The sequence below is a fragment of the Cutaneotrichosporon oleaginosum genome (assembly GCF_008065305.1).
Source record: "Cutaneotrichosporon oleaginosum strain ATCC 20508 chromosome Unknown ATCC20508_contig05, whole genome shotgun sequence".
Taxonomy (NCBI): domain Eukaryota; kingdom Fungi; phylum Basidiomycota; class Tremellomycetes; order Trichosporonales; family Trichosporonaceae; genus Cutaneotrichosporon; species Cutaneotrichosporon oleaginosum.
This window is the reverse complement of record NW_027072174.1, coordinates 1-257945: the sequence shown is the minus strand read 5'-3', so window position 1 is coordinate 257945 and position 257945 is coordinate 1. Positions and strand designations below refer to the sequence as shown.

At 60.7% G+C, this 257945-nt stretch overlaps 101 protein-coding genes across 101 annotated transcripts; 52 read left to right on the top strand and 49 right to left on the bottom strand.

Annotated features, from left to right (window-relative positions):
- Nucleotides 1–196: 196 nt before the first annotated feature.
- On the bottom strand, nt 197–1370 carry COLE_05619 (uncharacterized protein; the record flags this gene model as incomplete). The annotated part of the gene is made up of 3 exons (XM_018424999.1): nt 197–433; nt 469–992; nt 1028–1370. The coding sequence occupies 3 exons, from the start codon at nt 1368–1370 to the stop codon at nt 197–199; spliced, it is 1104 nt and encodes a 367-aa protein (XP_018277834.1).
- Nucleotides 1371–1816: 446 nt separating this feature from the next.
- On the top strand, nt 1817–3827 carry COLE_05618 (uncharacterized protein; the record flags this gene model as incomplete). The annotated part of the gene is made up of 6 exons (XM_018423551.2): nt 1817–1952; nt 1985–2069; nt 2107–2431; nt 2473–2695; nt 2730–3011; nt 3046–3827. 6 exons carry the CDS (start codon nt 1817–1819, stop codon nt 3825–3827), a joined length of 1833 nt encoding a protein of 610 aa, XP_018277833.1.
- Nucleotides 3828–3970: 143 nt separating this feature from the next.
- Nucleotides 3971–5122, bottom strand: COLE_05617 (uncharacterized protein; the record flags this gene model as incomplete). The annotated part of the gene is made up of 3 exons (XM_018424830.1): nt 3971–4236; nt 4286–4692; nt 4764–5122. The coding sequence occupies 3 exons, from the start codon at nt 5120–5122 to the stop codon at nt 3971–3973; spliced, it is 1032 nt and encodes a 343-aa protein (XP_018277832.1).
- Nucleotides 5123–6476: 1354 nt separating this feature from the next.
- Nucleotides 6477–8319, top strand: COLE_05616 (uncharacterized protein; the record flags this gene model as incomplete). Its single annotated transcript, XM_018421424.2, has 2 exons — nt 6477–6590; nt 6697–8319. The coding sequence occupies 2 exons, from the start codon at nt 6477–6479 to the stop codon at nt 8317–8319; spliced, it is 1737 nt and encodes a 578-aa protein (XP_018277831.1).
- Nucleotides 8320–8935: 616 nt separating this feature from the next.
- On the top strand, nt 8936–12279 carry COLE_05615 (uncharacterized protein; the record flags this gene model as incomplete). Its single annotated transcript, XM_018426759.2, has 2 exons — nt 8936–9025; nt 9061–12279. The coding sequence occupies 2 exons, from the start codon at nt 8936–8938 to the stop codon at nt 12277–12279; spliced, it is 3309 nt and encodes a 1102-aa protein (XP_018277830.1).
- A 353-nt stretch (nt 12280–12632) lies between these two features.
- Nucleotides 12633–15161, top strand: COLE_05614 (uncharacterized protein; the record flags this gene model as incomplete). The annotated part of the gene is made up of 1 exon (XM_018423550.2): nt 12633–15161. One exon carries the CDS (start codon nt 12633–12635, stop codon nt 15159–15161), a length of 2529 nt encoding a protein of 842 aa, XP_018277829.1.
- Nucleotides 15162–15321: 160 nt separating this feature from the next.
- Nucleotides 15322–16542, bottom strand: COLE_05613 (uncharacterized protein; the record flags this gene model as incomplete). The annotated part of the gene is made up of 7 exons (XM_018420890.2): nt 15322–15404; nt 15453–15768; nt 15799–15928; nt 15983–16139; nt 16171–16261; nt 16367–16490; nt 16523–16542. 7 exons carry the CDS (start codon nt 16540–16542, stop codon nt 15322–15324), a joined length of 921 nt encoding a protein of 306 aa, XP_018277828.1.
- Nucleotides 16543–16927: 385 nt separating this feature from the next.
- On the top strand, nt 16928–18505 carry COLE_05612 (uncharacterized protein; the record flags this gene model as incomplete). The annotated part of the gene is made up of 3 exons (XM_018423549.2): nt 16928–17835; nt 17868–17970; nt 18011–18505. 3 exons carry the CDS (start codon nt 16928–16930, stop codon nt 18503–18505), a joined length of 1506 nt encoding a protein of 501 aa, XP_018277827.1.
- Nucleotides 18506–18960: 455 nt separating this feature from the next.
- COLE_05611 (uncharacterized protein) lies at nt 18961–19471 on the bottom strand (the record flags this gene model as incomplete). The annotated part of the gene is made up of 2 exons (XM_018419397.2): nt 18961–19196; nt 19240–19471. The coding sequence occupies 2 exons, from the start codon at nt 19469–19471 to the stop codon at nt 18961–18963; spliced, it is 468 nt and encodes a 155-aa protein (XP_018277826.1).
- Nucleotides 19472–20395: 924 nt separating this feature from the next.
- COLE_05610 (uncharacterized protein) lies at nt 20396–20948 on the bottom strand (the record flags this gene model as incomplete). The annotated part of the gene is made up of 4 exons (XM_018425450.1): nt 20396–20580; nt 20623–20680; nt 20712–20808; nt 20929–20948. 4 exons carry the CDS (start codon nt 20946–20948, stop codon nt 20396–20398), a joined length of 360 nt encoding a protein of 119 aa, XP_018277825.1.
- A 172-nt stretch (nt 20949–21120) lies between these two features.
- On the bottom strand, nt 21121–22701 carry COLE_05609 (uncharacterized protein; the record flags this gene model as incomplete). The annotated part of the gene is made up of 1 exon (XM_018426758.2): nt 21121–22701. The coding sequence occupies one exon, from the start codon at nt 22699–22701 to the stop codon at nt 21121–21123; it is 1581 nt and encodes a 526-aa protein (XP_018277824.1).
- Nucleotides 22702–23263: 562 nt separating this feature from the next.
- Nucleotides 23264–24464, bottom strand: COLE_05608 (uncharacterized protein; the record flags this gene model as incomplete). Its single annotated transcript, XM_018420889.2, has 6 exons — nt 23264–23282; nt 23370–23498; nt 23535–23909; nt 23956–24137; nt 24232–24314; nt 24347–24464. The coding sequence occupies 6 exons, from the start codon at nt 24462–24464 to the stop codon at nt 23264–23266; spliced, it is 906 nt and encodes a 301-aa protein (XP_018277823.1).
- A 199-nt stretch (nt 24465–24663) lies between these two features.
- Nucleotides 24664–25538, top strand: COLE_05607 (uncharacterized protein; the record flags this gene model as incomplete). The annotated part of the gene is made up of 4 exons (XM_018423548.2): nt 24664–24693; nt 24774–24843; nt 24901–24998; nt 25245–25538. The coding sequence occupies 4 exons, from the start codon at nt 24664–24666 to the stop codon at nt 25536–25538; spliced, it is 492 nt and encodes a 163-aa protein (XP_018277822.1).
- A 407-nt stretch (nt 25539–25945) lies between these two features.
- COLE_05606 (uncharacterized protein) lies at nt 25946–29318 on the bottom strand (the record flags this gene model as incomplete). Its single annotated transcript, XM_018423547.2, has 8 exons — nt 25946–26016; nt 26059–26212; nt 26248–26369; nt 26410–28402; nt 28453–28511; nt 28577–28793; nt 28977–29114; nt 29187–29318. The coding sequence occupies 8 exons, from the start codon at nt 29316–29318 to the stop codon at nt 25946–25948; spliced, it is 2886 nt and encodes a 961-aa protein (XP_018277821.1).
- Nucleotides 29319–31552: 2234 nt separating this feature from the next.
- Nucleotides 31553–32434, top strand: COLE_05605 (uncharacterized protein; the record flags this gene model as incomplete). The annotated part of the gene is made up of 1 exon (XM_018419469.2): nt 31553–32434. The coding sequence occupies one exon, from the start codon at nt 31553–31555 to the stop codon at nt 32432–32434; it is 882 nt and encodes a 293-aa protein (XP_018277500.1).
- Nucleotides 32435–32678: 244 nt separating this feature from the next.
- Nucleotides 32679–34100, top strand: COLE_05604 (uncharacterized protein; the record flags this gene model as incomplete). The annotated part of the gene is made up of 1 exon (XM_018425488.1): nt 32679–34100. The coding sequence occupies one exon, from the start codon at nt 32679–32681 to the stop codon at nt 34098–34100; it is 1422 nt and encodes a 473-aa protein (XP_018277499.1).
- A 957-nt stretch (nt 34101–35057) lies between these two features.
- COLE_05603 (uncharacterized protein) lies at nt 35058–38393 on the top strand (the record flags this gene model as incomplete). The annotated part of the gene is made up of 3 exons (XM_018425487.1): nt 35058–35242; nt 35297–37751; nt 37785–38393. 3 exons carry the CDS (start codon nt 35058–35060, stop codon nt 38391–38393), a joined length of 3249 nt encoding a protein of 1082 aa, XP_018277498.1.
- Nucleotides 38394–38687: 294 nt separating this feature from the next.
- COLE_05602 (uncharacterized protein) lies at nt 38688–40932 on the bottom strand (the record flags this gene model as incomplete). Its single annotated transcript, XM_018423682.2, has 8 exons — nt 38688–39377; nt 39412–39791; nt 39847–39989; nt 40044–40117; nt 40153–40212; nt 40247–40290; nt 40343–40443; nt 40481–40932. 8 exons carry the CDS (start codon nt 40930–40932, stop codon nt 38688–38690), a joined length of 1944 nt encoding a protein of 647 aa, XP_018277497.1.
- Nucleotides 40933–41311: 379 nt separating this feature from the next.
- Nucleotides 41312–44007, top strand: COLE_05601 (uncharacterized protein; the record flags this gene model as incomplete). The annotated part of the gene is made up of 16 exons (XM_018425486.1): nt 41312–41398; nt 41470–41679; nt 41715–41980; nt 42016–42118; nt 42155–42238; nt 42274–42446; nt 42484–42586; nt 42621–42818; nt 42854–42911; nt 42961–43034; nt 43070–43319; nt 43353–43445; nt 43481–43689; nt 43727–43786; nt 43822–43861; nt 43907–44007. 16 exons carry the CDS (start codon nt 41312–41314, stop codon nt 44005–44007), a joined length of 2109 nt encoding a protein of 702 aa, XP_018277496.1.
- A 2591-nt stretch (nt 44008–46598) lies between these two features.
- On the bottom strand, nt 46599–47159 carry COLE_05600 (uncharacterized protein; the record flags this gene model as incomplete). Its single annotated transcript, XM_065626424.1, has 3 exons — nt 46599–46708; nt 46837–47042; nt 47116–47159. 3 exons carry the CDS (start codon nt 47157–47159, stop codon nt 46599–46601), a joined length of 360 nt encoding a protein of 119 aa, XP_065482235.1.
- Nucleotides 47160–47349: 190 nt separating this feature from the next.
- Nucleotides 47350–48823, top strand: COLE_05599 (uncharacterized protein; the record flags this gene model as incomplete). The annotated part of the gene is made up of 2 exons (XM_018425806.2): nt 47350–47731; nt 47847–48823. The coding sequence occupies 2 exons, from the start codon at nt 47350–47352 to the stop codon at nt 48821–48823; spliced, it is 1359 nt and encodes a 452-aa protein (XP_018277494.1).
- A 249-nt stretch (nt 48824–49072) lies between these two features.
- On the bottom strand, nt 49073–51149 carry COLE_05598 (uncharacterized protein; the record flags this gene model as incomplete). Its single annotated transcript, XM_018423681.2, has 6 exons — nt 49073–49150; nt 49248–50301; nt 50336–50532; nt 50575–50774; nt 50815–50935; nt 50970–51149. 6 exons carry the CDS (start codon nt 51147–51149, stop codon nt 49073–49075), a joined length of 1830 nt encoding a protein of 609 aa, XP_018277493.1.
- Nucleotides 51150–52936: 1787 nt separating this feature from the next.
- On the bottom strand, nt 52937–54043 carry COLE_05597 (uncharacterized protein; the record flags this gene model as incomplete). The annotated part of the gene is made up of 2 exons (XM_065626423.1): nt 52937–53853; nt 53884–54043. 2 exons carry the CDS (start codon nt 54041–54043, stop codon nt 52937–52939), a joined length of 1077 nt encoding a protein of 358 aa, XP_065482234.1.
- Nucleotides 54044–55068: 1025 nt separating this feature from the next.
- On the bottom strand, nt 55069–56497 carry COLE_05596 (uncharacterized protein; the record flags this gene model as incomplete). The annotated part of the gene is made up of 5 exons (XM_018420915.2): nt 55069–55379; nt 55522–55600; nt 55635–55732; nt 55779–55941; nt 56144–56497. 5 exons carry the CDS (start codon nt 56495–56497, stop codon nt 55069–55071), a joined length of 1005 nt encoding a protein of 334 aa, XP_018277491.1.
- A 302-nt stretch (nt 56498–56799) lies between these two features.
- On the top strand, nt 56800–57984 carry COLE_05595 (uncharacterized protein; the record flags this gene model as incomplete). Its single annotated transcript, XM_018423679.2, has 2 exons — nt 56800–56958; nt 57214–57984. 2 exons carry the CDS (start codon nt 56800–56802, stop codon nt 57982–57984), a joined length of 930 nt encoding a protein of 309 aa, XP_018277490.1.
- A 270-nt stretch (nt 57985–58254) lies between these two features.
- Nucleotides 58255–59425, top strand: COLE_05594 (uncharacterized protein; the record flags this gene model as incomplete). The annotated part of the gene is made up of 6 exons (XM_018423678.2): nt 58255–58297; nt 58337–58399; nt 58572–58688; nt 58792–58836; nt 58870–58965; nt 59076–59425. 6 exons carry the CDS (start codon nt 58255–58257, stop codon nt 59423–59425), a joined length of 714 nt encoding a protein of 237 aa, XP_018277489.1.
- Nucleotides 59426–59660: 235 nt separating this feature from the next.
- On the top strand, nt 59661–59957 carry COLE_05593 (uncharacterized protein; the record flags this gene model as incomplete). Its single annotated transcript, XM_018419465.2, has 1 exon — nt 59661–59957. One exon carries the CDS (start codon nt 59661–59663, stop codon nt 59955–59957), a length of 297 nt encoding a protein of 98 aa, XP_018277488.1.
- A 150-nt stretch (nt 59958–60107) lies between these two features.
- COLE_05592 (uncharacterized protein) lies at nt 60108–60648 on the top strand (the record flags this gene model as incomplete). The annotated part of the gene is made up of 3 exons (XM_065626422.1): nt 60108–60336; nt 60425–60555; nt 60592–60648. 3 exons carry the CDS (start codon nt 60108–60110, stop codon nt 60646–60648), a joined length of 417 nt encoding a protein of 138 aa, XP_065482233.1.
- A 582-nt stretch (nt 60649–61230) lies between these two features.
- COLE_05591 (uncharacterized protein) lies at nt 61231–61752 on the top strand (the record flags this gene model as incomplete). Its single annotated transcript, XM_018425485.2, has 1 exon — nt 61231–61752. The coding sequence occupies one exon, from the start codon at nt 61231–61233 to the stop codon at nt 61750–61752; it is 522 nt and encodes a 173-aa protein (XP_018277486.2).
- Nucleotides 61753–62483: 731 nt separating this feature from the next.
- COLE_05590 (uncharacterized protein) lies at nt 62484–63092 on the top strand (the record flags this gene model as incomplete). The annotated part of the gene is made up of 1 exon (XM_018425484.1): nt 62484–63092. One exon carries the CDS (start codon nt 62484–62486, stop codon nt 63090–63092), a length of 609 nt encoding a protein of 202 aa, XP_018277485.1.
- Nucleotides 63093–63337: 245 nt separating this feature from the next.
- COLE_05589 (uncharacterized protein) lies at nt 63338–63754 on the bottom strand (the record flags this gene model as incomplete). The annotated part of the gene is made up of 1 exon (XM_018425483.1): nt 63338–63754. One exon carries the CDS (start codon nt 63752–63754, stop codon nt 63338–63340), a length of 417 nt encoding a protein of 138 aa, XP_018277484.1.
- A 711-nt stretch (nt 63755–64465) lies between these two features.
- On the bottom strand, nt 64466–65294 carry COLE_05588 (uncharacterized protein; the record flags this gene model as incomplete). The annotated part of the gene is made up of 2 exons (XM_018423677.2): nt 64466–65074; nt 65184–65294. 2 exons carry the CDS (start codon nt 65292–65294, stop codon nt 64466–64468), a joined length of 720 nt encoding a protein of 239 aa, XP_018277483.2.
- A 1146-nt stretch (nt 65295–66440) lies between these two features.
- On the bottom strand, nt 66441–68240 carry COLE_05587 (uncharacterized protein; the record flags this gene model as incomplete). The annotated part of the gene is made up of 4 exons (XM_018423676.2): nt 66441–67521; nt 67628–67699; nt 67894–68113; nt 68213–68240. 4 exons carry the CDS (start codon nt 68238–68240, stop codon nt 66441–66443), a joined length of 1401 nt encoding a protein of 466 aa, XP_018277482.1.
- A 1258-nt stretch (nt 68241–69498) lies between these two features.
- COLE_05586 (uncharacterized protein) lies at nt 69499–70275 on the top strand (the record flags this gene model as incomplete). The annotated part of the gene is made up of 1 exon (XM_018419464.2): nt 69499–70275. The coding sequence occupies one exon, from the start codon at nt 69499–69501 to the stop codon at nt 70273–70275; it is 777 nt and encodes a 258-aa protein (XP_018277481.1).
- Nucleotides 70276–74255: 3980 nt separating this feature from the next.
- On the bottom strand, nt 74256–76091 carry COLE_05585 (uncharacterized protein; the record flags this gene model as incomplete). The annotated part of the gene is made up of 6 exons (XM_018419463.2): nt 74256–74356; nt 74392–74705; nt 74739–75264; nt 75298–75438; nt 75480–75577; nt 75685–76091. 6 exons carry the CDS (start codon nt 76089–76091, stop codon nt 74256–74258), a joined length of 1587 nt encoding a protein of 528 aa, XP_018277479.1.
- A 468-nt stretch (nt 76092–76559) lies between these two features.
- COLE_05584 (uncharacterized protein) lies at nt 76560–77754 on the top strand (the record flags this gene model as incomplete). Its single annotated transcript, XM_018425482.1, has 7 exons — nt 76560–76636; nt 76734–76837; nt 76890–76942; nt 77033–77209; nt 77260–77390; nt 77434–77636; nt 77678–77754. The coding sequence occupies 7 exons, from the start codon at nt 76560–76562 to the stop codon at nt 77752–77754; spliced, it is 822 nt and encodes a 273-aa protein (XP_018277478.1).
- A 2036-nt stretch (nt 77755–79790) lies between these two features.
- On the bottom strand, nt 79791–80063 carry COLE_05583 (uncharacterized protein; the record flags this gene model as incomplete). The annotated part of the gene is made up of 1 exon (XM_018419462.2): nt 79791–80063. The coding sequence occupies one exon, from the start codon at nt 80061–80063 to the stop codon at nt 79791–79793; it is 273 nt and encodes a 90-aa protein (XP_018277476.1).
- A 15875-nt stretch (nt 80064–95938) lies between these two features.
- On the bottom strand, nt 95939–97950 carry COLE_05582 (uncharacterized protein; the record flags this gene model as incomplete). Its single annotated transcript, XM_018423675.2, has 5 exons — nt 95939–97488; nt 97527–97644; nt 97679–97761; nt 97808–97853; nt 97903–97950. 5 exons carry the CDS (start codon nt 97948–97950, stop codon nt 95939–95941), a joined length of 1845 nt encoding a protein of 614 aa, XP_018277474.1.
- Nucleotides 97951–98326: 376 nt separating this feature from the next.
- On the top strand, nt 98327–99107 carry COLE_05581 (uncharacterized protein; the record flags this gene model as incomplete). The annotated part of the gene is made up of 4 exons (XM_018419991.2): nt 98327–98384; nt 98425–98528; nt 98560–98726; nt 98780–99107. The coding sequence occupies 4 exons, from the start codon at nt 98327–98329 to the stop codon at nt 99105–99107; spliced, it is 657 nt and encodes a 218-aa protein (XP_018277473.2).
- Nucleotides 99108–99173: 66 nt separating this feature from the next.
- COLE_05580 (uncharacterized protein) lies at nt 99174–99942 on the bottom strand (the record flags this gene model as incomplete). The annotated part of the gene is made up of 5 exons (XM_018420914.2): nt 99174–99226; nt 99397–99484; nt 99532–99617; nt 99757–99838; nt 99883–99942. 5 exons carry the CDS (start codon nt 99940–99942, stop codon nt 99174–99176), a joined length of 369 nt encoding a protein of 122 aa, XP_018277472.1.
- Nucleotides 99943–100116: 174 nt separating this feature from the next.
- COLE_05579 (uncharacterized protein) lies at nt 100117–103154 on the top strand (the record flags this gene model as incomplete). The annotated part of the gene is made up of 3 exons (XM_018426824.2): nt 100117–100185; nt 100217–101593; nt 101628–103154. The coding sequence occupies 3 exons, from the start codon at nt 100117–100119 to the stop codon at nt 103152–103154; spliced, it is 2973 nt and encodes a 990-aa protein (XP_018277471.1).
- A 152-nt stretch (nt 103155–103306) lies between these two features.
- Nucleotides 103307–105607, bottom strand: COLE_05578 (uncharacterized protein; the record flags this gene model as incomplete). The annotated part of the gene is made up of 4 exons (XM_018426048.2): nt 103307–103810; nt 103843–104151; nt 104190–105260; nt 105338–105607. The coding sequence occupies 4 exons, from the start codon at nt 105605–105607 to the stop codon at nt 103307–103309; spliced, it is 2154 nt and encodes a 717-aa protein (XP_018277470.1).
- Nucleotides 105608–106424: 817 nt separating this feature from the next.
- COLE_05577 (uncharacterized protein) lies at nt 106425–106607 on the top strand (the record flags this gene model as incomplete). The annotated part of the gene is made up of 2 exons (XM_018420108.3): nt 106425–106457; nt 106491–106607. The coding sequence occupies 2 exons, from the start codon at nt 106425–106427 to the stop codon at nt 106605–106607; spliced, it is 150 nt and encodes a 49-aa protein (XP_018277469.2).
- A 160-nt stretch (nt 106608–106767) lies between these two features.
- On the bottom strand, nt 106768–108026 carry COLE_05576 (uncharacterized protein; the record flags this gene model as incomplete). The annotated part of the gene is made up of 2 exons (XM_018424844.1): nt 106768–107773; nt 107836–108026. The coding sequence occupies 2 exons, from the start codon at nt 108024–108026 to the stop codon at nt 106768–106770; spliced, it is 1197 nt and encodes a 398-aa protein (XP_018277468.1).
- Nucleotides 108027–108589: 563 nt separating this feature from the next.
- Nucleotides 108590–109583, top strand: COLE_05575 (uncharacterized protein; the record flags this gene model as incomplete). The annotated part of the gene is made up of 5 exons (XM_018423674.2): nt 108590–108610; nt 108646–108715; nt 108872–109063; nt 109311–109439; nt 109519–109583. 5 exons carry the CDS (start codon nt 108590–108592, stop codon nt 109581–109583), a joined length of 477 nt encoding a protein of 158 aa, XP_018277467.1.
- A 42-nt stretch (nt 109584–109625) lies between these two features.
- Nucleotides 109626–112070, bottom strand: COLE_05574 (uncharacterized protein; the record flags this gene model as incomplete). The annotated part of the gene is made up of 4 exons (XM_018423673.2): nt 109626–109826; nt 109861–111321; nt 111358–111809; nt 111845–112070. The coding sequence occupies 4 exons, from the start codon at nt 112068–112070 to the stop codon at nt 109626–109628; spliced, it is 2340 nt and encodes a 779-aa protein (XP_018277466.1).
- A 556-nt stretch (nt 112071–112626) lies between these two features.
- COLE_05573 (uncharacterized protein) lies at nt 112627–114739 on the top strand (the record flags this gene model as incomplete). The annotated part of the gene is made up of 11 exons (XM_018426047.2): nt 112627–112819; nt 112856–112938; nt 112989–113051; nt 113091–113318; nt 113353–113454; nt 113492–113580; nt 113617–113692; nt 113728–114114; nt 114151–114292; nt 114334–114501; nt 114630–114739. 11 exons carry the CDS (start codon nt 112627–112629, stop codon nt 114737–114739), a joined length of 1641 nt encoding a protein of 546 aa, XP_018277465.1.
- Nucleotides 114740–120561: 5822 nt separating this feature from the next.
- COLE_05572 (uncharacterized protein) lies at nt 120562–122508 on the bottom strand (the record flags this gene model as incomplete). Its single annotated transcript, XM_018423672.2, has 4 exons — nt 120562–121264; nt 121310–122061; nt 122127–122248; nt 122280–122508. 4 exons carry the CDS (start codon nt 122506–122508, stop codon nt 120562–120564), a joined length of 1806 nt encoding a protein of 601 aa, XP_018277463.2.
- Nucleotides 122509–122730: 222 nt separating this feature from the next.
- Nucleotides 122731–124441, top strand: COLE_05571 (uncharacterized protein; the record flags this gene model as incomplete). Its single annotated transcript, XM_018425805.2, has 5 exons — nt 122731–122891; nt 122922–123088; nt 123177–123516; nt 123548–123698; nt 123731–124441. 5 exons carry the CDS (start codon nt 122731–122733, stop codon nt 124439–124441), a joined length of 1530 nt encoding a protein of 509 aa, XP_018277462.1.
- A 3352-nt stretch (nt 124442–127793) lies between these two features.
- COLE_05570 (uncharacterized protein) lies at nt 127794–129115 on the top strand (the record flags this gene model as incomplete). Its single annotated transcript, XM_018421460.2, has 5 exons — nt 127794–127814; nt 127850–127904; nt 128111–128187; nt 128239–129055; nt 129093–129115. The coding sequence occupies 5 exons, from the start codon at nt 127794–127796 to the stop codon at nt 129113–129115; spliced, it is 993 nt and encodes a 330-aa protein (XP_018277460.1).
- Nucleotides 129116–129904: 789 nt separating this feature from the next.
- On the top strand, nt 129905–133720 carry COLE_05569 (uncharacterized protein; the record flags this gene model as incomplete). The annotated part of the gene is made up of 5 exons (XM_065626421.1): nt 129905–130000; nt 130234–130280; nt 130399–130428; nt 130476–133249; nt 133290–133720. The coding sequence occupies 5 exons, from the start codon at nt 129905–129907 to the stop codon at nt 133718–133720; spliced, it is 3378 nt and encodes a 1125-aa protein (XP_065482232.1).
- A 3336-nt stretch (nt 133721–137056) lies between these two features.
- On the top strand, nt 137057–137362 carry COLE_05568 (uncharacterized protein; the record flags this gene model as incomplete). The annotated part of the gene is made up of 1 exon (XM_018419460.2): nt 137057–137362. One exon carries the CDS (start codon nt 137057–137059, stop codon nt 137360–137362), a length of 306 nt encoding a protein of 101 aa, XP_018277458.1.
- An 816-nt stretch (nt 137363–138178) lies between these two features.
- Nucleotides 138179–138937, top strand: COLE_05567 (uncharacterized protein; the record flags this gene model as incomplete). The annotated part of the gene is made up of 1 exon (XM_018419459.2): nt 138179–138937. One exon carries the CDS (start codon nt 138179–138181, stop codon nt 138935–138937), a length of 759 nt encoding a protein of 252 aa, XP_018277457.1.
- Nucleotides 138938–140060: 1123 nt separating this feature from the next.
- COLE_05566 (uncharacterized protein) lies at nt 140061–141579 on the top strand (the record flags this gene model as incomplete). The annotated part of the gene is made up of 3 exons (XM_065626420.1): nt 140061–140204; nt 140319–140719; nt 140769–141579. The coding sequence occupies 3 exons, from the start codon at nt 140061–140063 to the stop codon at nt 141577–141579; spliced, it is 1356 nt and encodes a 451-aa protein (XP_065482231.1).
- Nucleotides 141580–141804: 225 nt separating this feature from the next.
- On the bottom strand, nt 141805–143639 carry COLE_05565 (uncharacterized protein; the record flags this gene model as incomplete). Its single annotated transcript, XM_018426822.2, has 4 exons — nt 141805–141961; nt 142693–143224; nt 143480–143512; nt 143549–143639. 4 exons carry the CDS (start codon nt 143637–143639, stop codon nt 141805–141807), a joined length of 813 nt encoding a protein of 270 aa, XP_018277455.2.
- Nucleotides 143640–144080: 441 nt separating this feature from the next.
- COLE_05564 (uncharacterized protein) lies at nt 144081–148284 on the top strand (the record flags this gene model as incomplete). The annotated part of the gene is made up of 2 exons (XM_018426821.2): nt 144081–146896; nt 146931–148284. 2 exons carry the CDS (start codon nt 144081–144083, stop codon nt 148282–148284), a joined length of 4170 nt encoding a protein of 1389 aa, XP_018277454.1.
- Nucleotides 148285–148709: 425 nt separating this feature from the next.
- On the bottom strand, nt 148710–150342 carry COLE_05563 (uncharacterized protein; the record flags this gene model as incomplete). The annotated part of the gene is made up of 2 exons (XM_018420913.2): nt 148710–150195; nt 150245–150342. 2 exons carry the CDS (start codon nt 150340–150342, stop codon nt 148710–148712), a joined length of 1584 nt encoding a protein of 527 aa, XP_018277453.1.
- A 274-nt stretch (nt 150343–150616) lies between these two features.
- COLE_05562 (uncharacterized protein) lies at nt 150617–152682 on the top strand (the record flags this gene model as incomplete). Its single annotated transcript, XM_018420448.1, has 5 exons — nt 150617–151646; nt 151682–151863; nt 151914–151949; nt 151995–152237; nt 152275–152682. The coding sequence occupies 5 exons, from the start codon at nt 150617–150619 to the stop codon at nt 152680–152682; spliced, it is 1899 nt and encodes a 632-aa protein (XP_018277452.1).
- A 1303-nt stretch (nt 152683–153985) lies between these two features.
- On the top strand, nt 153986–156004 carry COLE_05561 (uncharacterized protein; the record flags this gene model as incomplete). Its single annotated transcript, XM_018425481.1, has 3 exons — nt 153986–154512; nt 154564–155182; nt 155219–156004. The coding sequence occupies 3 exons, from the start codon at nt 153986–153988 to the stop codon at nt 156002–156004; spliced, it is 1932 nt and encodes a 643-aa protein (XP_018277451.1).
- A 509-nt stretch (nt 156005–156513) lies between these two features.
- On the bottom strand, nt 156514–160219 carry COLE_05560 (uncharacterized protein; the record flags this gene model as incomplete). Its single annotated transcript, XM_018421459.2, has 3 exons — nt 156514–159090; nt 159462–159951; nt 160044–160219. 3 exons carry the CDS (start codon nt 160217–160219, stop codon nt 156514–156516), a joined length of 3243 nt encoding a protein of 1080 aa, XP_018277450.1.
- A 550-nt stretch (nt 160220–160769) lies between these two features.
- COLE_05559 (uncharacterized protein) lies at nt 160770–163610 on the bottom strand (the record flags this gene model as incomplete). Its single annotated transcript, XM_018426820.2, has 2 exons — nt 160770–163315; nt 163394–163610. 2 exons carry the CDS (start codon nt 163608–163610, stop codon nt 160770–160772), a joined length of 2763 nt encoding a protein of 920 aa, XP_018277449.1.
- Nucleotides 163611–164253: 643 nt separating this feature from the next.
- On the top strand, nt 164254–164496 carry COLE_05558 (uncharacterized protein; the record flags this gene model as incomplete). Its single annotated transcript, XM_065626419.1, has 1 exon — nt 164254–164496. One exon carries the CDS (start codon nt 164254–164256, stop codon nt 164494–164496), a length of 243 nt encoding a protein of 80 aa, XP_065482230.1.
- Nucleotides 164497–164773: 277 nt separating this feature from the next.
- Nucleotides 164774–165995, bottom strand: COLE_05557 (uncharacterized protein; the record flags this gene model as incomplete). Its single annotated transcript, XM_018420451.1, has 8 exons — nt 164774–164938; nt 164969–164991; nt 165029–165105; nt 165136–165186; nt 165226–165350; nt 165381–165782; nt 165813–165867; nt 165931–165995. 8 exons carry the CDS (start codon nt 165993–165995, stop codon nt 164774–164776), a joined length of 963 nt encoding a protein of 320 aa, XP_018277447.1.
- Nucleotides 165996–167120: 1125 nt separating this feature from the next.
- Nucleotides 167121–167429, bottom strand: COLE_05556 (uncharacterized protein; the record flags this gene model as incomplete). The annotated part of the gene is made up of 1 exon (XM_018423669.2): nt 167121–167429. The coding sequence occupies one exon, from the start codon at nt 167427–167429 to the stop codon at nt 167121–167123; it is 309 nt and encodes a 102-aa protein (XP_018277446.1).
- Nucleotides 167430–168507: 1078 nt separating this feature from the next.
- On the top strand, nt 168508–170955 carry COLE_05555 (uncharacterized protein; the record flags this gene model as incomplete). The annotated part of the gene is made up of 7 exons (XM_018425480.1): nt 168508–168725; nt 168766–169005; nt 169075–169116; nt 169153–169418; nt 169457–169592; nt 169639–169799; nt 169853–170955. The coding sequence occupies 7 exons, from the start codon at nt 168508–168510 to the stop codon at nt 170953–170955; spliced, it is 2166 nt and encodes a 721-aa protein (XP_018277445.1).
- A 586-nt stretch (nt 170956–171541) lies between these two features.
- COLE_05554 (uncharacterized protein) lies at nt 171542–172822 on the bottom strand (the record flags this gene model as incomplete). Its single annotated transcript, XM_018423668.2, has 6 exons — nt 171542–171621; nt 171718–171757; nt 171860–172179; nt 172268–172436; nt 172486–172572; nt 172679–172822. The coding sequence occupies 6 exons, from the start codon at nt 172820–172822 to the stop codon at nt 171542–171544; spliced, it is 840 nt and encodes a 279-aa protein (XP_018277444.1).
- A 586-nt stretch (nt 172823–173408) lies between these two features.
- On the bottom strand, nt 173409–174552 carry COLE_05553 (uncharacterized protein; the record flags this gene model as incomplete). Its single annotated transcript, XM_065626418.1, has 4 exons — nt 173409–173498; nt 173566–173770; nt 174299–174319; nt 174392–174552. The coding sequence occupies 4 exons, from the start codon at nt 174550–174552 to the stop codon at nt 173409–173411; spliced, it is 477 nt and encodes a 158-aa protein (XP_065482229.1).
- Nucleotides 174553–174916: 364 nt separating this feature from the next.
- Nucleotides 174917–176963, top strand: COLE_05552 (uncharacterized protein; the record flags this gene model as incomplete). Its single annotated transcript, XM_018421030.2, has 4 exons — nt 174917–174999; nt 175031–175442; nt 175487–176694; nt 176732–176963. 4 exons carry the CDS (start codon nt 174917–174919, stop codon nt 176961–176963), a joined length of 1935 nt encoding a protein of 644 aa, XP_018275288.1.
- An 864-nt stretch (nt 176964–177827) lies between these two features.
- Nucleotides 177828–178349, top strand: COLE_05551 (uncharacterized protein; the record flags this gene model as incomplete). The annotated part of the gene is made up of 4 exons (XM_018420035.2): nt 177828–177926; nt 177970–178013; nt 178052–178163; nt 178197–178349. The coding sequence occupies 4 exons, from the start codon at nt 177828–177830 to the stop codon at nt 178347–178349; spliced, it is 408 nt and encodes a 135-aa protein (XP_018275289.2).
- A 91-nt stretch (nt 178350–178440) lies between these two features.
- COLE_05550 (uncharacterized protein) lies at nt 178441–180540 on the bottom strand (the record flags this gene model as incomplete). Its single annotated transcript, XM_018425859.2, has 4 exons — nt 178441–178568; nt 178940–179728; nt 179767–180361; nt 180394–180540. The coding sequence occupies 4 exons, from the start codon at nt 180538–180540 to the stop codon at nt 178441–178443; spliced, it is 1659 nt and encodes a 552-aa protein (XP_018275290.2).
- A 520-nt stretch (nt 180541–181060) lies between these two features.
- COLE_05549 (uncharacterized protein) lies at nt 181061–182942 on the bottom strand (the record flags this gene model as incomplete). Its single annotated transcript, XM_018424527.2, has 4 exons — nt 181061–181500; nt 181536–182293; nt 182325–182606; nt 182641–182942. The coding sequence occupies 4 exons, from the start codon at nt 182940–182942 to the stop codon at nt 181061–181063; spliced, it is 1782 nt and encodes a 593-aa protein (XP_018275291.1).
- A 989-nt stretch (nt 182943–183931) lies between these two features.
- Nucleotides 183932–187089, top strand: COLE_05548 (uncharacterized protein; the record flags this gene model as incomplete). The annotated part of the gene is made up of 2 exons (XM_018424528.2): nt 183932–186865; nt 186928–187089. The coding sequence occupies 2 exons, from the start codon at nt 183932–183934 to the stop codon at nt 187087–187089; spliced, it is 3096 nt and encodes a 1031-aa protein (XP_018275292.1).
- Nucleotides 187090–188820: 1731 nt separating this feature from the next.
- COLE_05547 (uncharacterized protein) lies at nt 188821–191943 on the bottom strand (the record flags this gene model as incomplete). Its single annotated transcript, XM_018424529.2, has 3 exons — nt 188821–190375; nt 190411–191344; nt 191382–191943. The coding sequence occupies 3 exons, from the start codon at nt 191941–191943 to the stop codon at nt 188821–188823; spliced, it is 3051 nt and encodes a 1016-aa protein (XP_018275293.1).
- Nucleotides 191944–192465: 522 nt separating this feature from the next.
- Nucleotides 192466–195279, top strand: COLE_05546 (uncharacterized protein; the record flags this gene model as incomplete). Its single annotated transcript, XM_018424530.2, has 9 exons — nt 192466–192838; nt 192889–192980; nt 193025–193065; nt 193103–194183; nt 194217–194373; nt 194406–194477; nt 194510–194870; nt 194908–194977; nt 195013–195279. 9 exons carry the CDS (start codon nt 192466–192468, stop codon nt 195277–195279), a joined length of 2514 nt encoding a protein of 837 aa, XP_018275294.1.
- A 143-nt stretch (nt 195280–195422) lies between these two features.
- Nucleotides 195423–196799, bottom strand: COLE_05545 (uncharacterized protein; the record flags this gene model as incomplete). Its single annotated transcript, XM_065626417.1, has 2 exons — nt 195423–196298; nt 196380–196799. 2 exons carry the CDS (start codon nt 196797–196799, stop codon nt 195423–195425), a joined length of 1296 nt encoding a protein of 431 aa, XP_065482228.1.
- A 230-nt stretch (nt 196800–197029) lies between these two features.
- Nucleotides 197030–197715, bottom strand: COLE_05544 (uncharacterized protein; the record flags this gene model as incomplete). Its single annotated transcript, XM_018425628.1, has 2 exons — nt 197030–197286; nt 197442–197715. 2 exons carry the CDS (start codon nt 197713–197715, stop codon nt 197030–197032), a joined length of 531 nt encoding a protein of 176 aa, XP_018275296.1.
- Nucleotides 197716–198569: 854 nt separating this feature from the next.
- On the top strand, nt 198570–199569 carry COLE_05543 (uncharacterized protein; the record flags this gene model as incomplete). Its single annotated transcript, XM_018425629.1, has 2 exons — nt 198570–198625; nt 198672–199569. The coding sequence occupies 2 exons, from the start codon at nt 198570–198572 to the stop codon at nt 199567–199569; spliced, it is 954 nt and encodes a 317-aa protein (XP_018275297.1).
- A 2432-nt stretch (nt 199570–202001) lies between these two features.
- On the top strand, nt 202002–203101 carry COLE_05542 (uncharacterized protein; the record flags this gene model as incomplete). Its single annotated transcript, XM_018420565.1, has 5 exons — nt 202002–202138; nt 202177–202373; nt 202408–202442; nt 202473–202758; nt 202800–203101. The coding sequence occupies 5 exons, from the start codon at nt 202002–202004 to the stop codon at nt 203099–203101; spliced, it is 957 nt and encodes a 318-aa protein (XP_018275298.1).
- A 94-nt stretch (nt 203102–203195) lies between these two features.
- COLE_05541 (uncharacterized protein) lies at nt 203196–204801 on the bottom strand (the record flags this gene model as incomplete). Its single annotated transcript, XM_018424531.2, has 3 exons — nt 203196–204223; nt 204505–204607; nt 204709–204801. The coding sequence occupies 3 exons, from the start codon at nt 204799–204801 to the stop codon at nt 203196–203198; spliced, it is 1224 nt and encodes a 407-aa protein (XP_018275299.1).
- A 710-nt stretch (nt 204802–205511) lies between these two features.
- On the bottom strand, nt 205512–207257 carry COLE_05540 (uncharacterized protein; the record flags this gene model as incomplete). The annotated part of the gene is made up of 3 exons (XM_018424895.1): nt 205512–206072; nt 206145–206417; nt 206541–207257. The coding sequence occupies 3 exons, from the start codon at nt 207255–207257 to the stop codon at nt 205512–205514; spliced, it is 1551 nt and encodes a 516-aa protein (XP_018275300.1).
- Nucleotides 207258–208774: 1517 nt separating this feature from the next.
- Nucleotides 208775–211260, bottom strand: COLE_05539 (uncharacterized protein; the record flags this gene model as incomplete). The annotated part of the gene is made up of 4 exons (XM_018427034.2): nt 208775–210111; nt 210156–210790; nt 210838–211151; nt 211189–211260. 4 exons carry the CDS (start codon nt 211258–211260, stop codon nt 208775–208777), a joined length of 2358 nt encoding a protein of 785 aa, XP_018275301.1.
- Nucleotides 211261–212825: 1565 nt separating this feature from the next.
- COLE_05538 (uncharacterized protein) lies at nt 212826–214119 on the top strand (the record flags this gene model as incomplete). Its single annotated transcript, XM_065626416.1, has 4 exons — nt 212826–212862; nt 212899–213224; nt 213261–213770; nt 213817–214119. The coding sequence occupies 4 exons, from the start codon at nt 212826–212828 to the stop codon at nt 214117–214119; spliced, it is 1176 nt and encodes a 391-aa protein (XP_065482227.1).
- A 2263-nt stretch (nt 214120–216382) lies between these two features.
- Nucleotides 216383–217009, top strand: COLE_05537 (uncharacterized protein; the record flags this gene model as incomplete). The annotated part of the gene is made up of 1 exon (XM_018424532.2): nt 216383–217009. One exon carries the CDS (start codon nt 216383–216385, stop codon nt 217007–217009), a length of 627 nt encoding a protein of 208 aa, XP_018275303.1.
- A 50-nt stretch (nt 217010–217059) lies between these two features.
- Nucleotides 217060–217548, bottom strand: COLE_05536 (mitochondrial 54S ribosomal protein mL60; the record flags this gene model as incomplete). Its single annotated transcript, XM_018420564.1, has 3 exons — nt 217060–217092; nt 217139–217218; nt 217338–217548. 3 exons carry the CDS (start codon nt 217546–217548, stop codon nt 217060–217062), a joined length of 324 nt encoding a protein of 107 aa, XP_018275304.1.
- A 1690-nt stretch (nt 217549–219238) lies between these two features.
- Nucleotides 219239–220136, top strand: COLE_05535 (uncharacterized protein; the record flags this gene model as incomplete). The annotated part of the gene is made up of 2 exons (XM_018424896.1): nt 219239–219454; nt 219492–220136. 2 exons carry the CDS (start codon nt 219239–219241, stop codon nt 220134–220136), a joined length of 861 nt encoding a protein of 286 aa, XP_018275305.1.
- A 347-nt stretch (nt 220137–220483) lies between these two features.
- Nucleotides 220484–220894, top strand: COLE_05534 (uncharacterized protein; the record flags this gene model as incomplete). Its single annotated transcript, XM_018419542.2, has 1 exon — nt 220484–220894. One exon carries the CDS (start codon nt 220484–220486, stop codon nt 220892–220894), a length of 411 nt encoding a protein of 136 aa, XP_018275306.1.
- A 355-nt stretch (nt 220895–221249) lies between these two features.
- COLE_05533 (uncharacterized protein) lies at nt 221250–222186 on the top strand (the record flags this gene model as incomplete). Its single annotated transcript, XM_018420566.1, has 3 exons — nt 221250–221457; nt 221500–221682; nt 221741–222186. 3 exons carry the CDS (start codon nt 221250–221252, stop codon nt 222184–222186), a joined length of 837 nt encoding a protein of 278 aa, XP_018275307.1.
- Nucleotides 222187–223836: 1650 nt separating this feature from the next.
- COLE_05532 (uncharacterized protein) lies at nt 223837–226242 on the top strand (the record flags this gene model as incomplete). The annotated part of the gene is made up of 5 exons (XM_018420166.1): nt 223837–224775; nt 224896–225093; nt 225235–225579; nt 225616–225835; nt 225878–226242. The coding sequence occupies 5 exons, from the start codon at nt 223837–223839 to the stop codon at nt 226240–226242; spliced, it is 2067 nt and encodes a 688-aa protein (XP_018282186.1).
- A 3454-nt stretch (nt 226243–229696) lies between these two features.
- Nucleotides 229697–230618, top strand: COLE_05531 (uncharacterized protein; the record flags this gene model as incomplete). Its single annotated transcript, XM_018421941.2, has 2 exons — nt 229697–230156; nt 230188–230618. 2 exons carry the CDS (start codon nt 229697–229699, stop codon nt 230616–230618), a joined length of 891 nt encoding a protein of 296 aa, XP_018282188.1.
- Nucleotides 230619–230647: 29 nt separating this feature from the next.
- Nucleotides 230648–232293, bottom strand: COLE_05530 (uncharacterized protein; the record flags this gene model as incomplete). The annotated part of the gene is made up of 2 exons (XM_018421124.2): nt 230648–232066; nt 232102–232293. 2 exons carry the CDS (start codon nt 232291–232293, stop codon nt 230648–230650), a joined length of 1611 nt encoding a protein of 536 aa, XP_018282189.1.
- A 2572-nt stretch (nt 232294–234865) lies between these two features.
- Nucleotides 234866–235357, bottom strand: COLE_05529 (uncharacterized protein; the record flags this gene model as incomplete). The annotated part of the gene is made up of 1 exon (XM_018419341.2): nt 234866–235357. The coding sequence occupies one exon, from the start codon at nt 235355–235357 to the stop codon at nt 234866–234868; it is 492 nt and encodes a 163-aa protein (XP_018282191.1).
- A 138-nt stretch (nt 235358–235495) lies between these two features.
- COLE_05528 (uncharacterized protein) lies at nt 235496–235963 on the bottom strand (the record flags this gene model as incomplete). The annotated part of the gene is made up of 1 exon (XM_018419339.2): nt 235496–235963. The coding sequence occupies one exon, from the start codon at nt 235961–235963 to the stop codon at nt 235496–235498; it is 468 nt and encodes a 155-aa protein (XP_018282192.1).
- A 2633-nt stretch (nt 235964–238596) lies between these two features.
- COLE_05527 (uncharacterized protein) lies at nt 238597–239901 on the top strand (the record flags this gene model as incomplete). Its single annotated transcript, XM_065626415.1, has 8 exons — nt 238597–238671; nt 238855–238869; nt 238902–238950; nt 239024–239094; nt 239127–239165; nt 239218–239275; nt 239602–239735; nt 239770–239901. 8 exons carry the CDS (start codon nt 238597–238599, stop codon nt 239899–239901), a joined length of 573 nt encoding a protein of 190 aa, XP_065482226.1.
- A 498-nt stretch (nt 239902–240399) lies between these two features.
- Nucleotides 240400–241039, bottom strand: COLE_05526 (uncharacterized protein; the record flags this gene model as incomplete). The annotated part of the gene is made up of 2 exons (XM_018425104.1): nt 240400–240804; nt 240920–241039. The coding sequence occupies 2 exons, from the start codon at nt 241037–241039 to the stop codon at nt 240400–240402; spliced, it is 525 nt and encodes a 174-aa protein (XP_018282195.1).
- A 319-nt stretch (nt 241040–241358) lies between these two features.
- COLE_05525 (uncharacterized protein) lies at nt 241359–242801 on the bottom strand (the record flags this gene model as incomplete). Its single annotated transcript, XM_018419342.2, has 5 exons — nt 241359–241692; nt 241724–241920; nt 241955–242294; nt 242337–242445; nt 242486–242801. 5 exons carry the CDS (start codon nt 242799–242801, stop codon nt 241359–241361), a joined length of 1296 nt encoding a protein of 431 aa, XP_018282196.1.
- Nucleotides 242802–243015: 214 nt separating this feature from the next.
- Nucleotides 243016–244333, top strand: COLE_05524 (uncharacterized protein; the record flags this gene model as incomplete). Its single annotated transcript, XM_018420170.1, has 4 exons — nt 243016–243113; nt 243145–243223; nt 243256–243824; nt 243862–244333. The coding sequence occupies 4 exons, from the start codon at nt 243016–243018 to the stop codon at nt 244331–244333; spliced, it is 1218 nt and encodes a 405-aa protein (XP_018282197.1).
- Nucleotides 244334–245321: 988 nt separating this feature from the next.
- On the top strand, nt 245322–246652 carry COLE_05523 (uncharacterized protein; the record flags this gene model as incomplete). The annotated part of the gene is made up of 5 exons (XM_018424917.1): nt 245322–245483; nt 245582–245629; nt 245696–246026; nt 246088–246552; nt 246600–246652. The coding sequence occupies 5 exons, from the start codon at nt 245322–245324 to the stop codon at nt 246650–246652; spliced, it is 1059 nt and encodes a 352-aa protein (XP_018282198.1).
- Nucleotides 246653–247332: 680 nt separating this feature from the next.
- Nucleotides 247333–248845, bottom strand: COLE_05522 (uncharacterized protein; the record flags this gene model as incomplete). Its single annotated transcript, XM_018421943.2, has 6 exons — nt 247333–248120; nt 248237–248366; nt 248405–248457; nt 248530–248563; nt 248630–248698; nt 248798–248845. The coding sequence occupies 6 exons, from the start codon at nt 248843–248845 to the stop codon at nt 247333–247335; spliced, it is 1122 nt and encodes a 373-aa protein (XP_018282199.1).
- An 892-nt stretch (nt 248846–249737) lies between these two features.
- Nucleotides 249738–252249, bottom strand: COLE_05521 (uncharacterized protein; the record flags this gene model as incomplete). Its single annotated transcript, XM_018425900.2, has 2 exons — nt 249738–251868; nt 251972–252249. The coding sequence occupies 2 exons, from the start codon at nt 252247–252249 to the stop codon at nt 249738–249740; spliced, it is 2409 nt and encodes an 802-aa protein (XP_018282200.1).
- Nucleotides 252250–252532: 283 nt separating this feature from the next.
- On the top strand, nt 252533–253967 carry COLE_05520 (uncharacterized protein; the record flags this gene model as incomplete). The annotated part of the gene is made up of 4 exons (XM_018421944.2): nt 252533–252564; nt 252596–252769; nt 252801–253104; nt 253146–253967. The coding sequence occupies 4 exons, from the start codon at nt 252533–252535 to the stop codon at nt 253965–253967; spliced, it is 1332 nt and encodes a 443-aa protein (XP_018282201.1).
- A 171-nt stretch (nt 253968–254138) lies between these two features.
- On the bottom strand, nt 254139–255805 carry COLE_05519 (uncharacterized protein; the record flags this gene model as incomplete). The annotated part of the gene is made up of 2 exons (XM_018421945.2): nt 254139–255376; nt 255412–255805. The coding sequence occupies 2 exons, from the start codon at nt 255803–255805 to the stop codon at nt 254139–254141; spliced, it is 1632 nt and encodes a 543-aa protein (XP_018282202.1).
- Nucleotides 255806–257945: the final 2140 nt, after the last annotated feature.

Sequence of the window (257945 nt, the reverse complement as noted above, 5' to 3'; positions counted from 1 at the left end):
CCAAGCTCTAAGTGTAGTATAAGGGAGGAGGGATCTTGGGCATGCAGTCATGACAGAAGAATGTACGTATCGCATCGATCTATTTCTATGGCTTGCGGCATTAAAGGTAATTATGAAGTTGTAAATAGGGTTCGTCTTCGCCGAGACCGCCTTTGGTGCTGCGTCTCTTTCCCGAATACCCGTCCTCACAGCGCGGCTACTGCTTCTTGCGATGCTCCGGTGCATGCGTCACTTCGTGGTCGACGTGGACGAAGCACCGGTCGACGTCGGGAAGAGCCTCAATCTGGTCCTGCAGATCCTGCGAGATGTCGTGCGCGCGCCACAGTGGCATGTGCGGGTCGAGGACGATGTCAACCTCGACAACAAAGTTGGGACCAGAGTGATAAACGCGCACAGTGTCGACCATCTTGATGTCATCCGAGAAGGTCATGGCCTGGTGTCAGCTCGTTCTCTTTGTCATGCGTCTACCTTGTAGGTGACGAGAGAGACGTAGTCAGGCTGCGCCGTGATGCCGGCGAGGAACGTGAACTGCTCATACGCTGTGCGGCACCACACGCCGATGATCGCCAGCGCGATGACGGAGCCGCCCATGGGGTCAATCCACCATGCGAGCTTGGCACCACCGGCATTCGCGAGAATAGCGAAGCCGTTGGCGAAGAGATCGTTCCGGTGGTCCTCCCACAGCACCTGGACTTGGGAGCTGGCGCTGCGAATCGCGAAGCAGTAGAGGAAGAGAAGGAACTTGACGCCCCACGCAATGCACACACAGATGAGCGGGACGAGGTGGAACTCTTTGGTCTCGTCGCCACTGTGCGTGGCGAACTGCTTGATGGCCTCGACGATAAGGATAAGGTTGACCGCCATCATGATGAACGAGTACACGATGTTGCCGATGGTCTCGAAGCGGGACCCGCCCATAGGCCACTTCTCGTGGTTGGCGCGTGTGGAGGCGCGATGCGCAACCCAGAGAAGGAGATTTGCGAACGGGTCGACTTCTATTAGCCCATTGTGCGAGGATGCGACGTACACACGGCGTCGACACATGACGCGAACAGGGCGATGGACATGGAGCTGATGGCCGCATACAGCTGCACGCCTGCCAAGATGATGTTGGCGGCGAATGAAACGTTGACGGCAATCTTGACTTTGAGAGCCATGCTGTCGGCCGCCTCGGCGCCCTCGGCAGAGTGGACGTGGATGGGCTTGAGGAGGCGGTCGATGTGGCCGTTCTGTGCCTCGTAGAACTTTGCGATCTTGGAGTCGGCGCGCGTGCGGGAACGCAACAGAGCCAGCTGGTCATCGGGTACGATGCGCTCGCGCAGCAGGAGCGGGTCGCGCTCACCGGCCTCACGGCCCACGACGCCCGACATGTTGTTCAGCTCAATGTCGGCATCGTGTCCGTCAAAGGTGGGTGAGCGTGGTGGCGAGCCTCGAGGCTCTATTGCTGTCGCGATGACGCTTGTGGTCGTCGCCGACATTTTGGAGGCAGAGAGAGGGAGAGGAATGGGAAATGCAGAGAGCGAGATGAGAGCCGTAAGAAATGTATCAGGGCTTCCGCACCATGACCGTGAGCTTCGGCCGGAGAAGCCTCGACATCTCCTCTGATTGGCTCGGCGACGCCCCTCTCCCGATCTCCGCCTCCTCCACCCCCGCACGCAGGCACGTGGGCGGCTCCGGGGTGCAGTATGTCACCCAGGCCCTTGCAATAAAAGCCACGTAATTGACGTCGAAAAGAGGTTATCAGCGTGCCTGGGACGCGTCAAGGTCGGTGGAGGCAGCTCATTTACTTTGCTCTGCAACAACATCTCTTACTGCCATGCCCTCCCAGCGCCAACCCACCAACAGCCGCTCGGCTTCGCGCTCCCGCGCCAACTCGAGTTTTTTTGACGAACCAGAAGATGACAGACCCGACCTTCCCGAACCTCAGGACTCGAGACACGAGTGGGGCCGAAGTGAGTCGCTCGTTGGTTGTCCTGACCCACAGTTCTCATTTGCGGTGGGATGGACTGGGAGCGCAACGCAACTCTCCCCTCGACCAAGGAGGGAGGGAAGGGAATCCAGCTGCAGATGTGAGTCAATGTGTGAGGTAGCGGAGCTGACAGCCAGAGAAGATCACGTCGTGCCAGTCAAACCACGGTACATGTCCCATTTGAAGATCACCAAGGTCATTAGCGGGCCCCGGGCCAACTACACGATTGTCATCGATCTGGCGGGAACGGCGCATGTGTTTGGGCGGGTACCATACTTCGGCATGGTGAATCCCACCCCGCGCAACAAGTGGCACGTCGTGTCCTGCGACGAGCCCCTGCACGTTCCCGGGCCAGACGGTGGGAAGTGGGAAGGAGGTGCGGTAGGCGAGGCGCACTTCCTTCTTTTCTCAGGCAACAAGGTGTATGGCGCGGGTGATAATCGAGGGAGTCCCTTGGGTCTTGTGCGTCTTCCCCCGGGCGAGGCAGTGCGAGCTAACGCCAGACAGGCGAGTATTATGCCGACCTGGAGCGGATTCGAGGACCTTGGGAACGCGGACGGACAATCCGCCAAGTTGCAACAGGGCAGACGTTCAGCCTTTTTCTTGACTCGGCGGGCTACGTCTATGCCGCGGGCAAGAGCGAGTTTGGTGTCCTCGGGAACGGCTCTACTGGCGAGGTGCTGTTAAAAGGCGGCAAAATCGGCTTCACCTACCAGGCCCCTCCGAGTGAGTTGGACAACGAGTCAATTGCTAACGATAGAGCGCATTAAAGAATTTGGCAACAAGCGTATCGTATCCATTGCGTGTGGGAACTACCACGCCATCGCGCTCGACACGGAGGGGATCTTCTACTCTTGGGGCAGCAACCAGTATGGACAACTCGCGCAGGAACATGTCACCGAGTCGCTTGTCCCGGTGCCCTTTGACAGCTGCAGGCATCCTGTTACGGCTATTTACGCGGGGCCGGCGAGCAGCTACATCAGGACCGAAGGCAACGATACCCAGATGTGGGGCACGGGCAAGTTCAAGCTCGTTGGACGAGGTTGGTTTCTCTGGAGGTTGATAACTGACTCAAGGCTCATCGTCTGCTCCATACCGGGACTTTGAGGATCTCGAGGTGCCCAGAAATGCGCAAGACTTCGGCGTGGGGTTCATCAGCCACTTTGTGACGGTCATCGGTGACGATGATGTACAGCGGACCTACGCATGGGGACAGGGCGCTACGCATGGCGAGCTGGGCCTCGGCGCCGATTTCCTGAGTGCAAGCGAGCCAACGCCTATCGAACAGCTGGAAAATATCGAGGTACTCTCCATTGCACCCGGCTTGGTGCACACTGTTTTCTTAGTCAAGCCGGACGAGACGCTCGAGGAACGCATCGGCAACGCGGCAGCCAGCTCCAGCGAAGAGGAAGAGGAGCCCGTCAAGACGGGCCCTGGTCGCCAGCCGGGCCGCGGGAAGGGCAGGGGTAATAGAGGCCGTATCGGCGGGCGCTCACGGGCATCCTACGTTGGCGCGTTCCGCGAGAAGGACAAGGAGAAGCAGGCAAAGGCGAAGGACCGAGAACGGAAGAAGAACAAGGAGAAGAAACTAGCGATCGAGCGGTGGCCGCCCATCGAATCGGGCGACCTCTGCTTGAACTGCGACGAAGGCGAGAGAGACGATCTGACATTTCTCGAATGCGAGCGTTGCGAGGAGGGATACCACATGGACTGCCTTCGTCCGCCCCTGTGGGAGTTACCTGATGGGGAGTGGTTCTGCCCCCGTTGCGAGCAGAGCGCTTATGAGTGGAGTCACCCGCAGCCCGAGGAGCCCGACGAGCTGGACAGTGATAGCACGGGGCCTGACGAGGCCGCGTAAGTTGTATCTATTAGACACATGTACTGCTGCATGCATGCTTTCTTCAGATCCCTATGCTACCTAGTCCACGCCTCGCCGCCCACTCCCGCTGAGCTGGTTACAGCCGCGGCGCGCTAGTCTCAACATCTAAAACGCACAATGGCTTACGCGACGAGCTGGGTGACGAGCTTGCCGCGGTTCTCGCCACGGAAGAGGCGCTGCCACGTCTTGGGAATGTCGTCGATCTTGGTGGGCACGACAGTCTCGGCGTCGTCGAGCTTGATCTTGCCCTCCTTGGCCCACCCGGCGATCTTCTTGACAATGTCGCCGTAGCGGTCGACGACGTCGAGGACGAGGAAGCCCTCGATGGTAATGCGGTTCGAGATGACCTCGAAGAAGTTGGGGAGGGGGATGACCTTGCCGTTGTAGCCTGACGTCAGCGGCGCTCTCGCTCTCTCGGCGAATGTCTCTAAACTCACCCGAAATCATGCCGCAGATACCGATCTTGCCGTAGCGCTTGATGAGGCGGAAAGCGGCGTTGAGGACGTCACCGCCAACGTTCTCAAAGTAGCGGTCGGCGTAGCCCTGGAGCGCCTCCTTGAGGTTGGCGGCAAAGTTGGGGTCCTTGTAGTCGACGCAGGCGTCGGCACCGAGGCTCTCGACCCACTTGCACTTCTCGGCACCGCCGGCAATACCGACAACGCGCTTAGCACCGACAATGTGCTTGGCGTACTGGATGGCCGCGGAGCCGACGGCACCCGCAGCACCCGAGACGAGGACGGTGTGCTCAGGCTTGCAGTCGAGGACCTCGAAGATGCCCTGGTACGCCGTGACGGCGACCATGCCGAGGATGGAGAGCGAAGCGGCAGTCACGCCGGGGAGGTCGCTGATGTCAGCTCACCGATTCGATGTAAGAAAAAAGGACAGGAGACCGGAGCGCCGAAAAATAATACTCACATGGCCTCCATGACGACGCCGGCCTCGGGGACGACAACGTAGTCGGCCCAGCCAAAGTAGCCGTAGACGCGCTGGCCCTCCTTCCACTTGGAGCTCTTGGAGGCGAGGATCTTGCCAATGCCGGAGGCGCGCATGGGCTCGCCGGCGCGCACAGGCTTGACGTAGGCGCGGTCGGGGTCGGAGCCCTTCTGGATCCAGCCGCGCTGGGCGGGGTCGTTGGAGATGAACTCGACTTGGACGAGGACCTCGCCGTCCTTGAGCTCGGGGATGGGGCGGGTCTCGAGGCGGAACGTGTCCGGCTGCACCTCGTGCGTCGGGTTCTCGTTGACGATCCAGATCTTCTGCTCGGTGGGTGCCATGGTGTCTGGGTCTGTGTTCGGTGCGGGAAAGGCGGGAAGAATCGAACAGACTCGTGCTGCACCTCTCATGCTTTATGGCCGTGGGTGGGCGATGACGCACCGGCAATGGGCCAAAACCCTTGCCGGCGGCGTCCTAACCGGACCTCGCCGTGCCGCTCAGCGACCTCCTGAGATGAATCAGCGAGGCTTGGCTCGCGCCAGCGTAGCGAGCGTGGAACCTCGACGAAGGTTGGAGGCGTGCATCTGCGTAGCTGCTTACCGTGCGAGAAGAGGGCGAGGACGTAGATTGCTGACGGCTGAGGGCCGACGGCCATCGAGCGGACTATGGTCTCGTTTCGGACGTCATACGTGGGTCTTGCGCTCCTCGGCCCCCTATGACACGCGTGAGAGCCTGGTGTCGGTTCCGTGCAGTCCACGTATCGGCTCCGCCAGTCCTGTTCCAGACTCCAGTTAAGCATAACCATTGCCTTGCTGTCATATTCGGAGCATGCTCCGTTGAGATTCTGGCACCCTCCGGTGCCTTGTCTGCAGCGTCTTGAGCGCTCTGCACGGTCTCCAAGCACCACCCCAGTTTGGACGGCGACCTTCCACGCAGCTAGGCAGGAAACTTTTGTGCTGATGTCAGCGCCACGATCAGCGCTGCCACATGCGGATCCACTCATGGCAGGTGTACATGCAAGTGAGCCCACAGGCCACAGGCCCGTTTAATACTCCGCTTGATATGGTGTCATCATGTCCGTAGCTGTGCTGGTTCGATGCGGGGATAGAGTGTTGGGCACGTCCGCGTGCAGGCGATTGGGCTGTGGACATTCGAGCGAAACGAGCCCGTTCTCAAAACCGGATTAGCCTCCACGTACTCCATTTATCAGATTCAACCGCTTCCTCACGTGATCTGTTGCCTCGCGTGGCTTAACCCTGTGCGGGATGTGGCGGCTCATGTGGAAAATCACGCCATATGTCGCTTGCTGTCTCACTCAAGAGCATACTCCGACCATCCCGCTCGTCCAACCTCCTCCGGCGTATTCCCACTCCCAGGCCGTCAGGCCCCCAACTCATCTCCGCACCATGCACTCTGCCTCTGGGCGCGCTGGGGCGCCCGGGGGGTGGAGCTGCCGTCATCGTCGCGTGGCCTCGCCCTGGCTCCCTTGTATGCTGATGAACATCTGGAATATGCCTGGTAAAGTCACGCAACTCGAGCACGCCACTGTGCGCTTTCACTCAACCTCTTCGTGGTTCTCTAGTTCTGACGCGATCTGCCTCCCTCTTGCTGATCTCGCCGCCTGCTCCCGGCACGAGTATTAAAACTGATGCTTGCTGTTCTGTTCCTCGTCTCCCCCGATCAGTTCTTATCAAAATGGCCAACACTCCCCACGGCGGCGTCCTCAAGGACCTTCTTACTCGCGACGCGCCCAAGCACGACACGCTCGTCGAGGAGGCCCGCGCCCTCCCGGACCTCTACCTCACTGAGGTGAGTGGCGCGGACTGTGGTTTTGGTGCAGAGAGGTGTTTTCACAGCTCCCTGCCACCACGCCGCCAGGCTCGACTGTCGTGACGATTAATGTGCTAACATCCAGCGCCAGCTCTGTGACCTCGAGCTCATCCTCAATGGCGGCTTCTCGCCGCTCGAGGGCTTCATGAACGAGGCCGACTACACTTCCGTCCGCGACACCCTCCGCCTTGCCAAGGTCAATGGCCAGCGCCGCGGCACCCTCTTCTCCATGCCCATCACCCTCGACGTTTCGCAGGAGGACATTGAGCGCCTTGGCCTCCAGGCCGGTGCGCGTATCGCCCTCCGCGACTTCCGTGACGAGGCCGCCCTGGCCATCCTTACCGTCGACGACGTCTACCGCCCCGACAAGAAGGCCGAGGCCGAGCAGGTCATGGGCGCCGACGACCTCGCCCACCCCGCCGTCAAGTACCTCCACAACTCGACCAAGGAGTTCTACGTCGGTGGCAAGGTTGAGGCCATCCAGGCCCCCACCCACTACGACTACGTCGCTCTCCGCTACTCGCCAGCTGAACTACGCGCTCACTTCCACAAGCTGGCCTGGAGAAAGGTTACCGCATTCCAGACCCGTAACCCCATGCACCGCGCCCACCGCGAGCTCACCGTCCGCGCCGCTCGCCAGCACCGCTCCAACGTCCTCATCCACCCCGTCGTCGGCCTCACCAAGCCTGGAGACGTTGACCACTTCACCCGTGTCCGCGCCTACCAGGCCCTCATGCCCTCGTACCCTGAGGGTCTCGCCCACCTCGCCCTCCTGCCCCTTGCCATGCGCATGGCAGGTCCCCGTGAGGCGGTCTGGCACGCCATCATCCGCAAGAATTTCGGTGCGACCCACTTCATTGTTGGCCGTGACCACGCCGGCCCTGGCAAGAACTCGCAGGGTGTCGACTTCTACGGACCGTACGACGCCCAGGAGCTTGTCGCGCAGTTCAAGGACGAGCTCGACATCGAGATGGTCCCCTTCCAGGCCATGACCTACCTCCCCGGCTCTGACGAGTATCAGCCGGTCGACGAGGTGCCCAAGGGCACTCCTACCGCCGACATCTCCGGCACCGAGCTCCGCAAGCGCCTCCGCACGGGCGCCGCCATCCCCGACTGGTTCTCGTACACCGGTGTCGTCAAGGTCCTCCGTGACTCGTACCCCCCTCGCCCGAAGCAGGGCTTCACCGTCCTCCTCACTGGTCTCCACAACTCGGGCAAGGACACGATCGCCCGTGCTCTCCAGGTCACTCTCCAGCAGCACGGTGGACGCTCCGTCTCGCTTCTTCTCGGCGACGAGCTCCGCGGCGACCTGTCGCCCGACCAGGCGCACGCCCCTGAAGAGAAGCACCGCAACATCCAGCGCATTGGCTTTGTCGCGTCCGAGCTCACCAAGGCCGGTGCGGCCGTAATCGCCGCCCCAACGGCGCCTTACGAGCGTTCGCGCAAGGCCTTCCGTGACGCCGTCGCAGGGCCCGGCGGCAACTTCTTCCTCGTCCACGTCGCCACCCCGCTCGCGCAGTGCGAGGCGGCCGACCGCCGCGGCGTGTACAAGAGAGCGCGCAACGGCGAGCTCAAGCACTTCTCGGGCATCTCGGACCCCTACGAGGAGCCTACGGATGCCGACCTCGTCGTCGACCTCCGCAAGGACTCGGTCCCCGAGATCGTCCACTCCATCATAATGACCCTTGAGCAGCAGAACCTCGTCTAAGCGGGAAGATTGGTTGAGTAGCATACAGCAAGCATTCCCCTTTAGTGGGTGGAGCATTAGGTCTTTGTCCTTTCATTAGATGTCACTTGTATTATCAGGACGCGCAGTGCCAAGTGGGAATGGGGTCCCTTTGCGACTGAGATACCAGAGAGTTGACGCGCGTGGGCCGGCAATGAGACGGTACCTCAGGCCTGATCTCAATGTTGATTGTTCGCTCCCGCCATCCACCGAAGTGGACGCGTGTCAATTGTCCCCTACAACATTATCAGGTCGAGGACTTGCCCTCTCGGGCGGCCAACACAGTGCTCACTAGACGGGTTGCCAGGGCAGTCAATCAAGAACGACGTAGTTGCTTGCAGAGGCAAGCCCAAACACAACTTGTGCCACCAGATCTCAGACGCGAGCAAATAGGCCTGAATGGAGTCTCAATTCAAACAATTCATGTACACCCTTTAAATGATCCACCTGTTTTGAGAAGTTGACTGAAACACTCCATTCAACCCACTTGTACTTATATCCACACGCTCTCTTTGCTCCATCTCTCATCCCCATCCCTTCGTTCTCTCTCCCATCAACCATCCCTCCCAGCAGCCAGCAGTCTCATCACTTCTACGCGATGAACCGCGGATCCTCTCGCAAAGACCTCCGCTCCGAGCGTATAAGCAATACGCCCTACCGTCGCAACGAGAGACCAGTTGCGAAGCAGGTACGTGCACTTGCTCGCGCCGTGCTGACCCGCAGACCTCATGGTTCTCCAATCTCACAGCGTCCATCACGTCCACCCTGTCGCGCTTCCGGTCACGCGATGGCTCTGTCTCAGGCTCAGAGGACGAGTGGGGCGGTGAGGGGCCAGCCCACATGGCCGGTCAAGACATGTTCAGCCTCGCCGAGGCTGCAGGGCGGGGTGGCGAAGAGTTTGCAGAGCGCGCAGCGGCATGGCGCCAAAGCAAACACATGTTGGCCAAGCATCCGTCGCCACCCACCACCTCGTGGAATCAGCTCGACTTGGAGCCCAAGCGCGTTCGCCCCTCGGCCTCAATGCCTTCCTTCCAGCCTTACTCTGCATCATCAAACCGCAACACACTATTCCAGACCCCCTCCGCCCAGGTCGACCGTCCCAATGGCATCCCCGGATCAGCGTCGAGCGCTGCTCTCCAGGCCTTGATTGCGTCCAAGGCAGGAGGGCAGTACACGGCGCAAGACATTGCAAGCATGGAGGCATTGCTGCGTAGCGTCAAGGCCGAGACCATGGCATCGCAGCCGACTGGCGGTTGGAGCGGTGCGCTCACTACCATTCGTGCGGCAGAAGCGTCGACCCCCGGCTCGGGCTTCTCAGTTGGCTCCCCCCCACCCGCCAATCGCTCCGTTTCCACCCCCCGGGCCAGGTATCTAGGGCCGGGGATGAGCCCACGCCGCTTCAATATGACTACAGGCGTGCGCTCTCTCTCCAACCTCTTCGACGATGACACATCGGGCAAGAGGCGCAAGACTCTCCCCGAGGTCGAGGTTGAAATGCTCGATGACGAGACTTCCAATGGCACTTCACGGTCTACCCGCGAAGCTTCTGCCGCCAGTAAGGCCGCCGAGTACAACCAGGACTCTCGCGCGCCCTTGCGCGCTGCCCTTCGCCCCTCGCCTTTGGCGCAGAGTAGCGCCGCCTCCCCTGAACACGCCCCGACCCCCCGCGACATCGGTCGCAAGCGCGTCAACGACCTCATCCAGGACGTGCTCGAAAACGAGATTCTGCCTCATGAGGAGCGACCCGCGCCTGTGTTTAACCCATATGAAGCCTCCATCCTTCCAGCAGGCAAGCATTACAGCCCATACGCGTCTCTGCGCCACTCGTCGAGCGAAAGTGTGAACATGCGCCGCTCGCTGAGCGCCAGCCGCGGGGCGGCTGCCAAACTGGATTCGGAGCGCATGAAGGCCTCGACATCCGGCCGCCCACTCTCAACCCTGGATCTAATCAACCGCGGTCGTCCCTCCCCTGCCCAGACACAGAGAACACCCGCCCAGTCGCAGGCGGCGGAGCGTCCCCCGAAGAAGCAGAAAAAGGTTGTCGACGAGCCGATAGTAACCGACGATGATGATGAGCTTTCCCCACCCAAGCATGCTGCGTCAACCACGCCCAGCTCTACATCCGCATTTGTGCTCACCCCGTCACGCCGAACCCCTGCCGCTGTCACCATTGAGGAGCCGGAGCCGGTCTCTGCCTTCCCCACTCCCTCCCTATCCCAGTCAACGCGGGCCAAGCCGCCTCCCGCGCCAAAGCCCGTCGCCGCTGCACCGGTGCCCTCTACATCCGACTCAATCATTGCTGCATCCAAGCCAGCTTCAGCACCCGCATTCTCGACCCAGCATCTGGGTCTTGGCCCGCCCCCAATTGCCCCTGCGGCGACCCCTTCCAAGTCTCGTACGCCCAAGCTACCAGAGCAGGGCACCCTTTACATGTCGGCTAAGGACACGGCTCTGAATGTGGACAAGAACACCCTGCCGTTCTACACCTTCACCCTTCCGCCCGGCTCGGACCAGCCGCAGCCCAGCGTGACTGTCAAGGGGATCGTCTCTGCGGGCCCACCAAAGACCGACGGATTCGCATTCGAGATCTCCAACACCGCGCAACCTACATCCTATTACTCTCCGCCCGCAGCTTCAACTTCCTCCAACCCTCTGGCATTCTTCAGCCAAGCAAACCAGGGCGACACATGGAAATGTGACGTGTGCATGCTGAAGAATACTGCCGCCAACACCGAGAAGTGCGGCGTTTGCGAGGCCCCTAAGCCTGGTGCCAAGGCAGCCACAGCATCGGCTACACCGACTGCCATGCCTTCGGCCCCCAGCGGCGGGTTCGGTGGGTTCACGTTTAAGCCCCCCGCAAAGCCTGAGGGTGTGTGGACTTGCGATGTTTGCATGCTCCAGAATACTGCCGCCGACACTGTGAAGTGTAGCGTGTGCGAGGCACCCAAACCCGGCTCCAAGCCTGCGGCTTCCACTCCCGCTGCCTCCGCACCCCCTGCTGCCCCGTTCGTGGGATTTGATTTTGGAGGTGCTGGCCTCAAGCCGCCAGCGAAGAGTGCTGGCGAGTGGGACTGCGACGTTTGCAGTCTAAAGAACCCTGCGACTGCGACCGAGAAGTGCACCATCTGCGAGGCGCCCAAGCCTGGAGCAAACGCCGCTGGCGCTTGTGCCCCCGCCCCTGCCTCCGCCTCCACCCCCCCGACCTCGGCGGCAAAATCTGGCTTCAAGTTCGTATTCGGCTCCAAGCCCGACGCGCCCGGCGATTGGACGTGCGACACCTGTATGCTCAAGAATCCTGCCTCTGCGACGGAGAAGTGCTCCGTCTGCGAGACCCCGAAGCCTGGTGTTACCGTCAAGGCGGCGGCTAAGCCAGCTCTGTCAGTTGTCGCCCCTGCCGGCGGCTTCTCTTTTGGGGGCCAGACGTTCGCGGCGCCCACGAGCGGCTCCTCTCTCGGCGGCCAGTCGTCCTCGACCGGACCCGCTTCCGCGCCCGCGGCACCATCCAGCGGCTTCTCTTTCGGCGGCCAACCGTTCTCAGCCGCCGCCCCTACTTCCACGCCGTCTGCAGTGCCAGCGGGCGGCTTCTCTTTCGGGGGCCAGCCATTCTGGACTGGCCCTGCGCCCCCCGCCCCAACGGGGGCCTTCTCGCTCGGCGTTGAGTCCACACCAACTCGCGAGTCCAGTGGCTTCAAGCCGCCCCCTATCGCTCCCGGCGGATTCAGCTTTGCCCCGAAGCCGGCTGGCGGCAGCTCGTCGACCGCGCCAGCCGCGTCGCCGTTCAGCGGCTTCGGTGGGTTTGAGGCATTTGCGCCGAAGGAGGAGGACCCGCTGGGCAAGCCGATCCCTGTGTCTCGGGAGTGGACGTGCTACCTCTGCGGGCTGTTGAATCCCGGCAGTGCAAAGTTGAAGTGCGAGATATGCGAAGCACCCAAGGCTGTATAGTGTTGTTTTGCATGTATTTGTAAGCATTTGACGTTGGCGTTGCGTTGTCATTCACTTGTGATTCTGTGAGCACGGCAACATGCGAGCGTGCGCTCTGGGCTGACGGTAAATGAGGTCGGCTTGTTTGGTTCCACAGGCACAGGGTGGAAGGGGTCGGCCCGTGAACACCCGATTCACTGGCCACGTCATTTCTCGAACCACGTGTTGAGTTGATTAGAGGAAAACCTCCACCGTTGAGTCGGGAGTTGTTCCTGGCCCTGGGTGAAGTCACCTTCCTCCGACTCGTACTGACTGCGGTGGCGGCTTCTGACTTTTTCCATCAACTCGTCACCATCTCTCATCTCATCCACACCATGCCAGCGGCAGTCTTTCTTCCGCTAGTCGACCCCACAGCGGCCGCGCTTATCCCGGCCCTCGCTCTCATCGGTCCCCTCCTCGTTCCCGCCGGCCTCCTCTCCGCAGTCCGCCCCTCCATCCCCCCGACAGGCAGCTACATTGTCGACGCGACGGGCTCGTCCAATGACCTCGTCGCCATTCTTAACGACGGCGCCCAAGCTGTTGTAGTCTCAGCCGCCCAACTCGAGACTCTTGATGTCCCGCGTGAGCGCATCATCGTGTCCATCGCCGAAAATGAGGTTGCCGCCGCCGCCTCACTCTCCCACAAGGCGGCCGGTGTTCTCATCACCAGCGCCGAAGGCACCCACACTGCCAAGTCTTTGGGTCTCCAGAACACGGACGTGTATCTCCAGCTCAAGACGCTGCCCGCCGCCGACGCGCTTGTCGAGTCGGTTCGCACCTCTCTCCCCTCCACACTTGTCATCCCCACCGCGTCCCTCACCACCGGCGTGACAACCAGCACCCACCTTTCCATTGCAGACGCCTTCCTTGCTCCTGTGGTGTCGGATCGCCCAGATGGGCTGTTCCCAACCATTGTGAGCAGCTCGACCCACTCTTCGCGCCCCCTCGGAATGGTTTACTCGTCGCGCGAGAGCGTCGCCGAAGCGATCAAGTCCCAGAAGGGCGTCTACCAGTCGCGCAAGCACGGGCTATGGCGCAAGGGCGAGACGTCGGGCTCGGTTCAGGATCTCGTTGCGATTCAGCTCGACTGCGACACGGACAGCCTCGTCTTCGAGGTTGTGCAGCACGGCACGGGATTCTGCCACCTCGGCACCCCGACATGTTTTGGCTCGTTCACCGGCCTCGCGCGCCTTGAGGACACGCTCAAGAGCCGTCTCCAGAGCGCTCCCGAGGGCTCATACACCCAGCGCCTGTTCACCGACGAGAAGCTTCTTCGTGCCAAGATTATGGAAGAGGCCGAAGAGCTCTGCGACGCCCAAACCAAGGAGGAGGTGGCGTTCGAGGCTGCCGACCTCTTCTACTTCGCGCTCACGCGTGCGGTGAGCAAGGGTGTGTCTCTTAAGGACATTGAGCTCGCGCTCGATGCAAAGGGAAAAAAGGTCACCAGGAGGAAAGGTGATGCTAAGCCCAAGTGGGAGGAGAAGGTTGCGTCGCCTGCCGCGCCAGCACCAGCGGCTCCCGCTCCCTCGGCCACAGCATCAGGCTCCATCCGCATGCGCACCACCAAGCTTTCGGAGGTGCCTCAGAATGAGCGCCCCGCGTTGCTCAAGCGCCCTGTACTCAACTCGCTTGCCATGATCGACAAGGTCAAGCCTATCGTTGAGCGCGTGCGCAATGAGGGCGACGCTGGCCTCAAGGCTATGACCAAGCAGTTTGACAAGGCTGAGCTTTCGTCAAACGTGCAGCGAGCGCCGTTCCCGACACCTGGTGAGGATGTTCTCCCCAAGGTCGTCCGTGATGCCATCGATCAGGCGTACGCGAACGTCAAGGCGTTCCACGCCGCACAGGTCGACCCTGCGCCGCTGCGCGTAGAGACAATGCCGGGCGTCGTGTGCTCGCGTTTCGCCCGCCCCATTCAGCGTGTCGGCATCTACGTTCCAGGCGGTACTGCAATCCTCCCCTCCACCGCCATCATGCTCGGCGTGCCCGCCCAGGTGGCAGGGTGCAAGGAGATTGTCCTCGCAACCCCTCCCCGCCCCGACGGCTCCATTTCCCCCGAGGTGCTGTACGTCGCTCAGCTCACCGGCGTCACCACCATTCTGAAGGCGGGTGGCGCGCAGGCTGTCGCCGCTCTCGCGTACGGCACGGCCGAGGTGCCCAAGGTTGACAAGATCTTCGGCCCCGGCAACCAGTGGGTGACTGCGGCCAAGATGCTCGTGCAGAACGACACAGATGCGCTCGTGTCGATCGACATGCCCGCCGGCCCGTCCGAGGTGCTCGTGATTGCCGACGCCACCGCCAACCCGGTCTTCGTGGCCTCTGACCTTCTCTCGCAGGCGGAGCACGGCGTCGACTCCCAGGTCGTCCTCGTCGGCATCAGCCTGACGCCTGACCACCTGTCGGCCATCGAGGCCGAGGTCGAGCGGCAGGCGCTTGCGCTGCCGCGCGTCGAGATTGCGCGCGTCGCCATCTCCAAGTCGCTCATCGTCCTCGCCGACTCGCTCGCCGAGGGCATGGCTTTCTCGAACGAGTACGCGCCGGAGCACTTGATTCTGCACCTTGCGGACGCGCCGGGCGCTGTCGCAACTGTCGAGAACGCTGGCTCCGTATTCGTGGGGGCCTTCTCGCCAGAGTCTTGCGGCGACTACGCCAGCGGCACCAACCACACCCTCCCGACCAACGGTTACGCTCGCCAGTTCTCGGGCGTCAACACCCTCGCGTTCCAGAAGCACATCACGTCGCAGGAGATTACAAAGGAGGGCCTCAGCGTCCTCGGGCCCGTGGTCGTCACCCTCGCAGAGCGCGAGGGTCTCGAGGCCCACGCTAACGCAGTTCGCGTGCGTCTCCACGAGCTGAACAAGTAGTATACTAGACATGGCATGGATCCGGATCGCATCGACGCGTCTCATTATGCAGTGTGTTGTGGCGCACGTCTCATCTCATGGCCTCTACATGTGGCTCTGTTCTACAATGCAATGCGGAAGGTATCACCCTTCAAGCGGGTATACTGACATATTGACAACATCAGAGGAAGTACTCGAGCATGGCGGGTCGCTTTTGCGGCACCGACTTGACGTCAGGCTGCGCGGCCTCGAACACCTTGTACTCTGGCCGTCAGCACCTTCGCCCCACAGCCTGCGACCCTTGATCCTCACCTTGCCTCAAGTCCTCGTTCAGCTCGAGGATGGACGCGACGTTCCCGCAGCGATAACAGTAATTTGGCGCACTCCACACCGTGACGATCTTCTGGTTGAACATGAGCTTGTACCCCTCCATGACAAGCTGGTGTGCACGCGCGATCAGCTCAATGTCGTTGGTATGGCAGAAGGTGTCGACGACATCGCTGCCGAACAGGAAGCCGGCGCCGCGCGGCGACATGCCCCAGCCCTGGATCTCGTCGGGGTCGGACCACAGCAGGTCGCAGAACACGCCTTCGTGCGGCACCTCCTGTTTCCTGTCGATGCCGCGGATCTGCGTAAGCGCGGACGCGGGGAGACTCACCTGGTCCAGCCGCAGGAGTTGGGGGCTCAAGCCGCCGTGCACACACAATATCCGCCCGTCCACGACCGCCGCGAGCGAGAGGAAGTCGAACACATCCGTGCAGTACCGCCAAACGTTGCTGCTCCCATATCTGGCGTCAGTGATGTCGGGGGGGGGCTGGCAGGCGCTCCCGGGGCGGACGCACTTTCTCTGGCACTCATCGTAGAAGCCATAGACCTGTGTGATTTGACGCGACTCGTGGTTGCCGCGGATGAGTGTGATGCGGTCCGGATACCGAACTTTTAGGAGCAGCAAAAGCAGGAACGTCTCGACAGAGTAGAATCCGCGGTCGACAAAGTCACCTGAGGTCAGCCGACTCCGGCGTATCCTCACCCATGAAGATGTAGTTCGTCTCCGGGCACTGCCCGCCAATCTTGAACAGCTCCATCAGGTCGAAGAACTGGCCGTGGATGTCGCCGCAGATCTGGCATCAGTCGCGACCTTGAGGAGGAGGCTCCCAGCCAGTAAGTTCTCAGTCATGGGCTCCACTGCTCGGTGGCAACTCGACCCTCCGCCGGGCACAACTCACTGTCACAGGCGAGTCGACATATTGTATGTTCCCCTCGTCCATGAGGATCTCCTTGGCCTTGATACACAGGTCCTTGACGGCCGCCTCGGGGATGATCTCACAGCGTCGCAGCTGCTCGATCTGCCTGGCTGTCAGCTGAGCGCGCAGTGCACGCACTTGTCGAGGTCCGAAGCCATGTTGGACACGCTCCCGTGGAGCTTGGGCGCGGAGGGGGCGCTGACGGGAGCGGCGATGAGGGAGAGGCGGGCCGCGGTGGAGCCGGAACAGTCAGCAGTGGCAGGTGGATGATGAAATGGCCAAACATGAAAACAACTTGGTGGCAAATGCGCCTAATCACTCATTTGGGACGCCTTTTCCTTAACAATCTATTGTTTTTATTAATAAATCTATCATTTCAAACACGTAAGAAAGTCGACCTGTTTTATTCGGTCTCCCTTTTGCGTGCCTAATTTCGTTTCAGAGGCCTAATCCTCACATACCACGTGCCTGTCGTCACCCGTTTTCTGAAGCAGCGATCATCATGCACCATCATCATCATCTTGTTGTCAACACACTTTTACCATGTCCTTCGGCTCGTTCGGTAAGCCCGCAACACCTTTGGGTGGGACGACGGCACCCGCTTCCTCGCCCTTCGGACAGGCCGCGCAGCCCACCGGTGGCCTCTTCGGTTCGGCGTCGACGGCACCTGCAACTTCACTGTTTGGGGGCCAGCAGCAACAGAACACGAGCACACCCTCGCTTTTCGGGCAGCAGCAGCAGCAGCAGCAGCAGCAACAGCCGCAGCAGACGTCGAGCTTGTTTGGAGGACAGCAGGGGGCGAGCGCAGGCGGCGGGCTTTTCGGGTCGCAGCAGGCGTCGACGAGCACGGGCGGGTTGTTTGGGCAGCAGCAGAACCAGCAGCAGAATCAGCAACAGGGTACGGGCTTGTTTGGCCAGCAGCCACAGCAGGGAAGTTCGCTGTTTGGACAGCAGCAGCAGCAGCCGCAGCAGCAGAGTTCGTTTGGCGCCGGCACCACGCCAGCGGGAGGCCTGTTCGGTAGCACGACCCAGCCTTCAGGAGGGGGTCTTTTCGGCGCGGCCAGCACCAACTCGGCTACCCAGCCCCGCAGTTTGTTTGGCCAGCAGCAGCAGGGACAGCAGGGGCAGCAGGGGGGCTTGTTTGGGTCGCAGTCGACGACGCAGCCGTCTGGAGGGCTTTTCGGGCAACAGAGTACGACAGCGCCTTCGGGAGGACTTTTCGGACAGCAGAACACCGCGCAACAGGGAGGGCTCCTGGGACAGCAGAGCACCACGCAGCAGGGAGGACTCTTTGGACAGCAGCAGCAGAACAAGACCATGTTCGGGCAGCAGCAGCACAATTCGTCCTTGTTCAACAAGCCTGCACAGACGCACTCGCCGACCTCCGGGATCGGCAAGACGCGCCTTGCCGACCTCCCGGAGAATGTGCAGAAGGCGATCGAGCAGCTGGAGTGAGTACAGGCTTGATATAAGCTGATATTAGTGCTGGGATCAAGGATCAGAAGCAAATTGGCGCCAGTATCGACACGACCAACATTGGGCGCGCCATCTGGCAGACGAGTGCCGATGTCAAGGCTGCGAGCGACGTGAGTATTTGAACCAAAGATGTGCCATGGCTGATAGTAGGAACAAGCCGCGCTGGCGCAGGGCCTCTACTCCCTTCGCGCCTCGCTTGAGCAGCTCGCCACGCGCGTCAATGAGCAAGCGACGGACCTCCAGAAGCTCCTGGAGACATGGGAGGCCGCCAAGCCGCTGGAGCGGAGAAGCCCCAACATACGGCCGATCGCGCACCGCGACTTTCCACAGGAGTTCTTCTTCCGCGTCGCCAAGAAGCTCGAGGAGCGCGTCGCGCGCTATCGGCGCAACATCATGCTGCTTCACCGCGCTATTGTGGGACTCGCGAACGACGCCGAGGCGCTGTCACCGCCCGTCGTCGTGCAGACGATCCAGAACAACCAGGCCGCCATCATATCGCTCGCGGCACAGCTCGACCAGCTGCAGCTGCGGATGAATACGCTGCGGAGCGATTTCACGAACGATTACCGCGAGAAGACACACAGCATGCGCGATCCGTTCGAGGTGGCGCGCGAGGAGAAGGGCGTGAGCCTGCTGCGGGCGTAGAGGTGGGAGGGACATGGGGCGGAGTAGAGTATACATTGTTATATGTGCACAACAACTGTGCTTGTTGGATGGACGCCGTGTGCACTGGAGCTGTGGATCGGGAGGCAGATTGGGTTCGGCCGACGTTCTACATCGTTCAGGCTGTTATCATGTTACCTCCACTGATGATGCGTCCTCGATCGTCAGCAAACACGACGCTCAGCTCGACCATCTTGAGTACGGCGTCGGAATCGTACTGATGGGCGTCCGTGGTGCACGCCGACGCTCACATCGTCCCGCTCCAGGTCTAATCCCAAGAGCGCTCACTGGAAGGGCTGAAAATTCGCGGGTGGCTCCATTCTTTGCGGCCTGAAGCGGAGTCCGCTACTTCCCGCGATCAACCTGTGACATGTTGACGCTATTGTTGTTTACAACTGGAGAGGAATATGCTATACATACTTGTAATACGAAAGATCCTAGTTGTCTGCCGCATATTTGTCCTCCTCATCACTGGGACTTACATAGTGGCCAGTGCAAGGCACTTCACCACTGTGGAGCCTGGGCCCACTTAGGAAGAGGGGCATGTCGTAACGCTCTGCCCATTTAACAAGCTCATTGCCCATGAACCAGGTGATGGCGAGGCGGTTCTGGCCATTGTCACATGGAAAATTCATGTGGCGGTAGCGTGATGCAGGGAAGACCAGGAGGTCCCCTGCCGTTAGCCATTAGCTGAAGGTAAAGGGCAGCCAACTCACTCTCCTCCATGGCAACTGCCACGTTGAGCTGGGGGATGAACATCTCAGCACCAGAGAAGCCGTGCTGGAGGGGGAGTGCTACCACAGCTGTGTAGCTGAAGGGACAATTGCCCCGGTCAACGTGGCAACCAGAGGCAGAGCCCACCTTGATGGCAATGGAGGGGTAGAAGCCTGTCTGGAGGTGCATAGGCATGGGCTTGCCTGTGGTGCGGAGCCAATGTAGGCGAAGCATCTTATTGACTCTGAAGTAAGCGCGTCCAAGCGCGATGACACTCACCGGTCAAGTCGCCAGCAGGCCTTTGGGTCAACTTGCTGAAGGGCGTTGAAGATCTTCTTTCCCAGAGGCTGGATTGCCTCCATGAGCTTGACCAGGGCCTGGTAGCGCTCAAATGGGATACGCTCTGGATGGCTGTCCTTGGGGATAGTGGGCACGGCAGTGTACTTTTTCCACACAGCCAGGTAGGCCATCTGGGAGCCACGCGTGTGTTCTTGAAGACTAGGCATAAAGCCTTGCTAAGTGTCAGCCCGTGAGTACAAAAGCCACTGGAGTACCTTGACAGCCTCCTGAAAAGCATCAATGACAAAAGTCTTGACGTCTTCAGAGACAAACTTGGGATAAGCCAGGAGGCTGTACTTGAAGTGATTATCCTCGTGAGGAAAGGAAGACCTAGCCCGGCTGTCAACCTCCTTCTGTGTGGGGACATGGCGATATGGAATACGCAGGGAGGCTCCAGGAGGAACCATTTGAGCGCTGGCAGAGTCATCCTTGGCTGTATCAGCCCGCACAGTTGCTGGTGTTGGGATGGAGGGGTAGCCGGCAGCCTGCATGCTGGGCTGCACCTCAACTCTAGTGGAGGAGCTCTTGCGCTCTGCATACTTGATGCCCCGGTCACGGTGACCCGGCCTCTTGCCTTTGTTCTTGGGCATGACGGCGGTGGTGAATGGAGAGAGGGTGGTGAACGGAGAGAGGGTGGTGAACGGAGAGACGGTGCTGCACCAATGAGAAAAGGTTGATCTTGCGCTTCAGCTCTGGGCGTGCTCCGGTGCGCTCTGCTCGATGCTGATGCATGCATGGGGAGGTCGTGGCTACGAAAGAGTCTGCTACGGCAGTTGCAATGACACAACTGTGACGGGACACGACGCGTCGTGCAGCTCCTCACTTGCCCGCCAGGAAGGCGGACCACCGCGCCCCGTCCAGCATCTCGCCCTCGACGAGGCGGCCCGTCTCCGCGCCCTCCTCGAATCGGATGATGGTGGGCAGACCGCGCAGGTTCCACTGTACGCGCTCTGCGCCGTCGGGCTTCTTCCATTCGTCGCGCTCGACCCAGACGATCGCACATTCTGACGTTAGCTGGGGGTTAGCTATGGAGAGGGCGGACTCACTCGGCTTGTCGTCGCCCTCAAACGCGTCCTCTACGATGCCCTCAACTGCGCGGCAGTCCTGCTGTTAGCTCGACGGCAACGACACCCACAGGACACCACATCTGCCCGTTCACGATGGACGAGTAGAAGAGGAGGAATGTGCGGCCCGCAGTGGGGCCGCGCAGGCTGTTGAGCACCTGGGGATATCTAGTGTAAGCTGACTGTTCATGTCCACGCTTGTGGCCATGCGGATGGCATCAATCCGAGGACTGCCGGGTCACCCGATTTGAATGGGACTGTGCCGCAATCGCTGCGCCGGATACTCACGAGGTCTTGATGAGTGGCATCGTGAAAGATAATGTGGAGACAAGACATCGACAAGCAGAGATGACGCAAGACTCGCTGAGCAGCGGCCATATCCGCCGGCCATGCGGCTCCGCAACAACTGGGAGACATAACAACACTACCTCACTCGAATCAAACAGTTTGTATGCAGCACACAAATAATGCAAGCGAATACTAGAACCCCCAACCGTCGTCGGCGTCGGCCTCAGCCTCGCCACCAAAGCCCCATCCATCATTTCCGCCGCCATACCCCCACTCGTCACCTTGTTGCTTGCGCACCACCAGCGCCTCAACACAGATGAGCTCCTTGCCGGGCGGGGCGAGCGCCGGGTCCAGTTGCCCCTCCTCCAATAAGCAGGGCTTGGTGGGAGACGTCGCGGCGCTAGGTGCGGCGGAATGCACGTCGGCGAAGCTCAGACTCAAGTTGTCGAGCGGATGCACTAAGCCGTCGAGGAACGCGTCGTCCACGTTCCCCTCAACCCGGGGCCGACCGAGGCGCAAACTGCTGGGCCCCGGCACGTGCGGGAGTGCGGGAATGCCCTTGGCTGGCGCATTGCCGATGAACTCGGCGACGGGAGATCTGCTGCGCTCGGCGTACGGCAGGCCAGTGCCGTCACCACGCAAAAGGTCGAGCCGGCGCGCCTCTCTACGAGCAGCCGATTTGCGACGCTTGGCCTCGGCACGCGCGGCGGCCTCATAGTCTAGCGGCCCCATGGGCTTCTTGCGCTCCATCTCAAGAGGGAAAACGTCATCCTCCATGCCCGTGTCTATGTCCGTGTCCGTGCCAGTCTCCTCCTCAGCCGAGTTGGCCGAGTTGCTGTCGCTGAAGATGATGGCGCGCGCACCTAGACGCGGTGGCTCGGGCGTCTTGCGCTTCTTCTCCTCCAGCACGCGCGTGCCTTTTCGGGGGCGACCGTGCTCGTCGAGGTCGGGACGGCGCTCAGGCTGCGCAGCGAGCACAATCTCCTTGAGGACAAGCACCGTTGCACCCACTTCGGCGGCCATGCGCTCCAGCGTGGCGAGGCTGGCGTCCATCTCCGCGCGCGTTAAGCCTATCACTGTGCCGTCATCGGCAAGGCCCAGCTCGTAGATCGCCTCATTGCCGCCCTGCTTGAGGCGCCAGAGCATCTGGGTGACCAGTCTTGCGAGGCGCTCGGGACTCGGCTCTATAAGCTTGAGCTTGTACTCGATGTGGCCCTCGCGGTCGCGCTCCGCTGCCAGTTTAGGTAAGCCGCGAGCACTGGGAACCAGAGCGTGTCGCGTAAAGTCGTTGTTTGGCGTAGCCACAAGCCGGTCCCACTCACGCATTGCCTGCGACGTGACGCTCCCGGCCATACTGTCATCGCTGTCGTACCGCGGCGAGGGAGTGAACGGCGGCGTGAATGAGTGAACGCTTCCGCGCCGGCTGAGTGGCGAGTCAGCTATCGGCGCTATCTCAGACCACGGCGACGGGCGACGAGGTGCTTCCTTCTCCTTGATGCCTGTCACGGAGGGCGCAATGCCGCTGGGAGTGTAGCCGGGTGAAGGGTGGTGTGGAGCCGGAGCGGCGACTTTAGCCATGGCGGGACTGTCGGAGGCATCAGCCGGTGTCGGAGTCACAGCTGGAGGCGTGGGCGAGCTGCCGTTGCTGAGGTTGTTGGCGTGACCTTCGCTTCGACCGGTCGCCTTGACATTAGGGACGCCGTTACTGCCCACTGTGGGCGGGGCGCGAGGCAAAGTGCTCTTGGCGTCACCAGGGGCGCTCTTCTGTTTCATGGGCGTGGGCTTGATAAGCGCCGGCGCGGGGCCGGCGCTAGGGGAGGGTATTCGCGGAATCGTGATGGCGGTGTTGTCTCGTTTAGTGATGTCGAGTTGTGATGGCGCAGCACTGAGGAGGTATTCGAGGGTGAGCGTGGGGTGGGGCGCGATGGACCACTAGATGTCAGCTCGATAGGTGGTGGCGACGTACTTCTCGTGGGTGCAGAGCACCGGTCAAAGGTTACAAGTGACAATGACAATGTGAGGAGAGTGAGGAGAGAGGTGATGGAGGAAAGGAGAGAGGCGAGATGGAGAGATGGAGAGATGGGATGGAGGAGTGATGGCTATTTGAGGAGTGACTTCGGTAAGAAGGGAGATTGGGATCGGCGTCATTCCTGGCTTGCCAGCTTCTTGTCGTCCGACTCGATCCACTCCATCTTGCAATGTTCGAGTCGTATGCTCATCTCATCTCCTCGATCATCTCCTCACTGCCGTCGATGTAGCACACCTACGCGGCGCATTTGCCACCCATCCCATCTACAAATACATGACAGTGTTACTCTACATCACACAGCCGCCATCACTTGGCGTATCGGTCACTGCCAATTAGTATACAATCGCCACCCAGGGCACGGGGCACGAGACTGGAACGCCCCTCTCCCCGCCACCCCTTGAAGGTTACGCACCTCTTCATGGCCGCGCGGCGGTCGAGCATCGCCTCAGCGATGCGGCCCTCACGTTTTGCGCGTTTCAAGTCGTTCCGGTCGCCTGAGCTCACATGGTGTCGGCCGGCACCCCAGGCCTGATACTGCGTGCTGGTGTGAGATTAGCTCGACGCCGACGCCACCCACTTTCGCTTGAGCTCGTCCTCCACGGACCCGAGGGATGGGCCGCCGCGCTCGAGCAGACGCGTCTTGCCCTCTCCGCCCGCACGTCCGGCAATGGCCGCGACGCGGGCCTTGAGAATATGCTCGCGCTGGCACTTGACACGCAGCCCCTCGAAGCTCCCCACTTCGTCTGCGTCGGCACGCAGCTCGGCCTTCTTGGCCAGGATCGTTTCCTTGTCCGAGCGCGGGACGGAGAGGTACTTGCCCGAGGAGGTTTTGAGGGAGAAGGAGGGGAACAGCTCGCCTGTAGAGAGGAGGGGGGTGAAGCCCTCGAGCGGGCCGCGGGAGGGTGTGGACGCCGAAAGCTGGCCTCCCGGCGTAGCTGTGAGGAAGGTACCACTGGCATCAGTTGAGCATAAACACGCTACGGTCGCTTCATACGCACTTGCTGGTCCGCAAGGAGATGATGTCCTCGCTCCCGGCCAGGCGAGACACAACCCAGACGTGGTTAATGTCACTGGGCTCAATAAGGCTGAGCACTTCGCTGCTCGACAGATCGTTCGCGCCCTCCGGCGCCTGAGGCACGTCCAGGGGTGCGGCATACACCTTCTGGCGCGCAGAGTCCCACTGATGTCAGCGTCTCCGTGGCTCATGAGGTGCGGACGGCTCTATTGTCTGTCGGTCGCTATAAAACTCTCTCCCTCCCGAAACAACAACTCACAGCCAAACATGTCAACGGCTCAGTCGGAAGCAGGATAAACGTCGGCCCAGCCACCTCGTCCACTGTCGTGGGGAACATCCATCCTATCGTCAGCGGCTCCCGCCCAAGAGCTCACCGGACGGATCTTCCGCCGCAAGCGCATCAAGCTCGTCGGCCGGGCGTGCATGCGAGCGCTTCTTCTTCTTCGGCTTGTCGCCCTTGAACTTGAGCTTTTTGGAGACGACCTCGGGCATGGTGTGTTGCGAGTCGAGTTCTACGTTCTGTGCTTCAGTGGCGTCAGAGAGTGGAGGCATCGACTGAATAGCGGAACCATTCCCACGTGGGGACAAATACAAGGCGCACTAATCTGAACCGTGCTGGCCATCAGGAACACCTCAATCTCGATCCTCGACTTGCAAAAGGTCGCTCACTCACATCCCATCATCATCAACCATGCCGCAGGAGCTCGTCACACCGGACGAGGTGAGACCGGACTTTAAGAGGCATGCGCGCGCTATGCCTTGTCCGTCGCCGGACGCAGCGCGCTCTGAGACTAACCCCAGTTCCTCACGCGCCTCACGGCGACGTTTGCCGGGCCGTCCAAGAGCTCGGTCTGGCTCACGCACAAGCGATGTGAGAACGCCCATGGCGCCGAAGGCGGCTGGAAGGGGACGCCGATGCTGATGCCAGACACGCACGATGGCGAGGACGCGGCGATGGCGGACGCCGAGGCAGAGTACGATGTGTTGGTGCGGTGCACGCAGGGCGAGACCAAGTTCTCGGCGAGGGTGAGTGCTGTTGGTAGGACAGTGGGGTGTGAGATTGGCGTGTGCCGAGGGGCGCGCGGCGGTTCGGCGGGCGATGATATGGCAAACGGCCCGCGTCGTTCGTCTGCTCGGCTTAGTCCTCGTCGGTGCTTGCCGATGCCTTGTCCGCTCAGCTTTGCGTTGCGCGGCGCTCTATGTACTCGGCGCTGTCTACTGTGCGGATGACCATCCTCGCCCTCGACGGCTCGGACTACATGCTAACTCTAGATCCCTGCCATCACCCTCCCCACCTTCCACGCAGCGTACGGCGCACTTCTCAAGCAGTCGATGGCTCCACACATGCGCAAGCGCGACAAGAAGAGGGAGCGCGCGCGTGCCGAAGCCGCCGAGAAGCGCCGCAAGGAGCTCTACGTCGACGTCGCCATCGGTTCCGAGGGCAAGCGCGGGGCGGGGCGGCGCAAGCGGCAGCGCAAGCTGGCGGCGCAGAAGAAGAAGGAGGCCGAGCGCGAGCGCATCGAGCTGCGCGATGCGGCACGGGCGGCCGCGGCCAAGGACGAGTAGCACGAGTGGGGCGAGTGTTAGTCGCGCGAGTCGCGTCAGATTGTAACCATGGCATCGTATTGATATTGCAGTGGCATCAAACAGGTCTTGTCGAGTTTACAGTACGGAATAACAACAACGGACAGATGCTTCTGAAAGCTGCTAGATGAGTGGGCAGGCAAGTGAGGTGGAATAATGACACATGTCGAGTGACATGTCGTGAGAGTGGCGTGATGTGGTTGATTGCTGCTGAGGAGCTGAAAGTCGATTTGAGTGGAACATGGAGAGAGAGAGAGAGAGAGAGAGAGAGAGAGAGAGAAGAAACAAGCCGAGACGCTCTATTTCACTGTCAAGGGGAATGATATTGGAGTGGTGTGATGCGCAGCATGCGGGCGCGGCCCTGCCTGGCAATGTTCAGTTTCGTGTATTCAAGAAGGACGCGCTGAAGCTTCGATCTTGCGCCGTACGCCCTCAAGGCGTTCGCGGACCGAGGCGATCACTGGTGTTAGTGTGTGTTGCGTCAATGAAGTGGCAGACTTACAACGCTCGTAATTGGTTCGGTCATCGTCGCGCAGCTTGCTGCCGTCGTGCATGATATCGTCTAGCAGGGTGCTCAACAGCCACAGAGCTGTCTCGTATCCCTCTTCAGCGTTCGACAGGTCTCCGAGAAGCTCTGACTGTGCCGACTGGCGCGCCTATCGTCAGAATGATTTGCAGCATGAACACTCACGATATCACGGGCACGGTCGTGCACGAGTCTGTCCACGTAAGGGAGCTGCTCCGCAGAGCGAACCTTAGCCCACTCGGCCTTATCGTAGACTTCATTGAAACGAGCACGGAACCACTGCACGACTGAGAGTCAGTTTTGTTGCCGAATGCTGGGCTGGCTCACGTTCGTTTAGCTCATCACTTGTCTGGTATTCCATGTTGCGATGCTTGCGCCCATCCCAAAAGCGCTTGAACCGCTCATGGCCCGCACAGACAAAGGCAAGAGACTTGAAGTAGAGCGCGCACGCATCACCCGCAGCCTCCTGCGCCTGCCGTAACACAAGAATATCGCTGCTGGTGGATGATGCAGACGACTTGCGTCGGCCCATCCCCACGGGCGGAACTGCAAAGGGTGGCACGTTAGGTGAGGGTGGCGTGTGAGGAGTGATGGTTGCGGTGCTGGTTGATGCCTGCGGTGGTGGTGGACGAGATGTCTGAGACCACTGGATGAGACGAAGGTCACCCAGCTCGTAGAGCACAAACGCCTTGTGGGCAGCGTCCTCGAGGAAGTCAAGCAGCTCATTCTCGTCTGGGTCGATCTCCCCCGACCGCTCAACCTGAGGCCACCGCCTGGCAGACGAGCCAGTGGCACGTGCGACAACATTTGCCGCCGTGTTGGAGGTCGAATTGAGCAACCTCACTGCAGTGTTGGTTAACACACGTGCGAGCGCGTTGCTGCTCGGAAGCGAGCCGGGCGATGACCGCTCCGCCGACATGGCATACGACCCAGGAGGTGGGAAGATTGTTGGAGTGGAAGGCAGCGATGGCTGCCGTGGGCGAAGGCTTGTCGGCCTAACAGTGGATGACACGGCAAAAGGTGGTGTTGACCCCATCGCGAAAGGCGGCGAGTACGACGCAGGTTCGATGGCAGCAGCAGCAACTTGTGGAGGTGGGCTTGAGTTGATGGGCCGTAGCTGATGAATTGGTCGTGCACCAGGCATGCGAACCAGTGTCCCGTTGGAGGGTCGACGTGTCCGCTGCTCCAACTCATCCGCCAACTCATTGATCTCCACCGTACGTTTCTCCACCACGACATACTCGCGACCAACAGAGTCACTCGCCCCTAGCGCGCTCTCGTCTTTACCCGTCATGGTGATTGGCGGCGTGGCAGCCAGTGGTGAACCTCCGATACCGGGGCGAGGTCCAAATGGCCCTGTTGGTGGTGTTACAACAGACGGGTCGTCCGCGCTTACACTGCTCGGCACTTTTGTTGAAAACGCACGACTTTGCTGCGGTGTCGAGCTGCTGATTGCCCGTGGTGTCGTTCGTGATGTCATACCTGGAGACACTGGGCTCACTGGAGATGATGGGAGTGCCTCTCCTCCAGCAGCAGGTTCTGCCGGCTCGTCGCCAACGTAATACTTGGGCTCGGAGCGCCGATGAGGAAGAGTGGGGGTGGGAGTAGGCGCTGCCGTGCTGGGGCGCGATGAGGGGCGGGACGATAGGTCGCCCGACGTGTTCCGCTTAACGGCTGCGGGATTCGGGCTTGCCGGCGCCGGAGATGCAAGTGGAGCTGTCCCGAACGATCCGGCGCTGCTCTTCTGGTCGTGTGTGTCACTCATCCCAAAGTCGACCGCCGAGCTGTCGGTGGAGACATCGATGGACGTTGACACATCCCCGATTGACTCGGTCATGAAACCATCCCAAACACCGCTGCTGAAGAACTCTTCAAAGCCCATGCGCTGTGCTGGCCGCTGCTTGAGGAGGCCGCGAATGAGCGCCTTGATGTCTGGTGACACGGGAATGATGGGAAGGGGCTCACGGCCGTCTGCGGAAGGCTGGTTGGACCGAGAAGACTCGTCTGGGAACTTGATCTTGTCATTGCCCCTCTCAATCCGCCGCAGAAGCTCAACGTGGTTTGGCGCGCGGAAAGGTGAGCGCCCAGTAGCCATCTCATAAAGGACAGCGCCGACAGACCAAAGATCTGCCTTGGCGTCATACTTTTCGTAGCGTAGAATCTCTGGTGCCATGTAAAGGGGTGATCCACACAGCGTCTCGGCCATGGCCGCTGTGGGCAGCACACGGGCGAAGCCAAAGTCGGCAACCTTTAGAATTGGAATCCCAAGAGGATGCCCCTCTGCTACTTCGCTGGGTGTGGCGGGCTGCAAGAGTAGATTCTGAGGGGATCAGTGCTGCACTAGACAATGTCAGATTTCATTGCACTCACCTGCGGCTTGATGTCACGGTGGATTAGATCCTGAGAGCGGAGGAAGCGTACGGCATCGGCTGATGAGGTCAGCTTCCGCTTGAATGCGATAAGGGGCGTGTCCGCCGTCCGCTTGGGGACTCACCTAGCTGCCCAAGGAAGCAACGCGTGACGCGTTCGTCAAGACCTCCAGCGGGAGGATGTGGCCAGAAGACCTTGCCACCACGGGACGCGACCATGTTGGATTCGTAGATTCGTGGGACAAAGTCTAGTGTCTTGATATGCCCTCGCTGGCGGAGGTAGATTGAGAGGTCGCTTCCGGTGCAGAACTCCATAACGAGGTAGATGTGGGTGTCATTTTTCTGCGATTGAGAAGGATAGGAGAGTGAATGGCACAGTAGGAAGCAGGGTTAAGAAGGACAGATTGGCCAGATGTCCGGACGAGCGCGGTGATCAGCACCTAAATCTAGCGAGCGATAGGCGGAGGGCAAAGGGCGCGAAGGTGGTGGGTGGGGAAATGGGAAGGTAAACGGATGGGGACTCACGAAGCAATCTCTGAGGGCGACAACGTTGCGATGGCTTATGGCCTTGAGAATGTTGATCTCACTTTCCAAGTTGTCAAGGAGCTTGCTGGTGAGCTTCTGGCGTGATACAGCCTTGATTGCGACTGGTGTCTTGGACTTCTGTATCGGTGGTCAGCACGGCCCTCTCGATCCACTGCGCCGGAGTCTGCCGACGAGGTGATGATGACTCACCGAGCGGTGGCCCTGGTAGACGGTCGCAAAGCTGCCGCGACCTATCTCCTGACCGATGACATAGTTGCCTATGCGCTCGCGGTGACGGTGGGCATCGCCTTCCTTCTTGCGGGCAGCATCGCCCTCGGACATGGCTGGGACCGGGGGCGGGCGTGGTGGGGAAGGGGGTTAAGGTACGGGATGATGGGCTACTATGGTTGTGGGGGTTATGGTGGGACGCGCCGATGATGATGGAGGAGGAGTTGATATAGTGGACAAGAGTGAGAGGGGGGAGGGGGGATGTTGATGAAGTCGAGTAAGAGGCGGGAAGGTGTGAATCGTGTCGAGATGGGTGATTGTGCAAGCAAGAGGGGGGGGGGGGGGGGGGGGGAGGGGATGATGATGATGATGAGGGAGGGAGTGGTGATATGCAAGCCTAGGAGAAGTGTGGAGAGTGGAGAGTGGAGAGTAGAGAGAGGAGGATGATGAAGATGAGGACGGAGATGAGGTTGACGATGGGGGGGAGGAGGAGTGATCGTCGTCCCGTTATGGCACAGTGAGGAGGAGCCTGGGTGGCGAAAGGGGGGGAAACAAGGTGGAGGCGGCAACGCCAAGGGGGGGGTGGGGGGGCGGGGGCGGCGGGCGTCCGGGCGGGTGCCGGATTCAGTTCGTTCCGTCGCTTCAACACGCAAGTTGATGGCGATGGCGAGGTCGGAGTGATGCAGCAATAGGACAAGAGAAGAAGAGGAGTAGTTGATGGTGTTGATGCACGGGAGGGGGGGGTGGGGAGGGGAGGGGACGGTGGATGACGCGATGGCTTGGGTGACTGGGTGGGTGTACTGGGTGTACTGGGTGTAACTGGGTGTAACTGGGCGAGTGCGTGATGAGTACACGAGGTGATGATAACGCGTCGGGTAACATGACTCGACTCGGCCCCGAGCATCCGAGGACCAGGGCGGTCACGCCTTGTTGGCTCGTACAGTCCTCGACGCGCGATGCAAACAACAACAATCATCTCGTGCATCCCATTCACTCCATCCATCCACCCCATCCAGATGTCAGCTCCATTCATACCACACCTACAACACCCTCCACGACTTGCATCAGCTGTACTCTGTGACCACCGGCTGCAACGCAACATCTCTCGCAGCAGTCATCTCCTCACGCCAACCTCAGTTCAGCAGCGGATGGCGTCCCCACCCTCGTTTCAGACTCTATCCGCACCGCCGGCGGCATGCAGCAGGTGAACCGTTCTCACCCCTTGACCTCCCCTCCACTTGTTCACCCACTCCTCCGTCCCCAAACATAGTCATGGCGTTGAGGACTGTAAGCCAGCGGAGCAGGACTGGGTCGTCTGTCGCAAGGGAGAGAGCAAGCTGCAATGCAGTACCAAAGTCAGTATCGGCCGGTCGAATGTTATCGGTGCCTGATGCGGGCAATTCTCAGGCTGCGTCTCCCGGAGCCCGGTACTCACTGCTGAGTCACGAGCCCGAGGCCTGGAAGCCTGGAGGGCTCGAGGCCGGACGGCTGCGGGAGACCTCCGCGACCAGAGCAAGAGCAAGAGCACGAGAGCGAGAGCGAGAGCAAGCGAGAGCAAAGCACGAGATGAGACCACAGCTGAGCCTACGTCATGTAGATCACACGGCACCCATGCCGTCACTTGACTCGAATCCGGCTGAGCATCGACCAGGTTCTAGACTTGAGCTTGACTGTGCAGGCAGCAGGCAGCTAGCGCTAGACTGCCTCTCTAGCTCGCATTGGTGCGCGTGATCAGGATGGTGCTCAGCACCTGCTAGCTCCACCACATGTGCTCGTTGCGGGCACAGCCATCGCTCATCCTCCACACAGACTGCGCTTTTGCGTCACAGCCCATCTCGGCCCATTGGTCTTCGGATCAAGTACGTCGGATCAACCGTCGGCGGCCCGGGTGGTGGAGTCAAGCTCCAAGATCTGGAGCGGCGTCATTGTTAATAGCCTCGGTGGACGGAAGACGGAGCGCATGAGAGCGATCGCTACATCGGTAGATCAAGCGGCATGAGCACGTGGAGCAAATGGGCACGTGAGTGGAATTGATTCCGGCCCTGTTGTTCCGTCTCAATGCTGCAATGCTAGTCGCCGTCGCCGTGACTCCGTTGCTGGAGGATCACACCAGTAGCGCATGGCACAGGATATGTGATCACACTCCACTCATCATGTTCTCCACTCTGGAAAGCCAGTCAATCAATGTCTGCAGCTACAGGCGGCGTCGGGGGCTGCGCGAGTTTTTGTTTTACCAAAGTCGCTGCGCATCTCAGTCATCCTCATCGCCGTTTGTCGAATTGTCGGGCAGCAACTGTTGCTGAGCGATTGAGCAAGCCTCGGAGACGTGTTTGACCGCTGGAGTGGACATGGACTGCTCAATTGCTGAATCATGCTTCAAGACGATTATTTCTACTCACGCGGGCCCATATCACCAGACAACCTCCACTCTCCCCCTCCACTTCTGGCAAAAGTCCGCACACCACCCTCCATCACATGCACCACGCCATGGCCACCGTAAGCGTCGTCCCGCAACGCGCCGCGCCGCGCGCGCCGCGCCCTCCGCCCTCGGATGCCCCACGCTAATGCAGATCACCGACGTCATCAACAACCTCGTGCACCCGCGCGTCGTCGAGGCCTTCCTCATCTCGCCGACCTTCACCTCGCGCCTGCCGTCCGGCGTCCAGCTCTTCCTGCGGCCGCACTACGCCGTGTCGCCGCGCGCCGACGCGTCGGCCGAAGCCCGCGCGGCGCTCGCCACCGAGAAATACACATGGGCGATCGTCGACGAGCGCCCCGGCACACATGTGCGGCACGTGCTCGCCGCCGCGCTCGTCGACGAGGACGTATCCGACGCCGAGTTTGACGCGCTCGACGCCGCCCTCGCCGCCGGATTCAAGATGTACGTCGACGACGACGGCACGCCGTGCTTCCTCCTCGGCGAGCGGCGGGTGACGCCCGCGGACGCGCAGCACGCCTTCTTCACGTGGGTGTTGAATGGCGCCGCGACGGCGCGCGCCGCCGGCCTCAAGCTCATCCTCGCGAATGGGCCGCGCTGGATCCTCGTCGAGACGGACGGGGGGCTCAGTATTTCCCGCAGCGTGGGGAAACGGAAGGACGGGAGCGTGCTCGATCCAGAGGGCGCGAATACGAGCATGTTTGGCGGGTTGGTGAGCCAGGCCTTCGAGGCTGTCGTCACGCGCGACGCGCTCGCGAGCCTCATGCACGCCAAGGCCAAGGCGGAGCGATAGCGTTGTGGCGAGGATAGTTGGGCCGTAGTCGGAGAAATGTCCCATCTGAAAACGGCCTCTAAGAGAGCACTGACTGTGAACGCCCACTCTTTCCACTTGGACGCAGCCGGTCAAGAAGGAACACCCCCTCACTCCGCTCAGCATGGACGTAACGTCTCAACCTGGGGCAGCATCTTGGGACACCGATCTCCGAGAAGAGTGGGCCGCAGGGGCACCATTCACCCTTCTATGATCCGTGCGCGCCATGTCCCCTGTGGACAACATGGCCAACACGGCCAACCAGACGTACAATAAGCGTCCACATACCACATACTCACCACTGACCACAATGACATCCACCATCGACGCATCCCGCGAGCGCGTGCCCAGCCCCACACCGAGCTCGGCGTTGAGCGAGGACGATTTTGTCGACGCGCATGACGGGGAAGATCTGCGTGGGGGGCACAAAGACACGATACCCGCCTCACCACCCACTCCTGCTGCCGACGCAACGAAGACGATCGAAGCGTCACAGCCTGAAGCTCCTACGCCAGCCGGCGCTCCGTCGCCCGCGTCCGCGGCCGCCTCCGCCGCTCCAGAGCCAGCACGCACCCCCTCCCCCCGCCCCGCCCGATTGTACCTCTCGCCTCGGAGATCCTCGCACACGCCGTCAGAGGGGCACACGCCCATGGCGACGGCGCCTACCTCCCCCGCCTCCCCCGCCTCCCCGCGCACCATGACGCCGGCCACGGCCGCGACGACACCAGACCCGCGCCCCAGACTGGAGGGTTACGGTCGACCGCCGCTCACGCCCTTCGCGGCCTCGGCGCCCTTCGCGCCCGCGCCCTCCGCGGCCCCGCGGTCCGTGAGCGCCACGATGGCGCACGCGTTTGCGCTCGCCGCGCAATCCGACAGCGACGACGACGACGACGCGCCAGCCCCAGGCCTGCTCGACGACGACTGGTCCGCGTTTGTGCAGGCCCAACTCGTCCGTCTCTTCCCCGACTTCCACGACATCCTCGAGGCGCAGGAGGCACCCTCCCTCCGCGCCGAGATGCAGGCGATGCGGGGCGAGATCGAAGTGCTGCGCCGCGTCGTCGCCCACGTCGTACAGGGACCAGAGGCGGGGCTCGAGCTCGACCCCGTGGCGATGGGGCTCGCGCTGGCTATCGTGCGCGCGGTGGATGCGTCGCGCGCGGGCGCGAGGCCTGATGCCGAGGTGTTTGCGCACGATAACCTCCGCGCGTTGTTGGCTGGCGTGAGTACGTTGGTCGAGGCGACGCCTGCTACGTCGCTGTTTGGACCGATGCTGGAGGCTGCCGTTGCGTCGTCGACGCTGGATTTTGAGTCGCCTCCTGCGCTTGCTGCACCCCCTTCCGCTCCCTCGCCTCTCTCAGAGTCCGAGCCTTTGCCCTCCCCTCCATCTTTGGCCCCCTCACCCCCTTCACCAACCGCCTGCCCCGGGCCATCGTCGCACACCGCCCACACCACCCACCCTACCCATCCCTCCCACGCCCTCCTCGACGCCCACGAACAACTCGAAAAGGCGCACGACATTGCGATAACGCCCGAAATCGGCACGCCACCGTCGTCCACACCCCGCCCATGCATCGCGGACGCAATGTGCGAAGAAGAACTCGAAGAAGTCATTGAACTGGCCGAGGAGGCGCACAAGATTGTTTCGTAGATCGTAGATCGTAGAGTGTGCATCTGACCCCCGAAAATTCTTTGCCCATGTACACATGCGTCGAGATCAGCGCATTCCACATGTGTCAGAGGGCAGTACTCTAGTACAAGACATCCGGCGGAAGGCGGAAGGCGTCAAGGGTGGGGAATTCGGTGACTCTGGTATGGGAGCCGCGAGAGCCGCGATACGCTGAGCTTGGTAGCTCGCGCTGAGCTTGGTAGCTCGCGGCTCATGCGGCATGCGGTAGGCGATTGAAAGCGAGCGCAGAGGCAAGTGGGTTGGCAGCTTCGCGGGTAATCATGGAAGAATGATGGAAATGAAATGTTTGGTTCCATTTTGGGGTGCGGTTTTTGTGATGCGCTGAAATTGCCTCTTTTTTGGGTGTTGCACATCCAACCCGGATTTAGCTCTGGCCTCTCTCTGCTCGTCGTCGTCAGTCGTCGTCGCTGGTCACTCGCAGAGATGCTCAGACGACCTCGCTGTCACTCTCACATAGCTCACATCGCCCAGACACGCCCACTTGCACACTTGCCAGTTGACAGAATATCCATACGATTGAGCGATTTAGTCTGACTGGTGCACAACTCGCTCACTGCGATCGGCACTGGCCAACATCCGCAATCTCACAACACTGACACGGCGCCACCACCACCACCACCACTCTCGTCCCCTCTGTATCTCTGTGCTAGCCGCCCTCCTCCCAATTTGCCGACCCAATCTCTTTGCTCATCTCCTCCTGCATCGCTCACTTGCCCGACGTACCGACGTTTGCAAATGCAAAATGTTGGACCGGCTCGCTATTCTCGACACGCACGCCAGGATGATCTCTTTGAGCCCCCTCCCCCCCCCCCTCTCCACCCTCTTCAGAAGCAGGTATATCTGCACACTTGACGCTCTTCTTCTCACTCACCCACGCTCTCTTTTACTCATCTCCTCCCCCACCTCACTTCCGTAGCCATGGCCCACTTTCAAGATCCAGAGAAGGAAAAGGACGATTCCGACACAATCGCTGCCAACGAGGTCGAGTACAAGACCATGAGGCATGCAGTCACCATCCAAGAGGATGGCCCGGCTCGTGAGCTACGTCTCCGCCGTCAGGTCTCGCAGGTGGACACAGCGTCCCGTGTAGTGGGCGAGTTCCGGTGAGCCACTCAACCCCCTCCATTTAAGATGGGCGTTCGCTGACTGACCCCCAGCACCCTCTCGATCCACATCACCGACTCCCTTGCCACCCCAGCCGTCCAAGCCAAGCGTGATGCAGCCCGCGAGCTCTCCGAGCTCGACTGGCACCGCGTCTCGCTTGAGGAGGCCCTCCAGCGTCTCAACGTGTCTCCCAAGTCTGGCCTCGACATCGACCAGGTCAAGCGCCGCCAGGCCAAGGGCATGAACGAATTAACGCCACCGCCCCGCAATCTCGTCCGCAAGTGGCTCTCTTACGTTTTTGGCGGCTTTGGCTCGATTCTCTTCATCGGTGGTGTGCTCTGCTTCATTGCCTGGCGCCCGCTCGGTGACCCCAACCCCGCCGTAGCCAACCTTGCTCTCGCCGTCATTCTCCTTCTCGTCATCGTGATCCAGACAGCTTTCAACGCTTGGCAAGACTGGAGCACGTCCCGTGTAATGGCTAGCATCACCAACCTGCTCCCCCAGGAAGTCACAGTCGTCCGCGACGGGTGTCCCATGAAAGTGCCTGCCCGCGAGCTCGTCACCGGTGACATTGTCAACATTGGCCTCGGCAACAAGCTTCCCGCCGACGTCCGCTTCCTCTCCACCAATGACTTGAGGTTCGACCGCTCCGTCCTTACTGGCGAGAGCGAGCCGATCCACACGACTCTTGACATGACGGACGAGAACATCCTCGAGTCCAAAAACATCGGCTTGCAGGGCACTTTGTGCGTGGCGGGTAGCGGCACGGGTGTAGTGTTCCAAACCGGTGACGCCACTGTGTTTGGACGCATCGCCAAGCTCTCCTCGCGCGGCGGACCCAGGCAGACGACGTTGGAGAAGGAGATCTACGGCTTCGTTCTCATCATTGTTGGCTTCGCGCTCTCGATCGCCCTCCTCGTCGTCATCCTCTGGGCCGCATGGCTCAACAAACAGCACAAGGGCTTCATCACGCCCGCCACCCTTGTCATCTCCATTGTCTCAGTATGCGTGGCCTTCATCCCCGAGGGTCTGCCCGTGTCCATCACCATCTCGCTCAAGGTCGTCGCCAACGCCCTCGCTCGCCGCAAGGTGCTCTGCAAGACGCTCATGACCGTCGAGACCTTGGGTAGTGTCAGCGTCCTTTGCTCTGATAAGACCGGCACCCTCACGTCGAACATCATGACCGTCACCGACGCCGCAGTTCTCGACACCGAGTTCACGGCTGAGGAGGCCAAGAGCCGCCTCGGGACCGAAAAGGACGACGGACGGCTCACGCAGCTCGCCGCCATCGCCGCGCTTTGCAACGGCGCACGGTTCGAGCCCTCCTCGGACGGCGAGATGCGTGCCAACGGCGACGCGACTGACGCTGCCATCCTTCGCTTTGCCGACTCGCTCCGTCCAGTAAGCTCCGCCAACTCTGACTGGATCGAGGTCCACAAGGCCGCCTTCAACAGCAAGACCAAGTTCATGCTCCGCATCATGCGCGTGTCGTCTTCCGCTTCCTCCCGCCCCGCCCCGATCGCTCCCCACGACGCCTGGGGCAAGGAGTCGCTCATGCTCACCGTCAAGGGTGCCCCCGACGTTCTCCTCAAGCGCTGCACGCACATCGCAACCCCCGCCGGCCCATGCCCCATCACTGAAGATATGCTCGCCCGCCTCACTGCCACCCAGTCGCGTTGGGCCGCCAAGGGCCAGCGTGTGCTTCTCCTCGCCAAGCGTGTCATTTCCACGTCTGATATCGCTGGCATGGCCCTCGACTCGGACGACTTTACCGCTCACGTCAACACCAACCTTAACCAACAGCTCACTGTCGTCGGCCTCGTCGGTCTCGTCGACCCACCGCGCTCAGATATCCCCGAGACCGTCCGCACGCTCCGCGGCGCCGGCATCCGCTTTTTCATGGTCACGGGCGACTTTGCGCTCACCGCCGTAGCCATCGCTGAGCAGTGTGGCATCGTCACTTCGGCCGCGCACATCCACACCGTCGCCAACTTGGACCGCAACATGGAGCTGTCCGCCGTCCCCGCATACAACCCCGACGACGAGGACGCCGCGACGCGCTCCCTCGTCCTCTCCGGCCCCGAGCTCATGGAGATGAACGACTCGCAGTGGGCCCAGGCGTGCGCGTACTCTGAAATCGTGTTTGCCCGCACCACGCCCGACCAGAAGCTGCGCATTGTCCGCGAGTTCCAGGCGCGCGCATGCATCGTCGGCATGACGGGTGACGGTGTCAACGACGCGCCCTCGCTCAAAGCCGCCAACGTCGGCATTGCGATGGGCTCGGGCTCGGACGTCGCCATCGAGGCCGCCGATCTCGTCCTCCTCGACACCTTCTCGTCCATGGTCACGGCGGTGACGTACGGCCGCCTCGTGTTCGACAACTTGAAGAAGACGATTCTGTACCTCCTGCCCGCCGGCTCGTTCTCGGAACTCATGCCCATCCTCCTCAACGTCCTCATCGGTGTGCCGCAGATGCTGAGCTCGATCCAGATGATCATCATCTGCTGCGTACGTCTACTCCCCGCTTCTCGCTGACACCAGCTCACGGACGTGCTCCCCGCCGTGTCGATGTGCTTCGAGAAGCCCGAGGCAGGCCTCCTCACCCGCCGCCCGCGCGACATCAAGCGCGACAAGCTCGTGGACTGGAAGCTGCTGCTGCACGCGTACGGCTTCCTCGGTGTCCTCGAGTCGCTGTGCGCCATGTCCATGTCCTTCTGGTACCTCCAGCGCCGCGGGTTTCCGTTCAGCCGCATCGTGCTCGCGTTCGGCGGCCTGCCGCCCGACCTCGACGCGTCCGTCTTCGCAGAGGAGGTCAACGTCGCGCAGAGCGTCTACTTCTTCACCCTCGTGTTCATGCAGTTCGGCAACCTCCTCGCCACGCGCACACGCCGCCTCTCCATCTTCCAGCACCCGCCGTGGGGCAAGACGGTCAACTGGTGGATCCCGCCCGCCGTCGCGGCCAGTCTCTGCTTCCTCTTCTTCTTCTCCTACCCCCCCTTCTTCCAGAGCGCGCTCCTCACACGCGGCGTGCCCGTCGAGTACATCTTCATCCCCATCCCCTTCGGCCTCGGCCTCCTCTTCCTCGATGAGGTGCGCAAGTTCTGTGTGCGCACGTGGCCGAAGGGCTTCCTTGCCAAGATTGCGTGGTAATCTCCCTCTCTCCATACTCTCCCTATCTTGACACTCTCACGACACGACAGCATACGCTATTAGATCCATACTGGTATAGACAAGCTATAGAAATGTACAGAGTGCTTGTCACGCGTGGGCGAGAATCGAGGCTGCCTGGCAGGGTGGAGGCGCGCGCTCCCCGCGGACAAATGGCGTCTGTCCCATATGCTCGCCTGTCCTGTCGCCAGCCTGATCGCAAGCAACACCAAAGCCCAAAGCGCCGCCCTCCAGATGCTAAGGGTACATTTCCGTCTACAACTGTCTAGACTACATCTACTGCGAGGTTGTCACGGCCGATTCTGACGACTGCGTGTTGCTGCCAAAGTAGTCGCGCTTGGTCGTGTCGGCAGGCTGCACGTCGACCTTTGCGCCCTTCTTCGGCGGCTTGGGCCGGTGCGTGTCCACACTCTCAATGGGGACCGGGAACCGTTCCTCGAGACACCCGTACGCGCGCGGCGAGATGCGGATAAGCGTGTGCAGCGGCACATTGATGTACGGCAGCTGCTCCTGCGACAGCCCCATAAAGTAGGCGTACAGGCAGCGGATGATGGCCTGGTGCCCGATGATCAGGACGTTGTCGGCGCGCTCAAGCTCCATGATCACGGGCTCGAGGCGCACCACCACGTCGCGGTACGACTCGCCGCCGCGGTAGCGGTAGTTGAACTTGTCTTCGTCCCGCGCCTCGTAGTCTTCCGGGTACTTCTCCTCAATCTCCTCGTACGTCATGCCGTCGCAGACGCCGGCGTCGAGCTCGTCCAGCGCCTTCCACTGCTTCTTCTCGCGCGGAAGCAGAGAAGCCGTCTGGATCGTGCGGGTGAGGGTCGACGTCCACACTTCGTACTCGACATCGCCGATGTGCTCCTTCACAAGCCCCGGCAGGGCCTGCATGTACTGCAGTCCGCGCGGAGACAGTTCAGCGTCGCCGCCAATCTTGCCCTGCACGTTGTACATTGACTCGCCATGCTGCCGTCAGCTTTGGCCCAAAACTTCAACTTACCCTGGACAGGTAGATCGAGCGCGGCTTGAGGTGGAGGTTCATAAGGTAGAACGCCATGCGCGACTGCAAGTATCCCTCGATGCGATTGATCGTCACACGGCTTCCGACATTGAGGATACGGCAGTACGAGATGTCCGGCTCGGATACAGTCTGGTACACGCGCTCGTAAGCCTCGATGCGCTTGCGGAAGTCGGCAATAGCCTCCTCTCTGGACATGCCCGCGTAGTCCGGGTCACCCGACGACGCCTTGAGGGCAATGTTTGTTGCGATCACATCCGGGTCATCACACACCGACTCGAGGAACATGAGCTGTAGGCCGGGCTCGCGCGCAATGCGGTCCCTGATCCTTGCTCTGCGCTCGTACGTGCTGTTGGTGGCGTCTGCGTGTCAGTGCGCTCACACACGTGGGTGCTTTCCGCACCACCCAGCACTCACCCATGATACCAACGTTGCCCTCCTTCTTCAGCCACGAGATAAGGCTCTCCAGCGACTCCTCAGCTAGCCGCTCGCGCGCGGCTTTGGCGTCCGCGTTGCTATCCGAGAAGAACGTAGCAGAGTGGTCTGCCTTGTTACCTCCACTACAGGTTAGCCCCTCCCCGCACGGACAAGGAATGTCCACAACTAAAACGCACAGTTTAGCACTCTCACGAGCCTTGGACCGCCGGAGCTGCCCCACATTGAACACCTCCACGTTGTACTCGAGCCACTGGACGTCAGATCACCGGTGCAAAAATAACGCACTCGCAGGTAGCGCATCATCTTGTTGGAGAGGTACGATTTGCCACGAGCAGGAAGGCCGACCTAGGGTCAGTGGGGTCCCATTGTGTGGACGAACCATTGCGACGACAATCTTGGCCTCGGAGTAATCTGGCTTCTCAACTGATTGTGAGCGGCAGGCGCGGGGCAATCGAGTTGGGGCCTTATTACTCACCGACACCGCCTATGCCCGACACCGAAGGTGCGCGCTTGAGGCCGTCGCTCGAGTCGCGACTCTGGCGAATGACCTTGGTGCTGTCGTCGAGCTGTCTCAGGCTGGTGGTGTCAACTAGACCATATGAGCGGGACATACAGGTCGGTCTGGGCTCCAAAGTGCGGCGTAGCGGGGGGCGAATAGAAACGCTTCTCGGACACGCTAGCAGGCATCAAACCAACCTGCGACGCGCGTCTGGAGGCAGGGTTGGAGGCGCTCGCGCTCTCGGGCGGAGAGGTCACAGGTGTCGGTGGGTGGCTGAGACGCAGCTCGTCGATCTTGCTGATGGCTTCGGCAAGGGCGTCATGCCCTTCCGCTCCGAGTGCCGGCACCGACAGAATCTCGGGGACCGGTGGGGCTGAAAGGGGAGGTACAGGTGCAGAGATCTTGGTGGTAAGAGGTTTGAGAATGGGCGACTTGGCGACGGGTGAGCGAGATACGGGGGAGCGGGTGCCAGGTGACTTGGAGAGGGGCGACTGGGTGCCAGATGTCGCCATGGGCACGGAGCCCGCGTTTGTCCTTGGGACTTGAGGTGGTGGCATGCCACTCATAACGATGTGTTTGTCTTGATGGGTGTTGATGAGATGAGATGTTGATGAAGAAAACAAGCGATGTGATGGGAGCGCGCAAGCGAGAGGGGATGTGAGAGAGAGCGAGTGATGTGATGAGCAAGGGCGGGACTAACCCCCCGCTTTGTGACGACAACGACTGGGATTTGTTGACTCGGCCCGATTACAAGCTATAAGAGTAATTAGTAATTATAGTAGTATTTGCAGTCATTACATTTGAGGAGTATTACCCCCACGTGGGAATCGGGCCCCACAGTCACTAACCCGCACTCACTCCGGATGACGTGACTTTGTTGTTGTTGCTCTTCCTTCTTCCTCAGCTCGCTCTCATCCATCCCATCTCAACACGATGAGCTCGTACATGAGCAGCTCATTTCCCGCAAGCGGCTTCAACTCGCAGTGGGATATTGACGTCGGCTACGATGACGATGTCATTGACCAGAGCGAGGTGAGTGAGCAACACCCATCTCAACGTCAAGCTCCTCGGCTGAGCACTCACCTTCCCTCGCTGACATCCAGTATCAGTATGCCGCCCGCGATCATATCCTTTTCTGTATCGACGCGTCACAGTCGATGCAGACGCCCGCCCCCGATGACAAGAACGAGGCGGGAGTCATTCGTGGCAAGAGTCCCCTGCACCAGGCTCTTGACGCCGTGGTCAAGATCGAGCGCACGAAAGTCATAACCGGCCCAAGTGACAGCGTCGGCGTGCTGCTTTACAACATTGACGTGAGCTGTGTTACCGGTTCAGTGACTGATGGCAGTCTGCAAAGGCACCTCCTTCAGGAAACGGAAGCGTGCGCGATGGCACATACGTTGTGCAGCCGTTGCGAACCATCAGCGCTGAAGAGATCAAGCGGCTCATCAAACTTCTTGAGCGGGCTAATGACGAGTATGCCGAGCAAGAAGACGGCGATGCGCCCACCGTTGAGCCCACTGTTCTGCGCGAGAACTTCCCGCCTGTCGCATTGAAGGACGAGCTTAATACCGCTGGGGTGTTCCAAGCGTGCATGTACCTCTTCCGCGACGCGTAAATTTTGATCATCCTACCAACGCTGACAACAGTGGCAACCGCGTAACTGGTAACAAGCGCGTCTTCCTTATCACCGACCAAGATGAGCCGCCTGGAGCGGAAGTCAATCGCTCCCCAGCCCGCACAGTCTTCACCGTGGGCAGGGCACCGCGATCCGGAAGCTGACCTCAGGACATGACCGCCTATGGTGTGTCGATCAACACTTTCTTCATCAACCGTCCTGGCCACTTGTTCAATGCGAACACTTTTTGGAATGTCAGTAGAGATGTCGATAGGGAGCTAATGAACAGGACATCCTCCAGCGCCCAGAGACACTTGAGGGCTCGTCCTCCTCTGACGGGATGGAGGATCTGACAGACCTCATTTCAGAGCTTGTCGTCCGCCAGGCACCGAAGCGCAAGCAGTTCTCCATTCCACTGAAGTTTGGGGGGCGAGATGGGGACATTGAGATTGGCGTTGCTGGGTAGGTCATTACCTCATTCGCACACTCACCACCTCAGATATGCCTTAATATCAGAGCAGAAGAAAGGCACTTCCAAAATGGTTCGCATGCGAGGGCGCACGGTTGAGGAGGTTCAGACAAGGACGATATATACATCTGCCGTGAGCTTCGCGCTTTACCTTCGCTAATGCACAGGAAACTGGTGGAGATCTCCTACCTGACCAACTCACGTCCGCATTCGAGTTCGGCGCGGAAGCTAAAATCGAGAACATGCTCGAACGGGACGCTTGGGAACAGGGCCAAGAGGAGGATAGAGACGAGGACGGGGATCTGCGCATGGATGGCGCCTCCGGCGAAGACAGCGGGGAACCAAAACTTGTTGCGAAGACCCGAGTGAGTCATGTACTGCGGCGCTCGCTTACAACTAGCTCAAGTTTACGGACGAGCAAATCCGCAGCTATAAAACGCTCGATATTGAACCCCCTCGTAAGATGACCGACTGCCACCTAGCTTATCTTTGAAATCAAAATATTAGGCTTCCAATCGCCCGAACATCTCGTGATGACTGACAATATCAAGCACTCGTACTTCATCTATCCGGACGAGTCGGTGAGCTAATTCTCGCGCCTCGCAACTCACCCCAGACCTACACAGGCAGTACACGCGCTTTCACGGCTCTTCTGAGGTCTTGCATCAAGCTCGACCGCCACGCACTGGCTTTGTGCCGCTTCCGCGCGAGCAGTTCTCCGGAATTTGCAGTCCTTGTTCCTCAGGAGGAGACCATCAACAAGAAGGAAGGTGGACAGGAGGACCCACCAGGCTTTCATGTAGTCATTTTGCCCTTTGTAGACGATATCCGCGACCCACCTAAGAAGATGACCTACAACTTGACAGGTGCGTTTGCTGGCCGCACCTTGCTGACCCCAGCGACCGATGAAGAGACCAAGGCCATGGAGCGGCTCATGCGGCGCCTCCGCTTCAAGTCGGGCAAGTATGTCTCAGACGTTTACCCAAATCCAGGTGAGCAGAGAACAACAGTTTCTAGCTCACATTAGCCCTTCAGTACCACCAGAAACAGTTACAAGCGCTGGCGTTCGATGAGGACTTCGATACCGAGGAGTTCGATGACAAAGCGCTGCCCAAGTACCTGGGCATCCACAAGGCCGCGGGCCAGCTCATGAAGGACTGGAAGAAACTGATTGATGATGACGAGCGTGCGGTAGAGACTGCGCTCAACCCTCCCTCTAAGCGACACGTTGTGGCGGTGAGTTGGCACGGCGGAATCACAAGTTGACGCGCAGATTGACCCTGCCGACCTCCAAGATATCCCAGGTGCCTACCGCAATGGGACGCTGGAAAAGGTTTGTTGTATCTTGTGTCTGATTACTGACGACAGCTCAAGGTGCAGGAGCTGCGTGATTATGCCAAAGCCAATGGTGAGTCGGTGGTGCACGCCATGTCTGCAGTCATTGACGTGTCAGGAATCAGCCTGTCGGGTCTCACGAGGAAGGCCGACATCATCGATGCCATTACGGATCATCTAGCGCAGGATACAGGGGCGAAGAAGTCGAAGCACTACTAGGACAATGTTGTACTGATGTACTTATATCTGCAAGTCAGAGCGGTAGAATGGCTCGGTAGGCTGAGGAGGCACAAACGTGCTGAGTGAATCCGGGCTGTTGAGCGGATTTCCCGCGCTTGATCCAGTAATGTATGGCTAGCGCGTACGGGCTTTCACCAAGCACTCACCATTAGAGGAGGCATGGGAGGCATGGGAGTCATGGGTGGCATGGGTGGGATGCTACAAGCAGGTCGATACCACCTTCCCTCATTCTTGACCTTGCACTCTAAGCCATCGTCGATCTGCTTCCTCACTCCTCATCATCTCTCTCATTCACATCTGTCACTACTCCTTCTTCTCACTTTTCCACGTTTTGATCACCTCTCTTGCTCCATCGATCCTTCAGCCTCTCTTGTTGCTCCCACCTCTCTCGATCAAACGGTTACTCTTTGCAGTACCCCACTCAGTTCCGTCGGTATCCTCACGCTTCTCCTCATCCTACCACTGGCAACTAAGTAACGTATTCTCATTTGAACACCTCCTTCCCTCAACTACTCTCCGCTATCGGCGTCATCGAACAGGCAAGTGTGACGAGACTCACGGCGGTGATGCAGAGTAACTCGGACATGAGTCATAACAGTCACCTGTAAGCCCCCTTTCTCTTCAATCAATCTAACAAAAGTACACCTGCCTCTTCCAACATGCGGACCCGCCCCAGAGCGTGCAAGGCCTGCAGGGAAGCGAAGGGCCGTCGCGAGTGGCCTCAGAGGGACATACCATGTGAACGATGTGCCAAGACGAACACAACATAGTACGGAGACACCGACTCGGTCCGTCCACTGACGACAGCAACACACCTCCTGCTGTTAGCGAAGTTCCGCCACGACCCAGACGAATCAGGTTCTACTTCGGGGATGGTAAGGGCGGCAACAACCCCAACACCGCCAACGGCTCCACTGGCATGAGCGGTGCAGCACCCGTCAACTCGAATTCCGATTTCAAGAACGACGACGCCAACCTGGACGGAGGAGCATCAGTCGACCCTCACAGCCAGAGAAGGGGCGACGAAATAACCGAGGAAGCATCAGTCCACACGCTCGGCATCGCCAACACCATGTCCTTTTCCCGGCTTTCCGGGACTGCGCTAAGATCTCACCAGATGTGGTGTACTGTGCGCAACATTGTTCACCATCGTCGCCTAGGCAAGCCGCCTTCTGAGGCTTTGATAGTCGTGTTCGGAATTGACAGCATTCACGGTTATAGTGCTGCACGTCATCTCCGTCACGAAAACTGGATGGTCCAGGGGGTTTTCTTAATTGACAACTCGTTTGTTCGCGGTAAGTACACAGTGCAACTTCGTCACTCCTACGAGGCCATCACTGAGTAATATCAGGAACAAACTGGTTGCGCAGCACATTTCTGACGCTAGACCTACGATCTCAAGGCATTTCCGTCTTCACGTCACGAGAGTTCGAGAAAAATGATCATCAACTTGCTCCTCACCTGTACGGAGCCTTTATTGGGCCGGAGTGGCCGCCTCCAGCCGAGAAACCTTACGATAAGTCATCGCTCTTTCTTCTCCTCAAGCTTCGTAGCCGCGGAGTCAAGCACGTGATATATTGTATCTCGGAATCATTGCGCTCCTCGTCGCCAGAGCAGCATCGGAAGAAAAGGAAATTTGCTGCCAATTGCACGGCGGAGGGCATACCTCTCACTCAACTTCTCCTCGGTTTAAGCTATCACGACGTCATTCAAGACCTCGATAAAACGACTCAGCCTTGGAGCTTCTCGCGGCAGCACTCACCAAGCGATCCTTATTTGCCGTACTTCGCTCCGGAGCAAACGGGCTGCTGGGCGACATCCGTTTTTGACATGCCCCACCTGATCGGACAAGATGTACATGCCGTGGGCGAGAGGCTATGCCGCGCCAACATCATCGCAGACCTCTTGAAATTGCAAGCAAACAACCCCAACAATGACGTTGAAATGCTTAGTGCAGAGGGTTTGAGCACCGGTCAGCAGACGAAGCCGGCCAGCAGCACTGACGACTTAGAGATAAGGGGCACTGTCGACTATAACAAATGTGCCCGTGTGCATCATGCCTGGGAGTTCTACGAATGGTTCACCCTCTGGGATACAACAAATGACAAAGCCGCGACCGCCAAGCGCCAGATCGACCTTGTAGAACTTCAAGTCTCCATTCTGGGTTAGAGAAGGTTTTCATCATGAGCGCGCACAGTGTGCACCCTCTCCACTCCTCCTCAAGAGTCCCCGATTACTGTCTTCCGCTGTGATGAGCTGTCCTCTTGGAAAGTCTAATGTGGTATGCTCCTCTCTCGACCTTTCTTGCCCCGAGAATGCCGAACACACTAGAGCCCCTCTGGTTCTTTGTCATTTTACCTGACTCGTGACCGGCAGTTGTGCTTCTCTGCTTGCGTGACACTGCTGAGTGATGGAGGTGGAGTCTGTATTAACGATACTTGGAGGCACTATGAGTCTTGCATGGCTTGATTGCGCATATCAGGAAGCACGACGAGCTCTGGGATCTGTGATGCCTACTAATACATGATGCCAGTCTATCTTGCTGCCCTATGTTCCAGTGAATATCTGTTCTACGTCATACCCAGGCGGATCTTCTCAGCCGCAAGCTCCTGCTCGCGCGCGCGGATTTCGGCCTTGGCAAGCTGCGAAGCTTGTTGTTTTGATGGCTGGTGATACAAAACTGCGTGTCAGCGCCATAATTAGGGAGGAGGTCTGGTCATTACCGACCTGGTAAGAGGTGGCCACGTTTCTGAAGCGCGCCTTCGCACTGCGCGGCCTCCCTCATCCCCCTCTTGCTCATTCACTCACCGACAATATACCGCTCCATGAGGTGGAAACCGTTCAGATGGTTGATGGCTTCCTTGGCGTCATCAGGGCTCTCGAACACAACATAAGCCGTGCCCTTGGTCTTGAGATCGGAAGATGTGCCCACGCGCACCTGTCGGATCGGGCCGTACTTTCCAAAGAGGTCATACAGGTCCGCGCCGGTGATGTTGAAGTTGCTGGAGTCAGCTCAGCAGGGTGCCCGAAGCTCACAGATTCTTGATACTAACGTCAGCTGGACCCTTATACAAGCAGCATACTCACAATAGCGTGCGCGCCGTGAGTGGATCGCGTGGTGCTTGAGACATGGCGGCAGTGGTGGAAGTTGTCAACAAGCAACTTGAGATCGATTGCCGGTCGTTGGGTGGCAAGTGGAGGAGACACAGGATAAAGTGCTAGAAACGCGTGAAGGAATATTCCACGTGTTCCGGTCAATCCTCAAGTGATTCCCTAAAGATTTCGAGATTGGCGAACCATCTCACCATCCATCCACCCAAAATGGCCACCGTCGTCACCCTCCCCCTCACCCTCTCCGCCGCTCCCTCGGGCTACAAGAAGCCCTCGCCCGGCAAGGCTTCCAAGCCCGTCGAGCGCCAGGTCTACCCCGCCGGCCCGAGCTACATCTCCTACGCGCGCCGCGAGGTGCTCCAGCTCTCATTTGAGCAGGACGACGAGGCGACCTCCTCTGCCCGTGCCGCGGCCGCTGCCAAGGCCAAGGCCGGCCAGGCCGAGGTTCTTTTCCCCGGTCTCGGTGAGGAGGAGGAGGACGCGGCACTCCTCGCGTCCGACCCCAAGGAGTGGAAGAAGCAGGACCACTACGCTGTCCTTGGCCTTGGGCATCTCCGCTACAAGGCTACTGACGAGCACATCAAGGTTGCCCGTGAGTTTGTGCTGGAACATGTACGCTCGCGGAGGACGAGAGGTGTCATACTCCCTCTTTGAGCTGTAGCTCGCCTTACTTTCCCCCGTTACCGTCGATATCTCGCTGACATCAGACCGCCGCAAGGTGTTGCGTCACCACCCCGACAAGAAGGCGGACCACGACGACGGCTTCTTTAAGTGCATCCAGAAGGCGCACGAGACCCTCACCAACAAGGAGAGACGCCGCCAGTTCGACTCGGTCGACTGGAACATCGCCGACGAGGTGCCCAACCCCAAGAATGTCCCTGCCGACAAGTACTGCGAGGTGTTTGGCCCCATTTTCGTGCGCGAGGGCCGTTTCTCGAACGACCAGCCGGTGGCCGAGTTTGGCGGACCCGACGCGTCCAAAGCACAGGTTGAGGGCTTCTACGACTTCTGGTACAACTTTGACTCGTGGCGCTCGTTCGAATGGCACGACAAGGAGGCCAACGAGGGCTCGGACAGCCGTGACGAGAAGCGCTACACCGAGAAGAAGAACAAGGCCGAGCGCCAGCGCCTGAAGAAGGAGGACAACACCCGTCTCCGTGAGCTTGTCGACTCGGTGCTTGCCAACGACCCCCGCATCAAGCGCATCAAGGAGGAGGAGAAGGCTGCGCGCCTGGCCAAGAAGAAGGGTGGTGCCCCCCAGCAGGGCAAGCAGACCAAGCTGTCGCCCGCCGAGGCCAAGAAGGCCGCCGACGCCAAGCGCAAGGAGGAGGAGGAGAAGAAGAAGGCCGACGCCGCCGCCAACGCCGTGTCCAAGGCCGACCGTGAGGCGGCCAAGAAGGCCAAGGAGGCCGCGCGCAAGAACCTCAAAAAGTGGAAGAAGGCCATTGCCGCTGTCATCGCCTCGTCCAACTACTTCCAGGAGGGGAGCGCGTCGGCCGCCGTCGTCGAGAAGCAGCTCGGCGAGCTCGACGCATACTGCGAGCTTGCCGAGCCCGAGGCCGTCAAGGACCTCAAGGAGAAGATCGAGAAGGCTGGCGCTGGTGCTGGCGCCAAGGACGTGCTCAAGGCTAAGGTTGCTGAGCTCGGTGACAAGGGCGCTGGCAAGTTCACCGAGTTCGCTTAAGCGACCGGCGTAGAGTGTAGTAGAGGGCCGCAGTGTCGCGTCTCAATAGTACTAGATGTTATTGCTTGCATCTTTGTCTTTGGTTAGGGACAGAGAGGCATGCCACCAAAGAACTCCTGTCATTGATCCTCTTAGGATGAATGCTGCACAGCGCAGCGCGACCTGCATGCATAAGCACCACCACCGTACAAAGTTGTCTATCGGCGCCTTGCCTCTAACTCCCTGTTCATCTATGGTTCGTCAATCCGCCTACGCGATCGAACCAAGAAAGCCCACCTTCTCAACACCCTCGACCAGCTGATCAACGTTTCCAAGCCACTTGCCGAGCTGCTGTCAGCGTCCACATTCGGATTGGCTATTTGCAGAGCAGCCACCGCCACTCTGCAAGAGCAAACAGCACAACAACTCCACTCTGCGGACTCACCTCGTCCTTCTTCTCTGCGACGGATCGCACACGACACCCGTCCTCGCCTACAGCACCAGAGGGGACTCTGCGGCTCGGGGCGAGTGGCGCTGGCGATGAAGGAGGCAGTGCGCCCTTCGTCAGCTCAGCTGGGAAGCCCTTGGAGCGCTGGAACGCAGGCGTCGACGAGGACGACCGCGACGGGCCAGGAGTACCGGGCGCGGTGCTGGGCGCCCGCGAGACGGGTGGGGGGCGGACCATTTCTCCCGGCGTTGTACTCTGCGCGAGCGGCGATTTGGAGTGTCGGCTGCCCCGACGTGCCACGAGCGCCGGGTCTGTATCGAGGCTGTGCTGGGTTGTCGCCTTGGGTTTGGAGAGCAGCGACGAGGAAGCGGACGGCTTGGCGGAGGAGGTCGGCATAGCGGACTTGGCGGGCGAAGCGACGTTGCCGCCAGAGGATGATGACGTGCGTGATACTCCCGAACTAGGCGCGCGCGAGGAGCGAGACGAGCTTCTCGAGACCGCAGCAGAGGGCGGCACCGCACTCGCGGACATGCTCGGGCGGTGTCCGGCCCTCTTGGTGGGCACAATGGTTGCACTCGATGCGCTTGAGCCCGTTGACGCTTGGCTGAACTCTGAGCTGGCACTCGAGACTCTGTCGGCCATCTTGCGCTGCGCCGCTAGCCACGCCGCAGAGTCACGCTTCGTCAGACTCCCATCATCTTCGTCGCTGCTGCGCGGTGATGGAGGAACCGGGGCGAGCGATGTACCGCTAGTGTTGGCAGGCACTTCGCGCTCAAAGCGGTGCGCTGATGGTGTTTGGAAGCCGAGCGTTGGCTTTGGCGGCTTACGTGGCGTCTGAGGAATGAAGGGGAGGTCAGTGTCACGAGGTGTCTCCGTTCCAGAGCGGCTGGGCGCCCGCCCGTTGTCTGCAACAAACGACTGCGGCTCTGGCGTCTGGAAGCGGCTGACGTCCACCGCCGACGCAGGCGGCTCAGCAGGTGCTGGCAGCTTTGACTCCTCCGCTCCATCTTCAGGCTGAAGATAGAAGTAGAGGAATTCACATGCCTTCATCCTGTCTGTCAGTGAAACGCCTTTCCTCTGCTCACTTGACGTCCTTCTGGACGTTGCTGCCGCGGAGCACGCGTGTGACGGCCTCGAGCCCGGACAACTCCTCGAACATTCGCGCATTCTGTGGCGCGTCGACCAGAATGCAAAACAACAGATCCAGAAGCAGATACACCGTCGGCTTCTTGCCCTCAGGTGCGAGCTGTGTCCGAAGTAGCAGGATGAGGTCGACGAACATCTGTTGTGAGCCTCGGCGCGTGTATCCGTTGAGGGGACATACCTCCATGGTCCATCTCTGTCCCGCAGCAGCTTTACATGACTTGGACAGCAAGCAAAGACCTTGAAGGACGTTGACAGCCACATCGATTTCAGGACTCAAATGATGAGCCAAGTCGTCCCCAGTGGCGAGGGAGGTGCCCGCCCCGCGCTTTGCTAGAGATGCCGTGTGACGGCCCAGTAAGACAAGGATAGGTTCGTGACCTAAGATCAGTTACTAATCGTGCGCGTCTCTTCGGCTTACTTTTGAGTGAGATCAGATCTTGAACAGGCATCCCATTCCCAGAGTGAGCGGCGACAAGCGTCGCCTCAAGCTGCCGGAGGGCGTGTAATCGTCGGCGAGTCGAGGAGCGGAGACTCCTAAGCTGGTGTTAGCTGAAGCCCATAAATAAGGCTCACAACATCGACAACGGGTGCGAGCGAGTCGGCGGACTGCAGGGGGTCGACATGCGGGAGGGTGCTAATCCTGCTCCTGCTTCGGTTACGAGGGGGAGGCTGGTCTGCCATGGCGGCAAGGGCCGAGGAGGACTGGGACTTGCGGTGGCCACGACGTTCCTGCCGCGCTCCTGGAGTGTCCATGACTGGTGCGCAAATGTAGAGTGTGAAGAGGAGGCTCTGATGGGAGGAGTAGTAGATGCAATGTTGATGTAGGAGGGCACAACAGGAAGACAGTCACGTTCCGATCTGATGTTTACGTTAGATTTGCTTCCGTTCATGTTGGTGGAGGTGTCCCTCCCTGGGTGGCGTTTGACGCGTCCATGCATTCACACTCTCTCCCTATCGCCACTCTGTCCGACTGTGTTGTTCAATGTGCTTATGCGCACCGTGCCCGCGCACGAGCGTGCACTTCTGCGCGCGGTGACAACGACCTTCTGCCGAGTGACGTGTTGGAGAATCGCCCGAGTCACACCGTGACGCCAGGTCGACAACAGGGGGGGCGGGACTGACTCGCCTCGCAGGGTGGCCATTGACCACAGCGATGCAGACAAGTGGCAATTACTTTCGCAACACCGGCAATCGTGCCGAAGGCAGGTGAAACTGTCAGTGAGGCGACGTCAAGACTTGCCGGAATCAGAATGCTCAGCGGGGTTTGCCGTGCTCTGCCTAAGACTTAGCCTTGGACTTGGCCCTCGGACTCTCTACAGTCTCAGACTGGCAGCGCCGCCACTTCCACACCACTTCGGGTCGGCAATGGCCAACCCGGTCCATCTGCCCGTCTCCACCACGCTCGCAACCCGGCGGAGTCAGAGTGCCACATGCCCAAGGGATTTCCCCCTGTTGGGATGGACACGACCTGAGCGTGACTCGCATCCTACTGCGATGGCGTTCATCAAGATTCATAAAGGTAAAGCTACAGTAGAGGGAGAGCCGTCGACGCCGGCTGGTCCCGTTGAAATCGCGAAGAAATTCCTCGTCTACTTCTGAACTCATCGGCTGCGTCTTGTCATTAGAATTTCTGCAAGTTAGCCAAGCCATAACCCGCTACTGACAGAAAAGACCACAGAAGCGTCTCCGGCGCACAACGACGGGAGCGGGGCGAGCGCGGGGAGCGAAAAGGCCGCGCATTCCACGACGACCGGGAGCGGGGGCGTGGAGGGGGCGGTTGAGGAGTCCGGCGGCGCCACCTGTGCGTGGTGCGGGCGCGCGGCGGCGGAACATGCCACCGAGGCCGGCGCGGGCGGTTGGGTGGGCGTGGGCGCGTCTGCCGAACATTATTGCGTTGGTGTGTGGTGAGAAGAAGTGGTGAATGGGGAGATGTGTTGGAGGTCCACTAAGGTGCTGATGGATTGTTGTCAGGCCATATGCATCTTCGATGGCTATAAGTAGTGTTGTAGCGGTGCTGATGACCTTAGGAGAAGATCTGCTGGTTCTGATGATGTTGCGAGTGGCAAGAGGCGGTGACGTCGATGACGACAGTGATGGCGGTCACCAGTGCGAAGCAGTTGGTGTGACGGACGCGGTGAGCAGTGCCAAGCCTTCGGAGCAGTGTGGAGCACGTGGAGCGTCACGGACTCGGCGAACTGCACCGATGCATAGCGACGGCATTGCGGAGCAACTGCACGACGAGGACAAAAGGTGTTTGGGGGTCATGCTGAACCTGATGAGGTCATTGTGGAATGTTTTGTTCATGTCAACACCATGTCGTCCGATACAGCCAGCACGCGGCCAAGCGCTTTGAGGAGGTTGAGCGCGCTGACGGGGTTGCTCTCTCGGGCATCCGGGTAGCTGACCCGCTGTGTCATGGAGCCGTTGGGCGACGCGATGCTTCGCCACCTCGTCAGCGACTACTCGTCCACCCGTTCACTCGTCACATTTGGTCAACTTATCGCGCCTCACTAGCACTACAACGGTGATATCTGCTCCCTTCAAGATTGGGGCTTGACGCCCTGCTTCTCGAGCGCTTCACGGCGCGTGAGCGAGTTCGGGTCGAGATACGGCTTCTCGCCGAGGGATAGGCCACGCGTGCCCTCGCGCACATTGTTGTCGAGGTCAAACGTCGCCGTGTGGAACGTGCAGCGGTTGTCCCAAATGGCGACCGAGTGCGGCTCCCAGCGGAAGCGGACCTGAATGTCCTGGTTGTCGCTGATGTGGTTGAAGAGGAACTCGAGGAGCTGGTCGCTCTCGTACGGCGTAAGCTCGACAATGCGCTGCGTGAACTCGCGGTTCACAAACAGCCCCTTCCACCCCGTGATAGGGTGGGTCCTCACGACGGGGTGCACGGCCTCGAGCGCCTGCCCGACGTTCTCGGGGGAGCCGCGGTTCTCGCGGAACTCCGGGATACCAAACTTGCGCGCGAGCTGGATGAAGCCCACGCCCTTGTGGAGGGCGGTGAGACCCTCCAGGAACTTGCGCATGGGCGGCGAGAGGCGGTCAAACGCGTCGTATGCGGAAGCCCACAGCGTGTCGCCGCCAGTCTCGGGAACAGTACGGATGGTGAGGCAGGCATAGTCGGAGGGCACGGGCTCGTAGGTGATGTCGCTGTGCCACGAGAGCTTGCCGACACGGCGGAGGAGCATCGTGCTCTGGTCGCGCTTGAATTTCTCGCCGAACACATAGTTGTTTGAGATGCGGGCTACCTCGTCGCCCTCCTTCTGCCCCGGCGCCGTGCACGGGTTCACGTGAAGGCCGGAGGTCTCGGGCTTGCCGCCGAGCAAGCCGAGGGCGTGGACGAGCTTGAGCTGCTCGTCGGTGCTGATGTCGGCGTCGCGGAAGAATACTACGCCGCGCTCTGAGACCAGACGGCCGAGGGCGCGGAGGGACGCGGGGTCGTCCAGGATGTCGCGGAGCGCGAGGATCGGCTTTCCACTCTTATCGCGGTAGTCGCCTGCGGCGCGGAACTCAGTACCGATGCCGGGCGTGTTGTTGAAGTGCGCGAAAGACCGGAGGTCAACCACGGGTGCTTGGGGGCCGGCCGCAGCCTTGAGAGCGGCGACGTCGAGGCGGGGAGGCTCGTTGATAGCGGCGGGCGCCATTGTGCGTGCTGAGGGCGATGCAGATGCCAGCGCGCTGGGGGTGTGGTCAGTCTGTCCCGTCAACGCCACCTTATATCTCGTATGGATCGCGCTGATCACCGATGGCGCCCAGTGCTGGTTTCACGAATACAATAAACGAATGGCGTTAGCATATTGCAGAGTAGGTTGCCGGTGCGTGAACAGCTGATCAGATGCATCAGAATGAGGGATGGGCTTGGCCATAGGCACATCGCTGATCGCCGATGCCACACGTCTGCCTGGGTGGTGTTGCCCACCTCACGATAACGCAGCATGAAACTACTAAGCCATACTTTCCGGCTTCCGCCGTTCGTAGCCGAGTGGCAGTCGGCCAATTCCCAAATCTTACAGCCCCGTGGCATGTCCGCACGCCCAGGTGCAGCGGAACAACATAGGTTTGGAGCGGAACGGAGGGATATGGGGTTACTTTCTGGAATGACATGAGCGCTCTCGATGTCCCGGCGCCCGCTAGGTGCAAGTGATCAGTCAGGCTATCATCTCATCAGCATGCCTCTCACCTGTCGCTCATTTGAATGGCAATACCGACACCCGTGTCAATTTCGCCTTGCGATCTTGCGATAGTCAGCGTGTGCCGGAGAGGGCTATCACGATTTGAGGTGAAGGACATGTACCTGTTGATGTGCTACCTCAAAAGAGCTTGAAGCAGACTCATGGGTACTACCCGTCACTGGAATACATCCGGTCGTTGGCGAGCCGAAAATGAAGAAATCTCCGTCAAGACCGTGCGCGTCGGGAGGGCACGCGGATGGCAGCCTGTTCGGGAACGGTCGAGGCTGTTCAGATGCTCGCACGAGCGCGTACAGAGTCCTATGCAAGGTCCGGAAGATCGGGAGATCCAGGCGGCAGAAGCCGGGCGCGCACCGCCTTCGAGTCTAGCTCGATTTGCTGTTCACGCCAGGATCCGCGACGGACAAGGCAGGGCACGCCCCGACGTGTCGCCCTCGCTCAAATCAGAGTCCTGGCATCCAACATTAAAGTACAACGAACTAGTGGTCACGAGAGATGGCGCGCCCGAAATCAACGGAGCGACGGTCACGGGAGCGCGAGCGCTCACGACTACGACTGCGAGAGAGCACGAGGTCACCGTCGCCAACAAGCGACGCATACTGTCCTCTCTTTCCAGCAGCCTCACGCTTATCCAATGTCTTCTTGACCTTGCGCTCGGGGCGCACGACAACGACGGGGATGGGCGAATGTGAAACGGCAAAGCGCGATATGCTGCCCATGCCGGGAGCTGCGAAAGCCTTAGACCAGTTGGCAAGCCGCGAGCGCTGGCCCTTGGTTCCCACGATGAGGGCTGGTGTGAGCATTCGTGTCTTGAGAAGAGAAGGTGGTTAAAGTTATAACCAGCAGCCCCGGCGACAGCCCGCTCCGTGCACGAGAACTAGAAGCTGCCGTCCTTGGAGTAATGACTGCCACTGGCACACCGCGTGACTTACAATCGGGGCGGTAAAGCGCGATCATCTTGAGTATCATGTCGGGGACGGGCCCGACGACGATCTCAACAATAGCGGAGATCTCCCGTTAGCCCCCCGCTGCACCATAAGCTCACCTTACGCCCAAACTCCTCGTCGTTCTTGTGCAACACCGTTTGGAGAAGGGTTTGCGCTTCATCACGCAGCTCCTCGTGCGCGCTCTCGGTGTGGCGTTCTGTAATGAGTCATTGCACTGGCAGGAAGCCGTGCCTCGCACTAACCTGATTCGGACATGTCCTTGACGCGCATAGCAATCACCTCGTCGCCATCCTCGACGAGCTCGCTCATAAGCCAGTCGAGTGCGTCCTCGCCGGACTCGTCGGGGCTCACTGCCACGAGGAATACGCGAGTGTTGCGGGAGCGCTTGTAACCTTCGCTCTTGGCCTGCGTGATGTTAGCGCCAAGCAGGCTACGGGGTGGCCCGATGCACTGAGTGTGGCAGGTAATCAACCAGGGCGTGGGACCGTGCGGGCCGATCACGCGCTTGTGCGGCGAGATTGAGACAAGGCCGCAACACCCCGCCGCTTGCAGTTTGCAGCCTTGGCCGGTTGCGTGCTTCTTGTAGCCACCAACGCAATCAACTTACCTGAGCGGTAAACGTGAACAGTGTGTCCGGAAGGTCGTCAAAGGTTTCAAACGCCACTTTCTTGCGGTACTTGCCGCCGTCGATGCTTGTGCTGCCCGTGTGGGTGCGCGGAAAGCCGGCGCCGCTGCTCCACCCGGACGAGCCCGGTGGCCCCGATATGGAGGTGCGGGGTGTGTGCGTCGTGCTAAGAATGCCGGCGGGCGGGTTGGGTGAGGTGGGCGAGAAGGAGGACGAGCTGGCAGAGTGTGGTGGGGCGTCGGCCAGCTTGATGTGCGGAAGGGCAGTATTGGAGCTCGCCGCGTCGTCACTCATGCGGAGGACTGGGCGGATGGCGGGGGGTGGTGTGTTGCTCATATCGATGGGTGTCGTTGTGCGCGTTGAGGGGGGAGATGAGTGAGATGAAGCGAGATGGATGGGATGTGATGAGAGTCGAGGAGAGTTGATGAGAGGAGTCAAGATGTATCGCCAGATCGAGAGGAGAGGTGTTGGTGACGCGGTGACGCCTCCAGGGCAACCGAGCAAGCGGGACAATGAAATGCCCCTCACCGTAGCTAAGTGGAGGGATCCAACAAACTACCTATGACATCGGCCCGCCCGCCACCTCGGTACTCCGCCCGCTCGCTCTGACATTTGTTGACAACAACAACAAACCCACAATGTCCACCCCGGCAGGAGCTGCCGCACATTCCATGCCCGCCGGGGAATCATCGCTCCCGTCAGCCTCTGCTGCACCCCTCTGCACTTCCTGCGCCTACCCAGTTCCCCACGTCTACACCACCTACTCGAGTCGCTCAAACATCCGACTCAGCGTTTGCGTGAGTCTAGGCCGCCCCAGCCGGTCAGTGCGTGGGATGCAATCCAGGCTTGTCGAGAAAAGATGTTCTATTCCTTGCAGATCGCCCACCTGATGCGGGACATGCCGGCGGGCCTGATGTGGTGGGACGAGTGCAGCACTGCACTGCCTTGGACTCCGCGGGCGAGAGAAGCGTTGCGCTGTGACACGGGCGCCGGCCTGGTCTGGCCTGCTGGCCGAGGGCTTATTGCACAGCACGGAGCTCCGTTAACTGTAGCCCCGCTGCAACTCTTTCGTCGACCCACTCATCGAAGCGCCTCCACTCTTGTTAGTGCTCGATCTCGTTCTCCTAAAGCCTCGCGTTTTCCTGCACCTCCTGTACAATCGGGGGAGCCCGCCACTCGACGCACGGGACGCCTCTACCTTGCCGCCCACGCACAAGAGTGACGGGTACGACCGGGCCGCTGGCCTGCGTGCCGATCTCCTCCGCCTTGGGGCGGCCACACTCGCTGCCGACGTGGCGGTGCGCTTCGCCGACCGGCCGATGCTGAGCATTCTGCGACTTGCACTCGTTGCAGCCATTGAACTAGCTGCTCAGCTTTTCACCTCCACGGCCGCGGCACTTGTCATCCTTCGGCTCCACGGTTGGTACCCGCCAACGAGCAAGGGTGTCGGCGATGGTCGGCGTGACGGCTTCCTCCCTATCCTTGTCCCGCTCGTGCTGCTGTACACGGCGCTACTTCCTCTCGTCCTCCGTCTTGTGCTGAGGATATGGTACATGCCGACGTTCACTGAGCCCGCTCTCAGCTTCACCGGACTCCTGACTGCACATGTGCCTGGCATTGCTGCAGAGTTTGAGAATCTCGCCCACGCATGGGGTCATACAGACCGAGTGTGGGCCGGCACGCGGCTGCTCGGTGGGATGAGTGCTGGCTTTGGGCTGCGTGTGCTACTCCCCACTCGGCCATGGGAGACCGTGAGCATCGTGCTGGCGGGGTGGACGGTCGCCCTAGGCGCTGCGAGACTGTGCGAGATGATAGGATTGTAGCGTCGCACATAGAGCACGTCATTAATTTCAATGTTGTACATATATGCAGAGAGTCCATCATCACCGATACTCGACGTCTCCGCCCCACCTTGCTGCTTGCATCAAGTGGGACATGTGGCGACAGAGATAACTGGGCCCGCGCATCTTCCGATCGGCTCTCATCGGCATGGAGTCTGGTCCGGAGGACGATCGGAACGAGTACGGCCTCCACTTCAAAACCAAGTCGATCTCCTTCCTCCGCTCCTCTCATCTCGTCTGACCTCCCATATCATGCGCGCTGTCGTCCAGAAAGTCGTGAACGCTAGTGTAGCCGGTAAGTTATTGGAAGATTGAGTAGTTGAACTAACGGCAGTCGATGGCAAGACCATCTCGCAAATCGGGCGTGGTCTTATGATCCTTGTGGGCATTAGCCGCGGTGAGTCGCGACGGTCAGGAGCGGCATGGAGTCGGCGGGCGGGAGGCGTGCGCAGGAAAATGAGGCGTAGTATTCTGGTATGCTGGGGAGGCGAGGCAGACATCGAGCCTGTACAAGAGAGAGAAAGATGGGGGCCGGTAGCAAGAGATAGCGAGTCCGCAGCTGACACCAGATGACACAAACGAGGATCGCGACTGGATCATCAAGAAGGTCCTGGCGGCCAAGTTGTGGGACGGCGAGGACGCATGGCGCAAGAGCGTGACGGAGATCGAAGGCGAGGTGCTGTGCGGTTAGTTTCGCCGAGAAGCTGTCTGGATTTCGGTGGCTCGTCTACGCGGATCGGTCGCCAGACCTTCGTCCCGCTTACGTGCCGGGCCTGGAGCTAACTCCAGTCTCGCAGTTCACGCTCTTCGCAAACTTCAAGGGCGCGCGGCCAGGTGAGGCCACAACACCGTGGAGGCTAACAGCAGACTTCCATGACTCGATGTCGACACTGCCTGGTAAAGCGATGTACACGTCCTTCCTCGAGCAAATCGGGTCGGCGTACCGCCCCGACCGGATCAAGGGTGAGTGGAGTCGCAGCTTAGGAGAGATGAGACGGGGAACAGGAGTATAGTGTGGGATGGAGAGAACGAGACGCCGGCGAAGAGATTGAGGGTTGCACAGCTGACCCCAGACGGCCAGTTTGGAGCCATGATGGCTGTGTCCCTCACCAATGACGGTCCTGTGACGATCATCTTTGATAGCAAGGATCGACAGGGCTCGAGACGGAGCGCGCCAGGCTCGGGTGCTTCAACACCACGTGGACAGCCGCAGCCGCCGCCCAAAGGGAGCGCCGAGGCCGAGGAGATCGCGAAGGCCAAGATTGCGGCCAAGAAGGCGAAGAAGAAGGAGTGGGAGGAGCGCAAGGCGCGAGGCGAGATCCCAGGTAAAGGAGCGTTTGCTCGCGGCGAGATTCCAGTCGCAAAGAAGGGAGAGACAGTGGCCGACAAGGTCAAAGAGCTGTCTCTGAATGGCGCGGAGTAGTGATATGGGCGTTTGCATGGTTGTTCTCATTCAGCGCCCGGTATGCTCTGGGTTGCAGCGCAAACGCTGTAGTTCAAGAATACCTCATTTAGCACCGAGCGCACACCTTCTTGCTGAGCCAGATCCATACTCACGCCCCCAAAGACCATCGCGTCATCCACCCTGCGGGCATCTCATTCCTGACTGCCACTGACGTCTCCGGAGGCCGCATTCGTCACGGCAAGCCGTACGACTGATGTGCAGACAATACCGTCCACCAAAGCGCTCAACATGCATGCGCGCATGGGAACAAGCGCGTCTGTTGTCCGAGGAGACGCATACTCTGATTAAAGCTGCGCAAAGCCGAGTCTCATTGTCTTCCCTCACCTGGGCACGCATTACCTGTAACCAACCCCTCGCCGCCTTCAACTCACCGCCACCGCAATTACTGCCACCGACGACATTCGAACCCCGACACGCTCGGTTTCGGCCGGTCTCGCGAGGCCGACGCCACGGCACGCACGCCGCCACCGCCACCCAATCGATCGCCTAATCTCCAAATTTCGTTCTCACGATCACCGGATCGCTGGCCGCATCTCACCTCGACGACTCTCATAAGGCGTACGCGAGATTGCCGCCGCGTTCTTTCTCTTCATTCCCCTCTTCTCACCTCCCAAACTCATCTACACGCATCTGATTCACCATGCGCGGACGTCGTGGAGGCTTTGGCGGATCCAGGGGCGGCTTTGGCGGCGGACGTCACGGTGGCGGCTTCGGCGGTCCTGGTCCTCGTCCAGGAGGTTTCGGCGGACGGCCAAGTGGCGGCTATGGTGGAGGTCGTCCAGGTGGTGGTCGCCCCAGTCATGGACCCAGTCCTGGATACGGCCCACGCCCAGGTGGCCCCAGCTACTCTCACGCAAGTGGGCCCCCAAGTCATGGCTACGGTCGTCCTGCCGGCCCGCCGCCCGGCCACCGCCCAGGCGGTCGCCCGCCCAGCTTCGGAGGACGCCCACCGCCCCGTCCCATGCCTCCACCCCGGATGCGCCGCCCGATGTTCGGTTTCTGGCCTTTCTGGCGCCCCCGCGCCGTTGTGGTACCCGTTGCACCGGCAGTGGTTGTTGTGCGCCGCCGCCGGTTCTGTGGCTTGTTTTGTGAGTTGAGCAATCGAAAATGGAGCTAACTGGCAGAGTCGCGGAGATGCGGAAAGGCATGGCGGACGATATGCAGTTGCAGTGTTCAATTGAGATACATCACTTACCCGGAGGACAGAATTGGTGTAATGAGGATCAACCGTCGGTAGCCGATGATCTACGCCCCACGATTGTCTCACTTGAATAGATCTAAGCCAACATGCTGTTTGGCCCATTGAAACACCTCTTCGACTATTCAAACGCGCACACCAATCCTCTCGCCCGTCCTCGCGTACACAAATCTTCCGCTGAAACTCACTCCTCATGTCGCAGACACTTTTGTCGGGCTTACTGACTTTCCACTCCGCACACATGAGAGATATAACCTACTGCCTGACCTCCCAGTCGACAATGTCCCCTCTCTCATCCTCCCCCACTGGCAGCACTGCCACTACCAACAGCTCCACCCGCACAACTCCAACCCTCACATACGAGATCCACGGCTTGCGCCCGCGCTCCATCTCACGCACATACTTCGATCGCCCCCCATCGACTTCCCATCTCCACCGCACACAGAGTCACCAATCCTCGCGATCCCACACATACAGGCGCTCCTCCTCTGTCCCACTTCCGTACTGGGCCATTCCTCAGACCACAACCACACCCCACTGCTACCCACTCCACCTCAGGCGCACGATGAGTCACGGCGGCATCCACGGCGGCCTTAACCCCCCCACCGGCGTCCACAACGGTCGAAGCCCGCACAGCGACAGCCACGGAAACCTGAGCCCACACAGCGCCACCCTCAGCCCATATATCAACGGCGCCAGGAATGCGTCCCGCGCAAGCATCAGCAGCACGTACAGCGTCTACTCGCACGCCAGCTACCACGTCACAACGCACGCACGCCCCAGCTACAGTGGTCCTACAGACTATTTCTACCACGCCGTCGGGACTAGCGGGCCCCCACACTTGCTCGCGCAACACACCGACTCGGGGAGTTCCGCCACCAACGAGACCACCGGCATCATCACGCACCCCCGGCGCAGGTGGTGGCAGCGGGTGTGGCCCCGGGCGCGCGCGGTCTCGCCGTCCACGCAGGAGGGTGGGCAAGGGTTGAAACAGCGGCGGCGCAGGCTCCTCCGCATGTTCTGTAAGTATTCAGTACGGTCGTGGCTAACGTGCAGAGCGTCGAGACATACATTCAGGCAGGGCTAGATTGCTAGATTCGGGCGCATAGATAGATCCTTTGTACATGGATCCTGCATACACACACATAGGGTGAAGCACACATCTTACAACCATGGGAGAGTGAGGACTGTGCTCGTTGTGAGGCAGCCGGAGTGTAATTCCGAGCCAACAGTGCGATGCTGAACTTGACGTGATCTCTGGCAAAATACCTCTATCTACTAAACTTATTATCGGCGACAAGTCATCGCAATCCTCCACGTCAGGGAGCTCAGCACGAGCGAGCAAGGGTGGGACTGCGCGGGCTGTGTCCCACCTATTTGTGAGCGATTAAGCGCATACACAATTGCACGATACTGGACCACCATACGGCCCCCGCTGATCAACACGTGGGGCAGACATAAGCTCTTACAAACCACGAACCGAGACGTCTGCACACAGACTTCCGACACGGACATCTTCCGCCACTTGAAACGAGTGTCGGGCGTAATGTCAAGCCTGTGACAGCCGGGCATAGTAGTTTGTGGGCGCTCGACAACGCCACACGGGCGAATGGACACACTCCTCCGCAGGCCTCCTGCGCCAAGCTGAACTCGGTCCGCACCGCATCCACGGCCATCGGGTGAAAGAGACGCCGCGCGTGTAGGTTATAATTGTCAGAACGCTCTAGCGTCAATTACCTTCACTAACACGAACTACACCACCACACAACACAGCACCACTACACTGCAACACTACACACCACCACTCTCCCACCTACCATGAGTTACGGCTACAGAGGCGGATACGGCAGCTTCGGCGGCGGGCTCGGCGGCGGCTTGGGAGCCGGCGGTCACGGCACCGGCACCAGCTACAGCAGCTACACCTTCAACTCGCGCGCGAGCTACGGCAGCGGAATCAGTGTCTACTCGCAGCCGAGCACGCGGCGGCCGAGCCTGGCCTTCCCCGGGAGCTACGGCACGACATATTACAACAAGTACGAGTTCGAGACGCACCCGCTCCTGCCTGTGGGCGAGGTGTCTCCCCCCAGCTCACCGACGGTGCCGGTCCCGGTCCCTGCGGAGAGCTCGAGCCGGGCGCCGGCCAGTCCCGGCCCCACTCCGAGCCGCCCCTATACAAACTACACCGATGCGTACGCGACGACGTCCAGCGCCCACAACCCATACGCCAACACGTACTCGAACGAGTATGGCGCGGACTACGATCCGGGCGGCAGCGGCGGTTCTCCCCCGGAGCGCGTCGATCGCGCCAGCCGCCCCGGGCGCGGTTTTTGGGCGTGGCCCATGTGGCCGCGGATTATGCCGCTGTGGTTCCGCCGACGCCCTGTGGTCGTGGGGCAGCGGCGGCCGCGGTTCTGCGGATTATTCTGATTCCAGGAGAGTTGCGAGGGTCAGTGGGCGCTGAAATGAGCGCTGAGTTCACAGAGCCACACACATGTTAGAGCCTGCTTAGAGGAGCACGCTATAGATTATGCATGCATCTTGCATTGAATCGGGTCGTGAGTGTCAGCTGTTCGGGAGGTGGGCGCTCGTCCGCTGGCGTCGTTCCGTGCCCGTAGACCCGTCGGTGGCCGTGTCGTTGGTGCGCGTCCGACATCTCGCCAACTCCCGCCGGCTTAGGCATCATACACGCTCGCCAGATCCTTGAACCCCTTGACCTCGATGGGATTCCCCGACGGGTCGCGGAAGAACATGGTCCACTGCTCGCCGGGCAGGCCCTCGAAACGGAGCTGCGGCTCCATGACCCACTCGACGTGCCCCTCCAAGCGCTGAGCGAGCGCACGCCAGTCGTCGAGCTGCAAGATCGCGCCGAGGTGCGGCATCGGCACCATGTGGTCGCCAACCTTGCCGGTGTTGGTCGTCGCGAACGGCTCGCCCAGGTGCAGGCTGATCTGGTGCCCGAAGAAGTCGAAGTCGACCCACGTGTCCGTCGAGCGGCCTTCGCGGCACCCCAGCAGGCCGCCGTAGAAGTGCCGCGAGGCCGCGAGGTCGCGTACGTGGAAGGCCAGGTGGAAGATGGAGCGGGTGGTCATGGTGGCTAGGTGATGAGGAAGTGGAAGATGCCGAGGTATACTTGGTAATGCGTAACGGCTACTTGGTGCCCGGAAATATGTTGCCGCACCGGAAATACCAGAATGTCGTGAAGACCGATGGTGGAGGTTAATTTGGGCACCTACAAAGACCGCCGAGCCGACAGCGCCGACGGGTTCGACCGGAGACGACAGGGGTAGTGAGGGACATCCAGGCATGCACAAGCAAGCATCCACGCAGCTCGCCGCACTCCTTATCGAATTGAATGTTGGTTTTCGAAGAGCGGAGCGAGGACCCGCTAGTCCGCTGTGTCGCTCCCCAATGCGTTGTCTACGTCCGTCGCAGCGCTCGTCGCGGGGGCCGCTCACCTGAGATGAGCTGTGCCAGTCGCTATACCCCCCCCCCTTGCTCGCAGGGTTACCACTATATGCCATGGTCTATTGCTATTCTACAGTATCGCCGGGTGATGAGCAATGCATTGTGCTTGGGTGCCTCGGGTGTGCATGGTGGGATGTCACATTCGCGAGTGCAAGTTGAGACTCATCGACGCGCGCATGGTCCGCGTGCGTAGCAGGGCGCTCACGCTCGTCACATGCCACTGTTGGTCGCCCACATCAGGCGTGTGCAATTTGACGAGCTGTGTGCTGGTCGAGTGGCTGAGAGGTGGTGGCAGCTCCGTTAGATGGCGTAGGCGCCGAGCTCCAAGAGGCCGTCTACAGCCGACGACGTCCTCGCCCACGCGGTCGATCCTCTTCCTCGACGGTGTCGGTGCTCGCTCGTCCACGCTTCCGCGCCGCTGCTCCCGCGCCCTTACGGCCGCGCAATACTGGCTCGCCGTCACTCGTCAACGGCGACGAGCCGCGTTCGCCTCCCCCGCTCGTGCGTCGGCTCGCCGGCCCGCTTGCGGTGGCACTGGCGGTCCCGCCTCGCGACTTCCGGCCTCCTCGTCGCTTTGGAGGTTCTGGAGGAGGTGGAGCAGCCTCCACGGAGGCCTCAAGCTGCTTGCGTACCGCCGCATCCCAGCCTTTCTCGTCTTTGCCCTGGGCGCGGGCGTAGAGAAGCGAGGAAAAGTCCAACTCGTCAGGCTCCTCAGGTGATGCCGACGTGTCCGGCGTCATTGATACGCGACGGATAGGGAGCTCGAACGCAGATGCGAAGTGAGGGGAGTCGATCACCTGGGCACTGCGGCTCGGCGGGAGTGCGGGTGATGGTGAGGGGGAAGACAAGGGCGAGTCGGTGCGGGCCCGCGGCCTCCGCCGCGTAGGATGGGGAATGGGGGACAGGGGGTCTGGTGATGGTGGAAGAGATGGTGTTGATGATGACTGGCGTAAGCTTGTTCTTGGGACATCGATGCTTGTCACGAGCATGTGACGTCGAGGCAGGGAGGCGCCCCGTTTCTTGCACAGCCCTTACCGCCCCAGCAGCACTCACAACGGCGTCGAGAGCCTCGAGGTCATAGAACTGGGCCAAGGCATCCCAAAGCGTCGCGCTCGACACCCAAATGCCTGTCTGTCGATGCACGTCGGCCTGCAAGGCAATCATGAGGACATGGCGGTGTCTCCCGACTGTGTGTGAGCAGTGCGTGCCGCAAATATGGAGGCACAGGAAGGAAGTGGGACGAGATGGTGGCCACTGAGACATGCGAAGGCTGGCGTGATGAGAGCGAGCTAGCCCACGCGCATGTCAGACAATTCACTCTAGCTCTAGCAGGCAGCGGCGAGTATGCGCTCGGCAGCGCCGCTGCTGAGTGGCGGACGTGGCGACGAACATGCGGAGGAAGGAGTGCTCGGAACGCGAGAGAAGACTGAGGATGGAGTGATGGAAGAGTACTACTCACTTGGCCTATGGCTCGAGACGCCCTTGAGAATGGCGGATTCACTACCGTCAGCTGCCATCCGTCACTGGTATTGCTCTGTTGCCGATTGCAGGGAAGAGCTATCGCGGGCAAGTGGCGCATCGCGGAGGAGAGCTGCCTCACTCCTCTGCGCCTCTGCAACGAGCCGCCTTCCTTGATCGCGCGATGTGCGGACTCGCGGCCTCGGCGTCTGCCTGCGCACGCTCGCCTAAGGAAATAGGCAGATAGTTGGACCATTCGCTACTGGCCACCCCACCACGCTCTGCGCGCGCCTCCGTCGCAACAGACTCACAGCTCGAGCTCGGAGACGACCGGCCCTCCGTTGCCCCTGTCCTCCTGGGAGGATGGGGCGTTCATGCAGATGACGTTTGGCGGACCAGAACGCAGAGGAGCGCTCGAGGGTTTCGACGATGGCTTGGAGACGAATGCTGTGGGGAAGGAAATGGAGAGAGAGGTCTTTGAGAGAGTTGGCCTTGGGCTGCAAGTTGGAGGCTTCGAGGTTGGAGGCTTGACAGGTGGCAAATGAATGGCCTCCACCGCGACGCGTGGCGGCGGTGACCTCCACTTGTCGAATTGTCGCCCTGTCCCGATCCTGCTCCTGATATTCATTGGCTAACCACGCCCGAGCTCAGCATGTCAGCAGCTCGTCGTCACTCAGCGTGCTCTTGGGAGTCGCGCAGCAGTCCATACGCGGGCTAGGCTAGATCTATCTGCGGGCCAGTGTCCACAACCCTGATGTATGTATGCTATCTACAAATGGAGGTACTAATCAGATGGAGAAAAAAAAGAGCCCGACGGGGGTGTCTATTGTCGGCTCTCGGCTCCAGGCTCTTTTAGAGGCCGTCACCAGTGCCGATGGTAGTGACCTTGAAGCCAATCTTCTGGAGAGCAGCACGGTCAAGCATCAGACGGCCGTCAAAGATGAAGGCAGGGCGGGGGCAGTTGTCATAGATCTTCTGCCAGTCGAGAGTCTTGAACTCGTCCCACTCGGTGCAGACAACAATGGCCTCGGCGTCCTTGCAGGCCTCCTCAGCCGACTTCTGGATCGAGATGTGAGGCTTGATGGGCTCGGCCGACTTGGTGCCCTCGTCGGTAAGGTCGAGCCAGATCTGCTCCTCGGTGACCTTGGGGTCGTAAATGGTGATGCGTGCCTTCTCGTCAAGGAAGTGGTTGGCAATCGAGATCGACGGCGACTCGCGGGTGTCACCAGTGTCCTTCTTGAACGCCCAGCCGAGGATGGCAATCTTCTTGCCGGTGATGGTGTTGAAGAGAGTCTCGACGACCTTGCGGGAGAAGCGCTCCTTCTGGTACTCGTTCATCTCGACAACGGCGCGCCAGTAGCGAGCGACCTCGGGAAGGTGGAGCGACTCGGCGAGGTAGACAAGGTTGAGAATGTCCTTCTGGAAGCACGAGCCACCGAAGCCGACCGAAGCCTTGAGGAACTTGGCGCCAACACGGGTGTCCTTGCCGACGGCGTAGGCGACCTCGTCAATGTTAGCGCCAGTGGCCTCGCAGACGGCTGAAAGAGCGTTGATCGACGAGATACGCTGGGCGAGCATAGCGTTCGCGGCGAGCTTGGAGAGCTCCGACGACCAAAGACCAACGGTAAGGATGCGGTCCTTGGGGACCCAGTTACCGTAGACCTCGGCGAGAGCTGCACAGGCGGCCTTGCCCGAGTTGGTCTGGAGCGAGCCGATAAGGACACGGTCGGGGGCGAACAGGTCAGAGATGGCGGTTCCCTCAGCAAGGAACTCGGGGTTGGAGAGGATGTCAAAGGTGACACCTGGGCGGTGGTTGGCCTCGAGGATGGTGCGCATAGAGTCGGCGGTGCGGCATGGGACGGTCGACTTCTCGACGACGATCTTGGGGGAAGTAGCGACCTCGGCGATGCGGCGAGTAGCCAGCTGAAGGAACCTGGGGCGTAAGCGATGCTACCAGGCCTTTATGGAAGCGGAGGTGAGCACACAGGATGGTGTGTCCACGGTCCTGTCGCGTCTCCCGGCCTGCCTCGTCAACTCACTTCAGGTCAGCCGCAAAGCCAGCGCCGATACCCGACTTCTTGGTGGGGGTGTTGACCGAGACGAAGATGAGGCTAGATGTCAGCAATCAGTCATGGGCGCGCGTGTGGGTAAAGGGTAAGGGAATACCGGGGATTCTCGCCCCGGGAAGCAGCTCGCTACCGGCGCGACACGACGCCGCGCGTGTACGCTGCGAGGCGCAACTTTGCGCCGTGTGCCACAAAGTCACACCGCCTCAACCCGCCCTTTCCCCAAGAGATGTACGCACTCAGCCTCGGCGATGCCCTTGTCGACGTCGGTCGAGAAGAAGAGGTTGCGACCACGGGCCTCCTTGACGACCTCGTCGAGGCCTGGCTCGTAGATAGGGAGCTCGTCAGAGTTCCAGGCGTCGATACGGTTCTGGTTGAGGTCGACGATGGTGACCTGGATGTGGGGGCACTTGAGGGCAATGACAGCGCAGGTAGGGCCACCGACGTAGCCGGCACCGACTGGAGGGTGTTAGCTAGAGCTCTTGGAGGAGAGCACCGGCGGGTGAACGCGTCGGGAGCGAGCGAGCGTCGCGAGGAAGAGAGGAGGGCGATACTCACTGCAGCAGATCTTCTTAACCTGGGTCATTGTGATTTTGGAGGAGGGGGAAAGGAGAGTGAGAGACGAAGAGCAAGTTTGAAGATGATGATAAGAAGAAAGAAGAAGAGGATCAAGAGGAGGTGGGGGGATGGTGATGGTGGTGGTGGTGGTGGTGGACGTGGACGTGGTGGGACGTGGGCGGAGGAAGGTGGCGCCTGGGTGGGGGGACGTGGAGATCGGCCATGCCGAGCGAGGCGGTTTTCAGAAACGAGAAACACATAGGGTCAGGGACAATCATAAATCTCTTAAGGGTACTACAGTAGTACAACCCGTTTCCTCTGGACCCGCTCCTCCCAGCCGCCGCGCGCGCTCTTTTTCGGTTGCAACGCTCAGAGCGCTATCAGACATCCGTGGCACAGAGTGCATACCCTCAGGGGCGGCGGCTCGCTCTGAGCAATATTACTCGGGGGTTATGGTCAGTATGGGGACGCGGCGACACGGGGAGGGGGACACATGGTGGAGGCTCGAGTCCATGGGTGCAGGGGCCAGAGTGAGGCGATCACTTGCATTCTCATCCATCATCCAAATCATCAGAAGAGCAGAGCCGGTCGCGATCATCCGCGCCTCTTGGGCCATTTGGCCATCTCATTCCACTCTCCCGCTCACTCATGCAATCATGCACTCACAGCCTCAGGTGGCCATTTGATTGCGTGCGGGGCGCATTACAAGCCGGAGGACGCCTTTGAATTACATCTACCGCATCTACCGTCGCGGGTACCCCCGCCGTGCCCAATTGAACAAAATTAGCCCTCCCCTGTTTAAGGTTCAGGGTTGTGCTGGAGAGGAGAGCGCAATGAGCTTGGGACGCGCCGCGCGCCTCTTCGCGTCTCCGCTCTTCAGCTCAACCCTCTCGCCACGTGCTTTACCCCTGCACCTCAGCTTTATTCCTCTCCGCCCGCACACGCCTGGCCGCTGCATCGACGGCTCTGCAAGTTGTTGCTGGTAGCCACGGCGTCATTTTTTCGACCCTTGTTCTCCTTGCACGCCCCTCTGGCCCTCATGATGCGATCCTTGCAGATCCAGCCCCCGTCCCTCATTCAGAAGCCAAATTCCCAGGGCATGTCCATCCCGGCCCGCCGGAACTGTCCCGAGCGCCGTGTGTATCCCGCACAGATCGGAATGGATCGTAGATTATCCCCCTCCACATCCACCTCACAACGCGACAACCTCCGCTTGCGACGCGACGTTGTTGTTTTCCCGGGTCGTCGCCAGGCGCGCCGGGGCCAGACGGAAGCAAGTGGGAAGCATGAAAATCTCAAGATTGCTATCTCGCATGATCTCGCAACATGGCAAGAATGAATCGACGAGCCGATCCCAGGCCTGGCACGATCGTCGAGGTCCATCAAACGCCCAGATCGCCAGATCGCCTACACCCCCCACGCCGATCAAGTTGTCGAGGCCGCCGATCCACCGATCCATCCGAAGCTGCCGATCCGCGCTCAGTCAGGTGCGCGTTGCCGCGGAGATTCCAGTCACTTCCGCTCCACGTGGACGCCTGGCCACTCACCCAGGCTCGATCGTGCCTCCAGTCATGACGTCACGCCTCACCGACTCGGTCTCCATGGGCCTGTCTTGGCGCTCAAAAGGCACCCACCCGGCGGCAACTCCCATCTCATCTCCTCTCACCTACCATGAATACAGCCAGCGACCGCTACGCGACCGAGTCGACCACGCTCGCGACGGGCGAGCCGCCCATCCGCTCGCGCGTCGCGCCCGACATCAACCCCATCGGCGGCGGGATCGTCGACGACTCGCAAGCAGGTGTGTACTCACGCCCGCAGAGTTGACGCCAGCCGACACGTCGCCGGGCGACGGCAAGACGTACGCAAAGCAGCTGTCGGGCGAGGAGATTGCGCAGGCGCGCGCATACGCTGCCGAGCACCATAAGCCGGCATCTCCCGAGTCCAAGCATCCCTCGATCATGGACAAAGTCAGCGGCCTCGGCAATGTCGTCGTCGGCAAGGTGTCCCACAACCCAGGCAAGGTCGCGTACGGCAAGGCCAAAGCGCACGGCGAGTTGTAGCGCTTCCCCGAGCCATACCTATCCAGCGTTATAATCTGATGTCGACGTGGCGTGGGTGGAGTTGCGCAGCTCGTCAGAGAGCCGATGCTGCGGAAGCCGCATCATATCATGCCGCAGCTCTCACTTGACACCTGAATCTTTTGACGTGCACCTCACCTACTCACTGCCTTTTCAGCACGCAGCACGCACGCTAATACATGCCAATACATGCCCTCTCAATCCCAATCGTGCTGTTTGTACACATACTCCCCGACGAGAGTCACGTCCGGGTTTTCCCCCCCAGGCGTGGTGGGCGCTGCCGCTGACACCTCCTGCGCTCCCGGATCCTGGCGCCGGGGGATGCTCGAGCTCGACCCGTACCGCTGGTACGGCACGCTCTCGAGCCGCTCGAGCGGGATCGTCTCATTCTCCGCTGGCGCGGGGACCGAGCGCAGCCCAGATTCGCCGCGGTCCTCAAACGTCTCCGTCTCAACCTCGACCGTGATGCCTCCGAGGTCGCGCGACGCCATCGTCGGCTTGAACACGCTGATGTTCCGCACCTCGAACGACACGCGCGAGTTGAGCGTGTACAGCAGCCCGATGAGATAGAACTTGGACTGGATGCCCTGCCACACGAAGTTGAGGAGCGACTGGGGCTTGAGGACTGCGTCAGCGAGTTAGCGCTGGGACGTACTGAAGACGACGAGGAACGAGGCTGCCATGAGCGTCGCGGGCACCTGCGACTCGAGATTGATCCGGACGAGGCGGTTCACAATCTGCGTCAGCGCGCACACGACACACCCACCTTGTCCGTGTGGTCCCAGCCGGTGCGTGAGCGCAGGAGGCCGCACCCGATCCCGACGGTGATCACGATATCCGCGAGCATGACGCACGACAGCCACACAATCACGGCTGGGCTCAGCGCGTCCGCGGCAACTCACGCGCTTTGATGCTCGGCAGCTCGAGGATGCTGTCGAGATGCCACAGGAGGCCGGTGACGACGCACGCGCACACGAGGCTGGGTCAGCTGCGGCGCGTATCACACACCTCGCCCCGATCAGGACCTGTGTCAGCGCGTATTGAAAACAGCTTACGACTAGCACGGCCACGATGCGCCAGTCGCGCCCCAGCAGCCGCCAGGCGCGGTATGTGAAGAAGCCCTGGACGATGCTGCTCGCGAGCCCGTCGAACGCGGGGTAGAAGCAGTAGTAGTTGGTCTCGAGGAACGGCTTCCACTGGCCCCAACCCGCGATGAAGAGGTGGTGCACGTAGAAAACGATGAAGCCTGTGGTAAGGCGCGGTGAGACCGAGGGCGTACCGGATATGGCGTATGTTAGTAGGCTCGAGGACACGACGACGGCCACGATCCACCGCCGCTCGCGGCGCACATAGTTGACGTACGCGATGAGCTGCATTGTGAAGAGACCGCTGGTTTGAGTGGCAAGTGGCAACCACGCACCACAAAGCCATGTCGAGAACCAGCTTGGCGTACATGCAGGCAAAGGAGAAGGACTGCGGTCAGATGTGGGCGGAGGGAGTGCCGGCTTCCGCCGGCTGGACACACCGTCACGATGGCCCTCGCCTCCTCCTCGCTCATGGCCGGGAGCCAGCGGCGTTCCGGCGCCGCGGGGATGCCCAGACCGAGGGCGAGAGAGAGGCCAAGAGCCATGACGGGCGGGGAGATAGTGGGCATGATGATACAGGAAAAGGGAAAGAGGCTGGTAGTGAGAATGTGAGTCGTCGGCTCTGCGACGCGACCGAGTGAGTGGCGAGAAGCTCGGCGCTTCGTGTCAATGGGCTTTGGTGAGTGCCGAGTACGGGCGAGTGGGTGAATCTGACATTCTGACTCTCTGCGGCCTGCACACTCTCACGCCCTCGTCACACTTCAGTAGCCGCAGTCAGCGCCCCTTTCGCACACCATCGAAGTGACAGCTGTTGAACGGTAAGCGACGCTAATCCATCACCTCCGCAGTGGCTTAGGTATGGAGCTGACACTCCCTACACTACTCCGCCCTACGCCCCCGCTCTGCTCGCGCTCGTGATGCCCCTCGACGCTCTTCACTTCCTGCTCTTGCCGATAGGAATCACTCCCGCCCTCGCCGCCATTGCCCGCTGGCACCGCGTGTAGTGTGATGTCCGCGCCCTCCACGCTACCGTTCGTTGATCCACTGGACCGGTTGTCTCCGCTGGGTGTGCGGTAAGGTGTCGTGGGTGCAGTGGCGTAGTTTCGGTGGCTGAGCTGGCTGTTGGCACCAGTAATGGGTTGTTGGCCAGCGATGGTGGTGGCAGCTGCAGTCGTAGCATTCTGCGTTTAGATTTATCGACTGCCTAGGGCTCACCCGTTCTTCACTCGTATCACCCTTCACATCGCCCGCGGCGTACCTCAGCCGCCCGTTCAGACTGAACATCAGGCCAACAAGATATACGTTGCTCTGTATCCCGTAGAACGTGCTCCCAATGAACGAGCCTTGGCGCACACGTATCTGGATAAGAAAAGCGATGCTCACGGTCGTTGCAGGGAGCTGTGACTCCAATACAAGCCGCGCACCGCGCGAGATCCACTGTCATCAGCTCCGGCCTCCTTGGCAGTGACATTTTCATTCAGCGCCCACTGGTCCCACTCCCTAATGAGGCCGTGTAGCACTGCCGCGCAGAGGACAATGTTGGCTCCCATGACGGTCGACAGCCAGAATGTCATGGCTTAGGTCAGCTTACACATAGTGGAAGACGGAAAAATGGCAGTCGCTGCAACGTACGACGTCGACGTCGCGCGTATAACGCCTCGCGCAGCGAGTCGAAGCTGTCGAGCCGGATCTTAGTCCAGACCGCGCCGCCAAAGCTCATCGCCAGGAAACACTGCCTCAGTATCCACCGCAAGCACACGTACGATTGCTATTCCCAGGATGAGATGGTTGCGATGGTTGAGACGCCAGGCGCGATGAGCGACGTACCCCTGGGCGAGCGAGGCAGTAATTGAGTCCAGCACAGGGAACCAAGCAAGATGTGTCGTCTCGAAAAACGTCACATGTTCGCCAAAGTTCTGCACCAGCTGTCACCAGCTCAGCGCTAAATGCTTCGTGTGTCTGTCACGTACGAAGTACTGAACGAACCAGAGTAGATAGACTTTGTCAGTTCGCTCGGAAAGGGCTCACTCGTCACAGCATACAGCATGACTGTCGCGGCCACGACGAGTGCACGTGTCCACATTATGTCGTGCGACTGAAATCGCCAATAAGTGAAGATCATAACTGTGATAACCGCGCTTGGTTTAGATGCACTTCCATGTCGACGCACCAAAGAAACGTATCGATGACGACCTGGACGTACAAGGCGCGCAGCGTTGATTGCTTCCGTTAGATCCTTACGAGGAGGGGATTGAGGAGGCAGGAGGAGCAGTGGGGACGGGAAAGCAGATGAGGCGACAGACCATGTGCGCGGAGAGAGCCTCCTCAGCCTGCGCTTCCGTCAGGCTGGGCATGGTGCTTCGGCCGGGACAACAGGCAAGGGTTGGGATGTCGTGAAGGCTTGCGTACGGCAGTAGCGAATGTGGAAGGCTTTCAGACCAATGATAACAATGTCAGTGGAAAGTGGAAATAGAGTAGATCAGCGGGCCCTTCATAAATCGGTGATGAAGTGGTTAGATATGAAGTGTACGTGTGAGCTGGGCGCACCGAGTGGGCGTGATGTAAGGAAAGGCGGGCGTCGGCGGGGCGGGGGACGGAGAAGTGTGGAGACCCCATATGAGTGTGAGATTCCATTGCGATGGGCTGAGACGAAGGCGGCCAAATGGGAGGCCCGACACGGCATGCACCTCTTCGTCGCCAGACGACGCGCCTCTTAGGGGACACTGTGTCAGCTGGAGAGTGAGTAAGTGGACTAAGGGGCAAGAGCTGCAGGTGATCGAAAAACGTCTGGAGAGCAGGGGAAGATGCTGGTGACATGTCATGTGAGTCCGGGGATGTAGTGTGCTGTTGTGTTGTGGATCTCGTGATTTTTTGCTCTCACGGCAATCCCAGGGCGCCTTCAATACTCGGGAAGCATGCTGGGATGATGGCGGAAGCGAGGAGCCCAATACCCGTGTACACAACGACCTTTGTGAGGACTATTATTAGTATCGTTGCGCTGTCAGAAGCTCACCCTCGGCATCGTAGTGCGGTGTAGGGCGCTTGCGCCCGCGCGACCCTTTGCGCTCCTCAGCCATCGCTAGTTCTTTCTCCAGGCTGGGCGAGTATCCGCTGTCAGAGCCTGATGTGCTTCCGTTGCCGTTTGAGGCGTTATGTCTTAGACGCGTGCGCAGCGCCTCCTTTTCCAGCTTGAGGGGCGAAGGAGACCGGGTGATGTGTAATGGCGAGGTGAGCGGAGAGGGCGAGCCAGGCGATGCATCGCGAAGATGGCCGAGCTCTGCGAATGAGGGGATGGGACGAATGGGCGTCTGGGCCTCATTATAGTTGCTGGCGTCAGCTGAGCCACCCCATTGCACTCACGTCGCGGGCAGGTAGAACTTGCGTGTTGGAAGCGGAACATCGAGGACCTTTGAGAAAAGGCGGAATGCGGGCGGAAGGATCGTGAGAAGAGTCTTCTTCATCACCAAACGCCAAAGGAAGATGGTGCCAATGCCGAGCACTACACGCAGGACGACAGCGGGGACTGCCCACACGACACCGTAGCGCCATACGGTGGCGGACGGGGCAAACTGCGGCTCACGGATGGAAAGCAGCCAACCCATCGTAACTCCAAGGATGACCGCGAGGATGGCAATGGCGTCCTCGAAGCACGGGCAATCATCGGGCGTCTCCGGGTGGTAGTGCACAAGACCCAGAGTGAGAGGGACCATGATGATAGGGACGGAGAGGGAGCCGCTCTCGACCCATGCGCTGATTGACGAGCCTAAGACAACCCAGATGATCCAGCAGAGGGTGCCAAGCAGCGTGCCGCCAATGATATCCGGGAGCGAGTGCATGCCCGTGTAGATGCGCCCTCCGGCAACGCTCACGAAGTAGAAGGCCAAGCCTGAGTGAGAACTGCACCTTCAAGAGAACGTACCGATCCAACCAAGCACAACGGCCATCGAGCCAGCGGAGTCGTGCTGCTCCCACAGCCACTGGCCGAGGAAAAGGGCGATAGAAATGGAGTTTGTCGAATGCGACGATGGGAATCCATACTCGCGATGATGTGTCGAGACGGCTACGATCAGCACAACTCACCAAGGGAGCAGATCGACTAACACAGGCGGGTGACCGGCGGCGCGTAGGGACGAGGTGAGCACACGATGTCCTTGACAACGCAAGAGAAGTAGATTCCGAGGCCGACAATGAACACCAATCTGAGGTCAGCCATGGGACGACATGAGAGGCCCGTGCAGAGGCGCGTCGTTCGACGCGTCGCGCGTCCAGTGGGGCGGGTAACGCCGCCCCGCCTCTGTAGACTCACCCGCGAGCCTTGTCGGCGTGCCCGAGAAAGAAGAGCAGCGGGAGGAAAGCAGTGAAGAAAGTGTGTGCTTCTGTCAGCGCCATTGGGTAACGAAGGGGAGGAGAGCTAGGATATAGGAGAGAGCGATGGGAGGTGCTAGACAGCTTTCCGCATGTGCGAGTCGGCTTCGTGATGGCGGACTCACTGCCAAAGACGGCTGACCAAAAGAAGAACTTGTCACGGCCTTTGGAGCGGTACTCGCGCTGCACGGATGCTATCCACTCGCTCTCTGCGTTGAGAGACGCGACGAGTGAGCGTCGGAGGCTGTCGCGCCATGGCGACAAAGCAGCAGCGTACACGCTGTCCGGCTGGAGTCCCGCCTCAATGTACACCCTCTTGGGCTGGCTCTCTGCTTCTGCAGTGGACATGTGTCGGTGAATGTCGCAACGGTAGATGCAGATGGAAGACGGGGCCGAGGAGAAGCGGGAAGTAGGATGTGAGAGTGTGGGTGGATGTCATTCATGCAAGGGCGACAGGGAGTGATCGCTGGACCGGCAACCCCGGCGAACAATGCACACCATCGGCCATAGGCGATGTGACCGTTCAGCCAACGTCGCCTCGCGTCTACTACTAATTTACTGCATCTCCAACTCTCACCGTGCCCAGGTCCAGGCTCTGACGCAAACATTGTGAACGGTGCGAACGGGACGTGCAGCGGGATGCATAAGGGACCTGGTGCGCGTAATCTACCCGGCAGCATCAGGCCGGGCGCCGGACTTGGGTAAGACCTCCACCAAGACGTGCGAGATTTCAACCAGCTGTCGTCACCGTGAACATTCAGCAATTCAACATTACTCATCGCGTTGTGGACTTGCTCTCCCAACTCTGATTCCACTATGCCCGTTGCTGACCTCCCTCAAGACCTCATCGGCTCCTCTGGGCTGTATAACTCGCCTGACCCGCTGTTGCGACGGTATGTCAAGGGTCATGCGAGAACGTGGGTGGTGGATGACCAAGCATCTTCCTCCACCTGTCCCAGCGCGACTGGTCGTCCTCCCATCTGACAGCAGTCTTCGTCTGGAGGATCATACTGGAGCTCCCGTTATGAATCTGCAGCGCACGTTTGGCGCCACGGATTTGCTCGTTCTGTATGCTGGTAGTGCACAGGGATCCCGTCAGTCTACCCGGCCAGTAGTGACGAGGCATCGCGCAGCAGCTGATAATAGACAACCTGGCCGGCTTCCACCGCAGCCTCACCGAGCTCATGATCAAGGACAAAGTAGGTACTCACTCAGAAGAACGGACGGGCAAGTCCACGTTCTACTCATTTAAACAGCCAAAGTCATACAGGGACATGCGCTCACACCAGGCCGTATCGGTCATCTACGTGTCCACGGACGTTGATGCCAAACTTGCGCTCGCCGCAACAGCGCAGCAGCCGTGGTATCGTATGATCTATGAGGACGACAGCGATTTTGCGCCTTTGGCCAAGGGGGAACCGGAGGTCATCGAAATTGCGCGTGGCGAGGACTTTGTGCAGGCAATGGTGAGCAATCGGCTCCTTTCGGTGAATCTGTCCTGTGGGACTGATGACAGGAAATCGAGACAGGCGCGGAGGTCGTTACTTTTGGCGAGGAAGAGGATCCGCAAGACTACGTGCGTCCGCTGTCTCGTGCTGGCATGTCCATCACCATGCAGGCTTACTCAACCCCAAGCATTTCCGTATAGTGAGTCCGCCGCTCAGCCGCCCCTGGATTGAGCTGACAACAGTAATCTTAAGGCGCACCAGTTCGTTGCACGCAATGTGCGGCCGGTGTATTTCGCCAGCGACAAGGTCGGCGTGCATCTTGCTGCGTGGAGGAAGGGGGAGGCGTTGGGTGTAGGGCTGCAGGACTTCATCGCGCGTCTCAAGTGGCCACTCATTGCGCTTTTGATTGCCATCCTGTACCACGCCTACGTCTTCATCAACGGCGGTGAGTGCTTGCAAGCCGTGACAATTCTCGCTGACAAGCAGAAGAGGCCAACTTCCTGCCAAAGTTGCTGGATCAGATCTCCTGGCGCAGCCGGCAGATGATGGGTCAGGCGATTTGATCTTACACTGTAGCTTTAGTCATGACCACGCATTACCCCCGTTGACCCAAAAATCCGGCGCATACTGCACACTTCACGGCTGGCTTACAAGCGCTTTCCACGCTGAGCCGTTTGATCATCATACGATTCATGCTGTCTAGCACGCCGCCGCCAGCAAGATCTCGCGGCGCGGCCTACGTCGTGAGCACTGCAACCAGTGGACAGGTAACAGGTGCATAATTACTCGCTGTCAGTTCATCAAGGAGGCAATAACCCACCAAGCTCTCCATCTGGGACACGACCTCGTCGAGCTCGCGCTTCGACTGCTTGTACTGCTCGTCCGCATCCTAGATCGTCAGCTCATGTTCAAACACGGACATCCCGAAGAGGGGAGGGAGCATCACACCGCGCCGTCTCCCTTCGCAGCTGCGATGGAGGCGACGCTTGCGACGTGTCGCCGTAGTCGGCGCAAGCGTATGCGGCCAAGACCGCCGCCCACTCTCACTCACCGCAGCCTTCTTCTCCCACTCGTCCCGCTCCTGCTCAGCACGCTGGAGCTGACGCTCAAAGTGCTCGGCCTTGACGTCAACCTGGCGGAGCTTCTCTGTCGCGTCCTTCAGGTCCTTCTCGGCCTTGTCGAGCTCCTCCTCAAGCAGCTGAACCTTGCGCGTAAGGTTCTCGCCTGTCGCCTTGTGCGCGTCACCCTCCTCAGCCTGGCCCTTGAGCTCCTTGACCTTGTCCTCTGCCTTCTCGAGGTCAGCCTCAGCAAGCTGCAGCTTGTGCTGGAGCGACGCAATCTCCTGGTCACGCTCAAGCACCGTCTGGTTGAGCTGCTGTCAGTGCTTTCCAGGGCGGATACTCACCTTCTTGTTCTCGGCCTCCGCAGCCTCGGCGCGCGCCTCAGCAGCCTCAATCTTCTGGCCGAGAAGGGCAAAGCGCTGGCGTCAGCCCATGATTTGGCAAGTATTGCGCCTCGACGCGACGTGTGCAAAGGACTCCAGCTTGCCTAGGAGCAGGGTGTAAGGCAGTTGCGGATGCAGTCGAATGCACATCTCACGACGCGTCTCAGCATTCAACGAACCTCCTTGATCTTGTCCTGTCGGCGTCAGCGTCTGCGACACGAGGCGGGGGTGAGTGCAGCGATGGTTACTGGTGGGTGCGACGTGGAGGGCGCGGCCTGGAATGACGCGTTCCCATCACACCACACTCAGCGGACATCGCTTGGGCGCGACGATTGCTTACCATGATTAGTGTTTGTAAGGGGAAAGTGGTCTAAGAGTGAGGAGGGGGAGGTGAGATGAAGAGAATGAGGATGCTGGTTGATGTCGACGGCGGCGAGTGCGCGTGAAGTGGTGGCCATCCCACCTTCCCTGGCCCTGCCCGTCAAGCCACGTCGGGACCATCCTCGCGCGGCCGTCCCCAGCTCTCCCACGCTCTTCGATGGCCTGAGCACGCGTCGCGAGATTCCACGCGTCAAAGTTGTCACGTGATGTGAAGTCTCAATTAATTTGTTTGACATTCACGGTAATAATCCCAAACCGTCTGGGACCCCCTCCCCCGCGACTTTTCTTCGCGCAAGTTGCATCGAGTTCTTCATTCCTTTGCCTCACTTTATTTGACGACGCCGTCTTTTTCGTGGCGGCGCCGTTGAAGCGTGTGGCTAGAGTCATGCGCAAGCTCAGCGCCCCGCAGGACGGGCCGCGTGTCCAACCGAGGGCGGTCCGTTGTATGGGGAGGCTGACATTTAGTCCGAACATCCGTCGTTCTTCGGCTGTTAACGCCATTGTAATGTGGCCGCACGATCGGCCGCCTCTTTGACCTGCCGTCCAATCTCGTCTGCCGACCGCTAACCCGGCGCCCTTTACCGAGGCATGCATTGTGTATCTACCACCGATGCGCAGCGAGCCGTGGGCTTCGTCGCGTTGTGGTCAACGGCATCCACTGCTGTGTTCGCTTAGGACCCCGGGTCACGAGACGCAGACTTACCTCACTTTCGCCTCAATCTATCGGATTATCCTCTCTCTGGCCCCGCCGCTGACCTTTCCTCTCCGCCTCTCCTATCCCAACCTTGAGCCTGGCCCTTGCCTATCGCCTCTCTTCACATTGTCCGCATACTCTGCGTAAGCGACATCCGGTATGAACCCGGAGCCCTCAGGAGCACCGCCGGCGTGGTGCCACGCCGGGCGCTCGCCACTTTTATCTTCCTTCCGACTTGACTTTACGTCGGGGGGATAAACTAGGTGGCAACAATATGTTGCTTGACAGCCACTAGATTGCAGATCGCTCTGCTCTCCCCTTCGTGGGCTGCGCGTTTTGAAGTCTAGTGACATTTTGTATAGGGTGGCTATGAATCATTGCTCTGCCGACCGTTGTGGAGCACGGGGAAGGTAGATATAAATACTCATGCACGGTACTCCACAGATGTTGCTCTTGTGAGACCGAGCGACGCGGGCTCAAGCTGCGGGGGCGGACATCGCGGACTTGTGTGGACTAAACCCAGTTTCGCCACGTGCTAACCCTCCGCATTAGTCGGACTTCATACCAAACCTTGATTCCAGTCAGAGTCAATCTATTGGAGAGGACGGCATTGCAACGCTTGAATCTGTTGAGCTCTGTTGTCCTCAGCTACCTCGTCTGTTCACAAACAGTCGCCGACGAAAACGACCGCCACAACTGACGCGATAGACTCCCAACGCCGTTGAGTGAAAGCCGACCGTTGTTGCGAGTCCGCGCTCATCTCCCTTGACCCAGCATCGTCCTCGCGATTCCAGCAGACTTCCGATACATATGCGGCGTGAAAGTATGTCCTGCCCATTTGGCAGCCGGGAAGATAAGGTTCACTTTAAGTCCGCCTCCTTGAGCCCACACTAGATTAGCACTCACGATCATGCTTACGCCGACTGTCGGCCGAGTGTGCGCACTGTAAATGTCATCGGGAGGCCCGCGTGGGACAGGTGAAAGGGGAAGGAGCGGTGCGCAATGGTGGTGCTCTTGATGTTGATGAGTACCAGAACGTTCACGTGGGTCGAAGGAATACAACTCGAAAGAAGGTTTAGCGCTCTTAAGCCACACCCTAGCAGGTGAATGCAACCCGGGCATCCCAGATACCTGGAGAAAGCTTCCCAGATTATGTGAGCATTCAATGCACCCTGTGGCGGAAGGAACCTTAGGTTGCCGGATCGTCTGTGTGGGAGTCGGGGGCATGATGAGATCAGCGCAATTCAGTCGTCGGGGATGCGTTAAAGGCTTAATCGCCTGCCGGTGCAGGAAACCGCAATGCCATGCAGAGGAGTTGTCCGGCAAAAGTGGGGTCAGCCGAGCGCCATCAGACACCCGGACGCCACCGCAGTGATGGCCGGCGAGCGACAGATCGCCGACCCAAACAAGAACTGGGCTTGAATTTAGCTCGGCGCGACGCCGCACGCGCCATAAATTGAGCATTTAATTGACCCGAGAACGCTTCTGAGCCCCGAGAAGGAGAGGTTCCAGTGAACGACAACGTGTGGCTTGAACCGCGTGTCAGTCTTGGAGTTCCACTGATCGAGCGCATGCCCAATGACGCATCTGAGAAGGACACAGGAACGCGTATGTACGCAGCTGGACCGAGTGGGGCCGCTCATGTCGCGATCGTTTTCGATCAGCCCTCCGATACGCTCCCGGCGGCCATTCGAAAGAGGTCCAAGGTCCCAGGTCACTAACTGATGCCGAGACAATCCCGGAACATGGTAAAGGCGGGGAGCCCGGTTGCTGTCTCAGTAAGGTGGGGGTACGGCTTCTTGGCACGTGTTGAGTCCTTCTCGACAAGGATGGCGGGCGAGGGCAACGTGATCGTCAGCAAGCATGATTTTGCCGCGGGACGCGCTAGTCGCTGTGAGACAACTCTCGTCGCAATGTGCCGAAGCCCGCGTTTCCAAAGAGTGAACCTGACACTGTTCCCGACCTAGATACGGTATACGCAGCAAACCACGCCTAGAACGTTTGTCACCTCCTTGGCTGCAAGGAGGATTATTAACAAGGCGCAAGGATGAGCGAGGCGCGTGTCGATTGACATGCAGAGGATTCCGTCGATGTAATTGAGAGCGAGGTGCAAGCTGATGATTGCAAAGGGTCCTGGCAGTGGCAAAAACCGCCGACCGCCAACAGGTGAGGTGAGCAAAAGCGCCCCTCGGGTCGGCCACATTGTCCCGACAGGGTCATCGGACCTAGACCCTGCCCAAAGTGCTCCAAGAAGGGACGAGCGCATTCCATCGGCGCCAATGAGGGTCAGTGTGTTTGCTCTTGTGCAGCTGTGCATGCCTCTGGGCCTTTGGGGTCGAGACCGCCAAATCGCTAGACCCCCGAATATGCGTCATGCATTGGACCATAGCGAGTCACAAAAAAAAAAAAAAAGTTCCACAGCCTTAACCGCAGGAATGGCAAGCGCAGAAGAAGATGCTCTGGTGACGTGCGTTGCCTGGGTCAATCGGGGATTTCGCGGACAGGCAGCCAAGTTACTGGCTAATGCAGGGTCGGTGATTACGCCATCCCGTCCACCCTCCCCGCTACTCTCTGTTAAAGTGCCGCCAAGTGCCCGTCAATCTTACCCGAACATCATCGATTACGGCGGCGGCGGCCACCGACGCAGTGCCATGCTCATGTTGCTCCAAGAGACCAGTGATCATCTGAGCTCTGCCGAGCTCAGCACAGCTCGCACCGCCACCGGCTTTTCGAGTCGCTCGGGGATGGGGAATGGCCACGGGAATCCCATGCGCGGGTCCAGTGCACATAGCGCGCGCGCGCGCGCGAGCTCTCGGCTGAGAAGCAAGCTGGGGAGGTATTTTTCAAGGTATCGCTGTGCTCTGCGCCACGCAGGGCAGCAGAAAGCGCGTGGGGTCCGTGACTGCCAACTGCCAAATATCCCTGTTCATGGGTAATCTCCTTCGTCTTCGGCGCTTTATGCCCTTGCCTCGCTACACCCTCGCCACTTGCGCACTTTTTGGATCCTGTGATCCCTTCCTGCAATGAGACCCTCTGCAAACCCTCTCGAGAACCCTCGCCGATGTCTTGGGCCCTAGACCGTGGCGGCGCCTTGTTCTTTAACACCTAGACTCGCAACTCGGTCGGTGTCTGACCCGTGCTGCGCTTCCGACTTCCTGATCAGTGATGCCGGGGAACAGCAAGAGCCTAGAAACGCCCACCCTTCCGAAGACCTGGGATGGAGCTAGGGGTCAGGGTGCTTGGATGCCTGTCCCAAGGGGCCCAGGGGCCGGCGTTGCCTTCGGCGCAGGAGTACTGGGGTCATGGGAGACACGGGGAACAACCCCGACGCACAGATGATCGTCTGCGGCACGCAGATACATGGGCTTCCACGGCGGAGAGTACGGACAGAGGCCAAGGACGCGCGCCGTGTGCTGCGGGGACAAGAACTGCACCAGAGGACGAAGGCGTCGCAGACTTTTGAGACTGACCGACCACCCGCACGAGACTCACCTCCCTCACTCCCATCCACTTCGCCCTTGATAAGCCGGCGTCGCCTGCGACTCTCTTTCCCCCTTCCGACTCTTCTTTTCGCTCAGTCGGTCCAACATCCTCAACTCACACCTACCTCCACCGACCCTCTCAACTCACAACACCTCAACCTGGTCAAGCGCCTTCTGCCTTGGTCTTGTCTTTTATTTTCCCTCAGACCAACACCTATCCCCGTCGCGACGGCTTCCGCCTCCAGGTGTCATCTGCACCCGGCCGTAATCAGAGTTAGCGGTGTCTAGCTCAATTTCTGGGATTGAGACGACTTGTGCTTGCCCTGCCCGGGAAGGAGGAGACGTAACCATTTGAGTTTGTACCAGGCCCCAGGGCCAGTAGTCAAAGCCGTCCACGGTCTCAAGCCGCACGCCACCCACAACCCATCATCGGAACTGGCACACATCCCACTGCTGGCTGCAGGCCTATCGTCATCTCCTCATCTTGTTTCCCTGGACCTCATGCGTCGCTGAGCCACGCTGAGCCACACACATTCACCGTCTCGCGTCTCAATCGGACTCGGCTTCCCTCCACCGCGCGCACCTCCCCCAACCCCTCATCCCACTCGCCACCAGCCACCAATCTGCTGCCACATACTCGTGCGCCACCAGAGACGACGAACAATCCTCACCCGTAAGCTCGCCAAACCGAGTGCAAGTGTTTGCCTACTCCTTCCACTCTGTCGTAGAGTCGAACGAGTGCGCAAGGTACCTAAGGTGAGCCTCACACATCATCTCCCCCAGCTAGCTACTCCTCTCTTTGTCCTTGACACACTCATCCCTCCTTTCGACCACGCTCCACTCCTCCCACACCACTTGTTTCGAGTCCCTCGTCGATTCCACGTCATTTTTGGGGCGAGTTTCGCTTTGTCATGCTCTGGGTGAGGGTCGATGAGACTGCGCCATTGTCGTTTTGCGGACGATTTTGGCGACTTGTCACGCTCGACCCAGCTTGCTGGGCTCGGGAAATGCCCGTTCTGGGCATAGTGACGATCTCCCGTGCCGTTTGAGGCAAGGTGTATCATACCCCTTCCAGGGCTACTACCGCCCGGTTTCCCCCTTGGTGTCATGTCTCGCGGTCACCTGGGTCACCTGGCTGGCTGTTGGCGTCCCTTTCTCGTACTCGCATGTCTGCCCGAGCTGCCCGCCTCCCCGTCTGTCTCCTTGCTCTTTTGCGCGCTCTTCTGTTTGGTCGGCCCATGGCCATCTGCTAGCCCTGTCCTACCTCCTCCATTTCTTGGATGCGGGTTCCGTATCCAATCTGGCACCTCACCGCGCCTCACCGCGCCGCAGTGCCGCTCCGTCATCCAGCACCTGGACTTGGGACTTGGGTCACCAGGCCGGCTAGGAACCGGGTGTCACGCCCGCATCTCGGGAGTGTGACGTCTCGTGTCATCTCGCTCCCGGGCCTCGACCACCTCCTGCTCTCCTGCTCTCCACTCGCTTCACTGCCAAAGACGGCAACTTTAACGGGTTCGAGCATTGCAGATTACGTTCCAAAGGTGGTAACTGTCTGGCACAGGTCCGGCTTGGGTCTGCATCAAGGGAGGTCTGGCTTCAACCCTTCCTACTCCTCTCAGCCAAGCGGCCATTTGTGTCGACAAGTGCATGTTGTTCTCTCCTCTCCATCACACACTGCGACTACTCTCTTGGTTTAACTCTCTCCCCACATCTCATACCGTCCCCGCTGCTCGCGACGTCGACACGCGTGGCGTCGCCGCCTCGCACACTCGTTGACTCGAGTGGCCACTTGGCCTTCTACACGCGCTCCCTCCCCCGCACCTGCTCCTGCCCATCCCCTCGACACATCTCCCACTGCCCGCGCCTAGTGAAGGTTGGCAAGGCTGCGCTGTGCGCCGAGCGTCATCCAGTCGCGAGGTGCACAGCTTCCCATTCCCGTCCTCACCGGAAGAGACGATGCAGAAGGCAAGTCGGCAGGCGTGACTGGTAAGAGTCGGGCAAGCTGTGCATGTTCTTCTCACGGACGAGCGCAGCGTTACCCGCCGACGAGGCCGATGAGGTGATGCTGTCGTATCGTCTGTGACGCTTTGGAACAGTTCTTTCCACTTCTGATCGAGCCGCTTAGTGTCAACTGGCGCACGCAGAGGTTATCCTTTGGGCAGGAAGTAGGGTCAGGTTGGCCTGAAGTCACGCTCCCTCAGCCGTCTCGCTAATGGCGGGCTTGGATGCCTCCGCCATAGCCACTGAGCCACCGAGCCAACACAAACCACGCTATCTCCACAATGAGCCACATTCTCTCCACGTGCGCCGTTCCTCGCTTCTGTTTGAACGTTTGGCCCCTCTCTCCCCTCCCTAGCTCCTTGCTCCCTCCTTGCCTCCCTCCCTACGCCCTGGAGACGGATACGCATTTGATGCTGCCTCCCCAATGTTCAAGGCCCAGCTACCCATTGTATACATATTGACACTTCTCCCCAGATACCGGCAATCCCCACCATTCGCTCGTCCCACCACCGTATTGACTGCCGTGCTCGTGGCTGAGCCGCCGACAGCCACAGCACGGTAAAGTGAGAATGAGCATCGGCGGGCAACAACAAATCGGCCCGGACGGTCCTCACAACTTTCCTCAAGATGGGCGGTGAGTGTGGCTGTTGACCAGACCCAGCCTGGTGCCACATCCACAACTCGTCGCTGACACAAACAGCAAGTATAGAATAACACCCATTCAACACCCAACGGACGGAGCCGCCTTTGAGAGGCAACCGTTGTCCCGAATTGCTTTGACGCCGCCTTTAATACTCCAGCTCGACACATGGGACAAAGATAATCGATTAATCATCCCGTGAGTCTCCGGTCTCTACTCTGGGAAACAGCTTCCTCGACCAGCCTGCTGACTACGTAAGGTCTGACGCGCTAGCGTCGATGGTCTGTACGATCACCTTGCAGGCGGTCGATGGGGAAGACCGATCGCTGGTTCGCGTGCCCGACACCGACCTCGTCGTTTCTATGCTTGTGGGCTCGACTATATCAACCCCATACGAAATGGAGTCGCAAACAGGCCATCCTGGTGTCTATTTTGTCTTCCCAGACATTGGAGTGGCATACCCTGGGACGTTTCGCCTAAAATGTGTACTGATGCCGTTAAATGGGTAAGTCTTCTGAAAACTGCAAAAGAGTTGCCTGTTCTGAAACAATCCTCCAGCGGCGATTACCTCGACTTCTGCGTAACGAACCACTTTACCGTGTATCCGCGAGACCAGTTTATTGTCCCTGGTAAGTTGAACGCCCGACAGAATCGAGGCAGATGCTGAGACGAGTGACTGAAGCCAAAGCGACGACGGAGATGACGCGCCACTTTGCCGATCAAAGAATCGTTCCCCACCTGGAGAGTGGGTCTCTACGCGAGTACTGGCCACACGGGTAATGCGCAATGCGCTCGCGCCCGCAATGTCGGCGCTTTACGTCGTACCCAAATCCTCATGTTCCCCGTCTCCCGACTTGCCCTCCGCTTTGGGCTAGATAATGATCTTTCATCGCCAGATCGATACCCCGTTATGGTGATACACGCATAGAGCCCCCGCCGTTCCATTCTCATCACCCATTTATCCCCCTCTCCACTCCCTCGGCGCGCGGGTGGCTCCCATCTACCAAAGTCATGGTCTACCCCATCAAGCTTCACCTGTAACATCAACGACCACTTTTGTATCGCACTAGCATCATAGAATCTCCACCCCATCCTCCCCACCCTTTCGCCGAAATTGTATATAATGGGCTGGACACTCTTGGCGCTGGTGCGCATTGGTGACCTATAGGATGACCCCCGGGCTAGCCCCAGGCGGCCAGTAATTACTGCAAAATGTCACTCTACATGGTTATCGTCAGCTTCTTGCTGAGTGTGCAACTGTGTGGATCTCACCAGAGTTTGGGGGGGGGGGGGCATTGTTTGTAGTGGTGTGCTACGCACGCGTGTGCCCGTGGATTAGTCGGTCTGAGTCCCTTACCTCCAATGTGATGCGCTTGCAAGCAACTCGACTCCGAAGTGGCTGCTTCCCCGCCCCAGCCGCCCGCTGCCGGCCCTGCACTGTTCCTGGGTCGCGCGGTTCGGCCAGTGTGAAATTATGCCAAGGGTTTTTCTGTCCAGTTGAGAAGTGTGCAAGATATAACTTGCTATCGAGTGTCACCCGCCTTGCCCAAGCAACTGTGGCGATTCCAAGTGTCCACGGTCGAAAGCCTGCGTTTGATCAGACGAACACAAGAGAGTCCCCCATCCCGGCACTCCATCGCGGATGAATGACCCACTCCTCAATCAGGCCCACGACCCGTTGTGCCTTCTCCTTCTCCCAACGTCGTCCCGCCGCGCGAGACCTGCTTCCGCGCTGCTGGGCCGTGCCTTTACCAGGACCTGAAGACCGTGCAGTTCGCTTGTTCCCCTTGCAGACGGGCCAAATGGCCCACGCCTGCCATAGGGTCACACTATGAGACTCAGTGGCAGCAGAGCGTTCACCAGTGCTCTACAGTTGGGACGGCGACAACGTAATAGCGTTTCTGTTCTCTGGAACGCGGGATGGCTTTGCAAGGGATCACTGACACGAAAGCTCACGGCGGCGGGGGCGGGCATGATATCGGGCGGGGTATTCGGTAGCCCCACCCGAATCAACGTAATGATACCAAGGGAGGTGAGCTGCTCGTGGTGGTCAGGGACCCAGCTTCCTGGGTCGAGTCGGGAGATCGTCGCAGCACGAGCGCGGGGTTGGCCACTCAGGGCATGTCAACCAGAGGCACGACTGTCCAGTTGTGAAGATGCAGGCTACGATGGCGGACAACCGATCGCTGACGAGTGATGCCACCAAGGACGGACGTGCAGAGGTGGCACTGGCATGGTTGAAGTGAAGGAGAGGAAGAAATGAAGGCGTGCCAGGTGATGAGGCCGGAGGTGGTGCAGAGGCGGGTCAGGCACTCGCCACTGATTGCCACCGTTCGTCCCTCGACTCTGTCTCCCTCTCCGAATTGTCTCTGCGATCACAACCGTGAAGGGAGCCTTATGGGCAGTTTGTCAGTGGGAGAAGCACATGCGTCCAGGTCCCGCCAAGGGCATGTAGAGGCGTACATATGCGTTCATGTTAGGGACAGTCTTATAAGACGGCAATGGGTGACACCTCCGCTCATTCTCCAGACATCCACTAGGCGGCGTGCTCCGCACTCAGCTAAAATGCTCAGCTCAGACACAGAACAGAGGAAATACCCATCAGGAAGGCGGACTATCCGAATGTGGATCACTGCTGATGGCCGATCACGCTGCCCGAACTGCCGCTCCCCTCGGTTGACACTGAGATGCCGCCCCCCGAACGATGTGATGCTTGCGGAATTCAGGTGGGCTTTGCCTCGTGACCAGCCACCATTCAATGTATTGAATGCCACAGCCGAGGTGGTGGGGTGGCGTTAGTCTCTCCGGACTGAGCGGACGCCGATCGCCGGGGTGTTTCAGCAGTGGCACACGAGCCCAGCTCACGATCGGATTCTAATCTCCTCATATTCCCCATGTCTCCTTCCATGTTCAACTCGAATGACTTCCATCGAGCAAGAGCATCACAGAGTGTGGAAACACGATTCCATGCAGCGGCTCTTAGTTGAGGCGAGGGGCGGGACATCTGGGAGTCTTGTTCAGGCCAGGCACGTCCAGTACAGAAACACGACGGCGAGGGTCCCCGCTCCCACCTTATCCTCCTTGTTCTTCTTGTCATCAAACACTGCACCTCAACATCCTGTGTGGACGTAACCGGGATCGCTGGCATCTGTATGGGCTAATTTCTAGCAGGCCAATGGAATCCACTCCTATCCCGGTGTGGACCGATGCCTCCCGGCCCCGTCCGTTTATCGCCTCCAAGGCCGCCCGTCGCTGAAAGTGACTCCCCCCAGAATCTATCACTCATGCCTGGCTATCATACACCCTACAGCACAACGAGCCACTTTTGAGCGCCCCCACGAGGCCGTACCTGCCCGACGAAGGACCTGTCGGTCTTCCTTGACGTACCTCCGCCGCCCTTCGTCGGTCCCTCACCGGCGGCGTCATCGTCTATCTGACCCCCCTTTCTCCCCCACCACCCAACTCCCGGAGAAGCAGAAACACTCATGACTTGTACATTGCAGTGACACCAGTGGGTCGCAATTTCATCGCTTCTTACTCCTCGTCTCTCTTCGCACGCAGTCGCCGATCGGCTTTGACCCCTGTCGCGGTCGGCTCACATATCACGTCGTCACGCGATATATCCCACGTCGAAAAAGAGAACGTCGGCCTAGGTGGTAAAATCTTTGGACGTTTCAAATTCCGTTGCTGCAGCTTGCGCTAGCATAGCTCGTTTCCCTATCAGGCTGCGTCGACGAAGAGGGTTTGTGTTCCGCCAACGCTTCCCCCTCCCTCACTCTTTAACCCCAACAACCTCAAGCTCAGCCTGATCTCTTCAACACAGCCCGTTCAAGCTGCTAATGAAGGGTGTTCGAGCCCATGCCCTCTCATGTGCGCCGAAAATCCCGTCTTGTCGGCGCCTCATTCAATTTTCGGCGCCACCGACGTCAACGGCATGAACATCGGCAACCCTCGGCCTCCCCTGGCTTGCCAGTTTCCTCCGCAGCCCTCCGAGACCGACAAAAGCGTGAGGCCCCATTGGTGATCGGTCCGAGCGCCTGCACTCAACGTCCTCGGCTCGATGCGCATGGTCATTCGCGCCCAAGCTCGGTACGAGCTGGGGTCTCATGTTCATGCGCCTGTCAACCTGCCGCTGCTTTGACGCTGAAAAAAAAAAAAAAACCGTGCACAATGACTGAGACGCCAAGCAACAAGCGCTGCATTGCGCAGCCGTCAGGGGACACCGGCCATCTCGATCCTCCTTTGTTCATGTACTCGCCGCTCCTGGTCTGTAATAGGGCTCTCATCTAACATGCCCTTTTACCTCATGCCTCAAGTCGTTCAAGAGCCCACAGAGGCTACCGCATCCGCGGTGTCCTTGGAAGGTGGAATGCGCGACCACCGCCAGCCGATGCCAGACTTCTCTTCCATGCGATCCCCTCTGAAGCCCCACGCCTCCCTTCCGGCTCCCCGCATTCCCTGCCCTTCCAGGATCCGCCGTGTTGCATCGCGATGCCCTCGACCACCCTCGGCGTCTTGGAATCGGCAACCTTTCTTATCACGCCGGTCTGGTCTGCGACACCCCTCAAGGAGACGCACCGCACCACTACCAGAAAGCTCAACATGCCCGAATATTAATGGGACTGCTACCCTTCATGCTGTGCGGGATAGATCCACAGGCGACAATGCCCAACGGGGTGGCACCACTCTTCTTCCTACTGCCGCGCCCTAAGAGCGAGCGGATTCGATACGTTCCGCTCTCTGGTCTTACAATCACCTGCAGTCCACCTTCTACTGAAGACATTGGGCTGCTTTCGAATTGCTCTGGATCGACCATGCGGTACCAGCATTTTGGCTCCTCCAATTCAGCCACAGCATAGAATGTCAAATGTTGCCATAAACGCGCTCCTCGCCTTCTCGTTTTACCCGCGGCCACAGCCCTTCGACATTGATCTCCTTTGAAAACAGTCACGGAGCGACTCTCGATTTCCTCACTATCCAGTCAAGAAGATTCATCTCTCGGGAGTGTAGCGGCCATTGGGCGTTGTTTGCTCCACAACATATATTCCTCGACTTTTCCACTCGCCTTGACACCACCTTTTGACCACAAGACCGCTGCCGCCTACAGGAGTCCGTGGCTTGTCAAGCGACAGCCCTTGCCACTCTCAATGTGACCTTCAAGAAAACCAAGGGCAGCTCTGAATGACGCATCAAGATGGCCATGTGTTCGCCAGCACGTATCTTCAGTCGATGGAATTCAGGTCTCGGACGCACACGTTTGAGCAGTTTATGCTCGGTGAGGATTACTACTCCTCTATCCCGTCCCTTAACAGTGCTACGTCATCATCGATCCACAGTCGACCCTCCAATTCGCGTCATAGCGCTGCGGGGACCACAACAATAGTACATCAGAGCTTTTAACAAGGCGATATCCTTCCAGAAATCCAGAAGCAAACGGGATGATCTTCTGCGCCAATCTCCTCCTCACAGGTAAGGATCTGTTTGTACGAAAGAGCTCACATAAGCCTTAACTTGAAGATCTTAACACGCGCCTGGGATTCTCGGACACAAGGAGTTTGCGAACAATCGGTCATTCTTGCACGGTTATCTGCATCAATGCGCGCAAACAGAAGATGCCGAGATTCCGGAGGCTTCGGTTGACATCCCATGCACTCCATGAGGCAAGACCTGATAGTGAAACACGAGAGACGTCTCCCCCACCAGCCTCCGTGACTGGGGCAGTGACCTTGAGATGACCAGCCACCGCTGTCCACTCACTTCCACATCCAGCTCGTGACACAAAGCAGGAATCCTCAATCCTGCACGGCGATTAAGCTAGCTAGCAGGGCAAATGTCTCCGACCAGTCTCCGACCCTTCCAGGACTTGAGACAGAGCCCCCGCATCGCCTGAAACCACCCCCTCTCCTGAGTGCTCTCCCCTCCCCTCTTCCGCCGAGCTAGGACATCCCGATGAAGGCGGCGTACGTTATCATGGCGCTGACGGCAGATGGCTTGGACAGATCCCTGTGGGATCACGCGGTGACGAGAGGACAATGATTCGGCTTCGTGTCACCACGCACCAGCCATCGGATGGCAACCAGATACCATCCTGAGAGCCGATTCTCTCCCTGACAGTTCTGACGATCTTCCATCGGAAAACGATATCCTGAATCGTCCAGTTGCCCAGCTGATAACTTCCGCGATCTCGGCGATAATGCAGTGATGCTTATCAGTGATCAGCACGACCGGCGGTGAATCATGAGTGTGGCACACCGATGAGCACTGCACATCGACCTTAATAGCGCAGAACACTGTCATGGCCACGCCAACCCTCGCCGGAAGGCATTAATGGGAGGACGACTATTTGTATGTTAGATGAACGCTTTGCCGAAGATATTCATTCCGCCGACCCCGGTGACTAGAAGATCTGGGCTCACATCCTTACTGCGGAGCAGATTGCTCAGTGAAGGAGCCTTATCACACACTGTCTGGCGAGTGAGAGCCAAGAGCCAGTCCGTTATCGAGTCTGTTCACGGGGTCATGTCGATTCTGATGGCAATCGACGGATTGTCGCCCCATAGTTGGCAGCTGCTTGTGACGGCTCATAGTGACATTTTGATAACAAGCTTTTCGCGAGAGGCCCACTGGGGGGGGGGGTGGGGGGGGTGAGGTGGCATGCAATGTCCTGGCGCTGTCGAGACTATACTGCCACGCCTTTTGATCTCACGGAGCTCGTGAGCATCATTGATATTTAATTCAGCAAGTGGTAGATGCCATGGAGATAGAAGGGCTTGAGGAAGATTATATGGGCACATCGGACGCTCAGCAGCCAGATGAAGGGCCAAAAAGATCGTGTCGCCTCTCCGCTCTGATGGAGGTGGGCTTCTCCAGTGGCAGAAATCTAACTGCCGTGCCGTGATTCCGGTGATCTAGTTCTCCAAACATCCGGTCTACAGGCGCATTCATTTGTACTCACGAGAAGTTGTGTCTCATGGGTCCACCTTGCGTGATCGGCAACGCATGAGGCTGGCGAAGGGGTGATGATGTGCTGTTGGGAACCGGTTGACAGGGGTTCTGAGAGTTTGTGGAAGATAGACTGTGTCATTCGAGTGCGGCCGCAAAGAGTTGACAGAGTTGAGAGAGCATAGTTAGAGAGGCTCTGAGGGCAGAGGAGGCCGACCATTACACGGGGATATCAGCCTTGACTCAGGATCGCGAAGGCAAAGCAGTCGTCTTGTATGCCTTTTCAGCCGCGTTTGCAGATCGTCACTAGTGTGAGCAGAGCTGTGAGTCCTTGGAGCGGCTGGAGAAATATGGCGCCCGCTGATCATGCACAATTCCCATTGTAGGTTACTCACTCAGTCACACAGTAGGGTGGGACTCCTTGAACTGAAGGCTGGATCGCTGTAACCGGTATATGGTATGAGGATTCTCCCCAACTGTCCGTTTCGAAGGTGATATGAGATATGAGAGATGGAGATCACGATGTGACGGAGGTATCTTGCGATCTTGCGAGTGGAGGACATAACGCCACCAATTCTTTCAAGCAACGATTCGACTGTATTCACTGTTCTCGCCTCTGCCCCGCCCGGAACTGAGTCTCAAGTCAGCCAAATGAGAGTCTATTGGGCACTGAGTAAAGCTGGGTGCAATTCCCCACGGGCTGCAGCTGATATGCGGAGGCTAGCCTGCGGGTTTTGCTGCGTACTTCTCACTCTCCTTGAGCATCCCGCTCGCTTGATGCGCTAGCTGTAAGGTGGCACAGCACGCTCAGGTGATCGCCCCAAGCGCCTCCTTGCGACCTCAACGATATCTAAATTCGAAGGGGGTCAGAACACTCTCCCAGGAGTAACGAGAAGCACAACGATGATGGCTCCAATAGATGTCGTCGTCAGTGGCGCCGGCAAATGCAATTCACCGGAGATCCCGGCATCAGCTGAGCACTGTCCAGAACCGTGTCTCAGCATCTCTCGCCCACGACTGACCACATATGTTTTATGCCTCTCCACAGCTCCGTTATAGAAATCTCTGATTAACACTGTTACTCACGACAAGCAGCAGCTAGCCCATGCAGCGGGTACTGCATATTGTTGGAACAAGTCGTCAGGTCGGTGGCACTGGCGGGAGGAGGTACATGGTGCCGTGCCTGTGGTGCCTCGGCTCGTCCAAAGAGATTTCCTACCCTAACTCTCCCGCAATATCCCTCGACAATCGGCAATGCCACCCCCACCCCCTTGCCGTCCTCTACTACCTCATCGGCTCGCGGCTCGCTTACGCCCAGCTGAAGTGGGGCACGACAGTCAACACAATGTTGCTGATCCGTTGCAGGTACCTCGTCGGGTCCTGGTCTGCTTGGGACCTGTCACGGAGCGGCCGTGTACCAGGGCCAGGTCCTGCCTGAGACTGAGCACCGAGAACAGGGTATAACCTGCGGCATTCCGTCGGAGAGCAAGACTAGTGAAAGGGTGGATAGCTCGAGGTGGCAGCCATGTTGAGGTCAACCTCTGGCCTCTAAACGGTATCACCGTCACAGGTTATGCTCGAAGGAGAACGATTGTTGTAGTTCATTGGCTGCTATTACCGTTGCGGTTTGGGCGGCCAAGCTGCCTAGCGAGGTTGGGTCTCCCGACTGTGCCACTAGCGGTAACAGTGGTCCGCGACCGCCAAATATGGGTTAACTGGGAGTTGCAAGGGACGGCGAAGGCTTCCAAGTCTACTGGTTTTATGACAGCTGGGCGGGTTCAAATATCCTCACGCGTTCGACCATTCTCGAATTCTCGGTGTAAATGCCTCATTCCCTCTGTTGTCAGTACCCACCACTCCACTGCTTGCCTAGACATGAGGTGGCTGCTGCACGCCTCAACGTCATCGCCATCTGTGTCCGCAAGCAGGAAATCGGAGGACCGGCCGGGTGGGACTCCTTGTGTGTCCTTAATTAATCCAGGTGGGTTCAGCAAACTGACCTCGGGGAACGGGCGTCTATGCCGCGCCCAGAGGACTTGGAATATGCGCTTGTGTGCACTGCAAGTGCATACCGAGGTTGACGGGTGGGTGAAACGTTAGGGCCAGCAGTTAGGTCATGCTCAAGCAGCTCGAGCCTCCTTGGCATGGTCGGCTTGTGGATATCGCCTGATAGACTTTTGTGACAGCTTGCTAGACCGAGCTCAAGCGTGATTGAGCCGCGCCGCAAGAACTGGAGAGACGCAGGATGAAATGCAATGCACCAACCTCCCTCATCGCACCGCGAGCTCGGACCGTGCCAGAGAGCGCCTTTCACGTACGGGGCACCCGAACAGAGTGTCAGTCGCTTGATTCTACCCACGCCTCATTTTTCGACGCGTCGACATTACATCTCCCGAATGCAGGCTCTCATTCCCGACGCCACCACCGCGAAGCCCCCAAGGCCTTTCAGCCCCTTCAAAGTTGTGGACGCCGCTTCACCTCCGGACCCCACTACGAGTGTCCCACCCGCAGCCCTGCTCAGATTTCGATTTACGATCCGGCATCGAGCCGAGCCGTTTTACCGCGCCATGGCGTGGTGTGGCTTTCTCCGATGACCTGGAACGCCTCCTTTGAGACGAACACGGGCCAGCCATCAGGGCTAGGTGGCTTTGAAATTATGCGGCTCCGGCGCAGCAAAGTCTATCAGCAGCGTCATTGCTGTAATCTGGTTCTCTGAGTGAACGTTTCACACATAATCACACCGGCTGAAGATGCGCGAGCCCAGTGGATGAATTTAGGAACCGCGCTTCGGCGATGACCGAAACCATCACCCAGTAATTCGCATACGACATTCAGCTTCGAGTTGCGCTGGTGTACGCAATGCTTGTAGCGACGCTAAGTATGCTCTGGCGCTTTCACCAAAGTGCAGAACGGCGAGGTTGCTAAGGGAGGAGCCTGATCCTTCCGCCACTTCCGCTCCCCTTACTGCCTGCCTCCTTCACTGGTTGAGAGCATAATGTCCATCTGCCTCCACTCACTCCGACATCACCGTCAGTGTGACATCACCTTCAGTGAGCACGGCGATGTGATTACGAAGTGGGCGTGGCGAATTGTGTAAAGGATAGAGCGGGCATCGAAAAACAGCAAGCAATAGCAGGCAATACATACAACCTTCCCAGTATAACTACGCCCCATCTGGGCCAACATCGCTCGCGATCGCAGGCTTGCCCGGCTCCGGGGCTGCTTCTTCCACCTCATTCTGCGGCTCCACGGCCGTCTCCACCTCCATGCCCTGCGGCCCAGCTTCTGGTGCTGTTTGCTCAGGTTGAGCGGGCTTTGGGCCACCGCTCACATCTGTCATCTCAACATCGCCCCCGTCGGCCGGGGCGGGATAGGGTGATGGTGACGCAGCTTTGCTCCCACCACCGCTGCTCTCAACGCCCCCTTCGACTCCGGCCGCCCACCGCTTTATGTCCATGCTGGCAGGAGGCGCATTCGACGAGACGACAGGTAGCGTGCCAGTCAAGGAGCCAGGGACTACTCCAGCCGACGCCGCTGCACCACTTGTACTAGCAACGGGCACGGCGGACGCTGGCGCCGCCGCTGTTGGGTGAGCCGCTGCTGAGCCTGGACCAGAGCCGAGAGGGGGCGACTTCGATCTGCGACGCTTGCTCGATGCCTTGTCCGAAGCCTCGCGGTGGCTCTGGCGATGCCGCCGGCCGCCGAGGCCTTCGTCCTCCGAGTCGGACAGCGACGCCTCATGCTGCTTCTCCTTGTCCCACAAGCGCATAGGGCGACGGATGTCCTTGTCCTCGTTGTCCTCGTTCTCATTTTCGTCCTCGTCGTCGTGTGCGAGCTTCGGCACGCTGTGAATCTGAACACTCGGGGCCGCCGGCTTGTCGCGCAGCTTTTCAAACACCTGCTCCCTGATCTTGTCCAAATATTCGCGGCGGTTGTGATCAGTCATGTTGGACGGCTTGACATCCAGTTCGTAGTCGGGCCCGTAGTACTCATAGTACTCGTTGTTGGGGATTTGGCCGCCCAGCTCGACCCCTGCTGCCAGGCCAGTTTCGTACGCCCACGTCCGTGACACGCTCTTGACCGTGTAACCGCCGCCGCCTAGCATGAGCAGAGGAAGGTTGAAGGACTTGATGTACTGCACGCAGGCCGCGTGGCCGCGCATCGAAAGGTTGAAAGAGCCGAGCCGGTCGCCGGCCAACGAGTCGGAGCCGCACTGCAATACAATAGCGCCAGGCTGATACCACTCGATGATCCGCTTCATGACCGGACGGAAGATGCTCTTGTACGACTCGTCGCTAATGCCGTCGCGCAGGGGGATATTGATGGCGTACCCCTTGCCTTTGTTGATGCCAATGTCGTTGATGTCACCTGTGCCCGGGAAGAATTCTCCGTACTTGTGGAAGCTACAGGTCATGACACGGTCGGTCGTGTAGAATGCCTCCTCGACTCCATCGCCGTGGTGCACATCGATGTCGACGTACAGGACGCGCTGGTGATAACGTAGCAGCTCGAGAATGCCAAGGACGATGTCATTGACGTAGCAGAAGCCGCTTGCCTCAGCCTTCTTTGCATGATGCAGGCCTCCGGCCCAGTTGACCGCAATGTCACACTTGTCGCGAGAGAGGCGCGCCGCGCCCTCCATGGAGCCACCAGCCGAGATGGAGCAGTACTCGAAGAGGCCATCGAAGATCGGACAATCATCACCGACATTATCTGCGGTTAGAAACTGCCGAGACTCTCAAGTGACTCACATTTCCCCTGCTCCTTGTTGAACTGGCTCTCGTTGTCTGGGTTGATGCGATACAAGAAGTCGACATACTCGTCAGTGTGAAATTGGGACATCTCTCGTTTCGTCGCAGGCTTGGCGCGCTGATGTCAGCTGCGAAACGATGTGTGAGCGCACGAAGATCTCCATCTGCTTGTAAAGTCCGTAGTTCATGACGAGCGAGTGACACATGCGGATTCGCGTCGGCTTCATGGGATGGCCTGTGGGTCAGAGGTTGGTGGCGGTGGAGGTCATGCAGTCACTCACCTGGCCCATAATGGTAGTTACCGATGTCAGAGTCGAAAAAGTAGCACTAACATGAGCGGAGGAACGGCCAAATCCACTGTGCAAATGATACGCACGACTCGCTTCTTGTCCTCGCCCATGATGGGCTCAACGATGCCCGCCATTGTTGATTGATGAATGAGTCTGTTGTTGTATCGTTGTGTCGGCGTTGGGAGCCGCGGGAATCGGCTTGGGTCGGCTCGACTGGCGAGTGGGATTAACCCAAAGCTGCTGCGGGTGACAAGAGGGCAAGTGGATGCAAGGCGGCGACGCCGAAGGCTGGATGGACGGCTTGCAAGAGGCAAGAGGAGACAGGAGTGGGTAGAATGACGGATAGCAACAATCATTCCAAGGTGGTCTGCCTCCATCATCCATCCGGTCACCAGCGATGCCTCGGAGATCAAAATCCCGAAACGCCGCACCTCCACCTTCATTCACTTGCCACCCAACCTCACAAGGTGCACTCAATCTGTATCAACGCGATTCACCCCACCACATAACATGAGCGCGTCCATCATCGACGCTCTTCCTTACTATGATAAGCAGGTTGAAGAGCCTGGTAAGCTTTGGAAGCTCATGGTACCGTCTGCTAACAACAGGCGCAAAGACCAAGGTCGAGGCGTTAATCGAGGCGGAACTCGCCCAGACTCCAAAAGTCGCTGAGGACGACCCGCGCCTTGGACAGGTTGTCGATGTTTTCCCAGTGTGTTTGATTTGGAGCAAGCTGATATCAGAAATCCGAGGGGCTGGCCAAATTGTTGGCAAACTACGCGACCGAGCCCATACGCGGCATCGATCCCAGCAGATACGCCCCGCCCACAGTGTCGGAGGGCGCGGACCTTTCTGTGCTCGAGGAGGCAGAGACGCGCGGGCGGATTGGCGAGGCACATATGGCCGTTCGGTAAGTGGTTGAGCTGATATCAGACCGTTCTACGACATGTGAGCTGACCACAGAAACGAAAACATTGGCGTGCTGCAGACGTACGGTCCCAATGCGTGGCTTGTGCGCAATTACCAGCTCTCGTCGCAGGCCAAGGAGCTTGAAGGGACACTGGCGGGTCTCAAGGAGGACGTGACGGACGTGAACCGGCAACGGAGGGCATTCAACGAGACGCAAGGCGAGCACCTGGCTCGTCTCGAGAACCGGTGGAATGATCTTGTCACCTCGACGTTGCAGCTTGAAATGGCGTGTACAGCCATGGAGGGTGAGGTGCGCGGGCTAGAGCACCGTGCAGAGGAGCTGCGCGTAGAGGTCGCGCGGCTTGAGGAGGCGGTATCATAGAGGTGGGCTAATCCTGTATCACTACACGAGTAACTGTACATCTGGATCATCCTGCGGGTCTACAGATCAGTCACCGCGCAGCTTCTGCACGCGCTTCAGGACAGAGTCCTTAGTTGGGTCTGGTGTGAGCAAAAGAAGAACGAGGTGGAGGCGATATTAGGACGAGGAGAGGTAAGGACGTCTGTAGGGTGACCTGAATGACCTCGAACCCGTGCGGCAGTGACGTCCTCCGACTCTGCGGCAGTGCATGCGTCCACGTTCGCAACTCGTCACACATTGAGATACTCACCATAAGGATGCTCTTTCGAGGGGATCTCGAGGAGGGCGGGGAAGGCTGCTTGGTACCTGTCGACAGTGGGACGTATCCGTTCGGCGATCTGAAGTCAGCCCCCGCGGGCGAATGCGACACCGCGCAGCGACGCACATGCTGGTTGATGAGAAGAATAGCAATGTCCTTCCGGTCCTCCGTGTACTCCTGAAACGCGGCTTCAATCGCGGAGGTCTGCGTCTCTGCTTGTCAGAGCCAACTCATGGGCCGGGGTCTGCTATATCATGGCGAGCTACGAGTCGATGCGCCTTCCCATCCGTGTGCTCACGATCTCGCCGCCGCCGCCAAAGACATCACCCCTCCCATACACTTATCACTCACTGGCGTCGACGATCATAAAGTTCTTGTCTTGCTTCTCGTTGACATCACCGATGCCGGCGAGGAGGAGGCCGGTCACTGAGTCCTACCATTAGCCCAGCATGCTTGGAAAGGCATCGACCAGCTCACCTCGTCACCGATAACGGCCAGAAGGTTGCGTCCCTTCGGGTTTGAGGTTGGAGCAGCCATGACGGGATGGCAAGAGCAATGGCAACAACACAAGAGTGAGCGAGGGAGCGAGGAAGGTGACGGCTGTGGCGTCACCAGCCCGTGGAGGCGGATGTTTCTGGTCAGGCACCTCCCGGCCCGCCTTGCCTTTCGCAACAATCAATCGCGTTTCCCATTCTTTCCACAACATCCACCATGACCACAACCATGAGCGTCCAGGACCTTACTGGACGCGCGTCTGCTCGTGCGATTCCTCCGAGAAAGGCATGCCCTGCCCAGGATACGCTGACAGCAGTGGGCGAAACTTGTGGCCGAATGGGTCGAGCGGGAGTCACTCGATACCGAAGCGGCAGGACCAGCCGTTGCCGCCGCGCTTCTGCACCATCTCTCGCGTCCGCGCCCGCCCGCCCTTCTAATCAGCTATCTTTCTCAAGCGCTGGAAGAAGGCCTTCTTACTGCTCGAGCGTTCGCTCTCGCGCTCCTCGCCCACATGCAACGGGACGAACCTACCCTCTCTGCCGCCTTACTAGCCTCCATCGCGACCGCACTGTTGGGCACGCCGACGGGACTTGATCCTACCGAGCCCTTTCCTTCGCCTATCGCTCTGCCAACCCCAGATGTGGGGACGAGCGCGTCCGGCGAGTCAAACGCAGTACCGGCTCTCACCTTGGTGCTACCACTCCTCCGACACTGTGTCTCTGGCCCACCTCAGCTGCTGGCCCTCGCGGCGCGGCTTACCGCGCTTATTCCACCCCTGCCAGCACCTCCTTTTGAAGCAGGACTTGAAGCCGCGCAGCTTTCTGGCGTCTTACCAGAGGAAGTAGCGAAGCCACTCCGAGACTGCCTGACTGGCCTGATGGCCGACCTGCCAATGCCAGAGGCCGCGCCGCAGCCAGCCTTGTTTCATGATGTCCCAATTGTCAGCGGATTTGCTGAGCTTGACGGGGTCCCTCAACTCAGCAACCTTCCTACCACCCTACCTCTTCGCCAGATGACCAGCTTCCTGATCGAGTTTGCGGAGCGCGCACAAAGTTCCACTCCTAGCTCGTCGTACGCCTCCGATCCACCCCATCCGCCCCAGCACTTGATCTACCTCATTCGTCTTGGACGCGCCCTCACTTCCGATTCGCAGGCTTACCTCCTCGCTCTCTTAGAGGCTGCCTCAAACCGGGTGATTGCCAGCTTGAACCTCTCACCAGGCCAGGCAACCCGCGCATACGTGTTCTTCACGGAGGAGCTGCCAGTTGCGCTGCGCTGGTGGCGCGACAACGCCGACTCCAAGTGGCCGTTTCCTTCCAATCTCCAGAACGCATTGGCTGGCACATTTGCTTCGCACAACCAAGAGATGGCGGGATGGCACGCTTCCGTGCACGCGACCCACACGGCCAAGTCGACTCAACTCATGGACGACGACGAAGTCGGCGGATACTCTCCGCCCGACGGATGGAGCATGTTGTCTCTTGAGGCGACAACGGTTCGCCGATATCTCTCTCTCGGTTTGTTGGACGAAGAGCAGGCCGTCGCTCTGTCCGAAAGCGCCAAGGCTGGCCCTGTTGGCGAGTCTCTCGTAGAGCGGCTGTCTGGCGTCCAGCAGCACCATCTCGAGGCGATCGCATATTTCATCTCGTACGCGACGGGCGCTTCGCGCCATCTTGGCGCTGAGCTCGTCAATGTGAGTCGTTGACGGTTGGGTAAACTAATGCCAGGTTATCAAGAATGCGCCTCACAGCCGGCCGCCGGAGAATCTATTTCTGCGCGTGGCAGGATCACCGCCGTTGCTCGCCTTGGTCACAGCTTATATCACGCCTAAGTCGTTGTTGGACTTGATCGTGACGCATCTCCTCGACCATGTCGAGGACCAATCGTCCAGAATCGAAGACCCACAAACGAGCCTGACACACTTCGGTCCAGGGGTGGTCCTGGCCGTAGCGCTATGTGCACAGTTTGACCTACCCCTCCCAGACTTATTGTATGACGGGCGGCGCGCATCTAACATCGCCGACCTCAGCAGTTCGGAACAGAGCCATCTGAATGGGTGGGTCAAGGCACTCTTTGGATCGGACGGAATCGACGACGAGATCATCTTGGCGACATCTTCCCAAGGTTTATGCCGTCTCGCTCCAACGATCGTTCAGCAGGCCATTGTGGCCACGATGAGCGGGCAGCTAGACCTCGACACTCTTCATTCCGGGCTTTCTTACTTCGCCCAGCCCATTCTGAGTTGGTGTCTCGGCGGGGTGGTTGGTTGGCTCTGCGCCGAAATCGAGCGTCAAGGGATCCTCTCAGGCGTGCATCTAAACGTCCTGCAGACGCTGGTCCTGGACTCGGCCTTTCCTGAGCCTCTCTTGCGGGCGAACGCGCCCGCAATCGCACGCCTTCTTGACCCAGCCACAGGGCTGGAACCTGTGATGCTCAGCAGTGCATTTGACGCGGCTGGCGTTCGCGCGCGGATCAATGTTCTTGGCGGGCCTGACGGTGGACCTGTCGTGGTCCCAAGTGACCCTGCTGCACCTCTCGTATCGCTTCGTGCGGAGCTGGCCAACGTACAACATCTGGACCTTGCCCCCGCCGGCTGGGAATCACGCCTGTACGATATTCTCGATATCTCTCTCCGCACGGCCGGTGCCCTTCCCGTTCTAGAGAGCATTGTGTCTACAGACATTATCTACCCGCCAACCTTAGACAGCCCCCCAAACTCCCCAGAGGTCCAGTTCCTGGCATTTGTTAGCGTACTAAACATGCCGCATGCGTGCGCCCCCCCACTCGCTGTAGCGCTCATTGACGCCTACCTTCCCTACCTCTTCACTCAACGATCACCCTTCGTTCCCCTCGCCGCCATGCCCGCCCCGACGCAGACCATGTTGTCCTCCACAACACCGGCACATAACCCACCACCTCTACCCTTTGCGAGCCATGCGCTGCATCACCTCCTTCGCGGCGCGTTGCTCGCGGCTGACGCTTACACGTCTGAAGAGGGCGGGTTCGCCGACTATCTCGCGAACCACCTATCCGACGAGTTTGCATGCCAGCGCGCGCGGCCAGCGTTCACGAGCCCACGCCAGAAGCGGTCCAGAGTTGGCGCGCTCGGAGTCGTGGACGCGCTCTGCCCAGAGCAGAAGGAGCTGATCTGTGAGCTCATATCGCTCTTCGAGGGTGATGAGGAGATCCGCTCAAGGTGGCCCAACCTCACGCCGATGAGCACAATGGGCCCAGCGACAGGGCCAGCGTCTTAGAAAATATTCCACAATGCACATAGATTTCTTAGTTGTCACTTGCGCAACGTTCTCCCGAGACCTCCCCAGTATAACACGCCGTGTCCGGAGGGCTCGCACTTCGCTGTTCAAATGCGAGCACCGCATACATAGCGCACATACTAATCGATCACCTACTCGGGGGGAGGCGTGAGGTCACTCTCCCCGGACTGCGACTTCATCTCGACATCGCCAACCGGCTCAACCTCCGGCGCAGGTGATATGGTCGAGCTCGAGGCATGCGTAGGCGAGGCAGTTTTGATTGGCGACGGCGGCGCCTCCGGCTGTCGAGTCACCTCTGGAGCCGTCACGTCCGGGGTGACAGAAGAGGCATCGGGCCTCTCTGTGGTCGCAGGCTCGACAGGGCGCGCTGGCGACCCGTTCTCCTTGGGGCTAGGCTTGGACGACGGCCTTTCATCATCGCTATCCTTCTCCACGGCGTCCGCGCCTTCGTCTTTCTCGCCGTCCGATTCCTCGGCGGCATCGGCGGCAGCGCGCTTCGCGGCCACCTTGGTCTCGTTTTCGCGGATAGCTGCGACAAGCTTGTGCAGATTGTACTCCATTCCGAGAGAGGCGACGAAGCGTGGGTGCGTGCGGCGCGCCTGGCGCAACGCAAGCCAATTGATAGTGCGCTTTCGCTGCGGTCAGCGCCGTCGGTTGCACAGCTCACCTCGGCCAGCTCGGCAGGCGGCTCTCGCCCCATCGCACGGTCGTCCTCCTCCTCAGCCTCGATCTCGCTCAGCTGCTCCTCGAGCGTGAAAACACTCTCGGTGCGCACTGGATCGCCCAGGAAGTCGCTCATGTCGGTGTATTTCGCGGCATTAATGCGGGAAAGAGGCTGCGTGCCCATAGAGTGCATCCAGCGGCGCATGGGCCCGCAATGCCGCTTCCACTTGGAAGCCGCATCCTGCGCAAGCTCCGGGGATGCCGGGGTGAGATCCCACTCCGACTCCAGGCATCCGTCGTTCTTCCATCCAGCCTGGCGTCAGCGAATGGCTCTTGGAACGAGTTACTCACGTATCGGCGCTCCCTGTTCATCAGTTCGGCGACAACACGATCCACATCGACGCCGTCCGGCATTTGGTTGAGCTCCTGTCTTATCAAGCGGGCGGTGTTGTTGACCCAGTCCTGGTTGCTGCCCTCGAGGACGAACGTCTTGGGCATCCCGCCAGTGACGGTCTGCTTCTTCGCGCTCTCCTTTGTGAGACTAAGAAGGAACTGGAACAGAATGAAGAACTGGATGAGAATCTGGCGGCGGAACGCGGGGTCTGCCACTTCGTAATCGAGCAGACTGCGGCTCGTGAGGTAACGAGGATATGCGAATGCCTCAGTATGTCCTCGCTTGCGCGCAGCGGCTGCACGCTCCGGGTTACGGCCACGGAGAACACGCTCTTTGCGAGTAGCCTCAAACATGCGTCCCAGGACGAAATCGGACTTTGTTCGGAAGTCATCGAAGGGCGTACGGTCGTCAACGGCGGGCCCATCGAGGCTGGGTGGGTTGGCGAAGTACTGCTGGAGGGACCAAAGAGAGGCGTAGAAGTCGGGCTGGGCAGGAGAGTCCGACTTGACGGTCTTGTCTGCCATTTCGATATCGCCATCGGCGGCCTTGACAGGAGAGGCGGGCTCCTTAACCTCTTCTCCTTTCCCCTCCCAGTTTGTGGTGAGCCGCGCGTACTCGCCGCGGAGGTTGATCGCGCTCTTGTCTGCAACGTTGATGGCGCGGCTCGCAAACAGCTGCACTCGACCGCGCAGGTCCAAGTCGCCCGGCGAGGTGCTCAGCATGCGCAAGAAGCTGTTGATCAAGCGCAGCATGCTGAGCTGCTTGCCCTTGGCGACGGGCATGTCCTGTGTGAAGCGTGGAGACCGGGACACAACGTAGTCGAACAGCGCGTGCCACGTAGAGGCGAGGAGGAGTTCTGGGTACTCTTCCAAAAGAGGGATGAAGAGCGCGCCAGTCTCAAGTGCGGGTGCGGGGTTCGCGGCGTACACCACCTCCATCAGGGTGAGGACAATGTCGAGACGGTCTTGAAGTGCGGTCTGGAAGCGCGCCTTGGATGCATCGGATGCAGACGCCTCCGGCTCAGCAAGCTGAGGTTAGCACTGTAGCGGGACGGATGGGCGAGGTGGGAGAGGGTGACGAGATTGGGAAGCGTCGCATCACTCACTTCGCGGTTCATCACCGGGCGCACGGCCAAATCGCGCGCCACCATCTCAAGCGTATAGCGCAGCACGTCCGCGCGCTTGCCTGTGGACGGCTCCGCCGTCCCCGTAGCCGCCCAGAGCTTGGTGACCTGCGCTCGCAACTGCTCAGTGTCGAGCGGAGGCAGCGCGCGAGAGCCTGTGTGCTTCGCCAGCGCGGGCTCACGCGCTGTCCACGAAGCGGCCGCAAAAGCGTGCAGCGAGCCGCTGAGGGCAGTGTAGAGGGGTGTGCCCATCGCGAATGGGTGTCTCGGTCGGAAGTGACTGTGAAGACAATGATGCTAACGAGCGACGCGAGAGTCGAATGTTGGGTGGACCACTTCACTCATATCAGGCACGGGTGATGCTCAACATTTGATCCCGCTATTGTTTGATTTCGCCACTCAACATTCCATGTTCCACTGTCTTCGGTCTTCGTTGAATTCAACTCTTCCATCATCGCCTACATGTCTGCCCGCGACGAACCGCCACACCGCCGCCCACGCTCGCGCTCGCCCGTGCGCAGGGTGGAGCGGTATGACCGCGACGACGTGCCGCGCGGCGAGCCGCGCCGAGAGCGGGACTACGACCGCGACCGCGACCGCAGTAGGGAGTATCGAGACCGCGACCGCGGCGAGCCGCGTGATCCGCGGGACGGCGATGTCGAGCGGGGCGGGCGTGGCGGAGGGCGTGGAGGTCGTGGCGGTTACTCTGGCAGATATGACGACCGCGATCGCGGGCGGTACGAGGACCGGGATGACTTCCGCGGCGGAAGAGGGGGCCGCTACGACGACCGCGATCGGGGAGGCAGGGCCGGACGCGATAGAGAGTGGGACCGCGACAGGCCGCTGGACCGGCGGGCGATTGAGGAGGGCCGTCGACGGCGTGAAGAGGAGCGCGCACGTGGCGTCGTGTTTACTGCGGACGGGCAGAAGATCGAGCCGAAGGGTGAGTCCCGCGATGCAGACTTGGGAAGCAAGGCAGGAGACATCGCTAATAGCAGCCGAGGTGCCGGAAGAGGAAGCGCCGGCAGATGACGCTGAAGTCGATGAGGAGACCCGTGCATTGCAAGCTATGATGGGCTTCGGTGGTTTCGGAACGACCAAGGTGAGCACCCCGGGTGTGTCTTGCTGACGGCAGGGCGTGGAGGTCGAGGGCAACGACGTGGGCACAGCCAAGGTCAACAAGAAGCGGACGTGGCGCCAGTACATGAACCGTCGCGGCGGCTTCAACCGTGCGCTCGACAGCATGAAGTAGACGTTGGAGATGGGCTCCGACTCCCTCGACGATGTACGTCGTAGAGTTGTCAGTTCTGATCGGATGAAAACTTGGGAACGAACACGGACACTCTGAATTCCATGGTGATGCTATTTATGAGTTGTGATTGTACAATGCAAGGGTCTTGCCTCTTCTATGTCTATGCCTTAGGGGGCTGCGGCTTGGCCTTGACGGCCTGGCGCATCGCCTGCAGCGCACGGCCAGGGCGGCGCATGGCGGCGGCCAATCCCATGATGCAGGTGAGCACGACGACGGACCCAGCCTGGTGCGCGGCAGCCAGGGGAATGGGGACAAGGTAGATGAGCGTGGAGATACCCAGGCCGACCTGAGCCATGGCGGCAGCGGCAGTCCACGCGCTCCAGCGCTGCGCTGCGCGGGGAAGGGCGAAAGCGCCGAGGCGCAGACTTGGGCGGCGCGCAATCAGGTGCTGGGCAACGAGGAAGGTGGCGGTGGTCACGGCGAGAACGCGGTGGTCGAACTGCACAGTAACGGGGTTCTCGAGCATGTTGCGCCAGACAATGTCCTTGAGCTCCGGGTCTTTGGAGTAGCGCGGGTCGAGGAGCTCGTCCTTGGGCGGGTGGAAGCCCTCACCCATGTACGGGAACTCGTTGTAGATCAGGCCGGCGTCAAGGCCAGCAACGAAAGCACCCGAGATGGCGGTAAGGAAGACCATGGCGCCCAGAAGACCAGTGAGGCCGCGGAAACGCTTGACAGCGGGCGAGTTGAGCGCGGCCGCGAGTTTGTCGACGGCAGCTGCGCCTGCGGGACCGGACTTGACCTGCTGAGCGAGGACCTGGTCACGGCGCAGGCCGAGAGCAGTGTAGAACATGCCCATGTAAAGAAGCAGAGCAGCGCCAAAGTGCGCGGCAAGACGGTACTGCGAAACGCGGGGGACCTCGTTGTTGGTGACGATCTCCTCCTTCAGTCCGGAGGCGACCATCAGCCAACCGATCAGGCCCTGGACACCAATACCGGCGCCGAGAGCCAACAGCCTGGCGGGGAGGCCGCGAGGAAGCTTGTAGCGCGTGCAGTAGTACGCGGCAGGAACGATGAAAAGGACACCAAGGGCACGGCCGGCGATGCGGTGCGCCCACTCCATGTAGAAGATGAACTTGAACTCGGCGCGAGTGATGTTCGCGTTCATACTATTGTCAGCGGGTCGGGGCGACGAGACAAAGCCGCTTGAAGGACAGAGCTTGGGACTCACATAATACCCTCCGGCGACATGCGGTACTTCTCCCACTCGACATCCCACTCGGCGTCGGTAATGGGCGGCCGGATACCAGTGATAGGGTTCCACTCAGTGATCGAGAGACCAGACTCTGTGAGGCGTGTAAGACCGCCAATGACGATGATGCCGAAGACGAGGGCGGAGCAGCCGAGGAGCCAGAACGGCATGGAGCGGGGGATGACCCTCACGTCTTCGGGTGCGGGGGCGTCGGACGACGCGGCAGAAGAGGTCGAGTATGAGGCGTAGCGAGACGGGGTGAAGAACGAGAAGGAGCGGCCGTAGGGGAGGTACGACTGGGCGAAGAAGCCTGCCCTTGGCGGCGCCGCGAACGAGGCTTTGAGGCCCAGCGCCGTCGCTGTGGCCGGGAAAATTGGGCGTGCGCGCGCCGTGCTGGTGCTCAGCAGGCGCAGAGGGGACGCCTGGCGCGCGGGTGCTCGGACAGAGCACCTCGCTGCCGCGAAGGCCGCTGGGAGGAGCGGCATCGTCGGTGGGGTAAAGAGTGTGATGTGGTTGGCCTGACACGGCGCCGAGCTTGGACTTTATTGTTCTGCAGGGTCGCCGAGGTCCGGAGTGGGAACGATGCGGACAGCTGCGGAAATCTCCGCCCTCCTCATTCACACGTTATTTACCACGTGGAATCTACTCGTATCAGTTGGACATTGAGATGTTGAGGTCGCCAGGTCGAGATTGCGATATTGTGACAGAGAACACCAGTGACATAAAAGCGGCCATGGACATCAGGCAAGCCACAGTGAGTTAGGCAAGAGATAGTTTGTGCTTACTCAGATCGATGACCTGCTGGGCATGCAGAATGCCAACCTGCTCAACTTGCCCGAGAACTACACGTTCAAGTACTGTGAGTAGCGCGGCATCAAGGCGGCAGCAGCTCGTCGGCATGAACGTCTTCCGACTTGGACGGCAGCGGAGACCGCTAAATCTTGCTGCGAGCTGGTTGCTGCGCCCATCCTTGCTCCCAACGCCCACACCTTCCCCCTGCACCCGCTGACTCCAGACCTCTACCACGCCCTCACTTGGCCCGAGCTCTCTTATGTCGCTGTCGACCCGGCCGGCCGCATCGTCGGCTACATTCTCGCCAAGATGGCAGAAGAGCCGTCGTCCGAGGCGAGCGGGCACGTGACGTCCATCTCAGTGCTGCGGCCGTATCGCCGTCTCGGGCTGGCGAACAGGCTGATGAAGCAATCGCGTGAGTGGTGGCACGTGCGAGGCGGCCTACATGTCGGCTGGCGAAATGGGAGAAGCGAATTGGGTGGGCGGAGGGCATGCCGTCCCCGGCGAGCACCGGGCTCGGTTCGCTGGAGCGGTTCCGGGAGGAGAAGCTCTCCGCAGATCGCAGAGGTTACGGGCGTCGTTTGTCACCCGTTTCCATTGTACCCGCGCAGGCCGCCACACTACGCTTGATTACGCTCCACTTGCGCTTTTCTGACCCACAGAACAGGCCATGGTCGCACACTACAACGCAGCGTACATCACGCTACACGTGCGCAAGTCGAATCGCGCCGCCATCTCGCTCTACCGCGACGCCCTTGGCTTCGAAGTCCACGCGATGGAGAAGGGCTACTGTGAGTACAGGCGCGCGGCTGGCGCCAGCCGCTATGCGATATGCCGGCGTTATTGCCCCGAGAAGAGCCCTGACGCCAGACGCCGACGGCGAGGACGCGTACGGCATGCGCTTCGTGTTCAAGCCCAAGGACGAGGCCGCGTAATGCTATACCCTGCATGTATTCTTATCTCCCCCACACTACGCTCTATGCACTCCGCACACCCGACTGGTCGCGCCACTCCTCGAAGAAGCGGAGCATCGCGGGTGTAATGCGCCTCCTGACGGTACGCGCTGAGTGAAGGAGGTGCGCCTTCTTGACAAAGGGCGCGTCGAGGTCTTCGTTCATCGCTGCCAGCGCTGCGTCCTGGCAGATGGAGGCTACTTCTGCGCCAGAGCAGCCCTCGGTCTGGTGTCAGATGCCGTGGAACCTTGTGACTTACAATGCGAGCGAGCTCGTCGAGGTCCACGCCCGGCTCGACGGCCATGCTGCGGAAGCGGAGGGCGAAGATGTCCCGCCGGGTCTGGGCATCTGGTGCCCCAACGTACAGGATACGGTCGAGGCGTCCGGGACGGGTGAGTGCCGGATCCAACACATCAGGCCGGTTCGTCGCGGCCACAACCGTGACGCCCGAGAGTGCCTCGACGCCGTCCATCTCGTTCAGGAGGGAAGTGAGGACGCCGCCGTGCACTCCGTCTGCGCCATCGCGATTGGCGCCCAACGCATCGATCTCGTCAAAGAATATAATGCTAGGGGCGGCCGCGCGCGCCTTCCGGAAAATTTCGCGGACGGCGCGCTCGCTCTCGCCGACGTATTTATTGAGCAACTCGGGCCCCTTGACAGCCAGGAAGTTGAGCCCACTCTCCGTCGCCAGCGCCTTCGCCGTCATCGTCTTGCTGCATCCTGGCGGGCCGTACAGGAGCACGCCCTTGGGCGCCTCCACCCCCAAGCGAGTGAAAGTCGCGGCGTGAGTCAGAGGCCACTCGACACACTCTCGCAACTTGGCCTTGACCTCGTCCTGGCCCCCGATGTCTGACCACCTCACGGTGGGCGTTTCAACAAACACCTCGCGCATCGCGCTCGGCCGAATGTTGGGGAGGGTAGCGAGCATATCGGCGTGCGTGAGCTCGGGCTCGCCAGCAGGAGAGGCATGCCACCGTGTGATCGCCGCACTAGCGGCTTCGCGAACGAGCGAAGTCAGGTCGGCGCCAACGTATCCGTGCGTCTTGGCGGCTATCGCGCCCACCTCATCTGATGTGATTGTGTGAGGCATCTTGGCGAGCAGGATTTCAAGAATGTGCTTTCGTCCAACAGCGTCCGGAATGCCGATCTCGATCTCACGATCGAATCGCCCCGGTCGCCGCAGTGCTGGGTCGATAGCGTTGGGCCGGTTGGTAGCGGCAACCACGATGACCTTCTCTCCCGCATCGGCCGTCATCCCGTCCATGAGAGTGAGGAGCATGGCGACCACGCGGCGCTCGACCTCACCGCCCTCACCACCATCGCGACGTGGACAAAGCGCGTCGACCTCGTCCAGGACGATGATGCAAGGGGAGCGGCGGCGCGCCTCGTCGAAGACGCCTCGAAGGCGCTCTTCCGTTTCACCATGGAACGCAGAAGAGAGCTCCGGGCCGTTCACTACGATACAGCTGCACCCGGGAGTGGAGGACGCAATGGCGCGCGCGAGTGCAGTCTTTCCCGTACCCGGGGGACCGTGGAGCAAAAGTCCGCGCGGCGGGGCCAGTCCAAAGCGCGTGAAAAGCTCAGGCTGTTGCAGAGGCAGGTCGAGAAGTGCGCGGACGGCCTTGATCTGCGCGTCCAAGCCACCCAGTAGTCGATAAGCCGACTCGGACTGTTCGGCTGGAGTGAAGATGTTGATGTAAGAAGGAAGGGAGGTTGTCGTCTGATGTCAGCTATGCCATGCCATTTATGAGCTCACAGGTGCTGATGACGGCTTCCCCGCGGCCTTGTTAGTCCCCGTCTCCTTGCTGTCTTCCTCAAAGGCTACTTGCGTACGCCATTCGGCTTCATACACAACAGGCGCGTCCGCGAGCGAAAGCGCGCCGAGATCATTAGCGATCGCGTCAGGGCCAATCTTTGCGGCGACCTTGGTCGACACCTCGATGTTTGTGACTTTGTACGTAGGGTCGTCCTCGCCGATGGCGACTTTGAGACCCGTCGCCACGTACTTGGCGGCCGCGAGTGCCTCCTTCACCGCCGCACGCTCCCACTCGGTCTCACGCTTCTTGCCATCCCCTTCCACCTTCTTCGGACCGATGTATTTGACAGTCACGGTCTTGGCGATACCCTTGCACGCGGCAAGGGGAAAGCGGAAGACATCGACATCTGAGGCGCCGAGATTCGCGAGCTGGGCGTGGGCGAGCGCGAGGGCTGCTGTCAGCTACCACCTTCCCATCTGAGCTCACTGTCTTCATCCAAGCCAACGCGTGGCCACACTTGTCCCACCACCCATCCTAAGCTGCTCGATTTCTTGGCTTTGACGAGCACCCACTGCCCGGCAGCGAGTTTGGTCGCGCGTAAGACATCAGGGCCGAGATAGATGCGTCGTGAACGGCGCTGGTTGAGTGCGTCCGAGCTTCCAGCCTCTACCTCGAGGGCAATTGCGGTGAGAGAGGCCACGGGCTCGGGCATGTTGAATGCTGTCGCAGGTGTTGGGCCCGAAAGACGGAGTGAGGTGAGTTGACGAGGGATGAGGTGGTGGAAATGAGGGCGGGAGCAAATTGAGGTGAGGAGGGTGCCTTAGTTAGGCCCCGCAAAGTGGTTGTGAGATAAGGGATTTGCCACCCGATGGCGACGGGTTCAGATGGATCAAGTCGAGTCATCTTGAATGAGCCCCCTCTGTACGCTTCGCCCCGTCCACCTTCCCTCGCTCGTGGTGCTGGCAGCTGGCGTCTCTCTGAGCGTGTTGCTCTCCTCGATCTCTTTCACAACATCTTGAATTCAGTCTTTCAGTCTTTCAGTCTTTCTCTTTCTCTTTCTCTCTCTCTCTCTCATCTCTCTCTCATCTCTCAACGTCTTCATCTTCACATCTCTTCCTCATCCTCCCTCTTCTTCCAGGCTGTATCTACCTCGTCCCCATCCCCCATCCCCCATCCCCCATCCCCGTTACACTCCCCGTTCCACCCATTCACCTCGCCTCCGCATCTCCCCGTCCCACCATCACCCTCCGCCATTCATAGGCATAGCGATGTCGGCCCCAGTTGCCGACCCCACTGATCTCGCCACCCCTCCGCCACAAGGTACTCTTTCCCTCCCCAGCAGCAACGGGCGCACCCGCTCCCGTGACGAGTACGACGCAGACAGCGACAGCGAACCCGCTTCGTCACCTCACCCACCAAAGATGCCTCGCACAGACCAGGAAGACGCAGAGGAGGAGGAAGGTGGATTCGTTGCGCTGTCCTCCACGCTAACACCAGTTTCCGCGCCCTCCTCGGACCCAACCATCCTCCGCCTCATCGAGGAGCTCGAGTGCGGAATGTGTGCCGGCCTCTATATTGATGTGAGTTTCAATCTACCCTCCAGGCCATGCTCGGCGGAGCTAACCCCCAGCCCGTTGCACTCAACGGTTGTGGCCACACTTTCTGTGGCAGCTGTGTCACCCAGTGGATTGCAGTATGTACACTGCATCCCTCCAGTGAAACTCACCCCCAGTCCATCCCTCGATTCCCTCTCGCTCTTCTCCCTGGCGACCCTGTGCCCAACCCCATCGCGTGCCCCCAGTGTCGCCACGCCCCCATCCAGACAGCCACGCCGTCACGCATGGCCAAGACAATGAGCGACCTCCTTTTGCAGGTGCACCCGGGTGTCGCTCGTCCCGCGAACGAGATCGTGCAGGCCAGAGCACTGTACAATCCTAGCGGGTCGAAAAGCGTTCTCAAGGTGAGCTCCATAGCGCGATATACGCTGATACAAGTTCCCAACGCCGCCAGCGGCTCCACGCATGCAAGAGCGGGACTACTGGCGCCCGTGCCGCTGGTGTTACAGCGCGGACAGAGGCTGGAAGTGTCCAGTACCGGTAAGTCTATCATTCGGCGACTTGCAGCTCACATCAGGTTGCCCGTTTCGAGGTTCCGGATGAGCGGCCACTTTGCGTGCGTGCCGACGGGGTGCCTCCGGAGGGTCACCGTCTCTGCGCTGGATGGTGAGATACACGTTATAAGATCATTGCTAACAATAGCGAGCGTCTAAGTCCTGCCCACGCACCCACCAGCGCGTCCTGTGGTCTTTGCGGGGAAGGCTATTGTGGTGACATTGTAAGCTTCAACGCCCTTACACGAGCTGACTGAAGCAAACCAACTGCGACTGCGGTCCCGTTTCGGCCTCGAAGCCGTCTGTTCAGTACAATGCGTTGTCGGCTATGCTCGAGGACCTCCCGAGCGACATGCTCCTGATGGCGTTCAAGGACAACTGGACCGAGATGTACAACCTGGGCGTGTATATTGCTGCCAACCCCGAGGGCAACAGCACCCCTAACATCTACAAGGCTATCATTGACTGGCTGCGCTCCCCTGAGGGTATCGACTCGGGCGGCGTGCTTGGCCTCATGACGCGGGCCGACATTGGAATCCGTTTGCGCCAGGGCGCCGCCGACGAGATGCAGCAGTGCGTCATGCCAGTCGAGGCAGGCGCAGCCGAGGAGAACATTTGCAGCAATTGTGCGGACGAGCTGCTCTGCGTGAGTTACTGAGAGTTGTATTTTAGCTCACGCCAGTCGGGAATCTTTGAGTGGTGGATGCGTCAGCTGCAGAAGCCCGAAGTGGCAGAAAAGATGCCAGCAAACATCAAAGGTCGCCCCAACTGCAAGTTTGGTCGCAAGTGTGCGCGCCAGGACGTGGACGCTCACTCCAAGAAGTGTGAGTTATTACACGTTTAGGTCGTGCCATTCTGACAGTAGACAACCACATATGCGAGGCCCTGCCCGCGGAGGAGGCCGACAAACTTCATCAGGACGACACGATGCCTGCTGGAGCTGTGGGCGGCCCGAACGACCCCGCCCCGAGTCGAAGGCATCGGCGACACCGAGCTGAGGCGGATACCGACAGTGAAGGTGACGAAAGCGACGGTGAGACGGACACCGATGACGAAGGCGACCAGAAGCCCAATTCTGCCGACGCTGGGGTGCAGTGGGAGGCTGTGCCGACCGGTACCATCTTGCGCGTTGAGGCGCCGCCCATTCACGCTGCTTGGAAGGCGGAGACGCCCACCACCGCGACCTGGACCTCATCCACCACGGCTACCGCTCCAGCTACCGTGGCCACGCCATCGCAGCCCGCGGTCGCAATAGCGCACCTGATCCATGAGGTCAATACAGCGCCATCCTCATCCAACTCTAGACTTCTGTCGCCCAATGGCCAGCATGGCCAAGTCACCTCGGCCAGAATCTCGAGTTCCGCTCCGTCACCGCTAAATGTCCCGCCGTCAACCGTGGCGCCCCACCTCGTCTTCAACGAAGTGCGGCGCACCCAGACACCTCCGCTTGGTTTGTCGCAGCTGCCGAACGGCATTGGTTTTAACGCTGAGGCGGGGTCGTCGGAGCTTCCCAAACTCGTTATGCCTGCGCCCAAGTCATCGCCAACGCGGTTTACGTTTGACGCCATGATGGCGGGAGATGGTATTGGGGCTGTGGGCGGAAGCAGAGGCCAAGGGTCGTCGATGGACATTGACTAGGAAGGGTGTGTTGGAGAGTGGTGCGAGTGGGAGAGTGTGTGGCGTTATGCCTTGCAAAGCACCCTGGGCGTTGGCGTTGATGGGGATGGGACTGGTTAGTCACCGGTGATGACCCGCTGGCCGCTACAAGCTCGTCTCGGTTTGACCTTTGTAGTAATCTGTGTAATAATTGGTAAGGATTGCATGTAAATAGTACGTGAGTGTGTGGGGTCTGTGAGCTGCCGAGGCGACACGGGGATGAGGCGGATGCTGTTGGTGTAAGCGGGGTTTGTGAGGGATAAGATCAGAAGCCTTGTCGATTATATTGTCGATCAAATACTGTATATAAGCCTACTGTAGCGCTGGCTTGACAGAACACTCGGTGCCAAGTAACCAACCAACCCTTGTGGAGTTGTAGTTTGCGATTGCGAGAGCTGCATTCGAGATATTCCAAGTGCACCATGAGTCCAGCCAATTGGAAGCCTGGGGATGGAGGGTGAGGAGCGGGGGAGGTGTCAAAGTGAACACCGACGTTTTGGATTGTCCTGTCCTGTACAGTTACGTTACGTCCTGTCGTCCCCCCTGCCGCCGGCCCACCCACTCGGCCCGCCCTGCGTACCTGGTGGCCTGCCTGGTGGCTCGTTGCTCGTGCAGGTACTGTAGCTAGCTGCTTGGCGATACCTTTGCCCTGCTTGGTCGCCGTTGTCTACTGTAGTGTGCATCCAACTAGGCAGAGGGGTTCAGTCTGAGGGATGAGGGACAAGTGGGGGGGATCATGTGAGCTGTTCCCTCTCATGTCTCATCGTCTACCGAGCTACCGATCTACCGAGCTACCGAGTTGGCCTTGCGCACACTACTTTTTTCTAACTCGTACAATATAGTAGAGCCGGTGGGGAGTTGATGAGAGGAGGTCAGGCACTCAGGCGGAGAGGTGGAGAGGGGGATGTTTGCGCCGCCGTGCCCAAATGGGGTGATGGATTATTATATCTGAGTTGCACGGGTATCCGCACACTTGTAATGATCCGCAATTACTCCGGCACGGTTCTGTTTGGTAATTAGGATTAGTTCTAATCACTGATTGTAATGAGATAGATATCGCTGAAATAGGCACGCCACTCTAAGGCCCTCCTCCCTCTCTGGCAGCTGACCCTTTGCCCTGCTTCTCCTTGACCCAGGCTGCACATCCTGAACCCTCGTCTCCCTCTCATCCAGTGCCACACTCGTCTCTCCTCCTCCTCCTCGATCACCACTGCTCTCTTCATCCTCATCACCATCCTCATCCTCATCCTCCTCATCCTCCTCATCCTCCTCCCCATCCTCCAGCCTCTCCTCCATCTCCACATCTGGTGGCCGTCCTCCACAATCCACACACTCATCCCTCCCACACCCCTCCCCCCGCAACGCCTCCTCCCTCCCCCTCCTCGCACCATCCATCCCCAATCCGGCCTTTCACATCCGCCTTAACCGCTATTACTTTCCCCCCCCGTCTTTCCGCCCCACCAGCCCCCGCATCGCCCGCATCGCCCGCTCACCCCTCTCCCCTTTTCCAACTGACTGCATCCCCCACCTCACCATGTCTGCGCCAGCAGGCGTCCCCATCGCCGCAGCACCCATTGACTCCGGCGCTGCTGTACCCGGTGGTGGTGCCGCCCCTCCAAATGCCGTTCGCCCTCCACCACCAGTATCCACAGGCAGCGACAAGAAGCGTAAGGCGCCCCCCTCCAGCGCTGGTCAGCCAGCACGCAAGGATAGGCCAGGCTCGTTGACAGAGGAGGACAGCAGTGCTGCGGCCGCAGCGGCCGCCAGTCTCGCCGCTTCCAATGCCCAGAGCGCTACCAACTCTGGAACAGCGACACCGGCCACCGCCGCCAATGCCGCGGGCGCAGGCGCACCAGCCCAGGCTTCTGGACGCCCACGCGAAGCCAAGCGCACGCGCGTACACTTCTCATGTGTCGAGTGCCATCGCCGCAAGCAAAAGTGCGACCGCAAAGAGCCGTGCTCGCAATGCGTGGCTCGCCGCGTACCGCATCTCTGTCGCCCCTTCCTTAACGGAGTCGAGGACCCTAACGCGTACGTCTCAGCTGGCGCTTGGGCCGACCCACCCCATCCCCGCCCCCCCGCTCCGCCCCCATGGGCAAGCGCACGAGATGGGGAATGCGCACGGGTGCCAGGCTGGAGAATGCATTGCTGACATTTCACAGCAACTCTGATGTGCATGCACGCCTCACGACCATCGAGGGCATGCTCGCGCGGTTAACACAGGTGATCCCACAGGCGATTGCATCGCGCGGGTTCAGCGACGGCTCGAGCCCAGACGTCTCCAGTCTCCCTGTGGGCGAGGATGTCTTCCACCCTCAAAGCGCACCACAACCAGAGCCTCCACGACAAGCCTACGCTCATAAACCTCCACCGTCGGGCCTCTTCCCCGCCAGCCTGTCTACCAGCACACCTGTTGGAAGAAGCGGGTACGGATGGGGTCTGCGCGAGGGCCGCATGATCAACCTCACCGTAGAGGACAATGCCGAGCTGCGCGATGTGCTTCTCACCCTGCGCGAGTCTGGTATCACCAAGAACCACCTCGAGTGGCTCATTGCGGGCGTTCCTGGTCGCCGTATGGCCGACGCCCTCGTCGAGATGTACTTTCGGTGAGCTCCGCCATAACCCGCAACACACACTGACAGCAGGGACATTGAGTAAGTGGCGCAAACACGGCCTGTGCGGACGACGACGTCCCATGTCGCGCGATGCTACTTTGGTAGCGAGCGACGGCGAGCTAACCCCACAGCTGGACCCGGTACAAAATCAACCGGCCAACCTTCGAGCGCAGGTATCAGGCGTTCTTCGATTCGATCGGACGCAGCCCCACCAACCCCAAGATTGACGCAGACACAATCAAATGGATTCCACTCATGTTCATTGTCGTGCGTTGTGTGTCGTGTGACGGCGCTGACCGAAGCTTGCGATTGCCGCCCTGTCCGCGAGCTCGGACGTGATGCCAGGTGACGAGCAGCAGGCCTGGTCAAGAAGATTTTACGGTTCTGCGCGCAGTGGCCTCGAATACGCAAAGGCCCTGCAGCGCGACAACCTCGATGTCCTCTTTGCGGGCTTGCTCGCGTCGCGCTACATGTCAGTGTTCGCTTCCAAGGCTGTCAGCTGACGTGTGTAGGCTTCTGACGCGCCGCCCAGCCGAAGGCTCAACCCCCCTGACCACCGCTTTCCAGCTCGGTCTCTACCGCGACGGCACTGTGCTGAACCTGTCGGACAAGCGCGAGGTGGAGATCCGCCGCCGCGCCTGGGCGATGCTGTACCATCTTGATCGGACGATCTCGCTGCTCGTCGGCCGTCCCGCTTCGATCTCTGATGCGCACACGGACGCGCGCCCGCCCGCCAACCTCGACGACGAGGAGATTGAGAACCCAGACTTTGACCCGGCTGGGCATCCGATGACAAAGCCCACAGTGTACACATATGTGATTGTGCGGTGAGTACCGTCATCTGCCGAGCGCACGGAGACGCCTGTGCGCTGTGCCTGCTGGCGCGCTGTCCTTCAGGCTCGGCATGCACATCCTGCGATCCGATCTGTTCCCGGTAAAGCCGCAAAGCCAACGCTGACACCACAGACACAAGCTCGCCGAGATTATGGGCCGGATAGCATACCACACCTTCACGATCCAGCTGCCCGATTACCAGACGGTCCTGGCGCTCGACAAGGAATTGCTCGCCTGGCGCGATGGGTTGCCGCCCTTCCTCGCGATGAACAACCCAGACACGAGCTTTGACCAGACGCACCCTTATCTCTTCGTGCAGCGCCATCTCCTCGCTTGCGAGTGGTACTATACGCGCATCACACTCAACCGCCCCTACCTGCTCCGGCGAAAGCCGCAGGACGGGCGCTACGAGTATTCGCGCAACGCTGCCATTGAGTCGGCAACAGCTGATCTTCTGAGTCGCCGCGCCTTCATTATGGAGAAGGGCGAGCTTATCATCAACTCGGGCGGTTACCGAGTGCTCAACTCGTACATGGTCCTCGGTGTCACCATCAAGCGTGAGTGTGACGCTTCGAACAGCGCTGACTCCAGTCGACCCCGAGTCTCCTCAGGCGGACGAATTGCGGCATCTGCTCAACGTCGTCTCCGGAAGAGCTCGCGACGAGCAGGGGCGCATGTCGGAGCCGATCGTCAAGGAGGAGCTGGCAATCGTCGAGTTCCTCACCGCCAAGAACCCGAGCAAGGCACAGACGATGGCCGCGAACGGAGGACAAAACGGAGCGGCGCGAGCCGAGCCAAACGACGAGAATACGCCCGTGGATCTGCTTCTCGGACTCGCGAAGACGAACTCGGGCCGCCGCGCCGCCGAGGAAGAGAAACGCCAGCTGCGCCTCCAGCAGGCGCGCGAGCAAGAGGAGCAGCGGCAAGCGCGCAGGCGCGTGATGCAGCAGGCGAACGGAAGCGGCGTGCCGAACCCGTGGAACTACGTGCCGCCCCAGATGCCTGGACTGGACGTGCACCAGCCCTTCGGTGCGCGCCCGCGGCCGCAGCAGCTCGGCGGCCTCCCGCGCCCGCTCCAACCGCCAAAGCGCGACGAGGAGAACAAGCTCAACGCAACGTGGTCGCCTGAAAACCCGTTCAACTTCACCGACCGCTCGTCGCCGAGCTTCAGCGCCAACGCGAACAACATGATACAGGGCTTCCAGAACCAGGTCAACCTCTCGCCATACCAGGAGATGGGCATCCTCCCCGGTTCCGGCCTGAGCCCAAGCGAACAGCTCGCACTGCAGGGCGCCGGCACCGCAGCCACCGCGAACGCGAACGCGGCCGCCGCCGCCGCTGCCGCCGAGAGTAATGGCCACGCTCTAAATTTCTCAGGGACGGGCCAGGAGTTCGGCAGCGCGGTGGACAACTTTGACTTCTCGGCGTTCGGGGGACCGCAGAGCGGCATGGAGATGGCGTTCAACCCGTTCGCTATCCAGCAGACGGGCGATGAGGGGTGAGTCGAGTGTTGGGGCGCAAGGCGCAGCGTGGGGCGGTGGAGCGGAAACGTCGCGGGCCGGCGGGCCGTAGAGGCACGCGCCGCCTCAGGCGACAAGAAGCTCTCTGCGCCCATACCCGAGAGCATCGCGCATGATAACGCTGACACCAGATCCGGGAGCGAGCCGGGGCCAGACGACGAGACGACGTTCCTCAATTTTATCTTGACAAAGTTTGCAAACAGCTCGGGCGAGACCATGTAGCGGCGATTCTTTGGGTGCAGCTGTCGATCGCATACCCCTGTATCCGTATATCCGGTTTATGCATGTTGGTTGATGGAACGTGCATCCAAACCTCCTCTGAGCAGAGGACACGAGGCGAGATGGGGAGCAGAAAGATCCTTCTGCATACGGGTGACCGCCAACATGATCCTACGGACTACTAACTAACTCGGACTCTCCTCGGGCTGGCTCCTCCCGCCGCAGAGCGCACCATCACTGCCCCACGCATTACTCAAGCGGCATATTCTCGAGGTCCTCGCCCAGCCGATCCCACACCTTGCCCTCTGCGCGCACGGCGCCGCTCTCGCCGGCGACCCACGCGCGCCACGCGAGCGTAGCCATCGCCGCCTGCCGCGAGTGGAAAACGACGCCAAACTCATGCCACATACACGCGCGCACAAACACGCGGCGCGCCAACAGCGCCGTGATGGCCGAATTATCCTGCTCAATACCGGACGTGAGCTTGCCCACCTCGTCCTCCCACCCGGGCTTGGCCGCCTGGCGCGCGGCCTCGATCCGCGCCTGCCGCCCCACCACGCGCTTCTGCAGCGCGTCCACGCCGTCGCGCGACAGCCGCTCGTGCCGGTGGAACAGGTCGCGGAAAGACATGTACAAGTCGCGCTGGCGCTTGAGCGCCTCGATCCCGTCCGTGAGCGTGGCGAGGTCGCGCTCCCGCTGCTCGGCGAGCCGCGACCACGCGTAGCCCACCGTCGCGAGGCCCCGCCCCGTGCCCTGGCACACGTCGCAGCTCTTGCCCCCCGGCACGCAGCGGTAGCATGCGGCCGGCATGTCTTCGGACACGGCGCCGAGCGCCACCGCGAAGCGCGCGGCCTCGGCCGCGCCCTGCGTGCGCCGCGCGAGCTCGCGTTCCGCGAGCGTCACCATTTTCTGGTACGCCGAGATCAGGCCCGGCAGGCGTGTGCGCAAGCCACTGCGGTCAGCGGGCCGTGGGCGGAGCCAAGGGCGGGGGACTCACTCCAGCTTCTCTTCGAGGTCGGCGGGGATCGCCATCTCTTGTGCCGGGTTCAGGCGCTTGCTCGCGCTCTCTTCGTCCGTCGACACTTTGACGCGTTTGCGCCACGCTTCAAAGTTTGGCTCGGTCATGAAGACGTTGAGGGCGCCGTCGTCGCGCATCACGGGGTGGTTGACGAGCGCGTTGATGAACCGCTGCAGGCCTTTGCGGCGGGTCTCGAGGAACGCCGCGTCGGGGTTCATCCGCTTTGGCGGGAGCGCGGGCAGCAGGCGGAACGGGTAGCGCTGGAGCAGGGTGGTGTGGAGCCACACAAAGTCCGAGTAGCGCCGGAGGAGCGCGCCCGCCCGCTTGTCGCTCGACACGCGGTACTTCTGCAGGAACCACCCCTCTTTCTGCGGGCACAGCTCGACGGTCACGTTCTCCAGGCGGCGCCAGAACCCCCGCTCGGCCTCGGCGTCGGGGTTGCCGCCGGTCTGCGGCCCGTTCGTGTCGTAGCTCACGGGCGCGGGCGGGAAGCGCGGTGTGCTGTCCCACGGCGAGAAGGTGCTGCTCGGGCTTTGTGGGAGGGGTGGGCGCGGCGGCGGCGCTTCAGGCGCCGCCGACAACCGCGGTGCCGGGAGGCCAGGCAGCGCGGCGTCGACGGCGGCCAGCGTCATTTCGGCACTCGGGTCCGACTGCGCGAGCGCGACCAGCGCCAGCACCCGGTAGAAGTCGGGGCGGCCGAGCGACGCCTGGTGGCCTGTCAGGCCGACGATCTGGCGTGAGCCCTGGACCCGCCTTCTTGGCGTCCGGGGATCGCGAAGGGACGACGCAGACGTACCTTTTCCACGACGGATGCCGGGAGCCGCGCCGTCGCGAGCAGCCGCTGCAGCGTCGGAAGAGACACGGCGCCGCCGCTCTCCAGCTGCCTGAACAGCGCGATGTATGCCCCTGGCGGGTCGTCTGCCGTCAGCAGCGCCACATGCCAACGTACCGAGAAGAGCATCCAGTTCTGGAGTTTGCTGCGGTTGTGCGCGCGAGCCGTTCGCCGTGCTCGCGCTTGTGCTTGTGCTTGTGCTTGTGTTCAGTGTCGCGCTGGGCATGCTGGGCATGCTGGGCATGCTGGGCGCCGGCGTGCCGCCGCGCGCGGGACTCTGCGTCCCGCTCCACGGGTCGACGTCGTACCCGCTCGCTAGAGGGTCGGAGAAGCCGCTGCTCTGCATGGCGCTTGCCCGCGGCGTGTTGCTGCCGTTAGTGATGGAGAGGGGCGGGACGCACAACATTGTAGTGGAGAGACGGAGAGAGTGGTGGCGGTGACGACAGCGAGTTGGGCAATGAGGCGGGGCCAGGGACGCTTAGCGGTGCCTGAATCTCCCTCCACCTCACTTGATCAGTTGTCGGAGTGCGAGTGGGAGTTGAGCGTTGCTCTGTCTCTGATCTCGACCATGTCTGGCACGTCTGGCGTGCACGAAAAGGCGCGTGGGTGGGAGGCTGCGCGCGACGCGCTCGTCGATGCGGCGGTGGCGGCGCACGACGAGGACACACTCCGCCGCCTCTCGGCCATGCCGGGCGGGTTTGGGAGCCGGCCCGCCCGATGCCGCGCTTGGTGCGTCGCCCGCGGATGACGCTCACACAGGCTCGAGCTCCTCCATGTCGACCGGTTGCGGAGCGCATCCGTGTCTCCCGATACGACGCGGTTCGCGACGCCGGACACGGACGCCGAGACGGTCGTGTACACACCGCACAGAGACGAGGAGCAGGTGCTGCTCGATACCCGGCGGGCGTTTGTGACGTATCCGCGAGGTGAGTTCTTGGTTCCGCCCGCGCATCTGCGGCTTCTTCAGCTTCTGCTTCTCGTTTGCCTCGGCCTCGATCTGCCCGCTGAATCCAGACGTCTCTTCCGACGCCAAGGCCGAGATGCAGGAAGACCTGCAGGCGCTGATCTGTGCCGTGCTTCAGCGCCATCCGGCGCTGCACTACTTCCAGGGCTTCCACGACATTGCGACGGTCCTATACCTCACTCTGCTCTCCAGAGTGCCGCGCCCGCGGGAGGGCGCAACGGCGACAGATCGCGAGGAGTGGGACACGCTTGTGCGCGCCACCGAGGTCGTCGCGCTCAGCCGCGTGCGCGACGGCATGGGCAAAGACCTCGGCGCTATGATGGGCATGCTCAAGCTCTTGCGGCGCGTCCTCGCCGCCGCTGACCCTGGGTTGTACCGCATTTCCGCATCGTGAGCTGCGATCAGGGCGGGCTGACGACAGGATCTCGCCGGTGCCGACGCTGCCGTTCTTTGCGCTCAGCTGGATCCTCACGCTGTTCTCGCATGACGTCGACACGCTCGCGCCGGTCCAGCGCATCTTCGACTATCTCATCGCCCGCAATCCCATCAGCGCAATCTACCTCGCCGTGGCAGTATGTCTCGTGGAGAGCCTTACTGACACCAGATCTTGATGTCGAAGAAGCGGCAGATGCTCAAGCTCGCTGCGGCTCTGGGACCAGAGGCCCGCCTCGACCCCTCGCTTCTCCATCCCCTCTTCCAGCGCCTACCGCCACTGTACGCCGATACACCAGAAGAGCCCCGCCCCCCACCGGACTTTCACCCTCCCGAGCACGGGGCCAAGTACGACGAGCCGAACCCATATGCGCCCATTGCGCTGAGCGGCATCTTCCAGCTTGCCGACAAGCTACAAGCCAAACATCCGTTTGACGGGTCACGCATCCGCGCACATGAAGTGCTGGGTCCGGGCAGCGTAGTGCGGACATATGCGCGCGAACTAGGCGACAGCCTAAACCATAACAGCGAGCTCGACGATGGAGAGATGGACGAGAAAGCGGCACTCAAGGGCTGGACACTGGCCGACGCCGAGGCGTGCATCGACAAGGATGTCGTGCTCCCCGGCGGCAGTGAGCTCGACGACGACGACGAGACTGTTCCCTGGCCAGATCGACTGGGCGAGCTCGCGCGGTCGCAGCGCGTTGTGACTGCGCTCACGCTCGGCGTGCTCTTCCTAGGCGTCGGGGCGGCGCTGTACCGCTCCAGTGGGAGATACCGACTCGCTGGGCTGTGGGCGAGTTATGTGCGACGCGACATGTCGTGGGCACGTGCGTATTTTGGGCATTATGTCCGGTACGTTCCGGCGCTGCGTGACTTGTAGCGTGCGGCGTGCAGTTGTTGGACTGAGACTGGGAGTGTTATCAACATGGGATAGAGCCAGGCACAGTGCTACAGGGCGATTTGTATTGAAACACTACTATTGAGATCGGGATATACGGATGTAGGACACGGGCCAGGGACGAGGAATCGGCAAGTGATGCCGTCAACGGCGCTCGGCTGCGGCATCGCGGCATGCTCTGAAGCCATCCACGGAATGAGGTATGTGCGCGCGCCGCTGTCCTGCTGAGAGTGAGATGTATGCACCGGCGGTCAGCAGCAGTAGGCGGCCGTGCAGGTCGTGTGTGGGAGGAGCATGTGCTGCCAACAACCTCCATGTCCGGCGGAGAGACGGAGAGGGGGGGAGGGAGGAGAGAGGGCAAAGTGTGTCATCGCCACCAGGGGAAAAGTCGCAGCGTGCAATTAGACTCCCCCCTCGTCCATCCCGCAATCATCCACATCTCTCTCGCTCTCTCATGCATCTCTCTCTCTCATCTTTACTCTCTCATCTTTACTCTTTCTCTTTCTCTACTCACTCTCTTTCAACTCGCAGCTCGACTCTTGTGCCAAGCCTCCCCTTCCCACCGGCTCCTCACCCTCCCCCCTCCCCCCCCCCCCCCCCCCCCCCCCCCCCCCCCCTCTCCTCGGCTCATCCCTCTGCCGACCCCACCTGACCAGCCTTACCGGCGCCAAGACTCGGTGACGAACGCTTCTCCACTCTCAACATCCTCTCTATTCTGTTTGCCACCGTCGCCCCGATCGTCATGCGGACGGCCATCTCCCTCCTGGCCGCCGCAGCAAGCGCTGCTGCCTATACCTTCAACACCACTACACCAACACAGTGCGAAGACTGGACGATCACATGGTGCGTATTCTCTCATTTCGCCCCTTGAGTGCGCTGGGTCATCGGTCACAGGCCACGGGGCCACGGGCCACGGGCCACGGGCCACGGGCGCCAGCAAGCACCGCCCACGGGATCGTCGGGCTCGTGCGATCCCTTGACTATTAATCCGCTCCACCACCAACTCTTCCTCTTCGGCGTCCAACTCCGCCGCACTGCTGACTCCGCAGGGACGGTGGAACGGCACCATTCTACCTCCTCATTGTGCCGGTGAGTTCATGTCGATGGAGGTGTGCATGAGACATGTCCGGCGGGCTGAGACGCATGGCGGGTGGCGTTCGAGATGGCCTGAGCACACCCCTCTCACCACCCTGGAACCACGTTGACCGCAGACGGTTACAATCACCTATGGCCGAATTCAAAACATCACCCTGCCTGCTTCTGGGAGCCCCCCCTACTCGCACACCTTCAAGCTTGAGCAGCCAACAGGCCTCGAGTTTGCTGTAGTCCTCTCGGATGCGACGGGCTGGGGGGCAGGTGGCGTGAGCGACATTCAGCGTGAGTGTCATCGCTCCCGCGCTGACGTGACGTTGACATTCAGGCGTCCAAATCTCTCAAGACACCAGTTGCCTCAGCACCCTGGCTCTTGCCGACTTCTACTTTTGGACCGAGCCTGTCGACCTCCCCCGCCAATGTAGCTCGATGCGTGTGGCGTGGAACACCGAGAACATCACTTATCCGTTGGGACTGCACGGCTTTGTGCCAGGGGGCAGTACATGGGACATTGCTGTGCCGCAGAACCCTAACCAGGTCTCGACCAACTGGACTGTGAATATTGATTCGGGCACACGGTTCATCCTATTGATGACCGACGCTGGGCGGTATGGAACTGGCGGCAGCTCACCACCCATCACTGTCCAGTTCAGTGGCAATGACACATGCATGGGACCCGACAGCCCGCGCTCGACCATTAATCCGTCACCCACCGCTTCCTCCTCGCCATCGTCCTCGCCTTCGCAAAGCGGCGCCGGTAGCGGTGGTGGTGGTGGCACGAATGTCGGCGCTATTGCGGGTGGAGTTGTCGGTGGCATTGTTGCCCTCGCGATCATTGCTGCGGCAATCTGGCTGTTCTGCCGCCGACGCAAGCGTAGCAGGTCCGACAATGGAGCAATGGTAAGCTCTTCGCGAAGACGGTCGGAGGAGACGCGGAATCGCTTGCTCGGTCGCCTAACACAACAGCGCACAAGCGGGCACGAACGTAGTGGCCGCCGCCCGCACTCGGGCTTTGAGATTGATGTCTTCGAAGGGCGCCACCCGGATGAGGCTAGATCCGAGGTCGACCACGGCGAGAACGACCCGCACATGACGCCGTACACTTACGACACCCCACCCACACGCGACAGCATGCTCTCGACGGAGAGCGGCGGGTCGCGCCCCGCCCCTCCGCTCGGACCAGGCACGGCGGCTGGCCGGCCCGGCCAGTTCGGCGAGAAGGAGATGCTGGCTCTCAGCCGTGCGGGGAGCACGGCGCCAGGTTCCACAACTATGAGCGAGACTAGCCGAGGCGGTCGCCGCTTCGAGGACCTCCAGACTGTCTCAGAGCTCGCGATTGACAGCGCCAACTCGGGCCGCCCAGTCGATCGCGAGGCCCTCCTGGCCTTCCTCGACCCCCCTCCCACTTATAATCAGTTTGACTTGCACGCCTCCAACCCCGACGAGCCGGGCGACCGGACTTCGCGCGCCTCGGGCTCCACAGACCCCCGACCTCTCTCCACAATCGAGCCTGGGCCATCCCGTCCGCGCCGCTCCGAGGAGCCTGAACGCCCCATTCGCCCCAGTGGACAGTAGACAATGACTGAGACCAGTAGACCGGATAATTAGTGTATACTACATGCATGGCCAACGCGACGAAAACGATTGACGAACGAAAACAAGAGGGGTGCTCGTGTGGACGCGTTTCAACCTTGCTGCCGGCTAAGGTTGGCGGGGATTCAGCACGAATGGCGACACAAGCTGCTGTGAGCAGTGGTGTGGCCCAGCTCCAGAGCCTGAGAGGTGTCCAATCGGCCGAGACGATGACCGAGACGATTGCAACAGGATGTTACAGTAGTAGGATACGAGATTGACATGTGATGCAGCGGAATGCCACACTGCCATTTGACGGCGTTTTGCAAATACTTCCGTCTCTGTAGTGAAGCCACCTCCCACCTCCGGCGGACTGCGCGTCGTTCTTCGGGTCCACTCTCGGCATATCATCAACAACATCAACCATATCCTCTGCCTCGCTGGCTCTCGGTCCGTCCACTCCACTCCCCTCGTCACACGCGCCAACAGCGCCACCCCCATTGCCCTCAGCCGTCTACACCACCGCCGCCGCCGTCCTTGCGCGCCGCCCTATCCCCCTCCTTCCCCCTCCATCTCCAGCTCTTGCCTCGACAAGAGAACGCTAAGCGTCTCCGCCACAATCCCCCGCCCCCGTCCCCGAACCCGCCCCGTCGACGAGCAACTCCTCACCATGTCGGGCGCACGGAGTATTGTGAGTCGAGGACGCTGAAAGGCAGCTGATTGCAGTCACGGGTGTATGCCGACGTAAACGAGAAGATGGGCCGGTCGTGGTGGGACTATGGTGCGTTGCTTCTGATCGACACGCCGCCAGTGATCGAGCGAGCTGGGCTGCAGGCGCTGCCAAGGCTCGACGGGCGGCGCGGGCGGGCTGGCCGGCCGTCAAGCAGTGCTTTCGCACTGCGGCTGTGCTCTTGGCGCCCGAGTCTATTCACCTTCCTTCACATTGGGAGCGGCCTCGAGCTCCTCTCGCACGCCCGCTGACTTCAGACAACCTCGTCGTAACATGGGGTGTCCAGGACGACTACGAAATTGTGCGCAAGGTCGGACGAGGAAAGTACTCGGAGGTGAGTGTCAACGCAGTCTAGCCTCGTACGAGCCCGACGTTAACCCCCAAGGTTTTCGAGTCGGTACACCTGCCCACGAACCAGAAGTGCATCGTCAAGGTGCTCAAGCCCGTCAAGAAGAAGAAGATCAAGCGCGAGATCAAGATTCTGCAGAACCTCGCTGAAGGACCTAACGTCATTGGCTTGTTGGATGTGGTCCGCGACAGCCAGTCCAAGACGCCATCGATCGTGTCCGAGTATGTCAACAACACCGAGTTCAAGACGCTGTACCCAAGGTTTACCGACTTTGATGTGCGCTACTACATTTTTGAGCTGCTCAAGGCGCTCGACTTCTGCCACTCAAAGGGCATCATGCACCGCGACGTCAAGCCGCACAATGTCATGATTGACCACGAGAAGAGGCAACTGCGCCTCATCGACTGGGGACTGGCCGAGTTCTACCACCCGGGTACCGAGTACAACGTGCGCGTTGCGTCGCGATACTTCAAGGGTCCCGAGCTGCTTGTCGACTTCCAGGAGTACGACTACTCGCTTGACATGTGGTCGCTCGGATGCATGTTCGCGTCCATGATCTTCAGAAAGGAGCCCTTCTTCCACGGCCACGACAATGCCGACCAGCTCGTCAAGATTACTCGGGTGTTGGGCACCGACGAGCTCTTCAACTACTTGGAACGTTACGACATTGACCTTGACGCACAGCTTGACGACCTCATCGCGCACCACCCGCGCAAGCCTTGGAACAAGTTTATCACGACGGAGAACCAGCGCTTCATCTCGAACGAGGCCATCGACTTCCTGGACAAGCTGCTGCGGTACGACCACCAGGAGCGCTTGACAGCAGAAGAGGCTCAGGAGCACCCGTATTTCCGTGCGTCCACTGGCCCGTTTTCATCACTGACATGCAGAGCCCGTAAAGCAGGCGTCATAGGGGATGTCGCGCCATTAGTAATGAACGTGGGTTGGTGTGTTAGTAGTTGGCCCGGGCACGCTGGCTACGCTGCTCATGGCCGCTATGCTCGAGGCCCCAGAGCCGCCGAGTTGCATCGTGTAGATATACCCTCATGCCGATCATCATTACAGATGATACTGTCTCCCGCCACTCCGAGTTTCTCTTCCGTGTTCCATAAAAGGTCGCCATGTTTCGCATGCACAATGACATGGCCATGATGGGTGGTCGTAGTCCGGCTGTGGCGTCTTATGCGAGGGCGAGGGCGAGTGTGAGTGAGAGTATGACGAGAGTGGCTCTGTCGAGAGTCGAGAGAGGTGACAGCGAGATCTAGCGAGATGGCGAGAGATATCTCGACTTGACACACGAGACAAGAGCTGGGAGGGAGAGCTTATCGAGTGGAGCGCGTGGAAGCGAGCAGCCCTCTCTTGGTGGTGCCTGATTTTGGGCGAGACTCTTGGAACCCTGGCGTCTGATACCCTCCCTGCACACCCTGTCACATCCATCCCACTCACTCACTCTACTCTCTCTCCAGTCCATTCTCATCCTCCAGTTCTCTCTTTCCATCCTCCCACTCACTCCTCAGCAGCTGCCAGCTCCGCTATCCCCTTTCCTCCTGTCGACAGCGCCTCCCCCCCTCCTGCTCGCCACCCCTCCACGCTTCTTGCCCAGCCCCTTATCGGCACTCCGGACCTTGCGGCACCCGGCACTGCCTTGAACAAGACCGCCTTTCAATTCGCCAGCTAGTCGGCCACCGCCACTTCTCCAGCAATGGCATACTCACATCTCGACTCTAGCGGCCAGCAGACCCAGGCTCTGCCGCGCAAGGGCGAGGACCAGGACCAGCACATCCTGCGCGAGTTCAAGGTGGGTGGCGGAAGCTGACGGGTCGAGCTGACACGCAGCGCAAGCTCACAGAGGGTACGTCCGCCGCGCTTCACCCCCCTGCCTCCGTCGTTCTCCACGCCCATCCGTGTGCGGCTCCGCGCTGAGCGCAATGGCGCGCGCCCACGTAGCAGCTGGTGGCAATTATCTTTGCCGGCCTCGGCTGTGCCGCTTGGCTCTCGGCAGAGCTCGGCTCCTCGCATTCCGCATGACGAAACACTGACGTTGCAGACGAAGGATACATCAACTACTTCTCCGAGCGGTGAGCATCAGCTGCGGGATTCATGTCATCCTCGGCACGCGCCTGCGGTATGCTAACTCATCCGCAGCCTTAGAATCGAGCAGGAATACATCCAGGCGTTGTCAAAGCTCCACGACAGGGCCAAGGGCGCTGATATCCTCCAGGACGAGTACGTCTGTGTGGCGACAGTGGGCTGGGAGCATGGCTGACCGTTAGTGCACCGCATCCACGTGCGCGCGTCACCTCGTCGGCACGCCGCGCATGGTTCGAGGTCCGCGACTATACACAGAGAGAGATCGAGACGCGCGAGGCCTTCACCAACGCGCTGCAAAAGGATGTGCTCAACCCCCTCGTTGCGCTGCGCGATACCCAGACACGCATCCAGAACCGTATCCGCGAGGACCTCAAGTCGGCGACAGGCGCATACGAAGAGTATGCTCACTCCAAGGTGCCCAAGATGCAGCGTTCGTACCGCGCAAAGACACAAGCCGTGGAAGACTTCCGCAAGCAGCAGCACGCGATAGAGATGCAGGCCAAGCTCTTGGCCGAGCAGGTTCCCAAAGATCTGCCGGAGACCAAGCCCCATCCTTACTCGTCACACGGACACTCGCCAAGCACCTCTTCGGTCAACAATGCAACCGGGAGCTGGGGTAGCGGACTGTCTGACGCGGGCGCGGGCACGCCGCCCGGAAACGCGCAGTCGCCCCAGACTTCGCAGCACCCGCAGCATCTTCCACACCCGCAGCAGGCGTACCCGCAGCCTCCTTATCAGCAGCAGCAGCAGCAGCAGCAGAGCGCTATTTCGGCGCCGTCTGACGCGCGCTCGTTTGAGCGGTCGCACGACCAGCGCACCCTCGGCCATGGCTTGTCAAACTCTATTTCGGGCCGCGCGCGTTCCGGATCGGGGTCATATGCCGCAACCATGCAGGCCGTCGACGCAAAGTCCAAGGAGGTGTTCAGCGACCTGGCGGCGCACTCGAAGAAGGGCTTCGCTGCAATCATGCAGCGCCTCGGTGGCGAGCGTGAAGGAGAAGGAGCACCCTCCATAGTCACGCCAGAGAGCACACTCGGAAGTGCAACGTCGAGCGTGAGACGAGGGTCGGTCCGGCACAACAACGGTGCCGTCAAAAGCGCCAAGATCAAGCGCGACGCCGAGGAGGCCGACAAGGCCTACCGCCACGGCGTATTCCATGTCGAGACGCTGCGCCTGCGCCGTGAGAAGCTGCAGCAGTCGGCCATTACGTCGTTGAGCCAGTTCAACGACGAGCTCAACGCGACGTTGTTGATCACGCTGCGCGCGTACGCACACGTCTCGCACGGCACGGCAGTGACGTTGGGCCAGTCGACCGATGTCGTTTTCCGCAGCCTCCGCGGCGTAGACGCCAACCGCGACAAGGCACTCTTCCACTCGCGCTTGCCTGTGGTCTCGCGCTACCCGCAGATCATGTACGAGAACTTCTACGTCGGCACCTGCAAGTCGCTTATCTTCGGCTTCCGTCTGACCGACTACGACTTTGCGCGCGGCGAGACCGGCAGCCACGGTCGCCCGCCGCTCATAGTCGAAAAGTGTATTGCGTGGGTCGATGCCATGGGCAACGATGCCGAAGGCATCTACCGCATGAGCGGGAGGCAGCAGACGGTGCGCCGACTTATCCAGGACATTGAGCGCAACGAGGAGACGTTCTACTTCACACAGGAGGATGATGTCTACTCCGTCGCCGTCGTGCTCAAGGCGTACCTCCGCGATCTGCCTGACCCGCTGTTCCCGCTCCCGCACGCCGAGCGAGTCAAGTGGTCCGAGTCGAGAGAGTCGCACTTCAACAACATGTTCTCGATGCTGCGCGGTCGGCTCCGCCGCCTCCCGACCATCCACCAGACAACGTTCCAGGCTGTCATCGAGCACCTCAACCGCATCTCAAACAACTCGGCCGAGAACAAGATGAACGCGGCTAACCTTGCCGTCGTGTTCAACTCTGTTCTCTTCGGGCAGGAACAAATGCCGAATGACGACGCTCTCAAGATGCATCTCCAGAAGGACACGGTGCTCGAAGACATTATCACCCACCCCGAACTCCTCTTCCCGCCGGAGGGCTTCTACGGAAACGACCCACAGTCACCCAGCAAGGCGAACAGCAATATGAGCTCGCAGACCCGTCTTGATTTGTATCCTGCGCCGACAGGTCACATGCCACACAGCCCGATGAGCGCCATGTCCGGACCGCCGACGGTCCACACCCCGCCTTTGCACGTCTACGCGACACAACACCCCATTGCTGCACAGCACGCGCGCGCTGGCAGCAGCGACGACCCAGGACTCACGCCTCGGACACCGCAAGTACCGATCTCATTCCAGCCGCCCTCACACACGTCCACGGGGCAGCACATCTCGCCCCAGCCACCACTCCCGCCGTCGCTCCCAGCCGGCGCGCAGATGCCGCACATGCCGCCGCACCCGGAAGGTGGCCTCGGGCAGCAGCTCGCAAGCCTTGATCTGAACTCGATGGGTCTCGAACAGGCGCTGAACGGCCAGGGCATCACCCCGGACGAGGAACTCGACCTGCTCTTCGATCCGGCCAAGATCCCTACTTCGTTGCGCGAGTCTCTCCCCGGCGAGTACCACGTGCGTCCGCTGGCATCGGACGACTTCCTTCGCGCACACTTTGCGCTTCTCTGCGTGCTGTCGCCCTCGCCCGCCCTCGCCCCGAGTGTGTACACCGCCCTCTTCCGCGCCCTCAAGACTTGCCACGACACATACTATATCGTGGTGCTCGTCGAGCGCGCGACTGACCAGGTCGTCGCGTCCGGCACCGTCATCAAGGAGCGCAAGTTCATCCGTGGCGGTGGCATCGCCGCGCACATCGAGGACATTGTCGTGGGGCCGACCGCGCAGGGCCGTGGGCTCGGGCAGAGGCTCGTCGTCGGCTTGCGCGACCTTGCCACCGAGCTTGGATGCTACAAAACCATCCTCGACTGCCAGGAGGCCAAAGTCCGTGAGTACACAACCCCATACCATGCCGCTGCTAATGCTAGCGTTTTACGAAAAGTGCGGGTTCACACTCCGCGGGCGCCAAATGGCATACTACGTGCCGACAGCGGAGGCGCCGCCGCGCCGCGAGTCGCTCGCCAAGCCGAGCCCCGGCCTCGCCTCGTCGCACCCCGCAACGCCGACGCGCCTCGCCCCGCCGCGCGAAGACAGCGACGACGACACGGCCTCGATCGCCGAAACGTACATGACCGGCACGACGGGCACGGACGAGACGTTCACAAACGTCTCGTACCGCTTTCCCACGACGCCGAGGGGGGGCACGCTCGGCCCCGGCGTCGCGAGCACCGCGCCGGAGATGGGGCTGAGCCCGTCCGTCGGCGGACCCGGCGACCAGCCCGTCGACCTCACCACGCCGACGGGGAGTGTCGGGAGCGCGGGCTCCGCGCGCGTGCAAGAGAGGGGGTCGTACTTTTAGGCTATGGGCACGGACAATAACGACACTACGATAGCGACATTCATGGATTGTTGACGATGGTCAGGAGGTGGAAAGATACCGCGGGGGGAAGGAGGAGTGGTGTGGTTCCCAGCGGTTCGATTGTATGGGCGTGCAGGGCGTGAGAGTCGGGGCTTGAGCGATAACACAGGCCGACGGGCGTGGTGGAGATCGTCGCTGGCGTGAGGCTAGATTCTGTTGGAGCTTTTTACTGTCGTTCTGAGGGAGACGACCGTCGCCTCCACCTCCCCTCACGACCGAGCTCAAAAGGCCAAACTCTCACCATGGTCACACCGACGAACGAGCGAAAACAGCACGGCAAGGATCTGCCATCAGCTCATGACGAGCAAGTATCCCAGACGCTCGGGGCGCGAGTCATTGGGAATCGCCTTGGCAACCTGTTCGTCTCGTCCTTTCGCGGTCGCGCGGGTGTACAATTGTTCGGGCATTGCATCACGATTGTCGACGCAGTGTCTCCCATACTGGTGTTTGCACACCACTGGCAGTGATGTTGCCACTCTTGCTCGCGACCACAAGGGCAGTGATCAGTTGTGCTCTATTCCGGACGCGACACTGGGAGTTGTCGGCATTGGCAGTGTCTCATGACGGCAGAACTTGTACTACCGCCACAAGGGGATAGCATGGAGCGGCAACTCTTGTTCGTAGCGATGCGTGTGAAGTCGCCCTTGGCTAAAAGCCACTGCCATGTCGACGAGGACGGCTTCCGTCGCCATTCTTTCCGTGTTGAGCGGTCCCCTGCCATTATTACAGCGTCAACTTCGGCGAAATGGCGGTGAGTGCGAGGTCCTCTGGCCATCCACTCTCAGTCTCGTGCAGAGCGAGCAATGCCCCAGTCTCGCGTCGCAGTTGCTGCCTCTCGTTTTGTGGAAACAAGTTGTCGTCCTAGTCTTTGGCAACGATATCGCCACACAATCACTCGGCGTCCCTCAGGCAAATTGTCACTGTGTCGACGGCAAGGCTCGCCGTCGTGTGATCTCGTGCAGAGCCTCCAACCGTATCCTGCGCATCACTCGCACTGATCTGCTCACCAGTGTCCTCGCAAACGTGATACTCTTCACAGTCTTCATCTCCTCCAACACAGAGTGTTGATGGCGAGGCGGAGAATCCGGCAGGTGGCGACTCGGGCCCGGCGCTGCCTGCTGCCAATGGCGACTCAGCCGCAACGCCTTCTGGTGTCAGTGGCAAGCAGCCCCCACCCCCCGTCAACGCAGTGACTGACCTGCCTTCCTCCAATGTCGAGGCATCACGCGGCAGAGAGCGGCAACCGCAGCAGGGCTTCAGGCGGGAGGCATGAATGTGGCGGTCGCTAAGCTGAGGATCCGAGGCGCAAATCCCTTTGTGGCGGTGCCATTCTGAAGCGATCTCATCAATCTCGATCAGGAAAGGAAAGGACCCGAAGAAGAACTCGAACTCCTGCCGGACGGGGGTGGGTCCGTGCGCATCCACATGCATCCATCAATTGGTCAGCATGCTCCGCAACCTCGGTCCACTCATGCGACCAAACGACTTCAGCGACGTCTATTTCCGTGTGGGAACATACCACATGTCAGGTCCGAGACTATGGCGCGAATGTGCGCAAGTTGGACTGGTGGGCCCGTCCCTGGCACCGTAGTTCGCTGCCACATCCACCCCAGTTTACCAGTTTCGTTCTCACCACATCCGAACGTGTTCCGCTGTTCCAGACTTCAGACAGGTCGCTGGGCCAGGTTTTGAGAGGGCAAAGCAGGATTATGGCAAGATCCCCCCACTCACCCCACAGCACAGTCCCCTCTTCCCCTCGGGGCCCTCGCCCGCTGACTACCCAGTGTTGAGTACGGTGCCAGAAACTCCTGCAGGCATTCCTCATGCCACGAGTCTCTCCGACGCATCCCCGCCCACGTCCCCGCGTCGCTCCGAGAAATGCCTCGCCTTGTCAAGTAATGCCTCTTGCTGTCTGCTGTCGATCAGCATTGTCTGTGCAACAATAATCTACGACCGGATCTCGAGATCCACAGACCTGTCGCCACGATCCGTCGTCGTCGGAGGCACCCATGCGGGTTCGGGTTCGGAGACAAAGCGTGTCTGTGCGATGCTTCTCACTTATGGCGGTCTCGGGACAACAAAGGTATCTATAGTCTAAGAACTTGCACAACAAAGTCCATGGCAAGGTACACCGAGACGAGACAAAGTCGCGTGAACGGTGCGACTCGGTCCGCTTGTCGGGCTTGGCGCAGGATGCTTTTCGGGCGCAATTTCGGGCGCAATCGAAATTGAATCCTACGCGCTTTCGAGGCGGCTCGTGGCGGGTGGCGTTTGCCTGTGAGGACCTCAGGTGGCGATCGAGTTATTGGTGAAGAAGTGAATGGGCGACTGCGATTGGACAAGAGGCCGCGTAGGGATGTTGACGTGAAGATAGGCTGGAATTCAGCCTCGTGTGCTCAGCATGCACGGGGCAAGCGGCGAAGATCCATACCCCAGTCCAAGCTGGGTACATGTAGGAGGCTGCTTCGGAGCTTCACGACATGCATGAGCAACGATTGAAGGTGATTTGAAGACGGATCACACGTTGTCTCGGTGTTGAGCCACGCATTCTGAGCGCCATCAACTCAGCCGGAGCGCTGGAATCGGACAATTGTAAGGCACGGCGATCATGCATACGTACACGACTATTTACTCTTTCGGCCCAGGCACGCAATGTTCATTCAGACAGCCACCGATACAAACAAAAGCCGGGTTCCGGGAGGCATGCAGCACGTGTGGGGGCTCCGAGAACGACATTGTCCTCGCCGCGCTCGCCTTGCGCGCCGTTCTCGCCGTGCACAGCTGCGAGCGGTGATGCACACTCTCTCCATTGTACTCTAATTCGTCGAGGTCAGCACGGGCAGCCAAGCGTGGGGGAGATCAGACGAGGCATGGAGATCACTGACGTGCTGTGTCGCTTGGATTGCGACCGTCGCAGAAGCCCCCACCTGATTGAGTGCGATGCCAGTTCAGCATTCGCGTAAGACGACGCGGCGGGCGACCCATCGACTGAGCCATGAAAGGTTGAGATACACGGGCCCTTGCCCGTATCGAGGCCTACATCCGGGCGCCATCCGGCCATCGTCATCGGCTCCCCGTCCAGGTCGCTAGGATTTTGTCTGAATTGAAGCAGCACGCCGGTAGCCTTGGCCCAACCTGCCGAGGGCCTGTATTCTCGCAGCGGCGGTGTGGCGTGGCCGACACTTGAGCACCTGCCGGGTTTGCGGTGTTCGGGCTTGACTGGGTCGCCGGACTCTCCATCCCCCACGCTGCACAGGCCACTTAGTAATCACCGAGATGCTCAGGAAGGAGAAGTGGCAGCGGCCCCCTCGTGCCCCTCAGCCTCATCGTTGCCCTCGCCCGTGCGCAAAATATCGGCGTCGGCTGATCGGCATGACCTGTCTCTCGGCAGCGTCACGCCACGCGCCCGGACTGTACGCCGTACGGGCGGTGGTGAGTACCAGCGATCTGTGCGTTGGTGCCACGAGTCTGCAATCCGTCGAGAAGCAACTTGTGCCAGCCATGCCAGCCACCGATCTTCGCGCGATCTCCATCGGAGAGCTCACGGCGGGCGGGCGTCCCGGAGGCTCTAAGCGCCCGTGATGCTCCTATGCCGCACATGGGACAGCTCGGACCGACATGGTACATGGGTACCCACGACAGACAGAGGAAGAGAAGTGGAAGAGATGGCACACCAACACACGCCCCTTGTGCCGTGTCGCACGACGCAGATTGCACTTTACATTGTGTGAATATCCGTTCTGCAGCTCACGGATCACACAGGCGCTGAATGAAAAAGATTGTCCGCAAAGAAGTGACGCGAGAGCGCTGGAAACCTCGAAGGGTAGGGCCGCGTGAGACTTTTGGGTCGAATGAATTGAAACACTCAATGTCAGCGGCGTCGGTTGCACCCTCGTCAACCCTAATTTAACCCTAAACAACCCTACAGTCTTCAACCATGTCCTGGCAATCATCCTTGGTTCCACCCCCCAAACCCAAAAAATGTCAGCCGCTACAGGAACAGGCGTGAACATGCCATGCCGTTCTCTTCTTGGGAATGTCAAGATACATGTACCAGGAAAGCGGAGTGGGGGACAGCAGGGCACTTGGGTGGGGCGTCGCATTGCATGTGCTATCTGTGTGGCAGAGGCGGGCGGGGGCGGGCTGGTGCAGGCGGTGATCTACTACCCCACTCACCCCCCTCGAGGTATTGTTGTCGTTGTTGTTGCCGCAGCATGCCCCCCTCAGCCCCGCCGTTCCGCCGACGTCCATCCCCCACTCCCCTCCCCAAAGTTGTCGGCCGCGGATGGATAGGGCGATCTCACAGATCATCTCAATGTCACTAGATTATTCTTCGAAGCGATGGGACGCCAAGTTCCATCTCTCGTGTGCGCAAGAGACTAAACCTAAACGAGTACTATGCCGCATGCCGCAGTTGATCGGAAAATGAAGAGCCAGCATGTGGTGCGATGGCACACACTCTTGCAGGGTACACTTGTCGATGGTATGCCACACGAAGCCGCGGACAGTAGGGCGTCACCTGACGGCCCTCAACCGACGTCAATAGCGTCACCGAAACATGCGCTTCTGCTGCCCATGCGCCCCCCCGACATGAGGCTGGGTCCAGGCTGCAGGCGACCGGGTGGCAGATATGCCAACTCCCAGCCTGCAGGCGGTGAAGGGATGGCGGCCGGGGCGTGTGGGCGGCATGGGTGGCGTCGAGGCACTGCGTTCCCAAGGGCCAGATCTCGCGTTCCAGTTGCCAGTTGCCAGGCGCCTAGGGCTTCGGGACCCCGCTGTCAATGCTCTTCAGCCTTTTGCTGCATTTTGCTCACAGGAGTTAGGGCCTCAGGTCCCATCTTGTCAAAACGCCGCCTCATCCAGCACTCTCTCTCTCCCTGCGGCACAGCGGCCCGCCTTGGGTACGCACGCACCTCCCCGCCTCACGTCCCCATTCCGAGTACATTTCTGCGCAGAGGCTTTCATGGCGCGAAGCAGCAGCTCCAAGGCGGCAGGCGGGTGGGCGCCACGGACGCGCCGCACATCGTTCGTGCTCGATTCGATGCCGTGGTGAGTGATCGGGTCTTGCCAAGAAGAGCTCGAGCGCCGGCGCGCGCGCCGGTCTTGTGTGCTTCTCGGCGCGCCGGCGCATTGACGGCCAAGGAGGGCACTTGCTAGAACGAAGGCGCTCGAGCAGGCAAGGCCGCCTGGCGGCCGGGCCGGCGGGCCAGTAGATGTGCGCCCGGCAAGGGGGGCGGAGTGGTCCGCTGCTGCGATGGGGCTAAATTGGGGGCTAGGTGCGAGCAATTGGCTCATGCAACGAGTGTAGGGTGTATCCTTGTGATGAAACGCCTCCACCGCAATTCTGTTGTTATCCAGAAACAGATGGATAGATGTGCGAGATGCAGCCCGGAGGCGGCGGGGGGGGGGGGGGGGGGGGGGGGGGCACGAGCGCTGCGCGTCATGTAACCCGCTGCGACGTCAGCAGGCCCTCGGTCTCCACTCAAGGGGTGGGTGGCTCAGCCTACAGGCCTTGAGAGTCTAGGCAATCCTTCTTGGGCAGGTTGGTAAGCAGCGCCCGAGCGGTGGTGGCGACGGATCTCCTGGGTCATACCTGGTGGTGTGGATTGACGCACGCGCCACAACCACCACCCTAGTCGGTTGATCGGGCGAAAAGCGCCAACCGCCACAAACCCTGGCGACGCCGCAAGCCATGCCCCTCCCCTCCCCATGCCCTCCCCAGTCCCCAGGTGCTGGCCCCCCCGTCCCCACGCCCTTCGGGAAACGAGAATGCTGCAGCGAGACGCACACCGTGCTATCGTCTGCAGGAGCAGGACAAGCACGTGAAACCGGGTCTCATAGTGTCACCTGAGGGCGTCGAGCGCGTTCATAAGTGCATCCAAGTTGCCCGAGGGCATCTCATCACCCCTCCCAGACCTGCAGACACGACATAGACATACCGCCGGCTGGCCGGCGTATCCCCCCTCCTCGACATCGACTCGTCTACTCTGCTCCACGTCGATCCCATCACCATCTGTCCCCATTACGACACTCCGTGACGCCTTCGGGTGACTGTAAACCACCTCGGCCCCACATATACACGGTGCCACGCCCATCATTTACGCACAATAGCACGCCGCACATTCGGTGTCTAGGTTAATACAGAGTTGCAGTCAGTCACCTGCTACCCGCCACACTCGCAACCCAACGCAGCCTCAACACCTGCTCGCTGCCGCCATCTTCCCACCACCACCACCACCAGACCCACACCCACCCTCCCTCATCCACCACACCTTGCACGATGCGTTCGACAACCATCGGCCTTGAACTTGCAGGCCTCGTCCTCGAAGACGGGCGGCTCGAGCTCAAGTCCATCCTGGGTGTCGGTGCGTACGGCGTCGTCTACCTCGCGCGTGACTGGAGTTCGCCCTGTCCTTGTCCCAAGGCCTGTCCGTGCCGCTCGTCCGTTGCCGGCGGCCCAAGCGCTCTCATCCACCACCATCAACCCCACCCTTTCCAGACATGCCCGTGCGAAGCCGGAGGTGCCGTCGCCCACCTGCGTGCAGTCAAATGCCTGTCGCGCACGGGTCTCGACGAACGCCAACGTACCTTCCAAAGGCGAGAGATCGCGCTTCACAACATTGCGAGCAACCACCCAAATGTCGCCACCGTGTATAGAGTATTCGACGAGGGAGACTACACCTTCATCGTCATGGACTACTACCCCGGAGGAGATCTGTTTGCCATGATTGCCGACCGCGGGAGATACATTGGCGACGATGAGCTCGTCCGCTCCGTGTTCCTGCAGATCATTGATGCCGTCGGCCACTGCCACGACATGGGCATCTACCACCGCGACCTCAAGCCAGAGAATATCCTGTGCTCTGCCGACGGGACAAAGGTAGTTCTCGCCGACTTTGGTCTCGCAACAACCGAGGCTTACAGCCGCGACTTTGGATGGTGAGTGCCAACGCAAAAATACCGTAGGAAATAGGCTGACATGTTTCAGCGGGTCAACATTCTATCTCTCGCCCGAGTGCCAGGGCGGACTCTTCGAGCCCGTCGACAGCTACTCGACGATTCAGGCAGACCTCTGGTCCCTCGGCATCATCCTCGTCAACCTGGCGTGCGTCCGCAATCCGTGGAAGCAAGCCACCCTCGAAGACGACACGTTCCGCGCCTATGTCGACGACCCTTCGATCCTTGCAAGAATTCTCCCCCTCTCCGCCTCCACTGCCGACATCTGTGCCGGTCTCTTCGCCCGCAACCCGGCGGACCGCATCTCCCTGCGCCAGCTGCGCCAGATGGTCATCAACGCTCCCTCCTTCTCCGCTCCCCCACCCATGCCCGTTCCCCCGCCCATTCCGGCGCGCGCCATGCCAGCCAAGCCAGCGCGGCCGCCACCATCCATTGCCTCCTCCCATGCCTCCTCGTACCTCTCCCACTGGTCGTCGTCGTGCATGTCCGAATATGTGCAGACGCCATCGCCCGACATGTCCGACATGTACGGCTACCTCATCGCACCACCACCCAGTCCCTACTCGCCCCACTTCCAGCACTACGCTGCTCCATCGACATTCATCGCTCACCAGCCGGCGACACCAGCCGGAACTCCCGGCCTTGTCGGGCCCGAGGCTTTCGGCTTTGGGCGTGCGCCCAGCTCGGCGAGCTCGTCAGGAAGCCTTCCACCAACTCCCCAGCTCAGCCCCATGCCTTTGCCACAGATGCCCAGCCACCTCCACAGCCACACCCGCAAACATCAGGGTGTGGGCGTCGAGTCGATGGCCTACTTCACCAACCACAAGGCCGCTTATGCCTAGAATCATAATCGCACCGACCTGTACGACTCGCTGTCAACATTGCCTCACTTACAGTGTATCATTAGACCTAGCCATTTCCTTGTTGATGCATTCTAGTCAGCATTTTCGCAAATTCGGCAGAAGTCAGGGGTACATGTTGATGTGCGCTGGCAAGTGGGCACTCGATACATACACACGAGTTGTGTTTGCTTCACCGTGTCAGCCTGTTGCACCGTTAGAAGGCCCTCAAGGCGTGTCGACCGGGTTCCACGAGCATGCGCCCTTGGCGCCCTCGTCGAGGCTGTCCAGCGCCGCCATGTCCTCTGCATCAAGCTCAAAGTCGAACACATCCATGTTCGACTTGATGCGCGACGGCGTCACACTCTTGGGCAGTGGAACGTATCTGGCGTGAGCTCGTCGCGCTTGTGATGCCGCGGAAAGTTGACCCCGTGTGCCACGCAGTCTCCGATCTCCGAGCATCGCGGGCGCGCAGGCGGCACCAGCCACGCGCCTTGGAATGGAAGCATCAGTCCGCTCGCGAGCAGGCGCGCGCCACCGGCAGCTCATGACGTGTGTCTTGGCCGGCGCGGCCGAAGTCACGCGGACGGAGCTGAGCGCGCCAAGCAGCGCCCTCGAGCCCGCGAGTTGTCAGTGCGCAGGCACGAGAGCGTGCGCATTCATTTCATTTCGGGGCAGGCGCCGCAGAGAATGGAAGAATGGTGGGCTTGAGCACCTGGCGCATTCCGCGGATGCGCGGTCGACGATGCGCCGGACCGCAGCGTGCTTCCTCGATCCCGTGTCAAAGCACTGCGCATAGCAATGCACTGAAGAGCTGCAATATTGCAACTGAGCGCTGGTGCCTGCGCCTGCGCTTGCGCCTATGCCGCTCATGCGCAGTCCCAACCGACCTCCACGGATCCGGGCGGGATACGGATGCCGCCCGTACTCGGTGGCGACTGCAAGCGTGAACCTCGACGAGCACTCGAAGCAAGATGTGTCAGCCAGCACCCCACCACCCCCCACCTTCCCCCGCGTTCCCCACAGACCATCCCCCACTTCCCCTCATCGCCCCACCTCTCACTTCAACGCGCGATGTGTAGCCCGGCCTGCACATGACGAGCGCACCATACTCACCCCTTCTGCAGACTCCAGCGGATGAGCACCTGTGGCACCTCCTTGCCGTGTTTCTCAGCGATTTTCACCACGGTGGGATCACCAAGGCGATTCGGATCGGCGCGCACAATGGGACAATAAGCCTGCACAACAATCCCCTTGTCCTGGCAGTACTTGACAATGTCGCGTTGCTGGCACCACGGGTGCAGCTCGATCTGGTTGATGGCGGGAAGCGGCTCGGGGAGCGCACGGAGATGCTTGACGCCGAAGTTGGACACGCCGATGTCGCGTGCCCATCCCTCCTTCTGAGCTCGTGCCAAGGCCTTCCAGTGCACGGCCCGGGCCTCTTCGTTGGGACGCGGCGCATGGATGAGCAGTAGGTCAAGGTACCCGTCGGGCGGCTTGGGTGTGCTGGGAGTGAAGCGACGCGTAGACTTGACTAGATGGTCGTACACCTCGTCCTCTGTGGGCACGCTGTGCCCCGGCATGAACTTGGTCGTGATAAAGACCTGGGAACGTGGTACGCCCGAGTCGGCGATGCCCGCGCCAACCACTGTTGTCAGCAAGAGAATGGGTGATGGAGAAAGAGGCCACGGCCTGAGAACACTGATGGTGGCGACGGGCGGACTAATAGGAGGGCATCTTGGCCTCCGGCGCCGAGATTAACTATGTGGGGGTGCGGCGACTGCAAGATGGCACCTGCGGGTAGTCACTGGGTCGCACACACGTTGGCCATCGGGCGCAGTCGCAATTCCCCTGCGAAGCATGGTTTTGGCTTTATCGGGCCAAGTTACCGAGGGTCACTCACATGTCTCATTGTGATAAGCCTGCGCGCTGTCGACTGGTGTTAGCAGCGCTGACAATCAAGCATGCTCACTGTGGCGATATCCGGCCTGGAGAGCGGTCTTGACGGCGTTCTTGCAATCGTCGCCACGTGCCTGGTATACGCCAAATCCGAGCACGGGCATGGCTGCGCCAGAGCGTAGACGAACGGTGCTCTCTAGCGAGAGGCGAGTTGCATTACCGAGGGCTGGGATTAGCATGCAATGAAGTGGTACACACCTTTGTCCATGGTGCTTGAGAGAGTGTGTGAACGAGAAATGAGCGGCGACGGAGCAGGAGAATGTCTGCCTCATGTTGTTGCGAGTCGTTCGAGGGTCGACGGCTGTCGAGTCATCTGATGTCATTGCCCGTGGGGAGAGGTGGAGGCTGAGAAATGCTTCCGCTATTGACGTAACAGTCCTCTGAATACAATCGATCGTAATCGATTCCACGTGCCTCTCATGCCGCGGAGATGCGGTGACGGAGTGGCCACCCAATGCACCTTCCTCCACTCCCCACATCTCCATCTCATCTCGACGGCCCCCCCAACATCACTGACTCACCTCCTCGACCATGCTTTTGCCTGCATGAGCGCCAGGAATCACGTCTCAAGCGCACCACGCACTCCCGCCTCGTCGGTGCGTCGACCGCCCTCCGCCTTGCGGGGTGCGCCAGGCTCGCGCGGCCGCGTCGCCGCTGCCAAGGCACATGTCTCCGTGTCTCTGGTGTTTGCGCACGGCGATGCCGTCCAGGCAGACGGCAGTGCGAGCGAGGAGGCTCTGTCCCGCCAACTCGACCGGGACACTGCAGGGGAACGCATCAGCTTGCGCTCACGCCGCTCAAGCGTAGCAACACTCGCGTCCATGCGCTCAGGTTACTCATCATATCCCCTCTCGGCCGCCCTTCCAGAGGAGGAAGAGGCCGGACCTTCGACCTTGCGCTCCCCACATCCTCATCTTGACCCCACATCTTCCGCATCGCTACCGCCCGACGCCGACGTCGACGCCGACTCACCACCACCTACACCTCGCATGCGTCGACGCCGCGCCAGCTCCCGTCGCTCTGTCCCACAAGACTTCCTCGTCCCCTCTACCTCCGGGAGAAGAGACACCACTCCAGAGCGGCGAAACAGCGCGTGCGCCATGGATGAACCCGCTCCAACGACCCCGCGCCTTAACCCCAAACAGAGTGGGGCGTGGCTCCGCTGGAACTCGCCTGCGCCTTCGTTCCCAAGAAAGGACAAGGGCAAGGCGCGTGCCGACTCACCCGGCACGGCCACCGCCGCACGCGCCGATCACGACGATGTGCGGCAAAGTGGTCGTGCGGATCGCATGCAGCCCGTGCCTGCGCCTCCGGCCACAGCCGCGGCACACGAACAGCAAGATGAGGCCACCGTGTCGACTCTCATCCCATCACAACCACTCACTTCCTCTCCAACATCCACTTTCCCACTCAACACAGCTGAGGACGACCTCAAAGCCGAGCCCGAGCCCGAGCCCGAGCCAGAGCCCGGAACTCCAGACCCCACTACCCCCATCATGCGTCCAGCGGACCCTCCGACAAAGACCACTCCTGCCGGGTGGCGCGCGTACTTCTGGGGTGGAGGTGGCGAGTCTTCCACGGCGGCTCATCATCTCGTGCCGCCGCCCATTCTTCCGAATGACATGACCGACCCCGCCGTCGCAGCTGCGGAATTGGCGCTTGCCAGGATAGAATCAAGAGCCAGCGCCCGCACAAATGGCAGCATGAATGGAAGCGTGAAGAGGCGCAAGAGAGTAGGGTCTCTTCACACAGTCTCGGCCGTTGCGACGCCCTCTCCATCAGCTCCGCCATCTCCACGGACATCGACCAGCATTGATCGCCGCAGCGCGGATAAGCTTGGGAAGCAGAACTCCAAGATCGTGTCCAAGACACCGGCGCCAGTTCCGTCCAAGGCTTGCGCAAACTCGCCCAAGGATAAGGACACTCATTGTGAGGCAAAACCGGAGCCCACGTCCGTCGAACAGCCGGTCACCAAGTCCACAGCGGCCATACTCGCAGCACCACCCCCCGTCGAGGGCAGCCTCCTTCCTCCAGCTGAGATAACGTCTGAGCGCTCTTCGTCGGAAGCTCAACGCCCGAGATCCAGGTCGAGATCGCCCTCGACGGCTGCTGCGCCCGCGCAAGGGTGGGGCTCATATCTCACTTCATGGGTCTATCCCACCACCACCCAGCCGGCCTCCACTCGTGCAGCGCCTCCTCCCGCGGAGACCACAACGGAACCACCAGCTCCTGTCACTGGTGAACAGGTGGAGCCATCCACTATTGTCCAGCTGTCCAATCCTGCAGAAGATCAGAAGCCGGCCGCAGAGAATCCGTCGCCAACAACAAATGTCCCTGCTCCCACGAATGGACCTGAGATTGAGCTTCCTCCCGATGAGCCGCAGCCTACGTCATCTTCCGCGCAACAGCAAAAGTACGCTTCTTCGGCGGCTTCGACGTCCGGCTGGCTGAGCTACCTCGCGTTTCGGGCAACACAGAAGACCATTACGGCCTCCACTAAGACCTTGGATGGTGAGGAGGTCATGGACATGGAGAACGACCCAGACTTTCCCCAGGCAGAAGAGCCTAAGGTCATCGAGGCTGCCCAGGCGCGCGAGGGGAGCAACTCCAAGGCTACCGGCGCGAATGTTTCGCGACAGGCCAGTCTCTCCCAGGCCTCGAAAGGAGGGCCACCGGTAAAGGCAACCGGCGCCAATCTCTCGAGGCAAACCAGCGCCTCGCAGCCTGCAGCTGCGGACAAGCTCGCTGGATCACAAAGCAAGGCAACAGGAGTGGTGGCAAGAGGCAAGACCACGGAGTTCCGACCTGAAGAGCGGCGCGACTCCATCAGCACTGCATCTGTCCAGCCTCAGCCGACACAGAAACTTGCTCATAAGCGATCGCAAAATCTCTCTACTAACCGGAGTCGTCGCCTCTCCAACGCTTCCTCCACGCGTACGGCGGTTAGCGCGTCGCAACCACCACCGTCTCCGAGAGTCGCTCAGGCTAATGGTCAAGCGCAAGCGATCAAAGGCGCATCAGACTTGCCTGGGACCCCCAAGCCAGCCCCGAAGCAGCAGAACTTCATTATCCCGACGTTCGATATAACCTTTGATCGTCCGCCGCGATCCCTTCTACCCCGCAATCCCGAACCCCCTGGAGCCGCTGGGCTCGCTCTGCGTGCTTTCAATTACGTGTACAGCACACAGCCAGTCGATCCACCACATGAGAAGCGAGGGAAGAAGGCTGGACGGGACATAGGAGCTAATCTTCCCCGCCGCATCGGGCTCGGCGGCGGCAGCCCCGATGACGGCTGGCGTGATGTCGAACGCGTTGTTGTCATCGGCGTGCATGGGTGGTTCCCAGCAAAGATGTTGACTTCGTGAGTGCTCCCCCACAGCGATAACTGACCGTAGCGTCATCGGCGAGCCAACAGGCACCTCGACTAAGTTTGCCAACATGATGGGCGAGGCAGTACGCAAGTTCTTCAAGGAGAAGGACGTCGACGAGAACGATATCAGGCTCACGCTCATTCCGCTGGAAGGTGAAGGGACGATCGAGCACCGCGTCGACAAGCTGTACAAGCAGTATCTGTCGAACCCTGCCTGGATCAACGATCTTCGCCGCGCCGACGCCATTCTCTTCGCGGCGCACTCGCAGGGGTGTATCGTCACGACGCACCTCATTTCCCGCATGATTGCGCAAGGTCACATCCGCACTGCCACCAACCGCGAGGCAACCGCCAGATGCGAGTGGGCCTTTGGCCCCATCGGCATCATGCCGAACGAAGACTCGAAGAAGGGTCGGCAGCTCGCTGCTCGGATGAGCGGGCGTGAGGGCGGCCGGCAGAAGGTGGCCATGTTGGCCATGTGCGGCGTCCACCTCGGCCCGTTCTACTCGATATCGACGTCGAGCGTCATCCAGCCCTACCTGCAGTGGTTTGAGAATGCAGCCGCGCGCGAGCTCTTCGAGTTCCAGGATACGACTTCGGCCGTATCCGTCGCGTACCAGCGCGCGCTTGCAATGGTGGTTGAGAATGAGGTCAAGGTACTCCTGCTCTCGTCGCTTAACGACCAGGTCGTGCCAATCTACGGGGCGTCCTTCGCTACGGCTTCACACCCGCTTCTCTTGCGCGCACTGTACGTTGACGGCGCATCCTACTCTGCCTCGGATTTTATGACCAACCTGCTCTGCTTTGCGTTCATGCTCCGCAACGCAGGGATCGACGACCAGCGCCTCATAGAGCATCTGTCCGAGGCAACGGCTGGCTCGCTCACCGGCGTCGGACACAGCACGCCGTACGAGGAGCTGGGGTGCTACTCTATGGCCGTGCAGTATCTCTTCCACGCGGGCCCTGCTGCGCAGCCCATGCCGCCGCTTGAAGTCGAGCCCTTTGCAGCCCGCGACTCGCGCAACGACTTTGAGCTGCCATGGATTATGCGCGCGCTCGTAGACTCACCCGAGGTCAAAGACCTGTTTCCCGACGAGTTGCGCACGCTGCGCGACAACATCACCGCCTGGAAACCCACCACCAAGGCGCTCAAAGAGATCAAGAAGCGCCTGGAGCCCATGGCGGGCCGCCAGCGGTTGTCCCCGCTCTCGCAGCTGGCTACGAGCGGAAGCTCGACGAGCCTTGCGAGCGACGCCGCCGCGCCCGGGGTGCAGCCTGGCACGGCGCATGCCAAGAGCCATGCGAACGCCAACGCCAACAGTGTGAGGAAGCAGCCTGCGCCCGCGCCCAAGGCCGTCATGACCATGGTCGGTAGATAGTAGATGAAGTGTACATCCCTTCCAATACCCCCTTACATCGTATCTAGCTTGTATTCGTAAACGGCATGAAACGTAGCATCATCTTGCTGGAGGTGGCGGTGCGTTCAGCCACCCACCACAGACGAAGCTCACATCATTACGACGAGGTTGTTGTCGAGCTCACACATTGTTGCTCACCTGAATGGCATTACGCCAACCACCACTGCATGCACCAACATTGCGTCACGGCGACCAAAAAGACATACATGCATTCAAAAACGCCGCAGCGCTGGTGCCAAGTAGTCTATAGCATTGCTCTATGCGCTTGGGGGGAGGGGGGAGGGGGAGGAGGGAGATGGTGTAGATGACATGAAGGGGAGCGTGCCAGCGCGCGCCCACATTCAGAGGCTCGAGGCCGAAGCCGAGGCCGAGACCAAAACCCGCGCTTAGATCTTGGGGGCGGAGGCCGAGACCGAGGTGCCGTAGACCTCGGGGAACCAGCTCTTGTGGGTGTCGATGGGGACAAAGTCGCCCTTGGGGCGGACCATCTTGACGGCGGGGTGGGTGGGGACGCCCTCGACGCGGTGGAAGCCGTTGAGGTTCTTGTGGAGCGTGATCTGGAAGACGGACGAGCCTCCCTGGCGCGCGACGATGATCGAGTACGCGAGGAAGTAGAGCCAGAGACGGTACCATCTAGGGCCGTAGGTGGCCTCGACCTTCTCGCGGTTCATAATCCAGTTCTTGTACCAGCGGTGGAGGGTGGCGGCGTAGTGGACGCCAAAGACGTCGGCGCTCTTGACTTCAAAGCCGGCGCCCTCGAGCTCGTTGATAACCCAGCCCATGTTGAGCGAGGCGTCGGCGCCGGGGAAGATGTACTTGTTCATGAAGATGCCCCAAATGAGGTCCTCGAACTGCCAGCACTTGCGGAGGCCCGCGACCTGGAAGCACAGGAGGCCGTCGTCTTCGAGCAGGTCGTACAGGCCGCGCAGGAAGGTGCGGTAGCGCTTCATGCCGACGTGCTCGGCCATCTCGAGACACGTGATCTTGGAGAACTTTTGCGTCTTGGGGATCTCGCGGTAGTCGAGGCAGAGGGCGCGGCCCTGGGACTCGGGGATGCCGGCCTCGCGCAGGCGCTGGTTGGCCCACTCGGCGCCGTTCTGCGCAACTGTAATACCCGTCACCTGGCAGCCGTAGTTCTTGGCGGCGTGCGCGATGAGGGTGCCCCAGCCACAGCCGATGTCGAGGAGGGTGTCGGTGGGCTTGAGGTCGATCTTGTCGCACACGAGGTTGAGCTTGTTGTCCTGGAGCTCCTCGAGCGTCTCCTCGCGGTGGATGTCGCTGATGACGCCGCTGGTGTAAATCATGCGGGGGCCGAGGAACCAGCTGTAGAAGTCGTTGCCCCGGTCATAGTTGTCACGGATCTGGTCCTCGTCCTGCTGCTTGGTGTGGAAGATGACATCGGGGATGAGGTTGAAGAGGACGTAGCGGAAGTTGTCGAATGACAGCTCGAAACGCGACCAGTCGTAGCGGTACTCGAGGACGTCGAGACACGACATGCCGGGGGCGAGCTCGATCTTGCCGTCAAAGTAGGCGTCGTGCCAGATCTGCATGGGCATCTTCTTGCCGTCCCACTTTGCGCGCATCTCCTCGTCGGTGATGGTGTAGTAGTCGGAGAGGGGACGGTTGGGGAGAGGCATCTTGTCGTTGATGGGAGGGCCGTAGCGGGACATGACGATCCAGTAGCCGATGGTGAGGGGCACGAAGAGGACGACGAAGAGGAACAAGTACATGTACCAGCTGCTGCGGGCGAAGGGGAGGCAGCGCTGGACGATCCATGGGACGATAATGTCAATGGCGGCGAGGTGGTAGTTGTTGAACGAGCCGCAGCCCTCTGCGGGCAGCGGGGGGTTGGGGACCGTCTTGACGTTTGAGCTGATATCAGCCGGGCCGTGCCGTAGATATGATAGGAGGGAGAACTTACGTGCGCCAGGAGGGCTTGGAGCCGTTGAGGTGGGCGCCGTTGGCGACGGGCGCCTGGGCCTTTACATCGGCTGGGATTTTGGAGTCCACTGCCGACATATTGATGTATGTGGAAGAGGAGAAAGAGAAAGAGACGAGGATGAACGAGGGGGGCGACGTGGAAAAGAACGCGGGGACAGACTGATCGCGGCTCAACAGCCAGGCACGGAGATCAGGGGGCGGATGGGCGGATGCCGTGGTGAGGGAGCGGAGATGACACGTGTCATCTCCGTCATCTCCGTCATCTCCGTCTCCACTCTTTCCGCTCCAACGACGATCATCACATCACACATCGACGTGGCCACATCCGTGTTGCTGCGCGCACCTTACCCCAATGACACTCCAAGACCAGCTCTCGGCGCTGGACGTCGGCACGAGCGGGACCTCTTACCCCCCAAACGCCAAACCAAAGCCAGGCAGGGAGATTGTCCACCCAAAGTTTCAGCCGGCATACCTGCCGCGCAACACGCCCACGCCGCTCTCGGCGCCAGGTTGGGTCGTCCCTCTCTCCGCGCCGGCCTACTTCCCCCTCGACCTGTTTCACCTCGTTCTCCAAGAGCAATCGCTACACCCCGAGCAGAACTCGAGCCTGATTCTGCGCGCCCAGAAACTCCCCGGCATCCCCGAGACAGATGCGATCGACGACGCCTTGGCCGCCCACATCGGAGTCAACCCTGCTCCCATCGAGAGAATACGTGTTCGGTTCGTTCCGCGGCAGGCGCGACGCGACACCAGACTCTGCCAGCGCAATGCGGCATACTCGTCCGACGACGGGAGACTGGGCCTCGTCCTCAAGACGCCAGAGGTGTCGAGTGCCGCCGAGATGCCATACTACCACCCTCCAGTGCGGCAGCTCGCGTTCTTGTGGGAGGCCGACGAGAGCATCGAGCCTCCAGAAGGCGATGAGCCGCGGGTATACGGCCGCATCTACATTGGGTACCTCCCTTTCGAGGATTCACCGACACCGGCAGGTGACGTCCTCGGTCCTCCCCCCAAGCCACGGCTGAGGCGCTCGCCCCTTGCCGGCCCCCTGTCCCCGTCCGCCACGGACGCTGTACCTCCCCCGGCTACCGTGCTCGAGGACGATTCGCCCGAAGCGCGCGCAGAGGCGCGCGTGCAGGCCGAGAACCGCTTGCAGCGCACCTGCTTGCACTTGCTCGAAAAGCTGCACAAGCACGGGCACGGCAGCGCGTATGGCTATGTCAAGCGCGTGCACCACGACGTGGTCGTGTCGCGCGAGCCGTTCCAAGACCTCTACCAGGCGCTCAAAGAGAGGCACAAGCAGCTCGACAGCCGCGTGCCCCAGCCGTGGAGCACCAAGGTCGAGGACGTCAAGCGACATGTGTGGAAGGTGAGTGGGGCTCGTGCCGTGCCGACGGACAGAGCGTGCGAGACGGAGGCTCACCCGACGATCGGCTGTTGCCGCACAACATTGCTGCTTGGGGACAACAGGACATTGCCATTGCCGCCTTTCTTATGCTCCTCTGGCGCGACATGTATCCGGCCCGCGAAGGGAGCGAGACGGGCATGGAGTGGGACAAGTGGGGCCGACCGCCTGGCGGGTTTGTCGACCTCGGATGTGTGAGTTTATGAGCAGGCGCAAAATCAGGGCTGGACCGCTGACACCACAGGGCAATGGGCTTCTGGTCCACATTCTTGTCTCTGAAGTGGGTGACTTGCACCTTGAAGAGAATTCTTCAGCTGATATTCAGGGATATTCTGGAAAAGGGTACGAGTTGCGACAGCGGCGCACCTGGCCGCAGTACCCCGAGGCGACGCAGCGTGCGCTCGTCGAGCTTGGCATCGACATGCCGTCCTTGTTCCCGGCCACGATGGAAGAGTGGGATGTGGGGGTCTGGCGAGGGCGAGACCGGAAGGGGGCGAGCGTGGGCGTGAGCGAGCACGTGATTCCGGATGAGTCGTTCCTTCTCGGCAACCATGCGGACGAGTTGACAGTGAGTGCATCCTCGTAGCTTGACTTACAAACACCAGCCATGGATCCCCCTCCTCTCACTCTTGCCCGCCAAGCCGGTGCCCTTCCTCTCGCTCCCGTGCTGCCTGCACACGCTGGACGGCAAGTTCACATCCCACGAGTACAAGGCGCCGCCGCATGCGCACACGCCCGAAGGCGGGTTCGAGGACGGCCTCGAGGCCGGGGCGAGCCGGTACAAGGCGTACGTCATGTGGCTGGGGTGGTGGGGCTTGCAGTGCGGGTGGAAGTGGGAGAAGGAGAGCCTGCGGATTCCGAGCACGCGTGGGTGGGCGATTGTGGCGCGTGCTCGGTGGACCACGGATGCGGGGGAGGACCGTGCGTGTCGCCAGTGGGCCCTGGACGAGGTCAACGGTGTGCGGGCGCGGGGAGAGTTCAAGGTGCGGGTCAAGGAGGGCACGGAGCACTAGGGGGGTGGGAGCAGGGCGGTGGGGTCGTGTGGAGGAGGACGTAGATGGTAGCATGTGGAGCGGCGTGTGGTAAGAGTGGTAAGGCGTGGCGTTTTGCCTTGTGTCATCTCAGCATGATGAGCTCGTAAACGCGCGCCACATGGGGTTGGTGGTTTGCCTCGTGGCCTGACATCTGCTCGCGCGCCTGCGTCCACGACCATGCGACCAAGTCGCGCGAGCACCCATCCCACGCTGCGAACACGTCCAGGCCAGGCCACGCAGCATGCAGGCCATGTCCACCTTGAAATCACGAGACACCCTCTTGACACCCATGCCATGCGGTCGCAGGTGACGCTTGGGCGCGTTTGGCAACCACCCTGGGTATAGAAGAGATGAGTCCAAGTGTTTAGGCGGCCAGGCGGAAGGGGGACTTGGGTCTGGCCATGGTCTTTAGCCTGGTTGCAAGGTCACCCGTCACCCAACCCAAGAAAAGACAACTGCTATACTGTACTCGGCGCAGTCAGGTCTGCATGTTTCATGCTCGGCGCAGATGATGACGAGACGAGGTAAGAGAGAGTAAAAGAGTTGATCATGTTCTGTTGTTGTCGAGACGGCGCTCAGGGGCGTTTAGCCTGGTGTCAGCACGTTGGGCCAGGAATCGGGGCATTCCCTGAGACTCTAAACACGCTGAATCTTTGCTAATTCCATTAGCCTTGGCCCTAAGTAACTCAAATTTGGGTCTAATCCACTCAAGCCGGGGTTCGGATGTCAGGGGCTGCAAGGGGAAACAGGGGCCGACAGGGGAAATGCCGAGCCGATAAGGCACGACAGGAACGGTTCCAGCGCGTCCATCGGGGAATCCCCAAACATGTCCCTGACATTGCACCCTCAGTCCTTGGGCTTGGCTCGCTCAGGCCCCTCGTGTTTCCCTGAGCCTGCGCTAAAGGCTCCCAGAAAACGGAGTGTGGTCCCTGAAAGGCATGCCTTTGGTGCATCGCTCCATCCGTGGATTCCGTCAACAACTGTCTACTCGTCGTCTTGTCATCGTCCTCTTTCTCTCTCTCTCTCTCTCTCTCTCTCTCTCTCGACGTCTTTCTTTCCATCTTCACGCTCTTTACATTCTTCTCCCTCTCTCCCTCCCTCTCTCCCTCCCTCTCTCCCTCCCTCTCTCCCTCCCTCTCTCCCTCCCTCTCTCCCTCCCTCTCTCCCTCCCTCTCGCTCTCGCGGCAGCGCCTCGAACCCTTCGCCACTGCCATCCGCTCCTCTTCCACACGGACACATACACACTGCCGACTCCAACATCCCTCTCCCACCACTCCGGAACATGTCCCCCGACTCGGCCTCCGTGGCCATGACCGGCACGCGACCCCGCCGTCGGCTCCACTTCCATCATCACCACTCCCATCCCCACCACCGCCCCGAGGGCTCGCCTGTGCACGCCCACGCCGATACCCTGGACTTCCTCGCACGCTCTGTCCCCTATACCCCCCATCTCCCACGGCAAGACTCGAGCGCCGACTCCTCTCCCTCCCCTTCTATCTCATCAGGCTCGAGCGACAGCCCAAGCGACAACGATAGCAGCAGTGATAATACCAGCTCCGCACCCACCGTCGTCCCCGCCGTTGTCCCTTCCTCTCCGAGCCCGAGTGAGGACGTCAAACTGGACGGCCAGCCCTCAGAACAGCCCGCATCACCACAAACCGAGAGGCAAGCACAGGAATCATCCGCCGACCCAGCGCCGGCACCGTCTCAGAATCAGAATCAGAACGCTGTTGCTTCGAGCAGTGAGGACACGGGCCCTCGCCCAAGCCCAACCCCGACGTGGACTCCTGAGCCCGAGCCTCAGCCCACGTGCGTACCGATGCGCAGCAAGTGACGAGACGACGCAACTGACATCTACAGTAGTGAACAGCCCTCGACGTCCGACCCCATTCCGGCCTCATCGGACCCTGCACCGCAATGGACACCGTCCTCAGCGTACCAACCTCCACCCGAGACATACGGCAGCGGGCCCAACGCTCCCGTGTCCCAGTCTGAGACCGTCTGGGAACCAGAGCCGACACCATCATCAACACAGGGGTGGGCGTCTGCTCCTGTTCAGGACACTTTGGCGCAGAGTTGGACAGACTGGTCCGCGGCAGCCGAATCAATCGTGCCTTCGGACGCGGTTAGCAGCGAAGCCGTCGTTGCGGGTATCATTGGGCTTGTATCGTCCTCGTCATCCTTGTCATCAGCCGCTCGCATTGCCAGCGCGTCGACGGCCTCAGTTGCAAGAATCTCCTCTCCTTCCGCTGCTTCTGGGAGGACCCTGACGCCAAACGTCCAACCCACCAACCCAGGCGTGACAGCATCGCAACCACCGCCTTATGGTGTATCTGCCTCTGACAATGTGTCGGGTTCTGCAGAGGCGGCCAGTGCTGGGTCCGGGAGCGAGATCCTCTCTACTGGAGCGAAGGCTGGTATCTCCATCGGCGCAATTGCCGCTGTCGGTGCCGCAGTGTTCCTCATCCTCTTCTGCCTCGTGAGTTTTGGCAACGTAAATGCCACTAACCATCAGCGACGCCGCAAGCGTAGCAACACTATCGTCGCCTCTACCGACCGATCGAATCCGTATGCCTTCAGCGCGTACGGTGCCGCCGAGGAGAAGGGTGCGAGCAACCTCCGCCGCAATGGCACGCAGCACTCCGCGCTCGACTTCTCCGACGGTCCGCTCCCGCCGCAGCAGCGCTCGCGCTGGAGACATTTATCCACCTTAGCCGTTCCTTTTGCTGCCAAGGATAGAAGATCGCGTGGTAGCAGCGGGCCAGGTATGGCAGGCGTCGGGTCCACCCCGAGCCGCTTCGACTCGAACCATCCAAGCTTTGACCGCTCACGTGGTGCCTACCCGTACGCGCGGAGCGAGTCGGACGACGACCACCACGAGGTGATCCAGGCGGTCGACGACGACGCGTCTAATTTTCGAAACACTCACTACGAAGAGTGGCTTACCTACGACCGAGCCGGAGTGGTTGGGCAGCCAGCCTCCGCCGGCGTCCCCGTCAAACCTTCATCTTCCGGACCTGGGCCAAAGCTCCGCCAGCCGCAAGCGCGACGCGTCCCGGTCCCATCACTCGATCCCGACCCGTTCGCGGACCACACGGCTCAAGCGGACACCCAAGCGTCTGCCACGGGCATACAGTCGCGGCCCATGCCGTCCCGCGCCCGCACCCTCGACAACATGTATGGCATCTACACCGAGGACGAGCCCGTGGTCCAGCACCTGCCCTACCGCGTGACGCCGCCGCCTGTGCAGGCGCAGCAGTTTGTGCAGCCCCAGTCTGCGCTCGTCGGGCATGCCGTCTAACGTTTCTGTCAAAGGCCATTGCGGCCTGGTGCCGCCGTGTACCTTGTTGTATTGGCGGTGCGTTGCCACCGCCACCACCCACTTTTGGTTTCCATTTTCCGTATCAATTAGGCATGTCGTATATAGTGCATGTATGCGGTTGATGCGCGTTGGTGGGCATGGTAGAGAGCAGAGGAGTACGCGGAAGGGGATGTGCTGAGCGGGACGATGCTGCTGCTGACGAGGTGGGTGCAGGGGGGTGACCTCAGCCTCCGAGGGCCGAGGGCGGCCACAGAACGACCTCATGTATTTTGTCTTGTATACGTCTTGTAGATAGTGGCCTGGGTTCCGACTCGCGCGGGCTTGCGCTTGCCCTCGCCACGATATGCTATGGGAGCGCATCAGTTGCCCGTGCCAACGGGGCAGCCCAAATCCTCCCCGGCGATTCAATCCACCTGGTCCCATGGCATTGCACTACATCATGACATCTATGCACACCCCCGCCTTCCCTCCGATCTCTCCTCCATCCGCTACGCATACTTGGCCATGAAGCGCTTGTGGAACGCCTCGATGCGCGTCATCATCTCCTCGGCGTCGGGACACAACGTCGTCACGCGCAGATGGTACGTGCCGTCCTCCTGGCCGAATCCGGAGCCCGCGACGGCGCATATGCCCGTCGCATCAAGCAGGGCGAGGGCATAGAACGTGTCCGCCTCCTTGTTTGCTTTGCGCGCGGCCTCGACGGCCTTGGGCGGCAGCCGCAGCGCCGGGAAGAGGTACATCGCGCCGTCGGCGGGCTGGCACGTCACGCCATCGAGGCGGTTCAAGCGCTCTGCCATGAGCTTGGAGCGCGCCTTCATGCCCTCGTGGATGGCGGCGCTTTCGTGCGCGTACGCGGCGTGCGACGGCGCGCCGGGCGGCGGCGGCGACACGAGGAGGTCCACGCCCACTTGGCCTTGCACGGGGGCGCAGAGGCTGATGCTCGCCATCTTGAGGAGGAGCGCGTCGACCTCGGGGTCGAGGTTCACGGCTTCGAGGTATCCGCCGCGGCGGCCGCACTCGCCGCTCACGCCCTTGCTGATCGAGTGGAGGGAGACGAGCTCGACCGCGTCCGCGATCGCCGGCATCGAGCGCAGCACCTTTTTGAAGCTCACGAACGGGCGGCGCGCAGGGTCGTACACGTTGTTCTGGTACACTTCGTCGGCGAGGAGGAGGAGGCTTTCGTCGTAGCACAGCTGGACGATTTCGCGCATGTCCGCCTCGGAGAGGCACGAGCCCGTCGGGTTGCCGGGGTTGATGACGACGAGGGCTTTGAGCTGGCGCAGCGACGGGTTGGTTTTCGCGCGCGCGATCGCCTTCTTCAGGCTCGGCACGTCGAGCGCCCACCCCCGCGCCTCGTCCAGGTGGTACGGCACCGGCGTGGCTTGCAGGTGCGACAGCGTCGCCGTGTACAGCGGATACTGGGGGATGGGGATGAGCACGCCGTCGCCGGGACACAGGGCGAGGTCCATGACCATGGCGACGGCGGGCGTCGCGCCGCCGGTGAGGATGATCTGCTCGGGGTCGGCGGGGAAGCCGTCGCGGCGCTCGATGAACTGCGCGACGCGCTTCCGGATCGGCAGCGAGCCCTTGGACGCCGTGTATGCGCCGACAGAGCCGAACTCGTCCACGAGCTGCCCGGCTTTGGCGATCGCGTCGGCCGGGAACAGCTCGGCCGCGAGCGGATGCGCCATCAGCTCGGGATACTCGACCAGCGCCGCCACTTGGCGCCAGTACGTCAGCGGCTGCTGCTTGAGCTCGCGTTCCTGCGGGTTCCCGATGTTGGCGTACAGAATCTTGTCAAAGGGCAGGCTCGTGTCGCCCGCCTGCAGTCTGTGCGCGAGGTCGTCGGCCTTGAGCGACAGCTCGCCGCGCACCGCGTACTCGACGTGCAGGACGGCCGGGTTGACCGACGCGCGCGTCAGCGCCTTGGCGTGCCCGTCGCCGCGCGTCACGCCCACCGGCTTGTGGCTGAGGCACGAGTCGTGGATCACGTTGAGCGCCTTGACCGCGTCCTTGTTTTCTATCACGCACGAGATGTTGATCTCGGATGCGCCCTGCGAAATCATCTCGAGGTTGACTTGGGCGCGCGCGAGCGCGCTGAACATGAGCGACGCCGAGCCGATGGCGTTGCGCATGTTTCTGCCCACGAGCGAGAGAATCGCCATGTCCCGCGAGATGGTGATCTCGCCGATCTTCTCCAGGTCCTTGACGAGGCGCTCAAGCCGGCGCGCGTTGCCAAAGTCTTGCAGCGCCATCGAGACGTGGACCTCGGACGTGGAGATGAGGTCGACGACGACGCCGGCCCGGTCGAGCGTCCCGAAGATGCGCGCGAGGAAGCCGTGCGAGATCGTCTTGCGGTTCGAGTGGATGTTGAGCACCAGGATCTGGTCCTTTATCGTCACAGCGGTGGGGAGGCGGTCTAGGCCGTCGACGCTCGCGCTCAAGTCGGACTCGGGCAAGATGATGGTGCCCGAGCCCTTGGGGTTTTCGACGTTTTTGATGCGGATGGGGATCTTGGCGCGGATGACCTGCTCCATCGTGAAGGGGTGGATGACCTCGGAGCCGTAGTATGTGAGCTCGGCGGCCTCGTCGGGCGTGATGGACGGCACGAGGCGCGCGCCGGGCACCTTGCGCGGGTCCGCGGAGAAGATGCCGTCCACTTCCTTCCACACCTGGAGCTCGCCGGCCTGCACGCCGACGGCGCAGAGCGCCGCACAGAGGTCGGTGTAGCCGCGCCCGATCTGGGCGAGGAGCGAGCCTGGGACGGGTCCGAAGAAGCCAGTGACGACGGGAACGCGCTGGCCACACTCGCGCAACCGTGCGCCGAGACGCTTCGAAAGCTCGTCATAAAAGGCCTGGCCGAGCTGCGACACGCCCTGGTCGCCCGACGACGTGAGCGCCGCGTCCATGGCCGACGTCATCGACTGGTCGACGATGTTGTCGAGCACCACGAGTTCAGAGTCAATGCCGCGATCCCTCAATGCGGCCGCGACAATCTTGCACGCTAGCCGCTCGCCAGTGCCGATGATCGAGTCCTGCGACCGCGGCGAGATCTCGTCGATGATCTGGGGTGAGCATGAGACGGGGTTTGGGCAGGCGGGCGGTTCTGGCATGCGTCCGAGCAAAGCCCGAGGCATCTGCGGCCCTCGTCGGCATTCCCCCAGCTAAGAGAGCGTATGCCTGTTGGCAAACACAATATACACCCAACACAGCTCCGATGCGGTGTGTGGAATGTAGAGGCAGGCAAGCGCGTTCATTCACGGCTCCGGTATCGCTTTCGACGCGCCGCGCCCTCGTGCAAACGCCGGCGCTGCAGATCGCAGGCGCAACGCAGCCGGGCCAACATGGCCCACATGGTGCGGCCCACCGCCCCACCGCCCGCGCACGCCTCACACACAACACACAGCACACCGCACACCGCACACACCACACTCACATTCGCGGCATTCAGGAAGGCGCGGAGGGCCTCGCAGTCGCGCTCGATCTCGTCCTCGAGCTCGTCGCGCAACGGCCCGCGCGAGAGCGCCTGGCGCGCGGCGGCGAGATGCCCGCGCTTAATCGTGTCCACGGTAGCATTGAAGCCGGCCTCGAACTCGCCCGCCCACTCGGTGGGCGTGTCGGCGCCCGAGTCGGTGTTGGCGCGCGCGCGCCCGCTAGGCTGGAAGGGGGAGGGGGAGGCGCTGCGCCCCGCCGCGCCGGCGTCGTTGAGGCTCGCGAGCGACGACATGACGCTCTGCGAGAAGTAGCCGCTGCCCACGCGCTTCGGGTACAGCGGGGTTTGGTAGCCGCTCGCGCTGGGCCGCGCGGACGCGGACTGCAGCGCCTCGCGCGACGCTTGGAGGAGCAGGTTGGTGGTGCCGAGCGCTTTGGTTTGCGTCGAGCGCGCGGAGCAGACGACGACGACGCGGTGCGACGCGAGGTATGATCTGGGGTCAGGCGGAGAGGAGGGGGAGGAAAAAGGACAAGGACGACGCCGACGCCGACGCCGACGCCCACGCCCACGCCGACAGCCACTCACTCAACAATCCCCGTGATCGAGTCGAGCGACTTGCCGACCGACGTGCCGCCATACTTCTGCACGACGTAGGGCACACGCTCGTCCGCGCTGTTGCTCTTGAGCGTCTCGTCGACGCCATACGTCGGCGTGGCGGAGCGGGGGGTGGACGAGCCGGATGCGCGAGGGGGAGAGGGCATGGTGCGAGAGGAGCGAGCTCGCGGGGCAGAGAGCGGAAGGCGCGCGGAGAGAACGATTGGGGCGGTGAGGGCAACGAGCGACCGCGGAGGAGGGGGCGACCGCGGAGAGAGAGTACGCTGTTCGGCGCTAGCTGGTTCGGCGCTAGTTCCGCACCGGTGCTGAGACAAAGTAGAGATGCACAAGTCTACTGCCTTCCTAACCAATGTCGCCATCGCTCGACTCAAAAGTCGGCCGAGCCGAAACATGCCCGGGAATCACGTGATCCGGTTCTACCCCACTTTATCCGCGGGTTAATGGCCAGTCACAATCTGCCGATATCCAGTCGGCCTCAGTCGAGGACGGTAAGAGTAGCAAGCTGCAGTGTTTCCCCGCCCCCGTGGTTCTCCGCTGGCGCTCGGACGAGGGCGCTCGGACGTGGCTGCGGCGCAGGCATCACTCCGCCTCTGATTGACGGCTGACGTGAAAGAAGCTTGCACGGGCCAAGGCATCGCCCCACCTCCACTCCATGTACTCGACACTCTGCATTGCTAGCTAAGCCTAAGCCTACGCCTACGCTACGCCGCCCTTGCGCCCAAGCGAGGTGAAGAACCGGAACGACGGCTTGCGCTCCGCGACGCGGTGCTCGTCCTCGTCTTCCTCGCGCCCCTTGCCCTTGAACGGCTCCGTATCGGGTGAGCGGGACGCGCCGTTCGAGAACGCAGGCCACTCGCCGGGCGCGCGGTTGAAGATCTCCTCCACGCTCGGGCCGGGCGTGAATGCGCCCGTACCTGTGCCCGAAGCCGAGGGACCAGGGCCAGGCGAGCGCGGGCTCCCGCTGCCGATGGGCCCGAGGTCGTGCTTAAGATTCGCGGTCACTTCGTCCAGCGCGCTGATGCTGCGCTGCTGTCCCGTCCATCTGCTCTTGCCGAGAAGGGGCCATTTGAGCGCCATCTTCTCCTTGGCAGAGGGGGCGAACGCATTCTCAAAGCCCGGAAGCGAGTCGCTCGAGCCGAGCCCAGCGTTGAACAGGTGGAACGAGCTCACATTCTCGCTGCTGGGCGAAGTTGAGAACCAGCGGCGCGAAGACGGAAGCGCACCCATCCCGGGTAGCGTTGAAGCCGAGCCGCCCATTCCGCTCATACCCGGCGGAGTCGAGTGGAAGCGCGAAACCCCCGTTGGTGTTACCTTGCGCTCGCCCGATGCGGGCGCGGATGACGGCCAGCCGATAGGCGAGTCCTGGTCCGAGTCGTAGTTGGGTGAGCCCTCGTCCGAGGGTCCAGCAGCAAGCGCGTCCTCGAGCGACGCAAATAGCGAGTCGTCTCTCTCAGTCTCGGACGCACCACTGTCGAGCGGCGTATCGCCACCTTCAAGCGAGCGCACAAGCCCCTGTGGAAGCCACGAGTTGGGGAACGATGCCGACCCCGTGCTCGGTGAACCGTGTTCGGACGCCTCGTCCATGTGTACTTGGATAGGAGGTGTCGACAAGCGGTGCGGCGCGAGCGAGCGTGACGCACCAGGGCCAAAGTCCTCGAAGCCGGCGACGTCTGCAACCCGCTTGTCGTTGAGGCTACGGTAAGAAGCGTTGTGCGGGTGCGCGCGTGCAAGGTGTGCGTAACCGCCGGCCGTAGTGCTGTTGTTGTTCGCCGTGGGGCGCGCAGTGTACGACTCGTCGAGTTGCGGGAACCCTGCCTCGGCCATGTAGGCCGCGGCCTGCGACGCCCAGCGGCTATCGGCCTGGTTTTGGCGCTGCCCGTGGTGGTACGACTCGCTCGCGGCCGCCTCGTACGCGGCAGCCATAAGCATCATCTCCTCTTCGGGCGCAATCTTGCGCGCCTCCTCGGCAGCTGTCTCGGCAGCCTTGAGCTTGTCCTCGGCTTCGGTCACTTGTTTGCTTAGCGATTCGATTGCCGTGTCGAGTTGGGAAATCTGGGTGTCGAGCTCGCCCAGTTCCTCATTCTTCTGCTCCACCGCAGCACGAGTGTCGACCACATGCTGCGCGCCCTCTTTGCTTACAATCTTGACCTGCTTCTCGCTTGCCCTCATCTGCTCCCTCAGATCCTCAATCTCGCCGAACGCCGTGGCAATCTTGGCCTGCAGTCCGTCGCGCACGGATTCCGCAGCCCTGAGCCGCTTGTCGGCGTCGCGGCGCGCCGCTTCTGCCTGCCGCTTCTGGTCCTCAAGCGTCTTGGTTTTAGACTTGAGATCTTGGCGTTCGGCATCGTCGTCTTTGCGCCGCTGCCGCAGCTCGTCGACTGTGGATTGTAAATGCGCTTGGGATGCAGCGACTGACTCGTCGTGCGCGGCCAGCTGTGTCTGCAGTTCAGTGAGCACGGCCTGCGCAGCGGCCAAGTCGGACTTGAGCGCCGTGAGCACGGGCGAGGTGATTTCGATAGACGGATCGGGTTGTTGGGGCGGAATTGGTGGAGGAGCAAGTGTAGACACTGACCCACGCCGCGAGCCCGGTCCCACAGATGGTATGGAAGACGGGGTCGAATGAAGTGGTAGCAAATCGGCGAGATCTTTGTGCGAGTCAGTTTTGAAGAGGAGCTTGGGCACGAGCGCCGAGGGCCTGGACCCAGTTCCAGGCGATTCGTCCTTTGGTGCAACGGCACGCATCTCCATGACCCCAGCGCGGTCCAGAGCGGCAGACTTTTTGCGAGCCTTGTCACGTCGGCCCATCCGGGCGACATATCCCCAGGACGACTGCAGAGACTCGGGGACGTGTCCAAGCATGAACCAGTGCCCAAGAACACCGAGGTAAGCGACAGTGGGCTCGGGCTTGGGTGGCCCGGAGGCCTTGGGAGGCTTGCCCATCACCGGGTCGGAGAGGTAGACTGGCGGCAAGGGGGGTGCAGCGAAGGCGAGGGCGAAGAAAAACAGAGACCGGTAGCACATGTTGGGCGTGCGCAGAGTGATGGCGACGTGGTTGGCAAAGCGGAATGGCGCGATTGGTGTATCGGTGCCACTGCTGGTGCCGGGACTGGTCGCATGACCGTTGGTCGCGCGGGCACCTTCCTCGGGCGCGTCCGAGGAGCGGATGTGCGCGAGGTGGCGACGGAACGCGAGCTCGGTGAGGTGAACGCGGAAGGACGACTCGGCGGGGCATGTTGCGGCGACTGGGTAAGCATTGTTGGAAAGTGTGCACACAACAAAAGTTTACAAACACAACGCGTGCGCGCGCGCGCCGGACTCACCGAGGACAAGGAGGAGCACGCATGCCGCAGCCCAGAACAGGAGACGCTTGACGTCCAAGAGGCTCTCGGGTGCGAGGTGCCAGCTGCTGAGGGGGAGGGGAAGGGGCACGGAGTCGTGAGGTGCTGCACCACCGCCGCCGCCGCCGGCGAACGCAGCGACGGCGCGGGAGCGGTCGCGGAGCGCGTTTACGCCGGCGCGGAGGAAGGAGGACGGCATGACGGCCGCCGCCCGGGCGGGGTGGGTGTGTGCAGGGGCGTCGGAGAGGACAGGTGGGTGCTAGATGTTGGAGGGGGAGGGGGAGGAGGAGGAGGAGGGGGGCATGAGCTGACGAATGTTGAGAGTGGGGTTGGGAGGGGGGAGGGAGTCGGGTATGGATCGGGGATTGGGGAGTCTCTCGGAGTTGGGACTCGAGTCGATGATGGAGGTCGACGCGAGGACGGGGAGAGGGGAGAGACAGGCGACGAGGAGGAGGAGGAGGAGGAGGCGGAGGAGGAGGAGAGACCAAGGAGAGTGTTGTTGAGAAGAGATCGAGAAGAGATCGAGACGACGAGGGAGGGGGTTGGAGCGACGAGGAGGAAGGACGGAGGTAAGATGGGGATAAGGGGATAAGGGGGGATGAGCTAAGGATGTCTAAAACCTACTCTATCCTCAGGGCACTCGTCTCCCTATGCCACACATCCGGCCATTTACAATCTCCGCTATTCGTTGGGCCGAGGTATTAGGACTGTTCTAATGGTGTTCTCTATTTGTCTATTGATCTGTCTCCAGATCTCGAGACATGCATGCCGCCCTCGTACTGTACACTCGTACAGCGTGTCTACACACGTCGGGGGGCGCTGCGTCCTCCTCTCCGCTGTCCATGTCTTCGTCTGCGCCGTCTCTTCCACATCTCTCCGCGGTCTCGTCTTCGCCAAGCCACGGTACTCGCGTGAGCACGCACGCCGCTCCCTGGCCCTCGTATCAGCCCTCGGCCTGCAGCCACCCTTCGCGCCTCACCCCGCCGTCTCAATTTTGCTGCCCGCAAGCCCCCAAGCCAGGGTTCCGTGGCGCGTTCCGCTCTCCGATCGTCATCTCTGGAACAGCTGGCACAAATGTGGCATAGTAGAGTTTCGCTTCACGCTGACTGGGCTGCTGGCTCGCTTCGTATGCCATTCATCTCAGTGTCCGTCCGGTTCCGCCTCCGCCACATGGTCAGGCACTCCGCTCCACAAGTCAGGCGCGTCTTGCGCCAGTTCACTCCTGCATGTACAAGTATACAACGTCGGCTGCGGCATCATGGGTGTGTGCTGTGTTGAGCGCTGTGTGTCGTGTGTCGTATGTCGTGCGTCGTGTGTCGTGGGCCTGTGTCGTCCCGCCGGCGCTGATTTCTGCTTCACGCCCTACTCGATAACCAGGCGCTCCTCGACATGGCGCTCCTGCCCCTTCTCTCGCGCCACAGAGGGCTGGAACACCGCCGCCGCTCGTTGCCGCCGCTCTTGGTGCGCTGGCAGCAAACCCTTGCCAAAGTTGAGCAGGCACGCCACGCCGTTCCCGAGCACCGCGAGCTGGGGTCAGCTGCCACAGGTTGCGCGCACAAGAACGAGAATAGCAAAGGCCGCTGGCGTTAGCGTCCTGGGTCTTCATCGAGTACGCACAAAACACGGCGAGAGTCGCGCGCGTGCTCGTGTACAGCTTGGCCGTGCGGGGCAGCCACAAGCTGGCGAGTTTGTAGCTGCTATTAGCGGGACAGGGTGGAACTCACACAAAGTATGCTTCGCCGGCGAAGAGGAGGAACAAGGAGACGAGCATGAGACTGTGTGAGCTTGACGACGGGGGGGGGGGGGGGGCTTACGCCGCGTCTTCGGTGATTAGCGCCCAGCCGGTTACGGCGATTGTAGGATAGAAGACCGGGAGGGCAATGACGGTGATGATCAGCTCGGTTTTGTCGCGCCACAGCGCGGTGATGAGAACGATGTACTGCTATCAGAGGAGTCGGCGTGCACGCACCGCCATGCAGAAGGCGCTCGCGAAGAACGCGAGCAGCTTGAGGAGTGACACCATGCACGCGTACGTCCGATACATGCCTGTTGTCAGCCGTGACGCACGACACGCACGCTTCAGCCCGATGCTGGCGTTGAGGATCCGGAACTCCTCCCACCCGAACTGGACGTACAGCCTGCGTGCGAGGAAGACATACCCCGCCGTCGCGATGGCAGTGATGACGATCGGCCACACGAGGATGTTCAGGAGGATGAAATACAGCGAGCCTTTACCGAGACAGTCGTACGTGCCGCCCCGCGGGACACAGGCGCGCGCGTCGTCGAGGTTCCGTAAGGCGGAGCGGGTCTGCGGGATTTCGGTGACGGCGTAAACGAACATGCAGAGCTGGAAGCAGATGTGGAGAACGAGCTAGGTCAGCGGACGGGGAGGGGGACGTACTTGGATGACGTTGCGGGCGCGGATTGCGTCGAGCGAGTACAGGAGGGAGAAGAGGCTGTGTGAGACCGCGAAGAGTGGACGGGGAGAGGGAGGAGGAGGAGGAGGAGGAGGGACGTACCGCCCCAAAACGAAGATTGCCATGTAGACTGAGACGCCGAGAGTTTGCTTGTTCGAGGGCGGCATGCGGGTCTACGATCAGAGGGGTGTTAAGGCAGGTGAAGAGGGCCTACCACCATGACAAGAAATGCGGCCATCGCGAGCGCTGTTACGGTGACGGCCTCGAAGAGGACTGCATTTAGATCTCTGATGTTGTGTGACATCTAAGAGAGGCGTGGACTGACCGACACAGAGATAAACGCGTTCATCGGACGACGAGTCGCGGTACGTCCTCCGGAGTGACCATGGAGGGCGCTTGGCTGTCCTCACTGCCGCAGCCACTGGGTGCGACGTCTGGTCGTGGAGATGTATGCTGTCCATACTGCCAACGTCGGTGAGGGAGTAGAGGCTGGGGACGGGGTGGTAGGAGGCCATGGCGAGGGCTCTTATGCCTGCTTGGAGAGTAAGTGGCGAGCGATCGCGAGCGAGGTAATCCTGCCGCGCCGTTGGCAAGGTGTGCAAGCGTGTAGGCTGTAGCGCGGTTGGCACTAGGAGAGCGGCGAGTATGATTCAAGAGCGGTGCGCGGGGATTGCGAAGAGTGTGGGAAACTGGGATGGATGACTGGTCGTGGATGTGTACTGAACACAGCAGCGTGTATAGCTTGAGGCGGAGAGGACAAGGAGAAGAGAATCGCAAGATGAGTCATGGATGCACCGCACGGATCGTTAGTGGATGACCGCGATGACCGCGGGGGGGCGATTAAGCGTCATGAGTAGCCATATGCAAGTGGACGCCCTTTTAGTTGAGGCGTTGACGCGCGTTGAGGCGTTGACGGCTGCCTGGAAATATATACAGGATGGCGATGAAGAATGATGACATGATGGTGAGCATGTGAGCAGCATGAGGAGATTGCATTCCACGATCAAGCACTGATGGCTTGAACGCCACTCTCATGTCCTCGTCGCCACCCACTAACTCCACCTACTACACACGACCAGAGCATGCAGAGCATACACCTATGCTGTGCTGTGCAGTGCATGCAAAGTGGGGACGACTTGCGGCGCGCCTGCTCCGATAGCAGTCTATCTCAGCTTGCGAGAGACTAGTAGTAGTCTCCTCCGATTGTAAAAGCGAAACGAGCAAATTCTTACAAAAGCGTTATCGCGGAGAGTCACTCCCGCTCCCCACCATCTCACGTCTTGCGCGCGCAATCACATGTCTGCCTCATGCCGGCTCGCTACCTCCGCCTCTCCTCCTCGGTCCTCGACCCGCCCGGACTGACACCCAACCTTGTGGATCAACTGCAAAGCTGCTTTACACGCTATCTCATCCCCAATCCAATCCAATCCAGCGGCCAGCGGCCATCGGCCAGCAGTCAACTGCTGGGTGACTGGAAGCGACGAGCGCATCGAAGCGGCAGCGCGGGAGGCGTTTGACCAGGCCGAGAAGCGCGAGAAGGGATATCCGAGACAAGATCGACAGGAGATGACACCGCAGCACAACACTGGCACATGGCACATGGCACATGGCACATGGGACACAGGGGGAAGCACGTCGATCTTTGTTTGGTCGTCAAATGAGAAATGACCCTGAAGTTATATAGACTACAGGACATGTCGCAGTGTCGGCTGTTGTGTCGGTCTCATTTGACCGCATCCATTTGATTTGAGTATTGGGATTGTATTGCAATTAGGAACTGATTAGCCCCGCCACTCTCCTCTCCTCCTGGCAACAAAGTTTTGATTCCAATAACAACCAGTGGTAGTCGTCCTCATCATCCACCTTCCCTCCTCCATCTCATCCTCCACCACCTCCTCCTCCTCCTCATCATCTTCATCACCTCCCTCGTCATCTCAAACGTCATCATCATCACCACCATCATCACCATCATCACCATCATCATCATTCTCATCTCACTCTCAACCCCCTCCCCCCCCCCCCCCCCCCCCCTCCCTCTTCCCGAGACGCCACCCAATACTCCCTCACTCTGACCCTAACACTCCCCTCCCCCTCCACTACCCTTACCGCGCACAAACCTCCTCTCGCCATCACTCATCACCCCTTCATCCATCACTCCACTCTCCTCGCTCCTCCTCGCTCCTCTTCGCTCCTCTACCACCTCCGCCACCTCCGCTCGGGTCATAGCGCCACCCCGTAACCCGCGTCAACGGCGCTCCTCCCCCTCCCCCTCCCCCCACCCAAGAGGCGCCAAACATGGCCCTCATCGACTCTTCTCCAACAATTCCACTCGACTCTGTTTCTACATCACACTCAAAAACAGTCCTTCCACGACGAGCAAATAAAGACGACTCCGCAGCCGCAGCAGCCGTCGCCGCTTCCTTGGGTCCCACCACCGCCCCCCCAAAGGGACCAAGCGCTCCATCCAGTTCGGCACCTTCCCTTCCCGTCTCCACCGCCTCGCTAACCACCGCCTCGACTGCCGCATCGTCGGCTATCCCAAGCCCACCCGAGGTCGACGCCGGAAGCAACAGTAGCGGGGGAACCACGGGCGCGGGCGCAGGCGTAGGCGTAGGCGTAGGCCCAGCCGCAGGAGCAAGAGCAGCAGGCCCAGTCGCTGCCGTCGCAGCAGGGCGCAATATGGCTCCTCCCTCTCGCCCTCGGTCTCCACCGGTCACACAGTCGCACCAGCGCACAGGATCAAATGCTTCCCAAGTCTTGCCTTCCACTACCACGCCCCAGACAGGCGCAAGCCGCTTAGCTGCTGCCGCAGCCGCCGGTTCTAAACGCCGGGAAGGGCGCGAGCTCAAATATGGCGAGGACGAGCACCCCCTGTCTGAGCAGAACCTCTCAGCTCGGTGCGTACTCCTCCCAGTCGACAACAGACTAACAAAGCAGAGGTTACCACTCTTTGCACGCCATGAAGCATGTCTTCCACGTGCCTAATCGCTGGAAGCTCTTGCGTGCCCTGGGCCAAGGAGCCTATGGCCTCGTCGTCTCCGTTCAGGACACCCTAAGTGGAGAGCCCGTCGCAATCAAGTGCATCACACGCGTCTTTGACAAGCCCATCCTCGCACGCCGCGCTCTGCGTGAAATCACTTTGCTGCGTCACTTTGGGGAACATGAGAACCTAACCGGGTATGTCGCCACCTTCTGGGGCTTTAGCGGCGCCACCTTCCAACCGCAAGTTTCAGGCTGACGAGATAGGCTTATCGACCTCGACAATGTCTGGGACGGTTACAACGAAATGTCGGTATGCGCCGCTGAGCTCATGCTGATAGCCAGATACCTCTACATGGAGCCGATGGAGGCCGATTTGCACCAGATTGTGCGATCTGGCCAGACCCTCTCGAATCACCACATCCAGTTCTTCCTCTATCAGCTCCTCCGCGGCATGAAGTACATTCACACGGCCAACGTTATCCACCGTGACCTCAAGCCTGGAAACTTGCTCGTCAACTCTGATTGCGAACTCAAGATTTGCGATTTTGGTCTCGCCCGTGGCTTCAAGCCTGTTGGAGAGCAGGTCGATGAGCTTCGTCTCACAGAGTGTGAGTGGAACCTCCGTCGTGTCGCTGCTGACGTTCAGATGTGGCCACCCGTTGGTACCGCGCACCGGAAATCATGCTCTCAAATCGCCGTTACACCACCGCCATTGACGTTTGGTCCATCGGATGCATTTTGGCCGAGCTGCTTGGCGGCAAGCCTGTCTTCAAGGGAAAAGAGTGAGTCAAGCGGGAATATTACTGGCGCGGCGTTGGCTGACATCAGCTACGTTGACCAGCTCAACCTTATCTTGGGTGTGCTCGGTACCCCCGATGACGACACGCTCAAGCGCATGAGCTCTGAAAAGGCGCGTGCATACCTCAAGACGCTCCCGTATAGCCCACGTGTGGCTCTCGAAGACGTCTTCCCTGATGCGGAACATGATGGTGAGTCTACTTGATACGGTAGACCTCTGAGCGATCGATGCTGACGTTGTCAGCCGTTGACCTGCTGAGCAAGCTTCTCGTCTTTGACCCCGATGAGCGCATCGACGTCACGACTGCTCTTCAGCACCCTTATGTGGGCACTTACCACGACCCCGCAGACGAGCCGTCTTGTCCTGCTGTCTTTGACAAGTGGGAGGAGGTTGAGGGTCTCCAGACCGTCGACGAGCTGCGTGAAGCCATCACCCGCGAGATCGCCGAGTACCGCGCTGAGGTCCGTGGGTTGGCGGAGCTCGCCGACGGCTTTGATGACGAGTACGAATATGACGAGGACGAGCTCGAGGCGGATGGCGAGCTGTACGAGGACGAGGTCGAGGAGCTCGTGCAGGAGCCTGAGATTGACGAGTCGGTCGAGGCCGTTGCTGTGCCGCAGACACGGTTTGCCGACTCGCAACGGGAAGACTTGGGTATTCAGCCCGCACTCTCACCCAACGCCTCCCCTCGTGTGCGCCGCGTCACTCTACCGAACCAGAGGAGAGTTTCTCGGCGCGACGAGTCGCCTGCCACGCCTGTCACGAACGTGTCAGAGGAGTCCTTCGGTCACACCCCTGGCGCGGGTGCTCGCCCGACCCACTCGCGCCGCTCCTCGACTCAGTCCACGCAGTCGGTCACGCACCGGCGGTCCATGAGCTTCCTCTTTGGCGGTGTGGGAGGCATGACTTCGCTGTCCATGTCTTCGACGAAGGGTGCTGCGGGAGGCAACGCCGTCGACGACACGGCCGTCTCCAGCGCCGAGTACACTGCGAACAGCATGCGGCGCAGCCGCGCCCCGAGCTCGACGGTCGACGCGCTCCGCCCGCTCATCAGGCAGCTAAGCGCGAGCAATCTCGCCGACATGCGCATCAACACGGACGACCAGCCGCTGCACTCGGACAAGTCGCCGCGGCCGGGCATGATGATCTCGCGCCGCAGCTCGCGCGGCTCGCGCTCGGACCGCTCCCGGCGGCCCTCGAGCGTGTGTCTCGCGACCGAGACTGCGTCGTGGCGGCAAGAGGCTCGGGAAGAGCACGAGCACGCGACCGAGGATGCGGACGAGACGGCGACGGAGCAGCCGCCGCCCACAGAGGACACGGCCGTGGGGACCCCGAGCATTAATTAGATTCTTTGCATACGCCATCGCCAACGACCTACCACCCATGCATTTGTCACGTTTCGGGCTGGGCTGGGCTGGGCTGGGACGGGGGTGGAATGGCCGTTCCGTGGTTCCCTTCTGGATGTGCGGGGGTGGCTGGTGAGTCACCATCAGCAGTAAGGTCTGTCACCGCGCATAAGTTGTCGCGGTTGTGCTCTCTCGGCACATCTCATGCCCCAGTCACTCGTGTTGAACGAGTTCTCGGACCTGACACGAAATCAGCTCCTTCTCACTTGGCTCTCTCGTCACGGAGATGTGCCGAACTGCCGACACTTAGTTTCCACGCCCTCCATCTCCTCAGCTCACGCCCCGTGCTGCGAGTGATCAAGCGTTTGCAACCTCCGACTGAGTAAGCGTCTGCGCAGTGACGCGCGCGTGGGAGTGGCAAGTGTAGGCATCGGCCGATTCCGGGATGACGAGGTGAGTCTAACAGCTCACGCTCTCCTGACCGCTGCCCCGCTCTGTTGCCATGCGTATCCAGTTTAATGCATACAAACCGCTTTCGCGGGACTGCTGAGACATCAACCACACTCTCCAATACAGGCTGCCTCGATTAGACGCCCTGGTGCTTGACGGGGGCACCGGTCGCCATCTCCAACTTCATGAGGGCAATAGCACGGCCGGGGTTGAGGCCTGGGAGTCAGTGGGCGGCGCGCGGAAGGAAAGGAGAGGGGTGGATGGACATTTGCCGCATCCGACACGGCCTCGCTCAACCTATGCAAAACTCACCCTTAGGGCACGTCCGGGAGCAGTTCATGATGGTGTGGCACTGAGGGGTCAGCTGTGTTCTCCGCGACGGACATGGCAACGGCGGAAGCAAATACGACATTGTCGGTATTCGCTTTTGCCGGTGGAGCCAAGTTGTACTCACGCGGTACAGAGACATGTTGTTCTGGAGACGGTCCATGCGCTCGTCGGTGTAGGCGTCACGCGAGTCGGCGATCCAGCGGTAGGCCTGCATGAGGACGGCGGGGCCGAGGTACTGGTCCTGGTTCCACCAGTAGGATGGGCAGGAAGTGGAGCAGCATGCGCAGAGAATGCACTCGTACATACCGTCGAGCTTCTTGCGGTCCTCCTGGCTCTGGTAGAACTCCTTGGTCGGAGGGTTGTCGTTCTTGAGGTAGGGCTCAATGCTCTTGTACTGCTTGTAGAAGAGGGTGAGGTCTGGGACGAGGTCCTTGACCACGTACACTGAGGTCAGTGATTGGACAACAGGGCGGAGAAATGCCACGCGACGTCATGTCGGCGCGGCGCGGCGTGGCGCAGCAAGCTGACTCACTGTGAGGGAGGGGGTAGACCTTTGCGGGCTTGGCCGTGTCCTTGTCAATACGGCACAGGCAGGCGAGGGTGTTGACACCGTCAATGTTCATGGCACACGAGCCACAAATACCCTCGCGGCAAGAGCGGCGGAAGGTGAGGGTGGGGTCCATCTCGTTCTTGATCTTGATCTGTGAAAGGGTTAGCGAAAACTGTAGTCACTAGAGATGAATGACTCACGAGGGCATCAAGCATCATTGGCCCGCACTGGTTCAGGTCGACCTTGTACTCCTGCATCTTGGGCTTCTCAGCCGGGGTGTCTGGGTTCTGGCATGAGTAATCCGAACTGGTCGGGCTGGGAAAGGCGGGGGGGGGGGGGGCGTGAGTGGGCTATCTAGCCCACTCGCCACCACTTGGGAGACTTGGAACGCACCCAGCGGTAGATCTTGAAGCTCTTGACGGCGGCGGGCTTGGAGGCCTCGGCGGGCTGAGCAAAGGAAGAGCTAGCGGTGGAGGAGAGGCCGCGGGCGAGGGGCATGCGCGGGAGGGCGCGGAGGGCCGAGGTTGAGCGCATCATTTTGGGCGTGAGGGTGTGGGGGGGGGGGGGGGGGGGGGGGGAGAGTGGGGAGTAAGTGAAGAGCGTGGAGAGCGTGGAGAGGGTGATGCCGGAGGGGAGCAGGAGATGAAGAGGCGAAGAGAGTGATGGATACGATGGAGAGGAGGAGTAGAGAGAGTTAGTGAGAGAGTCGAGGTGGGGCGGTCACGGGGGGGGGTGGTGTGAGAGGGAAGGTCGGAGACTGGCCAGTGAGGGCGCAGCTGCAATGCTCCAATTGTCACTACCATCACACTAATTGGCCCGGAATACCCCGGCCACTTGCACGGAGCTCTTCGGACTTGTATCACCGACATTCCATTTCCTCCAATCACATTACAAGAGTTTCATAAGCTCCCACCCAAAGTTCCACGTGGCTTACTTTCTCACGCTTGCCGTCGTCACCCTCCATCCCGCATCTCTCACGACCGGCCATCCGGCTCATCCGGGGGCACCGAGTCCCCAAGCCGACAAGGGCCGCTCGCTCCAGCCCCATACTCCCCATCGCTACACTTCTGCGACTATGCCAATGCGTTCATGAGATGGACAGAGCAAGCATCTACAATAAACATCACTCGTCCTCCGGCACACCGTGCGCCACCTTGCGCTCGTACGCCTTCTGGTCCTTGAGCCACCGGCGGTATGCCTGGAGCGAGACGATCTGGTGTGAGCGTTGTGACGCCATCTTCCACCGGCTTGCGCCGCCTCCCACACCCAACCAAACCCACCTTCTCGCCATAATAGTCCGGCGCTGGGTTGTTCACACTCTGGCGCGACGGGTCCGCTCGCCTCTCCTTGATGCGCGTGAAGAACTCGCGGTCCATCACCTCGAGAGGAGAAGGGTTGCCCTTTGAGAGCTTGGGGTGCGTGAGGGAAAAAACAGTGTTGCCGATCGCGGGCCCAACGAGGTAGCCGAGAGCTAAGGTTAGTGGGGACACGAAGGGGGATTGCTTGGGATAAGTAGAGGAGATGGGTGGAGACCAACTGCGAAGTCCATTGCACGAGGTGGGCAGCATGTTGAGAGCGACATAATGGAGGGCAAGGGGCAGTGGGCTGGCACAGTTGACAACTTGAGATCAAGTCTCATTTCATGTCCCACCACCCTCTCCCACGAGGAGTGACTTTGATGGAGGTGTGGCCCGTCTACCTCCTCGCAAAGATCACGGCCGAGTTGGCGCGGTCTGGGAAGAAGAGTCATGGACTGGCATCCCCGCCACCGAAGAGGGGAGGGCATTTCCGCGCCCACGCCCGGACCTCTCATCATGTTTCTGGAAGCGACCACAAGCTCTCCTTCGACACTTCACCGAAGCGGCGACAACTCCACTCGATCTTAACCCTTCCAGGTGACTCCCCGACGCCCAGGCGCGACTCACCCATTGCACCAACACTAAATCGAGCGTAGTCACCCAAAGTTAGAAGCGTGGTAAGCATCCTGTCTCGCTGGTGCTTGTCAAAACCTACGTTCCAGCGCCGTACATGATCCTGCTGTCAGCCCGCGACCTTGCTTCCCCCGCCCGATCACACCGCTCGCATCGTCCCCTCATGGCCACTCACATCGGGTCGAGGCCAAAGATGGTTGCGCCCTCGGCTGTCATGCTGTGCTGCGCACAGTACGAAGCGCCAGCCATCAAGCCACCAATAGACGTAGGGATAGTCGTGAGCGTCGACCACTGCCTGCGCCGCTTGCGCATCGCAAGGTATTCGCTCCAGGTCATGGGAAGCTCCGAGCTGGTAGATCCCCGCGCAGAGGCAGAGGACGAGTTGAAGCGCTGCGCTGCCGCGAGCGGGGCGGCGAACGCAGGCGCCCGGCGGGCCAGCGTAAGAGTCGAGGCGGAACGGAGGGACATGGTAGAGTGTAGAGAAGCGATCGAGTTGTTGTGAGACTCGACGACTCGTGCGAGAGTGAATGGACCGAGGTGGAGGTCGAGTCGAGGGGGAGGAAACGCCGGCGTGGCGGTGGCAAATGAAGTGCGGGGTCTCCACACGTTCCTGGTCCTTGTGGATGGCCTAGACGATCGGTTACATGAACCAAGAGTCAACTGACAACCGTCCCTCACACGTCTCCCATCGCCCACTACCATGCTCTCGCCACCAAGCACTGACAACGACGAGCCTCTCGAGCTGCTCGACCTCCCCTCCGAGATCCTCAGCCAGATCGCCAGGTGCGCCGCCAGGCTTCAGCCCTAACAGCAGCTTTCTTCCCCAACGCGACCTGCTCCACTTCCTCTCGACCAGCACGGCGCTTCACACTCTCACGGAGACGCATCTGACCCCACTCCGCGCCGTGATCAAAGGCGTTGTGCGCAAGGGCCCGCCATATCCGCCGCAGTTTGAGGTGCTTCCCTCCCTCCGCCACTTTGTGGGCGAGGACAACGGCCGCCTCTTCCTCGACGTGCTCGTGCGCGCACCGGCGCGCTGGATCCTCGAGCGCTTCGAGTTTGGCCGCTGGAAAGACGATATCTGGAAAGAGGCGTTCGAGCGCCGATTCTTGCCGAGCTGGAAGAGATACAAGAACCCAGAAGACAAATGGCGAGCCGCGTTCCTTCGAACTCTCAGCCGCCTCGACCACAGGGCGTCAGGCTGTGCCCACCACGAAGCCTGGACGGTGCGTTGAGCCCAACGAGACCAGACCCAAAAAACTAACGGCAGAGATTCATTCATCTTAGACGCAACGGAAGTGCATCGCTGAACCGCATCTACACGCGCACGTTCGATCCTTATGAGATTCTCGACGAGCTCAAGCAGCAGGGCGGCGTCACGGGGTACCCCACCGTCGTCCGCGTCCTATGCCACCTCCAAGACGTGCGGATTCTTGCCGTTGGCGTGCTGGCCAACAAGGCGTCGTACTACGTCAATCCCAATGCCCATTTTGTTGTGCATCCACCTCTCTTGCGCCCTGTAACCGAGAACACGCGGCCGCGCAAGGTCCCTCACCGCAACAGCGCCCCGCCGCAAGGCACAGGACCCAGTGGCATCCCAGCGCCCCCGCCCCGGGCCAACTCGATATCCTTTGCTGTCCCCATTGCGGCCGTCCCTGTACTTGGTGTGGCGACATCAGCGCCAGCCCAGCAGTACGTTCCCTTGACGAGAACAACGTCGGTCGGATCGGTAGGCGCAGGCGCGACTAGACGGCCTCCCCTCTTCACCGGATTCAACTGGCGGCCTGGTCGCCGCCACTCGGTCGACAATGGCCAAGGCAGCTCCTCTGACAATCCAGAGGCTGTCCCGTCCACTACTCCGTTATTTCCTCTAACGCGCTCGTGGAGCCGTGAGAGTGATCGGCGCCGCTCATGGGCCTTTGGTATGGGCAGGAGATCGTCCACAAGCAGTCTACCTCTACCGGGCAGTCCGGTGTCGCCCCTCGTACCCATCCTCAATGTCAGCACCGCGGGACCCGGTGGCGACAACTCTGCGAATACCGCCGCACCCACTCAGCAGCATGATCATCTGACTCTTACTCCACCACCCACTCAACTCACTACCCCTATCTCCATGCAGGCCGAAACGCTCCCCACGCTTCCGGAGGACCACTCAGACCCTCCCACTCCACCGACGCCTGATGCATCACCGCCACCCAGCCTCCGCCAGCGATTCCCCTATCGACCCACGCAATATCCTACACCGGCCTACAGTCACGCCCAATATCCGAACTACACGCCCTTCGAGGAGGACCCTGAGGAGACCACTCTCGAGGCCCTCCGCCGCGTGCGTGACTTTCGTGCGGACTATCGCGAGGTTGAGGAGGACGCGGACGATCGCGTCTGGAGCGGCAACGAGGGTATCTGGGGTACGGACGGCGAGGCCATGGCCGAGACGAGCATTGAGGGTCGCCGCTCCCGTTGGGTCGGGCCCATGATGTGAGCCACGGCGCAAGCTATGAGTAGCTGACGACAGTATCATCGCGCAACTGTTCCCGAGCTCGCGCAAGGAGGCCTACCCGCCCGGCGTGCCGCAAGACTCTGAGGTCGAGGGCATTCAGCCCAACCTCGGCCCTAATGGGATGTACGCCAGCTTTGGGTGGGAGGACTTTGACACACTCCTGCCGTGGATTGAGCTTCACGGTTCGGGTCCGGACCACGGCCCACGACGCGCAGGTATGGGCTTTGACACAGCCACCGAGGAGTAGGCGGCTGTATATCTTCACCTTGGTCACCCCGTCTTTGGCACACTTTCATCAGCCCACTCATGCACCTGTTCATGTTGTACTCTATGCATCCCCTGGGAGCTCTGATCTGCTCGGTGGGCAGCGATGAGATAGTGGGGACCAGAAGGGGCTGATGCGGAATGGCGCCGTGCCTGTTCATGTCATCCCTGGGTGGCAACATTTCGCCACCCGCTTCACCATGCGAGTCAGATCGATGCCGTCGACGGCGGAGCACAACGCTGGCGGCCGTCGGCAGGCTGGTGATGAACACTCGGGGTACTCTGCATGATGCCAAAGGCAGATGCCGAGACAAATGCAGAGCGAGCTCGCTAGGAAGAACCATCACGTGAGCGGAAGAGATGACAAGAAACCCCGGCAGTTGCCGGACGAGGTGGATCCGGACACGCGGTAGAAACGACGTGTGCACCCACCCACCTTCCCCACGTCACTTGCTGTTCTCACCAACTACTCTTGTCTTGGTTTCTCATCCTCTCTTCTCATCTCTCATCTCTCTCAACTACTCGGTCCTCTCGCCCCCGCCTCGTCACTCCGCTCCCGCTCCCCGCCGCCTCCGATACCCGTCCTCCGCTCTACGTCGCACTAGTACGCCGCGATCGCAATTGCCACCCGCGCTCCGTTATCACTGCCCACCCTCCCCTAACTCCCGCCGACCCACCCACCACCCACCACCCACCTCACACCGACCACCGCCGACCACCACCACCCCGTCCACGCCCTCCGGCGCTCCTCGCATCACCCTGTGTCCCCCATTGTCCGGCTGGCCACCCCCAGGCCTGTCCCCCTCCCACGCATCTCCGCTCCCCTACCCATTCCCCTTGACACACTATGGGTCGCAGCTACCGCACCTACCTCGCCGGCGAGACCGTCTACGTCTGCCGCGGCTGCGGCAACCACCTCGCCGTGCAGGAAAGCGTCATGAGCCGTGTACGTTGCCCTCGCCCCGCGCCCCGCGCCGCGCTGACGCCAGAACTTCACCGGCCAGCACGGCAGGGCGTACCTCTGCCGCCATGTGTGCGTCACTCAGCACAGCCATCAGCAGCTTACCAAAGCGTCAACGTTTACACCTCGGCCGAGGCCGAGGACCGCACGATGCGCACAGGCAAGCACACCGTGCGCGACTTGTACTGCAGCGTCTGCCACCACGTGTTGGGGTGGAAGTATGTGAGTCCGGGAGAGCGAACTGGCTGACGCCAGGACTTTGCGTACGAGCCAGGCGAGAAGTACAAGGAGGGCAAGTTTATCATTGAGCGCGAGATGATCGTCGAGCGCCCAGAGGGCAAGCGCAACCTCGACAAGCCTGTTATCGAGGAGGTCGTTGTGCGGCAGGTCCCGGTCGGGCGTGGCTAGGCTTGCGGCCAGGGTACAGTCTCGCATGTCAGCATGGACGCCCGTCGCCCCACCAGCCATTGCCTGCCAGGACACTCCCTCCCTTGTACCATCATTCTACTGTCTTCATTTGTGTACCATTGGTTGTCATGCTATCAGATTGAGTACTATGGGTGGTGTCGTAATCGCTTTCCACCTTTTGGAGGGATGAGGCGGGAATCCAGGATGCGTCTTTTCCGACTTCAACGTCTGTTCTGGGATGTGACACTGCAGATGCTTCACTGTGATGCACACTGGGAGGGCCAGCTAGGAGGGCAGCTCGAGGGCAGCTCTGCTTCATGTCTTCTCGGTACCAACAGCCGCCCACCTGATCAACCCTCTTGATATTGTACAGCCCATCGTGGGACCCTCTCCTCGTCGCGAGACCACCCCATGATTCCAGCGTCCCAAGCACGCACGCACGCAAGCATTCAGCGCGTCGCTCTACCCCACCGTCCCACAGCCCCTGCTACCACCCCGCCGCAAATGCAATGCAATGCGATGCCATGTCTATTCTGTTACAACTCGCCCTTGTGCGCCGCGCTGCCCAACAACTCGCTCGCGGCGCGCACACACCCGCCACACCCCCTCCTCACCGCCGCGACGACCGACAGCGCCGCAGCACCCAGCCACGGCCCCCACTCCCTCTCGCGCGCGGCCATGCGCGCGGCCTCCCGCTCCGCAGCTTTGCGCGCGACGCGCCCCGGCGCCGCCGCCGCCTCCTCCGCCTGCGTGCGCGCATATATCTGCCTGAACTCCTCTACGGCCTGCAGGCTCTCCGTGACGCGGTGCAGCGTGTTGAAGAGCGCGACGACTTCGCTGCGCTGCAGCAGGTTCGGGTTCGCGCGGGGATCGAGGTCGGCGTCGTCGAGCGCAAACAGGATCTTGAGCGCGGGTCCCGAACCCGCCCACCTGCATCTTGCCCCACAGCCGGCATTTGTCGCACCCGACACAGTCCATGATCGCGCTGACGTTGCGGAACGCGCCCTTGAACTGCTCGATGAGGACGGGCGCGTCGGGGCCCGCGAAGAACGCTTCTTCGTCGAAACCGGAGGCGAGGCGCTGTGCCAGCCCGATTACGCCGTCGAACTCGGTGCGCGTGCGCGCGTCGGACGCGCGTTGCGCGCGCGTGCATTCGTTTTCACGGCCGCGCGGCGTGATCCCGATATCGTACGCGCGGAAGTAGGGGGCTGCGCGCGCCACGGCGCGCAGTAGGAGCACCGCGTTGAAGTAGACGTTGGACAGGCGCTCGGGGTGCGTCGCGACACGGGAGACGAAGCAGTCCAGGTTAGGCGCCCACTCCCCCGTCGCTTGGTCGAGGTAGTCGGCGCAGATGTGGATCGAGATGGACGCGTGCAGGCCTGGCGTCAGACACTACTGCGCAGCGCAGCAGACTCACCAGAAATCAGGCGGTAGTAGAGCTTCTTCTCCTCGCACAGGTCGGCGTCTTGCGGCGCATGCCCCGCTTGGAGTGGGTTCAAGCCCATGCCGGCGGCGCGGGAGCGGCCGGGAACGACCTTGCCCTTGCGCGCGGCTTCGATGACGCTCTCGCTCAAGCCGAAGCAGTTCTCCTGGTAAATTGCGCGCCAGACGTTGTGCGCCGAGTCGCCCGCGTATCCCGTAAACCGCTCCGGGTTCTCGATGAGGTCGATGTACTGCCCGTCCGGCGTCGCGTCGTCTTCGATGAAGCAGAAGTCGTCGTCGCGGAAATAGCACCCGTTCACGCCCTCGTTGACGTCCGTCAACACCACTTCGGAGAGCGCCGCCGTCCGCCACTTCTCGGGCACGTCGGCCTCGTCGATCGTCTCGACGCCGCACGCCCGGTTCATGCACAGCCCGTTCTCTCGCCAGAACGGGCATTCCCGGTACAGGTCCACTTTGTAGTACCGGAAGAAGGGGTGCGACACGAGGCTGTGGAGCGCGGGGAAGAGGTCCTTGTTCAGTGCTTCGACGGTTTCGTACGCGCAGTTGGTCGCCTCGATCGGCCCGGACGGCTGAGGTTAGCTCCGACATACATGGGGCTCACGCTGCAGTACCCCTCCGTCTTGCCTTCGAGGACGTTGCGGGCGACCTTGGACTCGGGCTTGCCGCCGTCCCAGAGCCCTGCGGCGACGAGGAGCGGCAAAAGAAGAGCGGCGAGCGCCACCATCGCGAGGCGGAGGCGGAGCCACATGGGCGGGGAAGTGGGGAGGGGGGTTTGTTGACGTAGGGAGACAAAAAGACGGAGAAGAGAGCAGAGGGCGCGCCCTCGCGGTGTGTTTGAAGCGTAGGCGAGAGGGACTGGGAGTATGCACAAGTGAATGAGAGCCACAACAACAACTGATTGCCTCGATGTCGCTGACTGATCTTTATGAGCCGCGGATCGGCCTCCACGCGTCCCTTTCAATTATTTCCCAGGCACGTTCGTGGATCAATCTAGCTCCGGGCGAGGGTCGAAGGGCGTCGGCCGACGGAATTGTCAGTGGCGATGTCGACATGTCCGCGCCACGTCGATGCTGGCGCGTTCAGAGCGGCAATGATCGATGCTGCAAGGTTGTATTACTACTGACGCAGCGTCATTGCTGACGCGGCGTTAAGGTGAAGCATGGTGCTCGAGTCTATGTCTCCCCACACCTTAGTCAGTGGTGACCCCACGCGGCCTGACATCATTACATCTGCAGTTTACACTCGCTTGCCTCCTCTATCCCCACGCACTACGGGTCCGGATACGGGAGCGTCACATCATATGGCGACTCGAGGTACCACGCCAGATCGCGGCCCTCGACCTCACGCCGCGTCCGCCCGTTGCCGAGGTACGCGAACCGGTTGTTGCTGTACTCAATGTCCATGTCCTCGTACCGCGGCTCGGCAATCATCTCAAAGTAGTGCAGCCTGCTTCCGGGGTGTACGGCGACGACGGGGCCGTCGACCGTGCCGTTCTTGAACCACGAGCTGCAGCGGTCGCTCCACGCGGTCGTCGCGAGCTGGCTATTGCGGTGCTCGTTGAACTCGCGCACCGCGGCCTTGGAGGGCGCGATCGCGCGGATCGGCTCCACCTGCATCTTGCGGATCACCTTCATGATGTAGTGGCTCATCTTCTCCATGCAGGGGAGGATGGAGCCGTGCGCGACGGGCGACGACGGGCCCAGCGAGACTACACGCGTCAGCGGCGCACCCCGCAAAGCTTACTGAAGTAGTTTGGGTGCTCGTCGACCATGACGCCCATGTACGCCTCGGTGGGCTCGGTCGCCCACCGCTTGGCGAGGTCGGCGCCGTTCCGCCCCGTGAAGGGGAAGCGGGGCTTGAGGCTCACGTCAAAGCCCGTCGCGCACACGATCGTGTCTACCTCGTGCAGCGTGCCGTCGGCCGTGACGAGCCCGCGCTCCTCCACCCGCACGATGGGGTTGCTCACCACCTCGACGTTGTCCGCCACAAGCGCCTCCAAGTAGCCATTGCCGGGCGTGGGGCGGCGGCAGCCGACCATAAAGTCGGGAATGAGGAGCTTGGCGATCTCGGGCTTGGAGGCCAGCTTGGCCTCCATCTGCGCCTTGCTGACCGCCTTGGCCTCGGCGGCCTGCGGCGTGCCCTTGGTCACGAAGAGATAGCGGCAATTGATGCTGCTCTCGATGCCCTTGCGGTACTCGAGCCACTTTTGGGGGTCGGCGTCAAACTCGGCCTTCTGCTCGGGCGTGTAGTCGAAGTTTGTGCCGCCCGGCCCGGCGTACTGCGCCGCGAAAGCCGGCGTGATCCACACCGGAGAGCGGATGAAGCACTTCATGTGCGACACGAGCTTTTGCAGCACCGGGACAATCTGCACCGCCGTCGAGCCCGCGCCGATGATCGCCATTTTCTTGTCCTTGAAGTCGTAGGACTGGTCCCACGCCGCCGAGTGCACCAAGTGTCCCTTGAACGAGTGCAGGCCCTCGATCGCCGGCCACTTCCACTTGCTGCTGTCAGCGGAGAATGAGCTAGACATACTTGAGTACGCCGCTCCCATTGAACAGGAAGTCTGCGCGGTCCTCAAACTCGCCGTCGGGCCCGCGTACACGCACGACCCACTGCGCGGCCTCGTCGTCCCAATGTGCGCTCATCACCTCGTGGCTGGTGCGGAAGTCGCCGCGCAGTCCAAACTTGTCCACGACCATGTTCATGTACTCGTAGATCTGCTCTGAGGATGAGTAGAACGACTTCCACCCGCTCCACGGCGCCCAGCTGTACTGGTACGAGTGCGAGGGCACATCGCAAGCGCACCCTGGGTATCTGGTATCAGTGGACGCAGGGCGGCGACGCGCACCGGTTCTCCAACCACGTCCCCCCCAACGTGGGGTTGCGGTCGTATGCGACGTGCTCGAGATCTGTCATGTGCGTTTTGAACTGGAAGGCGAGGTTGATCGCGCTCGCCCCGCCGCCGATCGAGATGACGCGCACGCGCCGGCGCGTGCCCATCGTAATGTCCGGGAACGAGTAGGGCTGGGAGCCGTCCCCGTCCCACCGCGTCGCGCCGTGCGCGCTGGCGCCTCCGCCGCCGCCTCTCGTGCTCCCGTTGGAGCCGTTGGAGCCGTTGATTCCGTTGGTGCTGTCTACGTCGCGCGTCATGGTTTGGTGCTTGAACAGTGTGCGTCGCGATCGCTTATAGCTGGACCAAGTGGCGAGCCAAGACGATGCCCACACATACCTGGAGAGCTGGAGAGGTGATAGCCGGATGCAAGCCGAGATCGGCGACGTCCGAATCCCGTGACAACAATATCTTGTCTCGGTCACAAAGATGACAGAGCAGGGGTACGTGCAGGCGTGTAGCCGGTCTCGGCCGCGCTCGCTGGTTACCTACGGCGCCAAGGGCGGCCATAGAAGCAGCCCCGCGTGCCATCGACGTTGCTATTCATGCGACGCCGACGCCAGTGGCTGCGCGACTTCGCTCTGAGTCAGCCGGTGGAGGTGCCGCGAGAGTGCGGGGACAGCACAGCTCAAGCCTGGAACGTCGCAGGTCGCAGAGGCGCAGTGGACCAAGTCAGAATCTGCGTGGGAGAGGGCAAGCTCTGGCACCAGAGCCAGAAAGGACGGGAGGCTTGATTCTGTGCGTTCAGAGCGCTCCATCTTCAAGACATCCGAGGCGGCGTGGGGCAGGATCACATGATAGCCACTCCACGTGGCGATGGCCGAAGCCTTGGAAAAGATGGAAGCCGACGACGACGATCAGACAATCCGGATCGACCAGAGCAATGTCCTTTGGTTCCACGGCTCTGTCGCCATAATTGGAATGTGGCGATATGGCGCGGAGCGGATTGGGAGTGAGGATTCGGAGTCGCACGACAGCTGAGGTGAGCCTATCTGTGCCTCCCATCTACGCTGGCTGGAAAATCCAGAGGTGGGCGTTGTAGTAATCACGCAATCAACCGCCATTTCGCGGGCCTGGAGCGGCTCAAGTCTCCTCCGCCGGCGACGATTCGGGACGATGAGAAATGGCGTGCCCACGCGAATGCTCCTCCCTCGCTCATCATGCATCTCTCGTTAAAAGACTAGTTGGCGCAGTGACGAGCATCCGTTTCTCTCTCTCCACCCCCTCCTCCCCCTTCCACACACTCACCATGGCCCCCGTCGCCATCTCTAACCCGCCCTTCCCGGCAGGCGTCAACGCCGCCAAAGCGGCCGCCCTTGGCAACGGCAACGGCAACGGCAGCGCCACACCCTACTCGGCCACTTCCACGGCCGTCTCCGAGGCCGGTGACAAGAGCCCCAAGCTCGCCTCGCCCAAGGCCGAGCCCACCTCGCTCGCCGAGGGCGTCACACTTATCCCCGGCGCGCCAGGGTACGTTGACCAGCTCGTCGCTGCCAACGCTGCGCTCCCCTCCACTGCTCCCGGCGCGACCGTGTACGCTTCGGGCCTCGAGGTCCTTGAGGCTTTGGCGGTGCAGAACTCGTCCGCTGTGTGGGTGTACGACGACGCCGTCGAAGTTGGATTCGGGACCCGCCTCGCGGCCTGGGACGCAGACGACCTCCCCGCCGCCGCAGGCAAGGTGCACCCCGTCGAGACCCGTGAGGGCGCGGGCCTCGAAATTGCCGGGTACGCCAAGAAGGCACCCGCCGGCAAGATCTCGGTCTTCGCCTCCGCCACCACCCTCCCCTACCTCGCGGCTAACCTCGCCAAGATTGAGGGCGATGTCGTGATCCACGTCGCAGCCACGGCCACCGGTGCCGACCTTGAGCTCACTGATGCCCTCGCCGAGGCTGGTGTCCTCAAGGCCCTCACGCAGCTGCCTGAGGAGTGGGACGTCGTTTTCTCGGCTGGCGTCGACGTCATTGCCACTGGCGCGCACCTGTATGGCGCCGAGGGCAAGGTCGTGCACGTCGTCGAGTCGACTTACGCCGCGCGCGAGGTCCAGTCGTACAAGTTCCCGGCAGCGGGTGCGTACGACGAGTTCGTCGTCCTTGGTGAGGGCGCCGACGTCCACCTCGCCGTTGCGTCCCACGCCGCCTCGACCATCGCCGGAGCCAAGGTCATCCTTAACACCCTCTCCCCCTCGCCCGAGAAGCTCGCCGCCGCGCTCCAGAGCAAGGCCACTGTCACAGTCACCGGCCCAACCATCTCGGATGCTGAGGCCCTCAAGGCCGTCGTCCTCGCCGCCCTTTACTCCGCCCCCACCTCGAGCTCGGCCAAGCTGCCAGCCATCAAGGTTGCCGTGACGCCCTCGACTGCGACTGCCCCTCAGGACGCCAAGGTTGTCTCGCTCTTCACCGCCCCCAAGGCACCCCTCCCCACCCTCCTCGCCCACCTCTTCTTCGCCTCGCCCTCCCTTGCCACCACCCTCGCACAGTACGGCGCTGTCACTGTCACGGGCACCAAGTCTGTGCTCGCTCTCTCGCAGGGCTCCGCTGTTCCTCTCGCCCCCAACACCCCCTCCGACCTCATCTGGGTGCAGGACAACGGTGTGTTCAAGGGCACCGACGTCTTCGCCACCGCCAAGGACGGCGCGACCGTCGTCATTGAGCTCCCCTGGACCGAGGAGGACCTTCAGTCCAAGCTGTCGGCGGCCGAGATCAAGACAATCCAGGACAAGAAACTCCGTGTCTTCCTCCTCGACCTCGAGCCTGGGAGCCCGCTTAACGTTATCCGCGAGCAGGTCGCCTTCCTACTCCTTTACACCGGCTCGCAGCGCCTCCCCAAGGGTGTCTGGAAGGTCCTCGATGCGTACCATTCCGGCCAGCTCGGCCGCGACCAGGTCGAGGAGGCCCAGGCTGCGCTCTTCGAGATCCCTCCCAACGTCCTCTCCGCCCTCGAGGTTGACCCCGAGAAGCTCAGCAAGATCAAGGACGCGTGGACCTGGGACGCCGTTGCCGGCGAGCCCGTCGTTCTCGAGGCCGACGCCTTGCCCAAGCTCTCCTCGTGGGAGCTTGCCGCTCGCCACATCCTCTTCCGCGAGGCTTACGCTGTCCCGGACTCGGGCGCCAAGCTCACCGACGCCGACGAGGTCTCGACTGGTGTCACCGCGCTCTCGCCCGAGCTTGACGAGGAGACGTTCCTCGTCACCGTCAGCGAGAACCGCCGCCTCACTCCCCTCACGTACGACCGCAACATCTTCCACCTCGAGCTCGACACCAAGGGCACGGGCCTCAAGTACGAGATCGGTGAGGCGATCGGCATCCACGGCTGGAACAATGCCAAGGAGGTCGAGGAGTTCATCGAGTGGTACGGCCTTGACCCCGAGGCAGTGGTCACGATCCCGCACCTGGACCGCAAGGGACAGCAGACGACGCGCACTGTCTTCCAGCTCCTGCAGCAGAACCTGGACCTGTTCGGGCAGCCGGGCAAGTCGTTCTACGCGGACCTGTCCAAGTTCGCGACCAAGCGCGAGGAGGCGATGAAGCTCAAGTTCATCTCGGTGCCGGAGGGCGGCGAGCTGTTCGCGCGCATGGCTGAGAACGAGACGGTCAACTTTGCCGACGTGCTGCGCGAGTTCCCGTCGGCGCGCCCTTCGGTCCAGGAGCTCATGGGCCTCATCCCCGAGATCAAGCCGCGCCACTACTCGATCGCCTCGGCGCAAGCTGTCGTCGGCGACAAGGTCGAGCTCCTCATCGTCACCGTCGACTGGGTCGACACCAAGGGCCGCACCCGCTACGGCCAGTGCACGCGCTACCTCGTCGACCTGGCCGTCGGCGCCAAGGTCACCGTGTCCATCAAGCCCTCGGTGATGAAGCTGCCCCCCAACCCGACGCAGCCCCTCATCATGGCCGGCCTCGGCACGGGCGCCGCGCCCTTCCGCGCCTTCGCCCAGATGCGCGCACACCAGATGTCCCAGGGCATCGAGGTGTCCACCGACAGCTCGTACTTCTTCGGCTCGCGCCACAGGTCCGAGGAGTACCTGTACGGCGAGGAGCTCGAGGCATGGCGCGACGCCGGCGTCATCGGGAACCTCGGCCTCGCGTTCTCGCGCGACCAGAAGCACAAGATCTACATCCAACACCGCATCAAGGAGCACGGCCGTGTCCTCGCTAAGCAGCTGCTCGAGCAGGACCCGAAGAAGGTGAGTAGCGGCTCTCGGCCGCAGTACAATCCAGTTTGCTCAAAGTACAAGCTGACAGACAGCAAGCCGCGTTCTACCTCTGTGGTCCTACCTGGCCCGTGCCCGACATTTTCAACGCTCTCTGCGAGGCCCTCGTCGAAGAGGGCAACATGTCGCGCGAGCAGGCTGAGCAGTACCTCGAGGACCTCAAGGAGTCGGAGCGCTACGTGCTCGAGGTGTACTAAGCCTGTCGTCGGCGGATATTGTTGTAGTAGTCAAGCATATACAGCATAGATGGGTGCGATGCATCTGGGTTTAGCGGAGCACAGTTGGAGCGAGCAAACTCACAGCAGAAGCACGTGACGGTGATAAGGGCATCACGCGTCATCCTCCACATCTGATTTCTCGCGTTCTCGACAACATCAACAGCCAGAGGCTTGTTCCTCCTCCGCGTCTACAGTGAATCAGACGCACAGCTGCTGCGAGACACCTGCAACGGCGCAACGCCTGTTAAGCCGGCTTATCTACCTACACACCCGCCATTCGCTACTTCCTCAACTACCTTCTGCTGACCCCCCTCCATGGCGGCGCGCCCAATATACGTCACGCTTCCCTACAACCCCGATGGCCCCGAGATGCTCGAGCAGTCTCCGGGCGCCGGCAGCAGCTCCGAGGGCTGCTCTACGTCCGCCACGATCCCCCCCATTACATTCACCAGCGGGGAGTTCCACTCGCTCGAGGACGCGCGCAAAGCCGTCAACGCGCTGACGCGGGTACGTCTCCCCCTCTCCGCCTCTAACCCAGCCCCTCGGGTTCGAAGTCAACTTTTCGAGCGTCAAAGACGGCAAATACTGCAACCTCGTGTGCCACCGGCACGGCGCGAACGGCGCCTTCGGCGCGCGCGGCACCAAGCGCCCGCGCGGCACCAAAGCCACCGGCTGCCCCTTCAAAGTAAACTGCAAGCTGCGGGGGGGGATGTGGCTCGCGACGCTCGCACACAACACCCACAACCACGCGCCGCAGCCCGCAAGTGAGCTCCCGCAGCTGCGGCGCGAGCGGCTGCTCGCGCTCCGCGCCGACATCCACGAGCGGCTGGTGGTGCGCGGCGAGGCGCCGGCCGCCGTGCGCAGCTTCTTGCGCAGCGCCGGCGTCGCGCTCTCGGACAGCGCGTTCGCCAAGGCCGTCGCGGACGCGCGGCGGGCTGCGCGCGACGCGCCCGCCCCCGCCCCCGCGGAGACGATGCTCGCGTTCACGCCCGCGACGCCCGGCGGAAACCTCCACACGCTGTATATCCCCGCTGCGGTGGCGCGCGCGCTCGCGCAGGAGTATGGGTCCGAGGTCGCAGTCGGCGACGACAGGCAGTTCGGGCCGTACTCTAAGCCGCGGGGCGCGCAGCGGTGCGGGTACTGCAAGGAACCGGGGCATCGGATTAACCAGTGCAACGCGTATGAGGAGAGGCATGGCCAGCCGTATCAGGTGTCGACGAGGAAGCGGGCGTTGTCGGCGTCGTCGGAGTCGTCCGCGGCGCCGGCGCCGGCGGCGAAGACGATGAAGGCGGCTTCTGCCGCAGCCACTGCCCAGCCACCACCGACGGACACTGTTTCAGCTCCGGCGACTGTCCCGGATCCTGTGCCGCTGCCGGCCCAGCGCCCGGAAATGGCGGGCCAGAGCAATGCCTTCCACCAAAGCGTCGATGTTGACGTCTCGTTTTTGGAGCAGGCGCTCTTCGACATGCCGCCTGATCAGGCGCAGGCGTACCTCGACTTGCCACAAGGCCAACAGCCTACGGACTAATCGATCTGCGCTCGATGCACTCTACATTGACCCTTTAATCAGATTCTCTGCTCTCTCAGCCACCGATCAAACCCCCATCCACACTGTACAATGCCCACATGACATCCCTATCCCCACCCCGCCGGCATCCCGCCCACAGATGTTTGCATTTGTTCGTCCCGACATTAAGAGTATAATTATGCCTATGACCACGGTGCGCGCCACCCGTCGTTGCTTTTCCCACTAAGCTCGTTAGTGATCGCCTTGTGCGCCGACATGAGGAAGTCGGCATACGACAACGCATCGTTGTTGCTGTCCTCGACGAGCATGTTGGCGAATTCAATCTCAAGCCCGTCCCTGTCCTGGCGCACGAGGAGAACCGGCAGCTCGTGCCCAGCAAGCCGCTCGAGGTGGGTGAGTATGTTGCGGACCTGTGTGCTGAGAAGCGTCGGGAGCTTCGGCAGGCGCGTGATGCGGACGTCGAGCTCGTCCGCGTTCTCGACGCCGTACAACTCGTCGATGACGCGCGGGTTGACGGCGCCACCGAACCACAGCATAGCGATCTCCCCATTCGAGAGCAAGTATGCGCCGTCGGCAACCATCCACACGTGACTGGCACGCATGAAGCGAGGGAGGCGCAGGCGGCCGTTGGGGCCGGGGAAGCCGTACTTCTCGTCCAGGTCGTGAATGGCCATGATTCTAGGGTAGAGTGAGGACATGATCGCAGTCGTGCCCGCGCCCTTGGCCACGCGGAGGTAGTGGGAACGCACGTCCGCGACGACGTTGCCGCCCTTGAGCGGCTTGGCCTTGACCATGCACAATGTGAAGATCGGGAGCAGCTTGAAGCCCTCCGGCAGGATGAGCTGCCCGCTCTGCACGGCCGGCGCACAATGCGTGCGGTACATCAACAGCACACGGTTGCAGCGCTCAATGAGCTGCCGGCGGATGTCCTTCAGGCGCTTGACAGGCAGTTGCGTGACAGCCTCCTTGTAGAACATGGTGACGCTCGCATCAAAGTCGGCATAGCGGAAGACATTGCCGATGAGGCCAGTGATCCTCAAGCACAGGTTTAGGAGACGCACTCGGCGCTCACCACTCGAGCTAGTGTACAGCGCTGCGACCTGCACGTAGGCCATCTGGCGGTCGTCGAGCTTGTGGCCCTCGTGCTTGAGTGTCGCGACAAAGGCCTTGGCCTCGTCCATTGTGCCGAACTCAAGATCCGTTACAGAGCGCTGGAAGAAGTTGCCAGTGTGCTCGGACACGCGCAGGCCGTTGGAGCAGCGTACCCGGACAAGCACATTGTACGCAATCTCACGCGTTACAACGCGCTTGATCTCGTCGTGCAATGCGTCTCGGTCGCGCACGGGCGAGTATTTCGGGTGGAAGAACGTGTCACCGCCCGTGACGGCCGAGAGCGCAGAGACGGAGGCCAGATCCATAGCGCGGTCGGGGAAGACGAACGTGTTGACGCCAATGCCGATCTCAGCAAGTTCGTCAGCCGTCACCCGCCAGAAGGGGTCGGCTGGCGAGAAGAGCTGTTTCTCCTTGTCCGTGCCCGCAAGCGACGACTCGTCACGCGGCTGCAGCTTACCGGGGCCAAGCTGCGGTAATCCTGACAAGAAGAAGTTGATTTGGCCACCAATCGAGCGAAGGCCGTCCATCGTGCCCTTGATCGCGGCGCCAATCGCGCAATAAGGCCCGTCTGGCTGCTGTTCATACATGTTGGGGATAAGCGTGAGGAGGGTCTCGATCTGCGCCCTGCTACATCAGCCATGTCTGTAGCCAGCACTCACTTGGACTCCTGCGAGTCAACGAGGAAGCCGCCGACCATGGGGCAGAACATGTCTTCGAGGTCTGACACGACCAGCAGCTGGGGCTGTGGCAATGCCGGGCTGAGGCTCCAGAACCCGACGGACTGGCCGACTGTCACAAATGCGACGCGCTCTCCCTGTCCGATCACCTCCTCGTCCTCCTCGTCTCCATCCTCCTTCTTGTCACCGTAAAGGGCGCGTCGGATACCCTCGCAGATCGAGCGAACGATACCACGCTGCGCGCTACCAGTTGTGACGTCGATAACAAACACACGGCCGATAGGCACTGGACGACGGAGCTTCCTGCCTTCCTCCTTCGGCTTCTTGCGATGCCCAGGCTGCGGTGTGTTGCCCCTGCTGGGTGTCTGGCCCAAACTCGACTGCAGCGCACCAAGAAGGTCGGCACCGGTCGTCGCGAGGGCATCTCCTGCGTGAGCCAGTGCGTCACTGTTGTCCTCAAAGATGCTCCCTGCTGGCTGAGGGAACCAGTATTCGCGCGGGGCCAGGAAGTCAACGGTGCCGTGCTGCAATTCTGGTCGCTCGTTGTGGTCAACACGCTGTCCCATAGTCGAGAGCTGCGAGAAGTACGAGTGAGAGACGACATTGTCGGCGCCACAGAGATTGCACACCCACTTGCGGCCACCATCGACGAAGCGGACCCAGGGGTTGATATAGCCGCGGCACTTGTCACAGCGGGGTGGACCGACGGCCTCCTCTCCGCTGGGGGAAGGGGGTGGGTCGAACGCGCTCTGGCCCGAAACCCAGTTCGACACGAGCGGCACAGGTGCCTCATCGTACCGCAGCGGCGCGAAGGGCTGGACAACTAGCCCAAATGGTAACGCGGTTGTGTCCAACAGCTGGTGCGTCGAGGGTATCGTCGGCAGCGTTGCACGGATATGCCGTGGGAGGGAGTTGCCTGATGTCAGCCATTCTGCAGCAAGCAGTTAACCCACCCTGGTCGACGCCACGGTAGTCAGTCATGGCGAGGGGAATGAGGCCCTTGGTGTCGCATGAGTGAAAGTCCTCGTCATCGTAGAGATTCTGGTCGAGCTCCTGGCCCTCTATGGGATCAGGCATCTGGGACGGGTCGATGCGGATCCTGGGACCTGTGAGCGCCGGTCCAGCCGAGTGCGGGGGCGGAGGGATGTGGTTCTCGGGCGGGTAGTTGAATGTCGAGGGCGGGGCGGGCGTAGCCGGCTGTCCACGGAGGTGGGAGCTGTGGGGCGCGGGGACATGATGCTCCTGTGGGGGCGCGTAGGGACCTGTCGGCGCGGGCTTGCACCGGTCATCAACCTGGTGCAATTGTGGTCCGCGCGGATCAACATAGGGCTGCTGCTGGTGGCCATAAGACGCGTCATATGCTGGCTGCTGGTTGCCATACCCCGGCGCGAAAGTGGGATTGGCTTGCTGGAGTGGCTGGGCGGTGCCAGGCGGGGCTAAGGGCTGATACTGCTGGGCCTGGTTCGCGGGCGCCGTGAGAGAGGGGTCGACGGCGTATCGTGACCGAGGGGGCATGGTGGGAGGAGTGAGAGATGAGAGAGCGATATCGAGAAAGGAGAAGGTGATCGCGATGAATCGCCGTCATTTGCCCTTCTGCCGTACACGTCGCGCATGCCACTCTACATTTAATGTGGGAGGATGAGACAACTAAACCCACGTGGTATCCACTGTGGTGCAGTGGGTGGGTGGCAACATGACGTCGCGTCCCCGCCGCCGCACTGCCTGCTTGCCGCGCGTCGGCGTTGATGCTCTGCTCACCATCACTCTCTCCACCGTCTCTGTCGCACGAGTCTCCCTTCTATTCATAGCCTTTTAAGATACACACCAGCTTTTGAAGAGCCTTTGATTCGTCATCCGGCCGCCCCTTCATCCGATCCGGCCATCAACAAGTAACCCAACTTGCTCCGTGAACCGTCATGGCCCGCATAGATCCTCAGGTGAGTGCGATTTGCGGCCGGACTAACCCAGAAGACAGCTACGGGAGCGGCTCGCCGAGTTGGAGTACTAAATGCCTCTGTCAGGCGTGGGTCTCCAGCAATGACCTCGCGTCCCACAAGCGCCGGAGCGTCCACCACTCCCGCGCAGTCAGGTAATCTCCCCGCCACCTCTGATCGCGAGCCTTCCTCCGTTGCCGGTGACCGCCAAGCCCGTCTTATCTACGTCAAGAGTCATGTAGCGATTCACCCAACCCAACACCCTCGCGACAACATCACTGGCCTGTTGGGCCTGGTGGAGGTCGATCGTGAGGTTCCGCAGGCGCCAGACTCGGGCGCCTCCACTCCCTCCTCGGGCAAAGAGATTCTTATCGTGTGGGTGCCGGACGAGCTGTTCAAACGACTACCCGACGAGGACAAGCGCAAGTACGAGCGCATCGAGGGCCGCCCACAAGGAACGCCAACGGAGGAGGACGGTGAGTTCCGCCCTCCGTGGCTGTGCAGCTGCGCACCCAGCTGACACCAGGTTTTGTGTTCGTCTCGCTTCCGGCTCCGAAGGGGGAAAAGTATGCATTTTCCGTCCCCATTACGAGCATTTACAGCATTCTAGTTTACTCCGTGAGTTCCGCTCCAGACAAATTGCGCAGCGCTCACTTCCTCAGCCTAGCCGAACGTACTACTGGTATGGCTCCGCTACCTTCAAGTAAGCCTCCTCATCGGGGACGCATTGCTAATGTCAGCCTGCTGGGAGGCGTCTCCTTACCTACTCTCTACTTCCACGATGACCAGACCCCGCTTGCAACTACTCAGAACCCCAATGACCCCTCTTCATCGCAGTGGGGCTTCCCTCCATTCCTCAAGGTATTCCACCGACACGCCACACTACTTCGATCGCGCTTGATTACCCCGACCAATAACCGCGGTGGCGAGCTCTGGCTTGTCAACCCCAGCAAGGCGGACCGCGAGGTGCATGAGGCCGGATATGAGGAGAAGGGCCAGTGGCACGGTGGCGACCAGACTCCACCTGGCGCAGCATATCCTCCACCAGCTACACCGTACCCAACCCTCTTCTCATCATCAGCAACATCTCCCCGGGACTCGCTTCTTGTAAGCTTGTCGAACATCACCAACATGGCCAGGCACACTGCTCAGAATGTGCTCAACCACCCGCTGGCCAAGCCCGTCGTTCCGCACCTCCCTCCGGCATTCCGCAGCTTGGTACACGCTCCGGGCGAGTGGCAGAGCAGCGTGCCGCCTAGAACAGGCAACTCTAGAAGTACTGATGTGGCAACTGAGTTTGAGGCAGCCCGTCTATACCTCGCGCGCTGGGCGCGCGTGGTCGCCGAGGAAGGCGAGCGGTCGCGCCGCGACGAGCTCGCCGCTCGTGCTGGTGGTGGCGACGCCAGTACCGAGGATTTCACTTCCCTTGGTGTATTTTCGCTCCTGCCCGGTAAGCGCAAGATGTCCAAGCCAACGCGCCACCCCGAGCGTCCAATCACTGCTGAGGAGTGGGACGACTTCATCGCCACTGGCAAAGATGAGCAATTTGTCCGCCAGGAGATCTTCCGCCGCGGATTCTCGGACATGCCCAATGACCAGGGTGCGCGCCGCCGCGGTTGGGAGGTGCTCCTCGGTGTTGTGCCTTGGTCGGTTGAGCTGGGGCCTTCGGGCCTCGACCGGTTGTCGCAGCGTGCCGAGCGTCGTGACGAGGTCCTTCGCGGTAGAAGAGAAGAGTACGAGCGCCTGCATCAGGGGTGGCGTGAGAAGACGAAGAGTAATGAGACGCCAGACAACTGGAAGGAAGAGTGGCATCGCATTGATGTGAGTATGAGTATCCGTTACAGCTGACAGCAGGTCGACTGTCGTCGGACAGATCGTACTCAGGCCTTGTATGCGGTATTACCAGAGGTCGTGGCTGCGGGCGACGAGGAGAAGGAGGGCGGTGGCGCCGGTGCGGACATCTGGTCGCGCGACGACAAGGAGGAGGAGGGCGGTCACGCGTCGTTGAACCGTAAGCCAGCGCGAGGAAAGCGCTAACCGCAGCTCACATTGCCGAGCTGCGTGAAATTCTCATGACCTACCATGTCCATGCGCCTGACCTAGGCTACGTGCAAGGTAAGCTGAAACGAGGCCTAGACTGACCGCAGGCATGTCGGATCTCCTCAGCCCAATCTACTGCGTATTCGATGGGTCTGCCCCCGAGGCGTTCTACGGCCTCATCGGGGTGATGAAGATGATGGAATCCAACTTCCTACGCGACCAGAGCGGCATGCGCCGTCAGTTGAGCACATTGCAGCAGCTCATCGCCTTGATGGACCCGGAGCTGCACGCACACCTGGAGCGCACCGGATCGCTTAATCTCTTCTTCTGCTTCCGCTGGATCTTGATCGCGTTCAAGCGCGAGTTCAAGTTTGAGGAAGTGATCCGGTTATGGGAGGTGCTGTGGACCAACTACTACTCGGACAACATGGTGTTGTTTGTCGCATTGGCGGTATTGCAGAGCCACCGGTGGGTGCTAGGTGTTGATAGTGGGCGCTGACGGCAGCGACGTTATTATCCGCTACCTGAGCGAGTTTGACGAGGTGCTGAAGTACGCAAACGACCTTACGGGGACGGTGGGTCGGGACCTAAGGGTGGAGCTGACTTCCAGATCGATCTCGACACTACCCTCGCCCAGGCCGAGGTGCTTTTCCTCTCCTTCCGCGACATTGTGTCGGAGATTGACAAAGAGAGCAGCGCCGACAGCGAGCTCCGCCAGCGACGCGGTTCGCCAGCTGCGTCCGCGAACGCGACTGCGTCAACATCAGCGTCCTCGACAGCAGTGGAGCAGCGACCGACAGCGCGCACCGTCAGCCCCGAAGTGCGCGAGCTGCTCCGCTGCTGGACGCCCGAGACCGTGTCTGAAAGCCTCATCTAACACCAGTTGTTTCTTTGTATAATGATCACGATGCGTTCCGTACATCTGGCCGGGACCCATACTGAGATCTCTGTAGACTAGCGCGCATGATTCTCTAGTAGCTCTTGATAGTCTGATAGACACGATACGCGTCATTTCGGAGCTTATCGTGGGGCCAAGGGTGTCAACGCCAGTCTGTCTCCGACTCTATGACACAGGATGACTAGCCCCCAGGTCTGCTCATTCAAGGATGGGTGAAGTATGCATGTATACAGTGTCCGATGCCGTCTACAGCTTGCCGCGCTGATACGTCCACCAGATTCTGGGGGCGAGCTGCCAGTCGTGCTTGGCAAGTTCTGGCGCGAACACATCAAAGTCGGCCTTCTCCAGACGGTGGAGATATCGCTCGGCGGGGACAGCAGCCAGGAAGATGGGCATGCACTCCTTGGGCACGACCTTGCCGTTTGTCTTTGACAGGTCCCTGCGCGCCGTAATGAGCTCGTCCATCCCGCGCGTGGCGATCTCGAACAGCGCGTCGCGCAAGCCTGGCGCTGCCGCCCCGCGCCGGAACACCTCCTCGTCCACGAGCCCGTGCCGCCCCGCCACGTCTGCTGGAATATTGAGCTGCCGTTTACCGATGAGCGAGGGGAGGGCGCGCAGCATGCTCGCCACAGAGAGGAGGTGCGCGACATGCGAAAGCGTGTGCGCGATATGCCCCGTCTCGGGGTCCGTCGGGGGGAGGACGAGCGGCAGCGGGCCCTGCAGTAGTGCGCCGCTGAGCGGCGAAAACGTCGCGAGGTGCTGCTCGAGGGTCGCGCTGGCAGGCGGCGCGGCGAGGTTCTTGGCCTGGCGTCAACGCTGTCAGCATTCTTACGCACCCGCACTTCGATCAGCTGGCCCAGGTAGTAGCGCTGCACGGGCCGCGCGGCGTGCACGCTCGCAAGCGCGAGCGCGACGGGGTGCTGCGGCACCGGCTTACCCCCGAAAACGGCGGCGAGCGCGTCGCGCCAGAACTGGAAGCGCATGGCCGCGATCGCGGGCTGCGACACCGTCGTCGTCACGAGGTGCAGCTCGAGCTTGGGTTAGCACGCTACCCCCTGGCGTATTCGCGCACGACTCACGTTGAATGCACGCATGGCCAGCCACCACTCCCGCTCTCGCCGGGGCCAGAAGTAGCTCGTGAGCCATGCATCGGGGTCGAGCCGTTGTACGAGGGACGCGCAGTATGCTGCATTGTCGCCCGGCCCGCCGGCGCCGACGGGCGCATTGAGCGGCGCGCCGGGGGTGCGGTGCGTGCGGCCGCCGGCGGTTGCCGTCTCGCGCGCGCCGGCCGGGTTGGCGGGCGATGGGGCGTGGGAGGCGGCGGTGGAAGAGGGGAAAGAGGAGGACGACGGGGAGGCGGAGGCGGAAGTAGAGGCGGAGGAAGAGGATGGAGGCGCGTGCGGGGTCGAGCAGCCGGCGTGTGCGGCGCGCGCGGAGACGCTGAGTGGGCGGGAGAGGCCGGCGCGGAGGTGACGCGCGAGGGCGGGGCGGGGTGGCATGGTGAGTGGGTTGATGCAGATGAGAGCGAGGCGGCGAACTTTTATGACGCCGATTCAGTGATGGTGACATACTGCCCAGCCAACCACACCGACGGCGTTGGTCCTACATCCCCATCTCATCTCACGGCGCCGCACGGCGCCGGCGACAGTACGCGACAGTCAGCAGAAAAATGGCACTATGCTACATCGTACATGCTCGTACATGCTCATGGTCTGGTTTGGGCTGACGCCTACTCGCCTTCAGCCTCGTCAAAGCTCAGCATTTGCTTGTTGGCCTTCTTCTTCTTCTTCTTTGCCTTGTCCGTCGTCTTGTCCGTCTTGTCGTCTTGCTCTGCCGCTTCTCCCACGAGCTTGCGCTTCGCCTTGTGCTGTATTGGCCCAGGCTTGACCGTGGTTGTTGATTCTTTTGCTGGCTCTTTTCCGATGGATGCAGACGATGGCTTCACACTCGGCTCGGCTTCAGGTGATGGCGTCCGCTCGCCCTTTGCTGCAGTCAGCGAAGCTGTCGTATGCTTCCGCCCCCCCCCCCCCCCCCCATCGTCGATAAGCCGGGCTTCGACCCGCCCCGAGCGCGTCGCTGCGACAACGCTCTTACGTCGTGTACGCGCTTTGGGTCCGCGCCGACTCCGCATCTCAACTCACCGCGCCTCCGCTCCCGCGCGACCTCGTCCGCACTGAGATGCCGCCCCTCCTTCAACACGACAACCTGCGGCCCGTCCTCGTCCCCGCCAAATTTCTTGTCCCAATCATCCTCGTCGCTGTCCTCGGCCCACTCGCCCTCGTCGGGGCGTGTGGGGATCGGCTCGCGCTCCGAAGGCGGCGGCTGGCCAAAATTCGCGAGAAACGAGGGCTTCTGCGCGACATACGTGAGGCCGTGCGAAATCTGGGCGCGGGAGGGCTCGCGGCGGGGCGGCATGGGTGAGGAGAGGTTGGGCAAGAGATGCTTTTGTTGTTGTCGGGAGAAGTGGAGGGGTTATCGAGATAGGGGACAATTCAAATCGATGGAGTGTGATGATGCGATTTTGAATTCACCGACGCTGCATCCGCCGATATGAGTCACAACTGCTTCCCATCCCCCGTCTTCGGTGCTCTCGCTGCTCTCACTGACAACTGACGTGCAAATACTCACGGAAGCTGGCCGCAGAACGCGCCTTTGGCTGCTGTTCTTCTTCCAGCCTGCCCTCCCATCTCCCCGGCGTCGACGCCGCAGCACGCTGGCGACTCCGCTCAGCATGGCCTGAGCGCGAGGAGGTGCGGATGCGTCGCAGCCGTCGGTGAGGTGGTAGGGACAGTCGGGGGGAAACCCCGCGAGGGTTTGGCCACAAGGCGCCGGCACCGGCGTCGCGCCCACCAGCCATGAGCGGAGGTGGGTGAGTGTCAGAGGGTTTTGTAGAGCCGCTCTGGACAGGTGGTAGGTACATCGGCAGCTCGAGACGCGCACACTGTACCTCACGCCCATTCCACCGCCGATGTGCCGTAGTCGTAGGCCGAGCACTCTGTGACCAGGTGCGACATGCTTGGCAAAAGCGCGTCGGCATTTGACGGACATCTGCATCCCCCGCGCTCGTCGATGCACACTGTCAATGAAGTGCTACTTGGAGAAACATTCCGCACCAGAATAGCGATGACCTCATCTCCATACTTGCATCGCCGCGTATCGCCGGACCGCCGGACTTCCAAATGATCAAGACGAGCCATTATATAGTCTCAAGCGATGCAGCGAGCCGCACCCATCACATCACCTCACACTCACACACACCCCCACACACAATGGCCACATTCGCCAAGTCGTCCTTCGACGCAGCAGGTTACCTCGCCTCGCGGCCGTGCGTTGCCACTGAGCACCTGACACGGAGACTCCACTGACTCCAGAACATACCCCGCGAAGCTGTACGACCTCATCCTCGCCTACCACCGCGGGGGGCGGGCTCACGCGCTCGACATGGGCTGCGGGCCAGGCTTTATGGCGGTAGCGCTCTCGCCGCACTTCTCGCGTGTGTCCGCGCAAGACCCGTCCGAGAAGATGGTCTCTGTCGGCCTGCAACCCGCGGACGGGCACATATCCTACTCGCTCGGCTCGGCCGAGGACATGTCCGCGCTCCCCGCGCACTCCGTCGACTTGGCGGTGGCGGGCCAAGCGGCGCACTGGTTCGACCACAAGCGGGCGTGGAGCGAACTGGCGCGCATCCTCGCGCCGCGCGGTACGGTCGCGTACGTCGGCTACGGCGAGATGGGGGTGACGGGGCACGCGCGCGCGTCCGCCGTGTTCCGCGACCTCGTGCGCGGCGACATGGGCGCGTTTTGGCCGCAGCCGGGGCGGAGTATCGTCGAGGGGCTGTTGGACGCCGTGCCGTTCCCCGTCGCGCCGGCGCTCGACGCGCGCACGGAGGCGAGACTCGCCCGCATCCCCAGCCTCGAGGGGGGGATGCCGGTCGCGGCGCGTATCCGCGAGCCGGAGGCGGTGGACGGCGAGGGATGGGACGCCGCGAGCGCCGTGCGGCTCAAGGGCTCGACGGAGGGCGCGTGGGCCTTGCGTCGCCGATGGAGCATGGATGAGATCGAGGCGTATGTCCGCACGTCGAGCGCGTATCATGCGTATGCGGCGGCGCATCCCGAAGACGCGGCGAGGCGGGGGAGAGGCAGGGACGACGGGGACGTGGTCGAGCGGCGCATGGCGCAGATCAAAGACGCTCTCACCGAGGACGGGTGGGACGGCGGCGCGGTCGACGTCGAGTGGCCGTTGGTCGTCATGATGATCCAGCGGTTGTAGGATATGGGATGTTAGTGCTCGCTGTATGGCTCGGCGGGCTGTATCATCCGGCAGCGCCGGCGTCAAACCCTAGCCACGCCAAGTCGCAACTTGGGCGCTTTGGTAAAGCCAGTCGCGACGACCTCTGGTCACCGCGCTGCCAAGGTTACGTGTCTATAATCAGCCCGCTGCGATTCGAGCACGCAGTCAGGACCAGCGCTCAACAGCGGCGAATACGACGCGCCCCGCGCCGCGCTCGCCCCTGGCGGCACCGCCGGGAGCTACAGTAGATACCTTTATTGCCCTGGGTGAAGCTGTGCGGCGGCGGGCGGCGAGGGATGGACCGCCGTGCACACGGGTCACTTGGCGCCTCGGAACGCACGGACTGAGGACAGTGTTTGCCGAGTGCAAGCGAGTAGATCCATACAAGCTTAGAAGGGCGGAGGACTGGCAGCAGGTGCGCTGTGCGGCATGTTCGAGGGCAACGATCCGTGTCGTGTTCGAGAATTCGAGACGCGGTCAGGTCACCATATAACATCTGGATTGTGCGCCGCCGCTGAATGTATGAATGTAGCGCTGCAGGCATGCAGGATCGCAGCCTGATGACCTGGAGAACGAATTGTGGCTGGTGAAAGTGAGGTTTGCAACGACAGGTGTGGCGTGTGGCACTTGCAGTGGCGACAGGGGTTTGCCAGCCAGGCACCAGAAGGCGCACAACTCTACAGAAGCTACACTCGGTTGCCAGGTGTAGTGGGCATAAATTACAGACCAGAAGCATGCGTTGTTCCGGCACATTCGCAACTGCTTCAAGCACATGGATGCAGTAGACTGGCCAGTCTGGTCTGTAGGGGGGGGGAATGAGTCAGACTGGCGACGGGACAATTCACAATCGCAACCAAACACGACACACTCATCATCAATCATCTGGACAGTACAGTCATCGACAGTTCACCTCCCATTCTCTCGACTCTCACATCCACTCTCTATTCTCCACTCTCTACTCTCCACTCTCTACTCTCTGCTCTCCAATTTCCACGCTCTACTCTCCGTATCCGCCCTTCATCTTCCTACCACCATGCAGGACCCGACCATGCAGTTAGAGGACCTACCACCGTATCTTCTTACCTTCCCCCGTGGCGACTATTCTCACGCGTGCGTTCTGGGGCGCAAGCTCCAAGGCGTCCATGATGCCTGCGTGGGATTCGTGCTCCGCGATGGTGCGCGTCGCGCCACGCGCGCCTGGTCCACCGCTCAGCGAACAGGCAAATGGGCGTTGGTAGATCAACGCTGCTTTTACCTCGCCGTGCTAGACAAGGTCGATGAGATGTTAGTGCTACACCAGGAACAAGAGCTGACAGCAGAAAGTGCGAGCGACGGCGGTGGTGTCTCGACTACTCCGACCAGCTGTGGAATAGGCGCCCGGCTCCTATATGGCCAGTCCTCGGCTCGACGTCGCGGTGGTTCACGTTCATGGACTCGCTCATCCTCATCGCGTACAAGCTCGCGCTGGACGTTTATCCCTCCCATCGCGCTGCGCCGTCGTTAGAATCCGTTCGTGCCGTTGTTACACCCCTGTCTCGCTGGCTTCACGAGTTCATGATTGGCACCCGGTATTATTCATTCTCAAGTCGGCCGCGCATCGACGTCAAGGCCGTGCTCGGCCAGTTCGCCCCACGATCTGACAGCAAGGCTATCGACAGTCTCACCAAACCTTTAAGCCGCCTGAGCCTCTCCCACGACACGCGCCCGCAGGACGAGCTCTCACAGCGCATGGGCCGCCTGAACATGTGATTCTTCGCGACATCCCCAATCCAGCCGCCCTCCGCCATCCACGCATCTCCTCGCCGAGATCCGCCAAGCAACACTTGCTCATGTCGTAGATGTATGCATGTATGTACTGACGTCCTCAGGATAGGAGGCAGGCGATGAAGACCCCAAAAGGGTGCGGCGACGTCTTTAGGGGCGGTTCTGCAATCAGCACGGGACGTGAGAGCCATTCAGAACCGTCCGTGTTGAGGGCATTGAGGTCGATGCGGGGGATAGCAGTGAGAGATGTTCTGGAGCCATGGACAGATGAGCTTTGAGTGAGTGTGACAGCAGCCTGTATCAGTAGTGCTTCGGCAGCAATGCCGAGATGATGAAGGTCAGAGGCTGCCGCAAACCCAGCAGTCAATGACGCTGATGGGCTGGCTGTTCAACAATCTGACAGTTGAGGACTGCAAGAGTTGAGTTGCTTGACTGGGTGCGGAGCCGTGAGCTTGGGGACAATACCTGTAGTGCGCTGCATGCCCAACCGCCCGATGCGACACACTGCGGTCGATTCGCCATGCCAAAGACATTCAGGCCGGTTTCATCAGCTGATCGCGGAATGCCATGGCGACGACACGACGTCATCACCGCCGTGCGATCCATTCCATCACGATCTCAGCATGTTCCTCCCCTTGCTCGCCGTGATGCCGCTCGCGCTCGCCGCCCCGCGCGTGCTCGTATACACGCGCACCCTCGGCTTTCGGCACGACAGCATCCCGACGGCGATTGAGACGCTGCGCGCGCGCGGCCCGGGCGCCGGCGTCGCCTTCGAGTTCACCGAGTGCGTCCGCCGGCCGCCGGGGGACGGTCTGATGCCAGAGACGCTACGCTGTTCGCAGACGCGACGCTCGCGCGCTTCGACGCCCTCATGTTCGTCAGCACGAGCGAGGAGGTGCTCGACGGGGCGCAGCAGCGCGCGCTCGAGCGATACCTCCGCGCTGGCGGGGTGTATGCCGGTGTGCACTCGGCCAGCGCGTGTCTGTACAACAACAGCGTGTATCTCAAGGCTGTGGGGGGTGAGTCGGGCGAGGGCGCAGGGCGCTAAGCCAGCATACTTTGACTACCATCCGGACCTGCAGCCGGCCGTACGCCGCCGCGAGAGCACGCTGACGCAGACGTTTGTGCGGCTCGACAACACACACCCCGCAACAGCGCACTTGCCCGACAGATGGACGTTTACAGAGGAAGTATACTACTACCGCCAAGACCCGCGGGCGGTGGGCGCGCGCGTGCTGCTCACCGTCGACGCGGGGAGCTATGTGAACAACGCCGGGTCGCGCGGCAACTACACTTTCGGGACGCCGCACCCGATCGCATGGTATATCGAGACGCCAGAGTACGGGGACATGGGAGCGCGCGCCGGCAGGTCGTTTTATACATCGCTCGGGCATACCAACGAGAGTGGGTGGGGTGCGGCGTGAGGCGGCTGACGCTAACGCCAGCGTGGCAGGACGAGACGTTTATCGCGCACGTCCTCGGCGGGCTTACGTGGGCGCTGGAGGGCGCGACGACGCGCGCGTACGGTTCCGGCTTGGTGGGGAATAACGAGACGTCGGTACGCGCGTCGAGTTCCCCGAACGGAAGCGGGGCCGGGAGCGCAGCGGTGGCGAGCGGCACAAGCGGCGGGAGTGCTGCGACGCCGTCGGCGCCGGCACCATCGCAGTCCAGCTCGGGCGCGAGAACAATGGCAGCCGCGGGCGCCGCCGTCGGCGCGGCCGCTGCTGGCCTATTAACGTCCTTATGAGCTTGCTCCACCTGTGCTCCTAACCCGTTCGCCCCCACACCCCTCCCCCGCTCATTTATGCGATGCAACAACCGAAATGTTCACTACAGACACACTACTTGTAGTACTTGGGGGGAACGAAGGGCATGGGGCGGACGGTGGCGGGGCGAAGCTTCTTGCGGATCTCGATCTGGACGGGGGTGCCCTTCTTGTGCTGCCCGTTCTTGACGTATCCCATGGCGATGTTTGTGCCGAGGGTGGGCGAGGGGATGCCCGAGGTGATGACGCCGATCTCGTTGCCGGCCTCGTCAAAGACCTTTGCGCCCTCGCGCGCCGGCGCGCCCGGCACCTCGAAGCCGACGCGGCGGCGCTTCGGCCCGTCCTTGAGCTCGGCGAGGATGCGGGATGCGCCGGGGAAGTCGGCGGCGGCGCGCCGGTCCTTGCCGACGAGCCAGGCGAGGGCGCCCTCGATGGGCGACACGCTCTCGTCGAGGTCGTGGCCGTACAGGCACATGCCGGCTTCGAGGCGGAGCGAGTCGCGCGCGCCGAGGCCGATCGGCCACACGTCGGGGATTGCGAGGATCTGTTCCGTGATGCTCACGGACGCGTCGGGCGGCATCGAGATCTCGAACCCGTCCTCGCCCGTGTATCCGCCGCGCGCGATGTGGCAGCGCACCTTGTCCTTGCCGACGTCGGCGTACACGCTCTGCCCGAACTTGAGGGCCGTGAGGTCGGCGTCCGTGAGCTTGGCGAGCGCTTCGGCGGCCCGCGGGCCCTGCAGCGCCACGAGACCCCAGCCCTCGAGGATCTCCCAGGTGACCGCCTGGTCCGGGTGCGCCTTGTTCCATGCGTCGAGCTTGGCGGACAAGTGCGCCTTGTCCTCGTCGGCGCGGCCCGCGTTCGTTACCGTGTACCACTTGGAGCCGTCGGCCGTGAGCTTGGTCAGGATCAGGTCGTCGATGATGCCGCCGTCCTCGTTGAGGAGCACTGAGAGCGACGAGCCGTGCTCGGGGATCTTGTCGAGCGAGGTCGGGCACAGGCTGGTGAGGAACGCCTGGGCGCCGGCGCCGGTGAAGATGTGCTGCACCATGTGCGAGACGTCGAAGAGGCCTGCGGCCGTGCGGACGTGGTTGTGCGCGGCGACTGGGGTTAGTGGGAGTCTGATTGGAACGGGTTTGAGGCGGCGGGTCTGCAGACAAGGGGCCACAAGCGCCCCGCAAAAACAAGACAGCATAGTGAAGAGGGTAGTCGCCAGGCGAGGCGGCAGGCGCTGGTGCACCAACTCGGCTCTCGCCCAAAGACGACAGCCGTGGCAATCGCTGCTCACCCGACCTGGCCTCGCAATCAAGCCCTCGTCAATTTCTGCGAGCCTGCCTCCCCCACCGCCTCCCTTCCTCAAACCTCCCCCAGCGTTAAGCACTCACCCTGCCCGACATCGCCGTACGACAGCGGCATGTCGTACCCGGCAAACGGCACCATCTTGGCCCCGCGGTCCACATTGAGCTGGTACAGCGGGGTGCGCTTGTTCTTTTGTCAGCGGCTGGTCTCATAATAGCTATTGGCAGCGGTGGGAACGTGGACGCCGGCGCCTCCGGACACTACCCACTTCGTTCAGGACTCGGACTCACCTCGTACATCGGCGCGCTGGTCGCGAGGCCGCGCAGGACAAGACGGCCCGCACGGGGCGCGACACGGAGGGCGGTGGCGGTGCGTGAGAGCATGGTGGATGGAGCCGAAGAGCGGTCAGCGGATGGGACGTATATGTGGCTTGGAGAGGTGGACGGATCGGCGGATCTGAGTGGGCAGGTGCGGTGGAGGTGCCCGCGGCCCCGGCTACGTCAATTTCCAAATCACGTGCCTTGTTTTCCAAGAGCGCGCCGGATAGTTCCAACAAATGCGGCGCCGTGTCCAACTTGTGCGTGCGACGCGGGAGAGATATCCAAGATCCAAGAGCCCGAAAGGTTATGCCATTTATATCCCTCGATCATGTACTGTACCTGGCTGTCCGCATGAATCCCGCCCCGCGGCCGTTGTCCTGTGCTGTGCTCGTAATCTGTTCACACTGAACCCGCACCGAGCGTCCGAGCCCACTGACGCCGGATACCGCCCCCGCCCCCGCCCCCGCCCCCGCCCCCGCCCCCGCCATGCGTCCACGACTGCATGTTAAAGAATGTGCTAATACTAGTGAGGAAGCGTAGTAACAATCGGCGAGTATACGGACGATGGCAGCCAACGCCCGAGGGGAAAAGTCTGTACAGACAACGAGACGGGGGTATCGGGTATATCTGGGTGCCAAGGAAATGTGTGCAATGGTGTCGACGTGGGAACAGCTGTGCAAATGGGGGGGGGGAGGCGTGCGGAGACAGGAGCGACCTGATGGGACAAAATTAGGCGAGTTGTATATGGATCACACGACGCGGCGTCACTTTGCCTAGATGCCGCCGTCAAGCACACCGCGCACGTCGTCGACACCGGCAAGGTCCGCCAGGAAGGGGCACAGGTCGGTGAGCTCCGTGTCGTGTGGGTCGTTGAACCATGTCGAGACAGGGACGGCATTGTTCGGGTGGAAAATGTACGAGGCGGGCGAGTTGTCAATGATGATCGTCTTGTCAATGTCACGGCCGAGCTGCGACAAGTCCTTGACATAGTTGCCCTTGTGGTTGTAGCAGCTCTCACGGAAGAGACGATGGCGGACGACACGGCCGACGTCGAGCATGTCGAGGACAGGGTCGGCGTACTTGCTCAGCGAAGCAGTAAAGACGACAACCTCGTAAATCTTGCCCATCTCCGTGAGGAAGTGGTCAACGCCTGGGCGCTTGATCACATAGACGTTGTGCGTCTGCGACTCGATTTCAACAGGGACAATGTAGTCGGCAGATGGGAGCATCTTAAAGCTAGAGTGCAAGAGCGTCTCATCGAGATCGAGAACGAGGCACTTGCGCCCCTTGTCGATGCCGCTGAGGGCTGGCAACAACGGTGCAGGATTACCGTTCTGGGGGGAGGCGTCAGCTCAAGCCAATTTAAACAACAGAGACACAACAACAACGCCACGCCCAAAGCTCACCTCGTCAATCGGGATGCCCACACCGCCCTGGGCAATTAGACGGTCCTCGTCATCCTCGTACTCGTCGTCACCATACAGCATCTCCTGGTGCCCGCTCTCGTCGATGCCGTCCTCGCTCAAGTCGGTGAAGCCGCCGCTCGACTCGGCCTTGCCCACTTCACCCTGGTGCGCGGCCAAATGTTGTTCAGACTCGGAGCGATGAAGCATGTGCTGGTGGAGGATTTCACCACCAGAGCCAGGCGCTTGGACAGCGCCCGAGGTGAGGCCTGCGGTCTGGGAATAGTCAGCATTCGTTTACGCAGAGCGGCGCGAGGGCGAGGGGGGTGTGAAAAATGAAAAGGAAAGGGGCGTCAAGTAAAGGAGACGTTCGCTCGCTGGATGGGCGCACACACTCACCTCTTCCAGTGGCGGCGTGGTTGGCTCGCCACCTCCCAAAACGACAGAGTCACCACGCGTTGGGGTGATAGGGGACTCTACAGCGGCGCTCGAAGCGTTGCCCGTGACTGGAGTTGCTGCAACAGCAGGGCTGTCGGACTTGGTGGCTGTAGCGGCGGGGGACGTGGTCGGGTCAGCCTTCTTGGCGGTGGCTGCCGCAGCAGCGGTAGCACCAGCGACACCTGCAACACCAGCGGCTCCAGCAGCGACTGCGGCGGTGGAGGAAGCTGGTTGCGCGGCCAGGGAGGTCGAGGTCGTGTCCTTGGCAACAGCGGGGGAGGTGTTTGTAGCAGCAGCAGCAGTAGTAGTAGTTGTAGTAGTAGTAGTAGCGGCATTGCGGTTGGCGCTAGCATGGGTCGCCTTGGTTGGTGGGACGTCGTCAAACTCATCCGACGACATGCAGCCAAGAGCGACAAAGATACCGGCCAAGCCGCCACGTTTCCGCCTCTTCTTGTGAGCGGGCTTTGTACTCCGGTCCGAGGTACCCTTTTCGTCGGATGCACGGATGCTGCTGGATGGCTTTGCATTAGCAACGGGCGCATCTGATTTGGTGGCAGCGGGGGCGGGGGCGGGGGCGGATGAGGAAGGGGCCTGGGCGTTATCGGCGGTCGCTCCCACGGCATGGGCGGCGGCAGGCTCGGGGACCTTTGCAGCCGGAGCAGGGTCGGTCACGGTCATGTTTGCGGAGGTGGAAGGGGTGTCGAGAGTGTGGGGGGGAGTGGCATCCGTGGGCGACAAGGTGGTGGCGGGTGCGGGTGCGGGTGCGGGTGCGGGTGCGGGTGCGTGGGCTTGGGCTTGGGCTTGAGTGAGTGCGGGAGGAGGAGGGGAAGGAGTGGTAGGCTGGACGGGGATGATGGTGGATGGTGGTGGATTATAAGAGGAGGATGACGGCTGGGCCGTGGGGGTTGCTGTTGACATTTCCTCGCCGTGAGGACGAGGAGAGTATGAAAGGGAGGATAGTAGGTGACGAAGCGTCTGTTTGTGGGAGGTGGGCTGTTAGGTGGGAGGGAGGGTGTAATGGGCGGAAGAGAGATGGACGGACGAGAGGTGAGAGGTGGGAAGGAGCGAGTGCAGGGGGGGAAAGAGAGGGCGAAGAGGAGGAGGGCGAGAGAGAGAGAGAGAGAGAGTAGTTGGGTGGGGATGTGTGTGGTGGGCCTTGTGGGGTGGTAGGGGGGGAGAATAGGAGAGAGCCCCGTGCGAATGATCAAGAGAGCAAGAGAGATTGAGAGATGGATGATGGTGGGATGTGACAGAGACCAAGCCGTGTTTGGGTGTATTGGGTCGACTGGCGCGGGGGTTCGGATATGTCGGCGGGTGCCCGGGTGGCCAGGTAGTCGATAGTCTCGTTACTAGTAGTATGTAGTAGTAATAGTAAAACGACACTTGCAAGCTACTTGGAAGCTTGAAAAAAGATGATGATGATGAATTTAACGAGCGTGTCTGAAGTGTAGTTGTAGGAGCATGGAGAGGACGAGGACGAGGATGAGGACGAGGATGGAGATGGACAAGTTGAGCAACCGAGTGATCTCTCGGCGCTTGCAATGCTCTGGGTACAACGAGGCAGCAAGGGGTGAAAGAGAGAGGGGGTCGACCCAAATGATTCGATGGACGGAGCGCGCGGCGCGTGCTCACACCTCTTTCCTTTTCCCCCCTCCCCAACCCTCCCCCCAGGCCCCAGGGCCTCATCCAAATGGCCCGGGATGACCCCCTGGGTTTCAATCCTGTGCGCTGCGCCCCCCCCTCCCATCCCATCGTGTGTTTGGACCGGCTCGCGGCTCGTTCCTTACACCCTCATCCACATCCTATCCCATGTACATACTCTATACAACTCCCAAAGGTCCCAGAGGTCCCAAAGGTCCCAAAGGTCCCAAAGGTCCCAAGGGCTCGGATGCTGTCTCCTTTTGGCAAGGTCATCCTGGCCGGCCAGAACTCTCTTGGGCTCCTGCACTCGTACTTTGATCCCGCCCTCCCGTGTCCACCTCCCAAAATTCGGCATCCCCTACTCTCTGATCAAACTGTACAAGACGCGACGCACGACGACGCGCATGCCCGTATGCCCGTAATGCCCGTATCCACTCAACCACCAAGTACTCCCACTACTGCTATGCTCTCAACACATGACCTAGCATATGCCAGCATAAAGTAATACTGTACATCCCAGACACCCATGATCCCCCACGCTCTACTCCCTCCAACTAATGCTTCATCTTCTTCTGCTTGTCGATCGCAGCACGCAGACGCATCTGCTTGTCCCGCAGACTCGCCTTCTTCTTCTGCACAACCTTGTTCGAGTGAACCGCCATCATCAACGGCTTGTTCCTCGCCTTCTCCCGGTTCGTAGACGACGACGCCTTCTCCTTGGCCTTCTTGCCCTTGAGCGAACCAAACTTTTCCCGTCCCTCCCGCCCCTTTTGAATGCTCTCCAGTCGCTCCTCGTACGTCATCTTTGACCGCTTCCGCACGCCCAAAATCTCGCTTTCGGTCAAGAAGCGCGACTGCTCCTCCACTGTCGTCGACCGCTTCGCCGACTCGAGCTGTGCGAGCTTGCGCTTGGCCGCAGAGCCTCCGCCCTTCTCCACCGCCTCCTGCGCCGCCTTGAGACGCAGCTCGTTCAGCAGCGCAAAGTCCGCCGGTGTCAAAATCTTCTGTTGCGCCAGAAGAGACATCTTCTTGGCCTCGGTCGCCGCCGACGCTACCGACTTGGCGTCGTCGTCCACCGCCTCCTCCTCGTCCTCGGCATCGGCATCGGCATCGGCATCGGCCTTGGTCTTGCGCTTCTTTGCCTTTGGCTCGTCATCGTCCGAGTCAGACATCTCAATGTCCTCGCCGTCCGACGGCACATCCACCCAACCCCCGCCATCAGCGTCAGAGTCAGAGTCAGAGTCCGACTCGACCTCAAAGTTGTCCCACCCTCCCTCGTCGTCCTCGTCGAATGCCGCCTCGTCGTCGCTCACACCGCCGTTGGCCTCCTTGCGCATCGCAGCAAAGTGCTCGTCCAGCAGCTCGAGGCCTTCAATGCCGTCCGCCGCGTCCTTCGAGTAGCCGTACGCGGCAACCTGGCCGTCGATAAGGCCCATGCTCGCCGTCTTGCCGCGGTCACGCCTGCGAAGCATGCCGGGGTTCACCTCGCGGAAGAGCGCAAGCAGACCGCCAGCGGCAGTGGCGACACCCTTGTCCTTTGATTTCTTGTACTCGACCAAGTCGCTCAGCAGGTCCTCCTCCATGCACCACGGTTGGCGACGGCATACCTCGCGGATCGCGTTGATACCGGCAGCAATGACCTCGGCACCGACACCCGGGTGCACAAACTCCTGCGCCAATTTGCGGATCACCGGCGTGAGCACATCGGGAGGCGTGAGCTCGTGCACCGACTGCGCGAGCGCCACGAGGATGAGCGTGACTTGAAGTTGGTGGTACGCGAGGTACTTGATAATGTACGTGTAGAAGCCGAGGATGCAAAGCTTGTGCACGCCCATGACACGCGAGAGCAGTTGCATGATGAGCACCTTGTGCTCGAGCGAGTACTGCTTGTCTGTTGTTTCAGTGCTGAACCCCTCATCACATGGGCATACTCACCATGCTTGTGGAGATTGTCGTAAAGCTTCTCACCGAAAGTCTGGGGGTCGTGAAGGAGCTCAAGCGCGGGGAAGTTGACCGCCACATGGGCGGCGCGCTCCTTCCTTGCCTTGCTTGTAACCTTGGCCAGCTTTTCAATCTGGCGCTGTCGCTTCCGCCCATCCTTGTTGATACCGGCGCGATGTTGTGCGCCCTTGAGATCACGCCGCGCATTCCCAACAGTGTCCTCGTCGTCGCTGTCGTCCTCACGATCGGCATCTGCCTCCGACCCGAGGAAGAAGTGCAGCGCCGCCGACTGCACCTTGGTGTTTGGGTGGAACGCGGCGAGCGCGGCGATGGAAACCGTCTTGGAGTCCGTCCACACCCCCTTGCGCCACAGCTCGCGCACCATCATCACGGCCCACATCGCCTCGCCGCCCGTCTCCTTGCCCTTGCCCTTGCCCTTGTTGCCAACGACCTCACCGCCCATCCCGCTCTCGATCATGCCGAAGAGAAGGCCCTGCACCACGCGGTTCAGGCGGTGGTTCTTGGACTTTTGGTTTGATGTCTTGAGATCGGTCAGGATTGTCTTCCGGATTGTCTGTCGCAGGTCGCGGCCGACGTGCGGAAGCAAAGGAAGGAGCGTTTGGAGCAGCCTGCTGTCAGCTCGTCTACTCGCTGCCCGCCAGGCTCCTCAACTCACTCAATCGAGTCGATCACATCCTTGTTGCGGAGCATGACAAGGTTGCGCACACCGGTTTCACGCGTGTCGCCCTTGAGCATCATAAACCCATCCTTGCCGAGCAGCATCGCGCTCAGCTGCTTGGGCAGATCCTCAGTGAGCTTGGGGTAGCACTGGGCGCATTGCGAAACGAAGGTAATGAGGTCCTCAAAGCTGTCGGTCGTCTTGTCATTAGTCGACGAGCCAGCCACAGGCGCGACAGTCTGAAGCCGCAGGAGCGAGAGGTAGTGGTTGTACTGGATCATGAACTCCTCCTTGTACGCGACCGGGTCGCGCTGGATGTCAGACTGAGTACACAGCGATGGCACATACCTTGATGAGATTTTGGAGCTGGGGCAGGTTGTCCGTGACGAGGATGCCCCGCATGGAGCGAGACTTGACCATGATGGGCAGGTCGAGTGCGTCGCAGTGGGTGGTGAAGTCGAACTAACAGAGGAGAGGGATGACTTGGGTTACTTCGGCCTCTCAGTTCGGGAACGTCGATCCTAAATCTTTTTGGTCCCGTTGCCACCCAGATGTCCAAAGTGGAGGTTGAATGATGCATTATCCTGATTGTAAATGATGACAGCGGTAATTAAGAACGAATACCATAGTGCCACAGTGGTCAGGTGGAGGTCGCCCACCTCATCCTTCACAGATCATGAACCACACCAGACGCTGAATCACCATCGGCACTGCGACAACGCAACGCTATGCGCGCTAAGTAGCGTCGACGCACAGCATCTGAGATTCCCACCGCCGAGACATTGAAGACTCCAGCTCAGCAATCGGGACAAACGAGGAGATGAGACGGCGAACACGCGCAGGCATCTCATACACTCGTAGAGCTTCGTTCAGCGCGTAGTGGCGTCCCCTCTTGATACCTTCCTCGGTGCCTCCAGCCCAGCTCACTCACCCCACCAGTAGCTCTAACTCCTTATAAGGACATTGATCACCTCACGCTCATTTCTCTTCCTCTCATTCACTCTCATCTCTCTCACACCCCCCCCCCTCATCCCGTGTCCCCATCACTGTCCACCGCGCACCGGTCACCATCCTTCTCACTAGCCATCGTAGCTCACACAGCCAGCAGCTCTTCCATCCGGTCAATGACCAGCCGCTAGGCTATGCCTCGGACCATTGCAAACACCTTGCTCTCACCCTTCCTGTACATCGCCAACTCGGTCATGGACAGCTCCGGATCTCCCACTCGCGCTCCTTCCCCTCCTTCCCCCACCCCCAACAAGATGACTCCCAACAGCTCCCCCGTCCTCAAACCGACCAGCCTTGTCAACACGATCGACCAGCGTCGCGTCGTGAGCGACAGCTACATCACGTATGTCTACACCCCTTCTGCGATTGACCGCCTTCCCTGTCCCCTTTCGGCTCCCTCCTCAATCTCCAGGACTCACCAGCTGACTTGTTCAGTCACTCAATCAAGCCTTCCTTCGGTCGTCCCCCAAGCCCCTCCATCCCCTCTGTCGCCACCACGTCGGAGGATCTCTCCATGGAGTCTCGTGCGCCTCTTCTCTCGCCTTCGCCGGGGGTTTCAACCCCCTACTCGGTCAAGTACATCCGTGCTCCCCAGGACGGCCTCTTTGAGACTCCGGTCAACACCGACACGTCGGGCGATCGCTCATTCAGCACTCCTTCTGTCAATAACAGCGCCAGCTCGGCGTCAATGGACATCTTCCTCGGACCTCAGCCCATGTCATATGTCCACTATCGCCAACGACTTCTCGACGAGGCCGATGACTTTGACCGTTCGCCTTGTCGTCCCTCGCCCGCCCAGCTCGCCGCCAAGATCAATTATGCTGTCACACTTAAGCCTGATTTTGACTACAGCACCAAGGCGAGAGCGGGTGACACCGACACGACTCACCTGTCCAGCTGGCGCCAGAAGCAGATCAAAAAGTTCAAGCCTGGTCGTCCTGTGGCTGGCGCACGTGAACGCCCAATCCCTACCCTCCATGGTCCCCTTTCTCTCCCCTATGCCCGCAACCCCAGGTGAGCATGCCTGCCCCCTTCCCTCTAACACTTGCAGCGGTGTCGACGCCACTATCGCGGACCAGTCCTCTTATATGACTCATGTCTTCGGCCTCCGTGGTGCCGATACCTTTGACACTAAGAATCACTCGAGCAAGATCGCTTCAAACGCTCGTACCTCCCGCATTCCCTCCGACTCGACGAACCGCTCGGCCTCGAGCTCCAGCTATCTCTCTACCGGGGCCCTGTCGGACTTTCCTCCCGCATCCTCGAACGCCATGAAGGTCCCTGTCATGGTGCGTGACTCAACCCAGGTCATAGGCCTGAAGAAGGTTGCGAGTATGGATGGTAGCACCCTTGACCTTCTTCTCCATACTGGCAATGTGAGTCCTACCCGCAAGACTGCAGCTGATTCCAAGTCCAACATGCTTCGCCCTCACGTCGATATCCGCTCCCAGCTCGGCATCGGCAAGCCACTCTCCCCCATCCCCGGCTCTCCCCCGCCTGCCCACTCTCTCAACGTTGGCATTGACACTGCGATTCACTCTGCCAATGCCCCGGTCTGGCAGGGTGTCACTGAGCAGAGCGACTTCGTGTCCCTTGCGCTTATCGACCCAACCACCAACGCGATCGTCAACGTCCGCGTTCCCAAATCCCAATACTCCTCAGCGCTTGGCGGTGTTCCCTGCGAGATTCTCTCCACCGCTTCCAAGTCCAACCCTTCTCACCAGAACGCTGCCTCCAAGGCCGACGCGAGCGCCAACTGGCGCAATCGCGCCTCCGCCCTCTCTTCGGCCCACGCCAGTCAGGCCCACACTGCCGGCTTCGCCAATAGTCCCCCCCCTGTGAGCAGTCCTCATAGCCCTGTCAAGCCATCCGTCGAGGTCCTCACCGTCGACCAGCTCTCGCAAAAGTACGGCCACATGCGCGTAGGTATCTCAAAATCTGTTTACAAGGTTGCCAAGCTGACTCTAGGTGGACCCCAACACCGTGGCCGAGAAGACTACCACTAACAAGAAGGGCGAGAAGCCCGCTTCGGAGACAACCTCTCCAGCCAAGATGCTCGCCGACAGCACGAGCCGTCAGATCAACATCGATGCCACGCCTGTGAAATCGATGAAAAGGAAGAACCTCCGCATCGCAACCAACAAAAGGATCTCCTCCCCCTCCACTACTCGCATCAAGGGCACTCCCGGCGCCGGCAAGCTGCTCAAGCCCGTTGTTACCGTAGAGACCGATACATCGGTCAAGCCCAACGCCACAGCCGCCACTCAGTGAATCAGCACTCGGCGGAAATGGGTCATTGACCCCGGCCCTATTATCTGTGTATCTCAAACTTCAACGAATCAAAGTGTATGGGCCAGTTCCCAACCAGTCCGTCTGACCACCTTCCCATTCATTCCAGTCGCTCCGCACCGCTCGCCTGGCCTAGCTATTGCACCGGGCATCCTACTATACCCTGTTGATAACTTACGGCGCGCAAAGCATGGATTCCGTTTCATGACTTGCATGGTCCCACCTCGAGCACGGAGCTACTGATATACAGCACTGATGCGCGAGCCACAGTCTGGCCTGCCACGCCTCGGCAAAGCACAGTGTCTCGTCATTGACTTAGACTACCATCGATGTATAGCCAAACTCACTTCACCTGGGCACGGTACGTCGTTGCTCGCTTCCTTGTGCTGATGGTGTTTCCTGGGCATAAAACTTTGCAACCAGCCGTAATGCTGACGCAAAGGTGATGCATCTGCAGCATCCCTTGTCGCGCCGTTCATCAGTCATCACTCATCAACAGTTATCACAATATACTGGTCGCATCGTCGCGCCTCTGTTCGCCTCGCCCCACAGTCCCATCACAATCGAGGCGACGAATGTTTATATCATGCTCCGTGCTGCGTACGCGACTCTCCCAGCTCCTAACTACCTACTCGCCACTTGCCCTCTTCCCACTTTGGGGCCTGAAGCCGCCGGGCCACTCGCACCTATCTTCCTCCAGCCCACCCCCACATTAATATATAGACCAGTTGGCTACGAATCCTGCGGTGGGTTGCGGATCGCTGATCTCACCTCGGTCGCAAGAGTCAGAGCTCGACCACTTCTGTCACTCCACTTGCGGCCCGACGCCCAGCATCGCAAGAATCTCTGGCGCAGCTCTCGTGGCATCCAAAGAGCCAAAGTTGCTCTGGTCTTCGCTGTCCGCGACATTAGTCTTTGGCTGGTGTGTTGCTGAAGCGCGTCTCTCTGTGATATCTGGCTCACTACATCAGTCCGTATCTTAGCCAGGGTAATGACCCGGCACAATCCCGGTCCGACTCGGGGCTCGCGTGTTAGCGCCCATTCCGAAGGCGACCGTTTGGCGCGTTCTGCAAGCGCTAACACGAATATCACGACTCCGAGTTCGCATAACACTAGGACGCCGTACGCCCAACGATACGAGCCTCCTCCTCCAGCGCCCCAATGGCCTCCCAACCCCCAGACAGCTTTTCCTTCATTTAGCCCGAGAAATGATTCTACACGCCTTGGCCCACAGGAGCGGCCAACTCCCTCCAGCAGGTCGCACCATCAGCGGTCAGTCAGCTTGAGTCTCCATGAGTCAACTCCGGGCCTGGTTGTTCCCCACGGGCAGCCGTCTTTAGAATTGCGGCGCACGACCAGCCGCGACAGCCTAGGCTCACGAGTGAGTTGGTCCGACCCCGTCGAGAGTGCGGATGAGGAGCAGCGGCATGAACCACGGCACCGCCGAAGCCGCCGACTTTCCTCGGCCTTGAAGACTGCACCGCAGCCTGCCCCCAAACGTGAACAGCCAATCGAAGAGATATTCCTAAAGCCCATTCACAACCTGCGAGGCTATCTCGCCTCCTCCGCGATCGAGAAGTTTGAAGGTTGGCCTGCAGACCAGCTACATTCGCGTAGCCGAAGCATGGATCGAGGTAGTGCTCTCGAAAACTCCTTCGCCCGTCTCAGCTTGTCCCACACAAGAGTACGCGCACTCCGCACATGGGAGCGAAACCCCAGGTTCAAGCACGCAATCGTCGACGACGTCAATGTTCATGTGCCCGACCAACGCCTCTCAAAGGACGAACGTTGGGGGAAGCTGCTCTTCACAGTGCCAGCAGAGAATTATAAGACGAAGTGCCTCAGTGGAGTAGCCTCGGTGTCTCCTGACACATACCTTCTTCATTGGCTGAACGAGACGGTCCTCACATCGGCCCTCAGCGTCCTCCACACCATCCGGTTCCGCTACCTTGACGCCGAGTTCTGGACCGCCCCACCCCTCCCCTTGGCTAGCTTACCCAGCCCACCTGGTACTCAAGATGAGGCCCCCGCCTTCGTGAACGGTCACGGCACGCTCGTTCTTGCGCGCGCAAACAGCAACGGGGCATCTGCACCGCCGCGCCGCGCGATGCTCCTCACGGTCTTACCCCCACAGCCATACAGCAAGGAGGTCGTGGAGGAGCTGACGTGCGACATCCGGGAGTGGGGGAAGCACACCAGCCGCCGCGACGAACACAGTCAACTTGCCCGCCTCCTCCAGGCCCAGATGATCGACGCGTGCGTCGCCCATGGCGTCCGGTGCTGGGTTGCCACCACCCTAAAGTGGTGGGTCTTCGGCGTTTTCACCGTTGACTACTCGCGCTGCGTTGTGTCGCCTATTATCCGCCGCAACCAGAAAGAATGCACCGTTCTCCAGTGTCTCGTGACTTGGATGCGCATCGCCCTCGAGGCGGAAGAGAGCGACTACTCTACACCAGAGCGCAAGGCTGAGCGCAGGCAACAACGTCACGCCGCCCGCATCAGCAACGACAACCGTCCACCATTACAGCGCATCCCAATTCACTCCACAAGCTTGCGCACGACCTGCACTACCCGCAATGCGCCCGAAGGCTCACGGCGATCGCGGCGCAGATCCATACCTCAGCCAGAGAGCCCACGCCCACGCAGCGCCAGTTCCTCAAGAAGCCAGCGGCGCAGAGGCGAGCGCATGAGAGAGGGGCGCGCCGCAGATGCCAACGATCGTGAGCAGTATCAAGACAGCTGTCACTGCACGCACACGCACACGCACACGCACATTACTTACGTCAACACACTGTACGTTCAGCCCGTGCAGTTCGTGTCCGCGGTCGTGGCCGTTCCACAAAACCACCCCAGCTTCCCGCCGCAGTGGTGATGATAGATATGGCGAGCGAGGGAGATGTTGTTACATGCCATGCGGATACACTAGAAGCCCTTGGGGTTGGTACGCAATGTCAACTGTTCGTTAGCATCATTGGAGGACTGGGTCCGAAGGGACACCGACCTTAGTCCACTTGGGCACCTTGTGCACGCCCTTGCGCCACTTATGCTGCTGGTACTTGGGGTCGTAGGTGGTGTACTTGTCTTCGAGTCAGCGCTAGTCCGTTACGTCGATCCTCCCTCAACCGCATCGTTCGCGAAGGTGCTCGCCTCCTCTGGCGAGGCATGCGCCGCTCCACTTATCCTGGCCCCTCAGAACATACCCTTCGCTGGCATCTCGCTTTCCTTTGGCAGCTCGAGTGCCCGGGTGAGCGCGCGGCACTCAACGCCGCTCTCAGCCACCGCGGCAATCACCGAGTCGACGCGCTTGAGCCGCTGTCGGAGGTTCGCCTTGCGCGTGTTGGACAGGCGGTACGGTACCTTCCAAAGCAGGCCGCCGTTAAGGACAGAAGAGGGTCGGAGAGCTCCGAACATGGTGTCGGTGTCGATGTCAGACGGCGGATGGATGTCGAGCTCGAGACTGAGTGAGTTCAAGACCGACTTTTGGCGGAGAGTTCGGAGACGGAGGCAAAGTCGCGTTGAGACCACGTGACTATCGGAGAGCCAAGGCAAGGAGGGGGCAGATGGTGCCTGGGTGCCTTGGGGTGATGACGGGGTGAATGTCAATGGCGGTGAGAAGACTCGTAGCAGCGACATGTCTAGGCATCAGCTTGGCGTCGCTCCTTCCATCGTTGAAACATCAATTGCTGGGTCCCGCCACCTTTGGTCCTCTGTCGCTGTGACAGTCCGCGACAGAGGCAACCCCTCTCTCTACCTTGATCCCTCTTCTGCGCCACACGCGACGAGGCCAACGCCAAGTCGCCACCCAACTTTCGAGATCTGCACAGCTCGACACCGCGTCTACTTAACCCTCAATTGAATTTTGGTCGTCATCAAACATTCTCTTCCATCGCGGTTACCACACTCCCTACTCCTTTACCTCATCCTACACGCAGCGTTCCCCTCCTACTCCAACTCTCCACTCCTCCTCAACCTCCCCCGCACTGACGCGTCCATGGAAGACCAGGTCCATCGGGCCCGCGCCAGGCGCATGCAACGCGCACGCGTTCAAGCAGTCGTGACCTTCGCCATGATGGTTGCCGTCTTTGGCGCAACCATCATCCTGCTTGGAGTGGCGTCACACACGCGCTCGCCCGACGGCACCAACGTCCAGACTGAGCAGGGCGCGTGCCACAATCCAAGCGTGTTCATCGCCCTCCTGGGCATGTCCACCGCGCGCTTAGGGCTGTGTATCCTCGCACGCGTGTGGACGTTCTTCCGCAGCCGCAGGCGCGCTGCCGCCGCTGCACGCGCGCGCATCGAGGTCCTCGAGCTTGAGGCGCGTCGCGTTGACGAGCGGCGTGCGCAAGCCGCGCTATTGATCGCGGCGCAACTTCGAATTGATGACGAGGGGCACATCTTCCGCAGGGGGGATAATGGCGCGACGCTTGCGCTGCCCCACCGTGACGCGGTGACAGAATCTACTGGCCCTTTGACTGGGCCAAGTGCGCAGAGCCTGCCTCTCCCTCAGCTAGGTGGGAGCGAGAACTTTGAGCATTGCGATGTGGCCCTCGCACGCTCCGCGAGTGCACCCGGAGAACATCGCTCGATCGACTACGCCATCCCCGAGGGAGGCCGCCTTATATCAGAGCCGCCATCCCAAAGTCCTGCGAACCCGCCGCGCTTCTCCTACCCTCCGTCACTTTCGAATGGCCGTGTGGCGCCCGCTCCCATCCAACATCTCCCCTGCAAGCCGGCTCCTGCGCGATTTGAGTCCCGCGCGTCGTCGTCACGGGGTTCTCTCCCCTCCAGCGAGGTGCGCCGCGCCGTTGGTACATCCGGTGACGACATGATCTCCTCGCACGCTGGGCCGTCGTCCGCTGCCGTCGCGACCACGACAACAATGCCCGTCGACCCCGAACAACGCTTCGCCCCATCATCCTCCGTTGTGTCAGTTGCATCTGGCTCTCGGGCTAGTATCAGGTTTACACCGTCACACCCACCCTCACCATCCTCATCTTTCGCAACGTCGCAATCACGCGAGTCCAAGTCTGAGCGCCGGCGACGGCGGCACAAGAAGTGGGCGGCAACGGCTGACTCGTTAGCCAGCCAGGTCAACAACTCGATGACCATCGTGCACTTTGTGCTCTGGTTGATTGGCTCGGCCGTGTGTTTTGCCCAGCTCCCGACTGTCAACGAGGAGAACTGTTACGACAGTGCCCCGCTCCTGTGGTGGCCGCTCATGCTTACGACGATTATCTTTGGGTGGCTGCACGCCGTATACTACGCGCTCGTCGTCGTCGGCGCAAGCATCATCCTCGTCGTCTCCGGAATCTACCTGGTTTGTCTTCTAGTTCGTGGATATCCGCTGATGCCAGATACTGGCCCACTTTATGGGCTGGCCCGTGCGACCCATCTTGGGGATGCACCGCCCGCGCACGCCGCAGCCGGAGACGCTCACTGAGGACGATCTCAAGGCATGCCCCATCGTCGCATACATTCCCGATCCCAACGAGCCGTTGCCCGAGCCGTCAATCTACGCGCCCTCAAAAGCCGGGAGTATCAACGAGGGCACTTCATCGCAGGGCGTCGCTTCTGCGATGCTGAAGAAGGCGATGGGCATCGACGCTGAGAAGAGCGCCCCACCCTCGCCGGAGGAACCAAAGGGCCAGCCCGTGGCGCCCGGAGAGGCCGACCCCGCGCGTCTCGGTCTGCCTGGAGTCGTGCTCAGCGCCCACCAAGTGACTTGCGCCATCTGCCAAAGCTCATTTCTCCCTCCGCGAGAGGTCTTTGGCAAGGAAATGTATCTGGTGGAGCGGCTCCGCCAGCTGCCGTGCAAGCACGTGTTTCACGTCGAGTGCGTCGACAACTGGCTCGTCAACCACTCAGGCATATGCCCGTACTGCTCGCAGAACGTCAAGGACATGATTGAGACGAAAAAGGCCGAGGCCGAGGACGCATCACCGTCAGGAGGTGCCGCTGGTGGGGCCGCACCTCATCGTCGGGGGGAGGGGGAGGTGTAGTAGCTTGATTTGTGCATGGTTAGGTAGTGCATTGTTTGCATGTTAAATCTCTGTTGTATCTCCCACATTGTTGCAATGGATATGGGTGCACAAGCCACGCGCAATGAGCATGATGTGTATGCTGTCATGCTGTAAATTGGAGGACGTCATCATAACAACTCTCCACCGTAGTCCTTCCTGCCTCGGCACTGAGCCGCCGCTAAACGGCCATCAATTCATGCATGCCTTTAGCCTCCGGTCACACAGCATCATCTCCACTCCGCTTCTTCCAGTCCACTCCAGCTCCTCTTTCCACTCACACGTCCATCTTTCAGCTTGCCGACTGTGCTGTGGATGCTGTAGGACAAATGGCAGCGCCGACAGCCTCCCCCTCTCCTGCCCCAAGCGCTTCTGCCGTCACATGCCTCACACCCGCCCTCGGCAGTTTGTTCATCTCTACACCAAAGCCCAAGCCTAAGCCTATGGACGCCACGGTCTCGTCTCTGACGCGCGACCTCTCCGCTCTAGCCATCAAGTCGCCCTCGAAGCGCAAGTTGCACCCCAAGAGTTGCAAGAAGAAGCCGAAGAACGTCCCCGAATTCCGGTATCGGGTTGGTGCGATCAGTTCACGCACTCGGCCCCCATCGCGCGAGAGCTCGAGACCCCCAAAGCCCAAGTCCAAGCCCAAGGGACACGTGCACGTCCGCATCGAAGCGCGCTCCCGCCGGCACGCGATGCACCGCCGCCATCGCGTCCCGTCACCGGCTCGAACAGTTTGAGTTCGGTTTCCAAGGTGTCCCAGGCATCACTAAGCCCATCACGTCAATTGCGGAGGTGGGCGGCACAAGTGCGGCGAATTTCGATAAGCAAGCAATCCTCCCAGGTTCCGTCGGAGGTGGGTTAGTAATGTCCACCCCTCCGAGTGGATATATCTATCCCGCACTCGCCCAACGTCCACCACCACCAACGCCTATGCCTCGCCGCTCCGGCTCACCCACAAAGCTGCTCCTCCTCATCTCGCTCGGCGTACTTGCGGCCGTCCTCATTATTCCTCGCTTCACTCCCTTCAGCCTGGCAGCGTTCCGCTCCACCCCTATTCCAGCCTCCACCTCCGCCTCCACTCTTGCCCGCACCATGTCGACTGCCACCTCTTCCACTCCCCCTCGCAAGGGCGAGGTCTACTTCCTCTCGCATGGTGGACCGCCTACCATGTTTGACACGGCAAGTGCGCCGTACAAGGCCTGGCAGAAGTACGGCAAGATGGTCGAGGCTGCTCGCCCGCGCGGCCTTGTTGTCGTGTCTGCGCACTGGGAGAACCCCTCGCACTCGGCTGGCGTTGTCGGTGAGTATCTCAGTCCCTATGTTTACCCGAGGCCACTAACAGCAGTCAACACGGACGCGTCCAATCCTCTTGTGTACGACTTCTACGGCTTCCCCAAAAACTATTATGAGCAGAAGTTTACTTCGCACGGCGACCCGCAGATGCTCAAGGACGTGACGGCTGCGCTCAAGTCGTCTGGTATGGATGTGAGCACCGCCAAGCGCGGGCTTGACCACGGCGTATGGGGTGAGTCTCATCTACGGTTCGCAAGCCGCTGTCAGTGAGGTCAGTGAGCTAACGCCAGTCCCCTTCCTCGTCGCATTCGCGGGAAAGACGGACATCCCAGTCGTGCAGGTGTCTCTGCCAGGCGACTCAGACCCCGTGTCAGCGGCCAAGCTCGGCAAGGCGCTCGCATCTCTGCGCGACGAGGGCTATGGTATCATGGGCTCGGGCCAGGCAGTGCACAATCTGCGCGATTACATGACGGGCGGCAGAGGGTCGTATGGCGATGCGTTCCTGCAAGCGATCGGGAGTGCACTGCACTCGGACTCACCCACGGATGGAGCGATCGGTCTCTTCCGCCACCCAGCCTATCGGCAGGCACACCCCACACCCGAGCACCTGCTTCCTCTTGTGGTCGCGGCCGCCGCAGCCGACCCAAAGACGGACGCGCTGCAAGACATCTTCGTTCAACCGAACGGGCCGCTCGGATGGGGAATGTGGACTTGGAAGCCTAAGGCCGCACTGTGATCTCGACCGAGTAGCGCCACCCGGTCGTCATTATCTTTAGAAGCAACTTCCACACAATACGTCATGCATGGATCTCGGAAGCCAGACATTACGCCCAAGCTTAATCCATCTCACTCTTAGCGAAAGAATGATGTTGCCAGTCCTGCTATCAGCATGATCATACGGCTGACATCTGCGTGAGGGAGGGATATTTGTGGTGATGGATGATCGAATGGCGCGCTGGTGGCCTGGTGGGCGGGGGTTGGGTGGCTTTGCACGTGGGGGCATAATGACGATCATCCCGTTGGTGTTTGAGACATCACGTTCCTATATCCGTTCTTCATCTCTCTTCCTTTCCATCTCGCAACGGCCATCGGGGGGCTGCTTCTACGCCCATCCCACGCCCGTCGCCGCTCGCTGTCTCGACTGCCCCATCTCGTCTCCTCACGCTCATCAACGTTTTCTACCATCTCCGCAACACTCTCCTCGCGCCGCATTCCTCGCCATGAAGTTTGGCCGGTAAGCGCCACTCTCTCTTCCGCACTCACCCAGCTACCTCGCGGACAACGCGACCCCCGAATGGGCGCGCGCGTACATCGACTACCGCGCACTCAAGAAGCAGATCAAGCGCATCGTCGCGCGCAAGCACGATGAGGGCGACGACGTCGACGACCGCTCCTCGGACGACGAGGACCACGGTCCGTCGCGTAGAGCCGCAGACACGAGCGGGCGGACACAGATCGGCACAGCTAGACCCACGCCCGAGCGGACATCTAGCCATCGCTCGGTGCGGTCCAACGCGTCCGTCACTGCTGCTTCCGCCGCGCGCCCGTCCTTTGGTTCGATCGAAGGCCAGCTCTTGTCACCAGCGACAGCGTTGGCTAGAGACAGGGTGCGTTCTTCCCTCCCTTCCCTCGCATCCGGTCTCGTTGCCTTGCATCTCATTTTTCGACATGTACCATGCAACCCACATCACACTCTGTCTCATCACTCCCATCATGATCCCCCACTCTTGGCGGGATTGTCGCAACCCCAAGCAGCCCGGCCCCGGCTTGGCCTCCCTCCTCCGCACCCCCCCCCCCCCCCCCCCCCCCCCCCCCCACCCCCTCAGACATCCACCGCGCTTGCGCGCGCTGCCACGTCCTCGCTGACAACAGCAAAGCAACTATGGTGCGACGGGTCACAGTCCCAGTCCCCGGCTGACTCAAGCTACGCAGCCCGCCAACAGCCCACCCACTGGTGTATCATCCAGCGCCACACCCACGGCGCCCTCCAGCCAATCCGTCCCTTCCGGCATACTATCTTCTTCCTCCAGTCAACCCCTTCCTCCCCCACCACTCGATCTTGGCGGGCCAGCTATTGAAGGAGGCGACACTGTCCGTCCTCGCAAGCGCGCAGCCCGCGGGCGCGGTGTCGAATTTTCGCCCGTTGTCCATGCTATCTCGGACGATGGGAGCGCCAGCGCCAGCGGCGCGGATGCGGATGCGGACGGAGAGGGTGATAACGAGGTTGATCCCCAACCCATCGCCCCCGCTGGCACGGGCCTGATCTCAGACCATTGGAAACGCAAGAGGAAAACGTCCGGGTTAATCGCGGGGCTGTCGCCCAAGCTCTCATTAGTCCAGAGCCGAGCGCAGGCAAGTGTTGGTGTTTCGCCCGCCAATACCCACGATGCGCCCAGTGGAAACCGCTCAATTCGTGAGTTCATCGGTGTTCACTGAGCTGACCGTAGGCTCATTGAGACTACCTTCGCCTAAACTGCAAGCCCGCAGCTGTCGGACGTTTGAAGAGCTGTACGACACACTCGAGCCCGATGAGAAGGCATTTTTCGACCTCCTCGATCAGCAGCTTGAGAAGGTTGAGAACTTCTACTCTGCGCGCGAGGCCGAGGCGACGCGCCGCTTCCACCAGTTGAGCGACCAGCTCAAGCAACTTGCCGAGCACAGACGGCTCTTTCATGAGCAGTATCCCGAAGGCGTGCCGCAGTGGGAGGCCAAGATGGGCCGCGCGCTCCAGATCCCGGGGTACGACGAGTTTTGGCCATCCAGGGTCGCCCAGAAGCTCCACTTGCGCCATTCCTTCGTGCAGGAGGGGTCGAGGAGGAACTCGACCAACGGTAGAGCCGCTGCCTCCTCGTCCACGGGCTATATCACGCCCACCTCCAGAAGTGGAAACGGGTCGGACGCTGGCACTGCCGGTGTGAACGGCGTCGGTAAGCTGCCCAAGCAGTACGACCCTGAACGCTATATGAAGTACAAGAAAGAGTTGCGCACCGCAATGCTCGAGTTCTACCGCCAGCTTGAACTGCTCAAGAACTACCGCATTCTTAATTTGACGGGGTTCCGCAAGGCGCTCAAGAAGTTCGAGAAGGCCACGAGAATCCAGTGTTTGGAGCTGTACACGGAGGACCGGATCGGCCCATGCTCGTTCGCGCGTGGCGAGACGATTGATACCCTTATTCGCCAGTCCGAGGAGCTCTACAGCGAACACTTCGAGCACGGTGATGCGAAGCGAGCCCGTCTCAAGCTGCGCGAGGGCGACCAGCCGATGACTCACTACCTGACTGTGTTCAGGTCAGCGATGATGATGGGCCTGGGCCTCCCTGCGACGGTACTTGCGATCGTCAAGTCGTTTGAGGATGACACTCGCGAGTCTATTCCCGAATGGGGAGCACTTCTGCAACTGTACGGCGGCTTGTTCGTGCCCGTCTTCTTCGGCCTTCTGTTTGAGCTCAACCTCGCAGCATGGGTCGAGGCGCGCATCAACTACGAGTTCGTCATGGAACTGAATCGGCCGACACTGGACTATCGAAGCTTCATGGAGATTCCCAGCTTCCTCTTCATGACGCTCAGCTACTGCTTCTTCTTCAGCTTCTACCAGGTCGCCCCCGAGAGCGTCGCCGTTACGACATGGCCACTTGCTTGGACCGTCTTCACATGTGCCTTCTTCCTTAACCCGCTTCCCATTTTCCGACGGCGTGTGCGTTGGTGGTTCCTCAAGGTACTATTCCGCGTCTGCACTCCCGGTTATTCGCGTGTCGAGTTCATTGCCTTCTTCGTCGCGGACGAGCTCAACTCGCTTGTGTACACGCTTCAGAACTTCATGTTTATGGGCTGCGTGTACGCTAAGCATTGGCCAGGCGATAGAACCTTCCACGTGTGCAAGACGGGCCAATCTTGGCCGTATGCTCTTCTTGCGGCGCTGCCTCCGCTGTCGCGTCTAATTCAGTGCCTTAAACGTTACTACGACTCAGGTCTCTACATCCATCTTATCAACGGCGGCAAGTACTGTTCGTCTATTCTTTCGGCCTGCCTTTTCGTATACTGGAGAGGGCAGGAGAAGCCACTCGATGGCGCGCCCTTCGTTGTTTGGATCATCTTCGCGACCGTCTCGAGCGTCTACACGTCTCTTTGGGTGAATTGCGACTTTTCGCGCATCAGCTGACCGCAGGATTTGATCGTCGACTGGAGTTTGCTGCGGCCCGGGTGCCGCGGCCTCCGCAGGGATCTTGGATACGGTTCTCATCTCTGGTACTACTTTGCGATGGTGACCAACGTACTCATCCGCTTCATCTGGGTCTGGTACATCCCGCACCACGCCGAGTTGACCAAGCTTCGCTCGTTCGTATTCGCCATGTGCGAGATGCTGCGCCGCTGGCAATGGAATTTCTGTGAGTTCTCTCACCATCTCTCAGCTCCTCAGCTAACCCCAGTCCGTGTCGAGACCGAACATCTCGGTAACGCCGACGCCTACCGCGTCACGCGCGAGATTCCCCTGCCCTACCGCTTTACGAAACGCAGCGACTCGGAGGACGATTTCGGTTCATCGACCTCGGCTGTGCGGTCGACGCCTCTCATGGCCAAACTCCGACACCTGCGCGCGACCATTGTCGGCGAGAGCTCGGCTGGCCGCGGGCCCGATGCGCTCAACGTGGGTGCGCGTGGACACGCCGCTCAACGCGAGTACGAGGCCCGGCGTCCCGGGGACCTGGTACGCTCATCCAGCTTGGGGCGGGCGGCGGCCGTGCAGAGAACGCCTTCGCGAAGGACCAACGCAAGCGACGACAGCAACGTGTAGTGATGCCTGCGGTGTCTGCTCGTCGCATGTCCACATCGGCCACCTAAATCCTTACGTGCATCTTGCCCGCTTCTCGGACGGTCTGTAATATTGTACGCATCGCACTCTCTCCAATCTGCATGATCCATTCGCAACGTCCCAAAAAATGCACTGCATACTGTTACAGACCACCATCGCATAGTATCACCAGTAATCCTCAGCGTTGCCCCCGCCCTTCTTGTTTCCGGCTGTCGCTTGGCGTTGATAAAACTCGGCCACCTTGTGTCAGTTGAGCTCGATCCCGGCGAGGCTTACCTGCTCCGCAGTCGTCGCATCGTCAGCATCCTTGTCATCGCGTTGCCGGATAAAGCGAGGGAAACGGAGCGAGATGCCGCGGCTCTCAATCTGGTGTGAGCTGGGGCACTAGTCTCGGAGCTTACCAGTCCATGGGCAGCCGTGTATACTGGGGAGAGCGAGAGGTCGGCAGTGAGCACCTCCCACACGATCTTGGGCTCAAACCACACATCTGGCTTAGCGCCGCCGACCTCGATGTCGCCGCGAGGCTTGGACATTTCAAGCGGGTGCAGCTCTTCGTACTGCGCCTTGAGCTGCTCCTCCGAGAAGCCCGTACCAATCTTGCAGATTGTCTGGAAGTTCTCCGAGTCTGGGTCGTAGCATGCGAGCAGGTATGCGCCGTACCAGTTCGTGCGCTTGCCCTTGCCGTAGTATGCGCCGACGACGACCAAGTCAAGCGAATCGCCCACGCCCTCGAGGTAGTCCTTCTTCAGCTGCACGTCAGTTGATACAATGGCTTCCGCCTCACTTTGAGCCAGTTCATACTGCGACGACTCGGCTCATATGTCGACGAGTCCGTCGTGAGCATCTTGACCATGAGGCCTTCACAGCCGTCCTTGATGCTCTCGTCAAGGAAGGCGGATATCTCCTCCGTGCTCGAACTATCTGAAGCCTTCGCGAAGCCGAATTCGCTCTCAACGGGGTTGAAGTGCTCCTTCAGGATCTCGCGGCGCTCACGTAGCTCCTTCTGCAGCAGGCTCTGCACGTCAGCTTGCCATGGACAAGGGACAAGGCAGCTCACCTCGCCATTGAGATACAGAAGGTCAAATGCGAACAGGTGCACCCTGACTGTAATGTCCTCTGCCTTCACGTCCTTGCGTTTACGCCGACTGAGTTCCTGGAAGGGCAGAAGTTTCTTCTCCTGGACATCGTACGCGACGGCTTCCGCATCAAGGACAAACGACTTGACGCCCTCCTTGATGCAGCGGGGGATCTGCTCGACCATATCAGGATACTTGGCGCTCATGTTCTCCGAGTTGCGACTGAATACCGCGATGGTGCCATCCTCGAGAAGGTGCACCTGCGCACGCTCGCCATCGTACTTGTACTCGCAGGTGAACATCTTGCCTTCGAAGCGGTCCAACACCTCGGTAATGGCCTTCGTCGGCTTAGCCAGCATGGGTTTCAGTGGCACGCCGGGTGTGAGTTTGCAGTTTTCTCTCAAGTGGTGAACACCACCCTTCATGAGAGCCGGCACGATTATGTCATAAGTCGGCAGTTCACTAGGGTCAGTTGCGTGTCATTGAGATATCTGCACCTGTACACAGCCTTGACGATCTCTGCACCCTCGTCCAGCTTCTGTGACATTGCTTCCGGCGACAGCTTCTTGCCCTCTGAGACGTCAGAGTCGGCCTCGCATACGATCTTACCGTTGTCTTTCAAAACAATCGCGTGCGCGAGCGCAACGACGAGCGACCGCTCCGCGAGACCGATACGCAGTTTGCCCTCCAAACTGCGGATAATGAACTTGGCCTCGTTGCCCTGGCATGCGGATAGGAGCTGGTTGATGAAGCCGACCTTCTTCGCTTGTGACTGGAGTGAGCCGGACGAAACAGGCTCAACTGCTCACCTGGTTACCCGACGTCTTGGCAATGTTAGTCAATCGCTGGAACACCGTGGTGACGGTTAGTGGCTTGGGCTTGAACAACGTCTTCTGGTTATTGCGTGATGCCTGATATCAGCGGGCAGACTCTGTTGCCAAACTCACCATCGCAACCTTGCCCAAGTCACCCTCCTTCTTAAGGTCCTCCTTGATCTGCTTCACATTCCGGCCTGTGCTCTCCGCGATGGCCTTCATTAGGATCATCTCGCCGATACCAAGTTCCAATCCCTCGTAGTCTGGACACAGCTGATCGTCAGGTCTGCCACTCGATCAGGTTCTCTTACCCTGTTGATACAGAGGTACACGGTTTTGAGGAGATTGGTGCCCCCCGGGTCAGTATCCCGCTTGGCCACAACGAGAAGGAATTGCGTGAGAATGTTGAGAATCTCGAGACGCTTTGTTGTAGCCTCAATTTGCTCAAATGTTGCGACAAGCGCGGCATACGGCACACTGGTGTAAGCGACATTTATAGTACGGTACTCACGGCTCGCCCTCCTTCCAGCCCTTGTCGGCAACCTTTGATTTAAAGTCCTTAGTGAAGATGGCTGCGCTGCCGGTTAGCAAGTCTTTACTGGGATGCACCTACAGCTTGACAGCGGCCTTCTCCTCCTGCTCCTCGAGCTCCTCGTCACTGAGCTCATCCTCGCCTTCCTCGTCGTCGTTAATGAACGCTTCGTCGTTGTCCTCTGGTTCCTCCTTCTTTGCGGGCTTGGCGAAGATCGAAGCTAGGGGCTTCCCATTGGCCGCAGGTCTCTTCTCCACCTTCTTGTCCTCCTCCCGTTTTCCGACTTCGGCCTCCTTCTTAGATTCGCTCTTCGCTTCAGGCTTCGCCTCCTTCTTGGGAGATGGTGACTTCTCTGGCGACGCCGATCTCGCCTGCTTACTCTTTGGCTTGAAGAAGTCCGCATTTACTTTCGCCTTCTTTGCAGGTGGTGATATAACTGTCATTAGTGGCTGGCAAGAGGGGTTGACTTACCATTGGAACCGTTCGACTTCTTGGGTGACACAGGCTCGTCGTCATCCGACTCTATCACGCGCTTGATTTTGCGCGGAGGCGCCTTCACGGGGCTGTCCGCATCTGATGTGAGTTTCTTAAGATCTTAAGCTTGACTCACCAGACATGGCGGGTGGTGCGAGGATGGGAGCTGGAGAGGTGATGATGAAGATGAGTGGGTTTATGGGCTGGAGTAATGTTGTTGGACGCGTCCGGTCAGACGCGTCAAGTGGAGGTGCGGAATCAAATGGCGGGATGGGTGAGTCAACTGGGCGGTGCAGCGGGATCCATTGCACCCTTCTTCGGCGCCATTCGACCTGCGCCGAGCACCGTATGCTTGCATGCTGAGATACGATGCCTCGTGCATGTCGCACCGCTCAGACTATCTGTGGAGATGAAGCCCGGGCTTGAGAGCAGACTGAGGGAGAGATCGCCACGTGGTCATCGCATTCCCCGCACTCCTCCCAGCCTGATCAGGCGTTCTCCGACTAGAACGTCAACTTGCCAACCACTCACTCTCCACCATGGCACTCACTTCGGCCCAGCTCGCCCAGTGGGAGGAGGATGGCTACCTTATTCTCCCAGGATTCTTCTCGCCATCGGAGACGACCGAGATGCTCGAGCGCGCCTGCACACTTCTAGCCTCCTTCGACCCCACCACCCATCCGATGACACGCTTCACGACGAGCGCGGATGGAGACCACGTCGGAGACGAGTACTTTCTCTCTTCCGGCGACAAGATCCGCTTTTTCCTGGAGCCTGGCGCAGTTACTCCAGCTACGGCCGAGGCGCCTGCAAAGCTAAACGTGCCCGCCGAGCGCAGTGTCAACAAGATCGGGCACGCGCTGCTCATCGACCCCGTGTTTGGCAAGTACACACTCTCCGAGCGGGTGCGGGACGTCGCGAAGAGCCTTGGTACACACAAGAGCGCACGCGTGCTTCAGAGCATGGTTATCTGCAAGCAGCCGCGTATCGGCGGCCAGGGTGGGTGGCCAGCCAGTCGGCGCTTACCCAGTTCCATGCCATAACGACTCGACGTTCCTGTACACCGACCCGCCGAGCGCTGTCGGGTGCTGGATTGCGCTGGAGGACTGCACGCCGGCGAACGGCTGCCTCTCCTTCCTCCCCGGCTCGCATAAGACTGCGCGCGTCAGCTCGCGTTTCGTGCGCGCCCCCGGCGGTGGCACGACTTTTGAGGACGTGCCCAGTGTACAGAAGAACGAGGAGGACTGGGACAACTTGCCGGGGTGGAAGGAGGCACCATGCACCGCCGGAACAATGGTGCTCATCCACGGTAGCGTGATGCACCGCTCGCCGCCTAACCCGAGCGACAAGACACGTATGATCTACACGTTCCACATGATTGACGGCGGCGAGGGGTTCACGTACGATGAGAAAAACTGGCTCCAGCCCACACCCGAGATGCCCTTCCCCAAGCTCTTCTGAACATTACGATGTTGTATGCATATCATCTACTAGATCACCTCGACGTTGGCGCGCTTCAGCACGTCCTCGGGGCGCACGGCGTACAGCTCGTCCATTAGCGCGGCGCGGAACGTGCCTGGCCCGCGCACGTCTTCGCGCGCCGCAGCGCGCTCAGCAGCCACATTGATGGAGAGCACGCCGGCGATCGCGCCGACGAACATGTCTCCGCGCACGAAGGGGAACGGGCCCTTGCCCTCTCCATGCGCCTTGATGTGCGCGAGACGCGCCGCTGCGCAGAACGTCGCCACCAGCGTGCCAGTCATGCACCCGCTGCCCGTGATGACGCCGAGGAGCTCGTGCCCGTTGCTGACCTTGACGACTGTGGCACCGTCGGAGATGTAGTCCTGCACGCCGGTCATGACGACGACCGCGCGTCTACGGCGCGCGAGGCCGCGCACGACTTCTCCAGGGTTCTTGAATCCGGCTCCCACGGAATCGACACCACGAGTAATCACATCGCTGCGCTCAGCGAGCGTGGCGATTTCCGCCGCATTCCCCTTGATCACGGTCGGCTGCCACGCCGCGAGCAGCTCTCTACTCGTCTCGCGCCGGAAGCCCGTTGCGCCCACCGCCACAGGGTCGAACACGAGCGGCTTTCCGTTCATGTTCGCGTGCTGGCCGCCGACGACCATGCCGTCCTTGTCGGTGATCGTGCCGAAGTTGATGAGGAGCGCCCCGATGACCGGCGAGAGGTCGGCGCAGTCGCGCGGGTTTGTCGCCATGATCGGCGAGGCACCGATAGCCAGCGTGGCGTTCGCGCTGTCGTTGATCACGACGGCGTTCGTGATCTGGTGCACGAGGGGCGTCGTGTCACGCACAACAGCGAACAGCTCGGCAGCGTTCTGGATCAGCTCTTTAGCAGAGTGCCTGGGAGCCGGGAAGACGGCCGTGTCAGGCCCCGCGTTCTTCCGCGAGGCCTTGAAGGCGTCCACGATGCCGCGCAGCTCTGCGGCCTTCTCCTTGGGCGCGCGGCTGGCGACGATGGCCGAGATGATGGCCACGCCGTCGAGCGCCTTTCCGCTCGCACCGACCGAACCATGGAGGAGGAATGGCGTGTTGTGTGCGTGAATTCCCCCGATCGCAACTGTCTGCATGGCCGCCCCCTTGTCGCCCTGCGACGCAAGTACGTCGAGAAGCGCGCCCGTGCCGCTGGGCGCAAGCTTCGTTCTCTTCGTGACGTCCTTGCTGGCCGTTGGCCACACCGCTCCGATCCCGACGTAGTCCGCTCCGTCTTTGACCGCCTGAATAGCCTCCTCCTTGCTCGAGACTGAGACGCCTAGGAGCGCGTCATCACCGATGAGCGCGCGCACCTCTGACGCGGGCATGTCGCTCTGCCCAACGTGCACGCCCGCGCAACGGACAGCGAGGAACACGTCGACACGATCGTTGATGAAGAGGGGCACATTGTACTACTGTCAGACGGGACAGTGAGAGACAGACGTACCTTGTCGCACACCTCCTTGGACTTGCGCGCGATCTCGATGAACTCGCCGGTGTCGATATTCTTCTCGCGCACCTGCACGACCGTGACTCCGCCCTGAAGGCTCTCCTCCAGCGACTCGTAGTAGTCCTTGCCCTCGGGGAGGATCTCGCGTCCCGTGACAAGATAGACCGAGTAGTCAGCTGTGGGCTTCATGGTGGGATGGGTGGTGGGCGATGAGAATGACAACAACGATATTTGAGCAACATCAAGGAGGGCAAAGCGGGCCTCCGCTGATCCGGTCCGAGATCGGTTTCTTACTCATCGGACAGCATTCCGCCCTAGATTTCGCCCTCGGTGGAATTATGGTGAATGGCGTTGGCGGGGGGTGCAGGTTGTCGTTCCATGCATGTGTGGCAAGCAATGACAGTGACGAGGTGTAGATGCCTCACTTGTGTGGGGAGTGCGTCTGGGGAGATGACGGCGGCGGCGGCGGCGGTGGTGGTGATGTCGGTGATCGACACCAAAATAATAGTAATAATTGATGCTAGCACACTCATCACTCGCCACTCCGACAGTCGCATAATGAACATTACGTTGCCTTATTGTCATGCCACTCGTCCAATTGAGATACTCGGACATGCCAGGCTGACGTCACGGTGTGGGGTGACCAAGGCAAGGAACGCCGTTCTGCGCCTCTGACGGTGGCGTTTGAGCTAGCAGTTGGGCAGACTCGATCGGAATCGGCCAGCGCCCTCGAAAGAACGACCAGGCGTGGGATATAATACCTGGTCGTGCGACGGCGAGTTCATACTCATCGAGATTCTCCAATTTGGCACGACAACTTTCATGCCCACCGACGACGCCCCACCATAATAATCACGCCCGTCCCACACACGTAACGTACCCACGGCCACATCCACACCCATGTCCCTCGCACTGCCGCGTAGGATCGTTGGCAAGTGTCTCCGGCCCGACGGGTCGCCCGTCACCCGCGACATCCACGAGGCCGACAAGCACGAGCCGCTCCTCAAATCCTCAACTGTTCTCAAGTTCCAGTACCCTGCAACGCGGGACGCTCCCCCACCACCGCGCTCACCGCCGCGCTCACCACCACGCTCCACGCACGAACGGAGCGGTGCATTCACCATGCCAGATGCGGGGCGCTGAAATTTTGTGGGATGTCATAGTGGCAGTTGTATTGCATTGACCCTGGACATGAGGCACCGCTGCTGAGATTGCATGCCGACAATGACTCCGCGACGGACCCAATGCAGCCGTCTGGCGAAACTATCCATCTACTTCATCATCGGCCTCCCCATCATGACCCCGCCGCTCTCTCGACCAAGCGAGCCGCCGCGCACACTCACCCGCCTCCTCTCAACGTTTCAGCGCAAACGGAAAGAGCCCGTGGGCCCACAACCCCGGCCCCTCCCGCGCGCCGTTCTCGACCGTCCTTTGCCCCCGCTCCCAACGCCTACACCGAGGCCGACGCCGCCACCGGCGTACTCCGCGTCCGAGACAGAACGGGCGCAAAGACAGAGGCAGAGGCGGGATAGACCACCAGCTTACGATAAGCCTGCCGTCATCATGCCCAAGGGTCTGGGACTCGATCTCGATTTTGACATTGATGGCGACCGGCTTGCGCGACATCTAGAACGCGATCGCCGCTCCGTTGATCTGTAGATTTGCATGTATAGATGGCGCAATGTTCGCCGCTGGTCGGTGAGGAGATGATCCGCCGCGGGCTCGGCACTCGCTTCGACGGTCCACAACACTGCCCAAGGAGGCCATTACACTGGCCAGCGGGTTGGCCACCAGGCCACGACCATGATGCACCGTGACCACGACATCGACCACGACAATGGCCTCGACATTGACTACGACAGCGGTGCTGCGCTTGACGTCGCGGGCTGGGCTTGGCACACGTGTTAAGCTCTTGTCTAGGCTGGCTGCATGGCTGCCAGACTGACGAGGCTGCGTCCGTAGTTCCGTAGCCAGAACTCGCGGCGAGGATGACAATATGACGTCATGTCTTTTCACCCCTTCTCAATCGGTTGAGGCATCGACGCGCACCCGACTTCGACACACGAGGGAACTGCTGACGGAGAACGCTGTGACCACGGGCTAGCGGGACGATGAACTGCACGGCAACTAGGCCCAGGTTTGATGAGTCTACACGCGGGCGACAACCCTCTTGATTGGCTAGCTGGACTCTATCCGCCGCGCCCTCTCGCGCCGCGGCCCGCAGCTCAGTTCACGCCTCCCGCTCCGCCGCTCTGCCGCTCGATCACTTGGACGGCGAATTCACACCCGGCATCATCGAGTCCGAGTACTGGCCCAGTCCCACTCTCAAGAGCATTACCGTCGTCCACGCGGCGTAGCCGACTGCCCAGTCCGCGAGCAAACGCGGCGCACTAGCACCTTCGTCGTTGCGTGGAGACACGGGTGGCCGGTGCAGGCGGATTGCGGTCGACCTGGTATAATACTGGTCAGACGTTGGATGGACGAGCGTTATGGCGACACGAATCCACTTATCGCCTGTCATGTGTCATCGTGCATTCCGCATTCCACATTCCAGGCCAACATCGCATGACCGCACAGGCAAGAGTCCGCTAGCTCGAGACTCATCGATGCGAGGGCATATATCGATATCAGGCGCCGATGCGGAACAAAGTGCTCCTGCTAATACAATTGCTTGTGCGCAGTATGTGTCGTCAAATGATAAGAACATCTCTGTGGTATTGCCAATGAGGGCGCATATCGTTTAACCTTGACGGGTTTTCGGCTACTGGAGATCTAGCAGGTATAACAGAGATCGTCTTAATTCCTCGGCATGTGATGTCCGATCGTCAGGATGATCTACCACATTTGCGCGGGTGGACAACGTCCAGCGTGCAGCGTGCAATGGTGCACCATAATTACGCAGAAATGCAAGAGGCAGGGCGCCAGTTTCACACGACCTCAAGCTTGCATCGTGGCGAGTGACACGCCCAGAAACTTGCACGGTTGCAAGTTTGTGCCTGCTGCATTGCAAGTTGCAAGCTTCCGTCCGAGCTTGCCAGGTTTGTACAGATCTTGGGTAGTGGATGCCCACCCCTCCTACTCTCCGATGCAGCGAATTGCCGCTTCGCGCAATGAATGTGATGTGGAGGTTGCGATCTGGACAGCTGGAATACTGCCAGGGTGAGGTACAAACGTATGCGTATGATAAATACGTGAGATTGTGATTGTGATATTTAGGAAGGGCACGTGCTGGAGAGAGGGCGGTCGGTTGCATTTTGCGGTCGATTGCAGTCGATTGCAGGTCTGAAGGTGCATCGGAAGGTGCGGAAGGTGCAAAGCGGCGGTCGCATGGTAAGGTTGGGGAGGTGACAGTGGCCCAAAAACACGAAAGCCAAGTGCCACATGCCACATTTCAATGGCTCCGCTCTAGGTCTCCTATCACATCGGGTCCTAATGGTGTGTTAGTGGCAACAGCTTGACATATTAGCGGATTCAAATCTATATTGAAATTGGGGCCGGATGTGGGATATGGGCAAAGGGCGTCGGCGGGGAATGCAAGAGCCACCTCGGGATTTGAATATGAATCGCCGATGGAGGGTGCGTGCTGTGATTGGTTGATCTTGGGGAGACGAGTGGCAAATGTGAAGGGTGGACTGTGAAATTGAGAGAGGGGGGGCCAAATGGCTGGCACGGCTGGGAGGCGAGCGTGCGTGGGCGGGGGGTGACAAGGAAGGTGTAAATTGCACACCAAACCCGTCGTGACCCAGAGGCCAGAGGGCGTAAACGGCAAACGGCAAACGCCATCGCCCATCTCCCATCCACCCCCTCCTCTCAACTCTCTCGCCATCGTTATCACATCCATCTCCAACTCAAACATCATGACCGACGCCTCGGCCTCGGCATCAAGCGCCGCACAGGCGGCCTCATCCACTTCCACTGCTACCACCCCAGTGCAACAACAATCCAAGGTACGTCGCACCTCGTTGCATCTTTGCTTTGCATCTGTTTGTGCCAAATACCTCCCTCGCGTCGCTTCTATTCTCCTCCTTCCCCTCTTCCCAATGTGACTTGACTACGCCTCACGTTTGTCAATCAATCCATTGCCTCGCGTTGCCTCGTGTCGTTTCGCCTCGCAAGCTGGCCTGCGATATCACTAATCACTCCGCCTCTCGCATCGCGTCGCGATCCGTTCAGAGTTCTATTGCACCGCCCGCTTGTACCGCCGCTATCTTGCCAACACTCTGTGAACGCGCCCTCAACGCTCGATACCAGTTCATCCTTTCTTTCCATCATTGCCCACTTGCCCACTCTTTGCCCATCACTCTTCTCCCCACCATGTCACTTCTTGCCTCACCCACATCTTCACGTCTTTGCATCTGCATCCTTGACCATACTAACCTCTCCAGGACCGGCACGAACCACGCGGCCGTAAGCCAAATGACCAGCTTCCCCCGTCCCGCGCTCGCGAGGTGCAGCGCGCCTTTCGTCTCCGCCGCGCCGAGCACCTTGCGGCATTGGAGGAGCGCATCATGATCCTCGAAGGCGAGAACACGCAGCTCCGTGCCCTGCTCTCCCTCCCCGAGGCCGATCGTCCAAAGATAGGATCAGGTCCGACTGGTCGTGGCAAGTCGCTCAAGGAAGGTGGTGTGCCCATGAGCGAGCGGGTTCGTGCTCGCAAGGAAGCACGAGCAAGAGAACGCAGTGCTCGTGGGCTCCCCCCTGCCGAGGACGGCGAGACCGATTCCGATAGTGCCGGTATGACTTCGCCTGGTGTTGGTGTCAACATGACGGGCAATGCGAGCAACACCCCGAATGGTAGCGGCAATGTTCGTCCTGTCGCTACCAACACGGCGACGCCCACTGGTGCTCTTCCTCTGTTCTCGCCACCGACCGACCTCCCAGCTCCTTACAACTTCAATCTCCCCACCCCGTTCCAGCTTCCTATCTCGCCCGAGCCCCAGTTCAACTTCACGGGCGGGAATCAGGACACCAACAACTCTTTCCCCGCCGCAATGTTCAGCATGTTTGATATACAGACACAGCAGAACTCGCAGACCGATACGAGCAACAATAACAATAACAACAACAATAACAACCTCCACAATCATAATCACAATCACAACTCGAACAATAGTTCCAACACGCCTGTCGATGCCAAGTCACCCATGTCCCCCGCCACCGCCACCGCCGCCGCCGCTGCGGCCGCGGCTGCCTCAGCCAACCCAGCGCAGCCTGACCTCCTTACACGCCTCAAGGCGTGCTGCCATCTCTCGGATTCGCATGTAGTCAACGACCCGGGATTGTTGATCTTTGCCACTCGCCTGTGCCAGTCCTTCGCGTGCCCGTTTGGTGGCTCGCACCCAGACTCGGCACCTGTCGACGATCCGGAGCAGATGCTCCTCGAGGACGCGTGGCGCGCACTCAAGGCAACCCTCGACCCCGGAGGCGATGCCGATGGCGAGAACCGCATTAACACGGGTCGTATGGCCGCCGAGCTCGTCGTCCGCGCTGCGGCGTCGCGTGGCAACGGTAACTGGATTATTTGCCGCTACAAGGAGGGCATGACTGTGAAGCGCACGCTCATCGGTGCGCTCGTCCAGGGCTTTGGCGGCAAGCTCGACTAGACAGCGGAGAACGACGAAGAATGGTGTACCAGGCGTGGCCTGTTGTTGTTGGATTAGCTGTAACTTTGGGTCATTGGGCTATGGGGTACTTTGAGATGCTCTGTTCTATTGCATGTCATGCTCGTCACAACCGGGTGTCGCCGTGTGACGACGGACGAGGCCGTGGGAGGGCGTGGATTGATCTCAAAAGACAGTCGCCACCCAACTTGAATGGCTATGCACCGCCACTCATCCTACGTCATTCCGCTGTGCCGCGCCATCCCGCAGCTGCAAAGCGACGCGCGTCAGTATGTGGCCCGTAGATGGCCTGAGGATTAAGAGCCAAACTATACAATATCGCAGTAGTGGAGGTGACGGCGCGATCGAGGCACCAACCATTCAGAGAAATAGCGCACAGGCGCCGAGCGACATGAGGCTTGGCAGGTGTATCTCGCTTGGGGACGGTGGTTGTGGACGGCGCAATGTCTGGCGGCCGGCTCATGGCCTTATGGCCTGGAAGCAGTGCACCGCCTCGTTCAGAGTGACAAGCGGCCCAGGTGTCTTGGCATTACAGGACTCGTGGGACTTTTGTCTCCGCTAATGGCACTAATCAGCAGTGAGACGACTACTGTTATAATAGCTTGTATTAGGATATAGAGCTTCAGAGCGCCAGAGCGGTTGCGTCACTGGCCTTGTCGCGTGGTGCCCTTCCTGCCTTCCTCTCCCCCTCCCCTCGATCTCGCACCAACACCCCACTCATCTCTTTCTCTTCATCTCAATCCTCATCATCTTCATTTCCATCTTCATCTTCATCCCAGGCGCTCTGACCTCCCTTATTTCTGTGTAGGCCCGCCCATTTCTCGACCACCACCGACCCATCCGACCATCCACCCCCCATCACTAGTCCACAATGGGCAAGAGCCAGTCCAAGTTGAGCGCCGACGAGCTTGCCGACCTCCAGAAGAACACTTACTGTAAGCTGAGAGTCGGGCAGTAACTGACCTCAGTCGACAAGAAGGTGTGTGAATGGCGCCGTGCCGAGTTGAGGCCCAGCAGAGGCCGAGGAGGGGCTGCGTAACTCTGCTGAGGTGTACTAGCAGCTTCACGCCACCTGCTGGTGAAGCAGCACAGACTGCGGACTATGCTGCGACTTGATAGCTGACGGCAGGAACTGCAGCAATGGGTACGCGAGCACCCCGCGCTAGCTAACGGCAGTACAAGGGCTTCCTCAAGGACTGCCCCAGCGGCCAGCTGAACAAGGAGGGTGAGTTACTAGTCTTGACCCTCGGGGCTTTGGCAGCTTCGCGCATGCCAGACCGAACAATGCTCACCCGTAGAGTTCAAGAAGATCTACCGCCAGTTCTTCCCCTTCGGAGACCCGTCGCAGTTCGCAGACTACGTCTTCAACGTGTGTTGGTCCTAGAGTAGTGCTGACGCCAGGTATTTGACGAGGACAAGTCCGGGACCATTGAGTTCAAGGTGGGTCGTGGGGTGTGCTGGGTGATGGACGATGGCAGCGCTTACACTGCAGGAGTTCATTTGTGCGCTTTCCGTCACTTCGCGCGGCCGACTGGACGAGAAGCTCAAGTGTGAGTCGACGCGTGTGCTGAGTGAGCGCGTACGCCATGTGCAGGCGCAATAGCGGTGCCGGGGTCGTGCTGCGGAAGTCATGTCGGCGGTCCAGGAGTGTGGCGGCTGCTACAGCACGACAGCTGCGGCTTGTCTTGCTACAACTCGCAACTCGCAAAGGTCGATTGGCATGGCATTCCCATGGGGTAGTCCCCTTGTGGCACATGGCCCGGCCCGGTAGCACGGCCTGTGCGTCCCGCATATGCCGTGATTTCGTTCACTTGGTGGCAAAGTCACAGGGCAGCTCTGCGCTGAGAGCATGTTACCAAACAACCGCTAACCCCAGGGGCATTCCAATTGTACGACATCAACGGTGATGGGTACATCACATACGACGAGATGTTGCAGATTGTCCGTTCCATCTACAAGATGACGGGCCAGATGGTCCGCTTGCCCGAGGACGAGGACACGCCTGAGAAGGTGAGTACGCAGGATTTATGGCCGCTGACACCAGCGCGTGGACAAGATTTTCCGCAACATGGACTTGAACAAGGACCACCAGCTCACATACGAAGAGTTCAAGGAGGGTTCGAAGCAGGACCCGACGATTGTCCAGGCGCTCTCGCTGTACGATGGCCTGGTGTAGTGTTAGGGTGAGGGCGTGTTCGTGTGCCAGGTGCGCGCGGTTCAAAGTATAGAGTGCTGCGTGTACAGGGGGTGTGTTGAGATGCAGAGGTGACTCGAGTGGTTGAGTGGGCGTTGGTGGCGACGGGATTGAGAGGGACGACAGCGGTCGTTGGGGTCATAGCAGCAGTGGCGCTCGCTGGTGGCGGCAATCCAGGCTCGTCACGACTGGCTGTCAGCAATATCAGATCCTGGATACGCTCTGCAACTGTAGGAACGGAACCCACGCTTACATGTTCTCAGAATCAGGAATCATGTCCCCCACTCTCGTACTGCCCGTGCTCCGGCTTTCCGAACCTTGCTTCTAGCAACTCCCACTCGCCCTCAAGTCCCCTCTGACTTCGAGCTCCGGAACGTGCAGTTCTCCCCCATCGCTCGCTGTTCCATGTCGTCGACGGGCGGACAGGGCTCCCCATCTGCCACGCTTCACTAATTGCCTGTCATTTTTTTCGCCTACAGTCTATGCCGCCTCCTCGTCCTCCCCCTCCCCCTCCCCCTCCACCTTCACCTTCGGCACAACCGTTACCGTCACATCAAACAGGCCGGCTTGCACACCCTCCAGTGCCTCCACACGTCCACCCAGAGCCTCCACATGCCCCTCGAGCCGCCGGTGCGCATTAACAAGGTCGGTATACAACGCAATAAGGCCGGCGTGCTTGGCCGCGAGCGCGTCATGGGCGTCCTGCAGCGCCGCGTGGCGGGCCGCGAGCGCGGTGTGCGCCGCATGCGCCAGAATGACATGCACCATCGTCGCGTTCGTGTGTTGCCGGAGCTGCAGGAGACTCGGCTCGTGTAGGACCTGCGCGTAACCTGTTATGCCGTCCCAGGTGAAGTCTGTGGGCTTGGGGGCGTCACGGGGGACGAGCTGGGATTAGTGGTAGCCAAGAGGTAAAGGAGAAGAGGAAAAATGAATCATAATGGCGGAAAGGGGAAGAGAGAGGAAGGGTAGAGGGAGGGAGGTGATAGACGAGCTGACGCACAAGAGACGGACGCAGCGCATGCTCGTTCGCACATACTATGCCTGTCGCGGTGTGGCGCCATGCCTTGGAGTCGCAGCGAGGACAAGGGGGGATGGGGAGGTCAGGAAGGTCGGGGGCCATGGTGGAAGGTGCTTTAGGTGGGGGCTGGCCGGACCAGCGGATAGATATACCCACTAGACCTGGTCACTTCGTGAGGGCAGATTACCTCTCGTCGGGCACGGGACGTCATCGTGCACAGCGAGACCTGCAGTTCAGTGCTTTATCGGCAGGACGTCAGTGCAAAGCCCTCGATATGGATGTGTTGTCAGTGACGTTGCGTGAGGCGCATCGGGATAGAAAGCCCCTGCGGGTGTTCATGATCGACTCGATTGTGACGAACTCGCGCGGCTATGTGCCACGGCTGCCCGCTGCGCCCTGCATTGCTTCGTCCCTCTGCTCACTACCATCGAGGCCCATATGCACGTCGCCCACGGGTCCCCGCGCCCCTGTCATCTTCCCCGTCGCTCTCATCACTCTCGCTCTCGATCTCGCTCTCGTCCTCGGACTCGTCATCCTCGCTCTCCTCTTCATCCTCTAAGTCACTCAAGCCCGGGAGCGACGCAAGATTCCAGCCAGCGAGCACGCCGTCCTCGCTACCGGTATACAATGCCCGGTCGTGCGCGGCATAGTGCATAGCGCGCACGGCGGACTTGTGCCCTCTTGCTTCGTGGCCACTCATGAGGAACGCGATCGGCGCCGACTGTTGCCACCCTCCATATAGCACCACATTGCCGCTGGGGTCAGCTTGGCCAGAGAGACTCTCACTCATCCGTGCCCGCTCCCAGAACCGGCATCCCATCCTTGTTCAATCCCATGGACGGGAGGACAGTAGAGAGGTAGCTCGGCCTGACGGCTGCGGGATACGGCCGCTCCTCTTCGGCAGGATGGACGATTGATGGCCCTTCGTCTGGAAGCCGGAGGATCTCGTTTGGAGTCCAGGCCTCGCTCTTGTCTTCCTTGAACTGGCGTCAGGCGCAGGCGGCCTACCCCACTCACCTCTATAAAACCTTCCTCGTCATCAACGATAGTCCTCCGTGACACAGTGTTCCCGGTCCGCGCCCATACCTGCATCTGTTCTTTCCACAGATACACCCCCGCAGCGTCGACAGGCTGCCCCATCCAGGCGCAGACCACTGCCTCGCCCCACTCGTCGCTCGCATTGTGTAGGTCAGACAACGCGACCTCCCCACCTCGCCCGCCGCTGAGGAGCAGCGGCGAGGGGAAGGGTCCGGAATGCGTCGCCCACGTCGCGGTGGGTGGAAGAATCGACAGGTGCGTAACATCATCCGAGTGGCACCGCTGTGTATACGCCGGGGTGGACGTATTGCGTGTGTCCCTGGTGTCAGCGTCAGCCGCAGAGGCGATGTAACGGGCGCACCAGAAGATCGTGATTGCGTCTTGCCGCTGTTGCTCAGAACCGCCGATGACGAGATGCTCGGGTGAATATGTCGTGAGCGCCGTCAGCGGCAGCGCATGCTTGATGAACGCTGCCGTCAGCGCTGTGGCCGTTGCGAGTGGTGGACATGCCTTTAATCTCTGTAGCAGGACGCTGGCTCCGCTCATCCCACTGCACGACGAGTGCATCTCTACCTGCACTCCAAATGCTCCCCTCATCCTCGACCACCGCTGTGATTTCCTGCGTATGCCGTTCAAGCCGCTCGACGGCCTGGAGCGTCTGGTTGTCGGCGAGCGTGAGAAACTCGGTGCCGTGTTGCAAGACGAGGTGATTCGCGAGTGCCGGTGTGATCCCGCGGATAGGAGGCCTGTGGGGGAGCGGCACCGCGAGCGTCGCGAACGATATAAGTGGAGAGTGGGACGGGGAGGGGGGCGGTGAGAGCGACATGGTCGTGGACGCGGAGAGCGACGAGGGAAGCAGGCGTCAACTTGATGCCAGAGCGATCAACGCAGGTGGATGAGCTCGGTGGAGGCCACAGCTCACGCGGTGGAAACAACAGATTTAACAGCCCTCCATCTTGCATGACATCACGCCAAATTTCCGACATCGGGCACCTCCACTTGGTCCTTCTCCCACTCGTCCGGAACTCACTCTATCGCACATGAGCATCCGCCAGCCAAAACCGCGGCAGATTCGCCTCCCCTTCAACGTTCCCAAGCCCAGTAAGGGAGGGGTGGTGCCGGCGCGTGTCTGCGGCATGTGAGTGGCGGCTCGTGCTCGCTGACGCCAGCTGCCGCGCGGCCGACAGCCGCTACACCTGTCCCCGATGCAACGTACCGTACTGCTCCCTCGCGTGTTTCCGAGATCCCGTGTGTACACGACTGTTCATCTCTGACGGCAGGCCCACGCTCAGTGCTCGGAGCCGTTTTACCGGGACACAGTCAAGGCTGCGATAGCTGAAGACCCTGGCGCGCAAGCTGAGGAGAGGCGGGCGATGCTCGACATGCTGCGCCGGTTCGAGGAGAGCGCCGCGGAGGGCGAGGATGTCCTTGCGTCCCTGGAGGTGGAGGATGAAGACGAAGATGACCTCGTGGCCGCGCTCGAGGGTGTCGACCTCGGTGAGCTGAGCGTGAGATGCGCTGACGCAGACACTGTTGACTCGAACGAGCTGCTGCGGCGGCTGCCGCAGGCACATCGCAACGCCTTTCTGGAGGCTCTTCGACATCCAGAGGGCGCGGCCGCGCGAGCCCTCCTTGAGTCTGCCGTTGAGGCCGGTGAGGTGGAAGGCAAGGGCGGGGAGGAAGGAGATGAAGAGCGCCAAGCACCCTCCGTCCTGCCATGGTGGGAGGCCGGTCCGGGTGTGGACCAGTGCGCAGCCGAACCACCAGAGATTCCTTCTGATGTGGTGGGAATCATCAGCCCGCTGCCCGGTGTCGGAACCAAGCTCGTCTATAATATCGTTGCACTCTGGTAGGTCCCGCGTGTTCACTGAGCTCACTAATATCAGCATGGCATACGTGCACACTCTCCTGAGCTTCCGGTTGCCAAGTCTTGCACCCGAGTACCTCGAAGGGGAGGTGGAGTCAGTGCGGGCCGAGCTCGCTCGTCTCCTTCCCTTCCTCGCCGAACGGAGCACGGTGCGATACGATAACGCACGCGCCGCTTGGGGTGCAGTATGGGAGGCGATGGGCGAGGGAGAAGTATGCACGCTCGCGTTCCTTCTGGACACGACTGCCACCCTCCTCCATCCCCCGATCACGACGGACCCGCCGCGAGCAGCCCGCGTGCTTGCCGACTGCTGGCGGACGAGCCGGGGTGGCGTTGCACGAAAGCTTGCTTTCTACGCGGCGGCGAGCAGGCAGCTTGGCCGCGGCGAGTGGCTACACATCGAGGCCGAAGTGCGGGCGGAGGCTGCGCGCCTCCGCGCCGAAATGCCTGACGACGAAGAGACACCGACGGCGTCGACTCGATTAGAGTAGTTGACGAGCGTAGCGAGGAATGCAACGGAGTATAGGGGTATTGGGTCCGAGCTTGGCGGTCGAACTGTGTAATGGACGGTGTGCATGAGGGCGGCCATCGGACCCGACGCGGTTGGTTGGTACTAGCGGCTGACACTGGTGGCTGCCCCGGTCCGACGCCCAGGCGCATCCACATGCAATGCGAGCGACAAATTTATTTCAATGTATATGCCCCGTTCCGATCTGCAACCCACAATACTGCACATGAAAGGAGGAACGCAGGTTCACAGCCCTGCTTGCCTTGGGATCGCCTGTCACTGCTCTTGTCAGATAAGATGGTGGCTGATGGCGTCGGCTTACCGGCGTAACTCGGTGGTGCGAAAGCCTTGCGGGTTATCAGATATTCGGAACGCAGGCTCGGGTAGCGGTGAATAGGCGGAATGCTCCCGCTAATACCGGCCGGTAATGCAGTGTAATACCCGCTAATCTCATACAACTTCGGCCGCAGAAAAAAAGACTGTGTTTGCTCCCGCCTCTGGCGGTGACGACCAGCCCATCTCTCCCCGCTGCTCGCTCCGCTCACTAATCAGCCGCGACACCGCGGCACAAAACGGCAGTCCGACAGCCTCTGTAAGTCGTCCAGCACGGCGCGGGCGTAGGCGTGGGCGACGGTGGGGGCGCCCTTTGCAGCGCGAGCGAGCAAGAGCGCCCTCGGCCGACGAGGCGGTCGGACTTGTCGGGCGCTGCGGTTGGAGAGTGAGAGAGGGCGCAGAGAACAATCTTTGCGGTGCTCGTTACTTGCGCTGTTCATCACAGCGCATAGACGATGGCTTTTCGCTCTTCAACACATCCACTTTCTCTTCGCGGACCCGCTCGCCGATCCCGCGACCATTGAATTCCCTCCGTGGTCTGCTGTCCGCGCCTTTTCCTACACCTCTTCCCCTCTCCCTTCCTCTCTTCCCTCTCCCTCTTTCCACTAATGCCTCAGTCCCACCAGCTTCTCGCGCCGATGAGTGACAAGTCTGGGCCATCCGGCCGCCTCCACGTTCAGCCGCACGGCGCGCACTTCGACAAGGTCGGGCATGTGGTTGACGACCTCGAAGACGAACACGACTATGAGGCCCTGCCCCTCGGCTATGGGTGGGGCACCAACATGCTGGCGGGTGCCATGGTGAGTGGCGTGAGGTTCGGTGTGGCGGACTGGCGTGCGTAATTGTCGCCGCCAAGGATGCTGAGCTGAGGCTAACCCGCCGGACAAGCTGACGTCAGGCCGGCATCAGCGAGCATGCGGCCATCTTCCCCGTCGACAGCATCAAGGTGAGTAGCTGGCTGCTCGGCCGCTGCACAGAGCCCGGCAGTTACCCGGATCTCGGCTGACTCCAGACCCGCATGCAGGTGCTGCAGCCGCTCCAGGAGAGCGTGCTGACGGCGCCGGCCGGCAGTAGCGGTGCTGCGGCGGCGCGGGCGCCTGTGACGACGTTTTCGCAGCACTTGCGCAGCGCACGCCTCGGCGAGGGTATCAAGTCGCTTTGGCGCGGCGTCGGGTCCGTTGTGCTTGGCGCAGGTCCTGCTCACGCCGCCCATTTTGGCATGTACGAGTTTGTGCGTGAAATCGCGGGCGGACACGGCGACGGATGGCGGGGCGTCGCGGGGACGGCCGTCGCCGGCGCCAGTGCGACGATCACGAGCGACGCGTTGATGAACCCATTTGACGGTGAGTATGGGACGGGGTCGGGCGGCCTGCGGCGCCGTTGTTCTCACTCCGCTAACCCTAGTGATCAAGCAGCGCATGCAGATCCAGAACTCACCACACCGCCGCGTCCTCGACTGCGCACGCACAGTGTACCGCAACGAAGGCTTGGCCGCCTTCTACGTTTCGTACCCCACAACGCTGACGATGACGGTGCCCTTCACAGCGGTGCAGTTCAGCGCGTACGAGTGGCTCAAGAGCGTGCTAAACCCGTCCGGCGCCTATTCGCCGATCACACACGTCACGGCGGGCGGCATCGCAGGCGGCCTGGCTGCCGCTGTCACCACTCCCCTCGATGTTGCCAAGACGCTCTTACAGACGCGCGGCTCCAGCGACGACCCCCGGATACGCAATGCGCGCGGCATGGGTGAGGCGCTGCGTATCATCGTGGAGCGTGACGGTTGGAATGGTCTGCGCCGCGGCATGCTGCCGCGCGTCTTGACGGTTGCACCGAGCACGGCAATCTCGTGGCTCAGCTACGAGTTCTTCAGTAAGTCTAACACAATCGTAGGAGGAGGCAGAAGCTGACACGAACAGAGGTCCTCATCCGCCGCGGCGGGCACCTGCCAGAGACGGGCGTTGTCGCATAATGTCTTACAGTGCAGAGCACAGGGAGCGAGAGACGGAAGCCCACTCATACGATGCGTAGACAGCAAAACATACACTAGATTATGGATACCCTCCATGTTTACGCTCTGTGGCCTGTTCAGCTCGTACATGTAGGGGGTGGGGGAGGCTGGGCTGCGCTGGGGAGATCGGTCCAGTCGGCGATGAGGGGGGCAGTGGGATGACAGACGGGTGCGATTTTCGAATGGCTGCGTGCCTGACTCATGGTAGCGACTAGGGACGCAGGGACTGCTCGTTCTTATCGAATCCGCAGGGAGCCAAAGGGGCCTGTGCACGATTGGATCGAGTTGCGAGTGGAGGGCGGCTTCCTGACACTGGCTCCGACGACGCCGATAAACTCTCGGCGTCACTCGAGCGCCCAGCCATGCCCGCTGGACCAGCAAGCAATCTATTATCTTCTCAGTCGTCTGCAACCCCTACAATGTCCCCCGTCCCCCGTCCCCCGTCCCCACGGCCCCGCCCCTCCCCGTCAGTGCACCAGCGCATGTCAGTGCCCACCACGGGGCAACTGGAATGCCATCAGCCCGATAGTGGCTCACGGAATTCACAGGCCCAAGCGCCGCCACGCGTAGCGCCGGCGGTCGTATTATCCGATGCATTGTTGGAGCCCCTTTGCCCCCGCCATAGGTCTACTGCTGATATTTTACTGGAGGCGCTTGATGATGGCGTCCGTGTACTCCTTGGTGCCAGCGTTGCCGCCGAGGTCGCGCGTGATGTGCTTGCCCTCGGCGATCGTCGAGAGGGCAGCGTGCTCAATCTTGTCGGCGTAGTCGTTCAGGCGCATGTGACGGAGCATCATCAGAGACGAGAGAAGCAGAGCAGTGGGGTTGGCCATGCCCTTGCCGGCAATGTCTGGCGCGGAACCGTGGACAGCCTCGAAGATGGAAGCGTCGCGGCCAATGTTGCCCGAGGGCGTCAGACCGAGACCGCCAATGAGGCCGGCAGAGAGGTCAGAGAGAATGTCACCGTACAGGTTAGGCATCACCATGACGCGGTCGGCGAAGGGCGCGGGGTTCTGGGTGATTCTAAGGCAGATGCGGTCGAGGATGTCCTCGTCGTACTCGACGCTTGGGAACTCCTTGGCAACGGCACGGCAGGCAGTGAGGAACATGCCGTCCGACATCTTCATAATGTTAGCCTTGTGGACGGCGGTGACCTTGTTGCGGCCGGACGACTGGGCGTAGTGGAAGGCGTAGCGCGCAACACGCTCAGATGCCTCGTAGGTAATAAGCTTGATCGACTGAACGACACCGGGGACGATCACGTGCTCGATGCCGGAGTACTCGCCCTCGGTGTTCTCACGGATGAGAACGGTGTTGACATCGTCGTACGCCGTCTTGTAACCCTTAATGGACACACAAGGACGGACGTTGGCGAAGAGGGAGAAGGTGCGGCGGAGGGTGAGGTTGAGCGAGACGTGGCCCTTGCCGACTGGAGGTTAGTGCTAGAACGAGTGGGACGCAGGAGGCGGAGGGAGGCTTAGCGCGCTCATGGCTGGTGTTCCACAGGTCCGCGGGTCCCTCCCCTGTCCTCCCTTATGCACTCACCGGGAGTCGCAAGGGGGCCCTTGAGCGCGACAGTGTTCTTCTTGATGCTGCGGATAGCCTCCTCGGGAATTGAAGTCTTGCCGTCCTTGAGGATAGGAGTCACATCGGCCTCCTCCCAGACGATGGGGACCTAAATGTCAGCTGCGGTGCACAGAAGCCGTAGCTTACCTTGGCAGCCGAGTAGATCGCGCGCACGCTGTCGGCGATCTCGGGACCGATACCTGGTGTTAGAAACGTCGCTTGCGCCTTGCGCGTGTGCGTGTAATCGCGTCGCAGAGATCAGATAGACGCACCATCGCCGGGGATGAGGGTGACGGTGTAGTTGCCCTGGGTGTTAGCAATGTCAGCCGCTAGGTGCCAATGCAAACTTGGCGCAGCTCGCGCGGAACTCACGTTGGCGTCCTTCTGCTGGGCGTAGGCGGCGGTGACCTGGCCGGCGTCCTTGGCGTAGCCACGAACGGCCTGGGGGTTAGTGTGGGATCAATAATACGATGCGATGTGCTGTGCCGAGAATGGAGAGTCGAGGAGATGGGTGCAAAGCGCGGAAGGGGCAGAGCGTACCTGGGCGTTGCGGAAGGTGGCAGCGATGGCGCGCTGAGAGCGGAACATGGTGAGGAGGGGGGCAGGGGCGGTTGAGGGCGGAGGAGGGAGTGGGGGAGGAGAGGAGGGAGACGAGTAAGAAAGATGAGATGAGATGGAGAGAGAGATGGAGTTGATGGAATGAAGAACTGCGATGGACGCGAGCGCGAAACGGAGGGAGGAAGGAAGGTCAAGCAGCGTGTGACGTCTCCTCACTCGCGGCCCTGCACACGCTGGGGCTGAGGGTTCATGCTGGACCCTGATTCGTCTCCCATCGGCCGTTTACGACCGTTGTTTATTCCATCCCCCTCCTAAAACAAATGGCCGTCATCGGCCAATCGGCCTCGAATCTCTCTTAAACCCTTGGCATTGCCGCAATCTCAAGTTGCAGGCCTCCAGCTTGCCTCAGCCTGAGCAGTGTCCTTCTGAGGCCAGTTTTATCTTCAGTTTGGTGTACACAAGAACCACGCTCGGTCTTCCCAAGGAGCCCATGCAATAGCCCGCCACAATCGTCAACTGTCGGCCTGCCGCTTTATAACTGTCCTCGCCACATCTGCACCCGACCTGTGCCACTGCCGCGTGCCTGATTTGCGTCTGTCAGGGTGATCCAGGGCGACGAGCGCCTGCGTGCGGCAATGGCATTTCTCCCCCCGACTTGGCCGACCAAAATACCAAATACATCCTGCTTGTGACTCACAAAATTCGAACTCGTCTCCTCTCCTGCCCCTGAGAACCACGCGCGTCCAGCTCCCAGCTTGCGGGTTCCAGGACATGCACTGCGAATATATTTCAAGAGGAAATGAGAGGAGATGCATGCTGGTCGTCTAGTGGCTAGTGGCTAGTGGCTGGTGGCTGGTGGCAGGCTGGTGTAGTGGTACAGATCTACATATACGGTATACGAGTGGGGGGACTGGGTTGGCTTTTAGTTGCCGAGCTGCTTCTTGCGGAACGCCTCGGTCATGTCGCGCTGAACATTCGGCATGACAGGCGCGTACTTGACCCACTCCATCGTAAATTCGCCCTTGCCCTGGGTAATGCCGCGCAGGCTTGACGAGTACCCGAACATGTCGTTGAGCGCAACCTCAGCCTGCAGCGTAAACTCGTCGTCACGGATCTCGCTGTCCAAGATATTGCCCTTGCGCTGGTTGATGCCGCCGATGACAGCGCCCTGGAACTCGACGGGCGCAATAATCTCCACATTCATAATCGGCTCCAGCACGACTGGCCCCGCCTTGTGGAACGCCTCCTTGAACGCGCCAATTGCCGCCAGGCGGAACGCCAGTTCGCTCGAGTCGACGGCGTGGTGCTGACCGTCCTCGAGGACGAAGCGGACGCCGTTGATCACGTGGCCCGTAAGCAGGCCGCGGTCCAGCGCCTCCTGGAAACCCTTCTCGATGGCCGGGATGAAGCCCGTCGGGATGTTGCCGCCGATGATGCGGTTCACAAACTCCGTGTCCTTGCCCGTATCCGCGTCGTGCTCCATCGGCTCAATGTAGCCCTTGACACGACCGAACTGGCCCGAACCACCTGTCTGCTTCTTGTGCGTGTACTCGAACTTGGCTGGCTGCGTAATCGTCTCGCGGAACGCAACGCGCGGCTTGCCCGTAACGCACGACACGTTGTACTCGCGCTTCATGCGCTCCACATAGATGTCGAGGTGCAGCTCGCCCATGCCGCTAATAATCGTCTCCTGCGACTCCGGGTCGAGGTGCACGCGGAATGTCGGGTCCTCCTTCTGGAAGCGGTTGAGCGCGCGCGAAAAGTTGGGCGTCTCTTGGCCTTCGGGGCGGAGCGAGAGCGAAATGACAGGCTCGGGCACGAACATGGACGTCATCGACAACGACGAGTTGCCGTCCGTGAAAGTGTCGCCCGACGAGCATTCAACACCGAACATGGCGCAGATTTCCCCCGCCTTGATCGAGTCGACATCCTCCATCTCGTCGGCGTGCATGCGCACCAGGCGCGGGACCTTAACCTTCTTGCCAGTGCGAGCGTTGAAAATGAGCCCGCCCTTGCGAAGCTCGCCTTGGTAAACGCGGACGTAGGTAAGCTGACCGTAGCGGCCCTCCTCGAGCTTGAATGCGAGGCCGACAAACGGCGCGTCCTCCGCACCGGAAAGGGGCACGGTCGGGGCCTCAGCGGGGAGCTCGGTGTCGATGGCGTTGGCAGCCACCTCCGAAGGGTCGGGGAGGTAGGCAGTGACGCCGTCAAGCATGGCCTGGACACCTGTGTTCTTGATGGCCGAGCCCATGAACACCGGAGTGAACTTGAGGTTGACGGTGGCGCGGCGGATCGCCTGCGTGATGTCGAGGTTGGTGATGGGCTCCTCCATCAGGAATTTGTCCGAGATCTCCTCGTCCGCCTCCGCAATGTGCTCGATGAGCTCCTGGCGCTTGGCTTCAGCGAGCTCTTTAAGCTCTTCAGGAACAGGCTCCTCGACCACCTCGTTACCCTTGACGCCGCGGAAACGGAGCGCCTTCATGCGGATAATGTCAACGACGCCATCAAGAGCGTCCTCCGACCCAATGGGAATCTGGACGGCCGCAGCGTTCATTCTAAGCTTGTTGCGGAGCTGGTCGATAACACGCCAAGGGTTAGCGCCAGCGCGGTCCATCTTGTTGATGAAGCACACGCGGGGAACGTTGTAGCGCTTCATCTGGCGGTCGACGGTGATGGTCTGGGACTGCACGCCCGAAACCGAGCAGAGGACGAGAACTGCACCGTCGAGCACACGGAGCGCACGCTCGACCTCGATGGTGAAGTCGACGTGACCGGGCGTGTCGATGATGTTCAGTGCAAACTTCTCCTTCTCAGGCTCGTTGGCACCAGGCTGCTTGTCCTCGGGCCACTCGTTGGGCGGCGGGAGCGACACCCAGTCGGCGAAGGTCGCGGCGGACTGGATCGTGATACCCTTCTCACGCTCGAGGTCCATAGAGTCCATTTTGGCGCCGACGCCGTCACGGCCACGAACCTCGTGGACGTCGCGCACACGGCCGGTATAGTAGAGGACACGCTCAGTGAGAGTGGTCTTGCCGGAGTCAATGTGCGCAGAGCTTGTATCAGCATACGATTCAAGGCGACTTCAGAGTGGCTCCTCTCCTCCTTGACCCCCCAGCTCCCCCCCTCCCCTCTGCGGCTGATCACAATCACACTCACATTCCGATGTTGCGCTGGCGCGTGAGGCGCTTCACGTCCTTCTCGGTAAGGGGCGGCGCCTCGCGCACAGGCCATTCCGGAGCAGCCTCCTCGGCCTCCGCGACTGCCGCAGCGGAGCTTGCGAAGCGCAGTTGCGCAGGCTGAAGGCGGACAACCGAGACAGCAGCGGGGCGAGCGAGAGCAGGGCGGGAGAGTGCAGACAGGGACCGAAGCTGGAGCGGCGCGCGGCGGACCGCGGCGAGGCGCGAGCGCACTAGGACGCGCGAAACGGCGGACATGGTGCCGGTTTTAGAGTAGAGAAATGAGACGACGTCGGTTGGCTGCTAACAGATGGCATCTCATCGCGTCGAGCCGCGGATAGACTTTTTACTTCCGCCCCCTCTCAATCTCGGACAAAAGGATTCGGCGGGTCGGATGTGTTCGGACATCACACGTGGTGAGAGATATAACAGCGTTCGAATCTTTGCCAGCGCCGCAAAAGCGTCGATCAGCGGGTGATGACGTCGACGTTGAAATATATGCTTCAAGCGAGCATCTCCTCCTCACATCGCTCCATTCAACATGGAACTCAAGATCCTCACATTCAACTTCTGGTGAGCCCGGGGCCGCTTGCGCTTACATCAGGGGTTTGGCCTTCATCTCCAAAGACCGGGCGCCGCGCCTGGCCGCCCTCGGAGCCACCCTGGCACGCGGGGAATACGACATCGTCTGCCTCCAAGAGCTGTGGATCCACGCCGAGTATGAGAGCCTCCGCCACGATATCCAGGCCGCGTACCCGTACTCGCGCTTCTTTCACACGTGAGTGGGCGTGAGAGCCGGCTGACAGCAGGGGCGCTTTGGGCTCTGGACTTGCGATCTTCTCGCAGCATCCGATCACAGAGTCGCATGCGCTGCCGTATTCGCTTTCCGGTGTGCCGCACCAGGTGATACAGGGTGATTTCTACGTTAACAAGGCCGCGGCGCGCGTGACGGTGCGACATGCGCGGCTTGGCGAGATCGAAGTGTGGAACACCCACATGCACGCCGCCGGCGAGGATGGGCCGGATACGGCGCAGGCCCACCGCATGGCACAGGCATGGCAGCTAGCGACAGAAGTACGGCGGGGCGCTAGAGGAGGGCGATACGTTTTCGCGGTGAGTACGCCGCACTCGGCGGCTCGAATAGCTAACCCCAGATGGGCGACTTCAACTCGCAGCCCTGGTCGATCCCCATCGCCCTGCTGCGCGGATATGGCGGACTGCGCGACAGCTTCGTTGAGGCGCACCCGCAGGCGAACGATCCGCTACCGAATATCTCGGCGACACAGGCACTCGAGAACGTCGGCATGACCTGCGACTCGCCGCTCAACACTTGGAGCCAGGGCAAGCCAATTCCGCCAAACGTGACCTCTGCAGGCGGCAAGCGGCTTGACTACATCTTCTATACGCCGCCGCTTATCCAAGGCCACGCGCAGCGAGGCCTGCGATGCTCTGCATCCAAAGTGGTTTTGACGGAACACATCCCCGGGCGGGAAATGAGCTACTCGGACCACTTTGGGCTGGCGTCGACATTCATGCTCTCCGACGAGCCAAATCCCAGACCAGCCTCGCAAGCGCCCCTTCTCCTCGACTCGGCGAGCGAAAGCTCATTCGTGGCCCCTACAGCGGGCGGGAGTGTGTACGAGCTGCAGCGCGCGGACAGCGGGAGCGATGGCGCGATCCGTGCCGCGATCACGGCACTCCATGCGTACGGCCAGCTCGCAAGGGCACGCACGCTACGCTTTAGTGCCCTCGTGCTCACATGCATCGTGGCGGCCGTAGGGCTAACGGTTGGCAGCGCTTGGCAGCCCAAGGCGTGGATACAGCCGATTTTTACGCTTCTCGCATTCGCACTTGGCGCATTTGGAGCTACGATGCTGTATGCTGGCTGGTTGTGGGGGCGCTGGGAGAAGGGGCTGCTCGACGAGGTCACGAGTGAGATGGAGGAGGCACTACGTGCTAACGAGGAGGCGCGGTAGACACATAATGCGGTATGTATAGTAACAGTCCGACTTAGTGAGTGACTGAGAATGGCGCAAATCAAGGCGAGCCGCATCATACTAAGAATTCACAGCCGGAACTCCGTCCCTTCAACTGAAAGGCACTTCAAGTTCATTCTATATCAAGGCTTCTCTTGACTTCTACAAAGCTCACGCCGCCGTGAGGACGTGGTCCTGCTCCTGGGCAGTCCGGCCGCCGCCGACCGGCGAACCGGTCGTATCGTTCCACATGCGCACGGGAGTGGTCTCAAACTGGCCGGCGCGCACGGCGAGCGCGAGGCCTGAGTACCGGTTGATGAGGCGGAACCTGTTCACACCAGGTAGCTTGATAATCCACCATTGGCGGCCGACGCTCTTGTCCGTCCCCCAGCCCGGCTTGGTGCCCCATGCACGGGTGGCCTTTGTGCTCGCGTCGACCCCCAGCACTCCTCCGCTCCCAGTCAGAGTGTACGCCCCGTCGCCCGTGGGTTCGATGCGGAAGGGGCCCAAGCCCGCGATGCTGTAGCTGCCGGTTGCGATGACGGAGAAGGCCGGGCCGTTGATTGAGAGGTTAACGTATTCGGCACTCGCCCCGTTCGAGCACCCGAACGAGCAGTAAGCACGCAGGTCGCGGCCCACAATCGATCCTTGCGTCCGGCTCACAGGGTCCAGGAACCAGCGGTACCACGACGCAGTCTTGTACGACCCCGTGTTGCCGAGGAGGCGCCACTTCTGCGTGGCCAGGTCGGTCGTGTAGTAGATCTCTTGGGGCGCGTTGCCGCTCTGGTCAACGGCCTGCGGCTCGCCGATGTACACGCCGAGGTGGGCCGAGTAGGACACGTCCATGACGAAGAGTGGCGATGTGGGCGGACACGTGCCGGCTGCGACCTGGTCAGCGGCACGGCCAGGAGTGATGGGCTTGTACTCCTTCTCGGGAGGCGTGTAGCCCGTCTCGGTCAGGCTGGTGACCGGGACGAGGTTGCTTTCCCGGCCGCCGAGGCCCGGCTCGGTCCACGTCCCAGCGTAGTATTTGCGCCATGTACCAGGCGCCATCTTGCCCCACATGGGCGCGCGCGCCACGTGCTCGTGGAACGCGACCCAGCTCCCGCCCTTGTTGACAATGCGGCTGCCATACCACACATAGAAGTATCCGCTTGCGGGGTCGGCAAGGATACGTGGGTCACCCACGCCGTAGTGGTATGTTTGTTGCGGGAAGGCGGCCGTGTCATTGCGCAGCGTCGAGTAAGGCGACGTTATAACCTGTGCCTTGATGTTCCATGTCTTGCCCTGGTCCGTGCTGACCGCGTAGTCGATAGCATCGTAGTGCAGCCCGTCTGCGAACGGCTGCGGCGTAAACTCGTTATGCACCAAACCGTACCAGTCGCCAGTATCGGGATCGACCCACATCGCTTGAGTCAGCCACCCTTTCGGGATACCAGCTCACCAGTAAGGTCGCAGTAGTTGGCCTGCGCGTAGGACGCGCTGCCCACGGCGGGCGTCGACTTCTTGCCTGTTGGTGAGTTGTTGCACCGCCACGTCGTGTCGGCGTTCGAATCGCGTGCATCGGCGGGATTGACAGAGTTGCTCAGCGGCGACTTCGTGGCATCGTCAATGTGTGTGCCTGCGTAAAAGTTCCACTTGCGCTCCTGCGTCGCCCCGTATAAGGCGTGCGCTTGTTGGAAGTAATACGACCCATCCTTGTCGATGTACGAGGCGGCGGGGGTGTCATCGGGCGTCTTCCAGTTCGAGCTGACAGCGCCAACCGTGATGGTATATGGCGACGTTGGGGCGGCGCGGGCGAGTCCCGCAGCAAGGGCGAGGAGCGCGGCGGTCTTCATCTTGCTTGGGGAGGAGCGGGGACGTAGAGGAAAGGCGCGTCAATTTATGGAGCGCCCCGCGTCGCGCGGCTGGTGCCCCATGGGTCCTCTCCGGCTCATCCGAGGACTGCGCCGTGGTTGCCGATGCGTCAGTACGTTGATAACTGTCAGATTCCCGTTCGATGCACGTGCTGCAAGCTAACCGTGGACAACATTCCCGTTCACGCAACGGCAGATTCCCGTTCGTGAAAGAGTTCGTTGCAACATGTCGCGTTTGGCGCTAATCTAAGTGGATTTAGCGTCCTCGATCGCGGCGACTTCGCCGACAATCGACACGAAATCGCGTTAGCGTGTCAGGAAAGGTAGGACTCCACTGATGACCGAGGTGTAGCACGTTGAACGAGACGGCACACACGCGGTGACAGAACACGGAGAGGGCCGCCTGACACCTCGGCCAACCCAAGAAAGGCGATACCCCACAGAACAAACAGAACGAACGCAAATCAGATCCATGCTAGAGACAAACAGGGATGCATGGGGACTTCTGCGGTTATCGGACCTTTACAGCCTCATAAACGACCCGCCCATAATCGACATATCGACATCAAAATGACAGCATGTGGAGAGACATCCTTGCACTTGATGGGCCAATTGACAAAATATTTGGCTGAGGAACCGAATCCTCGTCTGACGAGAGTGGGATTCGAACCCACGTCCGAAGACTGCGGATGCTCGTGTGAACACCTTAACACAGCGCCTTAGACCGCTCGGCCATCTCGCCTGTGAAATTGTAGTGGCCTCGTTTGCTTATGAAGAATCCAAGTGGAAGGTACTCCGCACCGCCTGATCAGCATACCATTGAAGTGTTTCAACGGACCACACACCATCCGACAGGCTGAAAAGGAGTGATCGATTGTGTCACCTCTGATGTTGAGATATGCCATCCAACTCCGAGGCGGGATGTGTCTTACCAATCCCGTCGCCCTGGGCGGGTATTCCCCACCTTTCGGGCGCCCCCGCATAGTGTCATTGGCCGAGAATCTTTCTGCAGCAATCGTGTTTTATTAAGGATGATGGTTGCGGATAACACTGCGGGAGACTGTGCCCGTGTGCCAGATGTGCCGAAGGTTGGCGTCGCAAAGGGAAGCACTTTTGAGGTACAAACCATAACAAGCTTTTACCTGCGTACACTGTGCGCCATATCCTCAACAGCGTCTACGCACGAATGATCAATGCAGGTGCACCTTCAAGGCGCATTGACACAGGTCAAGTGCACACCTCAAGGCGAGCTCTGCAGTCCATGCTCAGATCAGAGGTGGAGGACTGGGTGACGGGCTATTCGCAATAAGGTTACCGCGGCTGTATGGTACGGCATTGGTGTTCCAAGCCCAGATACAGACAACGCTTGACCCTCCCCACAACCTTGGCTCAACTCTATCACCCGAGATCTGCCTCGTACCTCACCCCACTCACCGAAAAAAACGCGTTCGCGTCCATCTCGTCTTCAGTCCGTTCTCCTCGCCATCAAGCAGCGATGCTGGCCCTCCTTCTCCTCCCCGTCGTGGCAGGGGACATCTCCCCGCTGTTTGGAGGCCTCTTCGGGCCGTCTCCCCCCCTCATTCCTTTCAACACGACCCTCGCCGCCGCTGATGGAAACCTCTACCGCAATAACGACGAGTGGTCGTGCCGCGTTCTCGACACAAAGCCATTGTCGGCAGGCGGAGGCTGGAAAGGCCCCACCTGCTCGGCCGTTGGCCCTTCCGGGTTCTCGACGCTCATATGGTCAGGGGGCAACGCCTCGCTCTTTGGATACTCGGCAGGTGTTCTGTCTTTCATTAACAGCACAGACGAATTGCAGGAGACCTACGCCTCCGTGCCTGCGTCGCCGGATACGAACACTGTGTTCGAGCTCGGCATACTGCCCGTGCCCGGCAACGGGTTCTGGCAGGTGCAGGTCCGCGGCCCAATCGAATTCGGTCTTACGGGTGTGCACATTCGCACGGCACTCAATTCTGACGCGTGCGCATCAAATCCGCTTTAAGCTGACAACAGGCCGGACTTTAAGTCTGTCGGGCGTCGGACGGAGCCTGCAATAGTCAATGGCACTTTGTCGCCCTTCTATTCCACCACTCGCGAGTGGGCCGTCTATACCAGTGCGTTG